Source organism: Prionailurus bengalensis, chromosome B3 (assembly GCF_016509475.1).
Source record: "Prionailurus bengalensis isolate Pbe53 chromosome B3, Fcat_Pben_1.1_paternal_pri, whole genome shotgun sequence".
NCBI classification, from domain to species: Eukaryota; Metazoa; Chordata; class Mammalia; order Carnivora; family Felidae; genus Prionailurus; species Prionailurus bengalensis.
In genome coordinates, this window is record NC_057355.1 from 84,881,484 (window position 1) to 85,105,561 (window position 224,078).

The window sequence follows — 224,078 nt, forward strand, 5'->3', positions numbered from 1 at the left end:
GTCCTGCTTCAGCAGTGAAAATTGTAATTTGATGTTTAATTACCAATTTGCAAAATAAAATCATGCATTTATAAACATTCCACAAAATTTTTAAATAATATCGTTGATGTCGTTAAGAGGAAAGGGATTTTGAATACAAGTAATGCAGAACTGTTCTTGTTTATGAAAGCCAAATCATAAGGTCTTTAACAATTGGCTCTTTTTCTTTTCAGTTTATTGCAGAGATTGTTTTTGCTGTTTTGGACTGTCTCAACCCTTGCTAATGACACTAGGCAGCCTCAGATCATATTACTAAAACCTGTTTACCTTAGCACAAGCTAACTTGCTTTTATTACCAGAAAATGGATTATGAATGCCCAATTATTAAAATGTTGGTTTTCAAATAATCAACTTTTGTCTTTAAGGTTTTTGGTTTTTTAGGTTATAGTTACATGCAGGATAGAAGTGTACAAAAATATTAAGCAGAGAGTAAGGAAAAACAATTTTTGTACAAGAGAGAAGGGAATATTTAAGATTACAGGGGTGTGGACCTTGTTGGGGTCAGGTAGAATTACAGATACACTACGCCATAACTTTGGAGAGTATTTCTGGATTTTGACTGGCATAAAAATGGAATTTAAAGTATCATATAACGCTCCCTGTGGCCCAAATAATGTATTTTATTTTTGACCTCTACAATTCACAAAACCTTGTGTGAAAACTTTCATACTAAAACTACAATAAAAATAATTTTAGCTGGAAATGCTCCAACTAGTTTAAGTGATACTGTAATCGGTGCAATCATGACTTTAATTTGGTTAAACATTGGGAAAAATGGGAAAAAAATCCCCTTATACATGCACACACGCTCCTAAAACATAATAAAACATGCCTTGTATTTGTCAAAATGGAACCTTGGGGCTGCCCTTTGCCCTCCTTCAGATATCACTTAACTTTTTCTCTAGTTATACTTAAGTATTTCAGAGAAGTGTAAACAAAATTTACCTTTCAGGCTCTTATTTTACGGGTATTTTGGCTAGACTGTCATCCATGTTAGGTATGGAATATGCAGCATGAGCCGTACATCTTAAAATCTATTTGACAAACCTTTGAAGCATACTACAAGGCTGTTTGGTTTTACAAGTGCAGAAACCAAGATCTGGGAGGGTGACTGCCCAAAACGCAGCTGCTGCATGGCTGCCCCGGGATCCCCAAGGCCAAGCTCCAGGTGCAGGTACGAGGCATGACGTCACCGGTGGTGCCAGGCGGCGGCTCCGAGAGCTGCGGACGTGGGCTGGGCCGGAAGCGGTGCTGCTGGCGGCCCTCCTCGCTCCGCCCCACGCGAGCTGGTCGCTGAGTTGTCCAGGCCGCGGTCTGCCAAGCCGGAGTGGGGGGGCGAGGCGCCGGCCGGCCCCGCCCCTCAGGCAGGTCCCACCCATCAAGGCAGCCCCACTCCTCCTGCCTTGGCGTGGCCGGGCGCGGCGCGAGGTGGGCGCTGCGGGTGAGTGCCAGTTCGTGACGGCCGGCTCGGTCCGCGCCTGGGTGGGGAGGCGGAGAATGGAAATGGGCTTATCGGCCATTACGTTCTATCTTGCCAGCGCCAGCAGCCCTGTAGCGGTGACAACGATGGACCCGGAGCCTCTGAGCCGTGCGGAGGGAGAAGCAGTAGGAGCCTCTGGAGCTGCGGCCGCCGCGACGTTCAGGGAATCGACTCGGCAGGTAGGTGGGGCCGGCGAGGGAGGTGGCGGCGCGGAGGCTGGGGCTAGGAGAGACTAGCTGAGAGGAGACAGCCCTCGTCCGCCGGCTGCCCTCTTTGGCCTGCGCGGTGTTGTGTTCCTCCCAGCAGGCCGCCCGCCGGAGGTGCGTTTCGGGGTTCGTCCTCACGGTATCCTCGCGTCTGCCCAAAGGCACCGGCTTGGGGCAAGGGGCGAACGCCTCGCCACAGCAGGGCGTCCCTCACCAACCCTTTCCGCTGGCAGCTCTGCGGACTGTGGGGGGCTCCCGGGGGTGCTATTCCAGCTTGGGGTCTGCGAGCGAGGAACGAAGGCGTGGCTCCGAAAGGCTGTCCTTAGAGTAGCTGGAAGCCAGGTGACGGCGGCTTCAGACACTTCTCTGCCTCTCCTTGTGCAAGTGCCTGAGTGTCTTGTTTGTGCCCTTTGGTTAGCTAATAGCAACTGTGTGCTGAGCGTTTACAGGCTTTCTTTCACTTAATCCTGATAACTTCTGCATGATGTGGGCGTTATCCCCATTTCACTCGCGGGGTAACTAAGGCTCGCAGCTGCCCAATAGAAGCATAATGGGAGCCACATTTTCTAGTAGCCATTACTTAAAAAGTAAAAAGAAATTTTAATTTTTAATTGTATATTAATATTTTATTAACCTAATTTAACAAAAAACTTAAATATGTAATTAATGTGAAAGTTAACAACGAGATATTTTACGTTCTTTTTGGTACAAGGCTTAGGAATCCTGCGTGTGTTTTAGACCTACTGCACATCTAAGTTTGGGCTATCCTCATTTTAAGGGAGCATTAGCCACATGTGGCTAGTGGTTACTGTGTTGGACAGCAGAAGTTTAGAGAGGTAAGGTCTGGAGGTTTGTTTTGTTTTCAGTTTGATAGTTTAAAGTAGTAGTTTAGGGGAGCCTAACTGGCTCAGCTGGTGGAGCATCCAACTCCATCTCAAGATGGTGAGTTCAAGCCCCACTTTGGGTGTGGAGCCTACTTTAAGAAAAATAATAAAGTGTTCTTTTATTAAAAAAAAAAGTAATAGTTTAGGAACTTTGGCCAAGTAAAACTAATGAAGAAATTGTTTCACCTGAAACTAGCTTATTAGTACAGTGTGGGCCATTAAGAACCTCGAGTTGCTCCTATGTAGAAATCTTTCCACCTTCAGTGGAAATGAAGCTTTTTGGGTAGCTTCAGTTTTGAGACTAACCACCACCTGAATGTTAGTAAGACATTTCCCCCAAACTACAGTTTCCTAGGGAATAGTGCGTGAATGCGAGTGTAGCTTCTTGTAGTATAGAACGTAGTTTGCATGAACAAAAACTTTTCTCCATACTAGTTTTAATATGGAATTTCTTGTTTTTCTCCTACTTGAGAAGGAGAAAAGTCATCACCAAGAAGGAATTCAGGGGCAACACTAATTGATTAGGGAGCCTCTTTTCATTTTCAGTAGAGACCTGTTGCTGACAGGTACATGTGAACTGGACCTTTAAGTCTGTAGTGTTCGATATATTTTCATTTGGTTTTTCCTTCTGTTGTTATCATTGTTTTCATCACTGCTTCAAGCTTTGAATCACTCTAATAGCAAAGTAAACATAACTGTAATGATTTATAAGCTAAATATTGTTTGAGGAGAGGCTCTTTGTTTTTTGGTTTAGTGATATTATATTATTTTCAGATTCCTGGTTGAAACATAATAAATATCTAAACAGTAAAGGAGGCTGTTGAACAAAAAGTAGGAAGTCATAAGAATACCCCCATCGCCAGTATCTCACATTCACTTTCACCAAAAGTAAGTTTCTGTTGTGATCATTCTGAGATTTCCTATGCATATATAGTCTCTCCTGCATTAAACATAAATAGGTTCATACTATACAAACTGTTTTCTGACTTTCCCTTTTTTGCTCTCGCATTCACATTCCTGAAACAGAAACATCTCTGGGAACCCCAGATCTATGCCTTTGAGCATATTTAGAGCAAAGAGGCCCAAGTGGGGACTTAGGTGGAAGGAGAGCCTCCTGTCCTTGATCAGTTGTCTGAACTGAGAAATTCTAAATGCAGTGTAGGGAAAGGAGTAAGAAATAGGAGCTTGGCTTTGTGTTTAGAATTTCACCTCAAATCAGGCCATTCAGTACCTGTTGTGATATCCTATCAGGCAGGTTCTTTGACTAGACTTTTAACCAAAATCTGAGCCTCAATATTATTAAAGGAGTGAAAATTTTAGTGCTACACATTCATTTATGTGGCACCTCTGATACCAAGAACTTATGATGTGCTAGGAACTATCTAGTGAAGGATACACACTCTGCCTACTTCCATGTTGCTACCTAGTTGGGGACGGTGACACAGAATAAATTCCATGATGTGCAATACATGTTTTAAAGAAGTTCTTGGTGCTAAGAGACTGTGTAAAAAGAAAATTGCCGTTAAAATCAGGCCCCGAGGAACTAGATAAGTTACTTTACAGTCTAGTCTGGTTAACTATAAAATGTGAATTGACAATGCATCTATTAATTTCCTGATGTTAGGAACCTCTTTTTTCGGATCTTTGGAATTTGTTAAAATGGAATTTGTATTATGGACAGTGAAATTTTTCTTACTAAGAGGTTTATTGTTTATCAGTAAAAAAGAAACATTTGCAAAATTCAGAGAATAACTTTCATTTATAATTGTTGGGAATTTTGCACCAGACTATTTTCATTTTCTGGTTGGTTTTACTCATCAATGCCTCCCTTCACTGTTCCCCCTTTCTTTTTCCCTAGAGGTTGGAATCACATGTCATAAACTGCCTTTCACAGGTTTTTTTACTTGCCACTCTCGTTCCTTAAGATGATGGGTTGACCAAACTATAGCCTATGGGCCAGATTCCCACTAGCCACTATATAAAGTTTTTTTGGAACACAGCTGTACCCATTTATTATGTATTGTCCATGGCTGCTTTCACAGAGTTGAGCAGCGGTGATAGAAGCTATATGGCCTGCAGAACCTAAAATATTTACCATCTGACCTTTACAGAAAAGGTTTGCTTATTCCTGTTTAAGAAGATAAACCTAAAACTTGGGTTTTACTGTATCAAAAATTAATATTAAATTTTTAAAAGGAAGCCATTAGATAAAAGTCTCTTTAATAAAAATCTTTATATGAAATGTTACTAGAGCAAATAAAATGCCATTTTTAATTCTATATTGTGTGTAGAGAATATTACTCAAAGTTTTGTTTAAACTTAACCTCGGTGTTGGAATGAAAAATATGAATCATGTTTCAGCCTTCACCTTTGCAGGTTTTAAAAAATCTTTTGGAAGGAATATTGCCAAGAGTCACAGCTAATGGAGATAGTAGCTAAGTTTATACTAATTGTTATGAACCAGCCAGAATGTTTTGATGTATTCAAGTTGTCCAAGGAAGGAAGGTAAAGTAGTTGAGCCAATAAGAGATATGCCTTCTCCTTTGCCTTTATCTAAGAAAGGAAAAATTAAGCCGATGAGAAATTACCAGAGGGAGCAGTGAGAAGCTGCTTCTGCTCTAATGGGGGTGGAACGGGACACGGTGATGTGCTGTGAAAGGTCTCAGCTCTGTCTACCGACAGGGACTGTTGCTTTGGCATCAGATCCATCCAGATAGTGTGATGACTGGAGATATAACCCAACTCCTCTGACTTTCCCTTGCTTGTGAAGGGATCCGCAGAGCTGAGTAATGGTTCAGAAGGAAATATTGACATCAGAACACCTATAAACCAAATCTTATTTCAAGGGGAAAAATGAAATTGAGTAGGAATGGCTCACTGTGCCTAGGGACCAGGTAAACCTGGTGGACCATTTGTTGTCCATTTTGTTTGTGGACATAATAAATGGGCTGGTCTTCCCTCATTAAGGGCCAGGATTTGTTTGAACCTTCAAGACAGGGTAGGGAGAATTGTGGCTTTTGTTTTTTCAGGTTAATCCAAAGATAGCCCCTGCTCTCAAGATTTTCATGATCTCAGTTCACTGTACAGGAGTCGTAGATGCTGTCAGTGATGTCTTCGTGTGTCTTGGAGCAATGTATGTGTTCTTTGAGTTGGTTATAGCTGGATTCAAATCCTGGCTAATGACTAAACTTACCTTTGGGAAGTGAAGAACAGAGAGGCCATATATTTTTTCGAAGAAGGAACTTAGAGGATTAGAGGAAATAATGCAAAAGTAAAGTTACTTATATTTGTATAACTGGGCAGTTCTAGTCCACTATTTTTATCAGTATAATCCCATCTCTGCAACTGCAATTCAAAGAATTTTCCTGTTGGTTGAACAACATTCATGGTTTTAAATTGTTTGGTCATATATACAAGTGTAAGACTCCTTATAGAGGACGAAATTTTTGAACTCTGGACTATTCTAGAGAATCCCACCAATGTGGACTCTAATCGTGGGAGTCCTGTAGTCCTATATCATTTTGTTCGTTTAGTCATAAAATTATATCAGTAATACATGAACATAGTCTCATCACAAAACAAAGAAAACAACAAAATACAAAAAAAGAATAACAGGCCCCCTTGACTACTCCCTTGCCTCAACCTCTGCCCCTGTCTTAGTACCTGTCCCTAGGAGTAACCACTTGCCAGATTTTTCTTCACAATTGCACTGGCCTTTTTGAAATATTCTAGTAAGGAGATGAAATAAAGCCTTTCTTAGGAGTTTAAACTTGAGGCAAGATGACAGTGAAAAACCTTGTCCTCTCCCACAGTGTGCATTTACTCTGAGTTTGGAACATGGCTATATATGTGAAGTAAAATTAGTATTTCCCTAGGAATGAAATTTGAGTGTAATTAGAATTCCATACACACTGTTATACTGAAATTTGTAAAATCCTTTTACTATCAGGAAAACTGTTGTCATCTATACATTATTCACTAGGAAATATGGAAATTTAGAGATAGAACACTTATGGCCTGTTTTCCAGATTTGATTTACAAATGAGTTTGTGTTTTTTTTTTTTATGAAATTTATTGACAAATTGGTTTCCATACAACACCCAGTGCTCATCCCAAAAGGTGACCTCCTCAATACCCATCACCCACCCTCCCCTCCCTCCCACCCCCCATCAACCCTCAGTTTGTTCTCAGTTTTTAACAGTCTCTTATGCTTTGGCTCTCTCCCATTCTAACCTCTTTTTTTTTTTTTCCTTCCCCTCCCCCATGGGTTCCTGATAAGTTTCTCAGGATCCACATAAGAGTGAAACCATATGGTATCTGTCTTTCTCTGTATGGCTTATTTCACTTAGCATCACACTCTCCAGTTCCATCCACGTTGCTACAAAAGGCCATATTTCATTTTTTCTCATTGCCACGTAATATTCCATTGTGTATATAAACCACAATTTCTTTATCCATTCTTCAGTTGATGGACATTTAGGCTCTTTCCATAATTTGGCTATTGTTGAGAGTGCTGCTATGAACATTGGTGTACAAGTGGCCCTATGCATCAGTGCTCCTGTATCCCTTGGATAAATTCCTAGCAGTGCTATTGCTGGGTCATAGGGTAGGTCTATTTTTAATTTTCTGAGGAACCTCCACACTGCTTTCCAGAGCGGCTGCACCAATTTGCATTCCCACCAACAGTGCAAGAGGGTTCCCGTTTCTCCACATCCTCGCCAGCATCTATAGTCTCCTGATTTGTTCATTTTGGCCACTCTGACTGGCGTGAGGTGATACCTGAGTGTGGTTTTGATTTGTATTTCCCTGATAAGGAGCGACGCTGAACATCTTTTCATGTGCCTGTTGGCCATCCGGATGTCTTCTTTAGAGAAGTGTCTATTCATGTTTTCTGCCCATTTCTTCACTGGGTTATTTGTTTTTTGGGTGTGGAGTTTGGTGAGCTCTTTATAGATTTTGGTTACTAGCCCTTTGTCCGATACGTCATTTGTGAATATCTTTTCCCATTCCGTTGGTTGCCTTTTAGTTTTGTTGGTTGTTTCCTTTGCTGTGCTACAAATGAGTTTTATTTGGACTGCACAGTTTAAAATTTTTTTTCGGTTTGAATGTCTTCATGGGGGATGCTTTCAACCCAGGGTCTACCCTTCCCTATATAGTTTTGCTCGCTTTTGGTACCAGTTGGCGTTAAAAAGCATTTTAATTAGGAACTTTTGGGTAAAGGAGAGATAACAGAGTTAAGTTATACTAGTTTTGTTTTGCCCACACATAGCTAAGCCCAAATCCAGAGATGTAGAATTCTCTGCCATGAACTGTTATTTTATTTTATGTCTCTACTGTATGTATATGTGCATCTATATGATTTTCCTTTGATATTGTACATTAATCCATAATTAGCATTATTCTTTAAATGAGTGAAGTCCAGAGTATCTTCACATATTATATAGCATTGGAATTGCTATGACTTGAAGTGCAGTGCTTGATTTCTTAGCTGTTGACTTCAAGAACGTTTATTGGTTAAGTTCTATTTTTTACCCTCAGTAGTGAGTGTGCATGTGTTTGCTTTATTATTCATTAAACTCCACATTTATGCTGACACTCTTGTGTGTATGTGACCTCTTTTAAAAAAACATTTAAGGATTGGTTTATGTTTCTTAATTCCCTACAATACAGCAACTAAGAATCTTTTCGCCATTTGAAAGATTAACCTCACTTGAAACTCATTATCTTATTATTGACATTAGATGAATAGTGAAAGAGGCTTTGAAAATGTAGAACTCGGAGTCATAGGAAAAAAGAAGAAAGTCCCGAGGAGAGTCATCCACTTTGTGAGTGGTGAAACAATGGAAGAATACAGCACAGATGAAGATGAAGTTGATAGCCTGGAGAAGAAAGACGTTTTGCCTACTGTTGACCCAGTAAGTTTGATACTTCTGTCAGTGGTTTTTAAAATTGATTTGTTTCCCCTTAAACATTGAATGAAGGGGCCTTTTGAGGTTTAAATTAACTATATATTGATTATCAAATTATACATTATGATTTTGGTATAAAATAGTATTTTTACAAATATGGATGGAAATATTTCCTGCATTTCAGTAGTGTGAAATCATTTGAGTGTCAGAATTCTTTGTCAGTGTAGCTAGGTTTCTTTAAGAGTTATCTTACTGAAGAGTGTTTGAATTCCAGTCCCTTTGAATTAAGGACTATAATAGTTTCCACCTAAAACTTAGGATTTGTCAGTTCTTTTTATATTGCCTCAAAGTTTGAGTAGAAGATGGGAGTGTACAGGGATGCCTGGGTGGCTCAGTTGGTTAAGCATCCGACTTCGGCTCAGGTCATGATCTCGTGGTTCGTGGGTTCAAGCCTATGGCAGGCTGTATGCTGACAGCTCAGCGTCTGGAGCCTGCTTTGGATTCTGTGTCTTCCTCTCTTTCTGCCCCTTTCCAGCTTATGCTCTCTCCCTCTCTCTCTCTCAAAAATAAATAAACATTAAAAAAAAATTAAAAAGAAAAGAACATGGGAGTGAATAGTTCTTAATTTTATGTGCCTTATCAGCTAAATTTAAGAATTTCTAAATTATACATGATATACTATAAAATTATAGGACTAGCTGTACGTTCTTAAAAAGGAGTGTTGTCCTCTAAGTAGGTTTTTGAGAGTTTAGTTGATCAATATTTACTGACTTTCTAATGGGTTCTCTTTCAGGCACTGGTGATACAGCAATGGGTACATAAATTTCTATTACATGCTAGTGGGCAGACAGGTAATAAATACATACTATAATTATTAGACTGAAAATTGCTATAAAGAAAATAAACCAGGATAACAGGATAGAGAATTATTAATTTGTATTCGATTTTAAAAATGTTATTACTAGTTTTTTATTAGATTCCACTCTTCATAAATTTTGGTTATTAAAAAAACATCAGATCCAGAGTCTCTACTATAGAATATATTCAAAGGACTGTGCAGTATACTCTGATGGCATTTCCAAATGCATGCAAAACATTGCAGAGGTGTTTCATGCATTGGGAGAATTGTTGGAATAAGTGTTTTTCTTTTAAATTAATTTGAAGGGATTCTTATTTATATACATTGTGTATATATGTATGAATTTAATTTAATTTAATTTTTATGTTTATTTCTTTTGAGAGAGAGAGAGCATGAGTGGGTAAGGAGCAGAGGGAAGGGGAGAGAGAATCTAAAGTAGGTTCCCTGCTGTCAGCATGGTGCCTGACGTGGGGCTCACAGACTGTGAGATAATGACTTGAGCTGAAATCAAGAGTTGGTCACTTAGCTGACTGAGCTGCCCAGGTTCCCCTTAAAAGTCATTGTCTCAAAAGTTGCTCTCTACTTACAAAGAAACTGATAATAAAAGCATTGCATAGAAACGAATGCATTCTTACTACTTTCCTAAAGATTAACTCTTTTTTAAAAAAGCTTTATTGAAGTGTGCCTGTGTGGCACAGTCAGTTGAGTGTCCAGCTCTTGATTTCAGCTCAGATCATAATCCTGTGGTCATGGGATCAAGCCCCACATTGGGCTCCACACTGAGCGTGGAGCCTGCTTAAGATTCTCTCCCTCCCTCCCTCCCTCCCTCCCTCCCTCCCTCCCTCCCTCTCTCTCTCACTCTCTCTCACTTTCTCTCACTTTCTCTCACTTTCTCTCCCTCTGTCCCTCAACCCTTACTCTCTCTCTCTCTCTCTAAAAAAAAAAAAATTAAAAAAAGGAAATAAAAGATTTATTGAAATACAGTTCACTTGGCATACAATTCACTGATATAAAGTTAGAGTGACCTGGCATTTATTTATTTATTTATTTATTTATTTATTTATTTATTATTTATTTAAATGTTTTATTTATTTTTGAGAGGAAGTGCACAAACAGGGAAGGGGCAGAGAGACAGAGAGAGGATCTCAAGCAGGTTCCGTGCTGTCAGCATGGAGCTCAAACTTACAAAGCAAACTATGAGATTATGACCTGAGCCAAGATCAAGAGTTGGACACTTAATCAACTGAGCCACTGAGGTGCCCCAGGTCTTTGATCTATTTTGAGTTAATTTTTGTATATGGTTTGAGGTAAGGGTCTAACTTCATTATTTTGCATGTGGTTTTCCATTTTTCTCATTCTTTTCTCATTGTATGATCTTAGTATTCTTGTCAAATTTGATCATAGAATGTGGTTTTATTTCTAGACCCTCAGTTCTCCTCCACTGATCTATGTATATATGTCTTTCCTTGTGCCAGTACCACACTGTCTGGGTTACTGTTGCCTTATAGAAAATTTTGAAGTTGAAGGCATTGAGACTTTCTACTTTGTCCTTTTTCTCCCAAGATTGTTTTGACTATTCTGGGCCCCTTTCAATTCCATATGAATTTTAGAATCAGCTTGTCAGTTTCTGCAAAGAAGTTAGCTAGGGATTATGTTGAATCTGTAGATAAATTTTAGAGCATTGATGTCTTAAGACTTTTGATTCATGAATCTTTAACTTCTTTAGATCTCCCTTAATTTTTTTCTATACTGTTTTGTAATTTTCAGAGTATAAGTTTTATACTTCATTCTTAAATTTATTTCTAAGTGTGGTTTTTTTTTTTTGATGCTACTGTAAGTGGAATTGTTTTCTTACAGTTTTCTTCTCTTCCAATCTGGATGCTTTTTATTTGATGTTCTTGCCTGATTACCCTAGCTAGAACCTGCATTACAATGTTGAATAGAAGTGCTGAGAAGTGGCCATTCTCATCTTGTTCTAAATCTTGCGCGAAACTGTTCCATCTTTTACTGTTAAATATGATGTAGCCATGAGTGTTCTGTAGATTCCCTTTATCAGTTTGAAGAACCTCCCTCTATTCTTAGGCTTTTTTTTTTTAAATCATGATGCAGCCTTGAATTTTGTAAAATGCTTTTTCTGCATCAATTGGGATGGTTTTGAAATTTTTGTTCTTTATTCTATTGGTATAGTGACATTAATTGATTTTTTGGATGCTAAACAAGCCTTACATTCTTAGGATAAAACCCACTTGATCATTGTATATAATTATTTTTATATGTTCCTGATTTGGTTTGCTGGTAATTACTGTGAATTTTTGCACCCATATTCATAGAAAATACAGGTCTGTAATTTTCTTGTAAGGTCTTTGTCTGGTTTTAGTACCAGAGTAATACTGGCCTCCTAAAATGAGTTGGGAACTGTTGCCACTCCTGGTTTTTTGGAGGGGGAGTAGGGGGGAAGAGTTTGTAAGAATTGGTATTCTTTTATTTTTTTAAGTTTATTTATTTATTTTGAGAGAAATCAGGGAAGGGACAGGGAGAGAGGGAGAGAGAGAATCCCAAGCAGACTCTGTGCTGTCAGTGCAGAACCTGATGTGGGGCTCGATCTCATGAACTGTGAGATCATGACCTGAACCGAAATCGAGTCTGATGCTTAACTGACTGAGCCACCCAGGTGCCCCCAGAGTTGGTATTAATTCTTATTTAAATGTTTGGTAGACTTTGCCTGTGAAGCTGCCTAGGCTTTTCATTGCGTCTGGGTTTTGTTTTTGTTTTTGTTTTTGTTTTTTTTAAAGTTTATTTATTTTGAGAGAGGGAAAGAGTGCAAGTGGAAGAGTGGCAGAGAGGAGGGGGAGGGAATTCCAAGCAGCTCCACTGACAGTGCAGAGGATGACTTGGGGCTTGATCCCATGAACTGTGGAGTCATGACCTGAGCCAAAATTAAGAGTTGGACGCTTAACCGACTAAGCCACCCGGGCACCCTGTGTATAGTTTTTTTTTTTTATTATTATTACAAAATTGTCTTCTTTCTTTTTAAGTCCATTGTGGCAGTTCTGTTTATTTCTTATAGGTAAGTTATTTAATTTGTTGTCATGCAGTTGTTCACAGTATTCCTTTATAGTTTTTTCTGTTTTTTCATTTCTGATTCTAGTAATTTGGGTCTTCCTTTTTCTTGGTCAGTCTAGCAAAAGATTGATCAATTTTGTTGATCTTTTCCAAGAATGAGCATTTGGTTTCATTGATTTTCTCTTTTATTTTTTCTCTCCATTTCATTAGTTTTCACTCTGGTCTTTATTATTTCCTTCCATCTGCTTGCTGTTGGTCTAGTTTGCCCTACTTTTCCCAGTGTCTTGAGGTGGAAGGTTAGGTTATCTTCTTTCTTAATTAGCTATGAACTTCCCCTTCTAAAAAAAATTATTTTGGAGAGAATGTGTGAGCAGGGGAGAAGGGCAGAGGGAGAGAGAGACAGAATCTCAAGTAGGCTCCATGCTCAGCCTGGAGCCTGACACGGGGCTCAATCCCATTACCCTGGGATCATGACCTGAGCCAAAATCAAGAGTTGGTCATCCAACTGACTAAACCACCCAGGCACCCCTGAAATTCCCTTTTAGAACTGTTTTAATTACATCTCATAAATTTTGTGTGTTATATCTTCATTTTCATTCATCTCAAAGTATTTTCTCTTTGACCTATTGGTTTTTTAAGAATATGTTATTTATTTCCCACATATTTCTTTTTTTTTTAACTACTTTTTTTTTTTAAGTTTATTTATTTTTGAGAGGGGGGAGACAGAGAGAGAGAGAAAGAGAAAACATGCAGGAGGGTTAGAGGGAGAGAGGGAGGCGGAGAATCTGAAGCATGCTCTGTGCCATTAGCTGATTGTGGAGCTCGAATCCACTGACCATGAGGTCATGACCTGAGCTGAAATCAAGAGCCAGTTGCTTAACCCACTGAGTCACCTAGGCGCCCCTATTTCCCCCATGTTTCTTAAATTTTCACATTTTTTTTTCTTTCTTGATTTCTAATTTCACCCCCATGTGGTTGGAGAACATACCTTGTATTCTTTCTCTCCTTTTAAATCTATGGAAGTTTGTTTTATGGATATCAGCATCTGGTCTTGTGGAGAATGTTCTGTACACACTTGAGAAAAATGTATATTCTGTTGTTGTTAGGTGGTGTGTTCTATAGATAGGTCTGGTTGGTTCATAGTGTTTTTCAAGTCTTCAATTTCCTTGTTGATCTGCCTGATTGTCCTATTCATGATTCAAAATGGGGTGTTGTCTCCAGCTGTTATTGTTGAGTTGTCTATTCCCTTCATTTCTGTCAGTTTTTGTTGAGTCCCTCTTCTGAATTTTTCATTTTAGTTATTACACTTTTCAACTACAGAATTTCTATCTGGTTCTCATTAATAATTTTCATTTTTTTATTGATTCTGTGTTTTTTTTTTTATGAAATTTATTGACAAATTGGTTTCCATACAACACCCAGTGCTCATCCCAAAAGGTGCCCTCCTCAATACCCATCACCCACCCTCTCCTCCCTCCCACCCCCCATCAACCCTCAGTTTGTTCTCAGTTTTTAACAGTCTCTTATGCTTTGGCTCTCTCCCATTCTAACCTCTTTTTTTTTTTTTTCCTTCCCCTCCCCCATGGGTTCCTGATAAGTTTCTCAGGATCCACATAAGAGTGAAACCATATGGTATCTGTCTTTCTCTGTATGGCTTATTTCACTTAGCATCACACTCTCCAGTTCCATCCACGTTGCTACAAAAGGCCATATTTCATTTTTTCTCATTGCCACGTAATATTCCATTGTGTATATAAACCACAATTTCTTTATCCATTCTTCAGTTGATGGACATTTAGGCTCTTTCCATAATTTGGCTATTGTTGAGAGTGCTGCTATGAACATTGGGGTACAAGTGGCCCTATGCATCAGTACTCCTGTATCCCTTGGATAAATTCCTAGCAGTGCTATTGCTGGGTCATAGGGTAGGTCTATTTTTAATTTTCTGAGGAACCTCCACACTGCTTTCCAGAGCAGCTGCACCAATTTGCATTCCCACCAACAGTGCAAGAGGGTTCCCGTTTCTCCACATCCTCTCCAGCATCTATAGTCTCCTGATTTGTTCATTTTGGCCACTCTGACTGGCATGAGGTGATACCTGAGTGTGGTTTTGATCTGTATTTCCCTGATAAGGAGCGACGCTGAACATCTTTTCATGTGCCTGTTGGCCATCCGGATGTCTTCTTTAGAGAAGTGTCTATTCATGTTTTCTGCCCATTTCTTCACTGGGTTATTTGTTTTTCGGGTGTGGAGTTTGGTGAGCTTTTTATAGATTTTGGTTACTAGCCCTTTGTCCGATATGTCATTTGCGAATATCTTTTCCCATTCCGTTGGTTGCCTTTTAGTTTTGTTGGTTGTTTCCTTTGCTGTGCAGAAGCTTTTTATCTTCATAAGGTCCCAGTAATTCACTTTTGCTTTTAATTCCCTTGCCTTTGGGGATGTGTCGAGTAAGAGATTGCTACGGCTGAGGTCAGAGAGGTCTTTTCCTGCTTTCTCCTCTAAGGTTTTGATGGTTTCCTGTCTCACATTTAGGTCCTTTATCCATTTTGAGTTTATTTTTGTGAATAGTGTAAGAAAGTGGTCTAGTTTCAACCTTCTGCATGTTGCTGTCCAGTTCTCCCAGCACCATTTGTTAAAGAGGCTGTCTTTTTTCCATTGGATGTTCTTTCCTGCTTTGTCAAAGATGAGTTGGCCATACGTTTGTGGGTCTAGTTCTGGGGTTTCTATTCTATTCCATTGGTCTATGTGTCTGTTTTTGTGCCATATTGATTTTGTCTTTTTAAAAAAAAAATTTTTTTTAACGTTTATTTATTTTTGAGACAGAGGGAGACAGAGCATGAACAGGGGAGGGGCAGAGAGAGAGGGAGACACAGAATCTAAACAGGCTCCAGGCTCTGAGCTGTCAGCACAGAGCCCGACGCGGGGCTTGAACTCAGGGACCATGAGATCATGACCTGAGCCGAAGTTGGACGCTTAACTGACCAAGCCACCCAGACGCCCCTGATTTTGTCTTTTTGATGCAACATTGTTATTCCTTCATTTCTTTAATTATGTTTTCTGTTACTTTGATGTTTTTTCTGTTAAATCCAACACCTAGTCACTCATGGGTAGTTGCTGTTGCCTGCTTTTCTTCCTGTGTACAGAGTATACTTCTCTGTTTCTTTGCATGACTCTTAGTTTTTTGTTGGAAATTGTACATTTTAGATAACATATTGCAACAACTCTGGGTACTGCCCCTTGCCTTCTCCCTCTCCTCCCTCCCACCCAGTCTTATTATTTGCTTGTGTTTTTGTTTTGTTTTGTTCTGTTTAGTGACTGTTGGATTATTTTAGTGAAGTCTGTCTCCTCCCCATGTCCTGTTCTCTCCTACAAACTAGCTGGCCTAAAAAAAAAAAAAGGGGGGGGGTTGGCGCCTGGGTGGCTCAGTCAGTTGAGCATCTGACTTCGGCTTAGGTCATGATCTCACAGCTCATGAGTTCAAACCCCATGTTGGGCTCTGTGCTGACAGCTCAGAGCCTGGAGTCTGCTTCAGATTCTGTGTCTCCCTCTTTCGCTGTGCCCCTCCCCCATTCATGTTCTGTCTCTCTCTCAAGAATAAATAAAACATTTAAAAACATTAAAAAAAAAAAAACTAGCTGGCCTGTAGTTTAGCCTGCATCTTTATACACTCTAAGAACTTCCTCTCAATTACCTTTCACCATAATCTCTACTGATTTTGAGAGCACCCTTTGGGCTTGAACTTTTCCAGCTCTGTTGCAAATGAAGTCAGTTCCTTTGGGAAAAGATTAGGAACTATCTGTTTTATGGCTTATTCTCCTGGGCAAAATCTCTTAACCAGAGCTCTGAAGTTGGTGGTAGGGACAGTGGTGCATTTCTGAGTGACACACGTACTTTTTTTTTTTAATTTTTTTTTTTGACGTTTAATTTTTTTTGAGACAGAGAGAGGCAGAGCATGAACGGGGGAGGGTCAGAGAGAGGGAGACACAGAATCTGAAACAGGCTCCAGGCTCTGAGCTGTCAGCACAGAGCCCAATGTGGGGCTCGAACTCACGGACCGCGAGATCATGACCTGAGCTGAAGTCGGCCGCTTAACCGACTGAGCCACCCAGGCGCCCCGAGACACACCTACTTTAAGAGCTGACTGCTTGGTGGAGGTGGGGAGCCTTAGATCTTCTTGGTTTTTTTCACTGCCTCATGAACCGGGCCTATTAGTGCCCCAGTATTCTTAGTGGCACCGTGCCCATGATATAGCCTCCATTCCATGAATGGGGGCTGACAGAAGGAATCCCCTACCTGTCAACTGCATTTACCTGGAACTTAGTCTCAATAATAGGTGGCTTGTGGGCAGGATCAGAAATGCTGATTGCTGGCCTATCATGCAATATTTGTCCTTCTGAGACTGGCTTATTTTATTAGCATAATGTCCTCAGTTTCATCTAGGTTGTTGTATATGATAAGATTCCCTTCTTTTTCACGATGAATTTTTCAATTATATGTATACATCACAATTTCTTTATCCATTCATTTGTCAGTGGACATTTAGGTGTTTCCACATCTTAGCTGTTGTGAATAATGCTACAGTGAAGATGGGAGTGGAAGTAACTCTTCAAGGTCCAGATTTCAGTTCTTTTGGGTAAATGCCAATATTGTAAATGGGAAAAAGAGCAGGATAGAGAAAGTATGACAGGGTTGTAAAAAACATACACGCTTAGGAAAAGACTGAGAAAATATACTAAAATATTAATGATAATTATTTACAGGTAGTGGAAAAATGGGTGGCTTAGATGTTCTTTATATTTTGCCCCATTTTCTAAGTATTATACAGTAAATAAGCATTACTTTTGTAATCTAAAAGTAAGTTTTTCAGTCCCAAAATATGTATGGAACCACAAAAGACTCCCAATAGCCAAAGTAATGTTGAAAAAGAAAACCAAAGCTGGAGGCATCAAATCCGAGACTTTAACCTGTATTACAAAGCTGTAATCATCAAGACAGTACGGTACTGGGGCGCCTGGGTGGCGCAGTCGGTCGAGCGTCTGACTTCAGCCAGGTCACGATCTCGCGGTCCGTGAGTTCGAGCCCCGCGTCGGGCTCTGGGCTGATGGCTCAGAGCCTGGAGCCTGCTTCCTATTCTGTGTCTCCCTCTCTCTCTGCCCCTCCCCTGTTCATGCTCTGTCTCTCTCTGCTCCAAAAATAAATAAACATTGAAAAAAAGAAAAAGAAAAAAAAAAGAAAAAAAAAAAGACAGTACGGTACTGGCACAACAACAGACATATAAATCAATGAAATAGAATAAGGAAACCCAGAATGGACCCACAGATATATGGCCAGTGAATCTTCAACAAAGCAGGAAAGAGTATCCAGTGGAAAAAAGACAGTCTCTTTAGTAAATGGTGCTAGGAGAACTGGACAGCAACATGCAGCAGAATGAATGTGGACCACTTTTACACCATACACAAAAGTAAATTCAAAATGGATGAAAGACCTAATTGTGAGACAGGAAACCATCAAAATCCTACAGGAGAAAACAGGAAGCAACTGCTTTGACCTCGGCCACAGCAACTTCTTACTTGACATGCCTCTGGAGGAGGCAGGGGAAATAAAAGCAAAAATGAACTATTGGAACCTTATCAAGATAAAAAGCTTTTGCACAGCTGGGGTGCCTGGGTGGCTTAGTCAGTTAAACGTCTGACTACAGCTCGGGTTATGATCTTATGGTTCGTGAGTTCGAGCCCCACATCAGGCTCTGGGCTGTGGAGCCTGCTTCAGATTCTGTGTCTCCCTCTGCCCCTCCCCTGCTCGCTGTCTCTCTCTCTTTCTCTCTCTCTCTCTCTCTCTCAGAAAATGAATAAAACACTAAAAAAAAAATCTAAAAAAACCAAAAAACTTCTGCACTGCAAAGGAAACAATCAACAAAACTAAAAGGCAACTGACAGAATGGGAGAAGATATTTGCAAATGACATATCAGATAAAGGGTTCATATCCAAAATCTATAAAGAATTTATCGAACTCAACACCCAAAGAACAAATAATCCACTGAAGAAATGGGCAGAAGACATGAATAGACACCTTTCCAAAGAAGACATCCGGATGGCTAACAGACACATGAAAAGATGCTCAACATCGCTCATACCAGGGAAATACAAATCAAAACCACAATGAGATATCACCTCACACCTGTCGGAGTGGCTAAAAATAACAATTCAGGAAACAACAGATGTTGGTGAGGATGTGGAGAAAGGGTAACCCTCTTACACTGTTGGTGGGAATGCAAACTGGTACAGCCACTCTGGAAAACAGTATGGAGGTTCCTCAAAAAGTTAAAAATAGAATTACCCTACAACCCAGCAATTGCACTACTAGATATTTATCCAAAGGATACAAAAATGCTGATTCAAAAGGCTACATGAACCCCAATGTTTATAGCAGCACTATCAACAAATAGCCAAATTATGGAAAAAGCTCAAATGTCCATTAACTGATGAATGGATAAAGAAGATGTGGTATATATATACAATGGAATACCACTCAGTGATGAAAAAGAATGAAATCTTGCCATTTGCAACAATGTGGTTGGAACTGGAGGGTATTAAGCTAAGTGAAATAAGTCAGAGAAAGACATCACATGATTTCACTCATATGTGGAATTTGAGAATCTTAACAGATGAACATAGGGCAAGGGAAGGAAAAATAAGGTATAAACAGAGAGGGAGGCAAACCATAAGAGACTCCTAATACAGAGAACAAACTGAGAGTTGATGGGGGTGGGGAAAATGGGTGATGGGCATTAAGGAAGGCACTTACTGGGATGAGTACTGGGTGTTATATGTAAGTGGTGAATCACTGGATTCTACTGAACCAAGACTACACTGAATGTTAACTAATTTGAGAATAAAAAACAAATAAAACATTTAAAAAATAATAAAAAATAAAAATAAGTTTAAAAACCAAAAAGATAGCAAGTCTCAATAGTTCTCTATTAAGGAAGAGATGGATACTTTATGCAGGAAGAGATTGATACTTAAATTTTTGTAGAAAAAATGAATCAGCTTGAGTTTGCATCATAAACTGGAAGTCTTGAAGACCAAGATCTAGTCCATTTTTCTTATTACTGGGATGGTGGTGGCGGTAGCGATGCTGGCAGTAGTGGCAAGGTTCCATTGTAGGCTCTTGAGTCATCTGTCCTTTTGATTCAGTGAGGTCAGTGTTTAAACAAAGAGCCCTATACGTTCATTCTGTATAATTGTGTGTGATGATAGATGTTATTCGGGGATCCTTATCCGGTCTCTCAGCTCTGGAGCAGGTTTGACTTTTTGGTAGTCACCACATGGTTATTAGCAATTGTTCTCTCTAGAAACAACCCCAGGAGAATTGGTCCACTTAGAAATATATGCTTTCCTTCAAAAGCCTGCTTAATCCCTTTCTAAGTAGTTTCTTGGCCCTATCATTATAATGTGTTATAGAAACTGGTTCCATTCCCTAGATTACTGCACTGTCCCATTTGCTGGAAGGACTGTAAGGTAAACATGAAGGGGGGCCTGGGTGGCGCAGTCTGCTGAGCGTCTGACTTCGGCTCAGGTCGTGATCTCGCAGTCTGTGAGTTCAAGCCCTGCGTTGGGCTCTGTGCTGACAGCTCAGAGCCTGGAGCCTGCTTCGGATTCTGTGTCTTCCTCTCTCTGCCCTTCCCCACTTGCTCTCTCTTTCTCTCTCTCTCTCTCTCTCTCTCTCTCTCTCTCTCTCTCTCTCTCAAAAATAAGCATTAAAAAAAAAAGGTAAACATTAAGATGAGAGCATCTTAAACAGAGTCCCTAAAATAACCCTTATCCTCAAATAAGAGAGATGCTTCCTGCTCTGAATGTAGAAGATATACATATATTAGATTTGATTGAGGAAAACATAAATATACAGTATTTTCTTAGTTGAATGTATTTGCTTGGACACTCATTCTTGTGTAAATAGAAGTGGAGGAGCTAACTCACTTCTGTGTCTTTCCAAGAATCCTGTCACAGAAATTCGCTTACCCACTTTTCATGAGAAGATTGTGTTATATGTTTCCCCCTTTTCTCTTTAGTTTGTCTACCCAGTTACAGATATTCCTGTGTTTGCTGTTTTAATACCCTTATAATCATGAACATATCTTAGCTAAGAATGTTATCTTTTTTCTCCTTCCTGGAAACAGTATTAAAATAATAATAATAATTGTTATTTGATTGATTGCTCTCTACTTCCTTTTGGTAAACAAAAATATTGGTATAGTGAAGCATGCTTATATTACTGATTTCATCCACAGAGGCAAACTGTCATCTGTGTGGCAAGCTTCACAGAAGTATTCTGTGGGAAGTGCAGCATCAAGATTAACAATGGAATTGTACAATGTAGATTTTATTCTACCATTGGTCCTATAAATATACAGTCAGCTTGTCTTGGGCTATATGGTCTAGTCCCTTTATAACCTTTTTTTTTTTTTTTTTTAATTTTTTTTTCAACGTTAATTTATTTTTGGGACAGAGAGAGACAGAGCATGAACGGGGGAGGGGCAGAGAGAGAGGGAGACACAGAATCGGAAACAGGCTCCAGGCTCTGAGCCATCAGCCCAGAGCCTGACGCGGGGCTCGAACTCCCGGACCGCGAGATCATGACCTGGCTGAAGTCGGATGCTTAACCGACTGCGCCACCCAGGCGCCCCCCTTTATAACCTTTAAAGAAACAGAAAAACTCATCTTGTTGCTTATTGGTCATTTATTTTCCCACCATTGAAAGTTCATTTGATATACCCTTACTTATTCTGCTTCATTTATCTGAATCTTAATTTGCCTACTGTATCATAAAGTATGTTGTACTGTATGATTTAAAAAATGTTTTTGAATTAATTTATTTTTAAATTTACATCCAAGTTAGTATATAGTGCAACAGTGATTTCAGGAGTAGATTCCTTAATGCCCCTTACCCATTTAGCCCATCCCCCCTCCCACAACCCCTCCAGCAACCCTCTGTTTGTTCTCCATATTTAAGCATCTCTTATGTTTTGTCCCCCTTTCTGTTTTTATATTATTTTTGCTTCCCTTCCCTTATGTTCATCTGTTTTGTATCTTAAAGTCCTCATATGAGTGAAGCCATATGATATTTGTCTTTCTCGTACTGACTAATTTCGCTTAGCATAATATCCTCCAGTTCCAACCAGGTGGTTGCAAATGGCAAGATTTCATTCTTTTTCATTGCCAAGTAATACTCCATTGTATATGTGTATATCACATCTTCTTTATCCATTCATCCATCGATGGACATTCGGGCTCTTTCCATACTTTGGCTGTTATTGATAGTGCTGCTATAAAAATTGGGGTGCATGTGCCCCTTCAAAACAGCATACCTGTATCCCTTGGATAAATACCTAGTAGTGCAATTGCTCGGTCATAGCGGTAGTTCTGTTTTTAGTTTTTTAAGGAACCTCCATACTGTTTTCCAGAGTGGCTTCACCAGTTTGCATTCCCATGTACTGTGTGATTTCTTAAGGTCCCTTTCTATTTATTGCATCATCTCTCTGATACTGTGCTTATCAATAATAAAGGCAAAAAAACCAGCAAGACAGGAGAAAGGCTATAGATTGTAAATTCATAAATAATCAAGACTATGACTTACCAACTCCATTTTTAGGGGCTGCTGCTTTTTTTGGTTATTCCATGGGTTTAAGGTGGTGGTAGTTAAATGGGTAAATATAAAATGTCTTTGTAGAATTCTGTCTATAAAACTTTTAAATTTTTAGTTGGATTGTAGTCTATAGTACTATTTATAGAATGTTTTATGTGCCAACCAAGTATTTGATTACTTCATTCTGGCCTAAATATACAGAATGAGTTTAGGTATGAATGTTGCTAACCTGACTTCTTGTTGCAGACAAAACTTACCTGGGGCCCCTACTTATGGTTTTACATGCTTCGAGCTGCCACATCAACCCTTTCAGGTACTACTTTTCTGTTTGAGTATTGTATAACTATTATAATATGCTCCAAAAACAGGAGCTTTGCCAAATGGGGTGTTTCCAAAGTGAAGGAGAAACAATAGGGAGGTAATTACTTTACTTTCAGCAGCTAGCTAGCATTAGAAGATGTTAATCTAATCTTCAGCTTCTGGTTGTGGTGTTTTTTTTTTTTTAAAGAACTGAAAAATGGCTTTATTAATTTATTTTATATTAATTTTTGTGTTTTTGAAACTTAGTTCTGTCAGCAGCTATTTTGCTATTTTGTTACATGATTTCCTACTGATACTGTTGTCATTCTGTTTGCTTATTCTAGAGCCTGTAGTTACAATTCATTTATATTTTAATTTCATTAATACTTCATATCTTAATTTGAGCTGTAACTAAGTCATATTTGAAGGAAATGAATTATCACCTTATGACTTAATCATGCTAACTTTAAACATAGGTTTTAAATCATAAAGCTTTCCTCTGTTTCCAGTTTTAACTCCCTCATAGCTTCTGTCATTTTCTGCTTTTTACTAGAGCTAATTTTGAGCAGTAATTCATACAAGAAACGTTTACTGAGCACTTAATATACCTACACAGTGTGGTGTAATGAAAAGAACATGAGCTTTACATTCAGACCTGGATTACATTTTGGATGTGCTTCATCAGCCCTTCTGAGTCTAACCTTTCACAATGCCTGGCATGTGGCAGGCACTCAGTGAGTGTTAGAGAACAAGCCCTTCCTCTCCTACAGCCTAATGGTGTCCCAACTCTCTAAGAGTATATGTTTTTCTTTAAAAAATAGACACATAAGAGATAATTATAATACATGGTGATATGGGTTATAATTAGAGGTATAAGGAGAGTGTTGTTAGGAACAGAAGGAGCCACTATTGCCTCTTGGGGAAATCAAGGAAGATACACAGAAGAGATGTATTAAGTGTTCATAATCTCCCTGAGGGCAGAGACTGTAACTTTTGTATTTTTACAGTGTCTTGCACATAGAAAATACTTAAGAAAAGTTTATGGAATTGTGTAAGTCATCTAACTTTTGTATCCTTAGTGTGTGACTTTCTTGGAGAGAAGATTGCATCTGTTTTGGGCATCAGCACCCCTAAATACCAATATGCCATCGATGAGTATTACCGGATGAAGAAGGAGGTGTGTCTCCTTTTTACATTTTTTTCATTCAGTTCGGTTTACTGTGGACTTCATGGGTTGTGTAATGAGCATATATATCGTCCTTAGCTGCCCAAAAGAGAGCTCCCTTAGGATAGGCATTTCATTCTAGTGTTATTAATTTATCAACTTAGATATTTTTAATTTATGTATTTTTTAATACTGAAATTTCTCTAGGATCTTGGTGTGAAACTAAGCTAGATTTCATTGTGCTAGGTGTTATGTGAGGTGTTATTTAATCTTCATACATCTCTCTTTGGATTGTTTTTGCAATTTTAAGATGAGCAAAGAAGACTTAGTCTCTATACTTAGGATATATAGATGTGGAGGGTTAGGTGCACAGAAAATTACAAGTATTAGAAATGTGTAAGTGCCAGTTGTTAAGGCACTAAGAGGTGAAGCAATTTTGTCTGCAAATGTAGTGAGGTCTTAGGGTGGGGGTAAAATGGGTTGAGCCTTAAGGAATGAGAAAAGTTTAGCTCTCAAGAGCATGGGCTGAAGAACCAAAGGGTCTGAATTCGAGTTTTGACTCTGCCACTTCTAACTTAGTAACCTTGAGCAAGATGCTTAACGTCTGTAAAGCCTCAGTTTCTTTTTTTAAAAAATTTTTAAAAATGTTTATTGATGTTTTGAGAGAGGAAAACAGAGTGTGAGTGGGGGGAGGGGCAGAGAGAAGGAAACACAGAATCCGAGGCAGGTTCCAGGCTCCGAGCTGTCAGCACAGAGCCCAGTGCAAGCTCAAACTCGTGAACTGGGAGATCACAACTTAAGCCAAAGTCAGGCACTTAACTGACTGAGCCACCCAGGTGCCCCATGTAAGCCTCAGTTTCTTCATCTTAATAATCAGAAGTGTGGCATCCATGTTCAGGGTTGCTCTACAGATTAAATGAGTTAATATGTAAAATGCTTAGAAAAAGCACCCAATGTATATAGATGAGCATGGGATAAATATTGGAATCTTTTATTATTTTCCTTCAAGCAAATGGGGAGGGCAGCTCAGCTGAAGCTAGAATGTAGAGGCATGAAGAGAAGTCATGTATCTGGAGAAGTGGCTAGAATAGTACTTTGTCACTGGAGCAGAGTGCAACGGGAGAGTGCCTAAGGCAGCTTACTTTATATTTGTTATATGGTTTCAAAAATGTTTTATGAACACATGAGTGTTTTTAACACTACCAGCCTTGTTTACAGCCTCATTACCTCACCTGGACTATTAAAGAGTCCTAAGTGTTCTCTTTTTCTTGTTTTCTCTCAAGCAAGCTCTAGAGTGATCTTGACAGGTTACTTATTCTGTATTAACTACCCATATTGTGTTGACTGATACAATTGCCACTTCTTCCATGAATTTAGTAGTTCTGGAACTGGAAATTACTTACTGTCTAAATCTCTATAGCGCTTATTCCTTTCTGTCTTAATACTCTTTTTACATGTCTTAACTTCCCTCCTAGATTGTAGACTTCTTGAGGGCAGTGACTGCCTTATCTGTATACAAGCTGCTTACAGAAGCATTAACCATGTTATACCATTTAGTGAATAGACCACCCTATTCCACTGAATAGGCTGATATCCTATAATTGAAGTGATACAGTATTTAGCAATTAAAAAAATTTTTTTAATGTTTATTCTTGAGAGAGTTAGAGCATGAGTGGGGGAGGGGCAGAGAGAGAGAAACACACACAGAATCTGAAGCAGGCTGCAGGCTCTGAGCTGTCAGCACAGAGCCTGATGCAGGGCTCGAACTCATGAACCACGAGACCTGACCTCAGCTGAAGTCAGACACTTCTTCAGCTGGCTGAACCACCCAGGCGCCTCTAGCAATTTTTTAATTTAGATTAGAATCTGAAAATATATAGCCTTTGTCAAAGTTAATTCAGGTCCCATCTAAGGGAAGCAGTGCTGTACCGTGTTTTAAAAATAACATCACTTTCTTTAAAATGTCATATAATAGTTTCCATTTCAGTTTGGGAACAGGGGACAGGGAGGTAAGTCTTGTCTTAATTTGACCAAACTGAATTGGACATGACACTAATGTTTTAGTTTAAAAAAAAACAAAGGCACAAGTAGTTGAAAGCAGGGGAACAAATATTTCTTCTGGGCATTTATATTTCAACAATTCTTGATATTTCCTCTTTTTAGGAAGAAGAAGAAGAAGAAGAAAACAGGATGTCTGAAGAAGCAGAAAGACAGTACCAGCAGAGTAAACTGCCAGCTGATTCCATTGTCCAGACGGATCAACCAGAAACAGGGGCATCCAGTTCATTTGTGAATCTCAATTTTGAAATGGAGGCAGACTGTGAAGTAGTTATGGAAAACAAACAAAATCCAGTCTCTGTCCCACCGTAGAATGAAATGACTATCAAACTTCAAACTCTAGGGTTTTTATAATATCAGGAACTTTCACATTCTTTATTCAGTGGGACTTAATACAATTATTTATATTTTAAATTATTATCTGGAAAGGGAGAAATGTTTCTTTATTCTTAGGGTCTATCTAGCAAAAGCCAGATCTGAAATTTGGGCATTTATATTATGCTTTTACTGTATGTCAAGTTAGTGCTTTGGTTTTAAAATATTCTTTAAAAAAATAAGGACATTCTAGAGCCGTAATTGCCAATTAAGAGTTAAATTATCAAACGTGTCTGTTATTTGTGTTTGTAAGAAAAAAAATAGTTAAATTACTGATTAAGACTAATTGGAGCTGATCTTCCTGGTCTCAGATTAAAATGAGGACTTTCCCCCATAGATTTTCTCATGTTGTCTTACATTTATACATCTAACCATTAATTTCATACTAAGGATGGTTTACCGTGTGTAATAAAAGGAGCAAGACAAAAGCACTTTGATTTTTCTTTCCTTGAGAATATTTTATGAAAAGATAACACCAATTTTAAGATGGGTTTACTTTTTTTAATGCAGGTTACTACTTAATCTTTTTCTTTTTCAGTACTCAAATAACTAGCTTTGAAAATTATGTTAAAAACACTAGTTACGGGATGAATTTATTAACGTGTTTGTATTCAAGTGGTAACACCTAGTGGTTATCCACATGGCATCCTGGTTTTGTCACTCAGTGGACCCTGAATGCTTCCTATGGGATAAGTCGTTGCAGTGAGGTGGGTGGAGTAAGGGACAGATGAAGACTTAACCCTTCAGGGGCTCACTGTTGAATATTGTATAAGGTGCCATGGTAGCATAGTGGTGACTGGTTATTACCTTTTCAAAGTAACAACAGTAAGGTGGACAATTTACTTAACCCAGGTATGGTCAGTTCTCTAGAGTCCACTGTGCTATTGGCAAAACTTAACAAAAGTGTAATATGAAACTGATTTTGAAAATATTCCTAAGTATGTGCTCATAGTCTTACAGATATCTGTATGACTGATTTATAACTAAATGTGGGTAAGGAAGAATGTGTGGAGTATTTCAGAAACGCTGCTCTTAAAAGCTTTTTCACAAACTTAAAGCTTTCAGAGATTAATGGTTGTCCAAAACAGCATTAAGCTTTCAGTCTTAAGTATTTTTATATAAAATATGGCTTCAGAGAAACTCTAACATAGGGTACAGTAGGCCTGTTAAGGAAATCTTTTATCAGTGAACACGAACATCTGGCCATTAAGTTCTTCAACTAAAATTTGAAGGATTTAGGAAAGATAATTTTTCATCTGGAATCTTCAGTTAGAAGGATTTGTGGTATGGTACTTCATGGTATATGATGGTAATTTTTCGGTCATGGGTGTAAACTCTTTAATTTAGTACTTAAAGGATTAATCTTCAGATTATGTAATTAATGTCACCATAAATTTTAGTTTACCAGTAGCGCTGAAACATGTTAACCTGACCTCCTCCAATTTGTTTTAAACTTCATTTGAGATAGGACCTCTAACTCAGATATTTATTGGTTTATCCAGTGAAGGCATGCATATCTAAAGATGATCTGAATCTTCTCTCTTGAAAGGCACTAGATCTGAAAGTTTACCTAGAAACTCTTCTGATTGTAGTAGAAGGAAGATGAATTATGAAGGTTTTGTTTCTTAAATTTCACTTTCTCTACTTGTCCAACAGTGGCCAGTTTGTAATGTTTATATAGTTATTCAGTGTGCCTTAAATTTTTATACTTTACTTATGCAAACTATAAAATTTCCCAGAAATGCATTAAATGGTTTTGTCTTATTTTTAAGCCTCTTTCAATTTTCCTTCCTTTTCAACTCTTTTTATAATTACTATTTCCTTTGGATCATAGTTCATGATATTTTGCCCTCTTCTAATCTTTCTTCTCATAAACAAATTAAACACAGAACAGTATAATTGAGAATCTTTACACTGAGTTAATTTCTCTAACAAAATCCTTAACGAAATGGAGTTTTGTACAGTGTAACCCTGGTACTGGTTAATAAAGCTAGACAGATTTTTAAAAATAGTGTTTTTAGTTGAAATATTAACTTGAATACTTTTTATTGAAACATCCTAAAAAGAAACATCACGTCCAAAGACTTCTAACCCAGAAATGAAATGGCTCTCTTCTAATGAATGGGTAAGTTTATAATCTCTGATACACTTAATGCTTTAGAAGACTCAAGGTTAAGTGACCACATATAAATAAATTATCCCTCAAATATGCAAATTCTTAATGTCTAATGTCAGAAATATCCCATGAAAACTTCATTTCTGAAGATGATATAGGTTTAAAGTGGACTCCTACCTTTACCAAATCACACTTGCCTTACTTGAGCTAAGTGGAACCAGAATTTACTACCTCCTAAAACATTTCATCCTATTGCTTTCCAACTACTGCAAACAAAATTCCAATAACCAGAACATTTGCTGTGTTCTATAGGCATATAAAGTATTTTATTTAGGCCATTTCTAAGGATCCAGCTTGAAAGGTTTTGCATGCAGCATTCAAGTTTATCTTAATGAACACAGTCTAGTCTTTGAGAGATCATGTATCATCAAGGTCTGCAGAGTTTTCATTGTCATTTGCAACAAGGGCTTCTCTGTTCTCATAAGTCCAGAAGCCATTCAGATCGATTAGAATGGTGGTGACTGTGTCTCCTTGATTACTGTTGATTAAATCCTGAAGAGAGATTTTCAAAGGATCCTTTGGTTTAACCATGTCAAAGATTTCATCCTGTGAGAGAGAAAAAAATACAATGAAACCTGGTACCTGATGAACTTAATTTCTTTCATATAGTGATGTGAAATTCAAGGCTGGCACTTGACCTCATGTAAAATTTTTTGTTCTAGTTTTTTTCTTTTCCATTTAACAGACAACTCCTTTTCCCTACACACAATCAAATTTTTACTGGAAGATTCCTTAGGTATGTGGTATTCCTTAGGTATCTCTCATCTTAAGAGAGAAAGAAACTGAGGCTTGGAGTTTCATCTGATCCAAGCTATATAGCTAATTAGTGGTAAAACTAATGCAGTGTTCTTTGAATACATGATAAGTATCTTATACTTTAATGTTGTCTTCTAATTGTTGGTAAAGCAAGGTCTTGATTTAAGTGCAAACTCAGCTCAAACTAAAAACTTAAATGCTTCCAGAGCCAAGATAATGACAACGCTTCATTTCCAATAGTGATGTCAATGTTTTATACTCTGGATCTAAGATGGGTGGTGGGTGAGGGACATTCAGTATCAAGGAATTCCAGAATGACCATGAAATTGTGCTAAAAGTTACTGGAATAGATGGAAAAATCTCTTCTATATTATGAGGTATACTATATGAATATTTACAAGGAATTAGATGCACGTTTTCTAATCTTTTTGCAGGAAAATTACTCAGGATTTAGTAGCATTTAAAGAGGGAGATTACATTTTAAAAAGATTAGAAGAATTCAGGTAAATGAAATCTATGAGCTTTTAATCTTGTATGTTTGTGAAATGTCCCTTTCTAGGTTAGTGGCAATTTAAAATTACTAATTCTTAGATTGCCTGTTGCATAGTTTCAGATTTGTCTCATTTATTATTATTATTGTTTTATACTTAATTAAAACTGGATGTGTTATTTTATTATTTACTTAGCCTGAACCTGAATCTGTACCAGATACTGAATGTTTTTCATAGCTGGTAAAGTCTACAAAAATGCTAAGTAGCAGCACGTGTTTCAAACAGTGGTAGTTTTCATATTGTAAGACTGATGTCTCCGTAATAGTATCAAAGCAAGCAAGACCTTTGAAGTAGCAGATTTAAAAAGTGTCCAAACCTAAATATAGTTGATTCTTGAACAATATGGACTTGAAATGGATGGGTCCACTTAGACATAGATATTTTTGATAAATACAGTATACAGTAAATGCATTTTCTTTTCCTTACGATTTTCTCAATATTTTTTCCCTAGCTTCATTTTTAAAAATATAGTATATAAAACATGTAATATATAAAATATGTGTTAACTGTTTATGTCATTGTTTATGTGAGGCTTCCAGTCAAAAGTAGGCTATTAATTAAGTTCCAGGGGGTCAAAAGTTATAGGTGGGGGAGAGGGGGGCGCCTGGGTGGCTCAGTTGGTTAAGCATCTGACTCTTGATTTCAGCTCAGGTCATGATCTCACGGTTCTGTGGGATCGAGTCTTGCATCGGGTTCTGTTGACAGCGTGGAGCCTGCTTGGGATCCTCTCCCTCTCTTTGCCTCTCCCCTGCTTGCACACACACTCTCTTTCTCTCTCAAAATAAATAAACATTTTTTAAAAAGTTATACGTGGATTTCCAACTGCTTGGGTGAGCAGGGAGGGTATTGCCCCTAGCTCCTGTGTTGTTCAAGGGTCAACTATAGTTACCAAGTTAAAAATTCATTTTAACTTGGAATAGGCTGCCAAAGGATGCAGGTTATATGGATTCTCTTAATTTTCAATCAAATGAATGAATGCTTCCGATGAAAATACAGACTGACATGCTAAAATCATTAACTAAACAAATCATTAGTCCAAGTGTGGTCTCAGTTACTAATGATTTAAATATTGGTTCAGAGCAAGTAACAGCAAATACTTGATTTCATTCACTTCATAGTTCATAAGTTTCTTTCATATAAAATTTCATTTAATATAGGTGATTATCTGTATTACATATATTAAAAGAAAAGGTAGAGGAGCCTGGCTGGCTCAGTTAGTAGAGCATGCAACTCCTGGTCATGACTTCAAGCTCTGTGTGGGTGTAGACCTTACTGAAAAGGAAAGAAAAGGTAACCTTGACATCTTGAAATGAAACTGGATCTTGTCCATGGATTTTCATTAGTTCCTGTATGGCCTGTATGGATAGAAATAAGTCTGTAAATAAAAAATGCACAACAGCCCCCTTCCTGTCCCAAGGCCCCTTTCTAGTTCCACTTCCTTTCCTATCAGACCACAAGCCTTATCATTTCAACCACTCTTGCCAATATTCTCAACTTCCTTGACCTTGCTTCACATCCAGTTGGCCAAACTTAAACAATTTCAGTGTAACTACCAACCTTTCAAGATACATAACGTTGCTATTGAGAATCCCAGAAAAAAAAGTCTACAGATTATTGCTACTATATATAGGAATGGTCTCCAACCTCAGATCGGCCTTTACATGGCCTAGCGATTAATCTGTGATGCCTGATCCACTCATTTTCCAGGAATGCTGTTCAAACCCTCACCGTTCTTTTTTTTTTTTTTTTTTTAATTTTTTAATGTATGTTTATTTTTGAGAGAGAGAGAGAGAGCGCGGGAGCAGGAAAGGGGAAGAGAAAGAGGTAGACACAGAATCCGAAGCAGGTTCCAGGATCTGAGCTGTCAGCACAGAGCCTGACACGGGGCTTGAACCCACAAACCGTGAGATCATGACCTGAGCTGAAGTCGGCCACTTAACCTACTGAGCCACCTAGGCGCCCCATACCCTCACCATTCTTTAAGACACCCAATACGCCACCTCTGCCTCCCACCCTATACTTTGCCTTCTACTTGACAGAAAAAAATGTAAGCAAAACTCCCTCAAACTTTTTTATAACCTTTAAGAACAACAACAAAAAACCCTAACTAAAGAAACTACTGTGATCCAGTTGGACTAATAAATATTTTAGGTGAGAGTCATTCACTGGAAAATTCTTGGTAAATAGCCAAATAAATACGTTGCAGGTGCTTACTCAGTATGTGGTGCCACTGGTATCAGTGTGTGCACAGGGCATCTCTTTGAAGTAGATGAGAATCTTTAAGTACACCCCCAGCTACTAGAGGGGTAGACCTGGAGGTATGATCTAGAGTGCAACATCTAGGCCCACTTTATAACTGGAATACTGACGTACAAAGACTTTATGAACAGCTTAGGACTCCAGGACTCAGTACCAATAAATAATTACCTTAGCCCACACAACCAAGCCTAAATACTTTGATAAAATAAATGAGAGCAAGCAGGAGGGGCAGAGGGAGAGAGAAAGAATCTTAAGCACACAGCTCGATTTTGCGACCGTGGAATCATGACCTGAGCTGAAATCAAGAATCGGACACTAAGCGAATGAACCACCCAGGCACCCCAATATAAAATATTTGACAAAATTTAGTATTATAAGAATGTTATAAAGAAATCTTTATGAAAAAGAGTTGAGGGTTTAACTTCCAAAAGATAACATTTACTTTGTTTTCCTAAAATTGAATCTTCATTGAATAGGTCTGCCTAAAGTGGGAGATCCCTATGATGAGTTGGTATTATCTTCTTATATTAGCCATTGACTCAGTTTCTAAAAAATGTATACTAATACTGTATTTGTAATTTATCCTAATATTTGCAGTCATTACGACCTAGGAAATCATAATGGAAGTTTTAGAGAATTTAACATGAAACTAAGAAATACATAGTATGAAACTCAGAAACCAAATAGTTATTTTTAAAATACCTAAAATTTTTAAATGGCAAAGAGAAAGCCTCTGGAGAAAAATGGTTTATGAGAAAGATGTGAAAATGTCATTTTTATCATTTAAAAAAAGCCATTTCTTCCTACTGTTGTCTTAACCATATAAAAATCACTTAGTCTTCTAAGGTAATGGAATGAAATACTACTATACAAAATTATTCTACCAAATGGAAAAGTCACCAAATTTAGTAATGATTTGTCTTAAAAGGGCAGACATTCCTACTTTTATACCTTGTGCACCTGAAGGCTTATCAGATAAGATACAATTAAATTTCCCTTCAGAACTCATCATGTTATTCCCTGAGACCACCTAAGGTGCAATATAAGTACTTCAGCAATAATGTTTTCATGCTGAAATGTGGCACACAATTCTAGCCAGTTTTAAATTTATTATTATTCCTATTTCTAAGTTACTTTCTTTTTGTTTATTAGAGAGTGCACGTGTGACACGGGTGAGGGGCAGAGGGAGAGAGAGAATCCCAAGCAGGCTCTGGGCTGACAGCATAGAACCTGACGTGGGGCTCAATCCCATGAGTCTGGGATCATGACCTGAGCCGAAATCAAGAGTCAGATGCCCAACTGGCTGAGTCACCCAGGCGCCCCTAGCCAGTTCTAAAATTATTTTAAATATGATAATAAGGGGCGCTTGGGTGGCTCAGTCAGTTAAGCGTCCAACTTCAGCTCAGGTCATGATCCCACAGTCTGTGAGTGTGAACCCCATGTCGGGCTCTGTGCTGACAGCTTGGAGCCTGGAGCCTGCTTCGGATTCTGTGTCTCTCTCTGCTCCTCCCCTGCCTGTGTTCTGTCTGCATGTCTCTCTCAAAAATAAATAATATATACATACAAAAATAAATTTTTTTTTTACAGCACAGCATTTAAAAGGATCTACTACTGGGGCGCCTGGGTGGCTCAGTCGGTTGGGCGTCTGACTTCAGCTCAGGTCATGACCTCACCATCCGTGAGTTTAATCCCCACATCAGGCTCTGTGCTGACAGCTCAGAGCCTGGAGACCACCTCGGATTCTGTGTCTCCCTCTCTCTCTGGCCCTCCCCTGTTCATGCTCTGTCTCTCTCTGTCTCAAAAAAATAAACATTTAAAAAAATAAATAAAAAATAAAAGAATCTACTACTACCAAAGTCTGCAAAAGTTCTACCTTTTCTGAACTGTTTAATTGAAGCCTCTGTAGGATTTTACACATTAGTTTTTGATCACCAAAGCAACGAATTTCTCATGCATATCTGTATCTCCATGTCCAGTATAACCCCTTACATATTTGCACTTTTTTAGTGTTCTACAACTAATCTAATCAGCTTTTAGTCAATTTAAATAGGAAAAAAAAAAAAAACTAAAAGCAGACTTGATTTGCTTCTAACATCTATTAGTAAACGTTTTGTTAAATGAGACTTACCCTGAAGAAGTAATTAAGTGAAAAGACATTCAGATATCCTTTGTTCTCAATATCAAGTAATTTGAAAATATACTGCAGAGCTGCAGGTTCTTTTCGATTCTCTAACGCAAGAACAAAGTCCAGGTAGGTCTTATAGTCCTACAGAAAAGAAAAGGATGTTCATTAGAAGCCTTATTTGGAATTAACTTTTCAAGTGAGTATCTAATGAATTGAAGCCATTTTACAATCAAAGATGGCAATTTTTTTTAATATGAAATGAGACATTCACTTGTATACTTAATATTGGTTTCTAGGAATTCTACTTAGCAGTTAATCTGTATTGGGAATAGTCTGGGGGACACAGCTCATTTTCTTACGAGAGATTTGCTGCTTTAAGGAGTAATTTTCTTTGATTATGCCTTTGAAATGGACAGGACAGTGACCAAGCTATCGTACAATGCCACTAAATTAGCATCTTCATTTCAATGTGGTCAGTTTTGGCGGGGGGGGGAGTTTATCTGGAATGAATAGAATAGTATGTTTAAATAGTTACTTTGAAATACTGTTTAAACATTTTTAAATCAGATGATTTCCAGTAAGAAGCCATCTTAAGACTACCAGACATTCTACTTTAACTGAAACTGTTCTCCTGCAAAGAAATGGAAAAAAGCACAAATAAAAGCTAGAATGACATAAGGAGAACAGAAAGATTTCTCTACAAAAAAGGCATATTCAGATTACTTTTGCATGGTGAAAAGAACACTTGAGACATTCTCACTTAGAAAAAAAATTTATATTCTTGGAAAATACTTTTTTAGGCTAACATTAAGAATTCCTTTTTGCATAAATTGCAATATAAAGAGCTAAAGAGATGCAGCCTCATCATGGTCTAACTCCATTCACAGTTGAAGCCTCTGGTTTACTTTATTCACCAGAAGTCATTAGAATAGTACAAGCTCCTCACTCTTAAGTGTAGACAGCCGTAGGAGTCACAAAGCAGAGTTTCTGCACCTTTCCCTCTTTTTCCTGTGCCACCAGCTATCAATTATGTTATTCAGAAAACTGCTATTAAAGCTAAATGATAAAACCTAAAACCCCAATTCTCTTCTGACAATATGACCATTTCTTTAAAATTTTTTTTTCAACGTTTATTTATTTTTTGGGGGACAGAGAGAGAGGGAGACACAGAATCGGAAACAGGCTCCAGGCTCTGAGCCATCAGCCCAGAGCCTGACGCGGGGCTCGAACTCACGGACCGCAAGATCGTGACCTGGCTGAAGTTGGACGCTCAACCGACTGCGCCACCCAGGCGCCCCGACCATTTCTTAACTGTCATTCATTTGACAATTTATCAGATCCCTAACATGTGTTTTTAACAGCAAGGATGGTGATTTTAAAACGCTAGATGGGCACCCGGGTGGCTCAGTCAGTTAAGTGTCCGACTCGGTTTCAGCTCAGGTCGTGATCTCACATTTCATGAGTTAGAGCCCCACAGTGGGCTCTGTGCCGACAGTGTGGAGCCTGCTTGGGATTCTCTCCCCTCTTACCCTGCCCTTCCCCCGTGCACTCTCACTCTCTCTCAAAATAAATAAACAAAAAAACATAAAATACTAGTTAGAATTTCCTAAAGTATTTTGCATTGTTGTGATAAAAGGACAGGTGCATGTTAATTGTTAGGTACTAACATAGCCACTTACAGAAAATAATACAACCTGATTCTTAGATTTAAACCATGGCATCTGTGGTACTATACCTGACCTGGTAGTTTAAAGAATGAATCATCTATATGAAAACAGTCGATAGGATTTGCCCATTTGAGATTTTTTTTTTTTTGTTTTCTCACTAGTCCATACTCTTCAGGGGAGGTGGGCAGAGGATAGGCTAAATGGGTGATGGGTATTAAGGAGGATACGTGTTGTGATGAGCACTGGGTGTTATATAAGTGATGAATCACTAAATTCTACTCCTTAAACTAATATTACACAGTATGTTAACTAACTAGAATTTAAATAAAAACTTGAAACATTAAAAAAAAAGACGATAATGAAATGAAAATATTAAAATTTTGTATTTGTCCTGAGTCCATGTTTAAAGTGAACTTTCCTTAAGATCAAAGTCTCCAAAACTCAAACAATTTGATTAGTTCGGACTTTTTAAGATAGATGTAAAAATAATGCTGTATCACATCAAGAAAAGGGTTTGTGGGAGTTGTGGGAGCCTAAATTTTTAAAACTTATCAGAGCTTTAAACTACTACCATTTCTCCATCATATGTGAGACACTCCTGGAAAACACGGTCTAAGAAGACATTGGTCATGGTTGCTGTTCCATAGCGGGAGAGTTCTTCTTTACTGAGCATGCCATTGTGATCCTTATCAAGATTCAAATACTGGCCTTGGGAACAAAAGTTATAAAAAGACATGACAAAAGTAAAATTCTAATTAGAATACAAAAGAATAAACACAAAAAGTTCTTTCTATTGGCTAATACTTTGATTTTCAAACTATATTAGGGTAGTGCCCTAAGATCAACTATCCCTAGACTCTGTCACACCAGCCCTTAAGCTAGAACCAGTCAAAGAAAACCCATCATGAAGGCCATGGCCTTTGGGCTATTCCACATCATTATTTGTTTTCAGTTTGCAGGCGTTTAAAACTTTCCTAGGTGTTGAAATTAGAGAGAGATAGGGGTCAATAAAAAGCACTGAAATGTTAGTATTTGAAAGCAGAGATCAAGGATGCCAAAATGAATCAGAAGACCACCCAAGAGAATAGTGTAGCAGACTAATGAAATTAAAGGAAATAAGCAAACAGTCCCTAGAACACCTGCCTCCCTCAGAACACTGACAGCAGTGGCATTTTAATCACAATGCAAGATAATAGCTGATGTTCATAAAGATGCTCCTGAGTCATTAAGAAAGGGTCAAATTACATTCTGTATGTTCTGTTAAAGAGCAAGAAAATGACAAGTAAATTTTAGTAATTTATAATACTAGCTCTTAAGGTAATTAGAATACTTTGATCCTAAGCTAAATTAGCCTATGTATAAAACTGTTCTTTGAACACCAATTAACCGAGGAAAGGATAACTCAAATTTTAGCATTATGATAGGAACCATACCATAAACCCTTAAGGCAGAAGGTGCAGAAAACCAATTAGTTTCTTGACTCTCTTTGGACAGTTCCTCATCCCTTAACTAAATAAACACAGAGACATGATTAGAAGACAGTAACTGTCAAGTGATATAATTAAGTATTTTAAAAACATATTTACCTCCAATAAATCATCTAGGAAGCTGCATGCTAAAATATCTTGAATTTTAATTTTCCCTTTAAAGAACAAACACAATTTCATTTAAAAAAAATAGAGGAACTCAATTTTATAAAGGTATTTTAGAAGAGTAATCACACAATTGGTATTTTAAAGTTTCATATTTTACATCAAAAAGAACCAATTCTCTGTATATTACATAACAGGAAGAGCAAGTATCAGAACAGAATAACTGTTTTTTAGAACTGGAAGGAGCCACTGATTAACCAATTCATACACCATTTTAGAGGCTAGGTGACATGCCCAGTGTCACACAGCTCGTTATAGTTGGTGCAAATAAATCATAAAAAATATTTATATATTAAGGGCAATGACATGTTAGAAAAATAAATGACATCTTAATGACTTCTCTGCTTATTAAGATTTAGAATAATATCCTTATAATATCTAAGATAAGATTTTCTTTTACCTGTTCTTAGAGGGTCTAAAAAGAAGAAGAACTTCCTAACTGCTGTACAAACATAAAAGGAGTAAAAAGACTTTTCCAGCCCATCTAATTGTGGCAAAGTAGGGATAAGTTCCAATATGTAGTTTTCTAAGTCCTGAAAGAATAAAACAAATCAAAATGTTAAATCAAAGTGTTAAATGTCTAATCTTGTTTCTTCATTAGATACTGGAATATTGAATTTCAGTCCTAAAAATCATTCAGCATTAATAGTATATTAACTATGTGAGTGGTAAAACTTAAATTAAATAATTAAACTACTTAAATTAGTTATATAACTATGTGAGTGGTAAACATATTAAATTGTGTTTCTACAAATTTATTTTTTATTTCAATTTTAACATATTTTTGAGTAATACATTCTACAAAATTCCAAATTCAAAAGGAACAAAAAGTATTCACTGAAAGTCTCGTCTGAAATTTCCTCTTCCCAGAGGTAACCTTATCAGCTTCTGATGCATCTTTCCAAAATAACTTATGCACATACAGACCAATACATATATATGTGTATTTCTCTTTCTCTTAAAAAATTTTTTTTAATGTTTATTTATTTTTGAGAGAGAGAGAGAGAGAGAGAGACCGACCATGAGCAGGCGAGGGGCAGGGAGAGAAGGAGACACAGAATCCGAAGCAGGCTCCAGGCTCTGAGCTCTCAGCACAGAGCCCGACATGGGGCTCAAATTCACAAGCCTTTGAGCTGTGAGACCATGACCTGAAGTTGGCTGCTTAACTAACTGAACCACCAGGAGCCCCTCTCTTTCTCTTTTTATGAAGGATATAGCAGCAAACTATGCAAATTCTTCTGTATCTTGCTTTTATCACTTAACATACTTTATAGTCATTCAATCCTGGCTCTCAAAGAGCTTCTTGCTTTTATTTTTTAAATTTTTGTATTTAAATTTTTAAAAAAATATTTATTTTTGAGAGAGGGAGAAAGATAGAGAGAGAGAGAAAGGGGGACAGGGGCAGAGAGAGAGGGAGGCACAGAATCTGAAGCAGGCTCCAAGCTGTGAGCTGTGAGCACAGAGCCTGATGTGGGGCTTGAACTCACAAACCATGAGATTATGACCTGAGCTGAAATTGGACGCCTACCCGACTGAGCCACTTAGGCACCCCAAGGTTCTTGTTTTTAAATAGTTATGTATTTTTTTCATTGTACAGATGTACCATAATCCATTTATTTTCAAAAAAAATTTTTATATTTATTTATTTTTGAGAGAGATAGAGAGAGAGCACGCAAGCAGGTGAGGGGCAGAGAGAGAGGGAGACCGAGAATCCAAAGCAGGCTTCAGGCTCTGGGCTGTCAGCACAGAGCTGGACGCGGGGCTCGAACTCATGAGCATGAGATCATGACCTGGGCGCTCAACCGACTGAGCCACCCAGGCACCCCAATTTTTATTTATTTTTTTGCTCTCTTTTCATTTTTTTAATTAATTCATTTTTAAATTTACATCCAAGTTAGTTAGCATATAGTGCAACAATGATTTCAAGAGTAGATTCTTTAATGCCTCTACCCGTTTAGTCCATCCCCCCTTCCATGAACCCCTCCAGCAACCCTGTTTGTTCTCTATACTTAAGAGTCTCTTAACGTTTTGTCCTCCTCCTTGTTTTTATATAATTTTGCTTCCCTTCCTTTATGTTCATCTGTTTTGTATCTTAAATTCCTCAAATCAGTGAGGACATATGATATTTGTCTTTCTCTGGCTAATTTCGCTTAACTTAATACACTCTAGTTCCATCCATGTAGTTGTAAATGTGTACCATAATCCATTTAACCAGTCTTCTACTGATGGACATTTAGACTGTTTCTAATCTTTTGTGATACTAAAAACAATACTCCAGGGACAATAAGCTAATTTTCCATTCACAGATATTATGAGAGAACATGGGACATAATTTCTGTAAGTGAAATTGCTGAGTCAAAGAATGTGCATGTTCAGGGGCGCCTGGGTGGCTCAGTCGGTTAAATGTCCAACTTCGGCTCAAGTCATGATCTCACAGTCAGTGAGTTCAAGCCCCGCATTGGGCTCTGTGCTGACAGCTCAGAGCCCGGAGCCTGCTTTGGATTCTGTCTCCATCTCTCTCTGCCCCTCCCCCACTCATGCTCTTTTCTCTCAAAAATGAATAAACGTTAAAAAAAATTTTTTTAAGAATGTGCATGTTCATAATTTTGATAGACACTGGCAAATTTCCCACCTTGCTCCAAAAGCCCACACCTACTTTACACTCCCACCAGCAAGTCAAGGCTAAACCAACAGTTCCCAAATTGTGCCCCAGGAATGCTGCAGTAAGCTCACAGGGGTGCAGCAGGGTATTTTCAAAATTTCAGGAGAACAGTGACATCTGCCAGAGAGTACATAATAGATGTCACTATGAGCTAGAGCTATGAGCTCAAGGTAGTTCACATTTTCAACACTGATTGAGATATGTGCTTTTTAATGACATCAGTCTTTGCAAAGCTAGGTTCTTGATGGTTGTGGTGATAAAGCAAGTACCACAGGAAAATTAGTATGGAATAGGAAATGAGGATGACTGTCCAATCTAATTGCCAAGTTTGACTACCCATACATTGCTCCATGGGCACAGATTCCGTTAGTAATTGTAATTTAAGAATGAAGCAAAAATATTACTTATTTTCAACTTATGTGTATTATTTTTTCAAATGGCTAATACAATAATAAGCTTAATGGATACTTTCATAAATTGTTTAGAACCAGCTGGTTAATAAATGCAACTGTTAGGTATTTCTTTTGATGTAGAGGAACTATGCAAAAATTACGGAGATACTAAGGGCACCATGAATTGAGAGTCTGGGAAACCACACCCTATTTTATATTCCCTTCTTAAATGCATTAACGAACTTTTTGATCTTTGTCAGCCTGAAAAAATTCCTGGCCCTATCATTTATGACACTCATGAATAACCAAAAGCTTTCCTCTGTTTCTTTAATGAGTTTTAATGCTGTTAAAACACTATATTCTTTTTATTTTCTTTTTGAAAGGCTCTTTTTAGAAGTTGGAGAAAAAAAGTTGGAGGAAAAGAATCTAAAAAGGAATTCTTGTGGTCAATGTACATTTTAAAAGTTTTTTGGGGGGAACACATTATTTGCAAAAACAAAAACAATATAAGAATCACCTGTAACCCAACCAGTGATAACTACTGTTAACATTTTGGTGTCTACAGTAATTATTAAAATAGGTTAATACTTACAGATTCCCGAAGGTACCCTTGTCCAGCAACATCATATAAACTGAGTCCTATTCTTGTTTGATGAAGCCAAACTGACAATACATAAGAAGATGAAATGTAATTTTAAGATCTGTCCTTTAGCATATATTTGGATAAAAGGAGATAGACAGCTAGATTAGGGGGACAAACTAGTAACTCTACAAACATTTCTCACACATATATTACCCCAAAATTGTTTGTAATGAAATATACCATATAATTAATGGCAGGTATCAACACGTCTACCCTGCCTAAAGTGACAATAAAGTTCATGCCCTTGAGAATATTGTTCTACATCCATTAAACTTGGTGTTTCACCAAAAAGGGACAGCAATTGTAATGTTATGCCTTCAATGAAGGTGCATTTATTCTGCCGAGGTTATTACTGTGACTAAGTATTAGTTAAAAATCATACATCTAGAACTTCACAGATCTTTCTGGAACTTAATAGGAATCATAACTCCAGGTTGTTTAATAAAAACTCCTAGAATGTGATGCTACAATTTTGAATTTGAAACTATCCTCAGGCAACTCAACCTACAATACAGCTGACCCTTGAACAACATGGGTCTGAACAGTGTGGGCCCACTTATACATGGATTTTTTTTCAATAAATACAGTATAGTACTATAAATGTACTTTCTCTTCCTTATGTTTTTTTTTTTTTTTTTTTTTCTCCAAGTAGGCTTCATGCCCAGTGCAGAGCCCAATGCAGGGCCCAATGCAGGGCTTGAACTCACGACCCTGAGATCAAGACCTGAACTAAGATCAAGAGTTGGAGACTGAACTGACTGAGCCACCCAGGCACCCCTTTTTTTTAAGTAATCTCTACAAATAACATGGGGCTCGAACGTACAACCCTGAGATCAAGAGTTATACACTCCACTAACTGAGCTAGCCAGGTGCCCCACCTTACAATTTTCTTAACATTCTTTTCTCTGGTTTCCTTTATTGTAAGAATACAGTATGGAATACATATAACATATATAATATGGGTTAATCAACTGTTTATATTATTGGAAAAGCTTCCAGTCAATAACAAGCTATTAACAGGTCAGTTTTGGGGGAGTCAAAACTTATACTCATTTTGACTACATGGGAGGTCAGTACCCCAACCCTTGTGTTGTTCAAGAGTCAACTGTATATTGGTGAAATAGAATTACCAGTGAATTAAAATAATTTAAATCACCATACATTAAAACTCTTGGTTTAGCCTTAATATATAGTATGTATGTATGTATTTATTTAATTTATTTAGAAAAAGAGAGCATACAAGTGGGGGAGAGGGGCAGAGGGAGAGAGAGAGAATCTACAGCAGGCTCTACACTCAGTGCAGAGCCCAACGCGGGGCTTAATCCCATGACCTTGGGATCACGACTTGAGCCAAAATGAAGAGTTGGCTACTTAACCAACTGAGCCACCCAGGCACCCCTAATATTTTTTAGTTAGTATCTTTAGGATACATGTTTTTGTTTTGTTTATAATAATGAACCCAAATTTATGGTAAGAAATCTCAGCTCTAGTAAATTCCAGGAGAGAAATGGAGTAATAAGAAAACAAATCTGGGTGAAATTCTGCTATTCAGACTTACTAAGAGAGTTGTTTCACATGGAAGGGATACTATAAAAGCATGTACCAAAAACTCTTTGATTCCCAGAGGAATTTAAGCACAATGAAAATGAAATCACCTTTCCTCATGACATAATTGAAGAATTGCATAATAGAAATTCTTCCGTAAGAGTCTGTATGAAGGAGTTTAGCAAAGACTTTTGCTGTAAAAAACTGCCTAAGGAAAGGAAATAAAGATTAAAATCATCTGCCAACATAATATAAAAATGACTTCTATACTGAATTAGTTAACAACAGCATGAATCCAAAGAATTAAAAATCAAAATGAAAAAAATCAAAGTGAGAATTGTAGTTCAAAACTTAAAATATTAAGTCATACATCTTTGTATTTTATCATCCTAAGAATGAAAGCCCATACTGTTGTAAATAAATGTACTATATATATGTAGTTGCAAGGTATGTAAATACTCCATACTATAAAGTATTATTTCTTTTAACAACTTCATACCAATAGAATTTTGACTAATTTTATTAAACTTGATTAATAACTCAAATGGACTCAAATTGTCACCCCACTGGCTTATTATTTTCATTAACATTTATTTGAGGCATTTAAAATGTTTAACATACTCCTTTGTTAGTTATACTATTCTTACTTGCACTTTGGTCCAGCTTTTTCACCAACTTTCAAAAAATTTTCATAATTAATCATTGCTTCCTCTCCAATCATAGGTGGTGTTTGGTGCTTATCCAGCAAAAACCATAAGTTCTTAGGAGAATTGCAGAAATGAAGATGTTACAGTTAACAAAACAAAATTTAACATTGGTTAAATGTGTTATTTCCATTAAAATGGTAGCCTGATAGAAATTTAGTATTAAGATGAATCTTATCCCCTATTATCCTTTTGATTACTAAGAACATAATACAAATAGCTAGCATTTATTGAATGCCTAAGTTTAAAGTTTTCTTATACAGCACTTCCTTAATCCATATAACTATGTGACATAGACACTGTTATCTCTACTTTATAAATGAGATTTGGAGCACAGAAATGTTAAGTCCACTGTCCAAGATCACAGAGCCTGACTAGGATGTGAACCCCCCCAGTTTGACCCCATACTTGTGGCTCTCAACTTTGGCCTTGTTAGAATCACCTAGGGACTTTTTATTTTTTTCCAATATATGAAGTTTATTGTCAAATTGGTTTCCACCTAGGGACTTTAAAAAACAAAACTATTTTGGGGAGAACTGTGCCCAAGCAAGTTCTGCAGCTGACTTTGACAGGAACCATTGCTCCAGGGCCTTCACCCACTCTGCAGCAGTGATTCCATTAAGAAACCCTGAGATCCTGTATGACTTTAGTACAAATACAAAATAGCTAACATCCAAAGCAACCTTTTATTCTATGCTTACCTGTAATTCTTCATTATCTAATAGTTCTCTGCTTTTCCTCTGCAGAAAGACAGCTCTGGATTCCTCTCTTAATTTTTGTAGTAAGACTTCATCTTCAGCTGGCAGCTAAAAATACACTAGAGTTAATTTCTCTACACCTAAATTCTAGGATTTACACAGTTTTGGATTATGTAAAATATATTTGGCCTCATAAAATAGTACATAAATTAAGTACACACCCTCAAATTACTTTTTGCATCTCAATTTTTCTTAACTTCAAGTTATTAATTTAAAAAGTTCATTTAGGGGCACCTGGGTGGCCCAGTCAGTTCTAAGTGTCCAACTTCAGCTCAGGACATAATCTCACGGTTTGTTGAGTTTGAGCCCTGCATCGGACTCTCTGCTGTCAGTGCAGAGCCCATTTCAGATCCTCTGTCCCTACCTCTCTATGCCCCTCCCCTACTTGTATGCACACACACTCTCTCTCTCTCAAAAATAAACACACATTTAAAAAAAAGATCCACAGAGAATTCAATGATCAGCAAGACCATATCCCTGCCTAGAAAGAACTAACAGTCCAGCCCAAGTTTCATTTTATATTCTCAGAGTGCTCTTTCCACTATAACCTTAGACTGACAGAATGAAATTAGGACTAACTGAAGATAGACCGCCTTAGCAGAGTATGACTTCTGAGCCTGGATGATCTTACTCCTTGGAAATGGTCAAGCCAGTGTCTATTATGTTCCCCTCCAAGTAGAGGGTGTGCCCACTGGAGTGATTTCCATAAACAGGGCTTAAAAATGACTCATTCCAATTCGACTTCAAACAATTTGCTTCAAGGATTTCTTCTTCCATATCTCTGCCCCATTAAATGTGGCTAAGTAACCATAATCCAAATTAGCCATGATTTCCACCTTTCATTTCCAAGAATTAAGATGCCATCCCTCCCATGAAAAGGAAGAAGTATTGGGAAGTAAGGCTGGGGATGAAACTCTGACTGTGCTCCAGTGGCTAGTCAACCAGCTAATCTGCCAAGGAGAGAAGTGGTGACCAAAGATAAAGATACTAGGTTCTCCAAGGCTGTGGAAAGACAGAGAGAGAAGAAACAACAAAAAGAACATCCCACAAATCCGCATCTGCAGACAGGAAACCATCTGGGATCTGGAAGAGGTCACAGAGAGAAGGAAGAAACAGAAATGGGACATAGGGGTTTCCCTCAGGAACCACAATGGCAAGCCAAAGGTTAGTACTGGAAATACAGGAAAATGGACTCCTGGGTTCAGAAATGGGATCATATCAACATCTAAGGGCTGTTCCTGGGTTAGTAAGATACTATTTCATAATCCTGATTAAATGAAATCATGAATATAAAATGCTCTGAAGTACACTGGCACTCAATAAATGTCAATTCCCTTCCTGTGCCCCCAGACTACCGAAAATTTTCAGTTGTCTAGTGGACTGTTTAAGAAATTATGAAATACAAAAAGCAGAAGTATGTATGATATCATCCCATTTTTGCTAAACACATACATGTACACAGAAGCATGTAGAAGAATTCATGCAAAAATACTTATATGTCTGCAATGTTATGGGAAAATATCAGCTGTATTTTCTCTTTTCCATGACAAATGTGGCTTAGTTATATAATTTTTAAAAAGATTTTATTTTAAGTAATTTCTACACCTGATGTGGGGCTCAAACTCATGACCCCAAGATCAAGATTTGGATGCTCTACCAATTGAGCAAGCCAGGCACCCATAGTCATATCATTCTTAAAAGACTGCCAAACAGTATTATAAAAAGGTTTCCAATAAAAATGGTTTACTTGGAAAAAGTTTTTTTTTTTTAATATGAAATTTATTGTCAAATTGGTTTTCATACAACACCCAGTGCTCCTTCCAACAGGTGCCCTCCTCAATGACCATTACCCACCCCACCCTCCTTCCCACCCCCCCCATCAACCCTCAGTTTATTCTCAGTTTTTAAGAGTTTCTTATGGTTTGGCTCCCTCCCGCTCTAACTTTTTTTTTTCCTTCCCCTCCCCCATGGTCTTCTGTTAAGTTTCTCAGGATCCACATAGGAGTGAAAACACATGGTATCTGTCTTTCTCTGTATGACTTATTTCACTTAGCATCACACTCTCCAGTTCCATCCACGTTGCTACAAAAGGCCATATTTCATTCTTTCTCATTGCCAAGTAGTATTCCATTGTGTATATAAACCACAATTTCTTTATCCATTCATCAGTTGATGGACTTTTAGGCTCTTTCCATAATTTGGCTATTGTTAAAGTGCTGCTATAAACATTGGGGTACAAGTGCCCCTATGCATCAGCACTCCTGTATCCCTTGGGTAAATTCTTAGCAGTGCTATTGCTGGGTCATAGGGTAGAACTATTTTTAATTTTTTGAGGAATGTCCACACTGTTTTACTTGGAAAAAGTTTGTACTTGAAGAAATAAGTTTGTACTTGAAGAATATCTGGGTAATTCACTTATATTAATACATTGCTCCTACTTTCTTTGTAAATATTGTTATAATTGAGTTTAGAAGGTAACAGGTTTAAGAGACATTCTGCTAAAATTCCACAGTTAACTTTTCTACAGTGGTCACATTTTACATAATACTAAATAGGTCTTATTCCTTCAACTTCAGCTCTAAGTAGCTTTCTTAAGGTCTTACTGTTTACTATAATCTTTATCAAAGACTTCATGGTTTTGGCATGAGGAAACATAATTGAGTCTAACTTTTCAAGTTTTCCATTTTAATCTATTTTTAAGTTCAACCTTGAGCAAAATGTATTATACCTTAGAACACGAGTAAAAGACAAAAGTTAAAAATGGTGATCAGCCAAGTAAACCTAAGTCTTATAAAAAGACAACATAATCCAACAGAATACCTACCACAAATATCCATAGGAAAATGAGGAATAAAAAACCAGTAACCCAAAAAAAGGGGGCCAAGTAACAACTTTGTGTTCTTACACCAATTTATATCAAGCCCTGAGATATATCAATTCCAAAACAATAAGATCAACTACAATGAAAGACTACATAAAATTTTAAATATAATCCTGTATTTATACAAAATAAAAGATGCTGATCCCATTTTAAAAATTACATTTCACTTATAAACTCTGTAAGACATTTGCTTAGATACCACTTACCCTATAATAAAACCGGGGAATGGTCTTATAGAATTCATTTGTGTTTTTCCTATCTCCTTTCCATTCTGAGTAGTATTTGGTAAATAAATCCATTTCTTCATCTTTTAATTCTTGTTCACTTTTTTTTTCTGGTAACAAAATAGATTAAAAGGGAAAAGCACTTTTGGAATAAGTATTTTTTACCATAGGGTAATTACAGTGCAAAAAAGACATTGAAAATTGTGCTTAGATACTGAACATCTATATTAATTTTCTGAAAACAGGAAGAATCACTATCTTCCACTGAAAAAGCCTCCCCTGCAACTTCAACCATATCTCAGCTGCTCCTTTCACTTCTTTTTATCACTATACTTGTCTCTTTCTCAAGTCACTGCCTCCCTTACAGACTTCTGGCATGTTCATGATTCATTCCATCAAAAGTACTTACTGAGCACCTACTACGTATAGAGCACTATTAGACACTGGGGCTAGAGCAGTAAGAAAACAGTCCTGGACCTCATATGAGTTTCAGCTTGCAATCACTGTTCCTCTACCTAATGCAAACCCCGTCCATCTGAGCTCAGACCTCAGGATGCTATTACCCACCAAACCACCTGCAGCTGGCCTATAGCCATCATATTTAGTCAGTCTGCCAGTTTGTTGACCATAGCAACTGGTGCAGTGTTCTTCACCTCAATGTCTTGCATTAATCATCAAGGAAGGATAACGTTTATGATAGTAACCATGACACCTCAACTCTGAAGAGGGGGTCACCTCTGTCACTCAGTTCCATGGCAAGACCGCAGATCTTATCTGCTCCTAAATATACTAACCTTATATAAAATCTTAAACTCTCATATACCCTCAGATAACTTTTCTCTCCTCCTGGTATTCAAAACCTCACTGTCATCATACCTACACTTCAGCCTCACTGAAATCTTCAATTCTGGGGTCTATTTTCTCAATAGTTTACTTTCCTCCTCCTCTTCCTCTTTCCACTTCCTTCCAACATGCCTATAGTTGTTCCCCTAAACCTCTCTTATGCCTGCATTTCTGCCACATGTGCCATGTTAATTCCTAACCTTGGACCACACTGTCGATTCTCTTATTTTCTGGCTATTTATTTTTGTTACTCTTTCTTCCTCATTTCAACTTTTGTAGTGTGACTTCTAAGTCCCAAGTGTATGTCACTAACACAGACACTGCTCTTGAACTCTAAACTCATACATTCAAAACAAAATATTTTCATCCTCACACTCCAACATACCTAATAATTTCCTATTCCTCACCTCACTACTCTTCTCCTAATTCCATGTTTCTATCCCAGTTAATGGTATTCATCCAGTCACCCAAGCCCAAACCCCTAGAGTCATTTTCATTATTTCACTCATTCTTTTTTCACTCAACTATTCTAGGGACACACAAATATATGTGTGAGTGGACACATGCACATGTGTCCATACATACACACAACACTTTCAACAGTGTCTGGGAAAGCTTCATGGAGATGAAACTGGGCAAAAAACTGAAGAAGGCAAGGAAGCAGGCTATCCAGATATCATGGGAGAAGGGCATACCAGGCAAGGAAATAGCCAGTGTCAAGGCCCTAAGATAGAGGAGTGTGCCTGGTGTGTCCAGGGAAGAGGGAGGCAGTGAGTGTGGCTGTAGCAGAGTGGGCCAGAGGCAACATAGATGAGGGAAGGCAGATTAATGGGAGACAAGGCCACTAGCTCATTGGTGAGGGAGAGAGCCACCAGAAACAATTAGGAGGCTAATGCAGCAATCCAGGTGACAGATGGTGGAGGCCTGGATCATGGTGGCTGCAGTGGAGGCAGTTAGGAGTAAATATTCTAGATATATTTTCTTTTTAGTCCCAGGATTTGCAAACACACTGGATGTGGATATCAGAGAAAAAGAGCAGCTGAACATATCTCTAAAGATTTTGACCTGAGCAGATGGGGTGGCCAATATCAAAAAGGTGGAAAGCTACCAGTGAGCAAGTTAGAAAGGAAAGCAGGAGTTCAGTCTTGGATAAATTAAGATTAAGATACCTATTACAGGGGTGCTTGGGTGGCTCAGTTGGTTGAGCATCCGACTCTTGATTTCAGCGCAGGTCATGACCCCAGGGTCATGGGATCAAACCCCACTCCTCACTGAGCATGCAGCCTGCTTAAGATTCTCTCTCTCTCTCTCTCTCTCTCTCTCTCTCCCCCTCTCTCTCTTTCTCCCTCTGCCTCTCTCCTGGCTTGCGCACGTGCTCTCTCTCTCTCAAAAAAAAAAAAAAAAAAAGATTCCTATTAAAACCAAGTGGCCATGTCAAGTAGGCAATTAGATATATGAGTCTGGCATTTGGGAAGTGGAAATACACATTTAGGAGACAAAAGCAAATATACAGTATTTAAAGCCTTAAAAATAATGGTTAATTTCACCATGAAGGTAAGTGTAGATAGAGAATAGAATAGAAGCTGACCAAGGACTTAGCTTTGGGCACTCTGATGGTAAATTGCTGGGGAGAAGAAAACAAAGATTGAGAAGGGATGACTGATGAGGTGAGAAGAAAACTAAGGGAGTGTGTCTCCCAGAAACCAAGAGAGAAAAGTATACTTAAAACGAGAGTGAACTACTATATCCCTGGCAGGTCAAGGAAAGTGAGGACTAAACACTGACCACTGGAACAACACAGAGATCACTAATGATCTTGACAAGCAGGAATTACAGTACAGATTTAATCAACAGGTTTTTTTTTAAGTTATTTATTTTTGACAGAGAGAGAGAGAGAGAGAGAGAGAGACAGAGCATAAGTGGGGGAGGGGCAGACAGAGGGAGACACAGAATCCGAAGCAGGCTCCAGGCTCTGAGCTGTCAGCACGGAGCCCAATGTGGGGCTCGAACTCAAGGATGGCGAGATGATGACCCGAGCCGAAGTCAGACGCCCAACCGACTGAGCCACCCAGGCACCCCATAATCAACAGTTCTTTTAACAAGCAATAATATAAGGTGAACAGGAAAATGAGGCATAGCTAAGAGGTAGAAGTTTAAGACAAGAACATTTCTTAAGGTGAGAGAAATACCACCATGTTTAAATACTGATAGGAATGACTGAGAAAGAAAACCTGGTGCAGGAGACAGAGACAACTGCAGGAGTACACCTTTGAATAGGTAAAAATGGGATCTAGCACACCACTGAAGGAAACAGCCTTAAATAGAAGCTGTACAACCTAAATGATTTACTTATTATTTTATTTATCTCTCCCAACACTAAAGCTTAAGTTCTACAAGGACTTTTTTTTTTAATCTGTTTTGTTTACTGCTATAGCCTAGAACAGTACTTGGCACATAACAAGCATGCAATGGGGTGGGTTTAAGAGCGAAGCAGAGGGGACGCCCGGGTGCCCCAGTGGGTTGGGCGTCTGACTCAGGTCATGATCTCACAGCTTGTGAGTTTGAGCCCCCACATCGGGCTCTGTGCTGACAGCTCAAAGCCTGGAGTCTGCTTCAGATTCTGTGTCTCCCTCTCTCTCTGACCCTCCCCTGTTCACACTGTGTGTCTATCTCTCAAAAATAAATAAACATTAAAAAAAAAAAAAGAGCAAAGCAGAGAATGGGGCACGTGGGTGGCTCAGTCGGTTAGGCCTCTGACTTTGGCTCAGGTCATGATCTTGTGGTTCATGAGTTTGAACCCCACATTGGGCTCTGTGCTGACAGGGGCATGGAGCCTGCCTCGGATTCTGTGTGTCTCTCTCTCTGCCCGCCCCCTGCTCGCACTCCGTGTCTCTCTCTCTCAAAAAATAAATAAATGTTATAAAAAATTCAAAAAAGAGAAGAGTGACGAGGATGTACAAGTACATGTAACTTTTCCTATAAACGGCACAGAAAAATGTAGCAAAAGCTGGAAGGAGATGTGAGAAGAAATGTTTCTCTGGGGCGCCTGGGTGGCTCAGTTGGTTAAGCGTCCGACTTCCGCTCAGGTCATGATCTCGCGGCCCATGAGTTCGAGCCCCGCATCGGGCTCTGCACTGACAGCTCAGAGCCTGGAGCCTGCCTAAGATTCTGTGTCTCCCTCTCTCTCTGCCCCTCCCCTGCTCATGCTCTATCTCTGTCTCTCAAAAATAAAATAAATGTTTAAAAAAATATTTTTCTTACATGGAGTATATTATAACATGTTTGTCAGTTGATGGAAATGATCCAATAAAGAAGGAAAATCTGATAACAGCTGAGAGAGAAGATGAGAGTGAATAAAAGAAACGGAGCATGATCTAATGTTGGAGTGGAGGAATTGTCTCAAATAGGAGCAGGGACAATTAGTTCATTTTAACAGTAAAGGCAGAGTGTATGGGCATCTACGGTGAGGAAAGGGCTGATAGAAATGGTAAGTGGGAACAGGTGAGATCCGACTTTCTCAAATACATATACAAGTTCATCAACTGAAGATAAAGAGTAGGTAGGGTATACTAGAGAACTGGATGTCTGGAAGATGAGAACTGCCAGAACTGAGTGTAAGGAAACAAGGAATATGTGTAAATAAATGACTGAAACACTTCCTTTAGGTTCGTGGACATGAACTAAAAGTGAGACCATTCACCATGGTTTCGTTTTTCTCCAGCCACTTTTGGCTACCCTGAAGGCACGTGTGAAATAGGAAAGATAGTTTTAACCAGGTTGGTTAACAGGCAAGGGTGAAGGTGAAGGGAAGGGATAAGGGAAAAATACATTATGAAATCTAAAATGTATTAAGGAGGGAAGTAAAAAAAAAGTGTGATAATAAAAAGACAAAAGAGCAATGGATTATAGGTGATAGTAGGATTAAAGAGTTGTTGGGACTGGGATTCTCAATTATTCCTCAAAAGCCTAGGTCACAGCCACGTAAGTTGGTGCTAAGGTAGCTCCTCATTCCGCAACTCCTTTTCCCGGGAAGTGGGGATCAAACCTTTCAGTAACCCTAAATCACAGTCCAACTGCCTTTATCGAGAGAGCTTCCTTAGAAGCGTAAAGTGCGGCTCCCAGTAGCTGCTTCTCCCGCATCTCCCCGCATCTTCAGGAATTTAGGGCCTGGCTATCTCTGCGAGCAGCCCCTCCCAAACTCACTGTTAGTACCGGTGCTGGGCGTCGCTAATCGCCGGCGAAGAATTTCTTTCCAGTCCATGGCTGACTCCCGCGCAGAAGCTCCTGCATTTGCTGTTTACTAACCGCTCCACCCCCTACCAGCTCAGACAGCAATCACCGCCCAACCCCGTAAAGGTCAGGAATATTCAATCGCCATGTTGGACATGGGCGGAAGTCGGCTGAAGAGGCGAACAAACGATTATTGCCACTGCGGCGAAAACGGCTAATCACGTTAACAGCGGGCAACACGGACTTGAAAGGGACGTTAAAAACAATCCTCTGCAAGTCAGCACCCAACTTCACCAAGTCCAATTTGAAAGGTTCAGGATAAGGAAGCCCCACGTTGTTCTTTAACTTGGGGCTTAGGCGCATATGGGCCACGTGACTCAAGAGTCCTTAAGCGTTTCCGGCCCGGGGATGGGGCGGGGGGGAAGGTTTTCTTCCTTCACAATTTCTTTTCATTGCTCATTGCTGATATCTAGAGGCCATAAAGGTTCTCTGAATGTAGCAGACGTCAACAGCCAATTCTGCCACTAAAAGCTTCAAAGTAGTTTTTTTAATCGCCCTACGGCCCAGCGAAACGCTCGCGTCGAGTTCTGTCACGCCCCCGCGGTCCGGGCCCTCGCGGTGCATTCTGGATGCGGTAGTTTCCGCCGTGTTTATGGTTGCGTTCAGCGTGAGTGCTGAGGTGAGTTGTTGAATGGAGTGAACATTGTGATCGGTTCGTACACAGCAGGCAGTGACCTTTGTGTACCTCCCTTCCTTACTTGAATTGTTGGCTCTGCTGTCTCCCCACCTCCCCTGCCCTCATATCCTTACCTGACGTCTTTGGCGGCCTGGGAGGGTTGTAATGCAGGCCCAGGGCTCCTAGACTTGGGCTTTCGCCGCTGTCCATGCTGCTGCTAGGTCTGGGGTTGGGGACTCCTGGTAGCGGTTTTCCACTTTAAGCCCTTCCGTCAGCAAGGCTCCCATGGGATCCTACCTTTTTTCAAGGGCACACACGCGAAACAAATTGGACGGACCTCCTTGTGCTTTTTCCTCAGGTTTATAGGTTGGAATTTATCTGCCACCAGAAGATTCCTGCCCTATCGCCTGGTTCTGGGACTTGTGACTAACATTGGCTGTCCCTGGATGGTTGTTTAATGGAGAGAACTCACCAGACTTCGTTGTATTCATAGCCCAAAAAGCAGATCCTTGATTTGTCTGTGAGAAAATGAAAATCATCTTTTAAGAAATTGTGCTTTGGTTCTTCGCCCCTCACGCCCAATTCCTTAATTACGCTGTAGAAGTAGGGGCTTTATGAACATCTCTCTAATTATATCTGGTGCTGATCTCACCGCATGATGACTTTCTGTTTCACTGGTATTCGAAGCCTTCCTAAGTTTTGGAAGAGCAACCCATACCTTAGCGTAGGCCCAGGACACTCTTATTTCTCTCTCTTTCTCAAAGACTATTGTGGCATCAGGAACCAACAGAAGTGGTTTTCTCTTAAAGCGGTGTCTCCACAAAATACTAAAGCAGTGAATCTTCTGATTGCCAAGGCCAGATATCTCAGGAAAGGAGATGAAGGCAGTAATCAAGTTTCTTCTGATTCCCATCTTTTTGCTGCTGGAGCAGCAAAGAAGAGATCACAGATGAATACTCATAGGGAAGATCATGCCTTGCCACCTGTGAGGAACACTATTCAACTTCCAACAAGACCTCTGAATTCAGAAGAGTGGGATAAATTCAAGGAAGATTTCAAAGGAAAGGCTAATTTTGAAAATTGGATCATTTCACAAATGGCTCACTGCCATAGCTCTATAGATGTGGCCAAATCTTTGTTAGCCTGGGTAGCTGCAAAAAACAATGGTATTGTAGGCTATAATTTGCTGGTCAAGTATTTGTATCTCTGCGTCTTTCATAAACATATAGCAGAAGTTATTGATGTCTATGAAATCATGAAAGCCAGATACAAGAGGTTAGAACCTGGAGGATATACTCTTCTCATCCGAGGATTAATCCACTCAGACAGATGGAAAGAGGCCTTGCTGCTGTTAGAGGATATCAAAAAAGTCATGATTCCTTCAAAAAAGAACTACAATGATTGTATCGAGGGAGCCCTCCTTCACCAAGATGTAAACCTAGCGTGGAATTTGTATCAGGAATTGTTGGGTCATAATCTTATTCCTATGTTGAAAACTTTAAAAGCATTCTTTGATTTTGGAAAAAACATAAAAGATGATCAGTATTCAAACAAGCTATTTGACATTCTTTTGTATCTAAGAAATAATCATCTATATCCTGGGGAATCATTTGCACACAGTATAAAAACATGGTTTGAGAGGTAATTTTAATTTTTTTATATGTATGTTTTTAATTCAATACTGTTACCTAAAAGCAGCTGCCTCCTTTTTTTGTTGCTGAGAATTACTCTATTCAAATTATACTTTCCTTCCTTGAGATTTATTTCTCCTTAAAGACAACATTTTCTCTCTTTAAAAAAAGTAATAGCATAAACAAGTTGTTGTATTTTCCATTCATCACATAAAAGGGAAATTATAGATCATTTGTATGTTTTTATGTATTTTTTCTGTTTGGAAGGATCATCTGTTTTTTCTGAGGTATTCACTTTGATGTGCCTACCAATAGTACTTATGGTTGGAGTTTATAGCAAGAAAACTGGAGCTGTCTTTGGATCATATTAGTATTTTCAGAAGTTCTTCTGAAACCTAGTGACTGGTATCTGTTTAATCTATGCATTTCATCAACTTGGATGTTTAGAACAGATAAGGGAAGCCTGAGCAGACATGATATGTGAGTGTTAAAAATGGAAAATCTCTTCATTCCAGTTCATTTTGTATCTTACCATCACCCAACTGCTCTCTCCAAGGCTCTCTGCTTTCCCTTTGCTTTTTGTTCACGTTCCTGGCTGTGACCCTATTTATTGCTTCAGTTTTTTATTCACTGATTCACTACTAATTTTTTTTAGGCACTTTCAAAAAAATTCATTCTTTTTCTGTTTTCTCTTTTCAACTATATGTATATCCTTTGCACAGAGCTTTGAAGTAGCAATCATGTTTAATTATCTTGTTTAACAAATTTGTTGAATATGAGTGGAGGAGCTAGATTGCGAAATTATTTGAATGCCAAGGATTTTGGGTTTTGTTCTGTTACCTTAGAGTAGAGTTCCAGGGCACCTGGCTCAGTCGGTTAAGCATCCCACTCTTAATTTTGGCTCAGGTCATGAGACCTAATCTCAGGGTTATGAGATTGAGCCCTGTGTCAGGCTCCATGCTGAGCATGGAGCCTGCTTAAGATTGTCTCCCTCTCTCTCTCTCTCTGCCCCTTCCCTGCTCTCTTGCGTGTGCACTCACTCTCCTCTCTCTCTCAAAAAATAAATTAAAAAATAAAAATAAAAAAGGTAATTGCCAAAACAGAGAAAAAGGTTGGAGAGGGATTAAGATTGGAAATAGGAAGATCTGTTTGGAGGCAATTGTAGGTTTGAATGAGAGATGATGAGATCCTGAATTATGAACTAGGGAAGGAGAAGGCAACAGAGTCCTTAGAAACTGATGGTAGTATATGTGAGAGAAAAAAAAGGAATACATTGATTGAGCAAATAAATGAGGTAGTTTTGAATGCTTCCATTTGGGTAGGCACTTTGGGTGTTTTGTGATGTAAGATCTATTATGATGGCATTCACAACCTAATGGAGGATGCAATACTTGACAGTTAATAGTGGTGTATAAGAAGATAGTGTAAGGGAAGGAATTACTCTGGGCAGGAACAATCTCTGGCAGCTTCATGGAGAAAGAGTTGAGTTTGATTTAGAGGTTACGCTATTAATGTTAGCTGCACAATCCCGTGAAAGTAGATTTAGACTTGAAGATGAGGGTTGAATGACCAGAGGAGAAGTGAAGGGAAGGAGGTCCACAGTATGGTACTGTTCCCTCCTTAGCCCCATCACAGTGTATCACCCACTCTTCTAATTAAACCATCCTGGGGAAGTATCCTGAACATTTCAGAGCTCTTGCCTGCCGAGTTTCTAAATACAGTTTCTAAATAAAATGCCTATTTTTTGGTTCTATGGGAATCTGACCTTTTTTCTTTTAAAAAAAAAATTAGAATTATTATCTCATTTATTTTATCAATTTGTTTATATTGTTTTAAGTTTTAGGAATCTGACGTAATGATTTGGTCTTGTAATCTTTTTTTGTAGTGTTCCTGGGGAACAATGGAAAGGACAGTTCACAACAATCCAGGGAAGGTAAAGACCAGTATTTTATTTTTAACTTGTTTAATTCAGGTTTAGTAGGTTTTGTTGCTACCGATCAAAAAATTTTTTAAGAATACTTTAGAAATAGGATAATTAAGAGGGTACCCAAGAAAAAAAGCCATATTTGGCATATGGAGGATTTGCAGTGCTCAACATGTTTTTCCCATAGGTGCAGTGAGCCTCATGTGAAGCCTCAGAGATATTTTGCCTTACAGATCTGGGACCCAGTTGTGTTTTGGGAATAAGTTTAAATACTTTATCTGGATGCCCAGCAGTCTACTTTTTTGGGTTTTCTGGCATACCTAATGTGTGTTATTATCAGTTTTACAAAAAATTGCATGTGATGATCACAAAGATTATAACATTCTTTTGAAATTACCTTTCAATTTCTTTCTGTCCTAGGATTATTCATTCTAGAGAAAATTCTTTTCCAGGATACCATTTAACACAAACTTTTGTAATTACAGTGGTCAGTGTTCGGGCTGTGGAAAAACCATAGAGTCTCTTCACCTGAGTCCAGAAGAGTATGAATTTCTCAAGGAAAAAATCATGAGGGATGTGATAGATGGAGGTGATCAATACAAAAAGACAACCCCTCAGGTGAGTCCTGAACAGGATTTATTCCTTTTTTGGATTGCTTTTCTAGAGTAGGGGTTGGCAATTTTTTTCTATAAAAGACTGATAGTAAATATTTTAGGCTTTGTGGGCCAGTAAATATTTTGGGCTTTGTGGGCCATACAGTCTCTGTTGCAACTTTTCAACTTGAAATACAATACATAATATAGTACATAAATGAATGAGCATGGCTGTGTTACAGTAAAACTATATTAATGAAAATAACAGTGGGCTGGATTTGGCCTGCCAGCTATAGTTGCCAACCTTTAGGAGAGACTGCTTAGAATTTAATAGAATAATTGGGGTAGACTGTCATCCATGTATTGAAGTCAGTTCTGTTTCGTGTAGATGCAAGTCCACTTAAGCCAAAAAGATAGGTGCTTATTTTTTTGTCTAAGTATTTCCAGAAAACTGTGTTCAGTAAATTCCCATGAAAACATGGCTTTTCACAACTCTTCTAATCAAGAGAATTTAAGGTAACTTGACAAAATTATTTCCAAATTTTCTAAGTATTGAATTTGATTCTGTAAGTCATTTTTAATAGCTTCATTTTGCTAATCTTCAGTACTTTATACTGGTTCACTAAGATTAAGTTGAAGAACTAAAATGCTTTTACAACTTGGGGAAAAATTGCTTATCATCTTACTAAATGCTTTTTCTTCAAGATACCAAATAAAAATAAGAAGTAAAAATAGTTTTGCCTTCTCCCCTTGACTTAAAATTGTCACAGAAGGCCCCTAGATCATATGAAAACTTTTAATCCTCAAAATAAAGTCAAAATATGGTCCATAAAAACATTAGCTTCATTTTATGGAATACCTTTTAGCTGACTTTATTGATAAATAAAATTAGTTAACATTTATTAATGATGCTAAGTATTTTATATTCATTATCTTATATATTATTTAATTTTTATAACCACCCTAAAAGGTACTATTTTATTTCTGTTTTATAGAGAGAGTGACTGAGGCTTTGGGAGATTAAATCTGCCCAAGGACCCCTCACTAGGACTGACTGACCCTAAAACCTTTACTGTCACACTCTATTGCCTCTCACTGCATGACAGTCCATAGTTCCATATAAATCTGGCAGCCAGCTGGTTGGAGTAGCTTTAAGAATTTCTGCCAGCTGAAATACGATTTAAACAAATAAATTTCATTTCCCTCATCAAACATCTGTTGAACGCTTGTCTGTATTTTCTACAGTAGATGTTAAGATAGATGCAAGGTTGTGTACAAATTATGCTGTTTGCTGCCAAAACTTAACCATTTCTGTTGTGGATTAATTGAAGTTTTCCCACCTTTCATTTTTTATTTAATAGTCTTCAACCTAAAGGAAAAATGAAAGAATAGCACAATAGACACCTACATACTCTTCATTTTGAGTAACCAATTGTTACCATGCCATTTATGGATTCCCTCCATATGTTTTTATGAGTTATATAAATGTAGGTTGTGGGGGCACCTGGGTGTCTCTCAGCTGGTTGAGCGTCTAACTCTTGTTGTCAGCTCAGGTCATGATCTCAAGGTTTGTAAGTTCAAGCCCACATTGAACTATTAGTGTGGAGCCTGCTTGGGATTCATTCTCTCTCTCTCTCTCTCTCTCTCTCTCTCTCTCTCTCTCTCTCTTCTTTCTCTGCCCTTCCCCTGCTTGCTCTTTCTTTCAAAATAAACAAATAAAAAAAAATAATAGGTTGTAGACATATTACCTTAAATATTTCAGCCTGTATCTTCTAAGAATAAGAAAATTCTGTTGTTAAATACCATTATCATATCTAAGAATCTTCATATTAATATAACTTAATAAAAGGCACATATTCAAATTTTCCCAGTTGCCTCCTTGAAATGTATTTTATAACTTTTCCCCCCACTGATCCAGGATTCAGTCAAGATTTGTTCATTGCTTTTGGTGGTTAGGTCTCTCTAAATCAAGAGCAGCCCCTCCCACACTGCTTTTTTTTTTTTTTTTTTTAATGACATTGATTTTTTTTTTTGAAAAGTCTAGGTGTTTTGTCTTATACTGGACTTCTCAAACTTTGTACCTGTGAATCATTTGAAGGTCTGGTTAAAATGCAAATTATGATTGAGTTGTCTAGGGGCCCAAGACTCTGTATTTTGAACAAGCTCCCAGATGATATGATTCTGGTCTTTAGACCACATTTTGAGCAATAAGACTTTAGACTGATTGATTGCTTTTTATTCATTAATTCAGTATAAAAGATTTTGGGTAAAGTATGTAGGTGATGCTGTGTGCTTACTGCAGCCACATAATATTAGATTATTTTCACTATTGATGCTAAGTTTCATCACTTGATTAAGAGGACAACTCCCAGATATCTCCATTATAAAGGTATATTTTTCCCTTTGTAATCTTTGTAATTAAAAAGTGGGGTGCCTGGGTGGCATAGTTGGTTAAGCTTCTAACTCTTGATCTCGGCTCAGGTCATGATCTCACATTTCGTGAGTTGCAGCCCAGCACCGGCTCTGTGCTGATGGTGCAGAGCTTGCTTTGGATTTGGGGTGCCTGGGTGGCTCAGTCACTTGGGCGTCCGACTTTGGCTCAGGTCACGATGTCATGGTTTGGTTTGTGAGTTCGAGCCCTACATCGGGCTCTGTGCTGACAGCTCAGCCTGGAGCCTGCTTTGGATTCTGTGTCTCCCTGTCTCTCTCTGCCCCTCCCCTGTTCACACATGTGCACATGCATACTCTCTCTAAAAAATAAATAAACATTTAAAAAGTAATCTGTGGAGTAATATTTCAGGACTATGCAGATATCCTGTCACTCTTGCGGATTTCCTGTTAACTCTTCACCTAGTGTTTTTCACATCATGGAGATGATCTCTACTTTTGGAGGTTGCACAGTGGTGATCTTCGAGTTACTTTATTCCTTCCACATTTATTAACTGGTACTATTCTATAAATGGTTTTTCTCTTTCTTGGAGCTCTTTTGTTTGTTTGTTTGTTTTTTAAACATTATTTTTGAGACAGAGAGAGAGAGAGCATGAACAGGGGAGGGTCAGAGAAAGAGGGAGACACAGAATCTGAAACAGGCTCCAGGCTCTGAGCTGTCTGAGCCTGACATGGGGCTCGAACCCATGGACTGCAAGATCATGACCTGAGCCGAAGTCGGACACCTAACCAACTGAGCCACCCAGGCACCCCTGTTTTGTTTTTTTAATAATCTATATAGACATAAGGACAAGGACTTTTTTTTTAATTAATTGTGTTAGAATCCATTACCATCATTATTCTTTTTGATGCTCAAATTGTCTTGGATTTATCTTTTAGGAGCCCCCTTCAAGCCATCTCCTGTTTCTTTTTGGCATTTCACCACTACCCTATCAGTTTTTGCCCCCAGCTTTTGCACTTCTCTTCTTTCTGGCACAATCACTAATTGAATACTTTTGTTTGACACCTCTCAGTGGTTAAACATTGCTGTAATTCCTTTTTAATGAATATCACTTTAAATCTAGATTAATAGAAGGAAGATTTGTTAGTATTCTCTTTTGGAAAAGACTTAGAACCCAGAGCACATCTTCTCGTTGGACAGCGTTATACTGCCTATTCAATCCCTTTGCCCATTTTTGAACCAGGATTTTGTTTTTTGTTGTTGAGTTTTAAGTGGTCTCTATATACTCTGGATATTAATTTCTTATCAGATAATATGATTTACAAATATCTCCTATTCTATGAGTGGTCTCTTTACTCTATTGATAGTGTCTCTTGATGCACAAAATTTTTTTATTATTGTGAAGTCCAATTTGTTTGTTGTTTTTTTTGTTACCATATGTCTTTGGTGTCGTATCCAAGAAAATCATTGTTGAATTCAGTTTTTGTTCTGTTTTCTTCTAAGAGTTTTACTCTTTTAGGTCTTAATATTTAGATCTTTGATTCATTTTGAGTTCATGTTTGTGTATGGTGTTATGTAAGGGTCCAGCTTCATTCTTTTGCATGTCGATATCCAGTTTTCCCAGCACCATTTGTTGAAAGACTGCCCTTTCCCCGTAGAATGGTCTTGGCACCCTTGTCAGAAATCATTTGACTATGGATGAGAGGGTCTGGGTTTATGTCTATTCTGTTGGTCTATATGTGTGTTTTTACACCAGTACTACACTGTTTTGATTACTGTAACTTTGTAGTAAGTTTTAAAATCAGGAAGTATGAGTTTTGTTCTTTTTAAAGATTGTTTTGGGGGCGCCTGGGTGGCGCAGTCGGTTAAGCGTCCGACTTCAGCCAGGTCACGATCTCGCGGTCCGTGAGTTCGAGCCCCGCGTCGGGCTCTGGGCTGACGGCTCAGAGCCTGGAGCCTGTTTCTGATTCTGTGTCTCCCTCGCTCTCTGCCCCTCCCCCGTTCATGCTCTGTCTCTCTCTGTCCCAAAAATAAATAAACGTTGAAAAAAAAAATTATGTTTAAAGATTGTTTTGGCTATTCAGGGTCCTTTGAGATCCCATATGAAGTTTAGGATGAGTTTTTCTATTTCTACAAAAAATATCATTTGGATTTTAATAGGGATTGCATTGAATTTGTAGATTGCTTTGGGTAGTATCAACATTTTAACAAGGTTAAGTCTTCCAGTTCAGGAACATAGGATGTGTTTCCATTTATTTATGTCTTTAATTTCTTTCAGCAATCTTTTGTGGTTTTCATTATAAAGTGTTTCACTTCCTTGATTAGGTTACTTCCTAACTATTTCATTCTTTTTGATACTATTGTAAATAGAATTGTTTTCGTCATTTATTTTTTAGATTGTTCATTGTTAGTTTATAGAAATGCAACCAGTTTTTGTATGTTGACTTTGTAATCTGCTACTTTGCTGAACTGATATATTGTAACAGCTTTTTTTGGGTGTGGAATCTTTAGGATTTTCTGCATATAAGATCAAGTCATCTGCAAAACAAAAATAATTTTACATCTTCCTTTCTGACTTGGATGCCTTTTACTTATTTTACATGATTAAATTGCTCTAGCTAGAACTTCCAGTACTATGTTAAGTAGAAGTAGAAGGCATCCTTGCCTTGGTCTTGATCTTAGAGGAAAAGCTCTCAGTCTTTCACCATTGAATATTATGTTTGCTGTAGGTTTTTCACATATGGCTTTTATATTGAGGTAGTTTCCTTCTATTCCTAGTTTTTGGGGCTTTTTTTAATCAGGAAAAGGGTTTTTTGTCAAATGCTTTTCTGCATCAGTTGAGATGATCATGTGTTTTATTTTTCCTTTATTCTGTTGATGTGGCCTATTACATTGATAGATTTTCATATGTTGAACCATCCATGCATTCCAGGAATAGACCTGCTTGGTCATATTGTGTAATCCCTTTAATATGCTGTTAAATTTTGCTTGCTAGTATTTTGTTGAGGATTTTTGCATCACTGTTCATGGAGGATCTTGGTATGTATTTTTTTTGTAGTGTCTTTCTCTAGCTTTGGTAGAGCCAGTGTAATGCTGGCCTCCAAGAATGAATTAGGAAGTATTCTCTCCTCTTCAGTTTTTTGGAAAAGCTTGAGAAGGATTGGTATTAATTCTCTTTTGTAGAATTCACCAGTGAGCCATCAGGCCCAAGATGTCGTTGCCGCCATTGTTATTGTTGTTGTTGTTGTTGTTGGGAGATTTTCTTACTGGTTCTGTTTCCTTACTACATATAGGTATATTCAGATTTTCTTTTTCTTTGTGATTATGCCTTGTTGTCTGTACCTCTGTGATCAAAAGCAGTGATCAGCAGAATGTAGATCCCCAGTATTTGGAAGACAGGATCCTTTTTGTCCACCCAGGCTCCCATAATGCGTGCAAGCTGCTCTAGGAACATGACAGATGCCTGCCATTTGTCTTCGGGTATGGAATAGGTAGTTGCTACTGTATTAAGTGTTAAAACTGAACAAAATTAACCACAGTTTATCATACAAGGCTCCTTCTGCAATTTGCAAGCCTTCAACAGACTCCAGAGTTCCAAAATAGTTACATCAGACAAATTCTGTCAGTGTAATTGTTATCTAGGCGGGAGAGACAAATTCCTGGTACTTTCATCTCCACCATCTTCCCCTCAACTTAGTGAGTTTTGACACATACATACTCCCGTGGAACTGTCACCACAGTCAATATAATGAATATATCATCTCCAAAAGTTTCTTTGTGCTACTTTCTAGTGACTCCTGTACCTCACTCTTTCCTTGCCCCATGCCCCATAAACACCATGGAAGCACACCATATATAGTACTTTTTGTCTGTATTTTTTTTAATATTGAGCATAATTTTGAGATTTCATTCATATTTTGTGTCTCAATCAATTTTATTCCGAGTAACATTCTGTTGGGGTGGATATACCACAACTTATAAATTCTTTCATTTATTGATGGACATTTGGGTTATTTCCATTTTGGGGCTATTACAAATATAGCTAATAAGAACATTCTTTTATGTGGTGCCTGGGTGGCACAGTCAGTTAAGTGTCTGACTCTTGATTTCCACTCAGGTCATGATCTCATGGTTCATGAGTTTGAACCCTATCTTGGGCTCTGTGCTGACAGGATAGAGCCTGCTTGGGATTCTGTCTCTGGCTTTTTCTCTCTGCCCCTCCCCCACACATTCATGTACTCTCTCTCTCAAATTAGTAAATTAAAAAAATATAAAAGAACATTCTTGTACAAGAGTTTGTGCTTTGTTCCTCTGTGTTTGTTTCCTAGGGGTGCCTAAGGATGCCAAATTGCTACAAACTGGGTAACTTAAAACATCTGTTCTCTCATAGTTCTGGAGGCTAGAAGTCCAAAATCAAGGTATTTGTAGGGCCATGCTCCTTCTGAAGACTCTAGGGAAGAATCCTTCCTTCTCTTTTTCTAGCTTCACAAGCTCTTGACTCCTGGTAATCCTTGGTTTTTCTCGGCTTTTAGGTGTATTTCTCTGCTTCTTTGTGTGCCATATTTTCTTTTGTCTTTCTTTTCTTTTGTTTTTAATGTTTATTTTGAGAGAGAGACACACACAGAGTACGAGTGGGAGAGGGGCAGAGAGAGAAGGAGACATAGAATCTGAAGCAGGCTCCAGGCTCTGGCTGTCAGCACAGAGCCCAATGTGGGGCTCAAACTCATGGACTGCGAGATAATGACCTGAGCCGAAGTCAGACGCTTAACCAACTGAGCCACCCAGGCACCCCTGTGTGCCATCTCTTCTTATGAGCACATCAGTCATTGGATTCAGGGCTCATCTTATTCCAGTATGATCTCATCTTAGCTAATTATAACTGCATCCAGATAAGGTCACATTCTGGGTGGACATGAATTAAAAAAAATTTTTTTTGAATGTTTATTCATTTTTGAGAGAGTGAGAGCACGAGCAGGGAAGGGGCAGAGAGAGAGAGAGGGAGACACAGAATCCAAAGCAGGCTCCAGGCTCTGAGCTGTCAGCACAGAACCCAACACAGGGCTCAAACCCACAAACCATGAGATCATGACCTGAGCTGAAATCAGATGCTTAACCGACTGAGCCACCCAGGCGCTCCTGGGTGGGCATGAATTTTAGAAGGCATACTAACCACTAAAACTTTTCTTTCTCTTGGGTACGTATCTAGCAGTAGAGAGGTTGGGTCTTATGGTAGGTGTGTGTGTGTAGCTTTTTAAGAAACTGCCAAACTGTTTTCCAAAGTGGTTGTCCCATTTTATATTTTTATTAGCACTATATGAACATTACAGTTGTTCCACATCCTGGTCAACACTTAGTATGATGTCTCTTTACCTTTAGCTACTCTAATGGATCTGAAGTAGTATTTCATTGTTTGTTTGTATTTTTTTTTAACATTTTTTTATTTTTGAGAGATAGAGTGGGACAGAACACAAGTGGGGGAGGGGCAGAGAGAGTGGGGGGAGACACAGAATCCAAAGCAGGCTCCAGGCTCTGAGCTGTCAGCACAGAGCCCTACTGGGGCTTGAACTCACAGACAGTGAAATCATGACCTGAGCCGAAGTCGGACGCTTGACTGACTGAGCCACCAGGCACCCCTCTCGTTGTTTTAATTTATATTTTCCTAATGACTGATAATGTTGAGCATCTTTTTATGTGCTTTGGTGAGTGCCTGTTCAGATATTTTGCCCATTGTTAAAACTGGGTTGCTTTCTTATTTAGTTGTAACAGTTTATATATTCTAGATATACTTCCTATGTCAGATCTTCTGCAAATTATCTTTACTGTCTGTGGCTTGCCTTTCATTTTAATAAAATAGAGATTTGATTTAATTGTTCTGGTTTTAGGTCCTAGGCATCAGGATTTTCAAAAGCTCCCAGGTGATTTTAAAGTGCAGCCAAGGTTGGGGCACCCGTGTGGCTCAGTCAGTTAAGCGTCTGAATTCGGCTCAGGTCACGATCTCACAGTTTGTGGGTTTGATCCCCGCATCGGGCTCTGTGCTGACAGCTCAGAGCCTGAGTCTGCTTTGGATTCTGTGTCTCCCTCTCTCTCTCTGCCCCTTCCTCACTTTTGCTCTTTCTATCTTTCAAAAATAAACATTAAAATTTTTTTTTTTTTTTTTTTTAAATTTTTTTTTTCAACGTTTATTTTATTTTTGGGACAGAGAGAGACAGAGCATGAACGGGGGAGGGGCAGAGAGAGAGGGAGACACAGAATCGGAAACAGGCTCCAGGCTCTGAGTCATCAGCCCAGAGCCTGACGCGGGGCTCGAACTCCCGGACCGCGAGATCGTGACCTGGCTGAAGTCGGACGCTTAACCGACTGCGCCACCCAGGCGCCCCTAAAAATTTTTTTTTTAAATAAAGTGTAACCAGGGTCAAGAACCACTGCTTCTGATGTGAGGTTTTGGTCTACAGCCATACCACGATGAATGCATCCAATCTTGTCTAATGTGATGTTTTGCAGAACCCTAATGTATGTATGGCAGCTTCTTTTCTACAGGATAATTTTGGGAGAAAACCTCAGTCATAGGTAAATTTTTAGCTTTTCTGTTTTAAACCTTTGTTTACTGTACTTAGACATCACAGCCAGCAGATGGCAATAGTATCACATGTAAAAATTATTGTATAGTCAGATCAATTAGGTTAAAGGATTTGCTAACCTTATTTAATTATTAAACTGAAAGAAAGGCACCTGGGTGGCTTGGTCAATTAAGTGTCTGACTTTGGCTCAGGTCATGATCTCGTGGTTTATGAGTTCAAGTCCTACATCAGGCTCTGTGCTGACTGCTCAGAGCCTGGAGCCTGCTTTGGATTCTGTGTCTCCCTCTCTCTCTGCCCCTCTCTTGCTCCTGCTCTCTCTTTCTCAAAAATAAATAAACATTAAAAAAATCTTTTAAAAAATTATTAAGCCAAAAGATATGCATGTCATTTTTAAGTCTGGTTAGTGATAGTAGGTAAAGATAGGAGCTGTATAAGTGAATTTTAAGTGAACAAAGCAGAACTCTGAATGGTATGTATGTGTATCTTGCTGATTTAACTATATGAAACTAATTGAGAGAAGATCAGTGGAGATCAAAAAGTGTATTTGGAGGACACCTGAGTGGCTCAGTTGGTTAAGCATCTGATTCTTGGCTTTGGCTCTGTCATGATCTCATAGTTCATGAGTTTGAGCCCCACATCAGGCTCCACAGCTGGCAGCGTGGAGCCTGCTTGGGATTCTCTGTCTCCCTCCCTCTCTGCCCCTCCCCCACTTACACTGTCTCCGTCTTTCTCAAAATAAATAAACCTTTTTAAAAGGTGCATTTGGAGGGTACCTGGGCGGCTCAGTCAGTTGAACGTCCAACTCCAGCTTAGGTCATTATCTCACAGTTCATGAGTTCTAGCCCCACATCGGACTCTGTGCTGACAGCTCAGAACCTGGAGCCTGCTTCAGATTCTGTGTCTCCCTCTCTCTCTGCCCCTTCCCTGCTCACACTCTCTCTCTCAAAAATAAATGAAACATTAAAAAAAATTTTAAGTGCATTTGGAGCTATGTAGATACTGCTAGTTTAATATTAATAGTTAATAATTAATGTTAATTTTTAATATTAAGATTTCCTCCCTTTATTTTCCTTCATTCTAAGCAGTAATGTTACTTTACAGTCCGATTTTTTTTTAAATTCAACTGCTAAGTCTGAATTCACTTCTTTCTTTAATCTTTTTATTAGGAAAAATTTCAAACATCTGTCAAGGAGAGAGACTGGTATAATGAACCGCTAGCTCAATGATCATTAACTCACGGCCACTTTTAGTTCATGAACACTTCCACCTGTTTCTTGTTTGCTCCTCAGATTGTGAAGCAAATGTGATCTTAATCATTTGTCCTGTTAATTATAAATTCACTTCACTTGTTTCTCTTACCTAAAAAATTCTTTACACAGTGATTTTTTCTTAAAAACTAAGAAACACTTGGGCACCTGGGTGGCTTAGTCAGTTAAGCGTCCCACCCCTGATCAGGTCATGGTCTCACAGTTCGTGGATTTGAGCCCCACGCCGGGCTCTGTGTGGACAGCTCAGAGCCTGGAGCCTGCTTCAGGTTCTGTGTCTCCCTCTCTCTCTGCCCCTGCCCCACTCACCCTCTCTCTCTCTCTCTCAAAAATAAACATTAAAAAAAAAAAAGTTAAGAATACTTTAGAACAGTAAAAATTGTCAAACTTTTTGGTCTCAAGACCCTTTTACATTCTTTTTTTTTTTTTTAAGATTTTTTTTTTTAATTAATCTCTCCACCCTATGTGGAGCTCAAACTTACAATCCCAAGACCAAGAGTTGCACGCTCCACCAACTGAGCCAGCCACGTGCCCCACAACCTTTTTATAGCTTAAAATTAAGGACTCCTGAGAGATTTTATGTGAGATTATATCTATTGATAATTACTGGATTAGAAAATAAAACTGAGAACCTTTAAAAATATTAATTTATTTAAAACAACAATGTAAATACTATTACATGTTAACATAAATAATATTTCCTTAGTAATAACTATCATCCAAAACAAAAAAAAATTTGTGAAAAGAGAGGCATTGTCATATATTTGGAAGTCTCTTTAATTACATAACTTAATAGAAGACAGCTGAAATTGTATGTCTGCTTCTGTACTCAGTCTATTGTATGTGATTTTGGCTGAAGCATATGAAAAAAATGTGACCTCATATAGGTAAACATAAAAAAGTTAAGAGTATTTTATTGACATTTTTGGGTAACTGTGGTTATTCTTTGATATTCTACCAAAACTCCACACTTTTGAGCAAATGAGAATGGAAAAGGCAGATAACATGTTAGTATTATTATAAAAATCATTTTTAACCTCACAGATTTCCCAAAGGGGTCTTATAGATGCCCAGAAGTCTGCAAACCACAGTGTGGGAACCACTGCTCTAGAAATATTCCACTGCAGATGTAGTTTCCTTTTTCTAACTCTTTGAAAAGTTTAAGTAAAATTTATTTCTCTCAGTTTTATTCTATAGACATTAACAAAAGAAGTTAAAGACAACAGTCTCACTACTCAGCTTATTTTCTATTTAGGGTCTTCTCTTTTAGCTCTTATTGAGACTTTCTTCCTGACCATTGGTCACTTTCCAAAATGGAAGTGCCTTTTGTTCTAATTATAAAAATGATGTTTATTAATTATTTAAAAATTACAGTTAAAATAGATAATTCTAAAGAGGGAAATAATAGCCTACCAGGGTCCTCTCAGTTTGAACTTTTAATAAAACTTTTTTTTTAACTCTAAATGAAACTTTAATCACAATAGCAGTCCCCCATAATCCTGTGATTTAGGACTTCTTAAAAAAAACTTTAATGACTTGGGATTCTGTTTTCTGAAAAAGAAATTGGAGGAAGGAAAATCACCTATAGTACATTTAATTGAGTTTTTGTTACAGAACCTGGTCTGGATGACCCAGTGGAAGAACCAAGCGGTACTCGGCACTCAGAGATCTTGAAAGGCAGGAGGTTTATTTTACACCTGTGGGCTCAGAGAAGCTAACTCTCCAGAGGTCTGAGCCCTCAGCATACACAGAGGGAACAATTTATAGTCTGTTACTTACGAATTCCGCATTAGTAGTAATTTGGAGCAATGCTGCAAGCAGGGTGGGAAGAAGAACCTGTCCTGTCGGTCGGGGAAAGGAATTTTCCTATTAGTCCTGTCAGCCATCTTATAACAGATTTTTCCCTATCATTTTTAGGGCTAAGTTTAAGTCAAACAATTTGTTCTGCTTGATGATATCTCTTGAGTTAAATGACAGAAGGGAAACCTTCTGGTGTTTCTCTAACTACAGATTTAAGACAGCACATGTGACCCAAATGAATGTCAGTATAAGAAGTGATCCAATGAGGGGTGCCTGGGTGGCTCAGTCAGTTGAGCGTCCAACTCTTGATTTCAGCCCAGGTCATGATTTCACAGTTCGTGCGTTTGAGCCCCGCATCGGGCTCCGCACTGATAGTGTGTAGCTTGGTTTTCTCTCTCCCTCTCTCTGCCCCTCCTGTGCATGCATGCACTCTCTCAAAATAAACTTAAAAAAAAAAAAAAAAAAAGAACTGATCTAATGTAGGTGTTTGTTGTTGTTTTTAGTTTGGGTGGCAGCTGCAAACTTGAAAGATGTGAACTAACTGAGCCCTTTGTTGCAGTCTTCAGAACTTTGCTCTCTCATCTTTCTGGGTTTGAGGCTCCAGTTATCTCTCTTTTTTTTTTTTTTTTTTTTTCTCATTATCTTTTACATGAACTATGAGGTTCTCCCCCGCCCCAGATTTTAAAAAATGTTGAATGGCAAATGGCAAACTTGAGGGGTTTGGTAGTTTAAGAAGAAAACCTGAGAAAGAAATTTATATGCAAAGTATAGTTTTAAATCCATGTTATTTTGAAGTCTTTATTTATAAAAGCCCATTAATGAATATAGTTCTTAACTTAAAAACATTTTACCAATGCATACTTAATTAACCACTAATTTTATTCCCCATTCCCTCTTCTTCAGCTCCACAATTGAAAACTGGAAGGGACACTTGGGTGGCTCAGTCAGTTAAGCGTCTGACTCTTGGTTTCAGCTCAGGTCATGGTCTCACGGTTCATGAGTTCCAGCATGGGGCTCTGCTGATAGCATGGAGCCTCATTGGGATTCTGTCTCTCCCTCTCTCTCTCTGCCCCTCCCCTGCTCACTCGCTCACTCTCTCTCAAAATAAATAAATAAACTTAAAAAAAAAAAAAAGGAAAACTGGAAAATAGGCATGTAATCTCTAGATTGTCCAGGGTGTTGGTGCAAGAATTATGGTAAAATGTAATTAGAAAACTTAGGTAAAACTTCTAGAAAAATCGGTGAGTTTAGAAGTACAGGAAAGGTAAAAATGTAGAAAGAAGCAGGCTGATTCTTTACAGTGGACTTCTCAATGTGAAATATTCTCCTTATTTCTATATTCTTAATTTTCTCTTATATAGTACTTACTGAAATTCTTCCAACTGGGATCAAGTCATTTTTATTAGAATTAACTTTAAGCAGTGCATTTCCTCCTGATGCTTTGCCGAGTCTTGTTTTACAAGGGAATGAGAATTGTGTGTGGTCGTGGGTGTTTGGTGGCTGCTGTTTTAGAACTGCGTGGTCATAGAGAACATAAAACATATTTCCAGGCAGATTTGAAGACAGTGCTAGAATAGGAGGTTTCATGGAGATTACAGTGTTACAGGCAGAGGATAAAGGTGCTTTTAGACCCTTGATCTTAGCCAAAAGGCCGAGAAGCTTTAATAACGGTGCTTGAACAAGGTGGGAGTGTGCAAAGGAGAAACTTGACTAATTTTTCTCTTAGGCCAAGGGCAGGGAAGTCTGGTTTTTCTTATACTCTGTGATCTTTTCTCCCTTAGATTCAGGCTGGTACAGTTTTTGTTATAATGTAGTTCCATTATCTAGTTTGGCATGGAAACCAAGTCATTTCTTTCTTTCTTTCTTTTTTCTTAAGTTTATTTCTTTTTGAGAGAGAGAGAGAGAGAGAGAGAGAGAGAGAGAGAGAGAAAGCAAAGTGGGGAAGGGGCAGAGAGAGAGGGAGAGAGAGTCTGCTGACAGATCCCCCTGAACCATGAGAACCTGAGCTGAAGTCAGATGCTCAGTCTGAGTCCCCAGGTGCCCCAAACCAAGTCATTTCTTATAAACTTGTATTTATGAGAAAAATATTGTGAGTTCTAAATGACCATTTTATAAGTGAATTTTTAGAAATAATGTGTTGGAAGTGGAGCACTACCCAGAGTGACCACACTTTTAAGTTTTCTTTTCCTTAGAAACTGCTGCCCTAGATTTCTGATTCAGTTTTTTCTTTCACTATTGAATAAATGTAGTAGTTTTTATTGCCTTTTCATTTGTTCTCCCTAGAGAATAGAGTGGTGTAAATAAGAGATTAGAAACGATAACAAACTGGTTCTGAAGACTGTTTACTTCTGAGGAAAGAGAAAATTATTAATGTGAAATGGCAGCAGCAGAAATACTGAGAATAAGGGCAGAAGGTCTTCTTCATCCTTCATAGCTCCAAATTCCTGATCTTTGTAAAGATGCCCTTCTTCCAGCCTTTCTTCTCTCAGTAAATAAAACTTTCTCCTTCTAGTTATTTAGATATCAATATAAATGTCACTCATTCTTGACTTCTCTCTTTCCTTCATACCCTTCTTCCTGTCTACCAGAAAGTTCTGTTGATTTCCTTCAAAGGATATCGGACCATTTCTCATCACCTTTATTCACTACTACCAAGTTTTTGATCTAAGCCACCATCATCGCTAGACCAAGCAATTGCAGTAGCCTCCTAACTGGTTTCCCTGTTTCCCAGCGCCCAAGTTTGTTTTCAGCCCGAGTGATCCTTTTAAATCCATGTTGGATCATATCTCTTTTCTGCTGAAAACTTTCCAAGAGCTTTCCATGTCACTCAGGCTGAAAGTCAGTCTTTACAGTGACCTGAAAGGCTCTGCCTAATCTGGCATCCCATAGCCTCTCAGATCTTGCTCCATTCCAGCTGTATTGGACTCTTGTGTGTTTCTTTTCCTTTTCTTTATATTTCCTTCTTATTTCTCAATCCTACCAGATACGCTCCTACCTCAGGACCTTCACCCTTGCTATTTCCTCTTCCTCCCAATATCTGCATGATTATTTATCCACTGTTAACTCTTTTCTGAAGTATAGACTTGTTAGAATGGTTTTTTCTGGCCACCACATTTAAAATTGCATATATACCCTCACACCTTGCCCAAGCACTCTGTCCCTACTTTATTTTTTCCATAGCACTTATTACCACCTGACATTACTGTATATTTTATTAGCTTTTAATATTTTTTTTCACATATTAGACTAGAAGCTTCATGATAGTAGGAATTTTTGTCTGTTTGAACTCTGTGGTATTCCCATATCTTAGAACAATGCTTGGCATGAAGATTCTCACTTTGTTGAATTAATGAATAATAGTTACCATTTACTAAATGCTGACTATGTATCAGGCACTGTGTTAAACCTTTGTTATCTTTAATCCTTTTGATAATTCTCTAGGGAAAGCAGCATCTCTTATTTGCTAGGTCTCAGAGAGGTTAAGGGACTTTGCCAAGACAAGCTTTTTGGCAGAGCTAAGATTAGAACTCAAGTAACAGAGCTAAGATTAGAACCCAAGTCTCTAAAATCTGAGTTCTTTTCATTAAGCTTACCTGTGTTCATAACGAAGTACTAGGTCACTATGAAATTTAATAAGATTGTTTAGTGTTCATTTGATAAAAAAGTATGCAATATATTTCTAACAATTTGTCTTGGATTATCTTGACTTTAAAAAATTAATATAGAGGGGCACCTGGGTGGCTCAGTCAGTTAGGCATCTGACTTCAGCTCAGGTCATGATCTTGCAGTTCATGAGTTCGAGCCCTGCGTTGGGCTCTGTGCTGACAGCTTGGAGCCTGGAGCCTGCTTGGATTCTGTGCCTCCTTCTCTCTCTGCCCCTCCCCTACTTGCACTCTGTCTGTCTCTCTTTCTCTCAAAAATAAAAAAAACACATTTAAAAAAATGTAAAGATTAATATGGAATAAAGTTGGTTATTTAAAGGAGCAGTTATCTTGAACATTTACTTATATATAGAATATATTATTCCCCCAACATGCAAGGTAGAAGGGAGTGTTTATATTCTTGAAGAAATTTGAGAGATCCTTTCAAATATTAATTTTGCTTTTTAATTAGTTTTAACTATGTTTTTTAAAATAAAGCGTGCATTTATATAAGGCTTATTATATGTTAGTCACTTTTGTGAGGATTTTATAGCTATTAACTCATTTAGCATCATCTTCATAACCATTGCCAAGTTACTTCATTGCAATAGTGTCTGTTTATCTGCAGTTTCACTTTCTGCGGTTTCAGCAACCTGTAGTTAGCTGTGGTCTGGAAGCTGACTATCCTCCTTCTGACGAATTGTCAGGTCAGTAGTAGCCTAAAGCTGCATCACAATGCCTGTCATTCACCTCACTTTATCTCATCACATAGGCATTTTATCACCTCATATCATCACAAGAAGAAGGCTGAGTACAATACAATAGATATTTTGAGAGAGAGGGAGAGTGCATTCACATAACTTCTGTACAGTATGTTGTTATAATTGTTCTATTTTGTTAATAGTTATTACTGTTCATGTCTTACTGTGCCTAATTTGCAAATTAAACTTTATCGCAGGTTTTTATGTATGAAAAAATATAATGTATTTGGGTTTGGTACTATTCCTTGTTTCAGACACCCATTGGGTCTTGGAATATATCCTCTGCAGATAAGGAAGGACTACTGTATTCTTGTTCTCTGTTCCCTCATCATTAAACAGAGCAGATTGAAAAATAAAATTAAAAAAACATTAAACAGAGCAGATTGGACTCCATGATCTCCAAGGCCCCTTCCAGGTCTGAAATGTCAAGACTTTCTAACTGTTGCCAGGCAATTTAGTTATGTTTTAGTCAGATAAGGTAGTCTTTCCCTAGTGGGAGTAGAGATGAGGGTGGAGCCCTGAAAACAGTACAGAGTAGAAGAGGAAGTTGTGATTTAGATGAATAAAAATGCAGAACTTGGGGGTGCCTGGGTGGCTCAGTCAGTTGAGCATCTGACTCTTGATTTTGGCTCAGGTTGTGATCCCAGGGTTGTGGGATCAAGCCCTGCATTGGGCACCATGCTGAGCGTGGAGCCTGCATAAAATTCTCTCTTTCTCTCCCTCTGCCCCTCTCCCCTGCTCATGTGCTCTCTTTCTCTCTCTCTAAAAAAACAAAACAATGCAGAATCTGTATCTAGTACAGTATCAGTCTGGGAAGGAAGAAAGGGAGCATCAAATCATTGTTGAGGTTTCAGTGGTGTGAAGCTCTTTCCCTCCCTGCCTTTCAAAGGTAGAAATTTGAAGTTAAGTTTTCAGCAGAGCATATGACACCTCCTTGATATTCAGTACTACTTTTTAGCAATAGGTTGAAACTTGGCCAGTGTTTCTTCTCTCCCTAGGTTTCAAGAAATAGGAGATAAGAGTTAAGAATTTGGTACATGAAAGTGTCAAACTTGAATCTGATCAAGCATCTATAGCCAGCTACTAATTTATAGGAAATATAGGGGAAATGTTACACCTAGAGGATACAGTACCAAATCCAGTCCATGGGAAACTCTGAGACAACCTAGTATCTTCTAATAAATCAATTGCAAGGAAACAGAGACCTGTAGATCAAAAGCAGTTTGTAATATATCAATCATTTGCAGAGTGTGTACTGTATTTGGCTTTTAATTCCTGATTTGAACAATCAGGGAAATCTGAACACTGATTGTTGGAGACACTAAGAAATTATTATTTATTATTTTTTAGGTATAATAATGCTAGTGAGTTAGCTTTTAAAAACTTTATATTTTAGGGGCATCTGGGTGGCTCAGTTGGTTAGGCATCCAACTCTTGATTTTGGCTCAGGTCATGATCTCATGGTTCATGAGTTCAAGCCCTGAGTTGGGCTCTGTGCTGACAGCATGGAATCTGCTTGGGATTCTCTCTCTCTCTCTCTCTCTCTCTCTCTCTCTCTCTCTTCCCCTCCCCCCCCCCGTATTCTCACTCTGTCTCTCAAAAATAAACAAACATTTAAAAAACTTTATAATTTAGAGCTACACTCTAAAATATTTATGGATGAAAGATGTGATGCCCAAGATATGCTTCAAAAATAGCTGGGAAATGGGGGATGGAATGGGTACAGTTACATATGAAACAAGATTAGCCATGAGTTGATAAAGTTAGTTTGTGGGTTCATTGGGATTTATTATATTATTCTACTTTGTATATGTTTGAAATTTCTATTGTAAAGGTCTTTTTTTTTTTTTAATTTTTTTTTTCAATGTTTATTTATTTTTGGGGCAGAGAGAGACAGAGCATGAACGGGGGAGGGGCAGAGAGAGAGGGAGACACAGAATCAGAAACAGGCTCCAGGCTCTGAGCCATCAGCCCAGAGCCTGACGCGGGGCTCGAACTCCCGGACCGCGAGATCGTGACCTGGCTGAAGTCGGACGCTTAACCGACTGCGCCACCCAGGCTCCCCTGTAAAGGTCTTTTTAAAAACCGACATAAATACACATATGCTTTCAGGATAGAAATTGTGAAGAGGGAGTTTAATAAAACAATGCATCTTTAGTGAATTTCATGCAGAGGCAACATCTTTCTATAATATTTTCCCCAAACATATATTAATTGTCAAATACAAAAGTAGTTTAGAAATGTCACTATAGAAAGTGAAAATCCCCTTCTTTCATCAAATATTTAAAAATACTGAAAATTGTCATGTCTTTTGCACATGATAAATATTCTTTTTTGCATTTATGAAATGCATGAAAGATGAAATTTAGATCAAGAGCAGGAGAGAGATTTTCTATTGAACTACATTGCTTTTGCTTTGCAAAAAGATTAATGTCTGTTCTGGAGTTAAAAAAAATCCTTTACATGTTAATCCATTCTGTAGTGAAAATGATAGCTAAAGTGGCAATCTGGAATGCTCCAGTGTGCATCTACTCCTGTCTTTAGTGCAGGTGGCAACTGCAGATTAATTCCAGTGTGGTTGGGCCTTCCATGAAGGGAAATTTGAACCCAAGAGCTTATGTTCTCAAGCAGTGCTAATTGGAAGATGTGGAGTAAGGGGATTTCCACTCTTTGTTAATAAGATCTCCAGGTGTATTTCCTCTTTGTTTTTGCATTTTCCTGAGCTATGAAGCAGCTGCAGGGTAGTAAAATGTGATTTCCTGCACTTGCAAGTACTAGGTTTACTTGTGGAGACTTATAATTGGAAGAGTGGAATGCATATGGATTGAACTATTCACACAGCTGATTTAAACGGTTGTGTTGTTTTGTTTGTTTATAAATTCACTGCATTTGTGCCATTTATTCCGATGATTTGAAGTAGCAGATAAGTCAGTTGTCTCAGAGGTGGGCATCCATCTTGACAGACCACTGCTTTATTTAACAGTAAGCTTCTTTGCAAACTAACTGAAAAACTATGAATGGCAAAATTGCATTCTGTCATCTTAATAAAAATATTATATCTCCTTTGCAGATTAATGCAATGTAAATGCTTGTCTTTGGGGTTGAACTTATTGTTTAACCTATAAATTCTCCAAAATGAGAAAAATGAGAAGGGGTATTTTTCAGGAACGTGGGATAAGGCCATATCAGGTACTGCACGTGGGTGCAGTGTCACTGGGAAGTGAAAAGAACTTATTAGAATAAATGCTCAGGAGCTATTAAGCATTAGGTGAAAGGGGAAAGGCATTATCAAAAATGTATACCTTTTCTGTAGTCATTGTCTCATGGCCTAATAACCATGGTTCATTTTTTCAAAATATATTTAGGGGCCTATATTTTCGTAAATATAAATGGGCCAGTCCTCTGGATATAGAAATTTTTGAAGTGACCTCTTTTCAGGTTGCTTAATATTGTGTTAATAGTATAAGGCTTCTGTGTCTGCAATCCGAGAAACTCCATATGATTATTAGAAAATAAGAACCGATTATTATTTTTAATGTTTCCAACTTTATTGAGATGCAATTGACATATAACATTGTATTAGTTTAAGGTGTATAACATAGTGATTGGATATATATAAGGAACTGATTGTTTTTTTTTTTTTTTTTTTTTTTAATTTTTTTTTTTCAACGTTTATTTATTTTTGGGACAGAGAGAGACAGAGCATGAATGGGGGAGGGGCAGAGAGAGAGGGAGACACAGAATCGGAAACAGGCTCCAGGCTCTGAGCCATCAGCCCAGAGCCTGACGCGGGGCTCGAACTCACGGACCGCGAGATCGTGACCTGGCTGAAGTCGGACGCTTAAGCGACTGCGCCACCCAGGCGCCCCGCTGATTGTTGTATAAAATACCAAAATAACCTGACAGATCACTTCCAGAACTAGCAGAGCTGACCGATCAGATCCGAAGCACAGCATTCATTATTCCCAACTGTCAGCTATGTTATCAGTGAAGCTGAGCTAGTATTAAAATCCAAAGTGTTTACTTTTAATTTAACATTATTGTGTTAGAATAAAACTTTTAAAGTAGAATAACCTTATAAAGCAAAGGAATAATAGTAGATTTGGGAGGAGGGAAAAGGAACATAACTCTTCCTCCCCTTGTTTTGTAATTAACTCTGGTGGTTCTTAGGTCTTGTTCCATGGGATTCTGAGACCCCAGAAACTTTAGTAAAATTATGTGTAAATATGTGTGCAGTGTTTCAAGTGGGTTTTGGATTAGTAGGTAGACACCACACTTATATCCAGAGTAAAATTAGATTAAATTCCCTGTTTATATAGCTACGGACACCAAACTTTATCAGACAATGGCCAAATATAGGGGCGCCTGGGTGGCTCAATTGGTTAAACGTCCGACTCCAGCTCAGGTCATGATCTCGTGGTCTGTAGGTTCGAGCCCTGCATCAGGCTCTGTGCTGACAGCTCAGAGCCTGAGCCTGCTTCAGATTCTGTGTCTCCCTCTCTCTGCCCCTCTCCTGCTTGAGCTGTGTCTCTCTCTTTCTCTCAAAAATAAACATTAAGGGGCGCCTGGGTGGCGCAGTCGCTTAAGCGTCCGACTTCAGCCAGGTCACGATCTCGCGGTCCGTGAGTTTGAGCCCCGCGTCGGGCTCTGGGCTGATGGCTCAGAGCCTGGAGCCTGTTTCCGATTCTGTGTCTCCCTCTCTCTCTGCCCCTCCCCCGTTCATGCTCTGTCTCTCCCTGTCCCAAAAATAAATAAACGTTGAAAAAAAAAATTAAAAAAAAAAAACATTAAAAAGAGAAAGAAAGAAAGGAAAGAAAGAAAATGGCCAAATATAGAAGAAACAAGTGCAGTGTATTTCAGCAAACTTTCCCTAGGTCCCTGGAGTCCCTAATGGGGCTGAGCAGCCAGTGACAATGGCCATCCAAGGTAGGATCTCCCTATGTTAATTCATATTGCATCACAGATCTTTTATACCTAGGCTGACCACTGTTTACAGAGACAATCTGGATGCCTCTTTTAAGAGGACTTTTATGAGTATTGGGCTCTCCTGGACTCCATAGCCCCTCCTCACCAGAGGAGAAACCACATTTCCCTGCAATGGAATGGATTTTTCTCCTGGAAGAAGACCCAGAGCCTTTATAGTGTCCCTGATGGGATTTTTTTTCCCTCAGCTTTAATGCTGTTTTGTCTAAGTGACTCCCAAATTGTTTTCTTTAATTCTGACTATTCTCTTGAATGCCAGATCAATGTAATCAACTGCCTTTGTGACATTTATATGTAATATGCCATTATGAACTCAAATTCAGCGTGTCACAAATCAAATTCTTCATAAACGCTTCTTCTCTTCTATCTTCTAGCTTCTGATCACACACCATTGAGTTTCTTTTTGTAACTTTCCTCTTTGCCACTGAGACTGAAGAGAGTAAAACTGCTTTTGACTCCTCTCGTATCCTTAACCTTTGTGGCTAATCAGTCATGAATCCTGTTGTGCAGTATTGCTCTCATCTGCCTCCGCTTGTCCATTTCCACTATTTCCATCCCTTCACTACTTCTTTCCTCAACCTCAACTCCCATTTTACTTCCCAACTGGTTTTCATGTGTCTGCACTCTCCTCCTTCCATCTCTCTTTCACACTATTGCGAGATCAGTTTTATCAAAACGCTGATTTAGTTGTATTATTCCCTTACCCAAAAACCTTTTGCAGTTTCCCATTCCTACCCTAAAAGTAGCTCCTTTTCTGGTCACGACCCACTTTTTTAGCCTCATCTCTTATTCTCCTCTACAAACACCTGCTGCAGCCAGAGCTGACTCACTGGCTCTGGCCTCCTTTGCTGCTTTTTTCCTCTGCTTTTTCTCCTCCTCTAAAATGTACACTTGTCTCCAAACCCTTTTCAGACTTTTCCTGACCTCTCTAGTCTGCATTTATCTTTTCTTCTTTCGAACTTGTAGCATTTCTGAACCCTGCCACACACTTGTCGTTGACCCTGTACTGTGTGTTCTCATTCTAGTGCTTGGTTTTTCACATCAGTATCTGTTATCTCTTCACTCACATTGTAAACTCTTGGAAGGGCAAGATGCCCTTCTTTGTATTCTCCACAATGCTTGGAATCCAGTAGGCATGCAGTAACTATTGTTACTTATGTATTATCACTCCAATGTTTATATTTCTTTTTTTTTCAATGTTTCTATTTCTTATGTAATAGCTACCATATACTTAATATATTGTTTAATCTTTACAATGATTTTGAGGGAAGAAGTATTTTATATACTTTACAGATGAGGAAATTGAGGCTCAAAGAAGTTCAGTAGCTTGCCAAAGCCACACTGTTTAAGTCATGAATCCAGGATTCAAACCCAAGTCTTTGGATTCAATTACACATGCTATTTACACTTGTTAGTAATTCTACTTCCTTATTAGTTTGATGCATGTTTTTTGAGGGTGGAAGAGTGCTTAACACTTACCTTGCTATTACTTGCTTAATTAATGGTAGCAGAAAAGATGTGCAAACATGGATTAGCAGTAATTGCTAACAGGGATAATGCAAACAGATGCAAACTGTGCCAAGCAAACTGTGTCAGAGTTCACGGGAAACTAAAATTTCCCCTTAATCTCGTTGCTTACTGGTGGAGTGACTCATCTTCCAGTTGTACGTTGTTCTTAAGCGACTCAATATTTGTTTAGGTTGGACATGGGAGGGAAAACCACTGATGAGATGTACAAGACACGTCATTTGAGCTTATGAGTATTCCTGGGATATCCCCAAGATGTCTGCCTGTGTATTCTTGCCTCTCCCATTTACTGTTTCAGTCTTTCATCTTTTGGATTTCTTTCAGAGTGAAAATCACTTCCCAGTTCCTTTCTGCCCTCCATGTAGACAGCTTCAGTGGGCTACTTTTTACTACTGTGATGCACAGGGATTTACTGTCTGCTTCTTTTACCTTAGTCAGATTTTGTATTGTTTACTCAGGCACTAGAAATCCCAGGAATTTTAAATTTTCCCTTCTCTCTTCTCCCTTTTCTATTCTTGATTTTTTTTTTCACTGGAAGAGGACAAAAAGACAGCCCAAACCATTTTCTTTTTTAATTAGCAATAAAAATGAGTATAGATGATAGTAGATTCATTCAGCTTTACTGCTAATTAGCAATAAAAATGAGTATAGATGATAGTAGATTCATTCAGCTTTACTTTGATGGCTTTTGCAGATACAATGTTGTTTCTGCTTTATAAATAAAAGAAATAGCTTATTCGGGTCAATAAAGTAATGAGTTAAGTAGGAGTCAGAAATAGAGGTTCTGTATCTTTTACGTAGTCATTAACTTTTTTTTTTTTCTGTATACTCATTTTTCTAAGAGAGTTGTTTGGAGGACAGAATCAGAAGATATGTTCAATTGTAAAGCATAAAGTAGTTTTCAAGGATGCACGACAGGCAATCCCAGGGGAGAACATTTGGTTTATAAATTATCTTTACTTGTGTACGGCAAGGGCAGTGGATCTCGTCTTAGACCAAAGCCCTTCTGAAGGGGGTGGGCTGAACAGTTTCTTTGGCCCCTGAATCAGAACACCTGGGGAAAAAAAATGAAGTGTAGACATGCTTTCCTCACACATCTGGAGGCAGGTTATTGATACTTACAGGGATCCATCTATTTTACCAAGATGTTAAGATAGGAGCAGGGATAGTTATTTTCCTGGTGTCCTTTTTTAAAACCAAAGAGTTATATCTGGTGACAAACTATTGGTAAAACTTGTGCTACTGTTTCTACTTACCTAATGCACATGTTAGAGGCTTGTGTAGCGTAGACTTTTTGTAGTCAAATCACTTAATTTTATGGAGTCCTTACAACAGCTCTTTAAAGTAGGTACGTAGCTCTACTTTATACCAGAGGAATCTTGAGGTCCAGAAAAGTCAAGTGACTTGACCAAAGTCATATAAGCTAATGGGTGGCCCAGCAGAGAAGATGCAAACCCAGATCGGCTCCTTTAGTACCCCCACAGCTCCTCTGAGGGTTTGTACTTGTTCCTGGGAGGGATAATAATAATAATACAGTGTCCAAGGTTATTGTTAAAGGAAACATTTTGAATTTGATCATTTTTTAGGGTAGGCAATGAAAAATCTGTAATGATTCTTAAAAAGAGCCTTGGGCAGCCCTCTGTAATTTGCTTTTCTCTGGGAATTCTTTTTGAGGGCTTCAAGTTCTGTCTATATATAGTGCTAAATTTTTCTTTAAGACTTTTCCTTGTTTGAAAAGTGTTTATTTTCTAATTTTTTTTTTTTGGAAAAGTTCTTCAATGAGCTTTAGCTGTGCAATATTTTAAATTTTGTTTTGTTTTGGGATCATCCATTGAAGGGACTTAAATTTTCTGTTTGCTTCCCAGGAAGGAGGGAAGTTAGTTAGGTACAGTGTTGGTGCTCTAGAGCTGGTTCCTGGTTGGTTGTGAAGTAGAGGGGATTTCCAGGATGTGTAAGCATGGATGAACTCCTTTAACTAAAAGCAGAATTTAAAAAAAAAAGTGATTTAACAGCATTTCTGGGAGCCAGGTTTGTCGTGTTTCCTCGCCTGATTTTTTCCTTTCTAATTTGGGAGCAAGAGTCTGCAAAAAATGGATTGCCTTTTTGGGGCGTCTGGGTGGCTTAGTTGGTTGAGTGTCTGACTTCGGCTCAGTTCATGATCTCATGGTTTATGGGTTTGAGCCCCACATTGGGCTTTGTGCTGACAGTGTAGAGCCTGCTTCGGATTCTCTCTCTCCCTCTCTCTCTCTGCCCCTCCCCTGCTTGCGTGCGTGTACTCTCTCAAAAATAAACATTAAATTTTTAAAAATTATTTTTAATGTATTGCCTTTTTGTCTTTCTGTTAGCTGGTCTTAAAAAAATTTTTTTTAATGTTTATTTTTGAGAGAGAGAGAGAGAGCGAATGGGGGAGAGGCAGAGAGAAGGAGACACAGAATCTGGAGCAGGTTCCAGGCTCTGAGCTGTCAGCACAGAGCGCAACATGAGGCTCAAACTCATGAACTGTGAGATCATGACCTTAGCCGAAGTCAGACCCTTAACCAACTGAGCACCCCAGGCTTCCCTTAGCTGGTCTTTATAACTCAGTCAGGATATGATATGAACAGAAAGGAGAGTGGGATTATAAAGAATGCAGCTTTTTATTCTACCTAGAAGTTTAATTTATTTATTTGTTTATTTTATTTTAGAGAGAGAGGGAGAGGGGCAGAGGGAAAGAGAAAGAGAATCTTAAGCAGGCTCCATGCTCAGCACAGAGCCCGTCATAGGGCTCTATCCTCTACCCTGGGATCATGACCTGAGCCGAAATCATGAGTCGCATGCTTAACTGGGTTTGCCACCCAGGAACCCTTAGGAGTTTAATTTTTAAACTATTTTTACCCGAATCAGATCTGTTTCCCCAAAGCCCATGCAAGATTTAAGAAATAACTTTAAGGGGTGCCTGGGTGGCTCAGTCAATTGGGAGTCCAACTCTTAGTTTCAGCTCAGGTTATGATGTCATGGTTCGTGGTTTTGAGCCCTGCATTGGTCTCCATGCTGTCAGTGAGGAGCCTGCTTGGGATTCTCTCTCTCTCTCTCTCTCTCTCTCTCTCTCTCTCTGCCCCTCCTGTGCTTGCTCTCTCTGTATGTCTCTCAAAAACAAATAAATACAAATTTTTAAAATTTTTAAAAAGAAAAATGACTTTAAGCTTGTGAGTATGTACCATTCTGTCTGGGATATTTAGTAGAAAAATCTATGTGATTATTTCTCAACAAAAGAACTTACCTGCTAGAGAACACTTGTCTTCAACTCTGAATTCTAGATAGTTGAGAATTTTTTTAGGGAAATTTCCAGTCCTTTTTGCAATTAATAGTACGCTATCATTTGTGTTTCAAAGCAAAAGATAGATTATCTTCTCCCCCCCCCCCACTCCTCTTCCTTTTCTTCCTCTCTTCTTTTTCTAGCTGTATAGTTTTGCATTGTATAGGATTGTAATGGAACGCAAGGGGTTTACCACTTGGAGGGCATCAAATTAAACACAACCCAAGGTAAATATTGAAAGCAAAGAAAAAGAACTTTCATTACTTGTTACAAGTAAGGAGACAAGGAGATAGCTCCCAAAGCCTGCCTGCCTCTGGGATTAGTACAGAAAGTTTTTATTCAGTGTGATAGGGGGTGGGGCAAAAAGCTTGCAGACAGCTTTTGTTCAGTTGCACATGCCTAGCATGGCAACATGCTAGTGCGTACATGGTATGTTCAAACAATGGCAGAAAACTCTGCTGATAGCAAGAGATGTTAGTATTATAAGAAGCTAAAGGTAACTTCATGTCAGCTCCCGGGGGCTCCTGCACAGCTCCTTAACTCGAATCCAGCTCAAACTGGCTCATGTAAAAGGGCTGTCAGGCAAGACACAACTAGCAAGGGCTATCAAGTGAAACACCTAATTAGTGTCTCTGGCTGGAACTGTTGATTCTGCAAAACAAAATACATTCCTTCCCTACTTTTGTCCCTTCTCCTTCTCCTTTCTGTTTGATAGCTTTCAGCCCTCTTATTTGAATAACTTCCCTTTGTATCCTAGCTAACAGAATGACCATAATTTACTTATTAAAGGATATTTAGGTTGTCTAAATTAAATCTTACTATTGCAAAAATGCCACAGTGAATCACCTTACACATTTGCAATTTCTCACATATTCCAAGATAACCGGTAACATAGATTACTGCAAGTTGAATTGCTAGGGCAATGGAAAAAATCAACTTTGATTGGCCTCCATGGAAATTTATATATATATATATATATATATATATATATATATATATATATATATATACACTCATCAGCAAAGTATGAGAATTTTTGTTTCTCCACACTTTTGTGTTCCAGTGTCATCAAACATTTTGATTTTTGCCTATCTGAAGTAAAAAAGGGAATCTCAGTATAGGATTAATTTACATTTTTCTTTTTTTTTAAAATTTCTTTAATGTTTATTTTTGAGAAACAGAGCATAAGCAGGGGAGGGGCACAGAGAGAGAGGGAGACACAGAATCTGAAGCAGGCTCCAGGCTCTGAGCAGTCAGCACAGAGCCCGATGCAGGGCTTGAACGCACGAACCGCGGGATCATGACCTGAGCTGAAGTCGGACGCTTAACCAACTGAGCCACCTACGTGCTCCTACATTTTTCTTAATGAATAAGTTAAGCATTTTTTCATAGGTTTAAAAACCACTTGTATTTCTTTTCTGCAAACTGCTTGCTTCTGTCTTGCCAATTTTTGAGTTACTGAGAGTTTTATTGATTTTTAGGAGCTTTTTATCTGAAAAATTATGATTTGGATTTTTTGAGACTTTCTTGTTTCTTTCTTTCTTTCTTTCTTTCTTTCTTTCTTTCTTTCTTTCTTTCTTTCCTTCCTTCCTTCCTTCCTTCCTTCCTTCCTTCCTTCCTTCCTTCTCTTACGTTGTTTCTTCCCATGCAAAATTTTAAATAGTAAAATTTGTTAAACTTTTCTCTATGGCTTTTGGGCTTTATATTTTTAGGAAGACCTTTTCCATTACAAGATTATTTAAAAATGAACAAAGCAACAAACCAAAAAAAACCCTCCTTTTGTCCCCCACTGCTTTTGTTTTCCCTCACATTTTTGATGCATTTGGAGTTTTTTATGGTGTAGATGTAGTATAGTTCCAACTTGACTTTTTTTGCCCCAGCTAATTGCCTAGTTGTGTCAACACCATTTATATAACAACCTATCTTTTCCTCTAGTAGGTTGGTATCCCACTTTTAACATATATCAAATTCCCATATATATTTGGGTCTGTGTCTTGGACTTTCTATTCTAATTCATTAATCTGTGTACCTGACCATACTGTTTTTGATTATTGTAGTTTTATAATATATCTTAATATAGTAGAATTAATCCTTAGAGTTCTGACCCTTATTTTAATAAACTTTCAAGGGACAAATATTACAGGCTTATGATAAAATATATTAATAATGTTCCCTTGGACAAAATCGTGTTTTGTATGTATGACAGAGTCTCATTACTTTTAAATTTTTTTGGCTACAATTCAAGCACAAACTATATTTTATGTAACAACGAATGTTACAAGTGAAAAAAATTTACATACAAAAAATTATGTCCTCCTGGTACATGTGTTGTATTCTAATTGTATACTTTCCCCCCACAAATGCTGGTTGCAACCTATTAAACTAATTTCGTAACCCAGTACTGAGCTGTGACCCGCAGTTGAAAAATACCTTATTAGAATTCTATTCAGGTGAAATCCCATTAGTCTATAGTAGTCATTTTTTTTTTTTGGAGGGGGGGAGTAGGAGGAGGGGGGATATCTCATCCTAAATAAATAAGGAAGACCACTTCAAAGCAAGTAGAATTTCTCAACAAAAGAACTCAGAAAAGACATTTGCATTTCTCTCCCATTGTTTGCAAGTACTTTATAGGAGAACATAGTAGTCTTGATTGGCGTGCCTTGTATAAGAACTTAGGCCACTTTTGAATGCAAACTGTTACAGTCAGTCTGGAAAATAGAACTGCCCTACAATCCAGCAATGGCATTGCTGGGTATTTACCCAAAGAATAGAAAAGCACTAACTCAAAGGGATACATGCACCCCTATGTTTATTGCAGCATTATTTACAATAGTCCTGATAGGGTAGTAGCCCAATTGTTGAGGATATGGGGAAAGGGGAACCCTCTCAACCTATTGGTGGGAATGCAAACTGGTGCAGCCAATCTTGGCAAACAGTGTGAAGTTTCCTCAGAAAGTTAAAGGTAGAATTACCCTATGACCCAACAATTGCACTGGTAGGTATTTATCCAAAAGATACAAAAATACTGATTTGAGGAGGCACATGCACCCCAATGTTTATAGCAGCACTATTAACAATAGCCAAATTATGGAAAAAGCCCAAATGTCCATTGGCTGATGAGCAAATAAAGAAGATGTGAGATATATATTACTCAGTAATCAGAAAGAATGAAATCTTGCCTTTGCAACAACATGGATAGAACCCAGAGTATATTTTGCTAAGCAAAATAAGATAGTCAGAGAAAGACAAGTGCCATATGATTTCACTCATGTAGAATTTAAGAAACAAAACAAACAAAAAGGGAAGAGAAAGAAAAATAAAATAAGATAAAAACAGAGAGGAAGGCAAACCATAAGAGACTCTTAACTATAGAGAACAAACTGAGGGTTGCTGGAAGGGGGGGGGTTGGGCTAAATGGGTGATGGGCATTAAAGAGACCACTTGTGATGAGCACTGGGTGTTATATGTAAATGATGAGTCACTACATTCTACTCCTGAAACCAATACTACACTATATGTTAACTAACTTGAATTTAAACAAAATCTTATAAGAAAATACATTTAAAAAGAAAAATTAAATAAAAAGTACCTGATAGATGAATGGATAAAGTTGTGGGCTGTGTGTGTGTGTGTGTGTGTGTGTGTGTGTGTGTGTGTGATGGAATATTACTCAGCCATAAAAAAGAATGAAATCTTGCCATTTGCAACAGCATGGATAGAACTAGAGAGTGTAATACTAAGCAAAATAAGAGAAAGACAAATACCATGTGATTTCTCTCTTATGTGGAATTTAAGAAACAAAACAAATGAGCAAAGGGGGAAAAAAGAGATAGGTAAACCAAGAAACAAACTCTTAACTGTAGAGAACAAAGTGATGGTTACCAGAGGGGAAGTGAGGGAGTGATGGGTAAAATAGGTGATGGGGATTAAGGAGTACAGTTGTCCTGATGAGCACTGAGTGGTTAAAATAAAAGCTTTTATTTATTTATTTATTTAAAACTAAAAGAACAGCTTTTTTTGTTCTGGTTATTTACTTTTGAGAGAGAGAGAGAGAGAGAGAGAGAGAGAGTGCCAGTGGAGGAAGGGCAGAGAGAGAGGGACAGAGGATCCTAAGCAGGCTGTGTACTCACAGCAGCAAGCCCGATGTGGGACTCGAACTGAGAACCGTGAGATCATGATCTGAGTGGAAGTCACACACCGAACCATCTGGGCTGCCCAGGCACCCCAAAATAAAAACTTTAAGAAAAAAAAAGAAAAGTACATAGGCCGCTTTTTAAATTGGACTATTTGGGGTTTTTTGCTATTGAGTTTGAGTTCTTTATATATTTTTCATATTCCCTATCATATATATGTGCTGCAAATATTTTTTCAAACTATTGCAGAAGCCTTTTAGCTTGATGTAGTCCTGCTTTTTATTTTATTGCTTTGCTATAGGTATGATTTCCAAAAAATTATTACTAAGACCCATGTGAAGGAGCTTTTTTCCCCCTGTTTTCTTCTAGAAGTTTCATGGTTTCAGGTTTTACATCTAAGTCTTTAATCCAGTTTGAGTTGATTTTTGTTAGTGGTGTAAGATAGGAGTGAAGTTTCATTGTTTTAAATGAATATCCAGTTTTCCCAGCACCACTTATTGAAGAGACTATCTTTTCTCCATTGAATATTCTTGGCTCCCTTGTTAAATTTTAGTTGACTGTATATGCTTGGACTTATTTTTAGGCTCTCCATTCTGTTTCATGGGTGTATTTGTTCTTAGGCTGATATCATACTGTCTTAATTATTATAGTCTTATAGTGTAGCTTGAAATCAAGAAGTATGATGCCTTGTTCTTTGTTCTTTTTCAGTATTTCTTTGGCTACTTGGGGTCTTCGTGTTTCCATATAAATTTTAGGAGTATTTTTTCTATTTCTATTTTAAAAATGCTGTTGGAATCTTGATAGGGATTGCATTGAATCTATAGATGGCTTTTTGATAGTATTGGCATTTTAACAGTATTAATTCTTCCAATTCATCAACATAGGATACTTTTCCATTTATTTGTATCTTCTTATATTTCTTTCATCATTGTATGAAAAGTGGACAAAGGACCTGAATAGACATTTGTCCAAAGAAGTTATATGAATGGGAGCGCCTGGGTAGCTCAGTTGGTTAAGCATCCGACTTCAGCTCATGTCATGATCTTACAGTTAGTGAATTCGAGCCTCACATCTGGCTCTGTGCTGACAGCTCAGAGCTTGGAGTCTGATTCTATGTCTCCCTCTCTCTGCCCCTCCCCCACTCATGCTATCTGTCTCTCTCTCTCAAAAATAAATAAACATTAAAAAAAAAAGAAGTTATATGAATGGTCAATAGGTACATGAAAAGATTCTCAACATTACTAGTTATTAGGGAAATGCAAATTAAAACCACAATGAGATATCACATTACAATGTTAGAATGAGAATATCACATTACAATGTTAGAATGGCCATCTTCAGGGAGCCTGGGTGGCTCAGTTGGTTAAGCATCTGACTCTTGATTTCGGCTCAGGTCATGATCCCAGTGTCTTGGGATCAGGCCCCGGATTGAAGTCTGTGCTCAGTGTGGAGCCTGCTTAAGATTCTGTCTCTCTCCCTCTGCCTACCTTGCACATGTACTCTCTCTCTCTGAAACAAACAAAAAGAATGACTGTTGTCCTGAAGATAAGAGATAACAAATACTGGTGTGGATATGGAGAAAAGGAAATCCTTATGTACTGTTGGTGGGATTGTAATTTGGTACAGCCACTATGGGAAACAGTATGAAATATGGAAGTTCTTCAAAAAACTAAAAATTCTAGTTCTGGGAACATATCCAAAGGAAATGAAAATACTAACTCAAAAAGATATCTACACTGCCATCTTCTTAGCATTATTTACAATAGCAAAGACAGGGAAATGACCTAACTGTCCATCGATGGATGAATGGATAAAGAAGTTACACACACACACACACACACACACACACACACACACACACACACGACGGGAATATTATTTAGTCATAAAAAAACAAGGAAATTTTACCATTTATGACAATATGGATGGACCTTGAAGGCATTATGTTAAATGAAATAAGTCAGACAAAGACACTGTTATGATCTCACTTATATGTGGAAGCTAATTAAAAAAAAAAAAAAAAAGCAAAACCCCCACCGAACTCAAACAAAAAGAGATCAGACTTGTGGTTACCAGAGGCAGGAGGTCGCGAGGAGAATTAGGGGAAGATGGTCAAAAGATACAAACTTCCTGTTATAAGATAAATAAGTACTCAGTATGTAATATACAGCATGATGACTGTAGCTAACACTGCTGTAGGATATCTAGGAAAGTTGTTTGGAAAGTAGCTCTTTAGAGATCTCATCACAAGGAGAAAATTTTTTTTCCTCTTATTGTACCTATATGAAATGATGTTAATTAAATCTATTGTGACAATCATTTTACAATATATGTAAAGCGAATCTTCATACTGTACACCTAAAACTTATACAGTGATGTATGTCATTTATTTCTCAATAAAATGGAAAAAAAGAGCATAGGCCACAATTTATTAGTATGTACTGTCCAGGAAGAAGGAAAAATTATTCCGAAGCAGGTGCTGTGGGATTCAGGCCTTTCTGAGGACTACTCCACCATCTTCAAACATAGTCATTTGGTTGTCTTCTGGCTTTTGTGGTTGCCAGCTTGATTTTGGTTTCTCTGAGCTGTTGTAGAACATATGAGAGCATGGACTTCTAGGTTTTAAATCCCAAGTCCACCACTTACTAGTTATGTGACTGGCTTAACTTCTCTGTGCTTTCATTTTCCTAATGTGTTAAGTTCCTAACCATTTTTTAGGAAGGAGAAAGTTAATATATGAAAAGCGCTTAGAATTCTTGTTTTTCTCTATTTTATGATCTGCTTGTCACATAGAAAACCCTATAAAAGTCTTTCTGTAACTCTTATTTGACTTGGATGTATATAGGATTTTTTCTTCAACCTCAAAATTAAAAATTTTGTGAGAAGAGGACTAGGTGAATTTTTTCATTACGTTTCCCTGAATTTCATGAATCCTTAAAGACTTAGATTTTTTGTTTAATATTAGGAAAGATTTTTTTTTAATGATTAGTTCTCATCTTTTGTTCTTTTTAAAAAAGTTTTTTAACATTTATTTGTTTTTGAGAGACAGAGAGAGGCAGAGCATGAGCAGGGTAAGGGCAGAGAGAGAGAGAGGGAGACACAGAATCTGAAGCAGGCTCCAGGTTCTGAGCTGTTAACACAGAGCCCAACATGGGGCTCAAACCCATGAACTGTGAGATCATGACCTAAGCCGAAGTTGGACACTTAACGGACTGAGCCACCCAGGCACCCCAGTTCTCATCTTTTTGTCTGATTTATTCCTCATTGTTGTGAGGCTTAAGTTGTCTCTGTTCTCTGTCCTTTGTATCTATAATGTTTTTTTCTCTTAACATTTTCTTTTAGTTCTTTTCCTCTGCATTCTTGTAGAATTTCTCAAAGTTGGTTCACCAAATCCATGTTCTGGTAAATTACTAATCTAATCTTTATGGCTTTTCATGGAGATTTAAATTCTGCAGTTGCAATTCGTTTTTTCTTGCATTTCTTTTATTTTTGCCAGGTCTCTTTCTTCATAAATGCAACTGAATTTGTCCTCAATAATAAATAAACAATAATAAAATATGTCCTCTATCCCCTGAGTTTTTGTTGTTTCTGAACTTCTGCTTCTGCTTTTGCTACACTACCCATTCTTTCTGGCCATTTTACCCACTCTGGTTTTCTTTAGCACCTGTGTGCCAATGACTCAAAGATATATATAGCTCTAGCCCTCACATTCTCACCGAACCCCAAACTTCCTGTTGGCCATCTTCCTGAATACCATCCTTTCAGTGACAGGATGAGAGTGGTAAACTATTTTATTCTTTGTCTGTAAATGTCTAGTTGAATGATAGTTTAATTACATGGAATTTAATGTCTTTCCTCAACACTTTGATGATAGTATTGCAATATCTTCTGGTCTCTATTTTAGTTACTATTGAGAAGATTGCTTTGGTCCAATTTTTTTTTTAAGTTTTTTATTTAAGTAATCCCTACACTTAATATAGGGCTCAAATTCACGACCCCAAGATGAAGAGTCGCACACTCCTCCAACTGAGCCAGCCAGGTGCCCTATCAGTCCAATTTTTGTTCTGTATATCATCTCCATCCTCCTGGTTGCTCTTTAAAATTGTTTTCACTTCTGTTTCACTATGATATGTATTATGAATGTATTTTTTTCCTGCTTGGGATTCACTGAGCTTCCTGAATCTGATGTTTCATATCTTGAATCACTTCTGAATAATTCTCAGCCCTTATATCTTCAAATATTGCCTCTCCTGAAATTCCCATTAGACATTTGTGAGACCCTTTCACTCTCCTCTATGTCTCTTACTCTTTTTCTTTCTTTCTTTCTTTCTTTCTTTCTTTCTTTCTTTCTTTCTTTCTTTCTTTCCTTCTTTCTTTTAATATTTATGTTGGGCAGAGCACAAGTCAGGGAGGGGCAGAGAGAGGGGAACAGGGGATCCAAAGCAGGCTCTGAGCTGACAGGCTTCCAGCAGTGAGCCCAATGTGGGAGCTTGAACTCACGAACCTCAAGATCATGACCTGAGCTGAAGTCATACACTGAACTGACTGAGACACTGAGGTGCTCCTACTCTTTCTTTCATATTATTTCATCTTGTTATATTTCTGAATTGCATTCTGGGTAACATTTTTAGATCTATCTTCTAATTCACTACTTCTTACCTCATATGTGTCTGTTCTTCTCTCTACCCATTCATTTCTGGGCTTTTCCCCTATTGTTTCAATAATTTACAGACCACAGAATTCACCATTTTAAGTGAACAGTTCAATGATTTTGAGTAAATTTATATACTTGTGTGGCTACCACCATGATTCAGCTTTAGGATACTTCTTTCACCAAAAACTTTCATCATGCCCTTTGGAGGTCAGTCCCTGCTCCTACTCCTATAACCCCAGCAACCACTGAGCTGCTGTCTGTCTCTGTAGTTTTGTCTTTACTAATAGTTGCGTATAAATAGAATCATATAATCTGTAATGTTTTTGTTTGTCTTTCACTTAAAATAATGCTGTGTATTTGTTTTTACAATATATTAGATTTAGGTTTAAATATAGTGTTTTTGAGTTTTTGTTACATGTATCAGTTATTTTTCATTGCTGAGTGTATTTAAGTGTGTTAATGCATCAGAGTTTGTTCATTCACCAACTGATGGACATTTGGATTTTCTCCCATCCGTTTAGTTTCAGTTAGTTACTTTAGGATGTTAATTTTAGAACTTCTGTTTCAAATTGTTTTCTTCATTTTTTTCATGGTCTCTTTCTTTTCTTACAGTTTTGATTCTTTTTGTACATTTTAATTATTTTTACATATTTTATATTGTCTCTTAGGTTTCTCCATTTTTCCTTTTTCCTGAACTCTTTGGACATTAATCCTTCGGTGTGTCAGAAGACTCCCACATGGTAGATTGTTTACTCTTGTGTTTTTTAATTTGTAAATTGGTGAGTTCGGTTTTAGAAGGACTTGCTCTTTCTATGAGTGTCCCTTTGTTGCCTAGATTATCGGTATTATCTCTCTGGAGAGGTTTGGTATTTGCTTCTGCCAAGTGTCCAAGAGATGTTACTGGATCAGAACCAGGTGTGTGTGTGTGTGTGTGTGTGTGCGCGCGCGCGCGTGCGTGTTTTAAAGTAAGCTCTGCTCCCAACATAGGGCTTGAACTCATGACCCTGAGATCAAGAGTTACATGCTCTACTGACAGAGCCTGCCAGGCGCCTCTGGATCAGAACTAGTTTTTATGTAATTTCTCAGTGGAACATTTTAAAACACATTTAAAACACAAACCTGGAGTTTCTTTTTGTTCAGGGATTTTTTTCCCCCTACTTAGATCCCTGGTAGAGATAGAAAGCGTGGTGTATTGTGTTTTGACATCAGTGTTCCCATCTGTAAAGTTCCTCTTTTATTCGGGAATTCACTTCTAATTTCTCCCTTCATTTGGAAGGTTTGATATATCTCCAGGTTCCATGGTGGTATCAGAAACCAGGCTCCTGTTTGCTAATACCCACTCCATTTCTTTTCTTGTCTCCTAGACAACATTAGCATCAATTTTTATCCTTACCATTCTGAATTTCAGATTTGGCTTCATCTGTGGCACTGGGAGACTTTTTCTTTTTCTCTTTCTTTCTTTCTTTCTTTCTCTCTTTCAAGTTCAACCATGCATAGGTATTTTTGTTGTATTTTACACAGCCTTTTAGAAACTTCTGGCAGAAAGGGTTTGTTGGGGTTTTTTTTTCATCTTTCTGGAATCAGAAAACTCAGATAAGATTGTAAGTATTTAAAAACAGAGTAGCATAGTATAGTAGTTTTAGCTATAATTACTAAATGAAAAACATCTCCTAAAATATAACTTGTTATTAAGGGAGTGTAAGCTTTCTAAGACTATTAGTTGTTAGATTGCAAGACTGTTAGATTTCTAGACATACAATTTCATTTTTCTTTGGCTACAGTAAGGCAATCATTTTAGTGTTCTTTTTATTTCGCACTTATTTGTATCTCATGAGGTAAAGAAGGTATGCAAAGAAATTTGTCCATTAGATGCAGAGATGGATTTTTTATTGTGGTTCCATGTTAAGAACAGTGCTTCCCACCAAAATAGCTGGTATTCCCCTGTTTTTCCATATCTGTTATGACTAAAGCCAGTTGTTTTAATACTCCCTTTCTTCTAATCTTTGGAAAATATAATGATTGTTGTAGTACATTGGATATAATTAACATGTTGAGTTCATTGTTTCTTTTATGATGTAAAGTTTTGAGTATACATTGTTATAGTCCCGTTTCCCCTGAGTTGCCATTGTAGAGGAGGATGTTAACTCAATACAATAAATGAGAGAGATCTGTTTTGAATTTCCTGGTGAGGTTTATATCAAAGTCTCCTAAGTAAACTGCTATAAACATATGGACCATCATTTCAAAAAATTGAAGAGTTTTAACCTCTTCTAGGTAGAAAGGTAAAAGAGAAGTTTTAGCACCTCTTGGAATATCATTTGTTGAGAAAAATCAGTTGCTTAACCTCTTTGCCTTCTCATCCATAATGTAGGAGGAGTAATAAATAGAAGAGTCGATTTCTATTGCCATGTATATTGTGAGAGTCATTTATAATTAGGAAGTCAGATCTTTGATGGCAGGTGCTGGAATCATCTGTGTAATGTATATGCTGTCCCATTCTTTTATTTCTTTTTTTGATGCACATATTTGGATCATTTTGCTACTCATTTATGATTAGGTAACAACTACAAAACAATAAATATCAATTCTGCTTCTTTGTTTCAAATAAGAAATTGGATATGATACAGAATTTAAAACTTTTGATTAGCTGTTTTAGAATTGTTTTACATTTATTTCCTCTTTCCCATATTGTAGTAATAAACAAGAATTGAATTTTTAAAACTTAAACTCAAAACATAATACATAAAAACTTTATAGTTATTTGAACTTTCAAATTGCCTAATCATTAATCATCAAACGTTCAAAGCTTTTGGTGTTTAGTTAAGGGCCTTGGTTGTTCTTTCCTCTGCCTAAAAGGCTCTTCCCTCAGAGGAAGCATGGTTGTTGACCCCTTCACTTCATTCAAGTCTTTGTTTAAATGTTACCTGATTAGAAAGACCTTTTCCTTTCACCATATCTAAAGTAGAGAGGGGCTTGGAAGAGTTGGGCTAACACCCTGCCCTGATTAAATTTTCTTCAAGGCACTTTGCTCTACCTAAAATTAAATATCTATTTGTTAACTTGGTATTGCTTCCTCTACTAATATATAAATTTCTTTAGCTTAGTGAATTTGTTCACTATTCTGTTCTGTTCCTAGGAAGAAGAATATTATTTGGCACATAACACATGCTCAATGAAAATCTATTGACTGACCAAGTGAATGTATTATAAACTTGTGGTCTGCAGGTGGAATCTAGCCCAAAAATGTTTTTTGTTTGAGCTTCTTTGTATTTTATTCTTTTTAATAGTTATTTAACTGTGTTTCAAAATGCCAGATTTTTTATTTTCCTTGAAAAATTAAATCTCCTAGCCCTGGGTATTTATTTCATGTGGCAGCAATTAGCTGGACTGAGCACTGGGCTACTCCTTTGTAAGGGACCTACATTCTCCAGTTTGTCAGCCTTTACTTCTTTCTATAGAATCTTGGACCATGAGACTTATACTATTTGCTATTTATCATTTTGCCTGCTCTGTTGTGTTTTCATAGACTTGGCCCATTTTACTTATTTAGGTCACCTGCCTGGTCCTTGTAGACATTTGAGCTAACAATCTCTATTGCAAGTTATGGTGTTTGTAATTCCTATGCAGTAACACCTCTTAGATTTAAGCCTAGAAGTGTAAAATGAGTAAAGATGATAGAAGTTGTGACTTTTTATTGAAGGAAATATATGTTGAATTTGTAAAGCCTATATGTTACACAAATGAATTCCTTTTAGGCCAATGAGCACACAATAAGATGCTCAACATCATTAGTCATTTGGGAAATGTACATCAAAACCGCACTGAGGTACCATTTCACATCTGAAAATATGAGTATAATAAAAAACACATAAAATAACAAGTATCGGTGAGGCTGTCGAGACATTGGAAGCCTTGTACATTGTAGTTGGGAATGTAAAATGGTATAGCTACTTGGAAGACAGTCTAGCAGTTCCTCAAAAAGTTAAACAGAGAGTTACTATTATTACATATGGTAGCTCATGACAGTTTCCCTCCTAGATGTATACCCAAGAGTAATGAAACATACATACATCTAAAATTTGTATACAGATGTTCATTGCAGCATCGTGTGTAATATCCAAGAAGTGGAAATAATCCAAATGTCCATCAACTAATGAATGGATAAATAAAATGTGGTATAATCCATACAATGGAATATTATTTGGCAATAGAAAGGAATGAAGTACTCATTTATGTTACAATACTAATGAACCTTGAAAATATTATATTGAGTGAAAGAAGTCAATCACAAAAGACTATATATTTGTATAATTCAGTTTGCCACGTGGTAAGGTAGTGGAATGGGGATTGACTGCTGAGCATGGAGTTTCTAGTAGGAAAGACAGAACTAAAATTGGATTGTAGTAATGTTGCACAACCTGTGAATTGTATACAAGTGAAACCTTGAATTGCAACTGACTTGTTCTGCAAGTGTTCTGCAAGACAAGAAAATATTTCTAATAAATTTTAACTTGATAAACGAACGATGTTTTGCAACATGAATAAATAAGTGATGCCGAATGGCGTGATCACATGATTAAAACTGAGATGGCATGATCACAACTGAGCCAATGGTTCTGGAAATTTGATTTGGTATACAAGTGCTTTGGATTACAAGCGTGTTTCTGGAAGGAATTATGCTCACAAACCAAGGTTTTACTATACTTCAAATGAGTGAATTATATGGTATATGAATTATGTATCAATAAATTTTTTTCAAAAGAACTTCTTTTGTTAGTCAAGAAACAAATGATCAAAAGATTGGTGGATTTTCATACTTTAAATCATTAGCCAATCTAATCAAGAATCAAGTACAATCCCAGCAGCAGCACTAGAAAGAAATAATTTAAATTTACCCTCCATTAAAACACTTAAGCTTGCAGATTTGTATAGGCCTATGCCATAGTTAATATGCTGTCTCAGTAGGTCACCTCTTTCTTTGTCATGCCTTATCAGCATGATCTGCTCAGTGGCTTTTGAGTGCAACAACATATAAACTTGTTTAGTTTGAAAAGTGAGCATCTTGGATACACACAGCAAGTATTACAAAGTAATAAAGTGTTACTCCTCGACTGGTAATATTTAGTAAATGGAGATTTCGCAATGAGGGAAAAGCCCAATCTGACATTTAAAATTTTTCTGTGTATTAGATACGGATCAGGAGGCTAAATCTCCAGATGGAATTTTACTACACATTCTATGATTGCACAGAGGTTCCTGAGACTCACCTTTCAAACAAACCATCACAAGTATAACCTTTTTCATTCTGTGATTTTAAGGGATTTCCAAGTCTTGTTAACATAGAATATTGGAACTGGAAGGGGACTTTGTAAGTTATCTAGTTTGACTCTTGATTTTCCAAATGTCCATTTTGCCAGTCATGGTGAACTGCCTTGCTTTGTCATTACTCCTGAGGTGAATACAACATAGTACTAAGAGCAACACCACAATGATATATTGGAAGTATAGTGGGAAATCTTTTCCATGTTAATTAGTGAAACCTGAATTTAATGCACTTGTTTTGTTTCCCTTGGTTCATTCAGACCAAAACAAGAAATGGTCATATTGTATGCAAACTGTTTTAATTCTCCTTGATAGTTTTATTTCCATTTATAAAAAACAGTATTCCTATTGCAACTTTATTTAGTTTTGATATTAGTTGGAACTTTCTAAACATTTTTCAGGAAATATATTTGAACAAAGAAATTTTTAAAAAGTGTTATGCTGAGTAGAAAGGAAAGAGGTTGGTCCCATACAACTGGAGTTGGCAAGGATAGAAAAGCTAAAGAAGTCAAGTGAGAAATGAAAGCATGCATATGGATTAGTGGTTGTTTTATTTTATTTTTAATTAATTTAGTTAAAAATTTTTTTTTCAACGTTTATTTATTTTTGGGACAGAGAGAGACAGAGCATGAACGGGGGAGGGGCAGAGAGAGAGGGAGACACAGAATCGGAAACAGGCTCCAGGCTCTGAGCCATCAGCCCAGAGCCCGATGCGGGGCTTGAACTCACGGACCGAGAGATCGTGACCTGGCTGAAGTCGGACGCTTAACCGACTGTGCCACCCAGGCGCCCCTAATTAATTTAGTTAAAAAATTTTTTTTTCAACGTTTTTATTTATTTTTGGGACAGAGAGAGACAGAGCATGAACGGGGGAGGGGCAGAGAGAGAGGGAGACACAGAATCGGAAACAGGCTCCAGGCTCTGAGCCATCAGCCCAGAGCCCGACGCGGGGCTCGAACTCATGGACCGCGAGATCGTGACCTGGCTGAAGTCGGACGCTTAACCGACTGCGCCACCCAGGCGCCCCGAATTAATTTAGTTTTAAATGAAGCCTGGTTGACATACAACATTATAGTAGTTTCAGGTGTACAACATAGTGATTCAACATTTATATACATTATGAAATGCTCACTGAGGTAAGTATAGTTATCATCTGTCACCATACAAAGTTACTACAGTATTATTGATTATATTTCCTATGCTGTACTTTACATCCTTATGACTTATTTTAAAACTGTAAGTTTGGGTGGCTCAGTCAGTTAAGTGTCTGACTCTTGATTTTGGCTCAGATCATGATCTCAAGGTCATGAGATCTAGCCCTGCATCGAGATCCATGCTCAGCATGGAGCCTGCTTGGGATTCTCTCCCTCCCTCTCCCTCTGCCTCTCCCTCACTTGTGCATGCTCTCTCTCCCTCTTTCTCAAAAAAAGATTTAAAAGAATAATAATAATAAAACACCATACTGTCGTTCACATTTTGCATTTCCTCTAATTTCTGCCTGCTTTCGGTCATTGTCTAGTATCTTCAAATAGTTGGTTTTTATGTAAAATTTATATTATCTCATAGTCCAGGACAGACTATTCCATCATTACCAGAAATGGAGCTCCTTCTCCTCCTTTTCTTCCTTCCATAGCACTCATCACATTTGACATTTAATATAATTTATTAACTTATGTGTTTATTTTATGTCTCCTTCCACTAAAATGCAGATTCCACTAAGTTAGAGTTTTATCTGTCTGGTAACTGCTGGGCACACAGTAGATGCCCCACAAATATTTGTTGAATAACCCAACTCTTCAAAATAGCCAGAAGTAAATAAAAACCTCTTGATGACCAAAGAGCTATTGTAGAGCCTTGTTCTTTCAACACAGTTGCACTAGTAGACTGACATACCTGAGGTTTACTTCTCCTTGGCATACAGAACAGGATATAGAGATTTTGACATTTCGTTCTCATCATGACTACCATGTAAGTCAGTTTAGTAGGCAATAGCTAGGTGCAGATCGAATGAAATAGCATGTGAAAGTACTCTAGGAAGTGTACAGTGCTATGAGATTATAAGGTATATCAGTTAATTACATGTGGTTGCATTTATTAGTCTGGTCTTTTTGGATTTCATTTTGAAAGTATCTTTGTGTGCATTTAAAAAATTTTTTTAATGTTTATTTTTTTATTTTTGAGAGAGAGAGAGAGCAGGGGAGCGGTCAGAGAGAGAGAGAGACAGAATCTGAACCAGCCTTCAGGCTCTGAGCTGTCAGCACAGAGGCCGATGCGGGGCTTGAACCCACAAACTGAAATCATGACCAGACCCTGAAGTCGGGTGATTAACTGAGCTACCCAGGTGCCCCTTTTTGTGTGTATTTTTAAGGGATGAATATATTTACTTATCAGAACAATAATAAAAGTCATAACAGTGTGTTTATGATAAAGCCCTTGCTAAGTTTTATTGTTTTATCTGGCTTTTCTTTTTTAGGAACTTGAGAGATTTCAGAACTTTGTAAAATGCTGTCCTCCTTTTGATATCGTCATTGATGGGCTCAATGTTGCCAAAACATTTCCTAAAGCTCGTGAATCTCAAGTTGTAAGTACAAGTTTTATTTTGTTATTCCAAATCTCTAGAAATATTTAGTGTACTTATTTGTGATCTTCCTTGGATGTGTTAACTCCCCATTTTTGCTTCCTCTAAAAATAAGCTCCTAAAGGTGTCACAGTAACCAACCACTTATCTAAGATTCACTGTTTTCATCTCTGGCAAGAAAGTGACTCTTATAGGCTGGCCAAGAGTGATTAAAAAGCCATGTAGTAGAGGGCCATTTCAGCCCTTTTTCTTTCTTTCTTTCTTTCTTTCTTGAAAATTTTTTAAATGTTTATTTTTGAGAGAGAGAGAGAGAAAGGGAGAGAGCACAAGTGGGGGAGGGGCTGAGAGAGAGGAAGACACAGCAGGCTCCAGGCTCCCAAGTTGCCAGCACAGAGCCCAAGGTGGGACTCGAACTCATGAACTGCAAGATCATGACCTGAGCCGAAGTCAGACACTTAACCAACTGCACCACCCTCAGTCTCAGCCTTTTTTCTTATATAACCTTTAACTAACCTTCTACATCTCTACTCTTTCTTTGGGGTTACTCTGTCATTTCCCTGTGAGTCACATTCCTCTATTTGAAAATTTTCAACATAAACTAAGAGATGTTAATATACCCATACTTGTTTTTTCCAAACATAGTATGTTCATAAATGAATCTAACCAGCTCTTTTTTTGTAAGGTAATCATTTGTTCTATAAGTTTATAAGTGTCCTGTAGTTTCTAATAGGAATATCATGATTTTTAATAGCAGTTATATAAAATTTTACATATAATTTATAGCAATTTTTATACTCTATAGCAATTATTTTAATCCTCATTTTTATAGATTAGAATACTAGAAAAGTGAAGCCAATTTTGTATAGTAAATCTGTAGAAAGCAGTCATAACATCAGAATTAAATTGTAGACAGCTCCTGGATTTCAAGCTTGTGGTTCTTACTGCTGGCAATCTATGGCCATTCATCTGTAGTTAATCTGTGTTATTTCTTAAAAATTACTGCCAATTTAAAAGCTTTTTCTTAGAGATGCGACTAGTCCCGTTTGGCCATTTATACTCAGAAAAGCTTACAAGTACCAAGGACGAGGTTGATTTACAGAAATTTCTTTATGTGTCTATCCTTTATGCCTACATTTTTATGGTCAAGTATGTGCTTTTCAATCCTTTATTTTTAAAAAACACAAAAGCAAGTTGAAAATATTTTTTTCCTTTAGGTACTTGAAGGGTTATTTGAGGCAGCAATATTGAAAAGGGCAAAGCCAGAAAATGAAGCATAAAATTACTATCACTAGTACATGGTGGAGCTCAAAATCAGAACTTCCTCAGCTAATCTGTGTAAAGTTTTGTATTTGTTTACCTTTTATTTGACATTCAGCTTCACACAAAGCAGTAAAAATTGGCTTGCCAGAAATATATAGCCCAAATTGGGTGAACATTTTTGGGGAAAGTAACATGTTGAAAATGCTGTAGTGGATACATCCCCTAGTATTATAGGAGTTTTTTTTTTTTTTTAACATTTATTTATTTTTGAGACAGAGAGAGACAGAGCATTCACAGGGGAGAGGCAGAGAGAGAGGGAGACACAGAATCTGAAACGGGCTCCAGCCTCTGAGCTGTCAGCACAGAGCCCGACGCGGGGCTCGAACTCACAGACCACGAGATCATGACCTGAGCCGAAGTTGGACGCTTAACCGACCGAGCCACCCAGGTGCCCCTATAGGAGAACATTTTTTACATTTGGAAAGATCTTAGCAGATTTTGGCAAACCAAGAGGCAAAGAACACAGATTAACCTGTGAAATCATAGGCATCTGCCACCACTTTTAGCTTTCACTCTTAAAATAATTTAATGTTAACAACACTTTATGTGGACAGGTAACTGTTATTACTCAGCTCGTAAAAGCACCCTTATCTTGTAGCAGTACATTGGTATTATATTTGGGAAACTGCAGCTCAGAGGCTCTCAGCTTAGAGATGCCACCTGAATAAGGAAAAAGGAAAAAATTTCCTTCTCAAGTTTTTTCTCAAATCTCCGAATCTAGAGATTTATATTTAAAAAAATACAGATATATCATATTTCTCATAGGCCTCTCTCCCCCCCCCCTTTTTTTTATATCTATTGTCAGACCCTCTTGTGGCTTAGTTTTATTCTTTAACACTTTGTAGGTTGTCAGAACTAGCTTCCCAGTTTTTCTGTTAACCTTGTAAATAGAATTTTAGCTTAGAAGTTAAGAATAAGGATTCCGGAGTCAGGCTTTTTGAATTCTAGTTCTGGTTCTTCCACTTTCAGTAGCTTTCATGGTTTGAACAAATTACTTAACCTCTCTGTGCCTTAGTTTCCCAGTGTGTAAAATGGAGATAATAATAGTACCTATCTCACAAAGATGTTATAAAGAATAAATGAGTTAATATATGTAAGCGTTTGGCACATTGTAAGTATCTAATAGGTGTAACTATTATTGTGATTACTATTCAGATTGATTTCCTATCTGGAACCGTAATTCTTGCTTTCAGTAGACCCTTATTTGGCAGTTTTTTTCCGTCGTATCATCTATGTAAATAGAATTAAAATACAAAACTCTGCCTTAGTATTAGACTGAATCTAGGTCAGGTATTCAAATAATAATTGAGAATTGAAGGCAGTACTACCAAAAACTTAAGAAAAATTTTAAATGCAATGATGTTTTTAAAAATGTTTTTACGTTTATTTTTGAGAGAGAGAGAGCGAGAGCAAGTGGGGGAAGGGCAGAGAGAGGGAGACAGAGGATCCAAAGCGGGCTCTGTGCTGACAGCAGATACCCCAATGCGGGGCTGGAACTCAAGAACCACAAGATCATGACCTGAGCCTAAGTTAGATGCTTAACCTACTGAGCCACCCAGGCGCCCCTAATGTGATGATTTTAAGAAATTTTAGTTTCCTCTGATTATAAAAGTAATGCATGTAGAAAATTTGGAAATTACAGTAAATAAAATTATATATAGCCCTATCATTCAACAATAATCATTGTCAGTGTTTTATTTCCTTGCAGTGTTTTTCCATTTTCTTACCTAATTGAGCTTCAACTGTGTAATGACTATATATCTGCATTTTAATTCACAGTTGTTGAAAGCTCTCAGTAAAAACGAAATTCTAAAAGGTGTAGAACTACCCATTTAAAAATATTTGAGGGGTGTCTTGGTGGCTCAGTTGGTTAAGCATCTAACTCTTGATTTTGGCTCAGGTCATGATTTCGCAGTTCTTGAGATCAAGCCCTGCTTCCGGCTCTGCACTGACAGCACAGAGAGACTGCTTGGGATTCTCTCTCTCCCTTTCTGTCTGCCCCTCCCTCGCTCATGTACATACTTTCTCAAAACTCTCAAATAAATAAACTTGAATAAACAGTTAAAAAAATAAAATATTTGAGATGGAAGCACCTTAAAAGAGCACATAAAAAGGGGTACCTGGGTGGCTCAGTCTGTTAAGCCTCTGACTCTTGATTTTGGCTCAGGTCATGATCTCCAGAGAACTCTTAATGACATTGAAGAATTACCTTCCTGAATGGCACCCCCAAGGCATGGGTATAAGATTAAATGACCTTTTAAGGTAATGACCCTTTAGAAAGTTTAATCTTGATTCAGGGGCCAAATCTAGACAAGCAAGTCATTTTGGAGAAAATAAAATAGCTGAATCCAGCTAGCAAACTGAATATTTAGTGAACTACCCTTTAAAAAAATTTTTTTTTAATTAAAAAAAATTTTTTTCCTCATGATAAGTGCACCCCTTAATTCCCATTACCTATTTCACCTACCCACTCCCTCTTCCCCTCTGGTAAATCCATCAATTTGTTCCCTGTAGTTAAGAGTCTGTATCTTGGTTTGTCTTTCTCTTTTTCCCTCTGCTCATTTGTTTTGTTTTGTTTCTTAAACTCCACAAATGAGTGAAATCATGGTATTTGTCTTTATCTCTATTTTCTTTTTTTTAATGCAAGATTTTTTTAATGTTTACTTTTGAGAGAGAGAGAGAGAGAGCATGAGCAGGGGAGGGGAAAAGAGAGAGATACAGAGGATCTGAAACAGACTCCATGCTTGACAGTGGAGAGCCCAATGTGGGGCTCAAATGCACAAACTGCGCGATCATGACCTGAGCCAAAGTCCGACACTTAATTCACTGAGCCACCCAGGTGCCCTGGTGTTTGTCTTTTTCTGACTTATTTCATTTTCACATTATACTCTCTAGCTCTGTCCATGCTGTTGAAAAGGGCCAAATTTCATTCTTTTTTTGGCTAAATGATATTTCATTTTTATATATATATATATATATATATATATATATATATATATATATACCATTTCTTTTTTATCCATTCATCTGTCGATGGACACTTGTGCTGCTTCTGTTTGACTATTGTAAATAATGCCGCGGTAAACATAGGGGTGTATGTATCCTTTTGAATTAGTGTTTTTTTGTATTTTTTGGGTAAGTACCCAGTAGTGCAATTACTGGATTACAGGGTAGTTTTTACTTTAATTTTTTGAGGAACTTCCATACTGTTTTCCACAATGACTGCACCAGTTTGCATTCCCGTCAACAGTGTGAGAGTCTTCCTTTTTCTCCACATTCTCGTCAACACTTGCTGTTTCTTGTGTTTTTTATTTTAACCATTCTCACAGGTGTGAGGAAATATCTCATGTAACTTGATTTGCATTTCCCTGATGATGACTGATGTTGATCATCTTGTCATGTGTCTGCTGGCCATCTAGATGTCTTTTTTTTTTTTTTTGAATGTTTATTTATTTTGAGAGAGAGAGTGCACGAACAGGGGAAAGGCAGAGAGAGAGGGAAAGAGAAAATCCCAAGCAGACTCCACTCTCAGTGTGGAGCCCAAAGTGCAGCTCAATCTCAACAACCATGAGATCATGACTTAGCTGAAATCAAGAGTCCAATGCTTAACTGACTGAACCACCCAGGCTCCCGTGGATGTCTTCTTTGGAGAAATGTTTATTCATGTCTTCTGCTCATTTTTTAATTGGATTGTTTGTTTTTTGGGGGTGTTGAGTTATATCAGTTCTTTATTTATTTTGAATACTAACCCTTTATAGGATATGTTGTTTGCAAGTATCTTTTCCCATTCAGTAGTTTCCCCTTTAATTTTGTTGACTGTTTTCCTTCACTGTGCAGAAATTTTTTATTTTGATGTAGTTCCAGTGGTTTATTTTTGCTTTTTATTTCCCTTGCCTCAAGAGACCTATCTAGAAAAATGTTGCTAGGGCCAATGTCAGAGCAATTACTGCATGTGCTCTCTTCAAGGATTTGTATGGTTTCAGGTCTCATATTTAGGCCTTTAGTCCATTTTTAGTTTATTTCTGTGTATGGTGTAAGAAATTGTCCAGTTTTATTCTTTTGCATGTAGCTGTCTTTTCCCAGCACCATTTGTTTAAGAGACTGTCTTTTTCCCACTGTATACTCATTCTTCTTTTATCGAAGATTAATTGACCGTATATTTGTGGGTTTATTTCTGCGTTTTATGTTCTATTCCATTGATCTACATGTCTGTTTTTGTGCCAGTACCATACTGTTTTGACCACTACAACTTTGTAGTAAGTTTTGAAGTATGGAATTGTGATACCTTCCCTTTTTTTCTTTTTCAAGATTGCTTTGGCTATTTGGGGTCTTTTGTGGTTCCATACAAATTTTAGGATTGATTATTCTAGTTCTATGAAAAATGCTGTTGGCATTTTGATAAGGATTGCATTAAATCTGTATATTGCTTTGAGTAATACAGAGATTTTAACAATGTTTGTTCCTCAACCCATAAGCATAGAATGTTATTCCATTTCTTTGTGTCCTCTTGAATTTCTTTCATCAGCATTTTATAGCTTTCAGAGTACAGGTCTTTAATCTCTTTGGTTAAGTTTATTCCTAGATATTTTTTATTGTTTTTGGTGCAATTGTAAATGGGACTGTTTTCTTCATTTCACTTTCTGCCGCTTCCTTATTAGTGTATAGAAATGCAACAGCTTTCTCTACATTGATTTTGTATCCTGCAACTTTACTGAATTTATCAGTTTTAGTAGTTTTTTGATGGAGTCTTTAGGGTTTTCTATATATAATATCATGTTATCTGCAGATAATGAGAGTTTTACTTCTCCCTTACCAATTTGGATGCCTTATATTTCTTTATGTTGTCAAATTGCTGTGGCTAGGATTTCCAGTACTATGTTGAATAAAAATGGTGAGAGTAGACATTCTTGTCTTGTTCCTGACCTTAGGGGAAAAGCTCTCTTTTTCCCCTTTGAGTATGATGTTTGCTGTGGGTTTTTCATATAAGGTCTTTAGTATGTTGAGGTACATTCTCTGTAGACCTACTTTGCAGAGTTTTTTTTTAATCATAAATAGATGTTACACTTTATTGAATTCTTTTTCTGCGTCTATTGAAATGACCTTATGTTTATTATCCTTTCTTTTATTGATGTGATATATTATACTGATTGTTTTGTGAATATTGAACCACCCTTGCATCCCCAGAATAAATCCTACTTGATCATGGTATATGATTTTTTTAATGTCTTGTTGGATTTAGTTTGCTAATATTTTGTTGAGGATTTTTGCATCTGTGTTCATGAGAGATACTGGTCTGTAGTTCTCTCTCTCTCTTTTAATCTTTTATCTGGTATTGGTATGAGGGTAATGTTGTCCTCATAGAATGAATTTATAAGTTTTCCTTCCTCTCCTATTTTTTGGAATAGTTTGAGAAGAATAGGCATTAACTCTTTTTTAAGTGTTTAGTAGATTTTGCCTGTAAAGCTGTCTGGTTCTAGACTTTTGTTTTTTGGGAGTTTTTTGATTACTGCTTTAATTTCATTGCTGATAATTCGTCTGTTCAAATTTGCACTTTCTTCCTGCTTTATTTATTTATATGTTTCTAGGAATTTATTCATTTTTCCTAAGTTGTCCAATTTGTTGGCATGTAGGTTTTCGTAATATTGTTACAGTTGTTTATATTTCTATGGTGTTGGTTGTTATTTCATATTTCATTAGTGATTTTGTTTATTTGGATCCTCTCTCTCTTCCTCTTGTTACAATTTTTTTTAGATGAGTCTGGCTAGAGGTTTACCAGTTTTGTTGATCTCCTCAAAGAACCAGCTCCTGGTTTCATTGATCTGTTCTGTTGTTTTTTTAGTTTGTATATCATTTATTTCTGCTCTTATCTTTATTATTTACTTCCTTTTGCTGGGTTTGGGCTTTGCTTATTCTTTTTCTAGCTCCTTCAGGTATATGGTTAAGTTGTTTAGTTGAGATTTTTTTTTTTTGCTTCTTGAGGTAGGCCTGTATTGCTATATGCTTCTTCCTTAGAACCACTTTTGCTGCACTGTGTGGACATGTTTTCTGCTCTCTTGGATCTATAATTGGGAGTAGAATTGCCAGGTCATATGGTAATTCTCTGTTTAAACTTTTGAGGAACTGCCAAACTTCCAAAGCAGCTGCACCATTTTACATCTCCATAACAGTATATAAGAGTTCCAGTTTTTCTGCATCCTCACCAACATGTTACTATCAGTCTTTTTTATTATAACCATTCTAGTGTATACGAAGTGGAATTTTTTGTGGGTTTTGATTTGCATTTCTAATGACATAGGATGTTAAGCATCTTTTTATGTTTGTTGGCCATTTGCATGTCTTCTTTGGAGAAATACCTATTAAAATCCTCTAGTTGGGTGGCACCTGGGTTGCCATTGGTTGAGTGTCTGACTCTTGATTTTGGCTCAGGTCATGATCTCATGGTTTGTGAGTTCAAGCCCTGTCCCAGGCTCTGCACTGGCAACAGAGAGCCTGCTTGGGATTCTGTGTCGCCCTCTCTTTCTGTCCTTCCCCTGCTTGCATTTTCTCTCATTCTCTCTGTCTTTCTCTTTCAAAAGTAAATAAATAAACATTTAAAAAATACTCTATTTTTTAATAGTAACTTGTCTTTTTATTGTTGAGTTGTATTTTTTATATATTCTGAATATTAGATCTTTATCAGGTAAATGATCTGCAAATATATTCTCCCAATTAGATTGTCTTTTGAAGCACAAAAGTTTTTAATTTTTTTTTTTTTAATTTTTTTTCAACTTTTTAAATTTATTTTAGGGACAGAGAGAGACAGAGCATGAACGGGGGAGGGGCAGAGAGAGAGGGAGACACAGAATCGGAAACAGGCTCCAGGCTCCGAGCCATCAGCCCAGAGCCTGACGCGGGGCTCGAACTCACGGATCGCGAGATCGTGACCTGGCTGAAGTCGGACGCTTAACCCACTGCGCCACCCAGGCGCCCCCAAAAGTTTTTAGTTTTAATGAAGTCCAGTTTATCTATTGTTTTTCTTTTGTTGCCTGTCATTGTTGGTGTCATATCTAAAAAAAAAATCATTGCCAAAAATAAATTAAAAAAAAAAATAATAGGGGCGCCTGGGTGGCGCAGTCGGTTAAGCGTCCGACTTCAGCCAGGTCACGATCTCCCGGTCGGTGAGTTCGAGCCCCGCGTCAGGCTCTGGGCTGATGGCTCAGAGCCTGGAGCCTGTTTCCGATTCTGTGTCTCCCTCTCTCTCTGCCCCTCCCCTGTTCATGCTCTGTCTCTCTCTGTCCCAAAAATAAATAAAAACGTTGAAAAAAAATTAAAAAAAAAATAATAATACATAAAAAATTAAAATATCATTGCCTAATCCTAGATCATGAAAATTTATGCCTATGTTTTCTTCTAAGAGTTCTATAGTTTTAGTTCCTGCATTTATGGTTTCTGAATATTTAGAGATATAGTCATGGGTAGATGATAAGCAATAATTTAGAAGATAGATTCAGATAGGACTGCCTTTGACTGTTTCTGATTCATTTGTTTAATCTTCAGTAAATCTGGGGAAAATAAGACTTGTTACTAATCTTGTAGATATTTTTCAAATGTAAAGTATATCCTGCTTAAAAATATATATATTTAGTTTCAAATTTTCAGAAGAAGAAAAGATCCAATTTGTATTTTTATTTTGAAAAGTGGGAAGGGTTCTGGGTGGCCAGTGGTTAATTATATAGTCTCCTTTTTGAGGACAGTTAGAACATCTTAGCCAGGAATTACAATGTAGATTCAGTTACTGTTTACTGAGCACCTATTCCATGTCAGATATTGTTTTAAGATGTGAGGATATGTCTGTAGGCCAATAAATGCTAGGAACATAATTGGGCTAATAGGTATGTTATCTAAGCAAGACATTTGTAGTATATTGTGCATTTTCTTGTCCATTAACAGTGATTCTTATATTTGTATATGATTCTTTTTTAAAAAATTTACTTCAAATGTCAGAGTAGAGAATAACATTTACCCAAAATACATGGGCTAAAAATTTTTTTAATAAGTATTGCAAAACAGTTTTCATAACATTCAGTTCTCCAGAATGTGTTGTAATTTGGGAGAAACTAAATTTGATTAAATTTTAAACTTTGACTAAAGTATCAGGTATGAACTCTTGCTCCATTGAACCCTTGACTCACTTGAACTGGTATCTCTTTAGCATTACCTTCTGCAAGATACAGTATTTTGGATTTTCTTCAATTGCATTTATTGTCTTTTAATTTAATAAACTTATCTTTTTAGCGTAGTTTTAGGTTCATGAATCTCTTTATTAACAGCCATCCAACAGCATGCTATTTTGACTCTTACAAATACTTCTAAGGAAAGGGTCACCTGGGTGGTTCAGTTGGTTAAGCTTCCAACTTCAACTTAGGTCATGATCTCACGGTTCATGGGTTCGAGCCCTGTGTAGGGCTTTGTGCTGACAGCTCAGAGCCTGGAGCCTGCTTCGGATTCTGTGTCTCCCTCTCTCTCTGCCCCTCCCCTGCTCACACTCTGTCTCTCTCTCTCTCCTTCAAAAATAAATAAAATATTATAAAATAAAATAAATCCACAAGTCTTCGGAGGAAAAGCTTTGCATAGCCAGAGGTAGAAATTAACTTGTATTTTTTAGAGCTTAAGTGAATAAGTAATTGGCACCACCATCTTCCCAGTTGTTCAAGTCAAAAACCAAAGATTCTAGCCTCAATTGCTCTTTTTCACTAGCTCCAAATCCAGTTGACTGACAAGTTTTTTTGTTGTTTTTGTTTGCTTAAAAACAATTTTTTTAATGTTTATTTTTGAGAGACAGAGACAAGCAAGGGAGGGGTAGAGAGAGAGAGAGAGAGGGAGACACAGAATCTGAAGCAGGCCCCAGGCTCTGAGCTTTCAGCACAGAGCCCAGCACGGGGTTTGAACTCATGAATCACAAGGCGAACTGAGATGAAGTTGGATGCTTAACTGACTGAACCTCAGGTGCCCCGATGACAAGTTTTATTGGTCATAACCCCCAGATATATCCCATAATCTTATCTCTTTCCATCTCCATTCACATCATCTCTCATCTAAACTCCTAAGTGGTCTCCTTGCTTTTTCACCCTTGCCCTAATGTCTTTCAGTTACACTTAGAATGAAATCCAAGTTCCTTATCATGGATTATAGTACTGTTGTTTTTTCTTTCAATGAATAATGGGCACACTAGCATTTTTCCTGTTCCTCAAACACACTGAACTTGTTCCTGCCTTAAAGTCTTTGTACTTGCTATTCCTTCAGCCTTTAATGTTCTTTCTTCTTAAAATGGCAGGGTCATTATCAGCACCTCAGAGGCCTTCCCTAATTCTTCTGAAGTAACCCCAGTCTGCTTTCCTACCTTCTGCCTGCATTTTCAGTTACATCAACCGTATTTACTTTGGTAATGGATTAAAAATGGCCACAGATTCTTTGCAGTTCCTCTCATATGGACATGGAGTCTTGTTTCCCCACGTTTTGAATCTGGGCTTGCTCTATGTATGACTTGCTTTGGCCAGTAGAATGTGGCACAAGTGACATTGTGGGACTTCTGGGCAAGGGCGCAAGAGGTCATGCGGCTATGCTGTCACTCTCGAGGAATTACCACCTTGTGAACAAGCCTACATCGGTCTCCTTAAGAATGAGATGCCACATAGAGAGAGAGGGAGAGGGAAAAAGAGGGCAAGAAAGATCAGGGACACAGCCATCCCAACTAAGTCTCCAAACATATGAGTAAGGTCATCTGGGACCGGACAGCCTCTGGACAACCTGCCAACTGATTGTGAACACATGGATTGGCCTAACCAATGCCATGTAGAGCAGAATAACTGTCCAACTGAGCCCAACCTAAGTTGCCAACCCATAATACTGTGAGAAAATAAGTGGTTATTTTAACCCAAGTTTCAGGGTAGTTAATTATACAGCAATAGTTATTTAATTCCTTCATAGCACTTAGTATCTACAATTTCCGATACATGTCTCTGTTTACTTTATTAACCTCCATCAGAATGAAAATGCCCCAATATTGAAGATCTTGTACATCTTGTTTACAGTTATAGTTTCAGCACTGAGAAAAGGGCCTTACACATAGTAAATTGCTCACTAGATACTTAGTAAATGAATGAAAGAATGAACAAATGGATATAGAGTTACAGGAAATTATATAAACTGTTAGAAATAACTGGGTTTGGGGGTTAACTCTGAAAGACTTCTTGAGTTTCACTCTGCAACTTCATTCACTTGCTAGCTTTGTGATCTAGGCTGTTAAAGCTCTTCATGCCTTCTGTAAAGATCAAATGAACTAATCATTGAAAAGCACTTATTGCAGTGCCTGGCACATAGTCCAATAAATTTAAGCAGAAAAAAAAAAAACCAAAAACCCACCACCACCTTGTGAGTGCATTTAGTTGTCCATGGTCTTAACTTTGTAGGTACCAAAGTATGGTAGTTTTTTATGATGCGTTTAGTTTCCTAATTTAAATATAACTGACAATCTGCTCTTAGTTTTTTCAATTTGGGGGTCTTCATTGTTTTGAACTGATGCTTAGAATCTAAACCTGAGTGTCTAAATAAATGGCTAACTTTTCTGTAAAATAATTAAATAAGAAATATATTAATGGTACAGAGAAAATAAAAGACTGTATTAGTATTCATTAGGGTAGGTTATGTAATGCTGCAGTCATAAACCCAAAATTTCTGGGGCGCCCGGGTGGCTGAGTGGGTTAAGCATCCAACTCCTGACTTTGGCTCAGGTCATGATCTCGTGGTTTGTGAGATTTTCTCCCTCTCTGTCTCTGTCTCTGTCTCTATCTCAAAATAAATAAATAAAATTAAAAAAAAAATAAACCCAAATTTCAATGGCTTAAAACAAATTATTTCTTGTTCATGCTGCATGTTCAGTGTGGATCATCTGTCTCATTGTCATCCTTATTCCAGGATTCCGCATAATTTTCTGAAATATTGCCAGTCACTGTGACAGAGGGAAAAGGGAAGGTGTAGAGCACATGCTGACTCATAAAGCTTCTACTCAGATCTGATACCTATCACTTCTGCTCATAATTTATTAGCAGCTAATGCAAGCTATGCAGCTACACCTGAGTTCAGTAAGATGGGGACTGGGGGGAAATCCTACCACATGTGCCCAGAAGGAGAAGGAGAATTAATGTTTTTGAAAAGCTCTAATGACTACCACACTGAGGTTGGTGATGTCTTGCTTGTTACAATGGTCAAGTGTAGCCCAGGAGCTAGAAATGAGTTTCAGCATGACCATGCAAACTGTCTTCACCTAGGTTCTTTTTTCCAATATCAGTTTCCTTCACCATGGTTTTATGTAGAAAGAACTGATGGTTGATTTTTTTTTTTTCTAGAATGAACAGATAGGAATTCTAAAGTCTCCATGACTCATATTTTACACACACTTTCACAACTTTCGTTTTCAGGATGAGTTTTTCTTTTGAGCCACCAATTCATCATTAATAATTGGCAATGTGAGATCATCTTTTTTTTTTTTTTAATTTTTTTTTTCAACATTTATTTATTTTTGGGACAGAGAGAGACAGAGCATGAATGGGGGAGGGGCAGAGAGAGAGGGAGACACAGAATCGGAAACAGGGTCCAGGCTCTGAGCCGTCAGCCCAGAGCCTGACGCGGGGCTCGAACTCACGGGCCGCGAGATCGTGACCTGGCTGAAGTCGGACGCTTAACCGACTGCGCCACCCAGGCGCCCCAATGTGAGATCATCTTGAGGGGACAGGAACACCGTACTAACCTTTTACCTAGAAAATAAAAGGATATAAATTGGAAGGGTTCTTATTTTGAGTTTTCTCTCTTGTCTCCCCTGCCAAACACACACACACACAGGCTCACGCTCCTACCCATAATTCAGTCCTAGTGTCCTTGTTCCTTGCTCCTTTTGCAGCTTGCATTTTGGATTTTCGTTTGTTCATAATAAGCTCCTTTAGTAGAGGGTGTAGTGTATAGGGGGAAAAGTACATCATTTTAGTTAATTTTGCTAGCTGTTCAAAACTCTGCTACCAATTTTTGTTGATAACTGAGAATTGGTTAAAATAGCTTCTACAGAATGAAAATATATAATGTAATTTAAAAGAATTATGGCCAGACATCAGCACTGAATGCTTTATCCTTACAGCATGCTTGAGGCATTGAATAGAAAGTAGTTTGGTGGAAACACTGCAGAATTTGTTTTGATTGCCACCTCTTAGTTGGTTTTACTATAGTGAGAGAAAAATTGAAGCATGGGTATTAGCCAGTAAAGGTTATTTGGCAGTAGCATTTACTTAGCAATGAGTTCTCTCTTTTTTTTTCTGCCACCCAAGTTATTTTATTTCTTTTGGTTGATTTACATAGTCTCTTGTAAATGTTTCAATACCATAAAAAACCTAAGATACAGTAAACTATGCTCAGTGTTTTGTGTGGTGTGTATGTGATCTTGGGCATTTTTTTTTTTTTTTTTTTTGCTCAAACTGTAGAAATATTGTAGAGTTTAACACCAACTGTGCTTGAAATTATGTTGTTGTTGTTTTTTTTAGCATTTATTTATTTTTGAGACAGAGAGAGACAGAGCATGAACGGGGGAGGGTCAGAGAGAGGGAGACACAGAATCCGAAACAGGCTCCAGGCTCTGAGCTGTCAGCCCAGAGCCCGACGCGGGGCTCGAACTCACAGACCGCGAGATCATGACCTGAGCCGAAGTTGGCTGCTTAACCGACTGAGCCACCCCGGCGCCCCGAAATTATATTTTAATATTAAAGTAGCACAGAAACTCTTAAATTATCTTACTGTGTTTGCAGTGGCAAATGTTAGATTAAGTATTGAAGTATTTTTATTAATAATACCTTCTTAACTTTTAAATACTTTTCTCCATATAGTTTTTCTTCCTACTTAAAGACTAGCTCTTAAGGACTGGCTTTAGAGGTAGAAGGTCTTGTTCCTTGGGTCTCAAAACTAGGATGTCATGCTGCTATTGTTGTCTTCAGAAAACATGTACTAACCCCCATGTTTCCTCTGAGAAGGTGTTTGAGTAACTTTTTTCTGTATTGAAATGTCAAATTGAAAACTTGTCATTTTTCCCAGTTTACTTTCGTAAGTTTCGTTGATTACTAATGATTGGAAATAAGTGATTGGAGATTGTTTCTAAACATGTTCTTAATTTTAGTCAACTGGTTAACAATAGTTTCTTTCCAGTGGAATTTAAAGACTGGTTCTTTCAGTGTTTTTAAGGCTAGGAGCTGTAAGAACAATTATGAATCCAGTTTTTTCTAGGTTAAACTCTAATCTGGCAAAGGACTTCACTGTTCACTTTATCTTTCTTTAGAAAAAATTAACATATTTTTAAAGAAAAAAACCTTTGAAATAAATATGTAGTATTACAAACTTAACCTCTAGTGATTCGGCTATATTTTAGAATATTGACTCTCAGACTTTAGTGTGCCTCAGAATCACCTTGAGGGCTTGTTAAAACAGGATGCAGGCCCTACCCCCAGAGTTCCTGATTCTGAAGGTCTGGGGGTGGGGCTGAGAAGGTAATGCTGATGCTGCTGGTTTGGGGACCACATTTTGAGAACCACTATAAAATAAAGACAGTTTCTCAGAAGTGTGTTCATACTGCTTTACAAAAACAAGCAGTTTATAAAAGGTAAACACTCAAAAGTATTAGAAGTCTTAATTTTTAGATCGGGATTCTGCTTTTTTAACTGAATATATGAAACTCATTTTAAGGTACTGAAACTTGGTCCTAAGAATAATATACTTCTTCCACTTTCAAAGTAGAAGTTTGTCATGTTTCCATAACCAACAGTTACATTATCAAGTTCTTATATTAGCATTATGATGATTTTCAGGTACCTAGAATATGACTTTAAAAAAATATGTTAAGTAGCCCAAAGAGAACGTGCTAACTGGGGAAAGCCTAAGACTCAATTAATTAATTATAGGGAGTATCAAACCAGTGGAATTGCTTGTTTCTCTCTAGGGCATCTGAAATAATCACCCAAATAAGTCATTGTTAGTATGTATTTATAAGCCTAAGATTAAAAGAAAATCAGTGGTAACTATAAACTTGGACTGTGAATCTTAAGGCAGCTAACCTGTAGCAGCATTTAAGTTCAGTTTTATTGGGATTTTGGAAGGGCTGATAAGAATTCTCTAATCTATAAACTTACTACATGGGAGAGAAAAAGTAGGTCTAATCTTGATTCCTTATTTTTAGAATAATTATATCTAGCTAGTCAAAGATGATCTAAGTGACTTGGGGAAATAAATAGGCATTAGTGAGTGCCAATCTAGAATTTACTGAAAAACACAAAATATGTTCCTTTTCTTACTATTCATCTTTCATGACATGATAACTCAAGGAGGTCACATTACCTGCAATCAAATAATGCCACACTGACTAGGTACTTCCTTTCATCCACGTGCAATTCCACCCACTCTACCTGCCTGACACACATAAGAATTCTGTTTTGTTATGTGACTGCTAGAATAGTCTACACCACTCAGAACTATTCTTACATGTACCAACTGCTAATGGGATGAATGATCAACTGTCACATAAGTGGGGTTTTGGTGAAGTAATCAAGGGAATAAGTAGCAGGATGAATGAAGCCAGGCAAAATTTCTATAATGATGTTAGCCTCATGTCTCTTTCTTTCCAGACATCTCCAAAAAGGTATTATTTTGCATAGTGTTTGAAAGAAAATTTCCCCCATTGCGTTACTCATTCAAGTGATTGTGTGTCTTAGAACAGCATTGTTAGGAATACAGCGTTGCCAGGCTTCCATATCTGTTGTCTCTCTGACAAAATCTCAGTTACAAGTTGATTCTTCTCTTGATGTGCCACTGATAATGTTTGTGTGATAACTGTTTGGGGTGTGGTGAGATTATCTTTGTGAATCATTATTGTGTGTACCTTGCTTCTATGACAATGTTTTAAAACACTTCTCAGGAATGTGGTAGGCAGAGCTCCCTATGAAAATATAATACCCACTTTAATCAAAATTTAAAAATATATATTTGTTAAATCTCTAAGGTAAACAGCAATTCCAGAATGAGTAGTAAGTTTACTTAAACATGTTTTTGAAGTTATATCAATTATTCTTACCTATTATTACAGTGGTAATACTTTATTAGTCATTAATTTTATATTAAAATATTTATTTTAAAATAATTCTCCTTTTAAAATAGCTTCTATTTCAGACTTTTAACTACTGAAAGGCTGATTTTTCTCCCAGTCAAATACAATGAAGATCGATTGATTGAGATCAATTCAGATCTTAGATTTTATTGCAATATTTCATTTAGATGTGGTTTTTTTTTCTAGATAGTATTAGGAAGTGTATATAGTTCTTCAGGTATTCATCTCCCCCTCCACCATAGCTATTCTTTATTTGTAGATTATCTGTGTCCCACTTTGTTCTATGAGATAAAAGATGATTATAGTAATGTGTACGCTGCAGGGACGCCTGGGTAGCTCAGTCGGTTGAGCGTTTGACTTCAGCCCAGGTCATGATCTTGCAGTTTGTGAGTTCGAGCCCCACATCGGGCTGGCTGCTCTCAGCGCAGAGCCTGCTTCAGATCTTCTTTCCCCCCCTACTCCACCCCCGTCCCTCCCCTTCCCATGCTCTCTCTCTCAAAAATAAATAAAGCATTAAAAATTTAAAAAAAAAATAGTGTGTGTAATGCAGAAAATAAACTTAAAATAAGTTAAAATAAAATGAACTTAAAATAAGAGCACAAAGGGAATATAAGCTTAGGAAAAATAAGAGGCTTGAGTTTGGTTCCACAAAATTTATACCATGCAGTACTCTAGTAATTTGGCTGTAAATTCTGTCAACAGACTTGAAGATGAAAACATGATTGCGGAAGAGTAGGGGTTTGTCCTTTTATCTGCCTGTACATCATTCATAAGCACTCCACACTGCCATTTATAAACACTCTCTTTCCTTAAAGAGATTCTCACAGGGACTGGGATGGGTTTTGGGAGAGTGAAGAGATAATCAGAAAGTAGAGCAGTTTGAAGACACACAATTCTGGTACACCTTCTAAGGAAGTTATTTCCACTGTAAGGTTCATTGATTTGGGGGATTCATGTAATTCATAAGACCAAATGGAAACAAATTGTTTGGGGAAAGTACCATTATTTCTAATATTTGAACCAAAGAGATTTCACTTGCAGGCCTTTTTAGTACCGGGCATGTGGGCACTGTGGGTGCTCTTTACAACACCCTTGTTAGGACCAGGCGAATGGACTGTGTAAGTATCAGCAGTAAAGGAGTCAGAAGAATAATATCCGAGCTTGAGAAAACAGGCCTCAATAACTCATTATCATTAATGCTGTCTCAAGTTGGTGAGAAGGCCTGGTAGCAGAACTCATGCTTCTTGACCTCTTTGGAAAATGGGTAAGCTGGTTTTTCACTTTGGATCCACAGTAATCCACAGTGGTACTACACCTTGTTTTTATTTTATTTTTTATTTATTTTTTTAAAATTTTTATTTATTTTTGACAGAACAAGAGACAGAGCATGAGCGGGGGAGGGGCAGAGAGAGAGGGAGACACAGAATCCGAAACAGGCTCCAGGCTCCGAGCTGTCAGCACAGAGCCTCACGCGGGGCTTGAACTCACTAACTATGAGATCATGACCTGAGCCGAAGTCGGATGCTCAGCCAACTGAGCCACCCAGGCGCCCCTAGACCTTGTTTTTAAAATATATAATTTGATTTCAGTTTTTTAAAAAATCTGGCTAGGAAACATATATCTCTAATACACTGCCTATGTAGCAAGCACTCTTAAAATTTAAAGAGATACTCAGGTGGGTTGGAGTATCTGAAGTGCCTTTGGCTTTTGTTAAGTAATTATAGCAAATACCATTTATTTTATGTGAAAAAAGAAGCTTGCAAACTCAACATCATTTAATTTAATCAGTGTAGTGCTTTCTCACTCAGTCTTGTGTAAATCATAAATGCCTAGAAAGTACTTGTGTACATAAAGTTACAAAATTAATCTGAATTGAAGCTTTCCGATTATTATAGATATCCCTCTCCACAAAAATATCTGCACATATTATGATATGAATGGCAGGAAAACTGCTTGAAAATTTTCTCATTGGTTTAGGAAAGAGATAACAGGCAATTTTACTGGGTTTAAGCTTAGAAGATAAATGGAAATAGCACTTCCTCTTAAAATGGACCAAAATAACCCTGCAAAATACACATAAAGTGTTTTATCAATATCAGTCTTTTACCAAAATAAGAACTTGAAAGTGAAAACTGTAAAGCCGCATAGTTCTATGGTTATGAAAACATTCTAAGTATACCAAATTCTTAATTACTTCCAATATTTTGTTTTATTAGTTCCATTTCAATGTCCACTACCTGGTTGTCATTCTGACATGTCATCAGAGAGAAAAAAATGACATTAAGATATCATAACATCTGTCATAGGGTCTCATCCAGAAATACCACCTTACATTTAATCATTACATCTTGTTAGACTCCTCTTCCCTGTGACAGTTTCTCAGACTTTATTTTGATGACCTTGACAGTGTTGAGGGGTGCTGGGCAGGTATTACATAGAATGTCCCCCGGTTGGGGTTTGTATGATGTTTTTCTCATGACTAGTGTGGGGTTATGGGTTTTGGGGAGGAAGACCATGGAGGTAAATTACCAGTCCCATAACATGATATTAAAAGTACATGGTATCAACATGACTTATCCCTCCTGTGATCACCTGGCTGAGGAAGTGTTTGTCAGACTTCTCCAACATGATATTGAAGTTTTTCTTTTTCCCCCTCTTTTTATGTTGTAATCTTCAGAAGGAAGTCAGTATGCAGCCACATGTGGAGAGGAGGGAGTTATGTTCTTCCTTCTTGGAGGCAGAGGATTTATATAAATTATTTTAGATTCTTCTACATGGGAAATGTGTGTATTGTCCCCATTTACTTTTTTATTTAATGCTTATTTATAGTAGTATGGACTCATGGATATTTTATTTTATACTTTGGGTTATAATCTAATATTTATTTTGTTGTTCAATATATTCTAGCTTTGGCAATTGCAAACTTTTTGTTGGCTCCTGTGTCTCTTTGACATACCCCCATCATTGTCAATGTTGTGAGCATTTCCTTACTTTCTGGCACCACAGTCTAACTCAGTTGTACAACATTCTTTTTTGAAAGCTAGAAAACACAGGTAATTAAGTAGGCTGCATCAGTCTCCATTGAAGGGAAAGATGCTGTCTCCATTTTTGATTATTGAGAACAATAAACAAGAAAGGTTAGTGTTTTTTCTACTTTTACTCCATTTTTCAATATCAAATAATACTTGTTTCTGCCACTTAGTGTAACAGTTGTGCCCAGTCACCTTTGATTTTTTTTCCCCAGGGGTTAATCTTATTTGTGTGTTGCCTGTTTTGGAGGATCAGCGTGTATTTTGAATTTTCTTTTTCCTTTTTTGTTTCCTTAGCAGCGGAGTAGGAAAGGTAACAGCTCAAAGGATAAATTGAAATAATTAGCATAAACTTGTTCAGAGCAGCTCTACTATTACCGTGTCTCAAGTAATCAAAAAGTGGTCATTACCCATCTGATAAACACTAGTTACCTCTAAAAGGAAGGGTTATATAGAATGTTGGCTTTCTGTATTTGTGTAGTTTTAGAATTTTTTTAAATAATGAACTTACATTTCTTTTATAATCTGGAAAATAGTAAAGGCTTATTTTTAGAGTCAGTGGAGATGCAAAGAAAAAAACTTACCCTTTCTGTGGTTTGAAATGCTTTGGAACTTAAGGACTTTCCCCCCCACACCTGATATACTCAAGACTTGTAGTTATTTTGCATTAATATTGTTTACCTGTACCTGTACTAGTGAAATTGGCATATCTGCCCAATTGTTTGATGTAATTGCAATGCCTGCTTTAAACATGGAGATTTTTCGTATTCTCTGACAGTCGTTTCAGAAGTGTAAAACTTTTCTTTAATGAAGTTACAAATATATTGTACGTAGAGAAGACCACTTATAAAAAGACATACAGTTTTGGTGTGTTGCTGCAGAAGGAATAGGTGGGAATCTTTCCCACTGGTTCTTTGTTCTGCTGCTTTTCCATGCTATCCTGAGACTTGATTTCTTTCTTTCTTTTTTTATATCCACTGGGTTCTCTATTCTATGCACACTGACCCTTACACCCTAAGGTTACTTACTTACCTGTTCTTTTTCCTCTCTTCTTCACCCACCAACTTGGACCTGCCAACTCAAGGGAACCCCTCCACATTTTCCCTGGGATATGGCACGATCTCAAAATAAGAATGTCACTGCAGCCAGTAATCTGTTTACCTCCACACCCCCACAAGAGCCCCTAAAAAATGGCTCTCCCATTTCGAAATTAGGATATTTTAAATAAAACATTGATAGAGTTTTGTTTATATTTCTTTGTGCCATAAAATGTATCTTTTTGTCCTCTCCGAGTGTTCTTATTTTTATTTCAGTATACCGTAAAACAACCAGACATTTGTGTTATATAACTCAAAGCCAAAGAGGTTTTGTTTTACTATAACGTTTTGTTTGCCAGAGTTTAAATACAGCATAGTCACTTTCTAATAAAATCTTCTGCAAATCAACAAAAATAAGTTTAACTCTCTGTGCCCAGAATTCAGTTCAGTAAATACTAAGTTACTATTGTGTGGTTCTGGAAATGGCCTTATGGTGTTTGCCCTCAGGAAACTCACAACCTAGAAGTGATAAGACACATATTCAAATGAGGGAGGAGCAGGAGTATTAACATCATTAGTGAGATGTAGATCAGGAGATTAGGTAAAGACTTCTTGAACAAGGTGGCATTTGAGATGAACTTCATCAGGCAGAGTCAGTGGGCAAGGGTGGTCTAAGCAGAGGCAATGGTTTGAGTCATGAGTGTTTAAAGGCAGAAAATAAAGGCACACTTGAAGACTAGTGAGTAGACCACTAGTAGTTGGAACATAGCTTACTTGTTTGGTAGTAGTGGGAGATAAGGTTGAAAATGTTGGTTGTGGCCATGGTTTGGAGCACCTTAAATATAATATTGAAGGGTTGGAATTTTCTTTCAGTCATTCAGCAACTAGGTACAGTGGTAAATCAAAACAGGCATGATCATCACCCCTGTGGAGTTTATAGCCTGACGTTATAATAATCCTAGAAATATGTGTAAAATTGCAGTTGTGATAAATGATACGAAACAAACAAACAGAAGGGACATGGTGCTATGAAGACATTTAAGAAAACAAAAACAAAACTTGACCTGGACAAGGAGATCAGGAAAGGTTTCTTTGAAGAAATGGCAAATGGGTTGAGGTCAGAGGGATGAATAGGAGTTAACTAAGTAGAGAAAGATAACAAAAAGGAAGTATTTTAGGTAGAGAATAGCATGTGCAGAGGCCCTTGGTGGGGGCTGGTTAACAGGAAGATGACAAGTATGAGAGACTGAAAGGTCAGGATGGTAGGATTGGAAAAGGTCCAGACATTATAGACTTCAAGGAGTTGGTTCTTTATCCTAAGAGTGATAGAAAGCAGGGAATTGACATAATGCAGTTTTCATTTTAAAAGTATAATTCTGGCTGTAGTGTGGAAAGTGAATCAGTGATTTCCAGTTAAGGTAGTTCCATAAATTCACACTTTGATGTACCACTTATATACATCTATATATCAATGATAGATGAACTATAGAAACTACAAACTAAAAAGATATTGCCAAGCTCAAAAAGAAAACAAAGCATAAACAAAACCTTCAATAGAACTGTAACCACAGGCCTGCTTAGCTCTGAGTCCTAGAATAGGCATGGAGGCAGGGATTTAACTCCTTTGGGGTAGGAAAGACTAAAAGTGTGCCATGTGAGATGGGGCTTTATTGTTTAAAGCTAGAGCAGGAGCAAAGCTTCTCAAAATGGCAGAGGAAGCTGGGGTACTGGGGTGGGGGGTTGGGGGGGACCTTTTAACTACCATTTGAAGTTAATGGCCTGTCAACTAGTTGCAAGCCCCAGGAATGAAGACGGAAGAATACTCTAGCAACTCACCAGTGACAGGATCTGTGATATTCCCATCAACAAAGGACTCAGGAACTAGGGAGATGAGTAATCCCAAAATTTTTAGGCAGGGATAGGATCAGCATAATGGCAGCTAAGAATGTGAAAGAGAGAAAAGAACCAAAAACTCTAAGCTTAAAATAAGTCTACAAACCAAAACTCAAAGTGTGAAGAAATTTAATGCTAAGAAAGAAAACCAACAAAACAATTAAAACATAAATTTACAGGGGCACCTGGGTGGATCAGTTGGTTGAGCATCTGACTCTTGATTTCAGCTCAGGTCATGATCCCAGGGTCTTGGGATTGAGCCCAACATTGGGCTCCATGCTGAACATGGAACCTGTTTGGGATTCTCTCTCTTCCTCTGCTTGTCTCCTCTGCTTATGTGCTCTTGCTCTCTCTCTCTCTCTCCCTTTCTCTCTCCCTAAAATAAAATAAATAAAAAACACATAAATTTATAGGTCAAATTAATTCTGTAAAGGTTCAAATATTTTGAAGTATGTTTAATATATTTGCTCAGATTCAAATGAATATATTCTATTTAAGGCAAGCAAGAAAATATGAAGCAAATGAAACAGAAACAGATGTTTAAAAGAATCAGAACTCTTGAATGAAAAATAGTCATTGAGATAATTCAGTAGACATAATAAACTCTAGACTGGCCACAATGAAAAAATTTATGAATTGGAAGTTGGTACTGAGAAACTCACCCAGAATGAAGCATAGAAAGATAAATTTAGAGAGGGAGAGACTAGGTAGAAGATGGACGAATCTTCAAATATTTAGGAATTAAACCGAGAATTTGGTAATGAACTGGATTGGGGGGGTGTTAATTGGAGAAAGTGATCAAAGATGATATCAAGGAATGGGTTTGTTTAACTGGACAGAAGGTGATGCCATTTCCTGAGAGGTTGGAAGACAATTGGAGGGAAAATTATGAGTCTGCCTTTAGATATGTTGAGTTTGATGCCTCTGGGGTATCCGAAAGGAGATACCTAATAGATAGTTGGGCATATAGCCCTACGATGCAAAAGAGGAGTCTGGGCAGGAGGTAGAAATTTTAACTCAAATGCCTATAGGTGATAATTGAAACTATATGGAATGAAAAAGGAGTAATTCTAAGACCAAGCTTTAAGGCACTCCAATATATAAACCAGTGTATAGAAGAGGATAAGCTTGCAAAGGACATGGAAGAGTACCTACAGAGATGATAGGTAAACTGGAAGAGTAAGTATGTTATGGCAGCCAAGGGAAGAGAATGTTTCAAAAGGGAGCAGAGATTAATATTTGCAAATATTATACAACTATCATGGGGGAATGAGGATCAGGAGGTGTCATTGAATATAGTGATATGGAGATGATTGGTGACCATAGAGTGAGCTATGGAGGTGGAGAGAAGAGATAAGCAGTCAAATGGAGTAGCTTGGACTACACACTCTGTGTGTCTCTCCTTTATCACTTACACAGAACATCCCACACTTTACTTAACTTGTGACACCAGATGTGTGGGTATTTCACACATCAAGCAATTATCTGTGATACCAGCTGGTTGTCCTACAATTGAGTTAAATTTTTTTGATACTAACTGCAGTTAGCGCAGACTCCATAAGTTAAGGGCTCTCCCACAAGATTCCCTATACCCCTTAAATACCAATTGCAGTTCCCAGGTTGTCACCTGTACTTCTGACTGATCAGCTATAAATTGGAGGTTCCCATGACCCCTCCTCAAGTTTTATCATTTGCTAGAATGGCTCATGGAACTCAGGGAAACACTTATGATTACCAGTTTATTATATAATAAAGGATATGGTAAAAAATACAGATGAACAGCCAGATGAGGAAATACATAGGGCAAGGTCTGGAAAAGTCCTAAGTACAGGAACTTCCATACTGGTGGAGTTGGGGTGTGCTACCCTCTTGGCTTGTAGATGTATTGACCACCCTGGAAGCTTTCCAAACCCCATACTTGAGGATTTTTATGGAGGCTTCATCATTTAGGCATGATCATTAACTCAGTTCCCAGCCCCTCTTCCTTTCCTGGAGGATGAGGGGCTAGGGCTGAAAGTTCCAAGCTTCTAATCATGGTTTGGTCTTTCTGTGGTGATCATCCCCTGTCCTGAAGCTATCCAGGAGCTCACCAGGAGTCACCTCCTTAGAAAAAAAGATGCTCCTATCACCCAGGAAATTCTAAGGAATTTAGGAGCTCTGCATCATGAACTGGGATCAGAGACCAAATATTAAAACAAAAGATGAGCTCCTAGTATTCTTATCACTTAGGAAATTATAAGGGTTTTAGGGACTCTATGCCGGGAACCAGGGCAGAGACCAATATATGTATACTTTTCATTATGTCACAAGGAATAAAGGAAATTGAGGCTGTGAAGTAGGAAGGATAGAAACAGGGCAGTATCTGAAGGGGGATAAAGTAAGTAGACATGTGAGAGAAGATCCGGGTTGGGGTTGAAGCTGACTATGTAAGAGAAAAAGAGTGAATGGTTAGTGTATTAAAGAAGGTGGAAAGCAATAGGGTCCAGAGCATAGAAGGAGGAATTAGCCAAAACAGGAAGTATGGAGGGAAGAAGAACACAGTGTATACGGATATTTTCCAAGAGAGGATGTATTATTTGACTATGGAACTTTTTTCACAGAGCATTTTGAAGGGCATATTCTTCAAAATACACTTGGGGAAATTTTGCCTTAAAGCATAACCAACCGTCTTCCAAACTTTCTAAGTCATCAAGTACTATTCACTTGTTATATGAGAAGCTGTAACAGATATTCGAAATTAGTGTTTTTAATGCTTTTTAATCCTGGACTCCTTTTAGAATAAATTAAAAGTAATTTTAGATAGTAAAATGTTCTTTATACTTTCTTAAGATTAGTCTATAAAAGCAAAGAAATTGTATATTAATGTAGATTTAAATCTTATTTAATTTTGCTTGATCTTACCACTAATAACATCTAGATTTTAGTGTAAGGGTATTCTTTTGATAGAATTGATCATTTTGTTACTGTGTTGAGGCAAAAAAAAAAAAAAAAAAAAAGAAACCTGAAAATCAAGCAAGAATGTCCGAAAGGTTTTTTTATTGAATTAGTTAATTAAATTCTGAACTGCTAAATATGTACACCTTATGTAGTTATCTAGAGCTTGGTGTTTCACAAATGGTATCTGTTATCTCCTTTAATCTGGCAACCACAAAAAACTTCCTGCAGAGGAAGAGGTAATTTTCTGTTTACTTACCCTTCTCCTTTAAAATTTTTATCTTCCACTTTAACTTTGTTACAGGTGATACTCATGTCACATGGTCGTATTACTGGAAAGTCATATTGGGAGATGATTTGTAAAAGAAATGAGAAAATTAAGAATTTCATATGTGCCAGGAACTGTTCTAAGCCCTTTACGTATGTTATCTCATTTATTCCTCACAGCAGTCTTATAAGGTGTCATTTCCATTTTACAGATGTAGAAACAAGGGGTTGAAAAAGTCAAGAAACTTGCCCATGATAAATTTACAGTTAGTAAATGTCAGAATTGAGACTCAAACCCAGGCTCTCTAACAGCAGAGGCTAAGACTAATAACACTGTGTTATATTCTTTTCTATCGATCTTGCCAGCTTTCCATACATCTGTTCTATTAACAAAGAAAAGCAGCTTCAGAAGTGAAAGGAAAGCCATCAGTGGCATTTGTTTATTTTAATTAAGTATTGACATGATCTTGAAATAGAAAATGTTCACAGTCTACCAAACACTTGAGACTTGTAATATCACCATAATTTTTTGCTTTTGTACATGTTGCTTCTGTAGTATGGCTAAGTTCTTCTTGCCTTTCAGGGCTCAGCTTGGGAATCCTCTCTCATTCCTAAAACCCCTTCCCCACATTTCCCTTTCTTCTCCCAGAGGTCATCTTTTGTCTGGGCAGTTGGCCTCTTAATGTGTGCTCTCTGAGTACCCCGCTTTCATCTCTGGTGTAGCATCAGTCACATGATTGCAATTATCTTAAGCTTCTTGATAGCAGGAACTGTTCTTTTTAGAAATTTCGACATCCAGCACAGTGTCTGGCATATGCTAAGTATACGCAAAAGGTTGAGTGAATGTTTGACCCAAAGTGTATTTTTAGACTTGTGGAATGTTTGGTGGCTATGATAGTGGTTCTTATGATAGACAACGTACCTTTTGTTTGGCTCTCCATTTCTTTCTGGTGAATAGTGTTTTTCATATCCCTAAAGGCTTGAGGTCATCAGATGGGAAAGGAGTGGGGGAATGCTATTAGCGAATTCCCTGAGTAGGGTAGAGGACACTGGTGTTACTCTTACTTCCCTTCGCAGTGAGAAGGGGGCCAAGCTGTAGAGTTAGGGGCAGGATAGTGGCACTCACATGAAACCTCAGAGTCTGTTGGTAGCTTATAGTTTACTGGTTAAGACCTCTGATTTAAATATTGGCTACGTCTACACTGTGTAGGCCCATAGCTATTGTATACTTTATATTCTCACCAACCAGCACCAGGTTTAAGCCTTTTGGTCAAGGTGATAGATCATTCCTAAATATTCACCCCTGACCTGAAGCCAATCTCTTTTTCTCCATCACAAGTCTGTAGACTAGCAACATCATCATATATCAGATGTCAGAAAAACTGCACACCATTCCCACCACCAATGTTTTTTGACCAGGTGACCTTAGGTAAGACAGTGAGCTTCTTTGGGCCTCATTCATCTGTTTTCTAATGTGAGAGTTTTTATGTTCATGAGACCATAGAACTAACCTGGATTGTTTCTCAAGGTCCATTCCATTTCTATTTTAGGACACATAATTTATATTAATTATTTAGCAGTGTTCCAGTGCTGCTCATTGAGAAAGTCAATGAGAAGTTTTATTCTCTGTAGTGATTATACATTTGCCATTTGTTTGTCATTGTTGATGACAGTGTTGAAATTCTAACACATGAACTTCATTACACTCAGTATGTTGATTTTTAACCCCTGAAGTTTGCTGATAGTAGATTATTATCACGTGGAGTCGTCTCTTTTTGAATTCTTTTCTCAAGGTGGTTGTGTTTCTTTTATTTTTTCTTCAGGACTAACAGCCTAATAATGCTGAACAAATGAATACTGTCAAGCCATTTACCTAAGGACGCCAGAGCCTTTTGGGCATGCGCCTACATTTATATCCTACATGACATAAATGCTGAAGTGTTTTCCTGGGCCTTTTAACTCTCTACTCTTTTTTTTTTTTTTATGTTGAAAAAATTCATATTTAGATTTAGCCAACTGGACTCAGTTTAGATGATCCCAATTTTGTTGGCAATATCCAAAGCATCATAGTCAGGAGCCAGTTGAACATATGCTTTCTTTTCTCCATCAGGCCTGATCAGAATGTAGACCTTGGCCACGTCAGTGTCATAGAGCTTCTTCACAGCCTGTTTGATCTGGTGCTTGTTGGCCTTGACATCCACAATGAACACAAGAGTGTTGTTGTCTTCTATTTTCTTCATGGCTGACTTGGTAGTCAGGGGGAACTTGATGATGGCATAGTGGTCAAGGTTGTTTCTCCTGGGGGCGCTCTTTAGAGGATATTTGGGCTGTCTTCAGAGACACAGTGTCTTGGGCCCTCGGAATGTAGGTGACCTGCGGATCTTTTTTTTATGACTGTGGACGACTTTCAGCACTGCTTTCTTGGCCTTCAAAGCCTTTGCTTTGGCTTTGGCTTTGGGAGGGGCAAGGGCTTCCTTCTGCCTTCGCTGCCATCTTCATGAAAGGAATTAACTCTCTACTCTTAAAGTTTTTGAACGTAAAATAAAAGACCTTATAGTTTTATTGAAAAGCCTTACTTCTTGAAGGCAGAATTCAGATAACAAATATAAAGAACTGTAGTTGTCAGAAAAAAATACTTTCTTCACTATTACTATGCATACATTAATAGTTCATTGTCCTGTTCTCCACCAACAAAGAAACTGCAAAGTATACATTTTAACAGCGATGGTATCTGGAACAGGCCTCCTAACCCTCCAGTTTAATCCTTATCAGCTACTATTCCATGCTGAGACAATGCTTCCTGTTTCCCTTTTTTTTTTCAACATTTTATTATGAAACATTTTTAAAATACATTAAAGTTTAAAGAATTTACAGCGAACATCTGTACACCCATCTCCTTGATTCTACTATTAACATTTTACTATACTTGTTAGCTGTTTGTCTTTCTTTCATCTATTCATTAATTAGTGTGGATTTTAAAAATATATTTCAAAGTAGAATATAGCTATCTATACCTATTCTCTTTGATCAGTGTTTATATTCCTGCCCAAACTGGCTAGATTCAAGTACGCAGACATGACCACTTCTTCTGACTCCTCTTAAAGTTCTTAACGCATATTACCAGCCTTATTGGTACAGTGCTGTCAGCTTATACAGAGTGGTTTTCACAGAACAGACCAGTAACATTCTAGAGTAACATTGTAGATCAGCACTATTCATTAGAAATATAATGTTAGATTAAATCTTCTAATAGCCATATAAAAAAATTAAAAGAAACAAGTGAAATAACATTAAATCTTATTTAACCCAGCATGTCCAAAATGTTATCATTTCAGCATGTAATTAATATTTTTTAAATTACTGATGAAATATTTTATATTCTATGTGAATAGTAATTTTCATAGAAATCCAGTGCACCTCAATTCTACTTATATTTCAAGTGCTCAATAGTAACGTAGCTAATTGCTACCATATTGGACAAGATAGTTCTAGACTTTTAAACCTCAGGAGTATATTTCTTCTGATAAATGTCCATGCCTGAATATAATGACTTAGCAACCAATTTCCTAATGAATGCAAAAGAAGTAGTGGTATGTATCACAGCAAGCCATACCCTTTTGTGTTGAGGTCATTTTTATTCATAGTTCCCTTGTTAGAAACTTATTAGTCCCCCCCCCCCCCCAATCATTTCTCTTGATTTCTTGGCATCAATACTTAGAGTTGAATTGCATTCCCTATAGCAATATTTAATGTATTTTTTATTAGTTTTCTGCCCCCTACCTCTAGTTTCAAGCTGTGCCAGTTTACCTTCTCCCTTTTTTGCTAGAGCAGTGTCTCTAAAACAGATAAGATCTTTATATTGCAATTGTAAAAATAAAAAATAAATGCTAGTGTTAAAATATTAACCAGCATAGAATTATAAAAATTAAAAATTAATTAATGGTGAAATTGTTCTGTATCCTGATTGTGGTATTGATAGAACTCATAGAATTGCATATGTGTGTGTGCATGTGTGCACACACGCACAAACAGACACACTCAAACTCACAAATGGAAAAAAAGAAATTGATTAGGTGTTACGAAGTTTTGACTAGGAGAAAGACATTTGGCTGCATAACTAGAAGAATGTTCCTATGTATAAATTGAGCTATCATTAATTATTTGTTGGAAGACATCTAAATTCTTTCTTTCTTTCTTTCTTTCTTTCTTTCTTTCTTTCTTTCTTTCTTTTCTTTTCTTTTCTTTTCTTTTCTTTTCTTTTCTTTTCTTTTCTTTTTTTCCACTAACAAAATATTTAATTTCAGGGGCGCCTGGGTGGCTCAGTCGGTTGAGTGTCTGACTCTTGATTTTGATTTTGGCCCAGGTCATGATCTCACAGTTCATGAGTTCAAGCCCTGTGTCAGGGTTATCCCTACTTGGGATCCTCTCTCTCTCTCTCTCTCTCTCTCTCTCTCTCACCATCACCTTCCCCCTACCCCCCTCTCCTGGCCATGCTCTCTCTCTCAAAATAAATATATAAACTTTAAAAAAATCTAATTTTGGATAGTGAAGATGCATCATCTCATTCTCTGTTTTCAGAATGGATGAGGAAAAGTCAAAGTTATATAAAACATTTCTGATTTCAGTTACATCTGGGTGGTTTTCATTTTTAACATTTAGCTCGTAGTTAGGAGTCTTGACTGAGCCCATGGAGAAGAGTTAGACTGGGAAGTCAGCAGAAGTGGCAAGAATAGCTAGTATTCTGACAGTGGCAGAATTTCGTAAGAAGAAGCTCATGTTGGTAAGTGTTAATTATCTTGAAAATCAACACATGTGACTAGCTAGAAATACCTGAAACATTGCCTAATTTAGATACTAGATAAATAAACTAATTTAAATATCTGGAATACTTAGATATGCCCACTAAACTTCTGGAAAGAGAAAAAAAAGAGCACAACAGTTCACCTCCTCCAGTTTTCTTCAGTAGAACAAGCCACTATAGGCTTTATGCCCACATCACATTGCACTATAATGGACAGTCATATATATAGGATTCGCTCAGTTGCTACAGTGGGACTGGTGAACAATTTTTAGTGGGTGTTCAACACTGTAAAGATTAATTTTATGTTTTTTCTTAGGTACCCATTTTGTTGTCTTCACATTTCACAATCACCTTATTCATTTGGTTTTCTTTGTTTACTGGTTCTCATTTTGCTTTCTCTCTTCCATGAGAGCAGAGACCTTGCCTCTTTTATTCACTGCTATATTCCCAGCACCTAAAACCATGCCTTGCAGACAATAGCTGCTCAGTAAATATTTGTCAAAAGAATTAATGATTCTTACTTTTATAGATGCATCAATAGACAAATAACTATCAATCAGGAACAAGTATCATGTCCCCAGTATTCAGTATACTTTAAAGGCTGTTAAAATGCTGCTGCTGATAGAAGCCATACTTTATTCTTTTATTCAACACTTGTCACATGTCTTTTTTTTTTTTTTTTTGCTAGTCATCCTTCAAATAAGAGGAAAACACAGGGTGTTCTTTCAAAGAATACTGCCTATCAGGGAAGTAGGTATACTGTTCAGATCTACAAATAGGAGAATAAAGGCTGAAATAGTCCCTATATTATTTATATTTTTGGAAAAGAGTTATATACTGTTTCTTTCCCTTTATGAATAGACATTCATAAACCAGCCTAAGTAGTGAAATTGTAGGACTTTACTCCAGAATAATATCCCAGTACATTAGATCAGTTATCTGATAGCAGATTTTTTTCAGAAGCCCCAAACTAATATTGAATCTGTTCTCACTAGAGAATAGATTTAGAGAATAATTTTTTTAGAACTAAACAGAATGATTTTACTTTCTTATCTACTGTTGCTTTTTATAATTTTTTTTAACGTTTATTTATTTTTGAGAGAGAGACAGAGCATGAACGGGGGAGGGGCAGAGAGAGAGGGAGACACAGAATCAGAAGCAGGCTCCAGCCTCTGAGCCATCAGCCCAGAGCCCGACACGGGGCTCGAACTCACGGACCGTGAGACCGTGACCTGAGCTGCTGAAGTCGGACGCTTAACCGACTGAGCCACCCAGGCGCCCCTACTGTTGCTTTTTATAATAAGGATGTGTTATTAATAGACAGATGCAAAGGTTGTGAGGTATTATAAATTCTTTTTTTTTTTTTAATTTAGAGAGAGAGAGAGAGAGAGAGAGAGAGAGAGAGAGAGGGAGCAAGAGCAGAGGAGAGGGGCAGAGGGAGAGATTGAGAATCCCAAGCAGTCTCCATGCTTAGCGTACAGCCCAACATGGGCCTCAGTCCCACAACACTGGGATCATGACCTGACCCAAAATCAATAGTTGGTCACTTACCCAACTGAGCCACCCAAGCGCTCCTATAAATTCTTATTCTGATTTGTTTGTATCAAGCAACAGGCAAGAATGTATGTGCCCTTCTAAAATAATACTTTTATTTTTATTTAAAAAATTTGTGTTTATTTTTGAGAGAGAAAGAGAGAGTGCAAGTGGGGGAGGGGAAGAGAGAGAGGGAGACACAGGATCTGAAGCGGGTGCTGACAGCTCAGAGCCTGACGCTAGGCTCAAACCCGTGAACCGTGAAATCATGACCAGAGCCAAGGTCAGACACTTAACCGACTGAGCCACCCAGGCGCCCCTTCTAAAATAATTCTTTTAAATGGCTGGGTGCCTAGAGTACTTTTTGAGTTTAGGCTCTCATACTTACCAAAGAATGGCAGAGTATTATTTTTTTTTTAATCTTTAAAAAATGTGTTTAGGGGCGCCTGGGTGGCTTGGTCAGTTGAGTGTCCGACTTGATTTCAGCTCAGGTCATGGTCTCACAATTTGTGAGATCGAGCCCTGCATCCGACACGGCACTGACAGCATGCAGAGGCTGCTTGTGATTTTCTCCCTCTCTCTCTCCGCTCCTTCCCTGCTCGTGCGTGCGCGCGCGCGCGCGCGCGCGCGCACACACACACACACACACACACACACAGACACGCGCGCGCGCGCGCGCGCACACACACACACTTTCTCTCAAAATAAATAAGTAAACTTAAAAAAAATTTTTTAATAAAAAAATTTTCTAATGTGCTTAATAAAAAATGAAAAAAAATACTCTGGTTAGGATCTAATGTGGGGCTCTATTCTCAGCTCTGCTGCTACCTCCCTTTATGATTTGGGTAGTGTTTCCTTTTTGAACCCCAAATTCCTATTTATAAAATGAGGAGACCAGGCTTAATATACTAAGAGACTCTCAGTTCTAAAACTTAGTGATTCCAGCAGACTCCCTGTGAAAAACAATGCATTTCTTCCAAAAGAGGGTGCTGTGGTATTTCTGAGAGCTTTAGCATTTTCTTGAAAAGAACTGAACAGAGGTAGAATCTCAGCTTAATTTTATGTCTTCAGACTACCAACCTTTGAGAAATAGCATCTCATACCCTAAATTTATATAGATAAGGTAATATAAACCAATTCTTAATGTTATTGATGCTTCTAAAAGCTTTTCTTTAATGTTGACTTTAGAAAATCTGGCAAATAATATTTCAAAGAAAAAATTTTCAGTACACATAATCTCAACACTCAGTATTAATATTTTGGTGTATTTCTATTCTTTTTTTTTTTGTCTCATTCAATTTTTTACCAGTGAGTGTGTATGTGTGGGTGTGTGTGGGTGTGTGTGTATGTAAATATATATATGTATATGTATATGTATATATATATGTATATGTATGTATGTAGAATGTGTGTATATGTATATATTTAGATCTTTGATCTATTTCAGTTGATTTTTATATATGGTATAAGGTATGATCTAGCTTGACCATAAATGTGAATATTTATTTCAGGACCCTCAATTCTATTCCACTGATCCACTGTATGTTTGTTCTTATGTCAGTACCACATAGTGTTAATTACTGTAGCTTTGTTGTAAGTTTTGAAATTGAAAAATGTGAGTCTCCACCTTCTTTTTTTTATTGTTTTGGTCGTTCTAAGTCCCTTAAATTTCCATGGGATCAGCTTGTCAATTTCTACATAAAAGCCATCTGATGTTTTGGTATAGGGATTACATTGAATCTAAAGTATCTTGTTTTCATTTGTATTTTTTTTTTTTTTTCAACGTTTATTTATTTTTGGGACAGAGAGAGACAGAGCATGAATGGGGGAGGGGCAGAGAGAGAGGGAGACACAGAATCGGAAACAGGCTCCAGGCTCTGAGCCATCAGCCCAGAGCCCGACGCGGGGCTCGAACTCACGGACAGTGAGATCGTGACCTGGCTGAAGTCGGATGCTTAACCGACTGCGCCACCCAGGCGCCCCTTCATTTGTATTTTTTAAGTAAATAATGAGACTGACAGTTTTCATGTTTGTTAGTTTCGATTTCTTCTGTGAATTTATGTTATTTCTGTAAGTTTATATGTTTATGCTTTTTTTTCTGTTGGGCCTAAAATTTATTTTGTTTGTATGCATTCTTTATAAAGCAAGTATATTGGACCTTATTATATTTATTGCAAATATTTTCCCAAGCTTTTAGTTTTTAAGTGGCCTAATCTAATTTTTTCTTTGTTTCTTTGGAAAATTTCCCCCTTCCTAAATTCATTCTTGTTAGGAAATCAGATGAATCTTGGCCACTGTGGTCCAAAAAGCCATTTAGAGGTAGATTACATTTTTAAACTTATTTTTAAAATATATAAATAGAACTGTTTTATTAGTCCTAAAACAACAAAATTTTAAATACCTTATAATAATTATATCAGAGATGTTGTCAGTCTATCCTAATTCCTTAGTTTTATTTTGGGGTTGTTTTTGATTCCCCCTCTGCCCCGCACCCCACAACAGTCTTTTAATTCTGAGAAAGAATTTGATTTGCCTTGCCTTGCCTGTGTTCTCTGTTCTTAGTTCTTTTCCTGTGTCAGAAACTGTAAGAGTGGCTATTCTTTTTTCATTTTATTTTCTTTCTTTTTTAATGTTTCTCATACTAATTAGCCAGCTTCAAGCTACAGAGTTTCTTCTTATTTTTTTTTCTGTTCAGTCCTCTTCATTCTCTACCTCTTTCATCTCCTTCTTTCTAACTTGCTCTCTAAAGTAGAACATTCCTCGTTCTATCTTAATCAGGAGTGTTGAGACCAGATAGCGTAGCCCAGGGGTTCTTAAACTTGGCACTATTGACATTTTAGGCCAGATAATTCTTTGTTTGAGGTTATGTTGTTCATTGTTGTTGTTGTCCATGCTTAGCAGGATCCCAGGCCTATGCCCACTTAGATGCCACAGAGATGCAGTCTCTCTGACTGCTTCATCTATAAAAGGAGGACAAATACCTACCCATTGGATTTTAGTGAGAATTAAATTTAAAAATGCAATTTAAATGTTGATAAGTGCTCAGTTAATAGGTGATGTTATCATCATCATCACCATTCCATTGCTTACCTCCTCTAGTGAGCTGACTCTGAGATATCACATGGGTGCATCTCAAAAATTTTCCCAGATTCTACCACTCTACTCTTATTTCAAGCTAAAAATAATCTCTTTCTCTTTAGAATTCCTATTTTGTCTCTGTCTTGTAGCACTTGCCACTCGTTATGTTATAGTTTGTTGTTGTTTGTTTTTTTAATTTACATCCAAGTTAGTTAGCATATAGTGCAATAATGATTTCAGGAGTAGATTCCTTAATGCCCCTTACCCATTTAGCCCATCGCCTCTCCCACAACTCCCGCCCCCCCCAGTAACCCTCTGTTTGTTCTCCATATTTAAGAGTTTCTTATGTTTTGTCTCCCTACTGTTTTTTTTAATTTTTTTATGTTTATTTATTTTTGAGAGAGAGAGACAGAGTGCAAGCAGGAGAGGGGCAAAAAGAGAGGGGGACACAGAATCTGAAGCAGGCTCCAGGCTCCCAAGCTGTCGGCATAGAGCCTGATGCGGGGCTCGAACTCAAACTGTGAGATCACGACCTGGGCCGAAGTCAGATGCTTAACTGACTGAGCTACCCAGGCACCCCTCCCTCCCTGTTTTTTATATTATTTTTGCTTCTCTTCCCTTGTGTTCATCTGTTCTGTGTTTTAAAGTTCTCATATGAGTGAAGTCATATGATACTTGTCTTTCTCTGACTGACCAGTTTTGCTTAGCATAATACCCTCTAGTTCCATCCATGTAGTTGCAAATGGCAAGATTTCATTCTTTTTGATTGCTGAGTAATACTCCATTGTATATATATACCACATCTTCTTTATCCATTCACCCATCGATGAACATTTGTTACAGTCCATGTTTTTTCTTCCCTACATGTCACTCTATTTCTTGCAGTTCTCTGTATTTTTCACCTTTGTGGCTCAACACATTCTCACATAGTACACTGTCGTTAAATATTTTGAACAACTAAATAAATTTAGACACTGGTGGACCAGCTCAGGGTAGCCTGTTAACACCAATAGAATAATAACTTGGGAGACACCATGACAGACGGCTTAAGAGCGCAGGAGCAAGGGTATCTGGGTTTGGATCTCCCAGATCTGGGTTTGGATCTGTCTTTCTTATTATCTGTGTGCCACCCAACTCCATCACACGCTAGGCTGTTTGATAAAATGGTTTTGTGATTAGCAAATAAAACTTATATTGGAAGGAGAAAAATATTCCTTTTTATTTAAAGTATTTGGTCTTATGAAAACAATTTCGAGGTGTAAAAATCACTGGTGACATATAGTTAAGATTTATTCCTTTTTCTTAGTTGTGCTATCCCCCTTTTTAATTAACAATCCAAAAAGTGTGAAATTGGAATGTCATTATTTTTGGGTATTTACATTTTCTTTAAAAGCTTAAGAAATAGTCACAGATTTTTTAAAGCCCATTTTGTAAATTAATAGCAAGTTATGGGCAGAGTAAGATGGGCCTACAGAAACATTTTTTTCTACAAAGGGACATACAGCATTTATGAAAGTTAGTGGCCTACACGTGACATTGTTTAGACACTGAGTATTTGAAAAGTGTTTGGTGGACCCTCAGAAAAGCATACTTTGTCCCTTACCTGCATAATTTGGATTAGCTACCATTTCCTAAGTGACCATACATGACATTTGGATGGAGTCCACATCTAAATCCTACGTGTTAGACATAGCTTCATGCATTTGTTAAAGATAAGTTGGTACCATCAACTTCACAACATTACCAGTTAATTTTTTTGTAGTTTCTGTATGCCAACAGAAATGCTACTTGATTGTATTAAAATACTTACCCTTCTCTTTACTGCATGAAGAGTAGAGGTGTCAGTTTCAGGAAACATGGCAGAAAAGCTTTCCTGAGTGGTAGCTTTCCATATGGTCTCGGTTTTTCTGGTTTTCTGGTTTTTTTTGGTTTTGTTTTGTTTTGGTTTTTTGCTAAGCAGGAAATGACTAGAAACAAAGATTCTTCAATTTAGAAGTTCTCACAAATCTACTTGTCTCATTTCTCCCTGTCTCCATATTCATGTCTCTTTCTCAGTGTCCCTGACCTCTCTCCTTCTGTCTCTTGTAGTCCTTGGATTTAGGACTCATCTGGGTAATCCAGGATGATCTCACCTTGGAGATCCTTAACTTGATTACATCTTAAAAGACTCTTTTCTCAAACAAGTTCACAGTTTCCAGACATTAGGACATGGATATATCTTTTTGAGGTTCACTATTCAACCCACACCCTAATCTCACTCTACTTCCTGCCAGATTCACTTTGCAACATTCTGATAAGGAGCTGCAATGTTCATGGTCATGGCACATTCATCATTTCTCATCTCTACCTATCTTGTTTATGAGCAGTTCTAAAGGGTAAAAATCCTTCTTTCTGTTGAGCCAAAACCTGTTCTGGGATAATATTTGACCGTGGGTTCTAGATCTCCTATAAAGCTATATGGGATAAGAAAAACTTGTCCCATGATTCTCAGGTTCGGGGAGAATAACACATGTACTGCTTCTCTAGCATTCTGACACAGTCTTCTAGGGGTATGAGATCCTTTCCAGCATATATACTACCACCATCACCCTCCAAAAAAAATCCCGTTAAAAATATATTAAATGAATATTTGATATCATTGTGAGCCAGTTGTGATGGATGTGTCATGAACTTCCTCCAGGAGGGTGGAGAATGGACAAAAGATTGAGAAATGCAATCTCAACCTTCTTCCTCATGACAGCCATTCAGGTAGATGAGGACAACTATTTATATTTCCCTGAGTCTTGTTTTCTGGAATCAATACTTTTCATTTCATTTACTCCCCTATGATATGGCTTCCATACCTTTCATTCAGAAAGTATTTATTGAGGGCCTAATATGAGTCACTATGTTAAGTATTAGAATGATGTAAGGATGAATATCCCAGAATCTGTGTCATCTAAGACTGTAGTTTGGGGGAGGATGTAAACAAATAAATTGTAAAAACACTGTGGTAAATATTTGGTAAGCTTATGTATAGGATACTGAGAGAGCATAGAGGAATAACTAAATCAGTAGTGATGAAGTGAGATCTAAACTGAGACCTGACAATCAAGAAGAGAGGAGGGAGGCAGGGCAGATTTATGTTCCAGGCAGAAGGAGCATCCACATTCACTTCCTATTTTGGAGCCATGCCCTCCCACAGGGAAAATCAAAGATGGCTCCAAACAGTTCTTCTTGTTGCTCCTTGGAACCAAGGGGCAGGCCTGAGGCTGGGGTAAGAATGAGGCACTCACCTCAGCTGTAGTATTTAAGGAGATGCCCCAAAATGCAGTAATTAATAAGGATAAATGTTTTAAAAAAATTTTTTTTTCAACGTTTATTTATTTTTGGGACAGAGAGAGACAGAGCATGAACGGGGGAGGGGCAGAGAGAGAGGGAGACACAGAATCGGAAACAGGCTCCAGGCTCTGAGCCATCAGCCCAGAGCCCGACGCGGGGCTCGAACTCACGGACCGTGAGATTGTGACCTGAGCTGAAGTCGGACGCTTAACCGACTGAGCCACCCAGGCGCCCCAGGATAAATGTTTTAATGCAATATTTTAAAAATCACAATTAATGTAAAAAAATCCATGATGGGAGTGCCTGACTGACTCAGTTGGAAGAGTATGGGACTCATGAGCTCAGGGCCATGAGTTTGATCCCCACATTGGGTGTAGAGATTACTTAAATAAGTAAATAAACTAAAAAAAAAAAAAAATCCATGATGAACAAAATATCGAAATTTTAAAGAAAAACTGAATCACTGTTATTGATTGTCCCTTTTGTCATAGGCACCGGTATGGCTTGGCGTGGCACTATTATTGAACCTGTCTTTCTTTAAATTTTGATATTTTGTTCATCGTGGATTTTTGTGCATTGATTTTGATCGTGCAAAATACTGTATTAAAGTACTGTTCATCTTATTCAGTGAATTTTTTGGTGCCCCTTTAAATTTTGTGCCCAAGGCAAGGGCCTTAGTCACCTCATTCTGGTCCCAGCCCTGCAACTAAAACGGACAGACAAGATCCATGCTTAGCCAGGTGGGCTTTTCCTCCTGGGACTTTGACTCTGGAGGATATAAAGACACAGATGCGGTTAGAGACATTTCACAACGGCAGTGGAAGTCTGTATCCTGCCCTACTGTGACTGTGGTGTGTGTGCCTGCATGACATGCAAGCATGCTCACCTGAGGGTCCAGTGGCGGGCCCCAGAGGCAGTGTCTAATTAACCACTCCTGTGGCATGACCTTGGTTGTGTTACTACTCTGACCTTCTTTGGTCTTGTTCCTCTTCTGAACTGGTGTTGTGGTATTCGAGATTTATATTTCCTTCCTTTTTGAAAATTAGTCATGTTTGTTTATCTCCAGACTTCCATTCTTCCTTCTTTAGAGATAACCAGTAATGGCTGCACAATTATATATATATACGTTTTCTTGGTATCTTAGGATGAAATTCATCCAGGCCTAGAAAAATGAACTCGCTTGGAGTAATTATTTTTTTCAGTCAATTCTCTTGTACTTCTTTTCTCATTCAGTCTTTTGTGCAGCATTTCCAACTTGAATATAACTTGGAACTTTTATTTTCTGTTGTCCATAACTTACAAATTGTAATAGTCATTGGACCTGAATATATGAACAGCAGAGATTAAAGGATGCCAGGCTCAGTGGATCTCACCAAAGACCAGCACCAGAGGCATCCATGGATGAAAACAAATGATACTCACCAAGAAACAGCTGGGAGACATTATTCAGTATTTATTACACTCAGAGTCCAGTATTTGGAAAGAATGGCCTCAAAAATTGACATATGTGTAACAGTACTACAGATTTGGTTCAAGAACTTCAGAGCATATTCAGTAAAAGCAACAAAAAGCTCAAAATAACAGTTACCTACAGAAAAAGTCATGAGAAATACGGACATACCACTCAGATCCACTGATGGGGCTAGCCCTGTCTCCCTGATTTCTGTAGATATCTGGCACCCCCAGTCCAAGTTAGCATGTCCCGATTTTAAGGTCCCCATAGACCACTCTGATGGCCATAAAAGAGCTTATTTTGGATACTGCCAAGTCCCTAACACATACTGTCTTTGCCCCATTTTGTACTCTCAAGTTCTTTTCCCAGGCTGAGATTCTAATTCTCTGGTCTCCTTGCTAGGTAGAACTTAACCAGCAGTTCCGACCTGAAGGAGAAGCAGGGTGGGGCGGAGGGGGGAGGCAAGGAAGAGCAGGAAACAAAAAGGTCATGTGCTTAGGAAAAAAAATAATCTCCTTCTGGGCATTAACTTTCTTGATATTATTGTAGTGAGTTTGCACCACTTTTTGTATTCATCCTTTAATGAATGCATCTCTACCTGTGTTTGATTTTTTTCTTTAGTTGCTTCTCTCCTTTTTTTCTCAATAGAGTCAATAATATTACAATTTTGTTTTTAAAGCCTTACCTTCCACTTGTCTTAGGTTATACTCCCTGTTAGAGTTTCTAGCTTGGAATTACTCCATACTATGTCTGAACACTTTGACATTTTCTCTCTCAGGGTCTAGGGTCCTCCCATGGGAAATGTTTCCTTCCTTTGCTCTTATAAAGTCCAGACTAGTGAGGACCATCATGTCTTTTAAAGCCGTTGTCACATCATCTATAGTTTCCTCCTCGACAGTCTTTACACTCCTGAATAGCAGTTCTCTTTGTTGTTTCCTCTGCTGAGAAATGAAATTGTCAATATGATATCAACTTATCAGGTGCTCTACTTTTACCAGAATGAAACCTCTCACCCATGCTGGGAGAGGTGACATTTCCCGTTACTACTGTATATCGTGTCTATATCTGTTTTGTAATCTGTATTAGGAGAACATCACAGTTCGTCAACCACAACAGCATCATTAGAATAGAACATACCTTTCCAGTGTCATGAGTCTCAGTGACACTTACCTCCATGTGTTAACCTTTCAAGTTTTCCTTTTCTTGTTATCCATGTTCTAGAGATTGTTATTAGGAATAAGGCCATTATCTTACTCTCCATCTACTTGATTTTTCACTGATAAATTATTGAAAGGCTCTACTATAGTATTCTTTAGGTATCACACCAGCACCTCTATGTGGAAGCTCTTCTTGATTTTACATGGTCTTATTGAGACTTCAGACCCCACTCTATCCGCAGCTTTAATGTGTACTGTCATATATCTAACAGTGGAAATGATGCATATCTTCTTATATCCTCTCTCTATGTATTCCCCTGACGTGTGTGTGTGTGTGTGTGTGTGTGTGCCCTTTAATTTCTTCAGGGTCATGGCAGATTTGGAGGCAGTGAACACTTAAGCACCCTGAGTAAGAGGTATACTGTTTCCTGGATAACTATCTTTTAACTAGAATTATAGAAATAGAGTTAGAAATCATAGCAGGGGGAATGAAGGACAGACAGTAAAGTCAAAGCAGGCTTTTTCAAAAATAGAAAACCATTTTTTAAATTACACCTAGTGTCATCATAATATGTACATCTGGAGATCTTCTCGATCATGGCCATCAGAGTGGTCTATGGGACCTTAAAATTGGAACATGGTAACTTGGACTGGGGTGCCAGATATCTACAGCAATCAGATCAATCTCAAAGTTTTTAAGTCAGATGAACAGTGGGAATATTGAGGACCGATATTATTTACCAAACATTCACGTAGCACTTCTGTGGGAGACAGTTCCAAAGTGCCTTATAAACAATAAATTAATTTACTAAATTAATCATTTAACCTCATAAAAAATAAATCCTCCTATCAGATGAGAACCAGTATTAGCTCCCATTTTGTAGATGAGGAAACTGAAGCTTAGAGAGATTAGGTGACATCCCTGAGGCCACAAAGCTAGTTAAGCAAGAGCTAGAATTTGAATTAAAGAAATCTGGCTTGAGCCTATGCTCTAAACACTACATAATGCAGCCTTTCCAATTTATTTTCTTTCTAAAGTTCCAATGGAAAAAAATGTTACAGCCTATACTAGAAAATACCTAAAGAACATGAAACATTACTGAAACAACAACTAATTAAGGATTTTATCAGATGTGTAGCACCTCGACCTTCATAATTATAACTTTCCCCAAAGCTACCTAATTACAATAGTGTTCCCTCCCTGGTAATTATTGTCTCCTTGGTTCTCTCCCCATTTCCCAACTTTGAAATTACATGGTTTGTATCTAGCTCTTGTTTATCTTTGACCACAAACTCCTTTTGGTTGATTGTGGTATGTTTTGGGTTGGGATTGTGGGAAGTTTATTGATTGTTTCCAGGGTTACACTAATGATGTCTTTTCATCTATTTCTCTTTTAGCTTAATTATAATTTTTCCTGATAATTATTTCCACCTGTCCATGTTCATATCTAATCATTGATATTGATTGGTTTTGCTAGTATCATAAATTAATTTTTTCCATATCTCTGCATAGATTTGTGTTCTTTTCTGAATATATTGTTCTTGATTGTTTTAAAAGAAACTCTGTTGTAGTTAATTTTATATAGTATAACATACTACATACATAAACTTATTAGGAACTCTGAATAAGAGAGCCTCAACACTTGAATACCTTGGTAGGGCATTTTTCTACTGTAGTGAAGAGAGACCCAAGAAATGAAATCAGTAAACAAAAGGCTAAGGATTCTAATACCTGCCCTTCTTCCCAACATTTGGTATGTTTTAGAATTTGTTATGCTTTCCTTTCTGGTAGTTACGACATCTCCCTGGCAATAGTACAATCTGTCTAGTCTATAAATTAATGATTAGAAAAGAACTTTAGAAGTTTTAGCTCCTTGTAAATCAAATGCCCCTAGCCTAACCACAGCTCTGACAAGTTATAATATTAAGTTGTCACTAGACTGCTAGTGACTTAATGACACTAAGTATTACTCTTATAAAAACCATGAGCTTAAGTATGTATATTTTACTGTAGCTGCCATAGATTCTGGCTTTCCTTGCCCAAGAAATATTTAACAAAGACCCTTCTGTTGTTGATCTTTGTGCCATGATATTTCTCAAAAAAATTACTTGTGGACAATATAACTTTTGAAATGTAAACACACATTATTCGTTAAATCTTTACTGACTTCCTATCCTGTGCCAGGCATAGTGCTGGGTATTGTGGCAGATACAAAGGTGAGTAAAATGCAGTTCTCTCCTTGTCAAGGAGTTTATAATCTTGTAAATACTCAAGATGTTCATATGTAGACTATTTATAAGGGCCCTAAGAAGTATTTCAGAAAAACTAAAAAAAAAAAAAAAATCATAGGCTAAGGAAAACTACTTCTAGCTAAGGAGGAATAAAAGAATACTTTATGGACAGACATCACCATTTAATTGGTTCTTTATGACTAGGTTAGGTTTCTGTAACTAGAGCTGAGGAGGTGGAAAGAAGGGGGGCTGATTCTGTGTGCAGACAACATGTTCAAATAGCACTATGTAGCAAAGTAGTTCTTGGGAGGTAGGGAGTAAAGGGTGTGGGGGGGGGGGAAGTACTAAATATCACCCTTTTTTTCCTATTGTCAAACACTTCGTACCCATAATAGGATGAGATTTGAGAAAAAAGATGAAATTTTATACCCAGTTGGCAATAGTTGGATAAACAACCCAGAAAAATTCACTGTCTTCTTAATATTGGTGGTTATGTTATCTCCAAAATCAAATTTCTTCTTTTTGATTCTAAAGTGTATTTTGAATGGATTCCACTTATTTACCTTAAAAGCTGTGTTGTGACAACACAGCACATTGGTATAATATTCTCTTGGGAACATGAAGATCACCTGTGGTTTGGGATAACTTCATTTAGGCTTTTCCAGCTTGTACCTACAAATATGAGTCAGTCTGTTCACTTTTGATGGCCCTTCCTCCTTTTCCATCCTGTCTGTCCCTACACTAACCCACAGGTCAGTAAAGAGAGTCCCACCAAAAATAAGAGATTCTTTTCACTTCAAAAAAGGGACTCTCTTTACTTCTCCTTGGAGAGTCCCAATTTGTATCTTACAACAAAATGAAGTGAATGAGAATTTGAGCATATTAAAATATTTCTTAAAATTCTAGGTTAAAATTATAAATTAGTTCTTTTTTTCTTCACTATTAATAGTTACATAACATGTAATTTAAAGACTTAAAATCATAAGCTCTAGCTTTACACTATAAATTTTTAAAAGATAATAACCAACCCATTAAGCGTTATTACCTTTCAAAATGACAAAGAGAAAATATACCATGTAACTTTGATAAATCCATGTATTTAAAAGGGCATGAAGACATTAGCCTGTGGTGTGCCAGACATTTCATTTCTGTTATTTCCTCCCTAAAAAAATACCAGGATTCCTAGATGTACTGTAGATGGCAGTACTTATATGAGAATGATTAGCAGATGGAGTCTTAAATGAGTAAAGTTCAGTTGAAATGTTCTTAATTTTTCTCATTTGCTGGATTTTTAAAAAATAATCATAAACTTTCTTTTTCACTCATGATGTTTCCGTTCATTTTTATTTCACCATCACCTGACCTCCCTCTCACCTCACCTTTGTTTCAGAAATCACATGTTATACAACCATTTTCCCTTTACATGGCAGTGATTGGAAACCAGGTGATTATACATATAGGATCCTGTGTAAAGTTCTGTAAAATTATTTTTTCTCAAGGAGGTTGAGTGCCACGTGGCATTGCTGAAAATTCTGACTGGGACAGGGAGAACACTGTCACCTGTGTTTCAAATACACCATCATTGTATATCTACAGTTCCAGAGTTGATCAAATCTATCTTTGTATGGAGGGAAGTAGCTCTTCCATGAATATGAAAACTCTCTCATTCTCCCTAAACGTTGGGAATTTTGCTGTGGGATTCACTGAGTAAATATTTATTAAATGCTAATTATATGCTAGGTCCTGTGCTGGGTAGGCACCTTGCATTATATCCATAAAAGAGCATGGTACCTACCTTTAGACACCCCTTCCCAAGCATAATAAAGTGTGGTAATTCTTATAATAGAGGCATGTAGAAGATAAAGTAAGGCACAGAACGGGAATAGATGGCTGTAGCAGATATTACAGAACATTCACAACATACTGTCCTTCAAGCCTGCTGGCCTCAAGCTCCTTCACAACACAGCACTTGAGGAAACTGCTATCGTTCTATCTAACAACGACAAAAAAAACCATATAAGAAGCCTATTCCCTATCCATGGCACAGTGGGAGAAGTGCTTAGGAGTCTAAGCAGTATACATGTGCCACCCATTGTGCAAAGAAGGGGAAAGAAAACACACACACACACTTGCTTGTTCATGTCTCTTGAGAAGGCCACCCAACAAGTGGAAAATATTGGTTGCTTCTGGGGAAAGGAGCTAGGTGGCTGGAGGATAGGATGGGAGGGAAACTTTTCAGTGAATACCCTTTGGTTTCTTTTGGATTTTTGAACCATGTGGATTTATTACCCATAGAAAAATAAAGATTTAATGGCTTGGTACATCACATTACCACATGAAGAGTTGTCCTTTATTTGGTGGGTTCTATAACCTACTAAACTCCTAAACATATGGTGGATAGGAGACAGGTATTGCTAAGGATCACGTAAGTATTTGTAACATTTTTGTTTTGGTTACAGGGAACTTCCCACTCTATTTTTCACAGCTCTCAACTAATAGATCCTGATAAACATCAAGTGGCTGTGAGTAGGAGTGGTTCCTCCCAGAGAAGCCAACTACAGATTTTTTATACAGCGAAGAGCTATGTGTTTTGTTTTTGTTTGCTTTTGTTGTTTTAATGGAAATTACAGATGGTGTGTCCCAAAACCCATGGCAGAAAACGGATTGTGAACAGAAAAAATATGGTTCAGTAAGTACCTTTGTATTGCTCAGAATATAGAGCAACTGAGCAAATTTCTTTGGTGAGATGAATTGTGATATGTCATCAGAGGAATCATAATAGGACATATAGAGGCATCAGCTCTCCTGAAATAAATTTTTGTAGCTGAAATTTTAAGAAACATTGTGAATATGGGGCACCTGGGTGGCTCAGTCAGTTAAGCGTCCAGTTCTTGATTTTAGTTCAGGTCATGATCTTGCAATTCATGAGTTCGGTTCCTGCATTGGGCTCTGTGCTGACAGGGTAGAGCCTGCTTGAGATCCTCTCTCTTCTTCTCTCTCTCTGCCCCTCCCTCACTTGTGCTCGAGTGTTCTCTCTCCCTATCTCTCAAAATAAATCAATAAAACTTAAAAAAAATACTGTGAATGTGTAAAGAAATTCCATAGAAACAGCCCATGTCCTTAGAAATTCTATATATATTTAATGGGATCATGTAAAGATGATGTTGAGGGTTTTAAGGAAACAGACTACAGGTCTAGTTGAAACCTGATAAATAGAACAGAATGAAAATCAAGGAATAATATAAGTTACCTATTTTATATACATGCATATATGCTCAAGTTCAGAATATGGTCAGTAGACATTACATGACTGGTTAATCTTTCTTTGTGAATTCTGTTTCTATTAATTGGGTAATAAAAACAGCTAACACTATGGTAGTGTATAACAATTTACAGATCACTTCTGCAGTGTTCATCTTACTTGATCATGTGTTCAAGAATTTATTTGTTGGCGGGGGGAGTCATATTATGGTGAAAATCCTCTTCTGACTTCCACTTCCCTGTATGGTTATGGCCATGTAGATACTTTTGATAGAAAAAAAGCAATTGAGTGAACTTTTCTTGACATACTTAGCCTGTTAACTAAGAAGAAAAAAATAAGAAGAAAAGTTCCCATCTATCCAACATGGTCTTTCCACCCCTCTTTATTAATATAACTTCAGCTTCACTCTTAATAAGTCCATGCCAGAGGACAATCAAACTTGGCAAGACAGTTCAAACTGGTTCTGTCATCCCTTCTTTCTCCTCCTACATAACAGGTAGGAATTCCATTCCAAGGTTCTGGATTTTTTTACTTGCTCAGTCTTCCAGTTGAAAGGAATCCTGCTCTAACATATACTTCCCCTCTGCTCTCAAACTTCAGTTTTCCCCTTTTCTTTTATTCATTAATGCATTCATTCATGCAGCACATTTTAATTGATCGTCTTAAGTACCAGGCCCTATTCTTTGTGCCAGGGATACCATGAATGAAACAGAGAAAATCCCCTGCCCTCTTGGAGCTCACATTGTTTTCAATACATGCCTGCCATCAGGGCTGCTGCTGCGCATCACCCACAGGGGCTCTCACATCTTAGTCTGTGTGAATGTTGCCCTAGAGTTGTGCAGTGCACAGCCAGCTCAACTCCACACAGTGACCTTGTCTACTATGCTTAATTTGGATGTTTGTCAAAATTAATTTCCTATAATAAAGTCAGTAATTTCCCACGTTCCAGCATTGCCAGAGTGCAACTCTTTTCTTTAAGGAAAGCACATACGTTCTCTCCCAGGGGGTGGAAGAAGTTTTGTGGAGAAACCAACCTTTGTCTTTCTTCAGACTACCTGTGTTAAGTTGCTCTCAAATTCACTTACCACTTCTTTCTTTACCTTCAGTAGTAATTGGAAGATTTTTTTCTTTGCCTTTAAAGAGTTCTCTAATTTCTTTTCTTTTCTTTCTTTCTTTCTTTCTTTCTTTCTTTCTTTCTTTCTTTCTCTTTCTTTCTTTCTTTCTTTCTTTCTTTCTTTCTTTCTTTCTTTCTTTCTTTCTCTTCCTTCCTTCCTTCCTTCCTTCCTTCCTTCCTTCCTTCCTTTCTCTTTCTTTCTTTCTTTCTTTCTTTCTTTCTTTCTTTCTTTCTTTCTTTCTTTCTTTCTTTCTTTCTTCCCTGTACAGAGAAACACGGGAAGTTTTTTCTAGTTTTCTTTTCCCTCACATGATCACAGCATCTCTCTTTTTTTTTCTTCCGAGCTATGTGGTTGCTCATCCACCTTGATTTGCGGTCAGTAAATGTGCAGTTGGTAAGAAGTCTGTGCCCTGTATTTTGAAGAGAGAGTTGCATTTCTTGTATTTATTTAGGAAGAGAGATATGAAAAAAGAATAGCATTGGATTCCATTATACCATTATCTTGCTTTTTGAGTCTGTGCAGTTCTAAATTCTTTAAACGTTAGGTTTTCTCTGTAACCAACATATGAAGCTGAAAATATTGATAATTTCACACACATACACACACACACCCCATCTGGAATAACTTTGCATTTATTTAAGAAAGCTGTCATGTCAAGACTAATTATTAGAATGAATGTATGTTTGAAGAGAGTAATTCTTTGTGCATTTGGGTTGGAAAACTTGAGACGTATATTTGTTTGAACATCTGTTATAGTTAGAATCAGATGGGAAGGTTTAGAGATTGTGCAATTAGGGAATGTTTTCTACCCACAAATTCTCTAGCTGTGTGCTTCACATTTGTTAACAGGCCCAGGGATGCTTGAATTCAAGTCTGCTTTGGAAGCTAATATTCTTAAATATTTTGTTTCCTCGATCTTTGCTGAAATGATCAACAGCATCAGGCTCCATCAAAACTTTCCTCCATGACATGGCTCATTTGACCTGTGATCCTTTCCATGTCCAGCTTTCTACAGTTTCCATCTTTGTTGCAAATTGCACCCTTTATAGACCAGTGGGGGACCTCTATTTCAAATAATTTTGGGACGTACACTAATCATATATAAGACATGAGGGCTCCTCTGGCCTTTGTTTTTCTTGGCAGTTTACTTGCCTCATCCTTTTTAGGCTTCAAACATGGTTAACTCTCTCAGATCCTTTTTCTCTTTCAATTCTTGTTCCCTATTTGTAATATTTCATAACTGAATGCCTTAATCTAGGACAATTTAACATCATCTTCACTGCTTAGTTGAAATGACACTCTTCAATGTTACTAGTGACTTCTGTGGGGGAGATAGAAGCTAGTATTTGTTGAGTATGTTCTGTGGAGCAAGCAGAAGGTGCCTGTGCAAGGCACTTTTATATGTAGCATCTCGTTTAATTCTCACAGCGGATCCACAGATAGTGGTATTTCTTTCTTAAGGATAAGGAAACTACAACTCAAAAAGGGTTAAGTAATTTGTCTCATAGCTAGTAAGGGGCAAAGTTACAGGATTATAAATACTTCTTTCCAAAATCCATGTTCTTCTGAAACAGATCTATTTGTCCCTCTTTCCTGAAATTCTACTTTGGCCTCTTTGTATCATGCTTTTGATTCTTTGGATCTCCATTGCTTTAATCACTAACTCATAAACAGCTAGCTTGCTCTAGTTTCTCTCTTCCTCATCTAAACTTCTCAAAAGACTAGTATACAATTTCCTTCTTGCTATCCATTTACTCCCTAACCCCTAAGGGATGGCTTAGCCCCCATCACTTTTTTGAAACTAGCCCCACTGAGGCCATCAGTAGTTTCCTAATTGCCAGTTCCAGTGGACATATTTTAGTCCTTGTATTAGTCCATTTGAGTTGCTATAACAAAAATACCATAACCTGGGTAACTTTATAAACAACAAACATTTATTTCTCACAGTTCTGGGTGCTGGGAAGTCAAGTTCGTGGCTCTGCAGATTCAGTGTCTGGTGAGGGCCTGATTCTGTGTTCATAGATAGCCAACTTTTCACAGTGTTCTCACATGGCAGAAGGGCAAGGGAGATCTCTCTGGCCTTTTTTCTAAGGGTACTAATCCCATTCAGGAGGGGTCTGTCCTTATAACCTAATCACCACCCCCAAAAGACTCCCATCCCCACTTAATATCACACTAAGGGTTAGCATTCAATATGTGAATTCAGTGGGGAGATACAGACATTCAGACATTTTCTCTTATATTTAGTACTTTATTTTTTTTCTTCTTGAAATGTAAATTCTGTGAGTCCATACTCTTATCCTTCGTCTTGTACTCTGACCATTCCTTGTCATCTTTTATACTTGAGCTCCTCTTACCCCTTAAGTGTTGATATTCCCTGAAGCTCTGTCTCAGGCTCCACCTTAGTGGATCTCATCCACTTTCTGGGCTGCCAAGTTCCAAATCTGCATCTCTACCCTAGACAAGTACGTACTTCGAACTAAGAATGTCCAAAACTGAAGTCAGCATCTTCATCCCTAACCTCTACTCCTACAGATGATACCACCATCCTTCCAGGCATCCAGTGTAGAAACCTGGGCATGGTCTGTGACTCCTCCCTCTCCATAGCCCTCAAATCCAGTCATTCACCAAGTCTTGCCAATTTTACTTTCTAATTATTTCTCAAATCAGTTCTCTTCCTTCCCTCTGCTCTATAGCCTTCTCTTCAAATCTTTATTAGCATTTGCTTAAATAGGTACCATATCCTCGTAACTGGATTCTCATCTCCAGTTTTGTTTTTTTCAAATCTACCTAGTCTACAGACAAAAATGTAAATCTCAAACTTAATTTACAGTGTAACCATAGATTTACATTTGATGTTTTGACCAAGGAGATATCTCAATATGTCAAAAGATTTATTTTGAGGGCCGCCTGGGTGGCTCAATCGGTTAAGTGTCCAACTTTGGCTCAGGTCATGATCTCAACGGTTCGTGGGTTCTAGCCCCACATCAGGCTCTATGCTGACAGCTCAGAGCCTGAAGCCTACTTTGGATTCTGTGTCTCCGTCTTTCTATGCCCCTCCTCTGTTTGTGCTCTGCCTTTCTCTCTCTCAAAAATAAACATTAAAAAAAAAAGATTTATTTTGGGAACAGATGTGAACTATTTTGTTAAGTTGTTCCCTTTTCCAGTGTAGCCTTTTTATCTTCTTGCACTTTAGATATAGTACCTGATTATGCAGTGGAGCAAGCAAAACTCTAAATATACAATGCACATAACCATTTTTTGTATTAACATCTTATTTTTCTATCTGTTTTATATGAAGGGACAGAAACTAAAACACACACACTAATAAAGTTAGACACTGTGCTTAAATAACCCTATGAAGTAAGCAATTAACTTTCCGTTTTACAAACTGAGGTGCAATTAAACCATTTCCTAGAGTAAATAAATACAAGTAATAGATTCAGAATTCAAATGCCAATCTGACTCCAAAGTCCGTGGTCTTCCCACTATGCTACTCTTCCTGTGTTGTGTATGTTGTTCTGTGTTATAATTTCCAAACCTGCATATGTAGCCCTCTCCTCACCAGGTAATTCTGGATTTGTCATACCTACAATTTAGGATAGCCTAGAATCCCAGAAATTGGGATGAATCCCAGAAAGTAGAATGAATAGCAGGAAAAGTAACCTGGCAGTGATCCAGGAGAATCCTGGTTGGAAGACCAGTCAGGAGACCTAATTGCATCTTGAAGTCAAGTGATGACAGTGAAACTAAGAAGAAATGAATGTGCTTAAATCAAGGAGTTAAAGCATCTTTGCAAATATATGTCCACTCTTTTTTCATGAAAACTTAATTCTCTTAAAATCGTAATCTTTTAGGATCTGTCAAAGCCATTTATAAATGGACCACATTTTTGTGCTTTCATAGCCTAACAATAACAATATGTAGTCTTTTACAGCTTACTGAGTCCTTTCATAGATATTATCTGATTTTATCCTCACATGTTTCTTTGGAGTAAGTGGTTGTATTTTTGTCATATTACATATGAGGAAACAGGCTCAGAGGTTAAGTGACTTGCCCAGAGGTTAACAGCTGTCTAGTACTGCACAGAATCCATATACTGTGCTTTTCTCAGAGATGTTCTGCCTCCCCGAAAACGAACAATATTTCTCAAAGCAAATGATCAAATTCTCACCGTTTGAATGCCAACTTGGCAGCATATCATGAGTTGGTTAGATCAGGCAGTGGGTAAATAAGAACAGATGATCTGATTCATGCTATGGGCTATGGACTGAATTGTGTACCCCTGCCATGTTGAAGCCCTAACTACCAATGTTTAGGTTAACATGAGGTCATGGGGGGTTCTTATGAGAAGAGGAAAAGACCTGAGATTAGTGTCAGAAGAGGAAGAGACAGCTCTCTCTCTGCCACGCCAAGGACACAGTGAGAAGGCAGCTGTCTGTGAGCCAGGAAGAGAGCATTTACCAGAATCCAACCATGCTGGCTCCCTAATCTCAGACTTCCAGCCTACAGAACTATGAGAAATACATTTCTGTTGATTAAGCCACCCAGTCTATGATATTTTGTTATGGTAGCCCACGCTGACTAAGACAGTTCATAAAATGATTTTCTTGTGATAACTCCCAACTGCAATATTTTCTAGAATTTGATGCCTGCCTGGCCTACATCTTACAAACAGTATTGTCCTTCCTTTTGGCAGGTGACAGATAACAGACACATTATTGCTCCTGCATTTCCTATATTGCCTAATAGGAGTAAGTAAATGAAGCCATACCATTGCCATTTCAACTCAGTGGTATGTCACACTGAAATAACTTTCCCATGGACATGAATTGTCCTGTCTTGTCTAACTGGAAAACCAATGGTCTTACGCTCTGTTCTCTATTTAAAAAATGAGAAAAGTTTTTTTAAACAGAGTGCTTGATAGGAATGTTGTGCAGACTGGCACAGAGTTGGTGGTTTATAAATCATTTCACTATCACCAGAGTTACTACTCAGACTGCATTCTGTACACATACATTCTAATTTTAGCATCCTTTAAAAATATTGTGGCTACCATTTCCTGGATAGTGGTCAAATTTTAAACCATTCTTTTCTTTGTTTTAAAACTGACTCAGGTAAGTTTTCTCACTTTGCCTGTTTCTGTTTTGGAAAATCATGCCTTTGAAAACAAATTATTTTGTTTATTCCCATTCATAGATAGCTTTGGGGCATATATGGGCAGGCGCATGTGCATGTGAGAGTGTGTGTGATCATAGTCATTTCTAAGGCAACCACTTGTGTTTTGAAGCAGCAAATAATCTCAAGGACAGCTATTATGCCACCTACTTTTGGATGTATCATTTTCCCAATACTCTCTTCCTAGGCATATATGCAGGAGAAACCAAAATTTAATTCAAGTAAACATCTGTGAATTCGCATATAGAATCAGACTGCACTTTTTAGCATATCAGAAAGTCTTAGTAATTTTCTGACTATCTGGTGAGTCTTAAAAATTAATACCTTCACCTACAGTATGGACATAATTTTGATGAAATCTTAAAAATCCCATTTCTAGGCTTGGTGTAAATTTACAAAGTAGGATATAGTGCCTTGGAAAGTGTATTTTTTTACATTAGATTTCTTAAATTGGGCATATTTCAAAAAATCTCTTGCTGTCTTTCAAAAATACTGAAAATTATGGCTGTACTATTAATGCACGAAATTTGGAGATGGAATGAAAAGCCTCACATACTTGGGATTTTTAATTTTTTTGTTTTGTTTTCTGAGACATGTCAATGTGAAGGTATTTCATATTGAATGAAAATAAAGGGAGACTTTTACCTCCCATGCCTCATCCTTCTTTTTTGTCAAATCCTCACTTAGAGTAATCTTTAGAAAAGGTTTGACATCAAAGAGATCTGGGTCAGGATTCTGGCTCTGTCATGTATTAGCTAGGTTACTAGCTTGGGCAGATAACTTCATTGCAAAGTTAACACTCTAAAACCAAACTTTCTGTCTCCTCCCTTCCCTCCCTCAGACCTATTCTTCTTTCTATATCCTCTATTTGGTTTGCTGGTACCACTGTCCATCCAGTTACCCAAGCCAGCAATTCCAGGTATTTCTACCTTCTTATTCTCCACATTCACGAAATTAACAAATCCTGCAAATCAATATTGCCTCCTAAATTAATCCCTCCAGTCCTGCACTAATATGGTAGCCACCAGTCAGAGGGGCTGTTGAACCCTTGAAGTGTGGCTAACCAAACTGAGAAGTGCTGTAAGTGTGAAAAACACACCATGTTTTGAAGATTTAGTGTACAAAGGGATAGGAACTAGTTCATTAATAATTTTTTTTTAATTTTTTTTTCAACGTTTATTTATTTTTGGGACAGAGAGAGACAGAGCATGAATGGGGGAGGGGCAGAGAGAGAGGGAGACACAGAATCGGAAACAGGCTCCAGGCTCTGAGCCATCAGCCCAGAGCCCAACGCGGGGCTCGAACTCACGGACCGCGAGATCGTGACCTGGCTGAAGTCGGACGCTTAACCGACTGCGCCACCCAGGCGCCCCAATAATTTTTATATTAATTTCATATTGAACTTTTGATTTTTGATATTGAACTACATTTTTGATGTAGTGTGTTAAGTAAAAATATTTTGTGTTTCTTTTTGTTTATTTTCTTAACTTTTTTTTTTTAATTTTTTTTTTCAACATTTATTTATTTTTGGGACAGAGAGAGACAGAGCATGAATGGGGGAGGGGCAGAGAGAGAGGGAGACACAGAATCGGAAACAGGCTCCAGGCTCTGAGCCATCAGCCCAGAGCCTGACGCGGGGCTTGAACTCACGGACCGCGAGATCGTGACCTGGCTGAAGTCGGACGCTTAACCGACTGCGCCACCCAGGCGCCCCTATTTTCTTAACTTTTAAAAAAAATTTTAATGTTTTATTATTTATTTTTGAGAGAGAGAGAGACAGAGCATCAATGGGGGAGGGGCAGAGAGAGAGGGAGACACAGAATCCGAAGCAGGCTCCAGGCTCCAAGCTGTCAACACAGAGCCCATGCAGGCTGGAACCCACGAACCGTGAGATCATGACCTGAGTCCAAGTCGGATGCTCAACTGACTGAGTCACCCAGGCGCCCCTCTATTTGTTTTTAATGTGGCTACCAAACTTATATTTGCAGCTCATGTCATATTTCACTTGGGCTGTACTTCTCTCGTCTGTCTTGTCCTATCTTATTTAGACTCTTCATCTCTCACTACTGCTGAAGTTTAATAATTGACCTCCCTACATTTTGAACCTCAGTGAGAATGCTCTTTCTGAAATGGACATCTGAAAGTGTCACTACTCTGCTGCCACAGCTCTTCAGAGGCTTGTCATCACATAAACCCAAGGTACTGTACAGTGCACAGTCCTGATTGTTTGACTTCTACGTACCTCTTGGCCCTTCTCTCACCTTCTCAGCACCTCCTTCCTCCTACCCTGCACTGTACACTCCACCAATCCTAAAATTCCTGCCTTTCCTTAAACATACTGTGTTGTTTCATTCATCTGTGCCTTTGCATTTGCTACTTCTTTAATCTAGAATATTTTCCCCTATATTTCCCCCATGTGACTAGGAAGTTTCGTTTCATTTCATTTTAACTTTCAATACTTGCCACAGGCCTCTCTTTTCAGCCTCCTTTGTAGAGATTCTGCCAACACCTTATATTTACTCCCAGTGAGCTCTAAGCTCCTTGAGGGTAGGTTACCATGTCTTGCTTACCCTTCTGTCACCTGGAGCAGAAGAGTTATATCCATTTGGTAAATTTTTGTATTGCACTAAAACTATATATATTACAGTGATTTGTTTACATGTCTGTGTCCCTGGACAGAAATCTTGGAAGAAAAGAAGTGAACCTTTTTTTTTTTTTTCAACGTTTATTTATTTTTGGGACAGAGAGAGACAGAGCATGAACGGGCAAGGGGCAGAGAGAGAGGGAGACACAGAATCGGAAACAGGCTCCAGGCTCTGAGCCATCAGCCCAGAGCCTGACGCGGGGCTCGAACTCACGGAGCGCGAGATCATGACCTGGCTGAAGTGGGACGCTTAACCGACTGCGCCACCCAGGCGCCCCAAAAGAAGTGAATCTTATTGATATTAAGATCTATTAAAAAAAAAAAAAGGTCTATATACCCCAGCACCTCAAGTAGTGCCTGCCAGAGTGGACACCATATTTGCTGAATTGAATTAAATAAATTCAGGTAGAACCTACTCTGAGATCTGCTGATTTTCAGATTGACCTTTTAGGCTCAGTCATTCAGAGAATTACTGATTTGGAAGATCTCTAGGAATCCTTTTTTGTCTTTAGTTTGGGGGATTGTTGTGTGTGCTGTTGTTGCTATTTTTCCCCTTCGTTTTAGGTATACTGATTTGTATACCTAAAGTTTGAGGTATACTGATTTGCTTTATAGATATTCGAAATAGTGAAATGATTACCATGCTAAATTTAGTTAACATATCCGTCACTTCACATAGTTTTTTTTTTCTTGTGATGAGAACTTTTAAGATCTACTCCTTAGCAACTTCCAAATATATAATGCAGTATTGTTAACTGTGGTCACCATGCTATACTTTACATTCCTAGAACTTACTTACCTTACAGCTGCAAGTTTGTACCTTTTGGCAACATTCACCCATTTCCCCCACTTTCTTCTTTCTATTTTTTAACCATCAGATGTTTTTCTTGTTTTCTAAAGGTAGTATACATGTTCATTGGGGAAAAAGTCAAATACTATCAAATGATAGAAATTGAAAATTCTTGGGGCACTTGGGTGGCTCAGTCAGTTTAGTGTCTGACTTCGGCTCAGGTCATGATCTCGTGGTTCATGGGTCGAGCCCTGCGTCAGGCTCTGTGACCGCTCAGAGCCTGGAGCCTGCTTTGGATTCTGTGTCTCCCTCTCTCTCTCTCTGCCCTTCCCTGCTTGTGCTCTCTCTCTCTCTCTCTCTCTCTCAAAAATAAACAAACATTTAAAAATTAAAAAAAAAAAAGAAGAAATTGAAAGTTCTCTCAGTTCTGCTCCTCAAAGGAAACCACTGATAACAGTTAAGTGTGCATCTTTCAAGACTGTTTTCACACATACACACAATTATTTTGCACAGAAATGCCATCATTAAACATAGTTTTCTAAAATTTGCATTTTTAAAAATATATGCATTTCCAGTAAGTACAAAGTTTTGGAAGTGTCTTTGAACAGTCAGATTAGGGCAATGTTCCATAGTCTGCCTTTGTTCCTGGGCTGGTTAGAGTGCTGTTCTCTGCTGACCTACTTTACAGCCCAGTGATCACTCCTTAACACTTGTAGAGGAGAAAGCACCTATACCCAGAGGTTGCAGTATATGACCCTGCCACAAATAGAAAATATATCTGGAGTCTTGTTTGTTTCATCTTAAAAGTCAGTATAGATCTTGCAGTTGAAGATATCACAGCAGTTCTGTGTTTGTTTTCAAATCAGAAGCAAGGAGAGTCTCAAAACTGAAGTAAAATGGTCAGTCCAGGAGGATGTGCCTGTTTATCCTATGGGCTTCTGGGTGCCCCCAATATGTTGCCAAGTACTGTTTGTGCATACCCCAGTGTAAGAAATACAGCGTTAGGCTGTCAAAAAAAAGTAGCTAGGGATTTCCCACAACTCAGGAAGGAGGAAGCAATAGATGTTACTGGAAAAATCATAGTCACAGCTATAGATTAAGGGGCAGGATTAAGAAGGGGGAACATTTGGAAAAGAAAGGAGTTAGAATCAAGATGTATTCAGTATAAGGGGGTTACTGATTAAGAGAATGGGTTTGAAGTTAGAATTAGCCCAGGTTTGAAACCTGGCTCTGCTGTTTACTGGCCTGTGACCTTGAGCTAGTTCCTTAACTTTACTGAGCCTCAGTTACTCGTACGTAAAAGGGCATTAGGAGCAGGGTGGTAATAATGGTACCAAATTCATAAGACGTCTATGAGGATGAAGTGAAGATGTATATAAAGATGTTTAAAGTGCTTCTGACCCACCAGAATTGCCCAGTAAATTATGCTAAAGGGAGAAAAGAAGATGATTCTTTTTAGTTTACATGAATGTTTATTCTGTATGCTTGGAAAAAGCCTCAAAATAGCTCTTCTACCAAGAACCAACTCAGTCTGCCCATGTCTCTGCCTTGATTAGAGCATAGTGAATACACTTGTCTCATTTGATATCTAATTCCTCTTCTCACACCTCTCCCTCAAATCACATCCCCATTATTGCTTCCTGCCATTTCCAGTTTCTGTGCCCCTATTTCTTTAAGAAAAGCAGAAGTGAGGGAAATGTGAGGGTTTGGGGATTTCTAAAAACTGTTCCTAAGTTCTCATTGTTACATTACATTAAACTATACTTATGTGAATATAATATTTGCCAGATCTTTACTCTGGGAAACACAAAGGAATTTCCCCATTAGTCTTACATTTTAACTTTTTGGAGGACAGGAATTATTATATTGGGCATACATAGTATGAGAGTTACACAGTTATGAGAGTTCATTACATTGATTTCTCTGTTGTTTTATTTTTCACTCTACACTTTGATTTCTCTGTTGTTTTATTTTTCACTCTACACTTTGCAGATGGGGAAACTTAGGCTCTTAACTCACCTCAAGGGCATAAGGTACATTGCTGAGCCTCAACTATTAGATTTAAACATAGGAGGTTGCTATTTTGCACCTCAAAAATGGTAGAATATTGGGAACTTCATATGATTCATATTACAGAGCCTCTGTGTGTATGTGTGTGTGTGTGTGTGAGAGAGAGAGAGAGAGAGAGAAACATAATCATCTATAAATAACACTTTTTTTAAGTTTATTTATTATCAAGAGATCATACGTGCATGCACGCCTGCAGGGGAAGAAGAGAGAGCAAGGGAGACAGAATCCCAAGTGGGGTCCATGCTGTCAGCAGAGCCTGACATGGGGCTAGAACCCATGAACTGGGAGATCATGACCTGAGCCAAAATCAAGAGATGGATGCTCTACCAACTGAGCCACCCAAGTGCCCCAAGAACACTTTAAATGTAAATGTATGATGTAAAGAATAATAATAATAAAACTCTCCTATACCTGTCAGATTAAGAAGCTCTCTGCCCTAACTTATTTTTCTTTCTTCTACTAACCTCTTCTTCATCCTGACACCCTGAGTATGGTATAAATAATTTTCTTGCTCTTCTTTGTTTAGATTTGAAAAACCAAGTAGCAAGCTCAACCCTAGCTGTGTAAAGAAAGACCAGTGTTGTTGCTATTAGATGACAACTCCCTGGAGAAGGTGAACAGAATCTTTGGTTCATGGCTTCTCTGAGAGCTTGTAAGAGCCCCTTCTGGGGAAGTAAGCATTCAGCGTTAGGCGTGAGTCTTAGGAAACAGAGGTTTTATCAGGCATCTGGCAGAGTTATAGTTTGGATCAGTTACACAACATTTGACAGAAATATGGTCAAACCAAACAGGCTGCTGTTTACTGCCTCTACACTCACATGGCTTTCCTCCAGCTTTTAGGAGTAGATCAAAGCAAAACTTTCTTGCATTTTCAGTAAAATGCAAGTCTTTACTGATCCAGGCAGCAGGGCAGGGAGTAGAGAGTATAGTAACTCCAGACTGTGGTTAAGACAGCCAAGTACAAGCTCACGCATTTGAGCACTCTATGCTCAAATGAAAACGATGATGTGATGGTAGTGGAGATCGTGGTGATGACTGTCCCCAGTGTGGCTGTCTCTGGACTCACTTTCCAATCTAGATTGATTGCCCTCTGAATCTGATACATAGACAATTATCCTGGAATGTCTCCTCACCATCCTCCTGCAATTCCCATCGCCTCTCTCCTGTATTGGATTCTATTTCCTGTCTTCCTCTTTCTTGGGTTAGTGTCTTTAGTGGAAAACATTCTCCAGGAGCTTCTTAAGGAAGGATGCATGGGAGGTAAAATTTTGGAATGCTTCCATGTCTGAAAGTGTCTTTATATTATTCTTACATATGATAGAGTGGCTGAAAATAGATCTCTAGGTTAGAAATAATATTCTTCCAGAATTTTAAAGATAGTACTTTATATTTCCAGTGTTGAAAATTTGAAGACATTTGTTTTTTGTTTTTGTTTTTTTACTTTTATTTGCATTTAGTTTATGCAGAATGTACTTCAGAGCCATAAGTTTTTGTTTCTTCAGTTTCCTCTAGGATATCCTTCTCCTCTATGCAACCTCCTCTTCTGCTTTAGGAACAATCTGCTCTTTTTTCAGTAAGGATCATCTCAGTGTGGAAGGGAGAGCTCATGTATGGGTTAATCTGCATGAGCCCTGTAAGTTCTGCACCACATCTTGGGGTCTTTGCTCACCTGGATGTGCTCAATGACCAGAAAATCTACATCCAAATCCTTAAGTTCAGCATTACTCTGTGCATTTTTAAACATGTACAATAAAAACTTGGCACTCTTTTTGGGACACCAACCTTGTGTCCAGCCCCACTCTTTGTAGCAATGGAATGGCATACATTGCTTCTGCAAAGTGACATCCTTCAGATACTGTGTGGCTTTTTGGATATCCATACCCTTGATGGCCTAGGCAGTTAACATGTGTTGTTAAAGTGAACATGAAGATTTGAACCTCTTTTTTTTTTTTTTAAGAGAGAGAGCACATGCTCACAAGCATGGGGGATGGGGGGTGGGGGAGAGGGAGAGATACAGAGAGAGAGAGAGAGAGAGAGAGAGAGAGAGAGAGAGAATCACAAGCAGGCTACATGCTCAGCACGGAGCCTGACACTGAGCTCAATCCCAACAAGCTTGGGATCATGACCTGAGCTGAAATCAAGAGTCTGATGTTCAACCAACTGAGCCACTCAGGCACCCTTGAACCTCTTGATTTGCATGATTTTGTATGATTTTCTGGGTCAACTGAATAGTGAACCATGTTCAGAGATCATCTCAGGCTGCTTACAGGAAGAGTGGAAATCTGAAGACATTCTGACTCCCGATCTTTTCTATATGATTTTTTTTTTCTCTTTGGAAGCTTTTGGAATTGTCTTTTTGTTTCCAGCATTGTAAGCTTTTACAGTAGTGTGACTTGATATGGTCAAGTTGCTATCCATTCATTCTAAAAACTCGTATCTTTCTGTTTTGGGAAATGTTCTTTGATTATTTCATTGATGACCCCTCCTCTCTTTTTTCCCTGTTCATTCCCTTCTTCCTCTCTCCCTTTCTTTTTCTCTGTCTCTCTCTGTCTCTTATTCAGATGTTAGATCTTCCAGGCTGGTCTTCTAAATTTCTTAATTTTTATCCCTTTGCTCCTTTCCTGGGAGGCCTCTTCAGTGTTCTCTTTCTACCCTTCTATTGCTTTTTTTTTTTTTTTAATTCATGGTTGCAGCCATATTTTAATTCCTAAGAGCTCTTCTTTATTTTCTTTCTTTAAAAAAAATACATAATGAATATATATTATCTCATGATTTTAATGATAAGTTTTTGTAGGATTTTGGCCTTATCCCTTTATAGTCTTTTGTTGTTTTTTTTTTTTTCTTATTTATTTTAGACTCTCCCGTGTCATAGGCTCTCCACAGCTGTGATAATTCTTTGCTATGTGCTTAAGATTAAACATAATCTCAAGAGCTGATTAGAAGCTCTGGGTGTGTAGGTGGGGCTTATTGACTTCATGGTAGGGTGATCTGGGTGGGCCATTTGTTGGGGAATTCCCAACAGTCAGTATGTCTAGGGTTTTTTCTTTGCCTGGTCAGATTCCCTAAAGGAGAGTTTCCAATCTCTTGACTGCAGGGCCAAGGGCTTACTACTGCCAGTGTTTCTGAGAGCCAAGTAGAGGAACAGGAACAGGTCTGAGTTTCTCTACATCCTGCTTTCAATATACGTATATTCACGTCATGCCTATTTTTCAGTATTGTACTCACACTGTGAAATGCGCACAATACTCCAGTATAGAGATCCTTTGATTTACCACGTCCAAGTAATGAACCTTCAGACTTCCTACCCCCACCACAGCAGAAACAGTATGTATGTGGAGTGGGGAGGGAAGATTTAGGAATCTGATGCTTCCTTAACAGCTTTTATCCAGGTCTTCTGAGTGAAGACATACGCCTCCAGTTAGCCTGCCTCCTTTGCTTCCAGTTCTGGAGTATTTTGAGAAACTAGGTTGGTTCTTAGTTCACCCCTCTCAAAATTGACTTTGTTGGATCTGCAAGATTAGTTACCACCTGTCCGTCTCCTTTCCAGCTTCCAAATTTTATTGCTGTTATCTCCCTTGTTTCCAGGTTCTTGTGGATTTGTCATTTTAGAAGGCTCTGTATTATAGTTTTAGTAGGGTTTCAAGTGGGGTTAATATTAGATGCATGTGTTCCTTTTGTCTTCTTAACCTGAAAGCTTAAGTTCTACTCTTAACAAGTGTTGACAGAGAGATTAATACAAAAATCACCGAGGTCTGTGATAATACCAAAAGAATCTCTCTTTTCTTTCTTTTTTATCTGTTTTATTCTCTTTCTGTTTTGTTTTTTGTTTTTGTTTTTTGAGGGAGTGGGAATACAGTAGGGTTTGGGAGGTCTAAATTTACTAATCCAGACTGTACTGTCTAATAATAGCTAGCATTTATTGAGTATTTTTCCATGTGCTTTGTAGCTAAATGAATCTAAATTAATCCTCATAATAACCCAATTTGTATCTCCATTCTACCAATGTTGAAACAGAGGCCCAAAAAAGAAATGTAACTTTCTTGAGGTCACACAGCTCTGACACAGTAGAGCCAGAATTTGAACTAGGCAGCCTGATATCAAAGCTTATTGCTGTTAATTACTATACTATCAAATACTAGATATGAATTGCAAAAGTTTCTTTTATGTCTCTATTCAGTTTCATTTACCATATCAGCCTTTCCACTACAGAACTGTATAGATGACTTGGAACATTAACTGGAGATATCCAAGGTGTCTTTTTATATTCCTATGTCTCTCATATATTTAGAACTGACAGGCTTGTTCCAGAAAACAAAATCAAGGGGCACCTGGGTGGCTCAGTCAGTTGAGCGTCCGACTTCAGCTCAGGTCATGATCTCACTGCTCATGGGTTTGAGCCCCATGTCAGGCTCTGTGCTGACAGCTTGGGGCCTGGAGCCTGCCTCAGATTCTATCTCCATCTCTCTGCTACTCCCTTGCTCACACTCTGTCTCTCTTTCTCAAATATAAATAAACGCTAAACCTATGTAAATCAATGCAGCCATGGAAAGGTTACATAAATTTTCAAGCCTCCACAGCCCCAGTCATCATATTCTTTCTTTTCTAGTCATTAAATGGTATCTATGAGCCTGAAAGTATTTACATACTTTACCAGTGTGAGCAGATTACTCCCCGTACATGGACTGGATCTAGAACCCTAGTGGAAATTTTTATTAAATTGTTGCAAGTGGAAATTAAAATGTATCCGAGTAAGTTAATTTAATCTTCCTGAAATTAGTTTTCAGTCTTCAAAATACTATCCTTTTCTGTCTCACAGTAATAAAGGAAACGCAAATATCTTACAGAGAAACTAAAAAGACCAAAGGATGCATGTAATGTTTGGAGAAAAGTCATACTATGAGTCAGGAGCCAAATCTTCTGTTTTCTAGACAGTGCTGACTCTCAGCTAGCTGGGGAAATCCATCTTGGCCAAGTTAATCATTCTCTAAAAGGCTGGACAATTGTGTGGGTGCTAATGGCATCAGAGAAGACAAGGTATGCAGGAAACACATCCCACACTTGACAGGATGTTCCCAGGGCAGGAAGGGCATTTCTCTTCCTCAGTAGAATTGTTTCATTGAATAAAGACAACGTGAGATCATTCAAATCTCCCCAAAATACCAAAGACTGATGAAAGCAGGATATATAGAATATGGTGAGTCTAGTGTAAACCAGTGGGATCATTTATGACATCATAATAAAGTAACAGTATTTTGTGTATATACTTTCTTCCAAGAGATTCAAAGAAATTTACATAGTCAGTCATCAAAGTTTTAAATCTTCTGTGGTCAGAGTACATGGTCCCAGAGATGGGAGTGGAACCCTGGTTTAGTCTCAGCCTTTTCTCTCTGGAACTCTACCACCATGTTTATGAAGCTTCCATTTGTTTGTTGTTTTTTTTTCAACGTTTATTTATTTTTGGGACAGAGAGAGACAGAGCATGAACGGGGGAGGGGCAGAGAGAGAGGGAGACACAGAATCGGAAACAGCCTCCAGGCTCTGAGCCATCAGCCCAGAGCCTGACGCGGGGCTCGAACTCACGGACTGCGAGATTGTGACCTGGCTGAAGTCGGACGCTTAACCGACTGCGCCACCCAGGCGCCCCTGAAGCTTCCATTTGAATACCACCCAGTAAAGTACCCCTCCCCTCCTCACCCCAGCTTCTGCCGCTTCTCTAAAACATTTCCTTTTTTCATCTTCTTCTAATTCTCCCATTTTCATCAAGTGCTAATCTACATCTTACATGGTGGATAGCTCTTGAACAGTTCCACCAACGAAGTATCATTCATCTTCCTTAAGTAAAGAATGATATCTCTCTCTAAGATAGAACTGAGGTTGAGACAGCACCAGTAAGTAGTTGGCAAATGAAAACATGATGAGAAGTCTTGAGCCAAAACTTTGGTGGTTTTCCTAAACTCCTCCTTGTTGGTATTTTCCAAGGTATACAGAAAAATGTTGAATATAGCAGTCACCTGAGCAGGAATTCTCTTCCCAAAACTTAGCTCAAGAGAACACTGAGACTTACAAAAACAGAAGAGAGAATGAAACTAGATATGAGCTTACCTGCAGATGGTAGAAACAACACAGAAACAAGTAGAAAACTCCATTGTTCAGTGTAAGTTATGACTTGCCTTGTTTTTTCTGCTGTAAACTTTGTGGAGAGCACAGTGCATCAGTTATAAACATTGTGTTTGTAGTCTTCTGAGTCTGAGAACACTGCCTCTATAGAATCATTCATTGTGTATCTAAAGTGATTTCATATTCTTAGTTTGTGGGAAATAATTGTCAATATTAATTAATGCACATGAAAGAAAAGGATCCAAAGAATTTTTACTTACTTTTCTTGCTTGCCTTTGACTTAAATGTTTATTTATTTTTGAGAGAGAGAGAGAGAGAGAGAGAGAAACAGAGTGTGAGTGGAGGAGGGGCAGAGAGAGAGGGAGACACAGAATCCAAAGCAGGCTCCAGGCTCTGAGCTGTCAGCACAGAGCCTGACTCGGGGCTCGAACTTATGAACCATGAGATCACGACCTGAGCCAAAGTCAGATGTTTAACCGACTGAGCCACCCAGGTGCCCCATAGCAACATTGTATTTAAAATTAATCTGCTTTCTGGAGCTCCTGAGTGGCTCAGTCAGTTAAGCATCCAACTCTTGGTTTTGGCTCAGGTCATTATCTCACAGTTCGTGAATTTGTGCCCCGCATCAGGCTCTCCACTGACAGCACAGAGCCTGGGGATTCTCTCTCTTCCCTCTCTCTCCCTGACCCTACCCCATTTGTGCACTCTCTCTCTCAAATAAACTTAAAAAATTTTTTTTAATTTTTCATTTTGCAGTTCAGGTGCTGAACTACAGCTGTGTGTATGTGTAAAGAGGAGACAGGTCAAAGACAAAATCACTTCACATCTTCCTTGGTGTGAGCACTAGTATGGTTTTATCTGAGAAACAATGAGGCCTCCAAAAGCTTGGACCAGTCAAATGCATGATGCCTTGCTCCTCAAACACCCCACCTGATCAGTTTTTACCTATAAACAGCTGCTGACCATTTTCAGAGAGAACAACTTCTACTTTAATTAAGCTCCCCTTCTACATCAGGTCCTTTTTTTTCCCCTTATTTAAATTTTAGTTAACATACAGTGCAATATTGGTTTTCAGGAGTAGAATTCAATGATTCATCACTTAAGTACAACACCCAGTGCTCATCACAAGTGCCTTCCTTTAATACCCATCACCCATCTAGCCCATCTGCCACCCACCTCCATCCATCAACCCCCAGTTTTTCTCTGTTATTAGGAGTCTCCTGTAGTTTGTTTCCCTCTTTTCTCTTTTTTTCCCACTTCCCATCTGTATATTAGATCCTTTAAAGAAAACTGTCCACAGCCAAGTGCAGGAATTTCAACTTTCCATGATTCTTGAAGAGCTGTTTACACTTACTCATTTCACACGTTGAATATTACCATCAGAAGCTGCCAGGGAATGATACTGGGTGCCTTGTCCACTGGGTACTGGGCTCCAACTAGCTGAATAGAATTGGGGACTGGGGCGGGGGGGGGCGTCTGCTCTTAACTAAGGCTAAGATAAGTAAATACAACTTCTCACCACCACCCCCATTCTTCCCCCCCCCCACACACACACACACTAATACATTAAAAGGAGAGAGGTAGGGCTGAAGGTGGAGAGGTAGGTTGAGGAAGGAAACATACTTCAGCACTAACATGTGGCCCCCTGGGACCCCTTATCAAATTGACCCCTGGTGGTTTCCAAAAGTCATTAGAGGGGAGAAACATTGCCAGAAAGAACATGCCATGAAAGCCAGATGGTTTTGAGATACTTGCTCCAAAGATCTTTCCATATAGAAGTTGTATGTGAGTTGATGTCATTTTACATTTTTATTGATGATAACTTGATAGATAAATGTTCATAATACTGTTGAGGATAGTGGGAGGGGGAGTGAAGAGAGTGGGAGGTAACTTATTTCACATTTTAAAAATAAAGCAATCTGAGTAAATAAATAAAATAGGAATTTGAAATTCCTGACTCAGGCCAGAACCCCCAAACCGCAGATCCTATATTGATAAAAATTTGGAATGAGATCTTCAGTAGTAAATAGGGAGAGCGATATTAGATGACTGATGTTTTGATGATGGTTCCACCTGTAAGTGCCTTTGGACCAAATGCGGAGCAAGGGATTATCATTACCCACACTGGCCTTCTCACTCAGCCAGGATGCTGCCTGCTGAAAATCTCCCTACTGTGCCAACTGCTGCTGCCTCAAGGCACTCCCGGCTTCCACCCTCTTCTGGGTTTTTATGCTGTCTGGCTTGCTCTGTGAGTCCAAGGTCAGCTCTCCTAATCTCACACCAGCTGTATCTCAGCTGTATCTCCTCTGTGTCTCTGCCCTCTGCCTCCTACTCTACCCTCCCCACCATCCCGCTGCCAGTGACTCACCTCCTGTCGCACACAGAAAATAGAAACTGTCAGGAGTGACCTCACATTTCAACATACACACCACACACATACATAGACGAGCCACATGGTCAAGCCAATTTATCTATGCTCAAATCCATTTCAGTGCTAGAGGTGTTCTTTCTCTCTTGCCTATTCTCTGGATTCTCTTACTGCTTTCTCAGGAAACTTGTTCCAACAATTATCCTTTCTGTGCCTTGTATCTTCATCCTTTACCTTGCCGCTGACTTTTTCTGATCAGGATATAAATATTCTCAAGTCTTCTGTCTTTAAAAAAACAAAATCAAATACCTCCTCCCTTCAAAATGAAGCTTCTGGAGGTTGGAAGTTTTGAAGAGACCACACAACATCGTTTCTGAAATGAAAAAGCAGAATTGTTATTTTTGGTAAACAAAATACAGATATGCTTGTAAAACAGAGTCTTTCTGGAAAAAGCAAACCTTATATAGCTTAGGAAACCAACTGAAATCTCACTCCTGTCCCCGTGGCTTCCTCAAAATGACTCCTCCACGTTGCAGGCCACACTTCGGTGTCTCTATAAGCACTGATACTTAGCCTCTCCTTTCTTCTTAAAAGCTCTTGATAGTCTGAGAGACTTCTGTCTCCTGGTTTTTCTTAATCTCTCTGACCATTCCTCAGTTGACATTAAATTCTTATCATTCTAGCCTTCAAAAAATAGTATTATTCATATTTCATCCTCAGCTTTATTCCTTTCTCTGTCTGTATCCTTCCTGTTAAACTTCTACTCCATGATGCCTTGGAATCTTTATCTCCAGCCCAGAGCCCCCTGCTAGATAGTAGAGTCACATAACTGGCTGCCCACTGGATATCTCCCACCTGGGGATATGATGAGCTTTTCTTCTCATAGACCCTGTCTTGGTACTAACATTTGTCCAGTTGTCCCAGTCTTCCTTGGTTTATCCCTCTCCTCATTTCCACAGGTAATCAGTGACTAAGCTTGATCAGTTCTGCTCCACTAACTCTACTAACTTAGAAGGCTCTCTTCTCTCCAGCTTTACTGCCCGTGCCTCAGTTCTCATCTCTTACTTGAATTACTGCAGAACCCCCCCACCCCCCCGCTACTTGATCTCCTAGTCTAGCCTTCTCAAAGTTCACAGTTTTGATCTAACTTGGTAGTCATATCATGCTCCTGTTTTAAATTCTTTGTTCCCCACCCCCCCCCCATTGCTTTCAGGTGGGAAAAGATTCCTTATCACAACTTACAAGGACCTTTGTGAACTGACTTCTACATTTATTTCCAGCCTTATTTGTGGCATTCCTCAGGTCATCCCACACCTTTGCTTGAAACACATTTGACAGCTTGCAGTTCCTCGAATTCGGTGTACTAATAAAGAGCTTCCACCTTCAACGTGCTGCTCCTTGTCCTTGGAAATTCCCATTCCTTGCCTGGATAATTCATCTGAAACCTCAGCGGTCGCTTCCTCTGTGGAGACATCCCTGACCACCCTCCCTACTCTCAGTGTGATTTAAGTGCCCATCCCTTGTGCTCCCTCTTAGACTTATTCAATTCTGTTAGAATCATTTGACTGTAAACTCCTGGAGATTAGGGATTACTGTGTCTTTATATCTGTATCTCCAGTGCCCCCTGTTTATTGACTGACAGAGAAGTTCTCGTTCATGTTCTATGAAGGAACTGGAGTTTCACATACACACACATACATGAGTACACACCAAAAAAAATCCTTGAGTTTGGTTGACTCTCTAGATCCAACTACTAATTTATAACAAAAACAGAGGACTGGAGAATATGTTACATGATACCATAGGGATGCGGTCAGCAAAATCTAAGTACAGGAAATACTGTAAGACAAACAGCCACATTTCTGTAACTGCAGTCAAGCAATTGCAATATATGGAGCTTTTTTAGATCCTGATTTTTTTTTTTGAAAACTGTAAAAAAAAATCATGAATGAGAAATACGAATAGTGTATATTTGACATTAAAATTATTGTTAATTTTTTAGATGTGATAATGGTATTATGTGCTTATTTTTAAAAAACAGTCCTTATGTTTAGAAGTATATTCTGACATATTTACAGATGAAGTGATATAATGTCTAGGATTTGTTTCAAAATAATATGAATGAGAGAATAATCTGGGTGGGGATATAGATGAAATTGGATTGGCCATAAGCTGATAATTATTGAAACTAGTGACAGGCACACAGTAGTGTGATTGTATTTGATTTTTGTTTATATGCTTAGATTTCTATAATAAAACTTTCATTGTGGCAAAACATACACAACATAAAATTCATTTTAACCATTTTTATAGTTTCTAGTTTTTATTTAAATTCCAGTTAGTTAATGGGGCACCTGAGTGGCTCAGCCAGTTAAGCATCTGACTTTGGCTCAGATCATGATCTCGCTGTTAGTGAGTTCAAGCCCTGTATTGGGCTCTGTGCTGATAGCTCGGAGCCTGGATCCTGCTTTGGATTCTGTGTCTCCCCATCTCTCTGCCCCTCCCCGACTTGCACTCTGTCTCTCTCTCTCAAAAATAAACAAACATTAAAAAAAATTAATAAATAAATACATTCCAGTTAGTTACCATGTAGTATAATTTTATTTTCAGGATAGAATTTAATGATTTCATCCCGTACATATAACACCCTATTTTAACCTTTTTTTTTTCTATTTTAACCATTTTTAAGTGTACAGTTCTGTGGCATTTTTTTTTTTTCAACGTTTATTTATTTTTGGGACAGAGAGAGACAGAGCATGAACAGGGGAGGGGCAGAGAGAGAGGGAGACACAGAATCGGAAACAGGCTCCAGGCTCTGAGCCATCAGCCCAGAGCCCGACGCGGGGCTCGAACTCACGGACCGTGAGATCGTGACCTGGCTGAAGTCGGACGCTTAACCGACTGTGCCACCCAGGCGCCCCAGAGTTCTGTGGCATTAAATGCTTCACATTGTCCCATCATCGTCACCATTCATCTCTAGAATGTTTTCATCTTCCCAAACTGAAACTCTGTACCTGTTAAACAATAACTCCTCATTTTCCCCCACCCCTACCCCTTACAATCAGTATATTTTCTGTCTATGAATTTGACTACATACGTCACATAAGTGGAATCATACAATATTTGTTCTTTTGTGTCTGGCTTAATGTCTTAAGTTAACGTAATGTTAATGTAATGTCTTCTAGGTTTCTCCGTGTTGTAGCATGTATCAGAATTTTATTCCTTCTTAAAGCTGTATAATGCTCTGTTGTGTGTATATACACGTTTTGTTTATCTTTCCATCTATTGATGGACATTTGGGTTGTTTCCAAAACTTTTTCCAGAAGGTATCTGATAATAACTATTCTCATATATAAGGTATACTGATTATAGTTATCTTGCTGAAGAACTGGCATAAAACTAATTTCTGTAGACATCAGATCCCAAAAGCTTAAGAGTTTTTGAAGACCTACAGTCCACACAACCCAGGAAGCACAAGAGACTGCAGGGGGTGATGTATAAAGTTAAGAATAGGGAAAGGAAGTTACACTTGCAGTTTAGGATTACTCAGAAAAACTCTTGGTCTCATTGGCCTCTACCACCTCCCAGGCAGCTTTTCTACTTCCTGAGTATCCCTACGCAGTTATTTCTAACAGATGTGGCCCTGCCAAATGTATTTTTACCCTAAGCTCAGGAACTACCTTTCAGCAATTTTATACCAAAAATAAGTGTCACTTACAAGTAAAACAAAACAAAACAAAAACAAACAAACAAACAAAAACCTTTTATCTGTTCCTGTAGGAGATAAACCAAATTAGAATGGAAGCCAAACCAGAAAGTGTTTGCATCAAATATTAGTCTGAAATTTATTATTCTTCTTCTGGTTTTTGGAAAATTATCCTTTAGACATCCTAAGGAGCAATGGGGTTGGGCGGGGGGTGGTGGTGGCGTTGAGATCCAATCTCTGGTTAACCTTGAGATACCCAGAGAAGTTCTAGAATCAATTTGGAATTTTGGATACTCTCCAGAAGGAGCCATACTATTTTTTTTTTTTAATTTTTTTTTTCAACGTTTATTTATTTTTGGGACAGAGAGAGACAGAGCATGAACGGGGGAGGGGCAGAGAGAGAGGGAGACACAGAATCGGAAACAGGCTCCAGGCTCTGAGCCATCAGCCCAGAGCCCGACGCGGGGCTCAAACTCACGGACCGTGAGATCGTGACCTGGCTGAAGTAGGACGCTTAACCGACTGCGCCACCCAGGCACCCCAATTTATTTTGTTCTATTATGTGGCTCAGATTCTAGATTACTTAGACAAACTCAGAACTATCCCTTACCATCTCATTCATGGTTTTCCACATTAGAATAGTCCAGAGTGGATTGTGGCTTCTCTGGTCATGACTGTCCTGAGTTTAAGAAAACCCTTCCTTATCTTTCTTATCTAAACTTATTTCCTGCTGATAGTCTCAGGAGAGGATTGCCTTTTATATCTTATACTGACCATCCAGGATGCATTGGATATTTGTCACATACCCGTTTGTCCTTAGGAGCCCCAGTTTGTTTTGGTTTAGAGGTTTTGTTTTATTTTGGCTTTTTTGTTTAACTTCTTATTTTGAGATAATTGTAGATTCATATACAGATGTAAGAAATAGTGACAGAGATCCCGTGTATCTTTTACCCACTTTCCTCCAATGGTAGCATCTTGCCAAACTATATTATCACAACCAGGATATTGACCTTGATACAGTCAAGATAGAGAACATTTCCATCACCACAAGGAACCCTCCTGTTTCCTTATTATAGCCATACCTACTTCCCTCCTGACCTCACCTTCTCTTTAGCCCACAGCTGCCACCAATCTGTTCTCAGTTTTTATAATTTTCTCATTTCAGACATGTTATGTAAGTGGAATCACACAGTACATAACCTTTTGTGTTTGGCTTTTTTCCCTCAAATAATTCTTTGGAAATCAATCCAGATTGTTGCAGTATCAATAGTTTGTTCCTTTTTATTGTTGTTTAGTATTCGATGATCTAGATGCACCAGTTTAACTGTTCACCTATTGAAGGACATCTGGATTGTTTCCAGATTTTGGCCATTACAAATAAACCTAAGTAGTTAAACATATGTGTACAAGTTTTTATGTGAACATAGGTCTTCATTTCTCTGGGATAAATGCCCAGAAATACAATACCTTGGTCATGTGGTAATTGCATGTTTTACAAGAAACTGTAGCTAGAGTGGCTGTACCATTTTAAATTCCCACCAGCAATATGTGAGTGATTCAGTTTCTCCTTGTCCTCACTCACCAGCATTTGGTGTCATTACTATTTTTTATTTAGCCATTTTGATAGGTTATATAGTGATCCCTCATTGGGTTATAATTTGCATTTCCCTAATGGCTAATAATTTTGGATATCTTTCCATGTGCTCATTTGTCATCTGTGTGCATTCTTTGGTGAAAGTTCTTTGGGTTCTGTTTTGTTTTAAAAAAAATTTTTTTAACATTTTTATTTGTTTTTGAGAGAGAGAGAGAGAGAGAGAGAGAGAGAGAGAGAGCGTGCGCGCGCATGGGCAGAAGAGGGGCAGAGAGAGAGGGAGACACAGAATCTGAAGCAGGTTCCAGGCTCTGAGCTGTCAGCACAGAGCCCAACATAGGGCTCAAACCCATCAACTGTGAGATTATGACCTGAGCTGAAGTCAGATGCTTAACTGACTGAGCTACCCATGCACCCATTTTGTTTTGTTTTTAAGTAAACTTTACCCCCAATGTGGGGCTCAAACTCACAACACCAAGATCAAGGTCACACGCTCTACCACCTGAGCCAGCCAAGCACTCGAAAAGGTCTTTGTTCATGTTTTATTTGGATTATTTGCTTTTTTTTAACTGTTGAGTTTTGAAAGTTCTTTATATGTTCTAGATATCACTTCTTTGTTGAATATGTGGTTTGCAAGTATTTTCTCCCAGTCTGTAACTTGTCTTTTCATCTTTTTTAACAGGACCTTTCACAATGCAAACAGTTTTAATTTTGAAGTCCAATTTATCAATGATTCCTCTTTTTTTAAATTTTTTTAAAAGTTTTATTTATTTATTTTGAGAGCGAGGAAGGGAGAGAGAAAGCATGAGCAGGGGAGGGGCAGAGAGAGAGAGAGAATCCAAAGCAGGTTCCGTGCTGTCAGCGCAGAGCTCAATGCAGGGCTTGAAGTCACGAACTGTGGAATCACAACTTGAGCCAAAATCAAGAGTCAGATTCTTGACCAACTGAGCTACCCAGACACCCCCAAAAATTCCTCTTATAGACAATGTCTTAGATGTCAAATCTAAAAACTCTGTGTAGATCTCTGGTCATGAAGATTTTTCTCCTAGGTTTTTTTCCTACAACTGTATAGTTTATGCTTTATATTTAAGTCCATGATCTTCTCTGATTTAATTTTCTGTATAAGGTGTGAGATTTAAATAGAGGTTCATTTTTTACTTATGGATGTCCAATTACTTCAGCACCATTTGTTGAAAAACTTACCTTTCCTTGGCATATTTATATGGGTCTATTTCTGGGTCATCTATTCTGTTCCATTGATCTATATGCCTATCCCTTTACCAATATCACACAATGTAGATTACTTTAGCTCTGTAATAAGGCTTCAGATGAGGTAGACTTATTTTTCCCACACTTTATTATTTTTTTTTCAAAACTGTTTTAGCTGCTCTTCCTTTGGCTTACCCTGTAAGTTTATAATAATCTTGTCTATATCTACAAAAAAAAAAAAACTTGCTGGGATTTTGATAGGAATTGCATTTAAAACCCATATATCAATTTGAGGAGAATTGACATCTTTACTGTCTTGAGTGTTCCAATCCATGAACATGGATGGTGTTGTTGAGTTCTTCTATATACTTGCTGATTTTCCATCTGGGTCTTCTCTCAGTTGTTGAGAGAGGAATATTGAAATCTCAAACTATAATTATGGATTTGTCTGTTTCACTTTTGCATTCTATCAGCTTTTGCTTCACATATTTTGTAGCTCTGTTGTTTGGTGCACACACATTTAGGATTGCTGTGTCTACTTGGTGAATTGACCCTTTTATCACATAATGTCCCTCTGCATATCTGGTAATTTTCTTTGCTCTAAATTCTACTTCATTTAATATTAATGTAGCCACTCTGGCACTCCTTTAATGAATCTTTGCATGATTTAACTTATTCCATCCTTTAACTTTCCACTAGCCTATATTTTTATATTTAAAATGAGTTTCTTTTACGTAGTATATAGTTGGGTTATGTTTTTTAATCCACACTGCCCGCCTCTGTTTTTTAATTGGTGTATTAAAACCCTTTGTATTTCATGTCCTTATTGAAATGTTAGGATTTATGCCTGCCATTTTATTTTTTGTTTTATATCATCTCTATTTTTTTTTCTGTTTCATTTTTCCTGCCTTCCTATTGGCTACTTGAACTTTTTTATAGAATTCTATTTTTATGTATCTGTCCTGGGTTTTTTACTGTGTTTTGTTTTTTAATATATAGTGTGTTTTAGTGTAGATTTTTAATGGCTGCTCTGGGAACTGCATGTATATATGTACATACACACACACACACACACACACACACAATACCACAGTCTTCTGGTGTCATCATTGTAACAAGTTTTCTGTCTTGCTGGATGGCCTCTTTCCTGGTCCTTGGGCTATAGAAATTGGGCCTTTCTTGGGGTCTTTTTGTACCCATTGGCATTTCTGGGTTGCCAGCTTCTTCACTCTAAGTCTAGGATATATGAGTCAAAAAGAATATACAGGGAACTCACTTACCATGTCATTCTTCATGCCCTCAGGTCCCTAGCCAGTCTGCTTTTTTCTCTGTACCTTTCACAGTCTTCTTTTTTCTAATTTCTGATATTTTTCTTATGTGCAAAGTGGGTATAAATTTCATTTTATGGTATTTTTTTTAAGATTTTATTTTTAAGCAATCTCCACACCCAGCATGGGACTTGAACTCACAACCCTGAGATCAGGAGTTGCACATACCACGGACTGAGCTAGCCAGGTGCCCCTATGATGTATTTTATATTTTAGATGTGTTTGAAAACATTTTGATTTTTGGAAACATCAAACTTTCTAAGTCTTTATATGTTTGTTTTGTAGAATGTCTGGGCTTTTTAGTAGTACTTTAGAGATAGGGAAAAGTAGATCTACTTCCATCTTCCAAGAAGTGGAAATCCCCCCCAGTTTTATTTTTGATCTAACATAGAATTAAGGTAAATTTTCTTTTTCTTTACTATTCTGAGTATACCTGTGACTCTGACCCAGCCCACTGGATCTAGCCTTGGAATTTACTGCAGAGGAAGTCTGCTCATGGCTAGACTGTCATAGAGTTTCAGGCCAGTGCCTTTATTCTGTAAACTCATCTTTCTTTCCTGTATCTTTCTTTTATTCTCTTTTGTTAGCATCATTTCAGAGAGCTGCTGCTACTACAGACCTCTAAGCCACAAGATGGTGCCCCAGAGCAGTTCAAGCTAATCCTTTTCTGTTCTTCCCTGGGCCCCTCTTTTTAACTTAATATTAGTAAACTCAAGGCCATTTATCTAAACCAGGGTATAGTAGTAAACTAAAAATATAAAGTGATAATCCAATGGAAATTCATATGGAAAATTTTAAAATTAATTGTCATTCTTCTTAATGAATCCAGTTGCCGTTTTATAATTGAACTCACCGAAAATAATCTGTAATCTCAGCATAGTTTTAAGAAAGGAATGTTATGGGTGCCTGGGTGGCTCAGTTGGTTAAGTGTCCAACTCTTGATTTCAGCTCAGGTCATGATCTCACAGTTTGTGAGATCAAGCCCCGAATTGGGCTCCACATTGAGCATGGGCCTTCTTGGGATTCTCTCGCTCCCTCTCTCTGTCTCCCCCCTGCTTGTTCACATGCTCTCTCTCTCTCTCGCTCTCTCTCAAAATAAATAAATAAACATTAAAATAAATAAATAAATAAATAAATAAAGGGATGTTATAAATGCATTCTAAAGGAGATGCACCTCTCAGTATCTTTTGAGGTGTTTGAATCCATGAACCAAACTTTCTTATAGTGTAGATGTTTGCTTTTGATTACTAGCCTTTTAAAATTATGGCTTATAAGATTATATAAAAATGCATGAAATAAAACCACTGGTAAATACATATTAACAATCTTTGGGTGGGGAACAGAAATTGACAGATCTTTGAGTGGAAAAAAGAATTTCAGTGAAAGGTATCAGTCTCCGCAGAATCATGACATGGAAAAATTGGCTGAAAAGATGCAATCTATTCCAGCCATATACAAACTTACAAGAAAAAAAAAAGTAGAACACTTTGTTCACTTTATTCAAGTGACAACTTATGCAGAATACCTATGTATAAATGTACCAAAGCTGAGCTTGTTTTGGTTGAAACAGGGTCGGGAGTATAGGAACTAAACCCCATCCTCACTGAACCTCTCTGTCTCTATCCCAGTGGACTCTGCGGAACACACTTTAAAAACAATTCATTTTGGGGGCGCCTGGGTGGCTCAGTCGGTTAAGCATTCGACTTTGGCTCTGGTCATGATCTCACCGTTTGTGAGTTCGGGGCCCTGCGTCGGGCTCTGTGCTGACAGCTCCGAGACTGGAGCCTGCTTTGGATTCTGTGTCTCCTTCTCTCTCTGACCCTTCCCCACTTGTACTCTGTCTCTCTCTGTCTTTCAAAAATAATTAAATGTAAAACAACAACAACAACAACAACAACCTATTTTGTCTATGCTTAGGAAACCCCCCCCCCCCCCCCCCCCCCCCCCCCCGCCCCACCAGACCCAATGTAATGTAGCCTGACCAGTAGGCTGCAGTTGTAACAAAGAAACATTTGCTTCAGGCTTACAAAGATGCAGAATTGTTTTAAGGAATGTTTTCTCACCCCTAACCAGAAAAGAGTGTTTCACCATTGAGACTACCAGGTAGAAGAATCACTCCACTTACTTGACATTCTTCTCTTGGCCCTTTTGGGGACTGGCTTTGTGTTTTTTAGCTCTTGCATGTGGTCTCTCAACTAGCCAAGCAGAATCTGCAGCTGCTGGTCTTGGGCCGAAAGCACATGCTAACACAGCACTCCAGGTGGAGAAAGGATGAGATGAAAAAGGTGCAGAAGCAAGCCAGCTGCTTCTTTGCTGACAACATGTAAGTACTGAAGGCACTAGGTAAATTACACTAGGCTTCCATCATCTGCTTGTTAGTAACCTATTCTTGCCATTTTTAAAGTGCATGTGTCTGAATGTATATATGTACATATATTCAGCCTCATTCTTAAAGATGATTTGAAGCAGCTTACGAAAATATACTTTCTACAGCGGGATACATTTAAATGGATAAGAAAATAAGGATAAAGGAGAAATAGGAGGGAGATAAAGTCAGAAGTGAGATGAGTACACAGAATGCATGCCATAAGGTCCTACACAGATCATTTAACCAGTATTGTATAAATATGAGCACCCTCTGTGTTCTTGGAAAACAGCAGTCGTTCATTGAGTGCCTGCCTTCTTGGGATGTAAATAGGTAAACAAATAAAAAGGTCATGTAATTCCAGGCAGTGATCAATGGCTAGGAAGACAATAAAGCAGAGTAAATTGATTAAAAAGGATTAGGTAGGGGGTAGGTCAGAGGGTAGTAGATGGGGTGGTCAGGAATAGCCTTTTGGAGGGGGCAAAACCAGAGGGAAGGAGTCATTTGAGAAAATGGGGGAGAGTGGATGGAAGAACATATGAAGCAGAGGGAACAGCCACTGTTCAAAAAGCCCTGAAGCAGGAATGTGTTTGACATGTTTGAAGAAAGCAAACAAACTAATGTAGATGAGCTATAGCAGCAAGAAGGAAAAGCAGGAGGTTCTGGACTCAGAAGGAAAGGACCATAGTACAGAAGACCTATGAACTCGGATAGGCAAGCAAGGAGCCTGGAATTTATTCTAAATATAAAGGGAATGTTGCTATGAGCCACAGCTTCTCAGGAATCCAAAGAAACATGGAAAACATGGTGAGTGACAAAATGGTACAGTGTCCATAAAGAAGAAAGCAGCTAATCAGGAGGGGGCACAGACCCTCAACAGGACGTGTAAACTTTTAACATACACTTAGTTTTACATCCGATTTATGCTGACAAAAGTTTATTTTTAACTTTGCCTGGATCATGTGTGTACCTCAGTCCTGGGTATAGGTTTCATTATGTTGAATGTGGTAGCTTCAAGATTTGTCAGTATTCCCCAAATCATTTATTCCTAAAAAGGTAAAATGACTCTCTGTGCATGGAACAGGGGGCTAACCCCTCGTTCAGATCCCAAACCAATTCCTTTTTCCTTAGCTAAGTCCTTTTATGTATTCACAGGAAGGGTTGCTTCTTTGTCTCTGTGAGTAGAAGACAATAATAATACTCCTCACACTCACTTTAGGCAGCATCGGATAGACAAGAGGAGCACAGGCTTGGGAATTAGTCTACCCAGATTCGTATCAGCCCTGCCACCTCCTATCTGGGAAGATGTTTCCCTCTGTGTCTTCATATATAACCCCCATGGGGTTTCTGTGAAGATTAAGTGAGATAATATTTGTAAATAATCCATGAAAAACTGTAGCAGGGCACCAAGTACTTGGAAAGCATATATGTAAGTGCCATCATCATCACTTTTATTTTTCTTAGGTGGAGGAACTGGATAAATGCAGTGTTACAACCAAGAAGCCTGTTGGAAATTGGTCTCATGCTTGGTTTGGGGCTTGTGTTTATTGTGTCTGTTAAAGTTCCAAACCCAGTTGTAAAGACTGATTCAGTGACCTCCTGTGGCTTTGGATTTGAATATTTAAGTTTTTAACATTAATTCTATTTTCCACTAATGTACCAAAGAAACCTTTTCAAACAGATACTATACTATAAGAGAATAGTATAGTGAATCTCCATGGAAGTGTCACCCAGCTCCAACAATTACTATCATTTTTCTGATATTGTTGCATATAACCCCCTACATTTTTTCTATTTTTCTTTCCGCTCTCTTTTTTCCTGGAGATTTTAAAGGCAGATAGATTCTAGTCATTTATCATTTCATTTGAAATAGTTGAGTATAAAATAAACTATAAATGGTCCTACTTTGGGTCATTTGGATCAAGGCATAAGACATACCACGTGCTATAGTCCAAATCTCCTGAGCAAGGCAACTACTTGGCTGTTTTTACAGCACACATACTACAGTGGTAAGTGCTCAAGTGGAGGGTCTGTTAGAAACTCTGAGTCACTGGTTCATCTCATAGCAGGAGATGCCTTTGAGTGCTGATCTGGGTGACTACCCAGAAGCTTCTTTGACATACCACTATTAGCTTTGAGGGCAGCCCATTACTTTTGGTAGCTTGCAAGGAAGTGTCATCCTGCCTTATTAATATTTTGAATATTCCTCAAATTTAAATGAGGAAAGGTGAGAAGGGGGGTGGCGCGGGTATGCCCTGTGGTAGATAAGGCAAGTAGGAACAACACCTTGGGCACACAGAGAACCAGGGTTCTCTGTGAATGTGAAGAGAAAGTCATTGTTAGAATTCTTCATTTTAGTGGGAGAGCCCACTACAGTGGACCAAGTTGAGCATTTGCATTCCCTTCCACTTAGCTTTCCAACCTGTGTTCTAGAGAATGCTGTCTACTAGCAAAGGACATGATGCAGGTAGTTTGTAAGCATCACTGAGATCATGTCAGTTAAGAATGCAGAGCACCTCTGAGGAAAGTAGATAGAGTAAGAAGTAAAAAGCGTGGTGAAGAATACCATCCTCTGCCTCCTTGGGGCTGTGCTTAATTGTATTCTTTCTTATGCCTGGCTTAGCTCGGCAGATGACCCATTCCTTCTGTATGCCACGCTGCACTCGGGGAACCACTGCAAGTTTATCACAAAAGATCTGATGCGGGACCACAAGGCCTGTCTACATGATGCCAAGACCCAGCGCCTCTTCTTTAAGTGGCAGCAGGGCCATCAGCTAGCAATCATTAATACGCTTCCAGGATCAAAAATAACCTTTCAGGTATGTTATTTGTTCTCTACATAATGCCAACAGAGTCAAGTACAGTATATAGTCACATAGATAGATAGATAGATAGATAGTAAGAATGTGGCATAGTCAAAGAATGTTGCACTTAGTTGAAGGTTCTGAATGCTTTATTTTTCTCAGCTGTAGTTTGGTATTTGGGATTAGCCAGCTCCTGGACACAGAAAGTCTGCCAGAGCAAAAGTTTCCATAGACCAGCCTCACATCACGTTAATTGACATATCAAAAACATCTGAGATGTCATCAATTGTGACTTCAGTTATGTCACCAATTATAACTCCTCATACATGTTTTTTATTTTCCTGAAAATTCCTTATCCCTTATGGTTCGTCATATTTCTGCTAAGTAACTCTTTTTCCTGTTAGTTCACTTCTGCGGCATGGTCTCAATTGAGTTCTCCTTTGGTTCTAGTTTAGATCCCTGAAAATATGAGATCTCTTATCTCTTGTGTGAAAGCAAAGGGAAAAAATCCAAAGGCAAGCTATTATAGAAAAATACACTAGCCAATGTATATGTGGTCCAATGGTCAAAAAATATACAAAACAACAGCTCTATAGGAAAAATCAAGACGGGGGGAAACTATTCAGGACAACTGACTTGGTTTCCTCAACAACAACAGAATGACAAGAAAAACAGAGATGAAAAGTAAAGCTCTAATTAAAATTAACAGATAATTCAGTCACGATGTAATAACCTAATTTCAACTCCTAATCAAAGAAATCAACTGTAAAATATATGTACACATATTTAATAATTGGGGAAATGTAAATATTAGATATATGATGGTAAGGAATTATTAACTCTTAAGTGTAATAATAGTATTGATCTTATGTTTACAAAATAGATCCTTACTTTTTAAAGGTACATACTGAGGGGTGCCTGGATGGCTCAGTCAGTTGAGCTTCCAACTCTTAATTTCGGCTCAGGTCATGATCCCAGAGTCCTGGGGTCGAGCCCCACCTCGTGCTGCACACTGAGCATGGAGCCTGCTTCAGATTCTTTCTCCCTCTGCCCCTCTCTCCCACTTTCTCTCTCTCTCACAAATAAAAATAAAGGTACATACTAAATATTATAGAAGAAGGGATATGATAGCTGAGATTTGCTTCACAATAATCTTGGGGGGTGGTATGGATGAAATAAAATTATCCATGAGTTGATAATGGCTGAAGCTGGGTGGTGCATACATGGAAGTTCATTATACTATTTCTCTATTTTGTATATATGAAAATTTTCTTTCAGTCCAAATATAGACTCTCCTGTAGAGAGTCTTTAACCTTAAAGATGAACTCTCCCCCAAAAAAGAAACCCCTAATGCTAGGGTTCATCTTCACAGAGCTAGCTGCTCTTTGAAAATCCATTGTTAAGTAAGACAGAGAATACTCCTGAAGCAAACTGAGAAGTTGTCAGAAAAGAAAGGGAAATGGCCAGGTAACCCCTCTGTGTTGTTCTCAATGTTTGGCTCCCTTTTTAATTCAACAGCATATCCCCAGTTATGACACAGTGGTGCAAACAACTGGAGACTCATGGCACATACCATATGATGAAGACTTGTTGGAAAGATATTCCTATGAAGTGCCAACCAAATGGCTGTGCCTTCACCGAAAGACATAAAGACTATACCCCATGCAGAACTTGTGTTTGGGTGCCCTTCTGGTTGGCATCAGAGCTCTTCAGTCAGTGCTTGCTTAGAGCATTGCTCCTGTGTGATCCACTTTGTCCTGTTTGGTCCAGGTGTCAACAAATTGAGGGTTTTTTTTTTTTTAATTAAATAAAATATAATATCTTTTCATAAGCAGTTGTATTTGTATTTTTTTTTTACCAGCCATTTGTTTTTGGAGAATTTATCCATAGTTGGGGAAGTCAGGGCAGAGTGAAGTCTACATTTCTCCTGTCGGGCCAACTTGGCCATTCACTTGGACAACAGGTGCTTCTGGTATCCATTTTGCTACCCCTGACTTCACCTTCCAGGTCCACAAATAGCAGAGCCAATGCATCTAGGCCTAGGCTACTCATGTTGTTTCTAAACCCCTTCTACCATTTCTGGCGTGATCGCATCCTCTACACATGATCTGCTACTCACACTGAATCACTTATGGTCCTCTGTGATAAACTGGCCAAGAAATCAGAAGCTTATTAGCAACTTTTACTTACCACCCAATGATTTGAGTGGGAGAGAAAGGAGCAGTTTGTTCTCTTTAGCCTGTGGTCATTTCTTCATTCTACAATGCCTTTTTCAAATTGGTTCAATATTTTGTGAACACTATTAATTCCATCACTCAGAATATGAGGGCTTTTTAAAGGATACAGATTTTTTTTCATTTAATCAAGTTTGACTTAGTTTAACAAAGTGATTAACTTTTCATGTTTGCCTCTTTTACTTCCTTGCCAGCCTGCTTATACCTCACTGGGCCTTAATTTTAGCTGGAAATATTCATGTCCACAATACTTTATGTTTTTTCTTTATTCATACATGCTGTATGATTTAATACTCAAGAATAGGCAAAACCGGGGGCACCTGGGTGGCCCAGTCAGTTAAGCATCCGACTCTTGATTTTGGCTCAGGTCATGATCTCACAGTTCGTGAGTTTGAGCCCCACATCGGACTCTGTGCTGACAGTGCAGAACCTCTATAGGATTCTGTTTCTCTCTCTGCTCCTCCCTCATTTGTGCACACTCTCTCTCAAAAATAAATAATAAATAAACTTAAAAAAAAAAAAAAAAGAACAGGCAAACCCAGTCTATGGTGATAAAAATCACAATAGTAGTTGCCTGAGGCAAGAGCACAAGAGACCTTTCTGGAGGGTGATATAAAGTTCCCTCTATATTGATCTGGGTGATGCTAACTTAGGTGTATGTGTATACTGGTCGATTTATCACACTACTTAAAATGGATGCCTTTACTAACAATGTAGCTCAAAAAACATTAACCTTAATAAGATAGTTATTGGGGCTCCTGGGTGGCTCAGTCAGTTAAATGTCTGACTTCAGCTCAGGTCATGATCTCACAGTTCGTGAGTTCTAGCCCCGCATCGGGCTCTGTGCTGACAAGCTCGGAGCCTGGTGCCTGCTTCAGATTCTGTGTCTCCCTCTCTCTGCCCCTGCCCCATTCGCGTTCTGTCTCTCTCTCAAAAATAAGTATTAAAAAACTTTTTAAGATAATTATTTACATGAAATAAATAATTACTTACATAAAGCCATATACACAGATATAAGTAGGGTGTGTATTATGCACAGAGAGACTATTCAGGAAAAACACAGGAGGGGAATGTTTCATCTCCTTATCCATTTACTGGATCCTGCTCTGCTGTGTGCCTAGAAAAAATAGGTTTCCAGAAAAGTGTGCAATAATTTGAAAATATTGAAGATCAGAAAATTCTCCTACATCCAATCTGCTTATTTTCTAAATTTCATAAACTACAGACAGAAAACTGTGTTTTCAGTGAGTTACATTTTTTTAAAGTAACTATCCTAGTTTTTGGAAAATTTTTAAAAAAGAGAAATGTGTTTGTTAAATAAACTTCTCTGACAGCCTAACACAAATACCTCACAAGGAGCACATGGAGATGGGGGAGAATACAAAAGGAATCCCAGAACTTTGAGTGAACCTTGAAGAACAGAAAGTCCAGCAGTAGCATTTTATAGAGGAGGGACAGACCCTGAAAGATGAAATGGCTTCTGTGGATCCCATAGCTAGTTTGTGGAGACATTTCAACTGTAACCCACCTTCCCTGATTCCCAGCCAAATAATCTTCCTTCTCTACACTGTGATTTAGGTTAGGGTAGTTCATAAAAACTCAAACAGACTGAATCATAGGGCATCCAGTATTTAGACTGAGGGACTTAGCCACATAAGAGAAAGGGGGAAGAATGAGAGCAAAGAAACAAGGGAGTACCTCTTTAAAGGGTCCACATTTGTAGAATGGCTCTTCAGTGTACAAAATTGTGTCAGGGAAATTACATTATTTTTGAACTCTTTAATACCATTAAAAAATACAACTCTGGCTCAGTCTGAAGAACATGTGACTCTTAATCCCAGGGTTGTGAGTTGAAGCCCCACGCTGGGTATAGACATTACTAAAATAAATAAATAAATAATTTTAAAAATCCTAATTTCTGCTTGAGTTAAGGTGCATCTGTTCTTTGTCCAGGAGTAAGGGAATTCTAGGGCTGCTTAGTGTAAATGACACTGACACAGGACACTGAGGAGTGCAGGGATCTTCTGAAGGAAGGGAGCTGGTACCAAACACTTACGCTGCCCTTTTGTATTCTGAGTGAAAAAGAAAAAAAGCTACCAGTTAAGCAAAGTCTGAGACAATGAGAAGAGGAATTCTTTTAAGTTATGCTCAAGGGGGCCTCAGTGGCTCAGTTCGTGAAGTGGTGAAGCAGTTAAGCATCAGACTCTTGATTTCAACCCAGGTCATGATCTCACGGTTCCTGAGTCCCCCCAGCCCAACATCGGGCTCTGCACTGATAGTGCAGAGCCTGCTTGGGATTCTGTCCCCCTCTCTCTGCCCCTACCTTGCTTGCTCTCTCAAAGTAAATTAAAAACAATAAACTCAAAAAAAAAAGTTATTTTTTGGATTAATAGTGTCTTTTAAGTCAGCTATGAACAAATGAAGGCTTTGAAAGGGCAAATGAAGGCTTTGAGAGAGCATTAACTCTGCCACTGGAAAATACCTCCAGGGGCGCCTGGGTGGCTCAGTCAGTTAAGTGTACGACTCTTCATTTTGGCTCACGTCATGATCCCAGGATCATGGGGTCAAGCCCCATGTGGGGCACCGTGCTGACAGCATGGAGCCTGCTTGGGATTCTCTCTCTCTCTCTCTCTCTCTCTCTCTCTTTCTCTCCCTGCCTCGCCCCTGCTCGTGTTCTCTCTAAATCAATCGATCAATCAATCAATCTTCTAAAGTGTTTTGTGTTTCCCTCAGAAATGCTCCTGAATTTATACTCTCTTTGCCTCCTGCTGTTCTCGGACTGAATAAAAAGAAGATCTCAAAGGGGAAGCCTGAGTTAATTATTCTCTCAGGACTACATTGACACTACCTCACCTCAGGTGTCTTGTTCTTCACATTAATTTGTGTCTTCAAGTTTGCATTTAAATATAATTACTTGCTCTTTGGTCCTGTAGCAGGTTTCTCATTTTTTGAAAAATTGTCCTCATGTATTATAAAATACATCATATATGTTTACGTTGGATTTCTTTTTCCCTAATAGCTTCATTCTAAAGCAGGAATGGAAAGGAAGAGTGTGTTATATGGGCACCTGAATTCTGTCCATCATGGTGAGTCTTATACTCATATGCTAAAAATTAGTATTATCAGGGTAATTGAGGGCAAAGCTAAATGGAGTCCAGATCTGGTATTTCATTCGTCCTTCAGTAATTTGGAATTCCTAGAGTGAAAAACACCTAAGGGAGCCCTTGTGGGAATGACTGGGAGTATAGCAACATAGACCATTGTGAAGATATGGTGATATTTCTTTTTTCTTTTAAATGGTTTGGTTTTTTTTTTTTTTTTTTTTTTTTAATTTTTGAGAGAGAGAGGCAGAGCACGAGCAGGGGAGGGGCAGAGAGAGAGGGAGACACAGAATCCAAAGCAGGCTTCAAGCTCTGAGCTGTCACCACAGAACCTGACACAGGGCTCAAACCCATGAACCGTGAGATCATGACCTGAACCAAAGTCAGACGCTTAACCGACTGAGCCACCCAGGTGCCCCTATTTTTTCTAATGTTTATTTATTTATATTTGAGACAGAGTGTGAGCAGGGGAGGGGCAGAGAGAGAGGGAGACAGAGAAACCTAAGCAGGCTCCGTGCCATTAGTGCAGAGCCTGACACGGGGCTTGAACTCACAAGTTGTGACATCATGACCTAAGCTGAAACCAAGAATTGGACACTTAACCAACAGAGCCACCCAGCCACCCCATTTATTTTGAGAAAGAGAGAGAGACAGCACATGAGCAGGGGAAAGGTAGAGAGATGGAGAGAGAGAATCCCAAGCAGGCTCCGCGCCATCAGCGAGGAGCTCAGCCCGTGAGGTCATGGCCTGGGCCAAAATCAGACATCGGATGCTTAACTAACTGAGCCACCCAGGCACCCTGAAATGGTGCTATTTTGATTTAGGTATTCTTTCAGCAAATAGAGTTCTCAGTAAGAGAGACCAGGCAGCTGTTAGTGCCCCCTATAGCCCACAATGAGTAGGGTTCTCAAGTAAAATATAGGACTAGGAGTTAAATTTGCATTTACATTTTTTTAGTGTAAATATGTCTCAAGTATTGCCGGGACAGACTCATACTAAAAATATTGCCTATCTGAAGTTCACATTTAACAGGGCACCCTATATTTAGTACATCTGACAACCCTAGGTGAGACATACATGGGAGGGTGAGTGGTAGTGGGGAATGAAGCATCTAACAGCCCAGTAGTCTTACAGGAGGCAGGAGGGAAACAAGGAGAAGAAAGGAGGTGAGTAAAAGGCACCTGAGAGAGGAAGGAAAGGCAAGAAGACCAGCTTTTCCCTGCTGGTCCCAGCTAATAACAAATCTGCTTGAATGTACACTCTATAAGCAAAGGGACTTCCATTTAGAGAACTACTTAGAAAAAGCCATAGAAAAGCAGTGAGATGAAAAAATATAAGAGATGGGAACACCAATGAGTAAATGCAGTAAATCTGGGGAGATAGTCTTTAATTTTCTCTTGTCATGTCTATTTCATTTGATGTTTCAAAATTCCCTGAAGCTCTGCCACTGAAAAATACTTCTAGGGAAGCTCTGTCTTCTGAGATTTGTTCTTTGTTGGCAATATTCAGTCCGACGGATGCTTCCAGAGACCCTACATACACAACTTGCTTTCAACCCGGAATTGAAATAAACAGGAAGACAATTATCTAGTAGTCATTGATGGCAGCCAAAAATAGTTTGTACAGAGTCCTCTCCGTTCACTATTATCAAATGGGTTAGGTTATTAAGGTAACCACGATAACTTATTGTAAATAACAGTGTCATATGAAGGGGTTTTGGTAGTTTCTGACAAGAAATGTGATGGAAATTTCAACCACATTAAAATGATTACCCCACCATCTCTTTGGTGTTAATTAAAATCCAGCACAAAAAGCAAATGCTGGAAAAATCACTGCTAGGGACTTAAATTTCTACTATGGTAGAGACATAAATTCATTTTTGAAGAGACTGGGTCAGATTGCCCTATCACTCTCAGCTAGACTAGAACATTACTTGGTAGCAAGCTTAGTTCACACAGAAACCTTTAAAATTGAGCAGATTTCTTTTGCTTTCTATGACCACATCAGAACAGAGAATGTCCGGGTTCTGACAGGTGCCAGTGGAATTCTCTCACAATTCTGCTGTTCCTTGGGCTGTCCGGGGCAGAGTGGTGTCCTGGCCTGGGAGAAGAGAATGGGCCTCCACTTCCATGAAATAGGTTCCTTTGGAAGTGGTCATGGCAGGTCTTCCCAAAGGTAAGTCCCCTGTTCCTTAAGATGTACTGAATTATTAAGTCTTTTTTTTTTTTTGTAAGTTTATTTATTTTTTTGAGTGATCTCTACTCCCAGTGTGAGGCTCAAACTCACAACCCTGAGATCGAGCCACACGCTGTACTAACTGAGCCAGCTAGGTGCACCTATTCCTAAGTCTTTAAAAATATATTATTCTATTTTCCTCATTTCAGTGACCTTGTCCTAGAATCCACAGCTTCATTTTTTTTTTTCTATCCCTTGCTCCAAAGCTGGGCTGTCTGTTGCTACTAAGTTTTTATACATACGTAGATATGTCTATTACATACATATGATTTTTTTAAAGGATCAATTCTCTATAAACTCTTTTGTAACTTTTTGTTCACCTGAGAGAAAATGAAAACGTTTGTATGGTCTTCTACCATTTCTTCTTCGTATACTCTAATCATAATAAGTAAATTCATAAAGAGAGCCAGCCAAGTTAAGCTGGGCTGTTGTATACCATAAACTACTACTTGCAGAGCTGTATACTCATACTACTCAAGGCTTCCTTGTGTTCAGAAGGAAATTTGTGTTCCAGGAAGCTGTCACTCTGATAGTATCTATTGATTCAAATTAAGGGTCATGTCCTTTGGCATTTAGTCTTATTCTGTGGCAGGAGTGGTCAGATCTTTGAAGAAATGGATCTTTTCCAAGTTAGGCCCTCTGATGTCCAACTGCTAAAGAAATAAACTCTAGTCAGACCAAGTTTTTGAAGAGAAAGTCTCAGGAAGGATTGCTGCTTTACACAGATAAAAAGGGCTTTTTATCTTTTAAAGCAAATCACATGGCTCTTTTTGTTCGTTGACCCACCAAGGGAAGTTTATGTGAGGCAATCAGTATTGAACAGTTTGTGCTTTACAAATGTCACCAGATTTTTTATTCTGGTCCACTGCCATTATCCCCGGAGATTCTAACACCACTCATATGTTGGTCTTGTTTCTTAACCTCTTAAACCTGGTCATTTTCAGCCCCCTGTGAGATGGCCAACCTGGACCTTTTAAATTACTTAAAAGTGTTCCAGGGGTGCCTAGGTGGCTCAGTCAGTTAAGCAGTGACTCTCCGTTTGGGCTCAGGTCCAGATCTCACAGGTTGTGAGATCAAGTCCTGCCCTTCATAGAACCCTGTGCTGACTTGCTTGGGATTCTCTCTCTGTCCCTTCCCCTCCCCAACCCCCACCTGCTCTCTGTTTCTCTCTCTCAAAATAAATAAGTAAACCTAAAAAAAAAAAAGTGTTCTACCTTCAGAATTTCAAACTTTTAAGTTCTTCATTTTGACCACAACCTCTTTACCAGCCCCACTCCTTCATCCCAACTACCAGTTCCTTGGTGTATTCTTTGGCCCATCCCTTCCTTACCTAAAGGCCTCTATTGTCCATCCCCATCTGCCTTTGCTTGCCTTCTTTTGTTCCTTTCACCTCCTGCAGCATCTTACCTAAACCTAATTTTGGACAGCCCCAAACCATTCCACTTCCTCCATTCCTACACACAAGTATTGCTAGAAAAGTCGTGAAATTATACAGCTGGAACTTCACTCTCATTTGAAGATCCTTATTTTCATCTTTAATTGAATTCCCATTAATTTCCTGAAGGAGCTCTCTCACCCTTTGCAATATTAACTTGAAAAATGGCTTATCTCCTAAAACCTCCATTCCCTTTTCTGTTAATTGGGAAGATGGGCTACAGCAGTACTTCTCAAACTTTAATAGACATAGAATCATCTGGAATCTTGTTTAAAATGCAGATTCTGATTTAACGTCTGGTGTACCAAGTGATGCAATGCTACAGACCATGTTTTGAGTAGTATCGTGAGTAGCTTCAAGTGAGCTCAAGCTTATTTTAAAATAATAATACACAACACTCATGAGTCTGAGTCCTGAGTCATAACCTCACTATTCTCACTGTCAGCAGATGACTTAACTAAGATCTACAAGCCATCTGCAATCTGCTGAAGCCTCTTCAGCAATTTTTGTCCTTTCCAGTAAATTTCCCATCCTGAACTTTTCTCCCTTTTCTTTTCTAGGTTACTTTTTCTACTTGCCTCCATTCTGTCCCTTCTTGGTGGCTTGAGACCTTGTTCTCTTCAGTTAATCCCTTTCCACTGGCTCTTTTCGCAGCTAACTGCAAATACCTTTAGGCTTGTAGCCTGACATAAACCATTCCTTGCTAGGGTTAGTATAATAGACAAACATCTCAAAGGTAGGCACCATCTCTACCCCTGGTTTCTTTCTAATTCCACATTTGCAGCTGAGTATCTCTACCTGGGTGGCCTGAGGACCTACAAGCTGAACCACTGTGGGAACCACTCATCTTCACCCAAAGCAACTTCCTGCCTTACTTTGTTATTTTTTCTTGTTCCTTTCCCCTTACTTGCATACCTACTCAATTAGCAAATTGTGTTGATTTATACCTTCAAAATATCTGTTGCAGGCTAGTCGACTCTTGACTTTCAAAAAAAAAGTTCTTTTGTAAAGCTTTGTACCTGAAGATGTTGATAATAGTGTTACTGATGATAATAATAAAATTGGAAATAACTAAGTGCTCAAAACAAGGGAATAAAAAAGTAAATGTAGTTTTTAATGTTACAGTGACTAAAATGAAACTCTGTGTGTTGGCATGGATTAAATGAAAAGCATCTACAAAATGGTATGTCTAATATGATCCCATTTTTTAAATAGGAGGGAAGGAAAGAGATACCTGGAGAAATGTATCTTAAGTAACATTTCATTGTGCTGCCTGCCTGGCTCAGTCGGTAGAGCATGCAACCTTTGGTCTCAAGGTTATGAGTTCAAGCCCCATGTAGGATAAAACATTACTTAAAAACATAAAGTCTTTTTAAAATTAAAAAAAAAAAAGAAGTAACATTGTATTGATTCCAAAAATATTAATAGGTATCTCTGGGTGTTAGAACTGTGGATGATTTTTACTTTCTTCTTTTCATCTCCTGCATAGCCTGAAATTGTTACAATATATATGCTGTATTCCACTGAGGCACAAATACAGTACATACTAAGATTCCCAGATGAATGTGAGGTACATACACAGATTTTACAAAAAGAATAAAGAAGAATCTGACTCACAACCTCTGGCCTCTTAGCCAGGCCAAACATATAAAAGAGTCAGAGGAAAGAAAAAGATAAAGAAGTTTCTTTAGAGCGCCATTGCCAGGCTCTGAGTTGTGTCCTCTGCCCCCAGGATCCCAAGAAAGATGCTTCAGCAGGAGGACTTGGAGAGCCTCCTACAGTATGGGTGACTCAGAGTTCTGGTGCCTGAGAAAGCTGAAGCCTCTGGGGATGGGGCCTGCAGTGTGTCTGCAAATATAGAAGATGACAGAAGGGCCAAAAAGCAGTATTGGAAAGGGAGTCAGAGGCTCCCTTGAGTCAAGGCCACTGCCTTGAAAGGTTTCCCAAGGGCCAGATGGGAGCCAGATGTGTTGGGGTTGGGTTGTCTTGGGCTGGAGAGGAACTTCTGGATGCCCAGAGGGTTGAAGAAGTTGCTGCAAGTAGCCACCTACACATAAAGATATACGGCCCTAGAAGAGTGGCCAAGAGAAGAAGCATCAGCTTTAACCAGGCTCACCAGAAGCACCAGCTTTAAGTAGCTGCTAGGCCTAGAAAACATTAACCATTCACTCTTACCTACCCTCCCATCCTAGCCCTCCACTGTCCATCCTCCACCTTGGCTGGGGGCAGAATTGAACCAGGAGTGACTGAACCAGAAAAGCCAACCACGTTCCCAATCCCTTTCCGCTGGGAGGCTTTAATCTGAAACCAACTTAAGCTGGCAGATTAGAAATGATGCAGTGCTGTTTGGAATTTTTATTGTTCTAGAACTGGATATTCTGATTTCTGAATTGAGACTTCATTTATTACTTAAAGTGACCATAGAACTGCATATTGTCTGAGGAACAGCAAAGTAATGGGACCTGCCAGGTTTTCGTGTAGAGGAAAGAAAGATTGAAGAAAGGGTGGGAGAGAAAAATCAAATTGGAGTTTTATCACAATCTGTTCATCAGATTCTGTTAGCAGAACGCAGATGCCTGCTTCCATCATTTCTTGCCCCCGCAAACTTAAACACTACCTATTCTAACAGTATAGATTCATTCTGCCTGTTTTTATACTTTATATAAATGGAATCTTCAGGATGTGCTCTTTTGTGGCTGGCTTCTTCCTTTCAACATTATGTGAAGTTCATCCATATTGTTGCATGTAACTGTATTTCAGTCATTTTTATTGTTGTACAATGTTGTATAGTGTGAACACCACAACTATAGATTGTACCATTCATGGGCATTTAAATGCTTCCAGTTTTTGCCTATTACAAATAGCACTGCTATTTAGTATACACTGCTATTTAGCACTGGTATGTAGTATATTACTTTTAACAATAGGGGGACAGCTATTTAAAAATCTCTTGTAAATATTCTTTCCCTTTCATAACCATTACTACCACCCCAGTTCAGGCCTTCAGAAACATTCACTTGGACTATTCACAATAGCCTCCTGATTGATATCCCCATCTATATATAGTTCATCATAAACAATGCCACTAGCTTTATATTCCCAGGGCATAGTTCTAATTATGCTGCTTCCCTTAGTCCAAAACATTAAATATTGGTGCACCTGGGTAGCTCCATTGGTTAAGCGTCTGACTTCGGCTCAGGTCATGATCTCACAGCTCGTGAGTTCGAGCCCTGTGTCAGGCTCTGGGCTGACAGCTCAGAGCCTGGATCCTGCTTTGAATTCTGGGTCTCCCTCTCTCTCTGCCCCTCCATCACTCGCACTCTGTCCCTCTCTCTCAAAAATAAACACTAAAAAAAAAAAAAAAAATTTTTTTTTTTAAAGCAAAAATATTAAATGTCTCCCCATTGCCTTCCAACCAGAGCCTAAGTTCCTTAGCTTAGGCATTCAAGGCCTCTTCCTTGCATTTGTGTCCTAATCTAGAACATTTGTGAGTCCTAGTCAAGCTAGGCCATTGCCATGTCCTAAGCACAGGCTTTTTTTCCCTTCTCTGCTTCTCTCTTCGTGTCACTCCCACTTCATGTTACATCTTGGTGCCACTGATTGACATTGCTTCCAACAACTAACACACCTGGAGGATTTCTTGTCTTCCTATGCTAAGCTCACATATACTTCTTCCAACAGGAAGCGTACATTCCCTATGGCCCAAGGTAATTTGCCATTTACAGTGCTCTGTTGGAGTCTACCTTATGTATCATGAACTGTCTGTTAGTGTTGCTTTTAGTCATGTTTCATCTTCCCCACTGAACTCTGGTTCTGGTGGGGCCCTTGTCTGGTTCATCTCTGTGCCTCCCAGAGCAGCCAGCCCAGCTTCTTACTCATAGAAGGGGCTCAATACATGTTTGTTGAATGACTTTGGAGAAGTTGTTTGAAAATATCTTCCTGATTTTTATCTCCAATTCCCACTTCTCCTTTGAGTGAATTCCCCTCTTGCTCCATGGTATTTTGTGTGTGAGCTGGCTAACTCAAGAACATAGTCTTTGGTGTCTGATTCTTTGATCCTCAAGAAATATTAACTTCTCACTGCCACCCTCTATAATCATTACCATGTAAGCCCCCTATGTCTTATATGAATTCAGTATGATGTATTAGGCATCATTATGTACATGCACTGTGATAACTGGAATAAAATTTGCTATACACCTGTAAGACCTCATTCCAGAATTTTTACTCTTGGAAATGTTTTAGATCTGTTATTGGTTGATTTTCCAAAGTTGCCTTTGTTGGACCACTGTGGACAAAATGCATTTGGGGTGAAATTTGGGGATCTCAACTCAGGTCCATCAATCATTTCAAAGCAAGGAGAAAATAAGACTGGAGCATTCTCTTACTTTCCCATCAATAACTGGCTTCTCAAAACTAGTTCCTAAATTAGTGACTGAAAATATTGGTTATAATGATCAGAAACCTCATTCATTTGCTGTCTCCCCTGTTACTACCCCGAGAGAGGCTGGCTGATTCTGAGCATAAGAGATGACTTAATTTTGTGGTAAGAAAATAGGAATTAGAGGAAGCCAATTAGGAAACCTCAAGGAAGAGGAAGTGTCTCTAGGCTAAAGGGAAGGCTGCTGAGTCTTATTTCCTCTCTGTCCTTAATTCGGTCTCTTGGTGCTGGCCAACTTCTGTACCTCCCTTTCCCCACCTGATTAGGGGGCTGGAATGGGGGTAAGGGTGAGGGTGGCGAGCAGAGCGAATGAAGTTAAATAACATTCCTAAAGACCTCAAGATGATAGGTATGAAAATCTTATCAATGAACTGATTGATGCTTACAGTTCCCACCCCCCTGTCCACAGCCGTGGGTGAGGCTGCATGTGTGTGGGACAGGGTGGGTAAGAACTGGCTGCTCTCCAAGTTAAGAAAATAGACTTTCACTTCTGAACAATAGCAGAGTGCAGTGCAGGTTGGTGCAGTACTTGGTTTCCTTCTGTACTAGGGTGAGATCAAAGCAAAATAGCCAACAATCCAGTCCTTTATTCACCAGTGGCTCCCCTTTACAAAGAGAGAAGCTGAGTTCAAGTCTATTAGTATGTGACTTATTTTCACAGTAGTGGTTAATATTTTTTTCTTTGTGCCTTTAAGGTGGGTACAGAATGCTTGCCTATTTAAGAAACCAAGGTCATGGTCATCAGGTAGTCTGTGGCAAGGCTCAGATTGTAATTCAGCACTTCTGACACTCAGAGCCTGACCATGTTCGAGACTCAGGCCCCTCCCTTCCCCTTCAGATTTTTCACTGGAACATTTGCTGTTCTCTTAAGCTATGCAGGGCTTCCTGTGTTATCATGCCTAAGGGGAAGTTGTATGTTAAAAACCACCAACGGTTAAGCCCAAGACAGCTGGGGTCTTCCATTGCTTCTTCCAGTATTCTGGGGAGACCCATGAGAACTCTCAAGTGTTTCTCAAGACCTTTGGCTTCCAGAAACAAGAGATCAGTCAAGCACTGCATCTTCATTTAAGGAGGGTTTGAGAAAGCAAGAGAAACGTCAAAAGTTGTAAGAGGATAATGCTGACGTTGTTATAGCTAAAAATCAAGGGTAAACTGAAAGCTAAAGGTTTTGGCTCTAAAAAAGAAAAAAAAAAGTTTTGGCTCTATATAAGGGAAGGTGGGGGATTCCTGGATAGTTTTAGTTAAATGTCCTTTGGGTTAGGCTGATGCAAGTTTATTCCCTTTCATAGCAAAGGACAACATTCTCAATATTGGCGATGACTAATAGAATCCAGGCACAGAATTATATGGACTGGTAAGGAAAGGATGGAGCAGAATGGAAATGACAGTGTGTGACTGCTATGTCGATAGACATCATCTTGTACCCACCATTGGTATTGGAGGATGAGAGAACCACACAAGATGTTACGGACAAGGGGGCAGGGGAGTGTTGCTTTATTGGAATCTGGTCACGTAAAGGATTTGAAGGACTTTCAAGTAAAGGCATAATCAAGTGCTTCATGTAAGTCACAGAAGCACACTTCCCCCACATTTGGTGCATTTGTCCTTTCTGCCCATAAATTATATAGAACTAGAGTACAGAGAAATCACTTTTCTCCTTCCCAGAGACTCAGCCAGAATGACAACTCCCAGGCAGCCAACCATAGCTACTGGAGGAAGAGCTGTAGGACTGACATTGCTGTGAGAACGATACAAATAGGGAAACATACAAATAGAGCCAGGTCCCTGCCCTCAGTCCCCTGAGAAGCACCTGACTGGGAAGTCTGGCCAGGGAGCTGGGCAGAGGTCTACCTCCCTCCTACTGTCCACCCAAGCTGCTACATCCTGAGCTCTGTCCTGGCTCCAGTTGACCTTTGGGGTCCCTTAACATCAAGAAATCCTCACTCTCCTAAAATACTGTTACCAGTGTTGATGGCTAACTCACAGGGCATTGTGTTTCAACATCTGCTAATATCACATGGAAACACAGATAAGCTCCATTTTTATATTCCCTGGGCTCACTGTAAGCTAAGGGCTAAATTCTTATCTTGCCTTTAAACACCACGTGATTCAGCATGTCTGCAGTCACTGGGAATCTACGCTGCCACTTTTTACCTTTGCCTTGTGGGTAACCCCAACCTTCCACCTACCTCCACCCCCAGGGGAGAATGTGGGCCTTGCCAAATGGAGGCCCCCAGGAGATTTTCCAAGACTCACAAGATGTCAAGTCATCTCTAAAATTTTTCAAAAAACCAGAAAGTCATTTCAAAAAGTCTAACTTGGTGGCCCCACAGAGAGGAAGATCAAATTTTCCACACAGACACAGCAAGTCTGCCCCCATAGGCCTGTGTTAAAGCTACAAGAGTATTGATGACTTTGGTGAAAGCTCCCTAACCCAAGGGGGAAGTCCACCTGGGTGAGTAGTTTGGCTGCTGCTTGGTACCCAGTGGCACATATTCAGTCTGCTTCCAGGGGATTTCCCTTAGCAGTGGAATCAGCGAGGGGTTTGTCTTTCAGAAAGATTTCCCAGAGGAATTCATTTGTGTATGGGGAAGAAAATCTCAAATTCTAATATAAAATCTCTGACCTTTTAGGTTTTTGAAATTTGGATTTCTCATTTATTCACAACTCTCTCCAAATTAGGAAAAACAAACATAACAGAAAACTCAGATAGTGAGCATGCATATCCATTGAATGATCTGAGTGCTTACTTCATGCTAGACATGGTTTGCCATTGAGGATACACTGGGGAGCAAAATAAATGTGCCCACTGCCCTAAGGGAGTCTAATGTTCTAATTGTAGCTTTCAGTTTGTGTTTGTGTGGAAAATGAGGTTGATTCTTTCCAGGTTGAGTACTAAAATGTATATACCATCTGAAATCCAATGCCTCTTTCAGGGCCCAGCTTAAATGTAACCTCAAGAAGGGATGAGGATTTCTTTGAACATGTGACATTCTAATGGCTTCCAGTGTCTGTGATTTTAAATATCCCATCACTGCATGGCAGTGGGAATGAAAAGCAGACATATCCTATCCCATAGGAATAATCAACAGGATTTGGTAACTGACCAGACAGGAAAGCAACAATAACATAAACTGTTTAATGTGCCAGGTTACATGCTAGGTACTTTGTTTAGGTCTTCACTTGCCTTCTCATTTAATCCTCACAACAGCCTCCAATAAAGTGGATCTTATCCAAAATTAATAGATAAGGGAATCCAGACTTAGAGAGTTTGCATAAGGTCACATATCTAGTAACTGCCACAAATGGCATTTAAATCCATATTTAAATAGAAAAGGATGTACTCCTAACCCCGATGCTGTAAGGGATTCATTCATTCAACTAATATTTATTGAGCACTTGATATATGCTAGGCATTGTTCAAGTTGCCTGAGCTACAGGAGTGAACAAAACAAAGATTCTTGCCCTCATGGAGCAAGTGGGGGGTGGGGGCAGTGGGGGTGGGGTGGGGGATGGGACAATAAACAGTGAACAAAATTATGAATTACAGAACAGAAAAAAAGAAAATGAAGGATCAGGATAATATAGGGACAGAGTAAGAAGTTTTGAGGAATCAAAGACTGCTGCAAGGTTTGGGTTCTGAATACTTGTAAAGTGTGGTACAAGGGGCGGGAACTGGCTTGGTGGGGGAAGAAATGACATGATGAGCTCTGTTTTAAATACATTGGGTTTTAAGGTACCTTGTGTCTCAAAGTGAAAAACATCCCACAGGCAATTAGATAAGAATGTGTTCTGGAGAAGGGTTCAGCTAGAGACATCAGCATGGGGTGGGGGTGGGGGGGCTGTTGAGGCTGTGCAACTAAAAGAGTTCACCCTCCTTAGCAGCCTTAAGAGAACTCTTTATGACTATTCAGGTAAAGTCTGGTAAATTATAATACACTAGCGTTGCTCAGAGTGTGAGGAAAAAAGCACCCAAAAGGTCAGGAGTTGGTCCTGAGCGTAGGGTAGGGACCTGCGGCAGAAGTAAGGGACAACTTTTATCGGTACACTTGGAAATTAGAGCTGGAAAGTACCCTGTGTGCCAAAGATGTTGTATGCATTTAGTATTATCTTAATCATCTCACTTTTGGACTTTTTCAGCTTGATAAAAATGGAGGTTTAATTTTTAAAAACATTGTTGACATTTGGGGTTTCCTTAAGAACTACTTAAGAGGGTCTTACACATTTTTTTCCTTTAAATGCAAAGTGAGCTTAGGAGAAAATATGTTAAAGACGTAAGAATCCTTGCTTTAGTATTAACTTACAGCAGGCACTCAAGTGCCAGAAACCGTGGCAAAACCGGCCTCCCAGATGCACAAACGGGGGAGGTTAGGGACACCAGCCTAACGTCATGTTTTGCATTCAATATTGGTTAAATAGGAGTGTGCCTTGGGGATAAGTCAAAATAGGCACCGTTTTACAATTTGAAAAGCCACTTTTCCTCTCCGGAGCCACCCGGTCCGCTACTCCCATTAGTTCATTCAACAAATGAACAGGGCTATACTCCATGTCCTTTCCGTTCTTATCAATTAAAGCAACTTAACTTCATGATTCCTCATATTCCTCACCTGTATTTCCTCAGTTCTACTTCTAAGACAAAACTGTCGGGATTGCTGGCCTTGCCTGGCCAGAAGACAGTTCTGTTTTTTCCAGTAGCTACTAGAACCCGCTCCCTTCTGTACCTAAAATTAACGGTTACTGCCGCAACACCTGCAACGCATTTTCTCCTGTAGTAGGAAGAAAAGTGGATGGGTAAAAAGTAGATTAGAAAGAACGCAAGAAATCTAGACACAGGCTGGATACATACGTCCCCAAACTAACGAGACACTTAAACACATCATCCATCCATTTAGGTCCCACCGGTAGGCAGATTATTACTCGGGGCCCCCAGAAAGCTTTTTCGTCCTTGCTGCAGTCCATTCACTTTCCAGATGAAAACTCTAAACCGCCACAACGCCAGTTTCACCTGGTATCTGCACAGAGCTCAGACGCGTAGCTGACGCAAGCGCTCACCGAAAGCGCCCCCCACGCCGCACCGTCCCTGCTCCCCACCCCCCAAGAAGGGGTGTGGCCTCGGAACACACTCCGCGCCTGAATTGGAGGTGGAGTCGCGAGTTCCGCGCGTAAGAGCGGATGAAGCCGGCCGGTGCCCCGGAAGCAGTTGCTGCAACTTCCGGGGGGGTTTGTACGCCTGGTACGGGAGCTGCGGGGCTCAGAGACAGTGCTTGAAATAGTGGGTGCGCCAACATGTCCCGTGGTTCCAGCGCTGGGTTTGATCGCCACATTACCATTTTTTCACCCGAGGGCCGGCTCTACCAAGTAGGTGAGTGAACCGAGTCCGCCTGTGGTCCACTCGAATTGCTCTGTCATGGTACGGCCTGGAACAGGCAGACGCGGCCGGAGTTTAGTCCGCGACTGAAGCATGGCCCGAGCTGGGACGGGAGAAAGGCCGAGTCAGGGTCCATTCCCAAGGTGTTCCCACGCCTGTCTGGAGGCAGGGATCGGGGGGCCCGAAGGCTGAAGGCCTCGGGCTCTTAAGGGCGAGAGGCCGCACCTCCTGGACACAATAAAGAGTTAAGGAAGGTAGGACTGCAATTCTGGACTCTGGTTTCTTGACGCCTTTTCACTTGTTACGTTTTGGCCTGGATGGGCCCAACATCTGGACTTCTCTAAAGAATAATTGGCACCTTAAGTTTGCCATTAAAACACTCCTCTCCGTTTTCCTTTGTTTGCAACATGTACTTCCTTGTAGTAGTTAATTCCACACTGGCATTCAGACCCTTTTATGTGGAGGACACTGTGGCGGTCCTAGGGGATGCGAAGATGTCACACCCTCTCCTATACTGAAGCTCACAGCTTAAAGGGAGTAGCATATAACGTAAACAAACGTATAAAAAGAAAAGTAAAAAGTGCCAGATTACGAGGATCTACAGATCAGGACATCTTTGAAAAACTGGCAGATCGAGTGAGTGGCTGTCAATTCTGGAGCTGTTCTTGAAATTAGCATCCCCTTTTAACCCACGTCTGAATGTTTCTAAATAGTTTAAAAGCTTGTTTTGAATTGTGGATAAGAAGTGGTGAACTAGCTGTTTCCTGAAAGACAGCCTTAGTGGAAATAAACCCTAAACTATTTACCATTCATTCAGTGTAACAATATATTTTGTTGGATTGAAATGGTGTCAGGGATTCTTAATCTCCTGCCATAGGGAATTTAATTAATATCTGGAGAATCTGATTTACATCTGACCCCATGATCCTTTGATTTTTGAGTGAGTTTACCGCCACAGTGCTTCGGGGAGGACAGTAATACCATCTCTGGTTGGAAATCATAAGAGAGTTGACCTATAAATGAGGTTCTCTTCACCTGTAAATTTTAGAAATAGTTCAAGATAACTTGGAATGAAATTTACACAGTGTATGGCTATATACTGTTTACAAGGTAGCAAGAAACAAGGGTAATTCAGTAACCCTTTTCACTCATCCTCAATCGAAAAATATGACCAAAGACAGAAGAAAGGTAACTCCTCAAGGAAGTTTCATTTTTAGTTTCTTTCCCGAGTTTTAGAGAATTTTTCTATATTGGACTACTGCTTTGAATGTTCTATTTTATGATTTTTAATATGTGAACAGGAAAAGTCAGATCTATTCTTTGCTTTGCTATATACCATATTGTGAAATCCAGCCAAAAAGTAGTCTTTAATACTTCCAGATTAGGTGAGTGGAAAGGCTGGATATAGTGTCAGTTAAGTAATTTAAAAAGATTTGGAATGAAACATGTAGTCCAAAAGCTTAATCTCTAGACAGGATGACTTTAAGCACTGCCTTGTTGAATAACACATTCTGCTATTCAGGGCACTAATTAGATATTGCTAGGAAAGGGAAAGTGAAAGAACAGTTAGTGTGAGCAAGCAGTATAGCGAAGAGGTCAGGCCCTGGAGCCTTACCTGGATTCAGATCCTTGCATAATGCATACTAGCCAACCTGGGCAAGTGATCTATGACATTAACATTAGCCTTAGTTTCCGTTTGCAGAGTTAGGTTAACAATTCCTTCCTGTGTGCTTGTTTTGAGGATTAAATATGATGATACATGTAGCGTGCTTAGCACAGTATTAAATGCTCAGTAAATGTTTTTAGGTGCTTATTTGATTCTTTGGCTCATTTTTTTGGTCTGTTAGCTTAGTAGCTCTGTAAGCATGGAGTATTTACTTTTTTATGGTCTATCCATACTTGGTTCTCTAGTGAAATATTTGTACGTTATAATATTGTGAATGCTGTTGATGAGTTTATAAACTTTAGAGTCCACCAGAGACAAAGTATGTAAGAATTATGAGTGCAAATTGTTAACTTTGATAGTGGAAAAAAATAAAGCAAAAATGGGGAGGTGACTGGGGAAGGAAAGATTAATGGAGAGGTGAGTGTATGCTCCTCCTCTTCCATAGTAGGACTCAAAACATAAATGTAGTCTAAAGGCAATAATTTAAAAAATAGAGATACAAATTTAAAGTTAAAATGTTACCCATAATTACAAACTGTTGACAGTGTTTGCTCCCAGGGAGTAAGAGAAAGATTTCTCATTGTTGTTTGTACTCTTTAGTAACTACTGAAAATTTTCTTATAATGAATGTATTCAGGGTGTGTGTATGTAAAAATTGTAGAACTATACACAGAGCACCAGCTTTGAAATCTAATTCCAGAAATCCCTAAGTTATCAGTGAAGAAACTAAGGCCCAGGTGGGACAAAATAAACCTCACTATTTTCGGGCTTTTCTCTCCTGATTTTGCTGATCCTTTGCTGGATAAGTCTGGCAAGGGAGGAGAGGAGTGTCATTTGAATGTGCCTGCCAGGGGGATATGAGCACTGCCCAGTTGCTTCTAAGAAGGGAGTATACTGATAAGGAGCAGGAAAGAAATAGACTGGTAGAATCAGACTGGATACGACACTTTTCTAATCTAGAAATACCAGTCTGGCATAGTATCAAAGCCAGGATTCCTGAGTTCAAGTTCTTGCTCCACACCAACTATGAGAATTTTCTTCGATTTGTAAAATAGAAATAATAATTTCATGTCCCTTATAGGGCTGTAAGGATTTAATGACTTAATACATACAATATACTTATTAGAACAGTATCTTTCACAAAGTAAGTGCTCAATAAATGTTTCAGTGAGGGATGCTGTCAGGAAGAAATGAGTGGGTGATAAAAATGGAATCAAGAGTTTTATAAATAAATGGACTGGGAAGTATTTACTGTTTACATTTTTTGCTATTAAAAAAAAAAAAACTCGTGTTAAAGTAGTATTTCTGGGGCACCTGGTCAGTCAGTCGAGCATCCGACTTCGGCTCAGTCATGATCTCACAGTTCATGAGTTCAGGCCTCACATTAGGCTCACTGCTGTCAGCCTGGAGCCCATCTTGGATACTCTGTCCCCTTCTCTCTTTGTCCCTCCCCTGCTCATGCATATCTCTCTCTCTCTCTCTCTCTCTCTCTCTCTCTCTCTCAAAAATAAATAAACATTAAAAAAAATAGTGTTTCTGAACCTAGACTTCTCATGCCCTCCTTGAATCGATTTGAAATTAAATGTCTGTATACATAAATACATACACATTATAACTACACCAGAAAGTAACGAGATCAAACACTATGTTTTCAAACCTCATATACACCCTCTGCATCCCCACGCCAGTGCCAAGATTTCCAATGACCCCACCTGCTTAAAGATCACAGTTTTGTCTTTTCATTTGGGAAAGCGCCCACGAGTGAGTGGAGGAGGGGGGCAAAGAGGCAGAGAGAGAGAGGGGGTGGGGAGGGAGAGGATCCCAAGGAGGCTCCACACCCAGCGCAGAGCTGGATGCAGCATTCAATCCCAGGACCTGAGATCATGACTTGAGCCAAAATCAAGAATCGGACGTTCAACCGACTGAGCCATCCAGGCACCCCAAAGATCACAGTTTTAAAGAGGGTAATAGGTGGTGCTAAGGAATGAGATGCACTTCTCATTTATGTTCCAAGGTTAGGGAAAGACAGAAGAATAAACAGCTTCCAAAAATCTTACTAACAAAAAGTTTCTAGCATGCAGCATTGAAATTAAATAGACATATTTTGCAGAATACCTGCCTTGCCCCAGTAGAACAACCCTTTTTGGTTTTATTTTTTTTTTCCATAACCAAACTTCATAGAATGTATAGATCTCTCATTTCATTTTTTTATGTTTCCAGCCCATGTTTATATGGGGGAGAAAAAACCATATCTATCTCTCAAAACTCAGTACAGCATTTTAAACAAAATTATGGGTGGGGAAAATCTTGAGTATAGCCCTGTAATTGGCAGAACCTCAGAATCATCTATAGATGCCTTGCAAAGCCGATGAGTGTTCATAAAGGGGATATGCATCTCTGCTGTTGTAGGTCGTAGTATGAGCCATTGTCTGGTATTGTGATTGTCCTGAACGTTTTATCACAGTATCTTTTATATTTTCCCCCTGTTTTTTTCCTAGTACTATACAAATGACTCCCAGAAAAGTTGGGAAAGTGCTGGGAAAAAGTATAAGGAAAGAAAGTGAATAAGAGATGACTGTGAAATAGATAACTATACAAAACAACTGTTGATTTACCATTTTGTTTGTGGTCAAGGAAGCAATTTGCGTTCTAACCTAATGGTTTATTGTTAGGTTGAACCATGTGAAACTGCTGATATTTTACTATTTTTTTTACCTATTAAAGTGATTTTCGTGCGTCAACCTAATACTTTACAAATATGTATTTTACTTTGTATTTAAGGAAATGAAGACTTGAGATTGAGTGTAATTCATTATAATTTGTTCCATTTAAAAAATGGGAAATGGACTATCAGTTATTATCCTGCATAATTTTGGGCATTCAAAAACAGATTATGGAGATTAATGTAATAGTGCTTGCTAGTTTGTAAGTTTTTCTGAAATTTTACCCTAAAAGCCCCAATCTTTAGTGATGGAAATAAAGTGTTTAATTACTATTTCCAATATTTGAATTCCGGCTTTAAAAAACAAATACACCTTTAAATGTTCCCCTTATGCTGTTCTGTTTTTTTCTTTTAAAAAAAATTTTTTTTTTCAACGTTTATTTATTTTTGGGACAGAGAGAGACAGAGCATGAACGGGGGAGGGGCAGTGAGAGAGGGAGACACAGAATCGGAAACAGGCTCCAGGCTCTGAGCCATCAGCCCAGAGCCTGACGCGGGGCTCGAACTCACGGACCGTGAGATCGTGACCTGGCTGAAGTCCGACGCTTAACCGACTGTGCCACCCAGGCGCCCCTGTTCTGTTTTTTTCTTAATTAGCCTTCATGCTCCCCTCTGCTGTAAACTATATTTTTACCCTACCAGTGTTTCTTTAGAAGATACTTTTTACTTATTATGTTGTCTCAAGATTCTTTACTCCAGCAGTTTCCATTTTTCTGGAAATTACTATAAAATATATATTTTACACTGGTAATATTACAGTAGGGATTCATTTATATAAAATTTTATTGGAAATTACAGTGCAACATGTTGAGTACTAAAATAACAGTACAAAGAAGGTTACTATAGAAAGTGACACATGGGCCACCTGGCTGGCTCAGTTAGTTGAGCGTGTGGCTCTTGATCTCAGAGTTATGACTTCGAGCTCTATGTTTGGTGTAGAAATTACTCCAAAAAATAAATAAATAAAAATCTTAAAAAAAAAAAAGGGAAAGAAAGTGATATAGCCAGGGAGAGCCAGGAAAGGTTCCTCAGAGAAGGTGAATTGATATAGATGGGAATTAGATAAGGAAATTTGGGGGGAACCAGGTTTATTTTACCTTTCCTTAGTTTCTTATTTTTTTTAATGTTTATTTTGAGAGAGGGAGAGAGAGCACATGATCAGGGGAGTGGGCAGAAAGAGGGGGGGGAAAGAGGATCCAAAGCGGGCTCTGAGCTGATTACAGAGAGCCCCATGCTTGCTCGAACTCACAAACTGTGAACTTGTGACCTGAGCCAAAGTTAGAAATTTAACCAAGTGAGCCACCCAGGTGCCCCTTCTAAGTTTCTTTCTTTTTATTTAAAAAAAAATTTTTTTAAGGTTTATTTATTTTTGATAGAGTGTGTGAACAAGGGAGGTGTAGAGAGAGGAAGAGACAGAATCTGAAGCAGGCTCCAGGCTCTGAGCTGTCAGCACGGAGCCCAATGTGGGGCTCGAACTCATGAACAGTGAGGTCATGACCCAAGCTAAAGTTGGACGCTCAACTAACTGAGCCACCCAGACACCCTCCTATTTTCTTAAAGTAGTAACTTAAATAATTGATTTTAGACCTTGTCTAATATAAACAAGGCTAGCATATTAGTTTTCTATGCTGCATAAACATTACTACAAACTTAGCCGCTAAAACTAATACATTTATTAAGTCACAGTTACTGTGGGTCAGGAGTAGTTTGCTTATAATATCACAAGGCTGCAATCATGTTGTCTGGGTTGTGTTTTCATCTGGAGGTTCAACTAGAGAAGACTCTGCTTTCAAGCTCACTGAGGATGTTGGCAGAATTCATTTCCTTTCGGTATAAGACTGAGGGTCCCAGCTACTAGCTGACTGTTCACTGGAAGACACCCATGGTTCTTTGTCGTACAGCCATTTAGCAAGCCAGCAAGAGGAATCTCTAGAGTTAGTCTGCTAGCAAGACAAGAGTCTTTATATATGTTTATATTTATATAAATATATATGTTTATATATCTGTTTATATAGAAACTATATATATAATTTTATTGATAAATGAGACACATACAAGTACAGTTAAGGACTGAAATTAGCCTCATGTCACAGGTAAATCATTTTATAAGCTCACTTAATGACATCTGTAAATGCCATAATTGTTACCTCTGATAATATTTTTGCATTCAAAGCTATTAGTGTACATTTCAACTTTTGAAGTAACTGGAATTAGTTTGGCTGTTCTTAGAAGCATTAAACTGTATTAATTAAACATTTTTTAAAAATTTTGCATATTCATTTGGGGCAGACATTTACCTTTAAGGCAAAAAAACAATGTTACAAAAAGATGATGGTAGGAGAAATATGCAATGGAAGGTAACATACGTTTTTGCTTTTAAGGTGTCTTATGTAATTAGGAGAATGACATCCCATCACCTTTGCCACATTTTGTCGGAAGCAAGTAACGGGTCCTGCTCACATTCAGGAGGAGGGGATTACACAAAGGTGTGAACACCCGGAGGCAGGGATTATAGAGAGGAGGCCACTTTAGGGTCTTTCTACCATAGCAATACAATTCCTTCTTTTAGCTGCATCCTACAAATTTTGATACATTATTACCAGTCAGTTCAAAATATTTTGAAGTTTCTCTTATGATTATGTCTTTGATCCATGGATTATTTAGAAGGGTGTTTTAAATTTTTCAAATAGTTAGGGATTTCAATACTTTAAAATTTATTGAGACTTGTTTTATGGTCTCTAATATATGCTCTGTCTCAGTAAAGTTACCATGTACATTTGTATTACACCATGTGCATGTATATTCTTCAGTTGTTGCCAGTAGTGTTCCTGTAGATACAACTCAGTCAAGGTGATCGATAGTGTGGTCCATATCATGAATGTCTGCTTTGTGTGTTTATGTCTATTTCAGTTGCCCCGGTGGTGGTGGTAAAATCTTAAACTGGATGGGATTGGCCATTACTCTTTTTAATTTTGTCAATTTTACTTTTATGTATTTTAAAGTACTCTTATAAGGTGCATATACATTATGATTGTTCTGTCTTCTTTCTTGTGAATTGATTTTTCTGTGACATTTTTTGACATTCTGTGACATTTTTTTGAAGTGTCCCTCTTTATCTCTGATACATTTGTTGTCTTGAAATCTCTACTTTGTCTGATATTAATATTGTCCATTCAACTTTCTGATGCTTACTGTTTATATGGTAATCTTTTTTTCCACTCGTTTAGTAAAGTGTGTCTGTGGTAGATTGCATATATTTGAGGTTTGCTTTTTTATCCATTCTGACAGTTTCTGCCTTTAATTGGAGTATTTTATCCATTAATATTTAATGCAGTTGACATGGATTCTGCTATATTCCTCCAAAGAATGTTGATTTGTTCTAGCAGGCAATTAATTTGGGTGGCAGCTCAAGTCTCCCTTTCTTTTAGCTTAGCTAAGCTGCCTGGAGTCTGTCTTGTGTATATGTGGTTATGGAATCAGCCAGAGATTTGGGTAACATAATATATGGGTTGAGTCTTTCCCTCTCTGGCTCTCTCCCTTGTTTCCCTCATTTTCCAGTAGCTGTAGTTACCCCCAAACTGTTCTCTAGTTCTTCAGGCTAAAAAGACTGAATTTTCTGTGGGTATTTCGCCCTGACCAGGGCCTGCACTCAGTCTATAAGCTGTGAAAATGGGAAACTCATTCATACCATTCCTTTCTTCCAAGCATGTCCTCCCCTTCTAGAATCTGCCTACTGTTTGTCACTTTCTGGTGTCTTCAGGTAGTTATTCAGAGTTTATGGTTTTTTATCTGTGGAGGTTTGATCTGATAGAAGCTTTTTGGCCATATAAGAAATAGAACTGAGAAGCATTTTGAAACATTATGCTTTAGAAATTATTTGTGGTGATGGTAGAAATAAACTATTATAATCTAGTTGAATCTAAGGTAGATTTGAGGATTTTCTTTATGGTGTTTTGCTAGAGTCTTTTTTATTCTATTTTTCTGTCTTCAATCTATAGCTACTTAGAAATATTTGATGAGTTTTTTATTATAGCTCCTATTAAAGGAAGTTCTTTGGCACAGGTAGTATCTTTCTTGGCTGGTCCTCATCACCAGTTGGCTTTCTGAACATAGGAGACTAGGATTCAGACCCTGTGCCCAGAGTAATACTTGACAGAATTTTTAAAACATCTTTTATGTTAAAATGTCAATAATGATTAGAGTTATGAGTGACTTTTTTTTTACATTGTATTCTATAATCCCCATATTTTCTACAGTGAGCAAATATTTCTGTTGGTATTTTTATGACTAATATTTTATTTTAATTTTTTAATTTTTTTTTAAAATTCAAGTTAGTTAACATACAGTGTAGTATCGATTTCAGGAATAGAACCCAGTGATTCATCACTTACATATAACACCCAGGGCTCATCCCAACAAGTGCTCTTCTTAATGCCCATCACCTATTTAGCCCACCCCCCATCCACCTCCTCTCTAGCAACCCCGAGTTTGTTCTCTGTATTTAAGAGTCTCTTATGGCTTGCCTTCCTCTCTGTTTTTACCTTATTTGTCCTTCCCTTCCCCTATGTTCATCTGCTGTGTTTCTTAAATTCTATATATGAGTGAAATCATAGGATATTTGTCTTTCTCTGCCTGACTTAATTTTGTTTAGCATAACACACTCTAGTTCCATCCACATTGCTGCAAATGGCAAGATTTCATTCTCTTTGATAACCAAGTAATACTCCATTGTGTATCTATACCACATCTTCTTTATCCATTTAACTGTCGATGGGCATTTGGGCTCTTTCTGTACTTTTGCTATTGTCAGTAATTCTGCTATAAACATTGGGGTGCATGTGCCCATTTGAAACATCACACCTGTGTCTTTTGGATAAATACCTAGTAGTGCAATTCTGGGTTGTAGGGTAGTTCTGTAGGTCATTTTTTGAGGAACTTGCATTCCGTTTTCTGGAGTGGCTACACCAGTTTGCATTTCCACCAACCTTGCAAAAAGGTTCCCCTTTCTCCACTTTCTGACAGCTGTGAGGTGGTATCTCAGTGTGGTTTGGATTTGTATTTCCCTGATGATGAGTGATGTTGAGCATCTTTTCATGTCTGTTAGCCATCTGGATGCCTTTGGAAGGGTGTGTATTCATGTCTTCTGCCCATTTCCTCACTGGATTATTTGTTTTTTTGGGTGTTGAGTTTGGTAAGTTCTTCATGTATTTGGATAGTAAGCCTTTATCCGATATGTCATTTGCAGATATCTTCTCCCATTCTGTCCGTTGCCTTTTAGTTTTGTTGATTGATTCCTTTGTGTACAGAAGCTTTTTATCTTGATGAGGTTCCAATTGTTTATCTGTTGCTACTTTTATAATTACAAAGTATGTTTATATTAGATTTAGATATTACAGAAATACAAAACATAGAAAGGGGTAGTCTCATTTGTAATTCTACTCTTCAAAAGCAATTGTTGTCAACTGCATAGTGTTAAAGTAGTTTGTTTTCATGCTCCCTCTTTGATCCATCTGTTTTAACCTGGGGACTGGTTTGATAGCAGCTAGAAGTGCACAAGCTGAAGTTTGTTATAGACAAACTAAAGAATCCTTGTTTTAGATATCATGAAAATCAGAAAAACTATGATCCAGAAAATTTCAACTTGGTAGGGGAAAAGACAATACAGAATAATCTTAACAGCAATTAAAATTGCATATGGTCAAATTAGTTACTGGCCAAAATTAGCAGTAGTAGTAGATCTTGAGAAAATTTAGAGCAACTAAATTTGACCCAGGAAGACCAGACTTGGTAGAAATAATGACCGCAAAACAAACTTTTCAAATTATAAAATATAATTGATAAAGACTTGATATGATAGGGGTGCCTGGGTAGCTCAGTTGGTTAAGTGTCTGACTTCAGCTCAGGTCATGATCTCACAGTTTGTGAGTTCAAGCCCCACATCGGGCTCTGTGCTGACAGCTCAGAGCCTGGAGCCTGCTTCTGATTCTGTGTGTCCCTCTCTTTCTGCCCCTTCCCCACTCATGCTCTGTCTCTCTCTCAAAAATGAGCATTAAAAAAAATTTTTTTTAAAAGACTTGATATGATAAATTAATTAAATCTTTTTTGGAAATTTGGTACTTAGTCTGATGAAAATGATTAATAAAGTAAAATGAAAAGAAATGGAGTTGGTTTAACTAGAATTTATTATCATTATTATTTTAACTTTGCATGTCTTGGACAGCATTCCATGTTAGTTTATAGCTCTGGCTCATTCTTTTCAGTGATTGCTTGCTTATTCCACTTGATGAATCTATAATAATTTATTCCACCTTTTAAAAACACTGTTCTGTTTTCCAGAATATGCTTTTAAGGCTATTAACCAGGGTGGCCTTACATCAGTAGCTGTCAGAGGGAAAGACTGTGCAGTAATTGTCACACAGAAGAAAGTACCTGTAAGTAATACTGCTCAGATAGCCTGTTGTTACAGAATATAATGTAAGGATTTTTCATGAGTTTGTACAAAGTTATATTACAACCTATATACATTAACATTCTTGCTTTCCTCGTGCTTTCCCGTTTCACTCCATAAGTATTTACTCAGCAGCTATGGACTGTTTAGCTGAGTAGACAGAATTAACATATTGAACTTTGTGGTAATGATTATAAGCACAGTGGGAATTCTAGGTCTTTTTTCTTCAGGAATCTTGCAACAGGCTTTGGTGATATAGTTCTCCCCCACAGGAAACCTATCATCTAACAAAGGAAGACAAAGTCTATCCCCTGCCTTTTTTAAAAAATTGGGTTTAACAATAAAATGAACAGAAGACATTTGTTACATAGTTTATCATAACTCCATAGTATTTTTTTATCCCTGCACTGGGACCTCTGATTTTACAAAAATTATCTTGATCTCTTTTGTTCATTAGGACAAATTATTGGATTCTAGCACAGTGACTCACTTATTCAAGATAACTGAAAACATTGGCTGTGTGATGACAGGAATGACAGGTAACTGATTTGATGTCTACTTAGATTTGTTATTTTCTTCAATTATTTTTGAGTTTTGTATTAATTTTAAAAGGCTCCCTTTAGTGCCTGATGTGCCTGATATATAGGAGTATATTTGCCATCTTCCAAGGTTAGTATCAGTATATTCGGAGTATTGTGAGTTTTTTTGAAATCGTAAGTATAATAGAATTAGATCTGTATACTACTGTCAGGGAAACTGGGCTGAGGCCCCTCTCATAGATGATTTATTTCATATATAGTTAATACTTTAAGGGCAGTTAAGTCCATATATTTCAAACCTGGTAATAATGGCACAGTTAGAAGTAGATGAGAATTATAAAAATTACTTTGGGTTTCTGTTTTCTGAAATCAAGAGAAAATTCAAGCCTACAAAAAAGATAAGAGAAACATTCTCCTTAAAACTTGTTCTTTTGGGAATTATTAAACACTTGTAGAAACTATTTTGACGGCTGATAAAGGACTCAGCATAAAAGGAAGTGCTGTGTGTAGAACTCCATCTTTAAATATGTTTTCCTTTTTTGTCATGGATTTGTTGCTGAGTCAGCGACCGTTCGTTGGTGGTAGAAGAAACCATAGTGGACCACTCTACCTTCCTTAAGTTAGAGTGGAGATTTTATATATGTATGGAAAATGGAAAATTGTCTGATTTTACGTTCACTCTTTCCTCTAAAGAAGTAAACTTGTTTTTTCTGCTCTAAGCGGACAGCAGATCCCAGGTACAGAGGGCACGCTATGAGGCAGCTAATTGGAAGTACAAGTATGGCTATGAGATTCCTGTGGACATGCTGTGCAAAAGAATTGCTGATATTTCTCAGGTCTACACACAGAATGCTGAAATGAGGCCTCTTGGTTGTTGTAAGTATGCTAACAAGGCTCACAAATGAATTACATTTTTTCAGAAAGAGGAATAAAAGAAAATTATATAAAGGGTGGAACTCTCTATAATAAATCAGCAATGAAGGGTAGGTTTCACAACAGTATTTTAGGTATTATCTCTTAAGCTTTAGGTGCTATTAGACTTTGTTAAAATAGTTCTTTTAAGGATGTTTGATTTGAAAGATCCAAGTCACTGTTACATTGGGCTGTTGTAATGGGAGTTGTACTGCAATTCCAGATTACTCTTTCCATGCAGATGTCTCAATAGACATCTTAACAATGTAGCTCTTTTTTTTTGATCACCCTAAAGAATTAGGCTCAAACACATATACCTGTGGTTCATATTTGTAGACTATATTATGTTTTTTAAAAATAAGTAAAATTCTATTAGGAGAGAGATGAGGTTTACTGATTTTAGATTGAATGTAATACATTATCCTGAAAAATTGAACACGTTTGTTTTTGACATTGTGTCGTTTATGGGAATTAAAACAGTGAGTGTAATGATTTTTCTCTAACATATGACCCTATTTTTGACCTCTCATTTAAAAATGCTCCCTCAGTTTCTTCAGTGATGCTCTTTCCCCCTTTTCCTCACTTTCCTTAGCTCATCTTCTGCTTTTCCTTTAAATGTTTTTGCTCACCAGGCTTTCTCTGTGGTCCTTCTCTCCCTCTTGGTTCTGTGTCAGTGATCTCACCCTCTTTCATACTTTCGTTTACTACCTGTATTCAGCCAGTCACTACTACGTTAGTGTTAGCCCAGTCCCTTCCTCCACAGCCTGCAGATGCTTCAGACTTGAAATCATTGCTGTTTTCCTACTTTTATCCTCAACTTCTCTTTGCTACGCCTACTCCACCTTCCCTGGTCATATGATTAGTCTTCGAGCTTCACCTCAGAATATCTGTTCTTTCCTGTCTCCTCTGTTCCTTCTTCATCATCTCTTGCCTTTGCCACTTAGTTTACTTGTCTCTTCTCTCTTTTCTCACTCTTTCCTAGTCTGTCTTCCATGTTGCTATGTGAGTTATCATTTTAAAATTAAATTTTGATTGTTACTCCCTAGAAAAACTGATTCCTCATCAGCTACAGTGTAAATTCCAAGCCCCTTAATATGACATGCAGTTTATTCCCAAGCACCTTCTTCCGTGTACTGCTTTCCTTCCTCACCTGAAGTCCCGGTAGTGCGTGGGTCTTTTGTCATCACCTGGGTATAACAAGACCTTTCATGTCTTGATGCCTTTGTGCATGTTGTTCCTTTTGCCTTGATTGCCCTTCATGTCCTTACCATCTATTAAACCCAGCTCATCTTGCAAGACTGGAGTAAAAAAGTGTTTGTTCCCTCAAGCAGTAAGTGGATATCTCTTTGGTGTTGGCCTATACTTTATATCAAGTATAAAATGTAAAGAAAATTAGAGGGTGACATAACCTTTGAATAAAACAGATATCTGATCACTGTCATAGTGTTTATCAATTAAATAAGTTTCAAAATTCCTCATTGGTAGACTCAGTAAAACATCTCTAAATGTGAATAAAGTGATTGACTACTACTGAATCTTAAAACAGAGGAAACTACAGGCATACCTCAGAGATATTGCAGGTTCAGTACAGACCACTGCAATAAAGCTAATATCACAATATAGTGAGTCAAATGAATTTTTTGGTTTCCCAGTGCATATGAAAGTTATGTTTACACTGTACTCTATTAAGTGTGCAATAGCATTATATCTAAAAAAGCCATGTACATACCTTAATTTAAAAATACTTTATTGCTAAAATGCTAACATCTAAACTTTCAACAAGTCCTAATCACTGATAATAGATGACTATAACAAGTATAATAAGAATAATGGAAAATGTTTGAAATATTCCAGGAATTAGCAAAATGTGACAGACATGAAGCAAGCAAACACTATTGGAAAAATAGACTTAACGCAGGGTTGCTACAAACCTTTATAAAGAAAGGCAGTATCTGTGAAGTGCAACAAGGCAACACGCAATAAAACGAGGCATGCCTGTACATAAAAGAGGTTCAGATCTAGAAATACAAGAAACCAGGAGTTAAGCCATTCTTTAAATAGTTTATTACCTGCTTTGCTGAGTAGAAAGAAGTTTGGTGTGGTGTTTATTTTAACTGTATGTCATTATAACATAATGGATTTGTAATAATAAAGGTCTGTGTACATAATTTAGAATTTGGTTTCTCCTGACTACTAGAGGAATGTATACCAGCAGTATCAAAGATGGGCAGTCTGAAGATAAGCAAGTAGCCTCAAGGTGTATTTCGTTTTGCACCACCATTCCCAAGGTGTATTCCACAATTTCGGTTCCCTGGAACCTTAAATTCTTTAGAACCTTAAGTTCTTTTTTTTTTTTATAAATTTTTTTTTTTTTCAACGTTTATTTATTTTTGGGACAGAGAGAGACAGAGCTTGAACGGGGGAGGGGCAGAGAGAGAGGGAGACACAGAATCGGAAACAGGCTCCAGGCTCCGAGCCATCAGCCCAGAGCCTGATGCGGGGCTCGAACTCCCGGACCGCGAGATCGTGACCTGGCTGAAGTCGGACGCTCAACCGACTGCGCCACCCAGGCGCCCCTAGAACCTTAAGTTCTTAAAAAAAAGAGAAAAAAGTCTTCCTTGGTCAAATAAATTAAAGAACTACTAAGTTTAAGTAGGTCAGTCTACAGCAGAACATTTACCATACTACTATATATTATTTTCTCTAAAAGGAAGATGAAAAATTTAACTGAATTCAACTTGAATTCAATTCAATTCAATTCAGATTTATTTGGTAACATCTCAAGGGTTCAGAGGAATATGCTTTGAGTAATAGCAAGGATTTAGAAAGTTGTAAATTATAATTGTAATAATTCAAATTTTAAAAACATCTTTGATAAGCCTTTTGTGAAATGGAAAGTTCTTGGTTACCTAGTTTATCTGTGGTGATAACCTGTATCTTATCAGTGTTCTTTAAGCAAAATACATATCCTAAAATAGATGGACAGAATAGTGATTAACAATAGCTTTATGACAATACAAAGAAAGAAGAAATTGTGTTGTACAAAAGTATAAGATATTTCATGAGGGTCTTTCTTTTTAGGTATGATTTTAATTGGTATAGATGAAGAACAAGGCCCTCAGGTGTACAAGTGTGATCCTGCAGGTTACTACTGTGGGTTTAAAGCCACTGCAGCAGGAGTTAAACAAACTGAATCAACCAGCTTCCTTGAAAAAAAAGTCAAGAAGAAGTTTGATTGGACATTTGAACAGACAGTGGAAGTAAGTTAGTCAAAAGGATCTGACCTTTTTTTTTTTTTAATGCTAAATAGAATAGGGAAGATCATTGTATAAATTGACCATCTAAAAAGGCTGTTCTGGATTTATCACAGAACCAAGTTTGTTGGCTTAATAGTAAATTGGTGTCATTCAGCTGACATGGGAACAATGAGGACTGCTTGTATTCACTTAATTCCTTATCTCATGTCATAATGTATTTGAAACTGCTTCCAATGAAACACTTATAAAATGGGAAGATGTAACTAAAAATGAGAATTCAAGACCAGGGCCTGGGACCTGCATGGTTGTGACTCAAATTAGGCTTAAGCTTCCTGGGAGCAAAAGTGAAAAAATTGAGTCCACAGTGTTACTCTTATGGCCCTAAAGGAGAAACAGCCACATACCAGATTCTCAGCAAACAAACATCTTCTTGGTTAAAGAATATATGCTCATGCGATAACTTGACAGAGAAATTCTATCTGGGATGCAAAAGCAGAGCTAGCTTAATGCAGGAATGATAGGGGATTGATTATTCATTATGATTGGGATGTTTTAAATGGACACAACAAGCTAAAATTTTACATAAATGTTTAGTAATCTTAGACCAAGGAAACCTCTTATTTACTGCCAAGAAGCTGAAAACAAAAATTTTAGTAAATTTTGGAAAGGAGGGTCTGGGATACAACCATTCTAAAGACTTAAAACATGATTCTGGTAAGTGACAAAAGAATTACTATCTAATACTTTTATGTTTGGTTGGCAGTATTATTTATAATAACGGGAGATATAAAGCTAGTTCTCATCTGGGAGGTACTGTGTCCTGTTTAAATGTTTATAAAAGGTCTTTTTTACTTGCAGTTCATAATTACATAAATGATTAATCACATCAGATACAGAGCCACTTTAAAACATTCTTAAATTGTTATTACTGTAAATTTTCCTTGAAGGAAGGCTGTATCATTCATGTTTATCCTCTCCCCCATCTCACCCCAAGTGCTAAGCATAGTGCCCAGCATGTAGAGGTCATCAAGCAAACAGACTGTTGTGTGTGATTCATCCTGTGTTTTTTGATAGACCCCTTTCATTTATGACTTGACTTGGTATAAGCCAAGTTTCTTCTCATTGGCAGGCAACATATTAGAATTAAGCAATCTGTTGGTAACACGTGGTTGTAGAACTGCATCACTGAAACATGGAACAAAAATGAATAGTTTGTGGTTAATTCATGATCTGAATAAGCTTGGAATGAAAAATCTTGGAATCTCTGAAAAATACTATTTTAATGTTGATACTTTTTTCAGACTGCAATTACATGCCTATCTACTGTTCTATCAATTGATTTTAAACCTTCAGAAATAGAAGTTGGAGTAGTTACAGTTGAAAATCCTAAATTCAGGTGAGTTATATTGTTGGACAGGTGCTTAAAGAAGTTTGCCAAGAGATAAATTACAGCCTAGAAGGGTAGAAGTGTGTGGGTCCATTTGTCCTACAACTTTGGGGGAAAAAGCATTTTTTTTTTTAATTGCAGTTTTTTCCCTCATTACCTGAGAGATCTGTTTTAAAACTTATCAGAAATCTCTTTAAGGCAGACATAACTGCTTCTCATTTCTGAGTGATTTTATATCAAATATCAGAGGCAACATAAAATAACCTTCTTTATGTTAGGAGTAAAGTAAGCATAAGTGTTACCTTTTTTTACCTTATGGCCAATAGAAACCTCATCTCCCAGAGTAGTAGTTTTTAGTTTTTTTCAGGTGAAGCTTTGATTATTTAGTGATTATTTAAGTGGAGCTTTGAGAGTAATATGAAATACTGATCTATATCAGACCCTGTCTGGAGATCTTTGGAAACCCCAAATTTTTAATATAGCTAATTGAATTGCAGATGCTGGATGCTCGTCTGTTCTTACTAAGTAACTAACTCCTACAGATCAACCTTATAGCTTCCATGAGTCAAATCTATACTGGGTGCTTAACATATACCATCTCACTTAATCCCCCCAGAACCTTGTGAGGTGGTTTACTTACCATGAATCTGGATGCACTTGTGAAAAATACTTCAGTTAAATCCACAGATGCAGGGAACTGCTGGAAGGCATGTTAACTATAATTTGTATTTACTCTTAGGTCACAGTTACAGGGATACTTGATAATGGTTAGGGGTGGGAAAAAAGGTGGTAAACTAAGCTTAACTGGACCTTACAGAGTTTTTTGTTACTATGCATTTTTTCTTCTAATTTATTAACACGAATGATTTAAGAAAAATTCATGGAATTAAAAATTTTTTTAATCTATACTTTTTTTTTTTTTTCTCTGGGAAGTAATTGTGTGTTTTGTTTTAGCAGTATTTTTCCTGCAGGAGCAATTTATAAATCTGCTTAAAGGACCTGCAAGTTCTTTTCTCTTTTTTTTTTTTTAATGTTTATTTATTTATATTGAGAGAGAGTGAGCAAGTGGGGGAGGAGCAGAGAGAGAGAGAGAATCCCAAGCAGGTTCCACACTGTCAGCACAGAGCCCAACATGGGCTCAGTCTCACAAACCATGACATCATGACCTGAGCCAAAACCAAGAGTCAGACACTCAACCAACTGAGCCACCCAGATGTCCCGTCTTTTTTCTAAAGGGGATTTTGACATTGGAGCTAAAATAGAATACATTATGTATAGGTTTGCTTTAAATATTTTCTGTCATAGCTACAACTAAAAGAGTTTGCTTTCAGAAAACCTAATTTTAGATCTGATGTCAAAGAAGTAAACATTTTTGTGTATAGATAAAGTTGATGAAATACCTGGGAATTCTAAAGGGATGACAGGTATACAGATTTTTTAAATCTGTAAATTGATAATTGTCCAAGTTGGGTGTTAGGTACACAGGAATTCATTACTATCTATTCTACTTTCGTGTGTTTGGAATTTTAGATAAGAAAAAGTTTTCAAAAAGTAAAATAGTTACGGGTTTTTTTCTCCTTGCCTTCTAGGATTCTTACAGAAGCAGAGATTGATGCTCACCTTGTTGCTCTAGCAGAGAGAGACTAAACATTGTATGTAGTTAGTTTACCAAATCCATGACGCCACTTGCCTGTGTGTTTGGTAACAACAGACCAACATTATGGAGGCCCCTGGATTGAAAAAGGAACCTCTCCCACTCCTCCTGCCACTGAAGTGGTTAGGACTCTGTATAAATAAAAAAAAAAATAGTGCTTTTGGAAAATAATCGCATCTTGTCTTAATTTCACCTCAAGTTTTAAGTCGTAAGCCTCTGGTGCATGCAGACTGTTAGTGCCCACCATCCTCACATTGTAACTTTATGCCCATTGTTGACAGAGATCCAAGTTTCTTTGGCTTTAGGAACTTAACAGGCAGAAGTTTAAACTATAGCTCTATGGCCTAATGAATAAATGGCAAACTAAAAACTGTGGTTGTATAACTTGCTCTGATTGTATGCTGGCATGTGAGGCAAGACCTTTATTTTGCATTTCTTCATTCATTCAAATGGAATATTCCTGAACTGGACTCCCAAGTTCTGTCAGAGGTTTTAACCAGAGTGAAAAGATTGGCATTGTTATTAGTGGTTTTGAGATACACATTTAATCTCTACTCCGTAAGATGCACTATTTTTAAGAGCAAAAATTGCAGTTACCTTTGAGAAACAATGAGGCCAGGAAAGTTGTAGAATATATGTATTTTCTATGCTGCCTTAAAATTATTTAAAGCAGACTTTAAGGAATTGGCCTATAGTAGAGATGCCACTATAAACAATGTTAAGGGAAAAAGAAGAGCAGATTATATTCAGAAAAATCATTACTGAACAGAATTAAGTTTTTTTAAATTCCCATAGTGATACCCTGGTGACATGAATCGCTAATTGTTACAGATGATCCAAAAATCTCGCAATTTCTAAGGTTGATACGTTTCATGTCCTCATTTGCCCTGGGTGAGACAGGCTGTCACCACACACAACAGGTGAACGTGGCTGCTGGCCTAATACAAATGCCTGGAGGCAGTTGCTCCTGTATCTGTAGCCACCAGTCCCACAAAAGGGGAGACCATGTGAACTTGTGACCACTAAAAGCAGGAAACTTCACAGACCACATCCTCTTCAGAGCTGAGTCATGAGTCCTAAAGGGGAAGCAAGGTCTTCCAGTTCAGGGGCTGCTGCTCTGGGATTACCCATCTATATCCACTAGGCCCTGTAAAGGTACTACCATTTTCAAAGTGGGGTCTGTGTAGACCCTCAGCCTACTTCACTGAACAGACAACTATACATACCCTTAGAGTCTTGACCGACTCCACCCTTCTGGAGTCATGGGTGAAAGTCTAGCAAATACCTTGGTTATTTTGTAAGAAAATACCTCTTAGTGGTAGAAAATGCAAATTGCCTCATTTGTTAGATAAGTTTCACATTATGCAAAATCTAGACAAATTTAAGTACAGTAAACCCTTGGATTGTAAGTAACTTGTTCTGTGAGTGTTCTGCAAGACAAGCAAACATTCTAATAAATTTTAGGTTGATAAATGAGCAATGTCTTTCAATAAGAAGAGTACATAACATCAAATGTCACATGATCACAACTGAGCCAATGGTTTTTGAAATTCACTTTGATATACAAGTGCTTTGGATTACAAACATGTTTCTGGAAGGAATTATGCTCACAAACCAAGGTTTTACTGTATAAAATAGTGTTGTTTTTTTAAGACTTTATTTTTAGGTAATCTCCACACCCAATGTGGGGCTCGAACTCATAACCTTGAAAGCAAGAGTCACATGCTATACCGACTGAGGCAGCCAGATGCCCCAAGTATAAAATAGTATTAGTAAGCTTCTTGGATTGGCTAAGTTATGCTTAAATGAGCTAGAAGAAATGGAAATGATCAATTTAAGTATGAACATTAAGTCACTCTAGTTCTGTTTGTGTGTGTGTTTTAAGAGTCTGGGATATATAAGAGTTAATGCAGAAAGGATCATAGATCCATACTATCAATAGTCCCCTACCGCAAGTGAAAAAACTGAGCTCAGTAAATTAATTTGTCCAAGATCACACAAGCATTGATGACAGGAGTAGACCCACACACAACTGTCTGACCCCAAGACTTCTTTGTCAGGGCATTAGATGAAACCTACAATCACTTACGTCAAGTTCTCCCCTCCCCACCATCAGTTAGGTGGCTAGATTCAAAATTCTAAAAAATGCCATTATTCTATACCAAGAATGTTCCAAAAATAGAACACGTATATTTTCTCTATAATTATATGTCATAGAATATATTCAGGTCAACAGAGGGAATATTCTCTATATATTCTGTCTCTATTTTGTTGTTGCTGCTGTTGTTGTGACTATAACTTCCTCAGAGACCTGGGCTCACCCACAACAGAAGGGCCGTGAGCTACGCCTGCTGATAGCTGTCAAAGTGCCTATAATTCATGAGAGATGACAAGGCCACCCCAGCAGAGGAGGACGAGTAGGAGGAAGCAGGAAGATAGCCCTCGCCCTGGTGCCACCTGCCACGCCCTTGCCCTTGGTGGCAAACAAGCAGGTAGGGGTGGGGTACCAGAAGGGGATGTACATTTGGTACATGTAACTGTCCCAACATCTCATCCCCCAGGGCAGCCATAAGTGTAGCCCTGTCCCAGCCTATTGTCAGTCATTTCTGGGATGGGCCATAGAGGCCTCTAGAACTCTGGAACTTTGCAAAATTTAGTGCATATCTTAATTTCCTGGGAGAGACCCATAGCTTTCATCAGATATTCAAAGAAGTCTATTGCCCAAGAAAGGCGAACCATTGGCAGAAAAAAAAACAGTAGAAGGAAAACAACAGAATATGAACTGTGGTTATTTCTGGTGGAAATTAATTTGGTTATTTATGGTAGAACTATGAGCACGTTTTTTTATACTCTTCTGTATTTCTAATAAGGAATATGCATGAAGTTAAAGATGGATGTTAACTAATCATAGCTCAGTAAAATATTTTGCTGCCATTAAAAGTGTTTAAAAAATTTTTTAATTACATTGGAAAATGCCATGACATAATTGAGAGAAAAAATAGCATGTGATTGTTTACAAAGTCTATGATTTCAACAATACAATGTAGAAAAAAACTCTTGGAACTGTTGGAACTAGTAAGTGTTTATAGGAAGGTTGCAGATATGGATTAATATACAAAAGTCAGTTGCTTTCCTATACACCAGCAGTGCACAATTGGAATTTGAAATTAAAACACAACACTACCACTTACGTTAGCACCCTCCAAAAATTAAATACGTAGATATAAATCTGATAAAATATGTGCTATATCCATATGAGGAAAGTTTTAAAACTGATGAAAAATTTAAAGGGTTTTTTTTTTTATGTTTGTTTATTTTTGAGAGAGACAGAGCGTGAGCGATGGAGGTGCAGAGAGAGAGGGAGACACAGAATCTGAAGCAGGCTCCAGACTCGGAGCTGTCAGCACAGAGCCCAACGCAGAGCTGGAACCCACGAACCGTGAGATCATGACCTGAGCTGAAGTCGGATGCTTAACTGACTGAGCCATCCAGGAGGCCCTGATGAAAGATTTAAATAAATGAAAAGGAAGAGTCAATATTGATAGGAAGAGTCAATATTGTCAAGTTGCCAGTTCTTCCCAACTTAATCCATAGGTTCCACACAATCCCAAACAAAATCCCAGCAAGTAATTTTGTGGACATTAACAAGCTGATTCTAAAGTCTCTATGGAGAGGCAAAAGACCCAGAATAGCCAAAGATACCAAAGAAGAACAAAGTCAAAGGACTGATACTATCTGACTTAAAGGCTTACTACAAACTTAGGGTAGTCAAGATAGCTTGGTATTGGTAAAAGAATAGGTAAATCAATTAGGACAGTTGGAAATCCCAGAAATAGACTCCCACACATATAATGAACTAATCTTTGAAAAAAGGAGCAACAGCAATTCAATGGAGAAAAAATAGTCTTTTTGACAAATGGTGCTGTAACAACTGGACATTCACATGCAAAAAGTTCACCTATCACAAAAAGTAACTCCAGATGGATCATAGACTTGACGTAAAACAACAAACTATAAAACTTTTAGACCATAGCATAACCCAAGGTTGGGTTTGGCAATGAGCTTTTGGATACACCACCAAAAGCATATTCATGAAAGAAAAAGCTGATAAACTAACCTTTTTCTGCTCTGTGAAGACACTTAAGAGAATGAAAAGACTGGGGCACCTGGGTGGCTCAGTCGGTTAAGCGGCCGACTTTGGCTCAGGTCATGATCTCAGGGTCCGTGATTTCGAGCCCCACGTCGGGCTCTGTGCTGACAGCTCAGAGCCTGGAGCCTGTTTCAGATTGTGTGTCTCCCTCTCTCTGACCCTCCTCCATTCATGCTCTGTCTCTCTCTGTCTCAAAAATAAATAAACGTTAAAAAAAAAAAAAAGGAAAAGACAAGCCACGGGCTGGGAGAAAATCTGCACACTCATATCTGATAAAGAACTGATATCAAAAACACATAATTCTTGGGGCGCCTGGGTGGCGCAGTCGGTTAAGCGTCCGACTTCAGCCAGGTCACGATCTCACGGTCTGTGCATTCGAGCCCCGCGTCGGGCTCTGGGCTGATGGCTCGGAGCCTGGAGCCTGTTTCCGATTCTGTGTCTCCCTCTCTCTCTGCCCCTCCCCCGTTCATGCTCTGTCTCTCTCTGTCCCAAAAATAAATAAACGTTGAAAAAAAAAAAACCGCATAATTCTTAAAACTCAACAGTAAGACAATGTCCAGTTCAAAAACTGGCAGAGGTGCCTGGGTGGTTCAGTTGGCTGAGGACCAACTTTGATTTGGGTCACGGTCTCACAGTTTGTGAGTTCGAGCCCTGCATCCGGCTCTTTGCTGTCAGCATGGAGCCAACACTGTAGGTCATCAGGAGTTGCAAATTAGAACAATAATGTGATATCACTACACATCTATTAGGATGGTTTAAAACAAATTGACTATATGAAATTCTGGTGGAGATAAAAAGCAGCAGAAACTGGTGAGAATAACTCTGGATGGCAGTTTGATACCATCTTGCTGTAAGATCTAGCTTATGCCCACACAAAAACCTACACACAAATGTTTTAAGGGGTGCCTGGGAGGCTCAGTCAGTTAAGCGTCCCACTCTTGATTTCAGCTCAGGTCATGACCTCACAGTTAGTGGGATTGAGCCCCGCATCTGGCTCTGTGCTGACAGCACAGACCCTGCTTGGGATGGATTTTCTCTCCCCTTCTCTCTCTGTCCCTCCCCCACTCACACTCCCTCAAAATAAATAAATAAACTTTAAAGACAAACAAAAAAACCCAAATGTTTTTAGCAGCTTTATTCATAATTGCCCCAAACTGGAAGCAAGCAAGATGTCCTTCAATAAGTGATTGGAAAACAAACTGTGGTACATCCAGACAATGGAATATTATTCAGCTCTAAAAAGAAATGTGCTATCAAGTTATGAAAAGACATCGAGAACCTGTAAGTGAACATTTTAAGTGAAAGAAGCCAGTCTGGAAAGACTAAGCTTCCAACTGTATGACATTCTGGAAAAGCAAAACTATAGTGACAGTAAAAAATCAATGATTACTGGGTATTTGGAACGGGTGAAGGAAAGTGGAGGATGGTAGGGATCAGCGACTAGAGAAGCACAGGTTTAAGGTGGTCAAACTATTGTTTGATACAGTACTGGTGGATGCACAACATTCTGCATTTGTCAAAACCCATAGAGATGTACAACAGAAAGGGTGAATATCTATATAAACCATGGACTTTGGTTCATAATAATGTATCAATATTAGTTCATTGGTTCATTAGTTAATGTATCAATATTACTTCATAATAATGTATCAAATAAATGTGCTACACTAATGCAAGATATTCATAATAGGGAAAACAGGTATGTGTGTGGGTGCAGAGGGGAGTTATATGGGAATTCTCCGTACAATCCACTCAATCTTTCTGTAAATTTAAAACTGTTCTGGGATGCCTGGGTGGCTCAGTCGGTTAAGCGGCCGACTTCGGCTCAGGTCATGATCTCGCGGTCCGTGAGTTCGAGCCCCGCGTCGGGCTCTGTGCTGACAGCTCAGAACCTGGAGCCTGTTTCAGATTCTGTGTCTCCCTCTCTCTGACCCTCCCCTGTTCATGTTCTCTCTCTGTCTTAAAAATAAATAAACGTTAAAAAAAAAAAAAACTAAAAAAAAAAAATAAATAAAACTGTTCTAAAAAATAAAGTCTATTAATTTTTTAAATGCTTGGAGAAAAATTCAAGAGATAATCCGAAGTGTTCATATCAGTTATGAATAATTTTTCTCATTTCTTATACCTTAATGTAATTTCCAAATTTTTTTTTTTTTTTTTTCCAACGTTTATTTATTTTTGGGACAGAGAGAGACAGAGCATGAACGGGGGAGGGGCAGAGAGAGAGGGAGACACAGAATCAGAAACAGGCTCCAGGCTCTGAGCCATCAGCCCAGAGCCCGACGCGGGGCTCGAACTCACGGACCGCGAGATCGTGACCTGGCTGAAGTCGGACGCTTAACCGACTGCGCCACCCAGGCGCCCCTGTAATTTCCAAATTTTTAAATGGATTATGTATTACTTATACGACCAGGCAAAAATTAAGTTCTGAATTCTAAAAACCTATACTGAAAAGCATGGATTTTGAAAACCTGATGGAAATTTTCAGTTTTTTAATGAGCAAATTTAAGCCCACATTTTCCTGGTGAAATACCAAAAGTGAAGGTATGGAGGGTCTTACCCATTTTTGAAGTGTTTGCACAGCCTGCCTGGAGGGAAGCATTATCTGGAGAGGAGTCTTGCTCAGCTAGTCACGTGTTGGTCAAGACCCCTTGTTCAAACTCTCCATGGGATGCTTGCTTTCCCCAGTTCAGAGCACAGACAATCCCTAACCCAGGTGGCCCAAACTCTGAGCATGCATGAAGTGTTTACATTTCCCGGGCCAAATCATCAGTGCCACACACAGCACACGTTGGGGAACCTACAAAGTTCCCTGGTGCACAATCTCACTCTGCTTGTGGGTTATCCATTAGACCTCACCTCTAGCCCTGGGAACCTGCCCACCTTAGCTTTAGAGAAAGCCTCAGGTGCTTCTGACTGAAAAAGAGCCTCCTGGGTAGCAAAAAGCACTATTTTG

At 38.3% G+C, this 224,078-nt stretch overlaps 4 protein-coding genes and 1 pseudogene across 13 annotated transcripts; 3 read left to right on the forward strand and 2 right to left on the reverse strand.

Moving 5' to 3' along the window:
• Positions 1-1,369: 1,369 nt before the first annotated feature.
• On the forward strand, positions 1,370-27,730 carry FAM177A1 (family with sequence similarity 177 member A1). Of its 4 annotated transcripts, none has more exons than XM_043555991.1 (6): positions 1,370-1,480; positions 1,578-1,698; positions 8,351-8,524; positions 22,333-22,399; positions 23,466-23,563; positions 25,715-27,730. In XM_043555991.1, exons 2-6 carry the CDS (start codon positions 1,606-1,608, stop codon positions 25,919-25,921), a joined length of 639 nt encoding a protein of 212 aa, XP_043411926.1. In that variant the 5' UTR covers positions 1,370-1,480; positions 1,578-1,605; the 3' UTR covers positions 25,922-27,730. The 4 variants fall into 4 exon arrangements, with proteins under 4 accessions (XP_043411926.1, XP_043411925.1, XP_043411928.1 ...); XM_043555993.1 differs by lacking the exon at positions 1,370-1,480 and adding an exon at positions 3,384-3,497 and having other exon boundaries at positions 1,586-1,698; XM_043555992.1 differs by lacking the exons at positions 1,370-1,480; positions 1,578-1,698 and adding exons at positions 2,440-2,561; positions 3,384-3,497.
• Positions 27,731-28,400: 670 nt separating this feature from the next.
• On the reverse strand, positions 28,401-52,341 carry PPP2R3C (protein phosphatase 2 regulatory subunit B''gamma). 4 transcript variants are annotated; one of them, XM_043555986.1, is made up of 13 exons: positions 52,035-52,341; positions 46,962-47,089; positions 43,818-43,922; positions 43,060-43,172; positions 42,523-42,620; positions 40,817-40,887; positions 37,571-37,703; positions 37,105-37,160; positions 36,952-37,027; positions 36,090-36,226; positions 33,855-33,992; positions 30,763-30,822; positions 28,401-28,706 (listed from the first exon to the last, which is right to left on the reverse strand). In XM_043555986.1, exons 1-13 carry the CDS (start codon positions 52,081-52,083, stop codon positions 28,518-28,520), a joined length of 1,353 nt encoding a protein of 450 aa, XP_043411921.1. In that variant the 5' UTR covers positions 52,084-52,341; the 3' UTR covers positions 28,401-28,517. The 4 variants fall into 4 exon arrangements, with proteins under 4 accessions (XP_043411921.1, XP_043411920.1, XP_043411922.1 ...); XM_043555985.1 differs by having other exon boundaries at positions 52,026-52,321; XM_043555987.1 differs by lacking the exon at positions 46,962-47,089 and having other exon boundaries at positions 52,026-52,134.
• Positions 52,342-52,617: 276 nt separating this feature from the next.
• Positions 52,618-181,404, forward strand: LOC122468999 (protein only RNase P catalytic subunit). 2 transcript variants are annotated; one of them, XM_043555979.1, is made up of 8 exons: positions 52,618-52,731; positions 53,087-54,369; positions 56,245-56,292; positions 56,769-56,901; positions 99,698-99,805; positions 176,579-176,727; positions 179,393-179,588; positions 181,092-181,404. In XM_043555979.1, the coding sequence occupies exons 2-8, from the start codon at positions 53,384-53,386 to the stop codon at positions 181,221-181,223; spliced, it is 1,752 nt and encodes a 583-aa protein (XP_043411914.1). In that variant the 5' UTR covers positions 52,618-52,731; positions 53,087-53,383; the 3' UTR covers positions 181,224-181,404. The 2 variants fall into 2 exon arrangements, with proteins under 2 accessions (XP_043411914.1, XP_043411916.1); XM_043555981.1 differs by lacking the exon at positions 53,087-54,369 and having other exon boundaries at positions 52,620-52,731.
• Positions 127,402-127,950, reverse strand: LOC122469006 (annotated as a pseudogene).
• A 5,572-nt stretch (positions 181,405-186,976) lies between the features above and the next one.
• Positions 186,977-217,140, forward strand: PSMA6 (proteasome 20S subunit alpha 6). Of its 3 annotated transcripts, none has more exons than XM_043555995.1 (7): positions 186,977-187,083; positions 209,112-209,206; positions 209,681-209,762; positions 210,483-210,638; positions 213,756-213,934; positions 215,233-215,327; positions 216,908-217,140. In XM_043555995.1, exons 1-7 carry the CDS (start codon positions 187,065-187,067, stop codon positions 216,963-216,965), a joined length of 684 nt encoding a protein of 227 aa, XP_043411930.1. In that variant the 5' UTR covers positions 186,977-187,064; the 3' UTR covers positions 216,966-217,140. The 3 variants fall into 3 exon arrangements, with proteins under 3 accessions (XP_043411930.1, XP_043411929.1, XP_043411931.1); XM_043555994.1 differs by lacking the exon at positions 186,977-187,083 and adding an exon at positions 198,157-198,381; XM_043555996.1 differs by lacking the exons at positions 186,977-187,083; positions 215,233-215,327 and adding an exon at positions 198,211-198,381.
• The last annotated feature ends 6,938 nt before the right edge of the window (positions 217,141-224,078 follow it).

Coding starts and splice junctions, on each gene's coding strand:
- FAM177A1 (XM_043555990.1), top strand. CDS start 1,537: ATGGAAATGGGCTTATCGGCCATTACGTTCTATCTTGCCAGCGCCAGC. Junction 1,699..8,350: donor TCAGGGAATCGACTCGGCAG/GTAGGTGGGGCC, acceptor TATTGACATTAG/ATGAATAGTGAAAGAGGCTT. Junction 22,400..23,465: donor TGCCACATCAACCCTTTCAG/GTACTACTTTTC, acceptor TTGTATCCTTAG/TGTGTGACTTTCTTGGAGAG.
- PPP2R3C (XM_043555985.1), bottom strand. CDS start 52,083: ATGGACTGGAAAGAAATTCTTCGCCGGCGATTAGCGACGCCCAGCACC. Junction 37,704..40,816: donor AAGGGTACCTTCGGGAATCT/GTAAGTATTAAC, acceptor TTATTCTTTCAG/GACTTAGAAAACTACATATT. Junction 30,823..33,854: donor CACTTAATTACTTCTTCAGG/GTAAGTCTCATT, acceptor CTATCCATACAG/GCCATACAGGAACTAATGAA.
- LOC122468999 (XM_043555979.1), top strand. CDS start 53,384: ATGATGACTTTCTGTTTCACTGGTATTCGAAGCCTTCCTAAGTTTTGG. Junction 56,902..99,697: donor ACAAAAAGACAACCCCTCAG/GTGAGTCCTGAA, acceptor TTTCTTTTTTAG/GAACTTGAGAGATTTCAGAA. Junction 99,806..176,578: donor AAGCTCGTGAATCTCAAGTT/GTAAGTACAAGT, acceptor TGTGTTTTTTAG/CTCTTGCATGTGGTCTCTCA.
- PSMA6 (XM_043555994.1), top strand. CDS start 198,306: ATGTCCCGTGGTTCCAGCGCTGGGTTTGATCGCCACATTACCATTTTT. Junction 213,935..215,232: donor CATTTGAACAGACAGTGGAA/GTAAGTTAGTCA, acceptor TACTTTTTTCAG/ACTGCAATTACATGCCTATC. Junction 215,328..216,907: donor GTTGAAAATCCTAAATTCAG/GTGAGTTATATT, acceptor CTTGCCTTCTAG/GATTCTTACAGAAGCAGAGA.